Source organism: Calonectris borealis, chromosome 1 (assembly GCF_964195595.1).
Source record: "Calonectris borealis chromosome 1, bCalBor7.hap1.2, whole genome shotgun sequence".
Taxonomy (NCBI): Eukaryota; Metazoa; Chordata; class Aves; order Procellariiformes; family Procellariidae; genus Calonectris; species Calonectris borealis.
This window is the reverse complement of record NC_134312.1, coordinates 101,883,660-102,093,140: the sequence shown is the minus strand read 5'-3', so window position 1 is coordinate 102,093,140 and position 209,481 is coordinate 101,883,660. Positions and strand designations below refer to the sequence as shown.

The 209,481-nt window shown below is 41.6% G+C and overlaps 5 protein-coding genes, 1 long non-coding RNA gene and 2 other non-coding genes across 14 annotated transcripts; 5 read left to right on the top strand and 3 right to left on the bottom strand.

Annotated features, from left to right (window-relative positions):
* Positions 1 to 4,448: 4,448 nt before the first annotated feature.
* Positions 4,449 to 10,708, bottom strand: CREG1 (cellular repressor of E1A stimulated genes 1). Of its 2 annotated transcripts, XM_075169905.1 has the most exons (4): positions 10,307 to 10,702; positions 8,119 to 8,238; positions 6,633 to 6,817; positions 4,449 to 6,062 (listed from the first exon to the last, which is right to left on the bottom strand). In XM_075169905.1, coding segments are annotated over exons 1-4 (582 nt in total). In that variant the 5' UTR covers positions 10,583 to 10,702; the 3' UTR covers positions 4,449 to 6,061. The 2 variants fall into 2 exon arrangements, with proteins under 2 accessions (XP_075026006.1, XP_075026015.1); XM_075169914.1 differs by lacking the exon at positions 4,449 to 6,062 and having other exon boundaries at positions 6,632 to 6,817; positions 10,307 to 10,708.
* Positions 10,709 to 11,047: 339 nt separating this feature from the next.
* On the top strand, positions 11,048 to 17,199 carry LOC142092488 (uncharacterized). The gene is made up of 3 exons (XR_012677102.1): positions 11,048 to 11,319; positions 12,977 to 13,348; positions 16,639 to 17,199. It is a non-coding gene; the product is annotated as an uncharacterized LOC142092488 (long non-coding RNA).
* Positions 17,200 to 17,472: 273 nt separating this feature from the next.
* Positions 17,473 to 57,435, top strand: RCSD1 (RCSD domain containing 1). 4 transcript variants are annotated; one of them, XM_075169692.1, is made up of 7 exons: positions 17,473 to 17,555; positions 45,214 to 45,321; positions 47,874 to 47,963; positions 49,315 to 49,386; positions 50,727 to 50,930; positions 51,748 to 52,426; positions 53,279 to 57,433. In XM_075169692.1, exons 1-6 carry the CDS (start codon positions 17,538 to 17,540, stop codon positions 52,411 to 52,413), a joined length of 1,158 nt encoding a protein of 385 aa, XP_075025793.1. In that variant the 5' UTR covers positions 17,473 to 17,537; the 3' UTR covers positions 52,414 to 52,426; positions 53,279 to 57,433. The 4 variants fall into 4 exon arrangements, with proteins under 4 accessions (XP_075025793.1, XP_075025801.1, XP_075025784.1 ...); XM_075169700.1 differs by lacking the exon at positions 17,473 to 17,555 and adding an exon at positions 19,398 to 19,568; XM_075169673.1 differs by lacking the exon at positions 17,473 to 17,555 and adding an exon at positions 36,875 to 37,019 and having other exon boundaries at positions 53,279 to 57,434.
* Positions 57,436 to 58,175: 740 nt separating this feature from the next.
* Positions 58,176 to 58,247, top strand: TRNAP-CGG (transfer RNA proline (anticodon CGG)). Its single transcript has one exon. It is a non-coding gene; the product is annotated as a tRNA-Pro (tRNA).
* A 536-nt stretch (positions 58,248 to 58,783) lies between these two features.
* Positions 58,784 to 58,855, bottom strand: TRNAP-AGG (transfer RNA proline (anticodon AGG)). The gene has a single exon. It is a non-coding gene; the product is annotated as a tRNA-Pro (tRNA).
* A 5,707-nt stretch (positions 58,856 to 64,562) lies between these two features.
* Positions 64,563 to 105,110, top strand: MPZL1 (myelin protein zero like 1). The gene is made up of 6 exons (XM_075169662.1): positions 64,563 to 64,701; positions 81,733 to 81,893; positions 85,196 to 85,409; positions 90,049 to 90,181; positions 93,510 to 93,615; positions 99,574 to 105,110. Exons 1-6 carry the CDS (start codon positions 64,563 to 64,565, stop codon positions 99,673 to 99,675), a joined length of 855 nt encoding a protein of 284 aa, XP_075025763.1. The 3' UTR covers positions 99,676 to 105,110.
* A 1,424-nt stretch (positions 105,111 to 106,534) lies between these two features.
* MPC2 (mitochondrial pyruvate carrier 2) lies at positions 106,535 to 115,059 on the bottom strand. The gene is made up of 5 exons (XM_075169646.1): positions 114,800 to 115,059; positions 110,604 to 110,644; positions 108,600 to 108,684; positions 107,440 to 107,551; positions 106,535 to 106,784 (listed from the first exon to the last, which is right to left on the bottom strand). Exons 1-5 carry the CDS (start codon positions 114,903 to 114,905, stop codon positions 106,739 to 106,741), a joined length of 390 nt encoding a protein of 129 aa, XP_075025747.1. The 5' UTR covers positions 114,906 to 115,059; the 3' UTR covers positions 106,535 to 106,738.
* A 487-nt stretch (positions 115,060 to 115,546) lies between these two features.
* Positions 115,547 to 206,991, top strand: DCAF6 (DDB1 and CUL4 associated factor 6). Of its 3 annotated transcripts, XM_075169632.1 has the most exons (22): positions 115,594 to 115,857; positions 132,572 to 132,633; positions 138,593 to 138,685; positions 143,920 to 144,105; positions 149,077 to 149,190; positions 150,242 to 150,377; positions 152,056 to 152,270; positions 154,625 to 154,718; positions 157,827 to 157,946; positions 158,184 to 158,429; positions 163,812 to 163,979; positions 170,962 to 171,021; positions 178,395 to 178,500; positions 182,772 to 182,887; positions 183,705 to 183,788; positions 183,973 to 184,285; positions 189,148 to 189,189; positions 195,470 to 195,608; positions 200,443 to 200,599; positions 202,170 to 202,258; positions 204,806 to 204,911; positions 206,550 to 206,991. In XM_075169632.1, the coding sequence occupies exons 1-22, from the start codon at positions 115,764 to 115,766 to the stop codon at positions 206,612 to 206,614; spliced, it is 2,805 nt and encodes a 934-aa protein (XP_075025733.1). In that variant the 5' UTR covers positions 115,594 to 115,763; the 3' UTR covers positions 206,615 to 206,991. The 3 variants fall into 3 exon arrangements, with proteins under 3 accessions (XP_075025712.1, XP_075025733.1, XP_075025722.1); XM_075169611.1 differs by lacking the exon at positions 189,148 to 189,189 and having other exon boundaries at positions 115,547 to 115,857; XM_075169621.1 differs by lacking the exons at positions 163,812 to 163,979; positions 170,962 to 171,021; positions 189,148 to 189,189 and having other exon boundaries at positions 115,596 to 115,857.
* The last annotated feature ends 2,490 nt before the right edge of the window (positions 206,992 to 209,481 follow it).

The window sequence follows — 209,481 nt, the reverse complement described above, 5'->3', positions numbered from 1 at the left end:
TGTGAAGCCAGATTTTAAGACCTGGACAAGTATCTTCACTTCCTTTATTTTCTTCCCCTCCTCACCCCTAACACATACCTCTTCTGCATTTTTCAAATGCTCATCTGGGGGAAAATTAATTAAATGAACTGAAATTCGTTTAAGCATTTAAAACAAATCAAAAATCCAATTCATGCTTGATTAGGCAACTGTTTTTGGCTAAATGACAACAGGAAAGAACTACGCGAGGTTCTTATAATCATATACTACAGGTTTTGTGTAATTATTTCTCTATTTCTTATCCCTAAACAATTGCTTCATTTCAATCTAGAAACAGTTACTTTTTAATACTGGGTGATGTTTAATAGGTTCCATTGGCATAAAACATATAGAAATACAAAGTATCTTCAATGTTTTCACATAAATATACATGCTTACATATGCAATTACATATACACTACCTAGTATTTCTTGAAAGTTTGTCTTTCTCCATGTTTGCACATACATACACATACCCTTTGCATGGCTTTGTCAAGTTACTCTGTGTTTGTAGCAACCAGAAGTCATCTCGTTTTTAAAAAAGCATTCCTCTCCTCTAAAGGTACTGAGATGATTTACAAGTATTTTACATGAATCCTGCAAACTGGTATCTATTTACATTGTTATAGATAAGGGGAAAAAAAAAGGAAGGGTGCAAAATGAGTAAGGTTACAACCTGAGTCAGTGGAAGTAGCAAAAATAATGTGAAGTAGTTCTAGACCTGCATGGGTAAGCTGACAACATCACTGAGGTTGAGGGAGAGATTCCCCTCTCTCAACAAGACCCGCAGCAATTGTTGGATCTGCCACCATAAGTGTGCCATCTCTTTTGTTTAAACTGCAGAAATTATATGCAGCCTAACAGCTGCAGGAATCAGAAGCAAAGAGTAATGAGGAATTGTTAGGGCTTTTCTATCTAGGACATGAAGAGCTAGAGAAAAAAATAATTCAGAACAATCACTACAGCTATCAGGTTCTTTGAGTAAAAAGAAAACATCCACTAAATAATACAAAATTACACCATTTCAGATACTAACTGCATACCTGCTCTAAGTCAACCAGAATACTCCAGGGAGCTCTGCAACCAGAACGATTAATGAAGCTCAAATTTTTAAAAAGCACGATTTGTGTTCCTTTAATATACATGAACTCGGTTTTGTTTCCTCTCTTGAGCTCCCAACTGTCATGACATATATATAGGAGCTTTGTGGCTTCAAGGTCAGACTACCTGTTTCAAATCTAAATCCAACTGAGTAAAAAAAAAATCAGACAAAAGCAAGTGTCCAGACAACACATCACCTAAGCCTAAGGGCTATGAAGAACGTTAACCACTACAGCCAGAATGAACGAGTCTTACACTCTAATCTTATTACACTATAATATTCAACACAGAAACCCTAAGGAACCTCTAGGCGCAAAAGTTCTTAAGTCAAAAAGCCCTGGGAGCAACTCCCAAGAGTTTTGCATGAAAAGCTCATGGACCGAGCTTCCCAGCAGGGAAAATACAATTGCTGGGGAGCACCAAGGGGCAGCTGCTCCACCAGAGCAGGGGAGCTGGCAGGGTCAGCAGGGCAGCGGCCTCACCACCAAGATACACAGTCCCACAGTACCTGGACAAGAAGAGCAGATTGGGTGAGAGCAACCAGGGTCAACCACAGCTGAGGCAAGTTTGAGGTCAAGTCAGTGGGACTAGGCACGCGGCAAGAGCCTGAGCTCCAGCACAGTCCCAGGCAAACAGGAGAAGCTTTGAAGCAGGCTTTTCCCAGCTCTGCCTCACCACCCAAACACCTGCACATAGTCAGGGCTGGGCTCCAGCACAGGCAGCCCAAACTGCTGGAGAAGGGCTGGGGGGGACTCAAACAATCCAAGTCCAACAAGATTAATTAGCTGTTGGAAATTACAAATCAGAACCAGGTGGCTTAGTTCAGCTAACAATAAGCCTATGCCAAAGCATCGTCACGCTAATGAACACCCTCACTTTGGATTCTTACAGTTAGTAAGGTCTGAGAGAAATAAACACTATCGAGTCTGGAGGTGGCTGCTCCCAGTCAATGTTCTGAGGCATTCTATACCTGTCTCCATTTCCTTTGCTAGAGTTTCTTAATTTAAAAACCTTTAAATCATTTTCATGGATATTGCTTCTGAGCACTCCATAGCACAAAATGATTATAAAACACAAGAAAATGATGAATGCTTCTTTTTTAGCAGCTAACAGGCTGCTGTGTTTATGGAGGAAAGCATTCATAATGTAAAGCACTGTAGAAAAAGAATTTTTCCTAACATGCCCCCTGTCGAATGCTTTTCCAGCATCTTTGAGTTATGATGAATTCAATAACCAATTTAAGTATTAAACATTTAACAATCAACCTGAATGTAAGTCTATGGCACCCTCTTGTGTTCAACAATAATATAACAGTTTATTTGATTTTGAATCTTTCTCGATTCAGTGTGTTGTTATTCAGGAAAAACCTGTTGAAAACAAATTCATCCATTAAGTTATGATTAATACTTTCTGTATTAATCTAATACTCTGATTAAGTTACCTCTATTTTATTGTGAAGATCACAGATACAACATTAAATAGCTAAGAAATTAATTCCAGATAGAACTGAATAAAGGATTAAACTAATACCTGATATACATAAGCTCTATTTTGTAATGATGTAGCATGTCGCAAGAATCTCCTGGATAAAAGTCTTATATTAAAACACAAGAAAGAAATTAAAAATCAAGAAGTAGAAACACAAACACGACAAGGAGCAAGATTAGTAGACAAAGGAAAAACGTGACTATATCATTAGAGAGCCAGGCTGAGATTATCCTAACCAGATTCTCAGCTAACAAACATCCTGTGACTTAGTGAGGTGCCTAAGGTTAGCCTGTGTCTCAGATTCTTATCTATGAATGGAGATACCTAACTTCCTGGGTATGGAGAGTGACTTCATTACTATTTAGAATATGCTCAGATACGTCAAGCATGCCATGGTAGAGGATACACGTAGTCAGAAGTCAAAACGCCGATTCATTGTTTACAGCTGTATTAATTTCTTATACTAGGCCTCTTCTAGTCTAAGCCACAATATTACTTCTGGATATTAGGAAAAAAGGAAGCATGCGCACAAGCGAATTCCTGAATGAGCCTAATACAACAAAGGTAAGCACAGGGAGAAGAAAAGAAGGTGAGGAAAAACAGGACAAAAGCTGACGACTTTCTTGAGCTAGTGATATTAACATTTACACACCTATTACTAAGGGAGAAAAAGAGAGAGATGTTTAGTATGATTGATACCCTAGTCTGTTTTACATTCCACTTCTATATACAAAAATCTCTTTATCCAAGAGTTCAATGGGATGCACAGATATAACAACTCCAAATAGTTCTTCTCTGATTAACCCTCAAATCCATCTCTGTACATGTAGCTTAACCATTCTGTTGTTCACACTTTCCAAAAGAAACATTTGGCTGGGGTCCTCTCAAATTTCAAACGTAAAGAGATTTGGATAATCTAAAATTGTTCCAATAAAATGCAGTAGTATTACAAAACTGTTTAAGATGAATTGTTACCAAAAAAGCCCTCCCCTTCCCAATCAGAAAAGATTTGGGAATTGGTACTAATGGGAACATCAAATGTGACAAGACAACCAGAAACAAAACAAGCTTTATTCTGTACCAAACCCTCAAATGAAAGTCATTCTTTTAAAGGTGGTGTACTGGTCTTGGCTGGAATAGAGTTAATTTTTTTCATAGCAGCTTGTTTAAGGCTATGTTTTGAATTTGTGATGAAAACAGTGTTGATAACATGCCAATATTTTAGTTACTGTTTACACAATGTTAAGACCCTTCCTGCTTCTCACCCTGCCCCACCAGCGAGCAGGCTGGGGGTGCACAAGAAGTTGGGAGGGGACACAGCTGGGACAGCTGACCCCAACTGACCAAAGGGATATCCCATACCATATGACATCATGCTCAGCATATAAAGCTGGGGGAAGAAGAAGGAAGGGGAGGACGTTCGGAGTGATGGCGTTTGTCTTCCCAAGTAACCGTTACGCATGATGGAGCCCTGCTTTCCTGGAGATGGCTGAACACCTGCCTGCCAATGCTACAGTCATTTAGAAATATAGAAGCGCTAGCGGGAAGAAATAATCAAATAAGGCTTCCTTGTATTCATTTTCATAAACCCCACTGTTATTATTTAATGTTTTATTTCATAGTATTAGATCTAGAAAAGAAAGTGAAACGCGAAGATGCTTTTTTCATCCAAGGAAGGAAAGCCAGGTGTAATAGGGGTGTTTCACCAGTTATTCTAGCAAGCATGAAAGACTCCAAAGTGACAATGAAACAAGAACTCTGAAGAGAGGGTGCTTGTGTGAAAGACAGCATGAGGGAGAGAAGTATTCTTGAACATGCAATAAATAATACTCGACACCACATGTCAAAAAATACTTTAATTTTAACAAAAGCCCAGCAGCATCAGTCTCACACATGAGAAGTTATGGAGTGACATGTAATGCATTCAGGTGTCTCCATGGAAAGGATCAAGTCCATACCAGAGGATCATTTGAGTTTCCACAATTGTTATGCCTTATATAAAAATATTTTCCAATTTCATGTTTAATGCCAGTGTTATCTGTTCAACTTAAATTGTTTCTATACCGTAAGTTTTTTTGATCCTAAATTAATTTTCAAATAGTAGAACAGAATGGGTTTGATACAGCAACAAGTACCCTTTTTCCCCCTTGCAGAGAAGGAAAACTTAGTAAGTTACATCAAAAATACTTTCACAAATCATTCCAGTATTTGAGAAAAGCAGTAATATAATAATGACGTTAAGATATAGAAATTATTTGATATGATGAATTCCACTGTTCTATATATGGATCTGCCTCTAAGAAGTCTAAATTCTCACATTCTTTACTCTGTCAACTAGGTAATCCCTTTTGGATATTTATGAACTTAGCACATGGGAGATGAGAGAGGATGTAAAAAGGTGTTAATTTATTTTTTGTGGCTGTGTGCGGCTTATTTTAACAGAGAATTAATTATGCACACCTTTCATTAATTTTCATTCTCTACAAGCCATGAATCATCTGTGTCATACTGTATTGCTTCTTTCTGACTTCTGGGTTACTAACCCAAAATCACTGTGTAAGGCTTCCAAAACCAAAAATCTGCTCAGTTCTACTGTTGAGGGTAATAAAAGCTGTTACATTGCCATTTGATCAGACTAACAAAGCTGAAGATTTCAGAATCCTAATCGGAAAACATTTACCCTTTACAACATTCTCATTGAATTTACAAGCCACAACTCTTCTCATACTAAAATCAGATACTTTAGGTATTACCACCCTCCTTCTTTTAAAGAGTCAGGGCATATAACCACTTAAGAGTTACCAAGAACTTATCATGAGGTATACGTACAGTTTGCATAAACACAATCATATTTTATAGCACGTTCAATATAGGTAGCAAAATAGAAAAATGGCTCAAACGAGTGAGTGTATTAGCGTGCAAAGAAAATTCTTAACAGAATTTGGGAACTCAGCGTTATCATTTGCCATTGTAATACAAGCAATGCTTTCCATTCCACAGTCAGCTGAGCCATCCTGTAGTACTTTGCCATAAAGATCTAAACTAAACTGGTATTAAAAATAAAATAAAATTGGAGAGTGCTCACAAACAGATATTATTTAACTAAGGCATTGAAAGATTTAGAATTGGGCTAATCCTTTAGTTTCCAGTAAACATAGCCTTTCTGAATGCAGACCGTCAACAGACAGACATCTTTCCAGAATCATGTCCAACGAATAAAATTTAGTTATGGCTTATGCACAAAGATTTTTGAGTATGACATGATTCAAACTGTGCTAGTCAGTGAGAATTTACATGTGGTTCAGAAGGGTTATACAAGCTCATTAACAATGCAACGTGTTTGATTTTTTGCATTATTAATTCAGCTCTACAATACGTAGAAAAAAAATAAATCTTTCATGAAACAGCCAAAGTAATTCATTTGTATATCAGCATCACCAAGGATCATCTTCCACCTACAAGGAGTAAGAACAAGAGTGAAATTGAACACGTAAGTGTTGACTGCACTGAAAATGTATTTGAAAGTTTTGGAGACTTAGTTTTATGTAGATAATAGAATACAATTTCTCTATCCTACAATATCGTAGTGATAGATTCAAAAGCAATTTTGTTTTGAAAACATTAAGCCATATTGCTGCAATCCCATTAATACAACTTCATAAATGCTGAATAGTCTCACTACTTTTAACTATTAGACCAAAACATCATCTGTCTTGTAATTAATTCAGAGGACAGTGACTGTGCCCACTCTATAGGAGTCCTTCCTCCCAAGAAACTGTATTTAAGCTGAGATACAAGTGCAGTTAACCACAATAGTTCTAGATAGTATACTTGATATTGTTAAGTAGGTGGCTCCCCTATTCAAACATATCGTATGATTTCAGACATTGCATCCAGTAGACTACTTAGGGAAAAGACATAAATGTGTATAAAAAACAGACAGTTACTATACACTGTTACTAATAAGGAGAAGTTTTACAAGTTCTAAATGTAATGAGTTAAGCATGCAAAACTTCAGTACTTACTAAGGCTTGACGCTGTAATATTCTTCTGGTGTCACAATTTTCAATCCACCAAAGTAGTCCAGGACCCAAATGTTGGTGATGTTGAATTTGGCAAAGAACCAATTATGATCCTTAGGCCAACTTTCCATTTCAGGGTGGCGACTGAATAATGCTTTTTTTGCTAAGTCCGCTTCTGAATCATTCACCTAAACAATAACCAGCAAAATATTACAGTAAGATACAATCATGTGAAGACAAATTTTAGCTAAAAAAACCTGCTGACTGCAGTATGCTCTTTTCAGTTTAGCCACGTCTTGTCCCAAAGGACTCATTACTGTGGCAGAGTCCACTCATCTTCAGTGTGGTGTACAACTGCATATGAGACAGAAAAAAACTCCAAGGTAGTCGCTTTTAATATTAAATCAAAAGGGTGCTTTTAGTAAGCATGACCAAGAAAGTACTTCATCAACATAAGAATAAATCTTTCAACAAATCACAAAACAGAGAAGTATGGATTCTTGCTGAATTATTACAATGCAATGTTGTAGGTGTAATTTTACCTCCCCTGCACCTGCTCACTCAAACAGACACAAACAGATCCAACTGTGTTCAGATGCATGCAAAACCACACATACGCAAATAGGATGATATAACAGAATCTACAAGAGAAGGGAAGCTGAAATGTATGACAGCACTTAATATACAATGTGCAAGTGTTTAAAAGGTTAAATCAACAAGATAGAGCTCTGGGTATGGTACAAGAGGAACTAATTAAAATAAACAATCCCATTATTGATGAGAAACCCATGACAGCAATTAAAGGCTTGCTGGAGTGTACTGTACAAATACCTGAGGAGTGAAAACACCAAATAAGAATTTAGACTATCATATAAAAGACAGTAATGATGATTAGTCCTCATCCTCAATCATTATCCTCAATAATGGGATTAAGATCTTCAATGATTAACATGTGCAGTTCTAAATTCCTTCTATGGGACACCAAAGCACTGGTGCACAAAAGAATACTGCCCTGGCAACAACTCCACCAGATAATACAATGCACTTTTTCTGTCTCTAACATCTGTAACTTTATAGTTCAGGTTAATATTTACTTCAATAAAATTTCAGAAGCGCATATGTCACTCTGCATGGACCAAAGAATTTAACTGAGCAAAAGAGATGGAAAAACCTTCATACTTCATCCACAAGAGAATTGTCTTAGCTGTCTTGGTTTCAAAACAGGTCTAGAGGAATGAGGGAGATTTCCTTCATTACAGTATTGTCCTCCCAAATTCCTTGCTAAAGACATGCCAACACAGCTCCTGCAGATATCAAGTGGTAACTTCATTTTCCTCACACAAACTATGAGCTAGCCTTCTGGTATCACAGCACGTAACATCTCTTCGTATACTTTCACAGAGAAATTCTAACCTTTCTCTTCTCCATCCACTAAACAAAACTATTTGATGCACGCAATCTTGTCCATTGTCAACTTTCAGCTGCTTACCTTTACAATGCTCCCACAGAAGATTATGTGGGCACAGAGGGGATTCTGGGGATCGTATCTGTGCTTCTTGCAGTAAGGAGTCTGTGCCAAAGACACAGTTAAGGAGGCATTTGAATTGATCTGAAATGCAAGTAGTAAGATAGAAGGTTTACACACGTTTCTGAGAAAAATGTCATACCCACCATATTTTCAGCTTTTGGTACTTTATTCAGCTCAGTATTACTGGTAAAAAGAACAAAGCTGTCATCACCTTTTCCTAACTATATCTGAAAGCCTACTGAGATGAGCTCCGAATCTGAAAGAAAGCCCAGTTTAAAAGTGTGCTGAAGTTTGTCAGCATAAAATGCAAACCTCACAAAACAGCACTCCTTAAAATTCTGAATTCAATATACAGTCTAGCTATTTCACATTCAAATAATGATATATTCCAATTTACGTATATACAGGACAGTACAGAAGTCAGGGACGTACAGTGAACATCATTAAGTTAATTCTGATGGAAGGACAAAGGGTTACTGAAAGGTAACCAACTGAGTTCCATAACTGTCGATGACATTAGTTAAAACAAAAACACACCCCCCCACACCAAAACAAGCCTCCCAGATGCCCCCAAACTGGTCAGCTCTTTTGAAGTTTAAAACGAACTTTAAAAGTTAGGTTTAAAAAATCCTTAGTATTTAAGTAAGACACTTAACTCGAAGAATTAAAGAATCTGTATCTGATTGTTTTCCTAAAACTAATTTGGCAAACACAGCTCGAAAAGTATTGGTGCAAAACAGGACTGCCTACTGCAGAACATCTCATGCTAAAGTTCATTTTCTCCCAGCAAAGGAAGCTTATGTGCTTTGGGAAATCTCATTAAAAGAGCTCATCTCAAAAAGAAACTCCCAAAAGTCACTTAAGCGCTATGCAGAGTACCACTGAACTGACAAAACAGGAGCCACCACCTGACTCACAGCACTGGTAGGAAATTACTCAACTACAAAAACTGCTGACTCATGATTATTCAGCACCATCTCCCACCGAGCCTCTCCCTTACACGTGACTGTCACAGTCAAACGTTTCTGCCCTATAACAGCGGAATAAGGACCTGTTGGAGAGCCTTCTGAAGGAAAACATTCATTAACAGTTTATACCACGATTTTTATGTTATTCTCAAAACAAAAGGACGTAGGTGGGTTGGAAAATGAGATACTGTACAAGATAAATTACGCTTTCTACAGCACTTACATACATAATTAAGCTATTTTAATGTAACAAACTAAAACTTGACAGGGCACAAACAAGAAAGGTTTACGGTAAAACAAAGTCTGAAAAATCTGTATTATTTGTTTTCTGTTTGTTTATTTTACTAATACTGTACTAGTACTAGAACAAAAAGCTTCCCTTTAATAAAGAATACATACAATCACTATTTCCCTAACTTTTGAGCCTACACTCTCTTGACCACAGCCAAGCAGGGGAGCTGAGACAAGGCCAATTACACACACTCAGAGCCTCAGCATGCCAGTCTGCTGCCTTCCTTTGTGCACTTGCCTTTATGGTAAGCTCCAGAGATTTAATTACTATTCCTTCAGTAGCCTGTGGAGGAGCCCTCTTTGCTCAAATCCCACACCACCAATTTCCAGTCCTTTTGATAGTTTTTGTGACGTTCCACCTGTTTAAATATTCTGTGGCCCCTCATTTCTCTACTCAGTGCTTCTGGAAGCTTCAGCCACTTCCTCTACCAGAGTGCTGCTTCCCAATTTTTCAGACCATGGTCAGCAGGAACTTCTTAGGAGGACTACTGAGTATCAACACAGACAGCACCACTTCATGTTTAAATGTTCAAGGACTAACAACTGTGCCCAGGGCTCACAAATGCGGCGCCATCCATGGAACGGGCAGTCAAGCACCATTACGCTGCCTTCAGAAACCGCTGGTGTAAACCCTGACTCCTACAAAAGAAATTCCAACCGCCACTTGCTACCAAGAAAAATACGACATTGCATTAGTAACCCGCATGCTTCTAAGTTTTAAGTCTCCTTTACGGGGGTCACCACTCATATTTGCAGTTTGCACACACGGGTGTCGGGGCTGATTTCACAGGGACACCCCCCTTTCCCCCGGGCGCCGGCTGAGGGGGCAAAACCCCGCCTGGCCCTTGCCCGAGACGGCGCTGCCCGCGGGCCCGGCTGCTCCCGCTCACCTCCAGGTCCTGCACGGAGATCTCCATGTCGGTCAGGTAAAGGTAGGGGACGCCGCTGCCGCTGGACGGCCCGGGGGGCCCGTCGCTGAGGGAGAAGATGTTGGCGAACGGCTGGCCGCGCAGCCCCTCCTGCGCGGAGAGCGTGGCCAGCGCCCCCCAGTCGCAGTTGTGCAGCACGAAGCGCGCCATGCGCGCCGCATCCTCCGGCGGCGGGATGGTCCCGCCGGGCGCCAGCAGCAGCACAGCCGCCGCGCACAGGAGCAGTAAGCCAGCCATCCCGCACCGGCCACCAACCGCCACCGACTGTCCGGCGCCGCAACCACCGTTCCACACGGCCCCTGCCCCGCGCGGAGAGGGGCGGGTCCTTCTGCTCTCCACCAATCGGAACAACACTGCCTGCCCTCCTTCACCAATGAGGGCACGCCGGGGACAACATTGCGACTGGGAAATTAGCCTGTCCGCTGTCACCCAATGGACTCGCGATGTCCGCTCTCTTCAGCCAATGAGGGCTGCTGGGAGGCGGGGACAATCCCCACGGCTTCGTCAGTTGTAAACATCTCTGACAGCGTTGCCTCGCCGTCGGGAGGGGAGGGAAAGGGGGCGGAGCCACCGATAGCCCAGCAGCCAATGAAAGACCTCTTCAGAACTCTCTGCCAATCATGTTTCGCGGGCGGTCGGCGCCTGTGACGTGTATGGGGGGGAGGGTAGAGGCGCGCGCAGGCGCAGTAGCGGCCAGGGAATTGCCGCGCTCGTGGCCGGGCCGTTGGGCTGCGGGGGGCGCTGAGAGGACAAGGCCGCATCTAGCGGCTGCGGCTTCTGGCGTCGCACGAGGCGGCCCACGGGCAGCTGAAGCAGAGCCGGTCCCACAGAGTGGCTCTGCCCACCTTCTGGCACCCGCTGGCTTGGAGCCAATCTGTTTTGCGAGGTCTGAGTGACCAGGCATGGGTCATAGCGTCAGCACGGTGCCCAGCAGCTGTCCGCTGGCACTGCCCTTGGTTCGTCTGGCCAGAGAGGTCAGTCAGATCCACAGGGTGGTTGTGGCACTCTTGGCCCCACACCCGTGGCTGCTGCTAAATCAATTTCAAAAGCTGGTTCTGTGTCACGACAAGTGTTTGTGTCCCACTTTCCCTGAGGAAAAGCTTGTCGCTTAATCACAACAAGCAGGGTCTCTCTGAAACTGTTCTGGACTGTAAAGCTCATAAGATCATTTGCCACTAAGCATAGCTCAAGTCTTACCACTTGCAGGACATATGTCAAAACCATCTCTTCTGCAAGACTTGGTTTTGCTGGTTGAACAAGCTCCTGGCCCTCAGTGCATTACGGAAATAGAGAGTGAGGTGCACTTCAGACTGAGGTGCATCCATCACCTTGTGCTCATAAAGATTTGTGCTTATAAAGATTTGTATAAAATGTTTTTAAGTGGAGTAATACTGAGACTTGATTTAACCTTTCCTAAAAGATGGGAGATTTCCATTTTTCCACTTCAATCTTACCAAGTATGTCTACGCTACCTATATAGCAATGTAGCAGCACAGAGAAACCCAAACTAACTTTATGTGACTACCATGGGCCCCCAGGCGTCCCACAGCACCCACAGCTCATAGCAGGTCAGACGAATCATTTTGTTGGGCTGAACTCAGGAAGGAAAACACACCACACATCCATTCCCTATCATTCCTGTACTGCCCTGTTGTGTACAGGCAGAACAAAATAATTTTTCCTCCGGTATTCCCCTTGCCTGCAGAGCATGGGCAGAGAGCCTGGCTTTCCCTCCGGGGCACCCACACAGGGAGCCTTCTGCTGCTGCCCTCTCCTGGCGATGCTCAGGAGAAACCTGTGTTTTGTTATAACTTAAAAGCAAAAAAGAAAAGGCTTCTCTGGACCCCTAATGTACAGCCACTAAGCTCGGGTAGCTGAGCTGGTGAGTAGCCACGGCTCCTGCAACAAAGCAATACAAGCAGCTTTGTTTGTGGTACAGGACAAGTGATATTTCAGGGCAGAGTGCTAAGGAGAAAAGTGGTGAGAAAAGTGGCAAGAAAAGGAGTGAGGTGTGAGAGAAAAGACCATGCGAAAGGTTGTATTTATGTATGTAGGATTATACAACTTATTTAGATGAGAGGCAGGTGTGGAATGTGTTGAAGGGAAAAAGACAGCAGCCATTCTGCAGGAGTGAAGAGTATGGAAGAAAGGGACGAAAATGGCCTAGAGGAAACGGCTTAGGAAAGAGGGGGATGAGGAAGACAAAATGCAAAAAACCGTGAGAGATTTTTCTAGCTAAAACAGAGACATTATAGCTTCCTCTTTTCTCTCCCCACCAACATGTCTGTGCATATACAGAAACTGCTTGTTTCTCTCCATTTTCAAGCAGTCCTGCCCTCTGAGGGCCTAGGGGGGGTGTCAGTATTCACTTGATGCAGTCAAAGGGACGTTTGGTAGAGGGAGGTGGGGGGGATGAGTGTGTGAATGATTTTACTGGGGAGCAGGAGAGCGTGACAGCGAGCAGACAGGAGGTGGTTGGTGGGGTCAGCACAGGAAAGAAGGAATGTCATGGAGAGTATGTGGAAGTAACAACATGTGCCACAGCAAAAAAAAAAAGGATAGAAAGGAAAGAAGATAAAGGGGATGTGGGAAGCAGAGCTAGCAATTCTTTTTTCTTTTATTTTGTTTCAGAAAAAGAAAATGCAGAAAGGGGGAAAGCTTTTATGTTCTGGAGTTTAGAGGTATGTATTTGCCGAATGTGCCCGTCCCTCCTTCGCCAGGAAGGGTGAGCGTTGCTGGAGCCGCACAGCCCCTGCGGCAGGAGAGGCAAAGTCAACCTCTCAGAGTGCGTGGAAGATCATCCCGCACTCCCCCTGCCACCACTGGGACCGTACAGTGGGATCTCAGGGGCCAAGAGAAAACGATCCATCCAAACAAAGTCTGCCAAGTTTTCCTCACCTCCCCCTGCCCCTCCAGCCTTGCGGCATGTCCGCAGCCATCCCGGTCCACAGCCGCCAAGGGGTGCTGCTGCCCAACCCCAGCCCGCCTGCAGGATTTGGGCTGGTGAGTCTGGTGGGAATTCTGTGCTCAACAGGATTTATGGAAGCAAATAGCATTGGCTCTCCGCTACGGAGAACAGGATTTATTAGGCTGAGTACTCTCTGCAGTGGGCAGTGCACATGGGTGTATAGACTGTCTTGCGCATTGCACTGAACGAAGGTGGCTTGTTTTGGTCCCCTCTCTCTTGGATGGCTAGCGTGAGGTGAACCTGTACAGTGAGGGATAAGGCCTTTAACTCTTTCAGCTTGCTCTGAAAGGATGTGTTATCAGAAGTAAGTCTCCAGGCTCTCTCACTTCCTCAGCTGGAGCTCAGAGAAAGGAGAAGGATTCTCTCTGTGTGGTGCAATATATCTAGGGGCTCCGAGCATCCTTGCATAACAAGGTCAAGAAAGTATTGCTAGCGACTAGTTCTCCTTTTCAACTTGTGTTCTTATTTACATCACAAAAACGGTAAATAGTAATATCTCACCATAGATTGAGCCAGATTACTCCCTTCAGGGGTTGGCCAGTTCATGGAACAATCTTAATTTCAGTGTGGTTTACATGCAATGGGCCGCAGGCTGAATCTGGGGGCTATGTCTCCGGAGAAGGTGTATTTTAGCCAGAAAGTGGGCAAGGTCTCCATCCTGGCTAGTGTATCATCATGCTCTGTCTGCCCTCTTCATAGCTGGTTTTGCCCTGAGCCAGCTCTCTCTTTAGCTAGCATGGTGGCTGGATGGGCTGGGCAAGGTTTCTCTTCAGACACACTGTGTAGCTACACGCTGGGCCAGGCTTCCTGTCTAGATCATGCAGTCTGTCCATGAACAGAAACCTTTCTTTGTCCAGATAACACTTGCGGGCTGTGCAGTCTCGCTGTGTGTAGCACTTGATTTCTGAGCCAGGCCAGCTCTCTGCATCCAAATGACAGCCAGAGTGCCAGAGTGATTAAGGTCACTTGCCGCTGCGTTTGACAGAAGCGACTGACCTGTGAGTCAGCTCTGGCAAAAGCTAAAGTACTCAGTGCTTTGAAGTGCCAATGCTTGGTGCCACATGAGACCCACCATGCAAATTGTTTCTAAAAATGTTGGTTAGATATCCTCCTGAGGAGATATCCCTGCTGAACAATGCAGTGCTACTACTATTATGAAATGGCACACATTTGCTGAACATAAAAAGGTGTTGCGTGCTTGTGCATAATGCATTTATTTGTTCTCGTCCTCAAAGCTCCCAAATTAACTTGCTTGGGAATTTAGCTTCTGCCCCTTTCATCTGTGTGTTTTTTAAAAGATAGGTAAAATGAATATAGCGCTGGCCTAGCATTCAGCTAAAAGTCTTTTTACCTTTTTAACAGCCACCACACAGGCAGTGGCAATTTAAGCTTCCTCTGTGCAAAACCTGTTAGGGACCAGGAATGTTGTTCAGTTTTCAGTCAGAAAACCTTGCTGTTTAGTCGGAGCTTGGGCTGCATGCGGAGGAAGCTGTTGCGAGGGCCAGCTGTGGCACTGCTTTTTAGGACATCGAAAGATGGACAGTAGGACTGGCCTGAGAACAACGTAATCAAAAACATGTTTGTATCGAGCACGGATACCAGGGATTGTGTCAGCACCATGTTCTGATTGTAACTTTTTGTTTATATTAAGCCTTGTTGTGTATTCAAACTAGTAACTGGGAGAGGAATTGTTCAGTCTAGAAATAGGCTGGCAGTGGCTGACACTGATAATATTTGTCCCATCACTGTATCAAAATAATGGGATGCAGCCATGCCTCTTAGTAACCCAGTTTGTACTCTGAAGTCAGGCAGATCAGCAGAGCTCTCCAAAGAAATTCAAGTGCTGCAAGAGATGACACTAGCTATCTGTACACCACCCACCAGCCCCAGGTTGCCTGGTACGAAATGAGGGTGGTCTACCTCAGTGTGATCGTGTTACTAAGAACAGAGCCACTCAGGCAAAGCATCGCAGGTGAAATGGTCCCTATACTGTACAGCATTTTCCTAACTTTACTCCGATTAGGGACAGGCTTTTGCCCAGAGCCTGGAAGTTAAGAAGCCTGATTAATCTGAACCATGATGTTAGCACTCAGGCTCAGGATGTCAGTCAGGAACACGTGAAATGATTCGACCTTTCAATTAGTCTCTATCACCTACTTTTTTATGTGGCCACAGTGCAACACGCAAAGTCTCGCGCTCCCTGTCCAACACAGCTTAGTGAGAATCACTTATAACCGTGGCCTTTCATTTAATTCAAGCATCTTTGGTGATGGGGCTTTCCCATTGACATCAATTCCCAGGGGTGCACAGTGCCTGGCACACCAGTCTGTGTGTATGCACGGGCGCTGGCATGTGAGCACATGTGTGCGTGTGTGCTCTCAGACATGCTTCGCTGCAGCTGCAGAATTAGAGAAAAAAATGTCCATGGTACAAAGCGTTCCAGCTGACTTCATTTCCTGCTGATAACTCCCTGAAGAGGAGGGTGAGGCTTAGCGTCTGCAGTTTTAGTTTAATGCTGAGGGGCGAGGGCAGGGTCGGTGGGAGCAGATACTTCAGAACACAGTTAGCAGAATGGTGGGTTCAAAAAGCGAGTTTCCCATAGAAAACACTGTTCACGTTCGCTTCCTGTCAGCTTGCCATTGTCGGAGGAGCTGCTGTATAAACCCAACCCAAAACAGGATGTTGGCTTTTAGAGTTGATTGATCTTTGAAATGCAAGTGCTTTTTTTCTGTGGTTACCTTATCCTCCTTTTTTTCAGTTGAGAATTGAGTTGCTTGAGTGGGAACAGGAAGGGTTGAGACCCCATTTTCAGGGGGTCAAAAGCCCAACATGGCAACAGCTGCTGGTTAACAGTATGAATTCTAGAAAATGATGTGGATAGCAGCAGCAGCCAAATCCAGACAGATAGGTGGACAAAACAATCTCAGATACTGGCACTGACAGATGAGCTCTACTAAACCCTCAACAAATGCCTTAACAAAGTAGAGAGATTCAGTCTGTCTTGCAGGGACCTACAGCTCCCTCCACGCTTAGCCCATACACCACCCATCCGCAAACATACCTTCCCAGATTCAGCACCCATACAGACACACCCGAATGAGATAGCTCTGTGGACACAAATATCTGTGTGAAAGTTTCAGATGCCCCCAAAATCTTTCTTTCTCTGAACAAAGGATTGCCATGTCCCCGCATCTCCCTTCTGTTGACCTAGGACCCTATAGAGGCCCCATTGTCCATATTTCATAGCCAAAATGCAAGAGGCCAGCAAATATTACACATGGTGTTTCTGAGCATGGCAGAACTAATTGTGCTACCTCTTTTGCAGGCATGCCAGGATGAAGGACTTCCTTGCACCTCTCCCTCACATGCTGCCCGTAGCAGGAGCACCGGTCATTTGGCCTGAAGCAAACTTGCTGTTTTGGCCTCACACGTCTTGAAAAGAAATAGCTGGGAAGCTGCAAAATGCAGGGGTCCAAAAGCACAACATTTTCTCACTCAAATGAAATTTCCCCCCAGAGTCTGTTTTAATGGCACTTGTGATGACTGCATTTTTTTCTTCCTGAGCAGAACAGATGTAGAAACTTTTTTTTGCATACACGAAGAAGTTAGTCTCATAGACACTGCTATATCCCAGAAGGTCTGTAAACAGAGATACACACAGAGATGCAAAGTCTCATACTCTAAAATATCTCATATTCATACTTGCACCTACACACCATGTAAAACACCCGGTTCCTCAGTATAACCGCCCTTAATAACGTTTGTTACAAGGTTCTTGCAGTTAAAGCATGTGGGTTGTTTGTTTCAGATTTTCTAGTGTTTTTCAGTCCAGAAACAAGAAAGTCCGGAGCAAATCCACACCTCACGTCTTCCTGTCTGGAGAAAAACATACACCATGTTTCTGTGCATTCTCTCCTTGCTCCTTCAGGAAGAAAGATTTAGCATTAATAAACTAAGTACTGTGTACCATGCTCAGAGCAATGGCATTTGGGAATTCTGCTGGCAGAAAAGATTTGCCTTGTGGCAAGATACTTGGGAGCAGAAATAAATAGAGTGAAGAATTGTGGTGGGGCAGCTGCAACTACCTTTGCTTTATTAGTACGGGTAAAGTGATACTATCTCTGCCCAGCAGTTTCCTTTTCTGTAGACCTAAGCAAACGGTTTCCTTTGCAGAGTACAACCCCTGAAAGCAGAAAGAAAATACTGAAATAGACCCTGAGCGGCATGAAGCAACCATTGGAGGTATGTGATTTTGATGGTCTGTTACATGGCAGACATCTTGAAAATGACCCTTGTGACCAATGCCCGCAGTGAAATCCCCGAGCATGAAATCCTCCTTCTGTCCCAACAGCAGGCAAAGCGTGGGCAGCCGAAGCATCCTGCCCTCCCCGCCTCACCCTGCTTCTCATCACTTCAGTTCCTATCCCCTCTCCCAACGTACCATTGTCTGGACTTTAAGAAATGAATACGATTTCCAATCAAGAAGGAACTTATTTTAGATTCTTAATCTGTTTTCTTATATTTATAGTTGCAGCATCTTCTGGTTGCTTACAGTAGAGGGGTTTCAACTAATCCAGTGTTTCAGCAACAGAAGATTAACTAGTCCTCTTGCCCAATCTCCAGATTGTAGCAACTCAGCATATCATTCTTTTGGCTAAGGACTGAGTAGCCATTGTATATTGAACTTGGGAGGTAATGAGATCATGATTTAAATCTGCTAATTCCTATACTTTCTAAAGAACCACAGGAGCCCTACAGCATGCAGTACAGCAACAGTTAACTATACTGTAAGAACAACTATGTTGAGACGATTTATTGTTAACAATAACCTGGATATCATGATGGTCACATTTAAATACATTCTGGAGTATTTTCCTCCATAGCCAGCAGGGACTTGTGACACAACACTGCAAAGGAAAAGTATGCATCCCTTTCAGAAAAGGTGCTTTAACCCTCTTCTGCCCCCGAGGTATCATCCCAAAGTGAGGACGTGACATTGTGTCACTTTGTAGCTGCATGCAAGGCAGGGGAGCCAGCAGAAGACAACGGGAATGTTTCCAAATTCCTCTGCACCACCCTGCTCTCAAGAGGTGGGGACTGAAATTCTTGAGAAGGAGCATATGCAAACAGTTGCTGAAACAGGAACGAGATGTCTAGTTTACAACACTGCGATCTGAATAGAAAGGGAAACCACAGCAAAACATTCCCGAGGCTTATTTTCTCCCATCTGAATTTTTCTACCACCACGGAAGCATCTCACTTCCAGTGCACAAGTCTGCCCTTCCCTGTGAAGGGAGAGAAGAACATCCTGCACCTTCTGACCAGGTAGTGTGAGACTCCACCCAGTGAGTTCAGAGTGGAAAGAGCTGGTCCTGCTTTACAGCTAGCCAGTGACACCTTGCATGGGGTCCCTCTGCTTGTGCCCACATTTGTGCAGCGCCCTTCGCAGTGGAGCCCTGATCTCTCGTTGGGGAATCACCTGGGAGTGATTGTTGTCTCCCCTGGGAGTCCCAGCCGTGCACCAGGACACCAAAGCCTTAAATTCTGTTCAAACACAATAATCACCCACTCTCTGCTTCTCTTCTGCCCCTCTAACCACTCTAAAGACAGGCCACTGCTGATTGAAATTACAGCAAAGTGTGAAGGAAGAGAGAAGGGGAGCTGCAGTTAGGGGAAAAAAGATTCTCCTCACAAATAAACAGCAAGGAAGAGACGCTGCAGACTTGGAGAGGGAAGCGTGGACAGGGGAGAGATCCAAGCAGAGACACCAGGGGAGCAACTGCAAGTAACAGAGAGAAACAGAGGCAAAGTGGGGCAGGGGAGGAAAAAAATAAAGATAAGGTAATAGAAAATACAAAGGGGAGAAAGAAAGGAAGGGACCAAATGCACATATGGTGTGCCCAGGTTTGGGCACAGCAGCAGAGTTTGCTGCTTGTTGTCTCATGAGCCCAGCACTCCGGGAAGGACAGTATCTGTTTAGATTTGTGTCTAAATTTAAACCCTGATTGCCTTGCCTCCCCCTCCTCTCCCCTCCCTCCCTTCCTCTCACCCACCCGCCCTTCTTCCTTGTTCGTAGTGCAGGGCCACTCGCTAGGCTCTGTCAGTTTTCAAGCTGAGCAGGAGCTTGGATATTACATACCCTCCACAGCGGCACGATTTTGTTCTGGCTGGGCTGAAGTTTTCCCACAGATAAGAGGGAAAGGGGTGGGGAAGAAAGATTGCCCCGAGGACACCTCTCTCTTGCAGGACATGGAGGTAAAGAAAACTTTTATTTCCACTAGCTTGTGACTGGCTCCTCAATCTGCATTAGCTCCACCTTGCAAAGCAATTTCTCACTAAAGGCAGCTGAAAGTATCTCTTCACTGAGGTTCAGATAAATGTCCTTTCCCCCCCACCCCAGCCCCTGCCATGCACCTCAGAATATTTTGCGGGTTTTAGTCCAGATTTGGAAAGTAGGGGGATGGTATGGGGAGAAATTACATCTGTGAAGGGGGAACAAGGAAGGACTGCCATTTATTTTTTTATTCTCTGAGGTGGGAAAGAGAGTTACATTTTAAAAGGTATAATTTTGAAAGGAGGTTTTAAAAATTCAGTAAAAATGGGGACACAAGGAGAAGTGGACAAACCGTACAGGATTAGCGGGCTCCTGGGGGTTGATTCCTACGCAACCCATGTGGCAGCAGCTGTGATTTGGACCCTAAGCGGTGTGTCCCCCCCTTCCACGTGGATTGTGCTGTCTCATTTTCGATATCGATAGAGCGTTTGGGTTCAGGAGAGAGGACCCAAGAACCACTGCTTCAGTGAGGTAAATGGCTAGCACCTCCCCGGGAGGTTTCCTGCACCTTTCTCCATGCTGTGTGTCCTGTGCTTCAGGAGAGTCGGCGCTCTTGTCTCTGGGTGGGCACATGGCTGGTGGACAGGGGTGTAGAAGCAGGAGTCAGGCTTCCCTGGTGTTTAAGTCCAAGCCTTCTCTTGTGTAGCACCCTCTTGGGCAAGGCAGCTCACCTCCCCTTGCATCTTTTCCCGTTCATATGAAATGGGAGCGATGGTGCTTGCTTCCCTCATGTCGGAACGGATTCGCTAGCTTTTCAAACAGTTTTTTAAGTGGCAGAGGAAAAAAATAATTATTTTTAGGAGGGGCACAGGAGATAGAAAGGCGATTACAACATTGGCAAAACCTCAAATGACGAAAGAGGACTTTTGGTATTTCTCTCAGCTAAACACAGATCTTACTAAACACTTTACATTATCTTCCCAGAGAAGCTTTTTCTGTGTTGGTGCAGCCCCAACAGCAGGGCATACACAACAAAGCCAGGGAACAGTGTGCTTGAGGCACCACTACAATTTTTCTTTGGAGATTTCCAGTGCATAGCTCAGCTGGGCAGTTCTGATAACGCCCAGGTCCTAACATCACAGTCCTTGTTATCTGTGCTGGCCTGCCCTACAGGTGACAGTAAAGATCAGGCATCTTCATTACAAGAAATGTCCTCAACAGACTATCTAAACAGATCTTGGTGTGGAGAAGGACAAAGCAGTGATCAAACCAACTCAGCACAGACTACACGTGGCATGACAGAGAGCTTTATAAAGGTTTTTAGGTTTGACAGAGCCTGGATCAGTAACTGTTAATGCTTGTTTTATTCTTTTTTGCTATATAGTATCCTGTGATGTCTCAGAGGGGAAGGGGAGTTGAGCTCTTAATTTAACTGCTGTGCAAAGGAAGCCCCATATGGAGCAAAGACTGAGGGCTGAAGCAGATATTTTGGCATGTTGAGGACACTCTCCCCCACCCCTTCTCCTCTCCACACACAGCGGACTGCATCCCTCGAGTATTTTCTGTTGTCTGCTGCAGTGGTGTTGCAGAGTAGAAAGGGACGGACCTGACATGTCCTTCTGGGAGACGTGTGACACATAAAGCAGGTCTGATGGTCAGGAAGCTTCTCTGAAGTATTTGACCTAAGACGTTCTGGCTCTTGATTCTGTTCCTTTGTTACTTTGTTTTCTGATCATCTGTAGATTGCTGCATCTATTCTTATTTTTAAAACATCTCAACTCCCAAGACATTTTTTAAGTAGTGCACTTGGTCTTGCCTTCCTACCCCAACCCTCAAAAAAAGTGGTTAATGTCCCAAAGGTAAGAAGATATTATACCAAAATAAAGCCAAGAGCAAAGACTTGAATTCCCACCTGCCAATTCTCTCCTCTGTTTCTTCCTGAGAGCTTTTCACAGGCAGCGTGAGCAGGACCCAGAGACTCGCTACAGCCTTTTGCTTTAAAAAACAGATTTAATGGTCCCGTGTAACAGGAACGAGATGTTCTGTCATTTCCCCGTTTGCTTCATCAGTGGCGGGCAGAGCTGCTGTGTGCTTTCCTGCTGGCATAACTGGCAAGCTCTTTGCTCTAGTGGGACACATGAGGATTATCAGCATTAGAGAGAAAAGGGCAGAGAGCTGACCTCGCCAGCTGATTTCCATCACATCTCTGGCAGGAAGACACTATTTTTGAAAAACCCACAGAAGCAAGATAGTTGGGATGGCTTTCTTAGAGTGTTTAGTATGCTTTTGCTGCTCCTTAGGAGCTAGTACCTACAGTCTTAGCCATTCTGCTGTCAGGAATGTGCCATGTTGAAAGCAGTAACTGTAACCATTTAAGATCCCGAAGAAGGAGAAAAAGGCAGCAAAACCCTGTTCTTGCAGTTCATGTAATTTTATGAGTCTGCTGATCTTCAGAGTTTTTTTGTGAAGACCCAGCTTCTTGATGCAAGATAGATTTGAGAATCAGTTTTCTTTCCAGTGTCATGACTGATGAAAAGAACTTGAAATCATGAAGCTTATATCACAGACTGATAAAATGAGGAGTTCATATTAAAAATGTGTAAAGCTGTCACTGCTGAAAGCTAAGCCACTTGTAAAAAAGCAGCCACTAAACCTTCTTTGCACTCACGGTACAAAAAGGATCAGAAATTATTGTGTTGGTTTGTTAGTTTACATCTCCAGATTTGGTCCAAGCTGTCTAATTCCCACAGCTGTACCAAACCTTGCTGCAGATGTTGTGAGTTAAGGCATCCACTGAAAGTGCTTGTGGCTTTCTGCAGCCCATATTCAACAGCAATCATGGCATTCCTCTTCCCAGCCTCTCTGTAGGAGCTTGGGAGCATGGAGACATTTGAACTTTGCTCGCCCAGCAAGGGGAAGTAATCCAAGACTGAGTTTCACGTTGGTGGCTCCCTATGGTGCGATGGGTTCCCTAAGCTGCGAAGGTGCAGCAACCAGGTTTATTTTGGGAAGGCTCCCCTCTTCTTTGTGCCTACCAACAGATTTCCGTTCTTTCTGTGACATCTCCATTCCCATGTCTCTTTTCTGCAACTAGCTCCTGCTAGATCTTCATTTTGCCTGTTGCTACACTGGCTCAGCAGAGGGAAAGCTTTTCCAGGGCTGAGAGCAGTTCTCTGCTCACTTCATCGCTTCCCTTTTGGGGCAACCTACTGGACATGACTCCAGCCCCAGGCCCTGTGATCTCCCTACATCACAATGTCCTCGTCTGGGACTTTTGGGGAGTGATGGGGCCACTGCTTTTTTCAGTAAAGCTCCCTCCTGTGTCAGGTGAGGATACCACAAAGAGGGCCTGGGTCTTGCCCCACTCCTCCACTGAGCAGCAGAGCAGCATGGAGAAAATTCTTCCGAGTCCTCTGTTCCCCGTCTCACTGGGAGCCTACAGAAACCTTCTTCAAACACAGGGTTCAAACACGTCCCCTCCCTCAACAGGCAAGGTCAGAAGCTATTGCTTCCTTTGTGCTGTGGTCAGCCAGACATCACGACGGAGCACATTTCCAGGTCTAGTATCCCAACTGCTGCATCCTTCCCAGAGCCATGGGGAATGATGCCCTTGCCCAAACTACAGGGCAGCTTGCTTTCAGCATGGGCACTTACTCTGTCCCTAGGAAAACTGCACCAAGAATATGTGACCTGTCACCCAAGAGGACTGAAGTGGAGGGGATGGAGGAAAGGGTACTTGGTACAGTGCAGCTGAGGGCTGAAATTGGTAACTTTTATGGTCCTCAGAGAAGCAGGACAGTAAGCCACGCAGAGGTGAGCCGGGCTGAGCGAGATTTCTGCCCACTCTTGCAGCTGTGGAGCCAAGATTAAGTACAGGCATTACGCCATGGTTAGCTCTGCCAGGAAACAATTTCCCTTTCTCAGGAAGCTCTGCTGCTTGGCTTTCATTCCAAAAGTTAAAACATTCCTTTTCCACTCTTCTTTTTCCTTTTTGTTTAACAGAACTTTTTAACCTCAAATACACTTGTTTTCAATGTTTCCTCCCAAATTCATTAAAATGACACATTCACGCAGAGTGTCTGTGTAGATAAAGGGAAATGTATTTAAATACACCAGGAGAGGCACCATATGACCCCATTTTACTCTTTAGGTCTGGGCAGATTTAGGACCTCCTGACAGTAAATAGCATGTCTGCAGCAGAGGATCCTGGAAAGGATCAGTTTTGCCAGACTTCTACATCCCAGTGACTGGATGAGGCCTCCCTCTTGAAGGACAGAAAGGAACAAACCCAAACCCCATGGGCTGTGCTGTGACCCTTATTTGTACCTAGCAGAGACCCCAGAGTAAATGGTTTGCAGAAATAAAGCTTTTCCTGTGTCGCTGGAGAAGGGATGATTGTTCTGAGCCCCTCCTCTCCCTCACTCCCCATTTTAACCTTTGGGCGTCTGAGTATCCCAAGTCATGGTGATAGTGTTTTGGAAAAGCTTTCTTTCCTGTATTCCACAGTCTAATTGGCAGGACGTGTTACTGTTGAGCAGCATATTATGCATACCTTCTCTCACACGTTCCCAGGATCTGCTTATCTGAAGAACAGGGGAAAACATCAGCATTGCTTTATCAATAGGTGCTGCTAGGAAATTCTGCTGGTTTTCGTCATGGAAATGACCAAGCCCATACAAACTAGGGGTGGTTGGTTAACAGTTGTAGAGAGGTGGATGCCCCTTTTCCTAAAACACCAACTCTACAGCCTGAGTTTGGGATCTGAGACGGCAGCTGTACCCAGCAGCAAGAGAACCTGTTCGGAGGACTTGTCTGTTTTACTGGTGAAGCCTTCTTGCTACCTGTAGGTGCTGTAGTACTGCAGAGACACAGCTTGTCTTCGTGACTTACAGACAATTATATGTCTTTAGCAGTTTGCAACAGGGCATGCATAAGGATGAATTTGGTCTAGAGACAGAAGATCTGTTGTGTAAGGAGAAGTTATTATTACACACTCACCGCACAGTTGCTTCACACCTAGTTATTGTCAAAGGCACGGGGCACTTTATTCTTACGGAGTCTCGCGTAAGCACGATTTAAGTCTCACTTCATCCAAGCCACAGCATATCCAGCTATGAGTCCTATGCCAGAAACACTTTTACATTAACAGCAACTTTGAGGCATATCTTTATGATATCTTATTGCCAGTATATGGGGCCCAGTAATCTACTGAAAAGGATGAGGCCCATTAGTGCCAAATGAATTTTTCACCTCTTAGAAAGAAAAAAAGACATCAGACCAAATTCTTGTCAGATATGAGCACATCACTTGCTAAAAACAAAGACCCAGACCTCACCTGCCAGATTGGCAGCTGATATAGACGCATGCCCTTTTTCTTTTGTTCTTCAGCATCAAATTTTAAAAGAGCTCCAAACCCACACAACAGGCAGCAAGGCAGTAAACTTGTTTTTGTATACAAGTGTCCTTATGCAAATAAACCTGTTTACCCTTTGTAATGAGATGCACACAGTGTTTTGGTCAGTGTGGATGAGTAGTGACCAATCTGCAAAGGATATTGATTTACCACTGCTTCAACAAAGCCGCTGTTCATCTCAGGCTTCTCAAGTGCATGCTCTCAGTGTGATCGGACCGCAGCTCAAGTTGTGCCTTTGTACAGGTTGGTAGCTATGGCACGCAGTGGTGCTTTTCTGAACATCTTGAAGTACTTCACAAAATATAATACCTTTCCCTCATGCTCTATCTGAACGAAGCTACATGCTGCTTCTTAAGGCAAGAAATATATTGCTCACACAGATCACAGCTTTTCAAGCACAGAGGATTAACACATGCAGTTTGGAAAGCCTTGCTATCTAAAGGATGCAGACCAACAACTTGTTGTTCAGAGAAAGACACAAAAATGCAAACGTGAGGGAAAGCTGACTCAGAAGAATGGAGTTAAACAAGTCAGTGTGGCTTTGCAGTGAGACAGAGGACAGTAATCTAAAACTTTTAACACAGATGAAAAGAATTAGTTAGTGCATTGTAAAAGCAGTGCACCTAGGAATAATGGGATTCAATTAAAGGGAAGATGTATATCTCACCAAATAGCAGGAAGGACTTCTAGCAGCGAGGTCTGGCAGGGTTTAGAATAGTGTAGTGGAAACCAAATGTAGTGGAAACCTCTTTCCTGTGAGAGATTCAAAAATAGACTGGACAGAGCATTAGAAAGATAATGGCAGGAGCAATCTTCTATTGCATTCAAGCAATAGTATTGATGGGGCCACCAGAGGGGCAGGACCATACTGTTTCTGCAGTCCTTCCATACATGGAGCCGCTAGCAGAAGCTAGTGGCTATTCAGTGTCAGGCCCCAAAAGCGTTTATGATTCCTTCCTGCTACACCACATTGTTCAAGCCCTGCAAACTTCTGCTTCTGGGAAACTGAAGTCAAAATAAACTGGCATCATATCTGCAAAAGTCTGGGAACTGTTCTTTTATTGCCTGTGTAAAACACAAAACCAATTTTCTTTGTATTCTTTCTTCCTGTATTGAGAATGGGTTTCTTTATCCTTTAAAACTGCATACTGTGACAGCAGTCATGGGTTCTTCAAGTCAATCGTCTTGAAATACGTTTCTGCTGAGTGCCATGTTCCCCTGACGTAAGTTCAGATGAAACAGGTCCACTTTATTCCTCCCTTTTCATATACACACACTTGAGCTTGTGTGCCAGGTTTCCTAGGATTTTCACCCCTTGAAGCACTGCAGCTAGCATGTGTTTAACTTGTGAAACGTGCGCAGTATAATTTAGTTTCCTACTTAGTCTTTACGAAGTGCCAGGGTCAACACTGTCCCTCCATGAAAACCCAGTGTTTTCATTCCCAGTTTCAAGGTATTCATTCCCAGTTAGAGGCAGAGGGGCTATCCATGCAAACAAGTACAGGCATGCACACTGGTCCTCTAGACAGCAGGTGTCTGTAAAGAGAAGAGAGTGGAAGAAAAGGGATGGATGGAGCATGAGGTGACAGGAGACATAAAGGTAACAAGTCAGACAGGTCACCCATGGAGAAAGGAAACAGTCTTCGCACTTTCTCTTTCATCCCCCAGCTCAATGCAAAGCTGCCTTTTCCATTCATATCAGGACTTCTAATCTCATGTAATATCAAGTGCTGCTCTGCACAGCTCGAGAAGCCTTTGCCCACAGCCACCAAGGAATTTGTTCTCGCCCTTCTCCTCCTGCTCTTTGAATGCACCGAGCACGCGACTCACCTTCCTTGCCTCTGCCTTCCTATCCAGTCCCCTGCCCTTGGCACTGGCATCTCACGCTACTCCAGTTCTGACCTCAAGTGTCTGATGTGGGTGACCCACCAGCGACGCTCTCCATGCCAGGCCCTGCAGGGCTTTGCTCAGGAGTGTTGATGCTCAAGGTCCCATCTTACAGGGTCCATCCCCAAAGCAGCTTCACACTCTGATCCAGCAAACTGAAGCCTGCATCATCTATAGCAGCTCTTTGAGCCTCTGTAGAGGGCATTTAGTCCGTAGGTTCTCAAAGGCCAAAGCTGGAAGCCTTTTCTTTTTGTAGCCCGTGGGAAAGAAAAGCTATCAAGTAATGAAAATGTCATACTTTATTTCTTCTGACTCTGCTCTGCAACTCAGAAATTGCTGGATCATTCTCTTGTAAGTTGAATATAATTTTTCTTCTCAACACCTTTCATTTTAAGATGCATGAATGCAGTTGACATTCTGGCCAGAGCTTCCTAGTGCCGATTTACTCGCTGAGCAAGTGGCGTGCAGGCACTGAGCCCGCGCTTCCTGTACACCTGGTTCCGGTGGCCCGGCTTTAACCTGGAGAAACTGTGCCTGAGGTTGAAGGAACTTAGTCCGCCTTCTTGCCACAGAAAGAACATGTAAGAGTTTCAATCAGCCATCAGGAAAAAGAAATAGAGCACCGAAGTAGGTAGGGTACTTCAAAGCTCTTGCAAACATCAGGTTTCTCCTTTACAGAGTTGTTTGGAGAATTTTATAAACAGGTTAACTCTGAAACAGAGATAATTATCTTTCTCAGATCACAGAAAAAATCTGTGTCAAAGGCTAAGCTGCAGCTCGAGAATCACTTGTGTGCGTTTTTCTTAGGATATATAGTCTATGGAAATCACTAAATTCCTAATGCATCATGAGAGCTGATCCAGACTGGGCTAAAAATTCAGACAAGCATTTTCAAACATAACTGCAAATTACAGCTGCCTGGATTCGTCTGCCCAGTGTAGGGCCTGGTTTTCAAGGGTCTCGCAAACTGGAGAATCCGGATGGAGCCAAAGGGAGGGCAGTTGCTGAGAAAGCAGCCTCGCAGACCCAGATCCTCGGTGCTGCTGGTGCTGCTGAGCCCTCCACGGTCCAGCTAAAAAGACCTCTCTGTGGATATAGCTTAGTATTCACACCTCAAGCTGGCTGCTAGCTGTGTGCTTACTATCACTTTCCTCCACTCCATATCTGCGTATCTTTTTCGACTAAATTCCTGGCTCAGATAAATATGAACCTCCTTCTCTGACCTGCCTGTGTCCAGTGTAGACCTAATTTAATAGCAATGTGTTACAAAGATAGCACAGTCCTAACTGATGAGTCCTGGAAGCTGCAGCAGTTGGGAGCTCTGTGTAGGCTCATTTACCCTTCTGTTTTTCTGCTCCCAGCATGATAAATGAAGAGGAGTTCAATCCCTGCGCTGCTACAACTAGATTGTCTCTAGTGTTGAGTTTGAATGGGGAGGTATCACAGCCTACTTAAAGCATTTAACTGAAGTATTTTGAATTGTCCCTGCTTCTTACATTCTCTGTGTCCCTTCTTTGACAGTTCAGTGACTTCAGTTTCTAATTTGACTAAATCTAATTCAGATTAGATAATTAATGCAGTCTGCACATGCACCTGCTTAAAGTTCATCCTCTTTAACCATTTTGTCAGTCCAACAGCGGTCCCTTCCTCGTCCCACCTCAGCATCTTCCATCTGAGCCTCCAGTTGAAGTCCATCTTATTTCAGACCTCTGCTAAAAGCAGGGCTTTTTTCCTCACCCCACGTGAGGCAAGCAGGGGAGAAGCTAAACTGAATAGCAGATGAAAAGTGATTCATCGGGCTGAGACCTTTCCTACTACAGGGGCTGTTCCATTCGCTCAGCTCGTTTCCTTCAGAGCAGCTGCCCAAGTGTCTCCGTGTCTGTAAGTGAGAGCAGGGTGCAGCCTCGCATCATGTCTACAGCTATGGGCTATGCAAGTTGCTTAAAGCAGTGCTATGATTTCAGGTGGTTTAAAATAATGATTTTCTGCAAGGCATATTTTAACCAATGGAAAGCTGTTCATCTCAGAGGTCTGTATCAGATAACCATGGTTCATGCATTTTATTCCCCACTCTCAAATAGTATGCATGCATGCCCAGCCTTCCTGGCCATCTCTCTTCCCTGTGCCTTAGTCGAGGAGACTGGGTTCACATGAGATGGGATGCACTTGCCCCACAGCCTGCATTATTTCCCCTCTCCCTGCAGGCAACCTTGGAGGTTTTGCCAGTTGTTCCTCTATTAGCTCACCCCTCATCCTTCTAGAGCAGAAAGACCTCCCCAGAACAAGGCCTGGAAGTACACACAGAGGCATCAATTAGTTTGGGGAAAGTTGACAGGCTGTGTACAGTTCCCAGACCATTAAGAGAAACAGACATCTGAGGGGGAAACATTGGGAAGCTGAGAGGGATCCTGGGGAAAACCCCGGCCAGGAACGGAGCTCTGTACAAGCAGCTGGTGCAACCCGCACTAGGAAAGCCACTACATCTTATGGTGGCCATCACTGCTCTTCTTCAGAACTACCATCTCACCCCTCCACCATGGAAGCATTTGCTAGTAGTGTGAGTATCTCAAGAACAAATCCCAGATACTGCTTGCACAAGCTGCTAAAGACACATGGGAGGCAATACGCCCCAGTCCAGCCAGACCGCCGTCTTGGTAACAGCTGTTGTCAGCTGTAGATTAAGACATCAGCATCACTCTACCAGGGGTAGAGATCAGCCCTTGGCTCCGAAGGAGCTATTCTACATCTGGAGTGTTTGTGGATTCCTAAAACAACACGACCTCATCAACTTACATATTCAATGGATAACTTCTGAGAAATAACCCCTTTCTTTCCCCCACATGCCTTTCACGTATATTATCTGTAGTTTAGATATCTGCAGTAGCTCATGTCTGGTTGTAACAACCAAGTCTTCAGACAGCATTTGTTGCTAGAGGTCTCCCATCAGATCAAGAGGAGGAGTTAATGACAGGACTATATATTCTGCCTGACACACCAGAAAAGCCAGAGGTCTTCCTGAACTAAGTTGAAAGCTGTGTAGGTGTTCATATAATTTAATTCTGGAGACATGAAAAGTGGTGCTGCTTGAAAGAGAGTGGTGATCTTCAATTATTAAGGAAAGTGGTGCATTGGCTCTCAGATGACACTGAAACCCTGCTGCCAAGTTAATGCCCACTAGCCTCCTTCATTGTGACCTTCTTTGAGAGAGGAGCCGAGGGCTATATTTGAAGGGGCATTTCAGAGTTTTCAGCATCCCAATCCAATTTTTCATAATCTTGAGTAATAGGAACGTTCAGAGTATCTGCTGCAGGATTCTGGCTCACTGGCAGCACTCATGTTTTAGAGGCACAAAGTATTTCCCCAAAAACACTTACAGTTGTTGTAAACTTGATGGAAAAAGACTGCAGATGTGTCACTGGTGTTCACTTAGAGCGAGGGAAGAGCTCTGCAACATCAACATTGTTCTTTTAAGGCCAAATGCTCATTATAACGAGCAAAAAAATGAAAAGTAATTTTTTGAAACTGTTTGTTCCAGATAAATACAGCCAATATTTTTAAAACAGACATATTAACTCAAAGGAAGTAGCAGGACACTAAGTTCCCAGGACTTCATAAAGGGAGGGGACACATTAATCTAGTCTTCTAGTGTAGTCAAACTTAGTAATGCAGAGATCTTTGTTAGTGGGCATGGTGGTGTTGAGTTGATGGTTGGACTCGGTGATCTTAGAGGTCTTTTCCAACCTTAATGATTCTATGATTCTATGAAACTAGTCATGTCTTTATATCTCAGTGCTTAAGGTTACTGATGGCTCAGCTCCAGTTTGCAGTGTACAGGGTACTGCTGGGTAGTGGTTAGATGGTTTGAAATACATCACCACCTACAGTAGCCACATAGTAAACTATCAGATTTTGGATCTCGCTGTATTTCTTTTTTTTTTCTTGAAGCTTTAGCATCTTAAATATCTCAGCCTCCTTTAAAAAGGCATGTCTTGCCCTCATCACAGCAAAATCCTGAATGGAGACACTAGTGCACCTCAAAGTCTCAGAAGGGAGAGCCCCGTGTGGTATGTCTGGGCTTAAAACCCAGCACAGATGAGTTTTTGAAGTTGGTGCTGTTTCAGGTGACAGGAAAACCCCTCTTGCAAGGAGCTGCTCTAGAGAAAGGCTGCCATACTGCTTGTGTGGGCACAGCCTCCCTGCCTTTCATTATTTTTCCACTTGTGTGGCTGATTATGACCGCATTCAGCCAGATATCAACTTTATCCACAAGCCTTTTCCTGCTGCCTGAAATTATTTCCATGTTGGCTGCTTGGCCTGTCTGCAAGCAGCTGTGTCAGGCTTGTAATGAGGCAATTACATACGCACGGCCCTTTTACAGGAAAGGCTGAGGCCGTTTCTCCGTGAATTGATTGGACTCCTTAATGAGGCTTATCTGTTTTCCCTGCTCTCTCAGCCAGGCCAGCCGCCCTGTCTGTAGGGAACGGGCCTGGTTGGCAATGTATATTTTTGCCTCTCCACCTAGCCCTCCTACCCTTTCCTCTTCACTGTCTGCAAGCAAATGTTGTCATGTATCTTAAAAACCTAGTGATCTTGATGATCACAATCTCTTCTCACTGTACAGGGCACAGCTTCTTCCCGCATAGCCTCAGGTCTCACTGGTACTTAACAGCCTTTTATCTCACCTTCCTACCTCTCATCCCAGTCTCCTGTCTTCTCATTGCAATAGGAGTGACCTTGCCCTTCAGGTATCTTTTGGACCTTTCCTCTTGAATAGTCTGCCTTCTGGCACTAAATCTCATTTCAGTTGTTCTGTTGTTACTACTTTGAACATCTTTGAGCTTCTCCTTCCTCTTATATTGTTGACTTAGTGGTCTAAGGAAACCGTCATCTGACTCTGCTTGCTGAGCCTACGCAGGTTACTGTGCATGGACAATTGTTAGGGTACAGCCCTGCGGCTGCAGGCAGGAAGGGTAAGCTGAATAAATGGGGGATGCATGTGACTGAGATGTGAAATCTGCTGTCTCACTAGCAAAGCGTCTTTAAGACACCCTTATAATCATGCTGGATATTATCAGAATTTTAAAAATCTTTAGAAACCAGACTGAAACCCCATTAAAAAGATAGTTCACTGGGAGGGAATCAGTCTTCTTGGGTGCTGGACTTCCTTAGGACTTGCTTAGGAAGAGTTTTGTGGCAACAGGTCATCTCAGTTAATATGTGCCCAAAGTACCTTGTACCACACAAAATCCAGATGGCTAATTCTCATGGATACAGAAGTGAAATGCAGATACCTGCTCTGGGTGCATGTTCATGCAAAGCTGTGACTGGGCTAATGATCCCTTTGGTGTGAGCACAGCACCAGACGAATGCATCCAGTTTGATGCCACCATGAGAAGTCGTGCAACACTGTGACTGTGGGGCTCAGATCCCTTACTACAGGTTTCCTTGGGCTGCTCTGCATTGCAGTGTAGCTATCCTCAGACACATGTGTTGTGGAGAACCAGTGTGCCACGGAGGACCAAGTGTCAAGGTGGAGCTTGTGAAGCCCCGGACTAAAACTCTGTCCTGGATTTTGAGTAGCTGAGGGGAAGTTATTATGTCCTAGATCAACTACAGGACTAGTGCAAAACTGAAACATTGCAATCCACATCTTCATCCTGAAAAAAACCCTTGCGACCATTGCCTGACTCCTCTGGTTCCTTCGCTTCACTAGGCATCTGCCTGCTCAACATTAAAATTCAACCAGTGCCCGGGATGCTGCATCTGCACAAAGCCTGGGATTGCCCTGCGGATGTGTTCATGGGTGGACTGCTGCCCACACCAAGCTGGCATTAGAAATTAGGCATTCCCCCTGCCCCACATCCTCATCTCTCCTCTCCACTCCTCTCCCCGGGAGAATACTCTGAGCACGGTGAACACAAGCAAACAGGATCAGGCATCTCACAAAAAGCACTTCTCACAGAAAAGGAAACGGTGACACCCATGTGTTGCTGGAGGTTTCTGCAATCACCTCAGTCAAGGACCCCCAAAACACTATACATACACACAAAATACATTTTAAATGGTCTGCCACCTCCTTCCCTGTGCAGCAAGTCATGGCTGAACAGCCAGATGCCTTATCCTGCGCAGGGCACAGCAGAGCCAAGAGCCGCTCGTGTCTCCATAGGGGGTGGGCTGCGGTTACATACGTGCTGCCCCTGCACAGGCACGCTGCCTGGCAGAGACCAGGTGCTGCAGTTCGCTGCCTCTTTTGGTAATGATGGCGCTTGATCAAACCATTCTTGGTAGCCTTTGACAGACACGATAAGACACTTGCTCAGGAAGCGGATGGCCTGGGCTCCGTTCTATTCTCAGGGGGTGTGGGCTTCAAACTCTTTGGTCTGTCTAGCAATAGATGATTTTTAATCCGGTGCTTAGGGCAAGGCTAGGGCAAGCACTTGCCAGCCTGCCTGTTAAAGCCATGCCAACACGTGGCAAAGAAATCCATGTTCCCTGGGGCAGAGGGGAGCTCACGCATCTGCCTGGTGATCTGAGTGCTCTCCTGACAGATAAAACCCTGTCTTCCCTCGGACAAATTCTGTGGGGTATGCAGCAATGGCTACATATGCATTAAAATGCACAAGCCCATACATCACTCGCTCAGCAGAGGCTCCTAACCGTGAAGGTTTGAGGTAATGCTGCTGTAATGAATTGGCCCATACAGTGTTGGGAACATGTAGGCACTAGGCACTTGCCAAATACTGTCATTACTAAAAGCGAGACTCAAGATCTCACCTGTACCTTTCACAGAGATATTTGCTGGTTTTGCTAATCTCACCAGACAGTGCTTAGCAAGCACAGGCCAGGCACTCCTGAGAGCTACATACCATGGCGTGAAGAAAAGAACAACTTGCCATAAATCCAGCCTCAAAAATTGTCAACACCAGCCAAAGACTAGTGCGAGGTGGCTGGCATACCCTTCCTATATAAGGGCCTTTCCATCCCGGACTGTTGATGTTAGGACATGTTACTAACGAACTCCACAGAGGCAAACAGGAGGCTGCTTTCTCCACTTTGGGCCCAGGAGGCTGTGAGGACAGCAGCAGCAGTCCCACCTCATCAAGTTAAACTGAGACTTCATGCAGTTACTCTGCTGAGAAGAGATGCCTTTTGGAAGATGTGGAGAAAGCTGGCATTGGTACTGACCGTCCGTCATGAAAAACAATGCTACGTAACACTAGCATTGCACCCACTTTGCTAGCAGAAATGTGATAACAGCAAAGGGAGGGACTTCTCAGTGGGGAGGTTAAAATAACGATTACCTCATTTTACTTTCATTGTAGTCACTCTCTGAAATAGCAAGTCGATAGTTTACTCACCATTTCTAATTTCCTGATATCTACAGATGTTTCCTATAATTCTGTTGTGAAGGACACAGCTGCTCGCTTGCATGACTGGCACTGGCTGCTCTCTGCTGCCCGTCTCCCCCTGCCCGGCACTGGCTAGCTTTGCTGGCAGAGGCAGCCACAGCATCGCTGGGGGCAATGGAGACGCACCTGCACCTGCAATGCTCTTGAACCACACCATCTAACTCCAGCCACCACGCAGTGGTCCCTGTTGCCCAGCATGATTAGGGCGGTTTTTTACTCACAATAACCATTTGCCTTGATGTTCAGGAGCTCTAGGCAGTCCCGAGATTACTTGGAGGGAAGTACCAGAGAAGAACCCTGAGCAAGCTTCTGATCAAATAGGCAGCAACACTTTCTCGAGAAAAGCCTCACTACAACCACTGTGCTAACTATCCAGGCCCTTTAACACATAGGCATGGGTAGCTCGAACCACTGAAAGAAGGAAAACCAGCAGGAGTTTCCCCTCCACTTTTAGCAGGCAAGGTGGGGAATACATGAACCATTTATTTACAGTATAGCGGACAAGTTCAACACAGTGCCCCTTCCTTTGAAAAGCATTTGTCTCTGGCTACATGAAAGCTGCCCGGTAGAAAAGGACCTGGGGGTGCTGGTTGACAGCCGGCTGAACATGAGCCGGCAGTGTGCCCAGGTGGCCAAGAAGGCCAATGGCATCCTGGCCTGTATCAGAAATAGTGTGGCCAGCAGGAGCAGGGAGGTGATCGTGCCCCTGTGCTCAGCACTGGTGAGGCCGCACTTCGAATACTCTGTTCAGTTTTGGGCCCCTCACTACAAGAAGGACATGGAGGTGCTGGAGCGTGTCCAGAGAAGGGCAACGAAGCTGGTGAAAGGTCTGGAGCACAAGTCTTATGAGGAGCGGCTGAGGGAACTTGGACTGTTTAGTCTGGAGGAAAGGAGGCTGAAGGGAGACCTTATCGCTCTCTACAACTACCTGAAGGGAGGTTGTAGCGAGGTGGGTGTTGGTCTCTTCTCCCAAGTAACGAGCGATAGGACGAGAGGAAATGGCCTCAAGTTGCACCAAGGGAGGTTTAGGCTGGACATTAGGAAAAATTTCTTTACTGAAGAGCAGTCAAGCCTTGGAACAGGCTGCCCAGGGAAGTGGTGGAGTCACCATCCCTGGAGGTATTTAAAAGACGTGTAGATGTGGCACTTAGGGACATGGTTTAGTGGGCATGGTGGTGTTGAGTTGACGGTTGGACCTGATGATCTTAGAGGTCTTTTCCAACCTTAATGATTCTATGATTCTACGATTCTATATGTCCCACCTCCACCCAATTCCCAAATCTTGCTTTTGTGAGCCTTTAAATTTGGCAGATCTGAGTCTCTGTAGTTTTCAAATTACTGCACTGTATTTGGGAGCCACTTGCTGTCTTCAGGATGAAAGCTGCTCATCATTGCTGAGCTGGAATATCCTCACATTACCCTTTGGGCAGTGGTTGACCCTGAATGCCAAGATGGCAGCAGTTCACAAGGGAACTCTCGGAAGGAGAAAATCAAGAGCAGACCACTGCAAGTCTTGAGAAAAATGTTGCCTTAAAGCAATCTCTTTCCAAACACAGGGAAATGTTACGTATTTTTACATATTTTATGTAAAGTAGGATTTTCCTGCCCTTTCTCCTAAAAACAAACAAACATGCAACCCTTCTTTGAAGTGCGCATTCCTCATACTATTCTGCCCTGTGTTATAGTCAGAGCTCCTTCATCACCCTGATTATAGCTATGCAATAGCCTTGCAGGTGAGTTCAGACACACACTCATCCTATGTTCATTCATCTGTGGTGGGATAAGTGTTGACCTGGGTACAACTCTGAGGAGGGATGTTGTACTTCTCGGAGTTGTTCTTGTGGCTTACTTATTCACAGACTTCAAGAGACAGGCCAGCAGTGATTTACACTCAGGCAAGAAGCTTGCTCTCCACTGAAAACGTTACAAAAAGGAAGAGTTTAACAGGAGACCTGATATCTGTGTTCCTGTGACGTGCATTTTGGTAGTTCCAGTCAAATCTTTGTTAGGGCTGCTGTGAGAGCTCCTGTTTTCATTAAGACTAGAACTGAAGAAAGCTGATAGAGATCACTGGGCTCTAACAACACTGACTGCCTTGAAGGTAGCATGTGTAATCAGGAGTCCTTACCTCCTCCTGCCTCTCTCCAAAACTTCCGTGTCTAGTATTTTTCGACTTTTTTGGGGACGTTTCTCAATTAGTGAGCACTCCCGTGTCTGAAGGAAACCAGAATCTACAGCTACGTAGAGATATGTACAGAAGAGATGTGTACCTGAGTCAGAGGAGTCTTAAGCCCATCTTCGGGGCCCAGGAGCTCAGACTGGTCCCAAACCTAATCTGAGGTCCCTTTGTTTTCACAGAGTATTCAGAAATCTGAAGCCCAAACTCCAGCATTTACAATATATTCCCACAGGCTGCAGATTGCTTTCCCTGGAGCTGCAAGATTGAAGATTGAATCCATTGCATGTGACATCAACCAGATGTGGAGGCCACTCTGCACTGGCTGAGGCTTAACCTTAATGTAGAAAAAGCTTTATCTTGGAAGTGCAATGGTTTTGCACAGAGGCTTACCACTAATTCCTTTTGTTGCAAGTCAAACTAGAAACCTGTTTGCATGACCTTTAAAATGCCAGTCCTGGCAAACAACAGCCAAGGATTTTGCAGAGCGTGCTGGGATCATCATTATGCACCTCAACATACCCTTATACCCTTTCACAGCCGGATGGTATGTCCTGATATCAGTCCCAGAATTCTCTTTGAATCTTCCAAATGGAAATCTTACTTTCTTTGCTCAGCTTTCTGTTGTGTTTCACTGCTGCATCCTGGCAGTGGGGGACCCATGGCAGTTTGAGGCTGGTTATTCCTCTTTGCCCAGCCAACTGATGGCAGCTTGGGGGAAAAGGATGAGGACTCTGTACATGCTGCCATTCTTAAAGCTCACAACATTTGCATCTGGGATGTGAAATGGAGGTGTTTAGCTTCTGGTAAAGGTTGATCAGAGAAAACCCAACAGAAAGAGAGAAGTAGAAAAATATTATTTCTTTTCTAGCATTTAGGATACACCTGAAAGATCTGCAGGGTATTCTGGTCTTGTCCTCTCCTGGAAAGTAACTGCGACAAAGCTCTGATACACAAAGTTCGCAGAGCTAGCCTAGCCCCACCAGAGGAAGGTGCAGAAGTGGCTCACATGGTAGCTGTTGCTCTGGTGGAGCACAGCACAGTAATTATCACTCCTGTTCTATAGCGAATGGTAGGAAATGCAGGTAGGAGCCTTGGCCTTGCATCCCAGGGTGCTATGGGCTACGCTGACACAATGATGGACAGGACTGGTTATAAGGTATCACAGAGCCACAGCTGCAGCCACTTTTAGCCGGGCCTTCTGCCAATAATTAAAATTTACCACAACCAGACAAGGAGCAGCTTCATTGCCAGATAAGACACCAAGTGAATAAATAAACAACATAAATCCCTCCTGAAACAGGGAGCTGGAAGGTCTCCAGTGAGAATGATTTGTGAAGAAGGGTAAAGAGAGAGATGGGAAGAAGGATGCTTCACTGGGACGGAGAGGGGTCAGTGTAGCAAGAAGAGGTTTGTTTATTCAGGGCTTACATCTTGGGATGTATTGCTTCTTGAGCCAGGGGCCCAGCACGCTGCTGAGCTCCAGTCGGAACAAGCATCATGAGATTTCCTTCTAGGGATGTAAAAAATGGGGCAAGGCGAGTGTGAGCCCACCCACTTCCTGGGCAATGTGTTCAGCCTGCATTGACGCTTCCGTGGATCGTGAGAAGAATGAGCAGGCTCAGATTGTGGGTAGCAGCCTCTCCTGATTTTTGCTGCCCAGTTCCTCACGCTGTGATTCAGATATTTTCCCACCCTCTTGCCTTTCAGTTTGCTCCTTTGGGAGAGTTAAACCTACCTTGCTATCTTACCTCTCCCTTCCTAGTCTGAACAATGTTCGCCTTTCAATATGATCCTGATGCCACTGATGTCCTCACATGGACGCAGATAAACGAATCGGTTCAGATTATGTTGGCAGGAGGGTGCGAACTGGGATTCATCTAAATGGCAGATGCAGAGGGATGGCTTTGAATGAAACTACAAACTACATTTTAGAGAGATTTTTCCATTGGTAACTTGGGTCCAATCCTAATTAAAAACTATTCTTGAACTTTTTTTAGTTCATTTAAAGAGGAGTTCCTTATGAGCTGCCCATGTAATCTTGTCTGCACTTATAAAATGCGAGAGCCAAAATAACTGGTGCCTGTAAGAAGAGGTTGAAAATGAAAATTCAGTTACCTATTTCCTGCCATTGAACAAGACAAAAAGAGTGGCAGATTTGCCCAGGTGAACTTAAACTTGTCCGTTCTGTGCTATTCTCTGCTTTAAGGCTAAGACTCGCACCCAGGGGCCCATTCCAGGTTTCTTTAGATTATCTTCCTTGAACAATAAATGAACCTAGGGGTAGAAAAGGATAGTTTGGTGGATTGGCCTCTTTGGACACTTGCCTTTAGAACAGGTACTAAAGATACTCCTAACTGAAGGAAAGGTTTTATTACTTCAGTTCATGCAGACACATTACTATTATGTTTTGCATCATTATTGAATGTTATTGTGGCCTTTAAAAAGGTAGGACTGGTATGACACGCAGGTGTGTTTGGCTGGTAACAAGATGCATTTATGAGGCATTCTCCAGAGCGTAAATTCATGTCCTCTCCAGATAGACAGGATGATGTACCGTGTGAATATTCAGTGGCCTTTTGCCTCCAACTGGCCTCAGTGGTCGAACAGAAGATGGGGCAAAGAGAAGGGATTAGCTCTTGCCTATGGAAATGGTCACCCCAAATTGGTGGGGCAGTATGGGAGGAGCTAGTACTGTCATCACTTCTCCCTTGCTTGATCTGCCAGCGAGTAGGACATCTCCTGTTCATCAGACCCCGACTCTGGAGGAGGAGTCTTTTCAGGAGAGAGGCTACAGCACCTCACCACAGGGGTAAGAGACACTGACCCCCCCCTCCAGCCCCCGGGGAGCCCTGCAAGGAGGCACGTTCCCCACTACAGCTTAACGTGTCATTCCCAAAATGCTGCTTTCTGTGTCAGAAACAGGTACTTGAGGAGTTTGAGAACGGCTCTTTTCAGCCAAGCTGATTGCGAATGAGTTCAGTTACACTGAAAAACAGGCACCTCTATCAGATTAAGGCTGTACTGCTCCTCGCGCAAGCTGAGAGAGTTACCCCGCTATAAGCTTTCCCATGCAGATAAGGCCTAAGACTGGCTGGCTCCTCAAATCCTGCATCTACCTTACTGAAAAACGAGAAGGTTAGGTGTCACGTCTGAGAAGGCTTTGCACAGAGAGCATGTCATTTGCCTTCGGAGGGCTGAGCCAGGCAGGGAAGAGGAGGTCTGCAAGAGGCTCCTTTCCTTCCTGGAAATCCAGTGCCTTGGTGAGGATTGATGCTTCAATTTCAAAGGATCCACAGCACTGCTTCCCAGAGTTTCTTGCTGGCCTTCAGGCAGAATCTGATGATGGTTTATTCTGACTTAAGTAGTTTCTCCCCACAGATACATCCCCCACCCCTTCCTTAGCTAAGCAGGTCCTACAGGTGTAGAGCTTTCCTCTGCCATGCAGCGAGGACAGCCCGCTCCCCAGCCACCCGTGTGGCTGCTGCTGTTTGAAGTGGGGCTTTTGGAGATCTCTGACACAGTATTTGTGGGGCTTTTGTGGATGCTTAACAGAAACTTCTTCCGAATCACTTGGCTGCCAGTAACATGCTCCCTGTGATGGCTCGCAGGCACTCCCTGGGTTTACAGCGTGCACTCAGCTGCATCTCAGATGGGAGGCAACAGATTGCAAGATGAAATAACCGTGCCACAGACCAGAACAGCCTTTACCAGCGGGCATGTAAAAATACGATTTTTCCGTCATACCAGCCCTCAGAATGGGAGGACACATAAGGATGCAATTTCCTCATCCTCTGGCCGGAGCAGTTAAAGGGAAGTCCTCACCCCTGTGCTGCAGTCTGCTCCTGCCACCCCTCCATCCCTTCCCTCTATGGCAGTGCAGTGCTTGTCAGGCTGTGCTGTGAACTCGATTGCTGAAATGATCTGGGTTAAAAATAACCTTGTAAAGAGTTAAGGGACGTATTTTTAGCCCAGATCATTTCAGTGATCTAGTTTACAGCACAGCCCCACAAACTCACACTGATGCAAGGGAGGGGGGAAGGGAGGAAGGAAAGGTCAAGGGAGAATGAGCAGTTGGAAACATAAGCTGTCTTTCTGCCAAAACCAGGACCTTATGAAACTGCACCCCGAAAGCACTGACCCTCTCTTGGTTTCATCTAGCATACTGACAACTGCCTTCTTGTGGCACAGTGTTGAGAGCTGGGTGCTGAGGATCACTATTTCTGGGTCCTGTTTGTGTAATCAAGACACTAGTCCTGAGCCTCAGATGCCTTATTGTGTCTGCCTCTGACACACTGTATTTGTCATTATTTTTGCCATATTTGCTTTTGCTGAGGTAGATTGTATGTGCAGCAACAAAAAACCCCATGAGAGTCACGGGGGAGCTTTGCAGAGCTTGTGCGAGCGCAGGGTATGGGAAGGCAGCTGGCACAATGGACTGGTGTGAAAATGGGCTGCAGGGAATCGTTCCTGCGAAGCTCTTTAGAAGCAAGGAAGGGATGTGGAGGTCAGGGACTGGCCTCAAAACCACGTCTAGGTGCGGCTGCATAAGAATGGGGGTGGAAAGTGCATGGGACCAGTACCAAAAATTGTGTAACCGTCACTGATTTCATAGCTGCTGAATACTCCAGCCTTGCAAGGTGCTGTGGAGGGCTTGCCTCTCTGATAAACGATGCTCCGTTTGGCCAACATATCGTACCTGCAAAAGACAAATCAGAGGCTTCATAGGGGAGGGAAGGAGAGTAAGGCAATATAGATCTCTTGCTGTTATTCAGCTGGTATTTAAGTGCTGCTTAAGACAAAACACTCCACTGTATGGCAGGTAATAGACCTTTGCTCTTTTCATCAGCCAAACCAGGTGCACAAATCCAAACCTGAACTTCTCCTTCAGTATCTGCTTCTGACCCCCACTGGGACCCTTTCAGACTAGCATTTCCAGCAGCATATTATGGACAGTGACAAAACTGGTGGGATACCAGTCCCGTGAGATGGAGTCATCATAGCTTTCAATTGCAAGGGTCATGACCAAAACTGCTAGCTGAGGGCAGTTGGAGCCAGTTTTGCACCAGTCCCAGCAGGACATTCAAATTCATCCCCAAAGCCACCTCTGGCTTTCCAGTTTTCCCCAGGAGTCTTTGCAATTTTGATTTCATAAGAAACTTCTTGTCTGCAGTGACACTCCCCACCTGTAGCTTAAACCCATGATCTTTAAGAAAAGCTTTTTGTGAGTATCCAAACGGGATGCACAGAGAAACTCTTCAATCTCTTTAGCTTTTTTTCTGTGGGCCTTTAATATGCACCTTCTCTCACCTGGTGCTCACGGTGGGTCCACGGTTTCTAGCAGGAGAATTGGCAAATGTCATTGAGCCAGGTAATGACATTGCTGTCCTGAGGGGCCCCCTCTGTGAGATGTTATTACTCCCACATCTGGCAGCCTTACTAGCCCTTGCCAGTGAAGTTGAGATTGTTCTTCTCCAGTCCTGCCAAAGTGACCAGGTTCAGTTTTAAAAGCAGATGAAGAAAGATGGTGTTGAAAACCATTTTCAGATTTACTCAATTTTATAAATTTATTTGGAAGAGGAAAGTGAATACAGAGAACTTGCTAGTTGCACTTCCTCTTTTGCAGACAGTGCCATGCTTACATTGATGGTATAATTCAATTCCTGTTTTGCTGCTCTGTCGGACATTTTTCAGAATATGCAATGCTTAGACACTTATTTTTACGGAATAGTAAAAGACCTCAGAATAGCAGTCACCAAATTACCGATGGAGTAAGCCTTTTACTTTAGCTTGCTGGTTTTAGCCCATGCAGGCTGACCATGCTTCTCTTCTTAAAAGGAAAAGAATCAGCAGTTGGCTGCAAAGAGCACAAAATTAACATCTGAGTAATTTCACCTTTTTTGCCAAAAAAGAGCAGAGCTGCTCCTCTTCATCATTCATAAAAGTGGTGGGCTATGTCACTGAGACAGGAAAAATGACCAGGAATGGGAGAGGTTGCATTTATATCAGGGGGCAGGAGAGAGCCAGCACCGAGCTCTTGGGTGAGAGGAGCAGACGCGTGTCTTAGTCGTGGAAGAGGCTGAGGGCTGATACATGGTCTGGGGTGAGAGTGAGACGGTGAGGCTTCCCACCTTCCTCCCAGTGGGAGGGAGACTACCAGTCCAGCCCCTGGAAGTCAGGGGGACGATGTTCTTCTTGCAGTGCAAGGAAGGGAACTTTTTGCATCTGAGTGTCCCGGCATGGTGCTTTCCCTTGATTAGAAGACATAGAGCCTGGCACGCCAGCTGGGAAAAAAAAAAAGAAGCTGTAGAAAAGCTGGATACAGGACGGCAGTGTAATTGCCAAAAAGGATCTGAGAAAGGACTTTTCCTGTAGCGTAATCGGAGAGTCTGCAGCTGGCAGTTTCGGGAGGACACAGCCCGTGGGCTACTTGTGCTAATCTTAGAATGGCATGTTCACTGCTTCCTGGGCCCCGGCCGGCGAGCTTCACGCTGGCGAGAGCCGCGCTGCAATCGATGCCTGCTACCAGCAAAACAAGAAACGCATGGAATCATTCCAGCCTCACAGCTTTGATCAAACCCAAAGAAAGGGAGCTGTGTTTTCAGACTGTAATTAAAAAAAAAAAAAAAAAAAAAAAAAAAGGAAAGAAAAAACACAACCACCCCAAAACAAGAGGTCAAAGAGGCCAAGAGGAAGTGCAGTGTCTTTTCTGGGTAAAGGCGAAGGGCTGTGAGAGAAGCTCTTGGAGAAAAAGGGACTATGAGGGAGGCCACCCTTCCACCACAGACACTGAGCACCTGCAGCTCCTCAGCCTCAACTGTGTCCTCAGTTCAGGTGTCTGTTCTGCCATGCCCAGTTATCCTGGGAGCTGGTATGCTGAGCCAAGCCTCCCAATCCATCCTGCCTTCCCCAGGTTCATTCTCCATTCCCTCCTCTTTCCAGCCTGCCCTCCCTTCACGGCAGGGAGCCAGCCTGCAGCGGGGAACCGCTCCCCCTCCCCACTTAGCCCAGCCACCATTTTTCGTGTGCAGCAGGTTGCCCTGCTGATCTCCTTACCTCACCGTTTCTTCCGTTCCCCTTACCTGCCACTTCCCCCACCTGTGATTACTCTAATGAAGGCTGAAAAGATGGGGGGAAGGTGCTAGAAGTTCACTGAGAGGAGACGGCTTGACATGGCTTTTGTGGCTGGATGCAGGAAAGCTGGTCCGAACTGTATGGGAAGTTTAACAGGGGAGATGTAGTCAGGATCCTGGAAACAGGGAACGGCAGACATCTGCTGGGGCTTGTGGGCCTGGGAGAAAGAAGGTAGCATTTATTGGGAGCATTTATTTACAGCTCTCTGAGAAAGGGAAAGGCCCTTTTCCACAATGCAAACAGGCCTTAGCCGTGCTGCTCTCTACCAGGTATTTCAGACCAGAGTGCTCCAAGCTGTGGATGATGAGATGATCCTTAATGTAACCTCCTCAATTTGCTTTTAATCTAGAAACTAGGAGTCTAAAGAGTTCCTTCTTTAATATAATTTCAAGTTTCCACAGCTATTTCTCCAGGCCCTGTAGTGTGGTGACCCAAAGGAAATGGTCCATAGGTGGGCCAGATTGGTGTTTCCAGCGCCTTTCACCTCCAGCGATGCTGAAGGAGTGGTTGTGTTAACGAGACAGCAGGTCCCTCCCAGGCAGAGCAGCATAAAGGGAGAAGGAAGGGCTCTGCTGGAGCCTTTGGAGAAACAGAAATGTATTCCTCTAGCAACGGCCTTTGGGGAAACTTTCTGACTGAGAAGCAGAAGAGTATTGAGGCAGAGGGGTGAGAAGTGCGGTGCTGGTCATGCGTCCATGGTGGTGGTACAGGGAGCGGAGGCATGAGGTTCCTTGCTGATAGTTTGTAGCCTGGTTTGTTGTTTTGAGGTTTCCACCTCTAACAAAACAAGGATAGTTGGTTAGTTGTTCTCAGTTCCTCTGGTTCGATTTTCCCTGGCATCAGATACTAGAGATGAAGAACAAAGGTTTCCTTTCATCAACTTTGATTTCAAGGCTTTCTACTCATATCGCTTGATACACACATAGCAAAGAAAACAAGGTAAATGTGGGATGACACCAGGGCTGCGTGCTGTGGGAAGAGCTGCACCATCCAGTCTCCAACAAGCCTCCCGCTTCTCAGCCTGTTGTCGACCCAGGGGAGGGGAAGCTTCTCTCAGCCCTGGTATTTCCTCCCTTCCCCCCACCCGCCTGAGTATTTCACTGCCAAAAAAGCAGAACAGCACAGGGACATCCCCAAGCAGATGCTGGCTTGCTGTGAAGACAGGGAATGGCTTCTCGCAGCAGAACCTCTGGAAAAGGAAGGGCGCTGGTGACCAGGGCAATAAAAAAGGGATGGGAGGACTGCGAAGGTGTGTGGGAACATCCTTTATTGCCCTGCTCCATCTGCTCACTGTGAGGAAAAGATGAGGAACAGACACTTGGCTTGAAATACTTAGTTCACTTCCAGTGAAAAATAATGAGTGTAGGCTCTTCAGCTAGAGCTGAAAGGCTCTGCATGAATTACTGGTTTTCTGGGATATTTGAAAATGCTGCTAGGTCCTGTCTTCCCAAACCTCTTGCTCTCAGACTGGATGATTGATGCCAGATGTGAGAAACTGCTTTAAGTCCCTGCTTACTCTTGAACTTTATAATGCATACGCAGGCTTCTCTCCAGCCTGCTTGCTTTTCCCAGCCTTTGCTCATACCTTGTTGCTCCTGATTTGTCAGAACAGGCCAGCAGAGACCAACTCAGAGGTGGACAAGTCGGCATCACCATCAGTGGCTCAGCTAGCAGGGAAATTCAAAGAGCAAGCAGCCAATATCACTGGAAAAGAGGTAAGGAGCTCTGCAGTCACCAGCAGGGAATTGAGTGGGAAATGAAGCACTCGCCTCTGCCTGTAGAAGTTAGAACATCAGTGATCTCAGCATGAATCCACCTTGATTTTGAATCTTCATAAAGGATTTGTCTCCTAGTGCAATGCAAGCTATGACAGTGTCGTCCATGCATTGCCGAATTGTGGACGAGTATTTTGGTAGAGCCATACCTCAGGATAACTGGACACTGTAACTGAGACACTGTAAAGCTTGGTAGGGTACACATATATACCTAACAGTAGCAGACAGCAATGCATGCACTATCTGGGCTGGCTTTTGTGGGCAGAGCGCTACAATGAATAATGAAATAGCTAATATTGAGCCATGGAAAAAGAAAGCAAACAACAGATTACACAGTGTAGAAGCCAGCGGCAGGTCACCAGCACCTTGTTCACAAAAGGAGAAGGTTTTCTCCAGGTAATTCCTTCTGTACGGGTCTGAGAGAGAAAGCTGTCTCTTTACTTGCCCTCGTTACCTCTTCCCAATGACATTTCAGACTCTGTGCCTCTCTCTATCATGCTGAAACTTTATTTTATTGAAAGCCCACTATGCCAAGCATTACCTCACAAGCTGTCTTTCACCAGATAAGCAAATCACTAGAATACCTCTCTTAGGAAGAAAGGAAAGTCAGAGTGTTTATGACTGGAGGTTGACATTTTAGGAGAGCTCCCTGTACCATTATGTACTTTTTTAGAAGCATAAATGTTTACTGGTGGCCCTCTTCAGACAGTGAGTGCCCCTTTAAAACTGAACTGCTTCCTTCTGCTGCTCAGCTGATTTCAGCACGTCCCAGGCTGGGCCTAAGGGGATCCTCCCTGTCACCCCTTCTGTCTTTGGCTGGATGCAATGGTGTCCTCCGGCCTGCAGGGCTGGCATGCCACCGTCTGTCAGAGGTTAGCACTCCCATAGCCGGGCCCCAGGATGGGAATAGCCAATCTCTTCCCAAGCACTTTTTTTTTCCCTCTAGTCATCAGCGCACCACTCCATCTGTCCCATTACAGTCATTTCCTCTTTTTAAGGTATGGGATTTAATTGCACTATGTCCCTCACCCTTCAGAAGGCAGCAAGTTCCCAGACTTCTCTTGTGTTATCTGCAGACCTCTGCTGCTCCCAAGCCAAGGCAGTGTGGAGGGGCCTCACAGTGGGGGGAAACTCATTTTCTCCAGAGACAGAGGAGGACGAAGTTTCCTGTCTTTTCTCTCCAAGCCATCTGTCACTTCCCCACCGGCTTTCTCAAGCTGGCTTCAGATAAATGGCTGAGTGGATGGTCTTTAACCCTTGCTTGACCCATGCCAGCAAAGGGGTACCTATCAACCAGGGAACCTCTGATACATTCACTGTGGCACAGCACAGCATTTCACGGTTGCAAAATGGTGGGGTTTCAATAAGACATGATATTATTGCTTCCTAGTGTGACGTAAGGATAAGGGCAGGGCTGCCCTTGGCTGCTTAGGAGCATTGCCATGGCTGGGGGCAGCACCACCAGAAGTTAAGTGGCATCAAGTCTACAGGTCCTCTAAGACAGCCAACTCTACAGAGGGCAAAGATGCCATAATCCAACTTTTCACATGCCTGCCTGTTAAAAGGTAACAAAATTATTCAAATATTATATTGTGGATCTTATCCAAGATCCACAATATTATCCGAGTATTTTGTCTGTTAACGCATAAAAAGTGTGTTAATAGCTTGGCAGGAGACTACAAACCTGGCATAAAAATAGAGACAGCTTGGCTTCAAGACCAGCGCAATAATTGTGAAGAAGAAACTCCATAGGTGCTCTGCTATGCATCTCTTCCTTCCTAGTGAGCACTCTTGTACTTCTGAGAGCCCGAGGACATTCGGAAGGAACTGGTGTCCCTGCCATTAAGTTGCCTTGTTCCTTCTCCCCTGGAGAATCTGTTTTTTAGTCAAATTAAAGGTTACAGCTGAGCACTTGTCACTGCGAGCTGCTCTTCATTAGAGAGAAATGAATGGGGCTGTAGGGCATGTTGAAAAAATCAGAATTCCCCTTTTTGCACCTAAAATATATCAGATGCAAAATAGGAAAATCACGAACCAGGTAGGCAGCTGAGACACATTAAAAGGAAATCCTGGTAATAAGACAGGAAAGAGAACAATAACAAGCTATTCCAGTGTGAGGGGGTTTCCAGCAGGATGCTTTGAAGATGAAGCTTCTGGGAAGGCTTCTCCACCCTCCACAGCTTAGAAGAGTGTCCTTTGCACAAAGCCTGAACTTCATGGTTCATGCTGTAGGAAGAGGTATAGGCTACTTTTCCAACACTAGGATTGGACTCAGGATGCTACCTAGCACACCTAGAAGCACACTTAGCATGCTGGCCACATGCCCATATGCTAATATCTTGTGCTGCCTTTGGATGACTCCTTTACGCAAGCTGAGCCCTGCCATCCAAGCAGGTCACTTACAGAGCATGCCCTTTGGTGCTTGAATTTCACTTCCTGTTTTTAAAAAAACTGATTTCCCTGCTGCTGAGTTGGTTGTTTTCTTCTCTTAGGTACCACCACATAAGCCAACTCGGAGGAAACCACCATGCTCTCTTCCATTGTATTCCCACAAAACTGAGACAAGTGACAATGGTGAGCAAGTGAGTATCAATTTAACAGGGGGACAAGGTCTCTAGTCTCTGCAACCTGTTCTCTCCTGAGACACAAGCTTGGAGGTAGCAGAGAGGTCAGGCTGTGCAGCAAAAGACATCAATCATGCAGCATCAAACCTTCCCCTGCTCACACACACGTACTGACTCAGAGTCAGCTCCACGCTGTTTCCCACTCCTGTAGCAAGGATACATATCCCGTTTTTACTGCTTTTGTTTTTACCCTTAGAGCACTGACGGATCCACCCAGTTACCACCTTTCAAGCATTTTAAAGGAGGAACTGCTGGCATTTATTAGATTTGAACAGTGCTTAGCACTGGGGGCATCCATGCTGTTTGTTGCCTTCAGATGAACTCTCGAGGTTTGACTATAATGGCGTAATAGTTCTGCTCTTGAGATTTTTCCTTCTTCAGAAAAAGGAAATAATTAATCCAGAGTGAAGAGGGGTTTTGTCAGCAATACCCACAGAATATTGCCTTGAGGTGTCCTCCATACAGTACCCTTGAATGAGCAGGTCCCAGTAAGCTGGCTGCTACTCACTAAAGTCTAGGCTAGGGCCCTTTCCAGTCACTTCTGTCCTTCTGTATTTCAGGGTATTAGGTCTACCCACCAAATTTCACATTGTCACCTGCCCTTAACAAGGGTGTGGTTCTTTGTCCTTCTTTTCTGACAGCTACAGGCTCTTGCTGCCTCCATGCCAAAGGAGCACAAGCTTTAAAATCTGAGATTCCTTCCTTTTCCTTTGGATCTGAAAAAAGCACTATGTCCCTTCTCAAAGCAATGCTCCCCCTTTCTCAAACTGTTTTCAGCCTTTCATAGCTCTACCTTTCCAGCCACTTAGGCCTTTCCTGCCCACACTCATTGGATACCCTTTAACTCTGTTAGTCAAGTGGTGGCAGAAGTCTCTCCCATCACAAAAAGTTCACAATGTTTACCAACATTAAGGCCTGTACCCTTCAGGAGGTAGAATTTTAATCTGTCTGGTCCTGAAATAATACCAAGGGAAACTGTGTCATAGGTTAGATACCTTAGTGAAGGCCATGTAGCAGCAGAGCCATTACACATCACCTAACTCAGATACGTCAGCCACAAAGCAGACAATCAGCATTTCTCCCAGAGGAAGGGTACATGTATGTAGAGCCCTAGGATGGCTAGATAACAAAAGGGGAGCAGGGTCAGGAAAGAAGAAAGCAAACTTTTGTGTGAAGACGTCATATGAGACTTCATTTGCTCCTCTACTAGCACTTTCTGCTTATCTCTTCCAAGTTTTCTGCCTTCATTTTATTTCCTCTTTTTCACCTACTTTACTGTGACTTTTTCATGTTGCATTTTGTTTTGCAGAAGCGGTCTCCAAATGCTTGCCCCATTCCCAAAGTCAAGGTGAAAAGCTCCCCCATGATTGAAAAGCTGCAGGTAGGTCCTGGAAGAGCTCACATGGCTGCCCCAGCAAATTAAAACTGATTGGCATTTGTCATAGCTACTTCCCTTGTGGAGCAGCCACAGGGGAAGGGGATCCAGGAGCCAAGGGTGACAGCCAGGTAAGCAGGGCAGTGGCCTCACCGATGAGGGCCCAGTCCCACAATACGCAAACAAGGAAGGCAGAGCAGGTCTGGTAACGGTAACCAGCATCAGAAACAGTCCAGCGATCCTCAGGCACGTCCATAGGCAGGTCAGTGCATGGGTCAGGATCATTTGGATCTGCGGGTGCGTGGCGGGGCATGGGCATGACAGCAGCACAGCTCAGGTAGGGAGCAGGGGCAGGAGCCTCAGTTTAAATGCATCTCATGAGGGAAAGTGAGGGAAACCCTGGCTGAGACTTCTTCCAGCTCTTTCTTCGCAGCAGTCTAAATCAAACTGAGTCACCTGCACCCTATCGGGGAGCTGGCTTTGAGAGCAGGCAGCTACAATCCTGGCACGGGGGAGCATGCTCCGGGCTCTGGCACTCCCCTGCGCGTGCCTAGAAGCTCTGCCCTTCCCTCGCCTCAATTCCCCCAGTTATGCACAAACACATCCAGTGCTTCTCGCCCTTTTTGTATCTCTCGGCAGCATCTGATTCATGCCGCTGAGGGCAGCTCAGCACTCGATAGCCCATAGACATAGTGCCCTGCCGCTGCCAGCTGCCTCTCCTGGCAGCACGTGTGACTCCAGAGCTCAATGCCTTCTGGCTGCCCTGACACAACGTAAGCCTATTCATAGCACTGTCCCTCTTAATGCGCCCAAGGACATTTGCCTACAAGAGCTTCTTAGTGACAGGCCAGCAGGAAGCGGTTTGCCGCAGTTAATCACAGGCTTGCTTCTTTCCATGGTCCTCTCACTCCTCACGACTGAACAGATCATTCTGAAGACCTGCAGATCAGGCTTGAAAACGCGAGGTCTGCTTGGGCACACACAGGGATGGTTTAAATCTCAAAGTGATTGCTGGCTGCGTGTTCAGACTTTCTCCTGACTCAGCCACTGTAGACTGTGCTGGCTTGGATGGGTCACTGGAAAATCCCAAAAGGCCTCAGGATGACAAAAGGACATGTCCTGAGATCCAGCTGCTGGGGAAGGGCAAATGTCCAGTCATAACTTCTCTGCCTGGACTTGTTTGTTGACAGTGTCACCAGGAGAGACCCATAACCAGAAGGTATGTGGGTTGTGACAGCTGAGAGATGTGGCAGCTCCCGTGGCAAGAGCAAGGGCTCCTCCGTGTGGTTACCACATGTAGTACACGCCATGTCATGCACGCCCGTGACAGGGATTTTTCTTTGCAGGCCAATCTGGCTTTTGCTCCAGCTGCTCTGCTGCCAGGAGCATCTCCCAAAAGCCCTGGTCTGAAAGCCCTGGTTTCTCCGTTCAGCACCCCTCCCTCAACGCCCAGCAGCCCAGGGATTCAGTCCCAGCCCAGTGACGTGAATGAGACGCCAGTCAGCTTTGATCAACCCCCGGAAGGCACTCAGCTGCAATTCTATAACAAGGTAGGGTATGCACTAGGATTTCTCCATCACAGCAAGATAAGGGTTGGTTATCACTTGGGGATGAAGAGAAAGAGGCAGCCATAGCCCTCAGTCCTGCCATAACAGTGTGCATTTGTAACCAAGGGAGGAGATCTATGCGCCGGGTTCGGAACAGCCTTTCAGTGTAGCTCTGTGGAGTCTCCTCTCTGCCCACCTGCACATGGAGCTTCATGGTCCAGCAGCTCCAGCAGCCTTCCTGGCCAAATGGGTAAAGGGAAGGGGTGAAGAGGCAGGACTCGGTCACTTCAGCTCAGCAGTAACAGGGTGGGTGGTACCTGGGCAGGGAGCACTGTGAGGAGGTGGTACCACATGCCAGCAATGTCAAAGGTGGCTGAGGTGCAGTTTAGGGAGCCACGTAGAGCACGACGGTTTGCCAGGTGTCCCACAGAGTGCACAGCACTTAAGTGGGGAGCTGTAACCTGCATTCACCATCACCAACTGGAGCGCGGACTCCTTCCTCAACCACCAAACTGCCAAGAGTAGAAAAGGCCGAGACATCCAAAGTCAGCAGCATCTATGTAATGAATGCAGTGTCCTTGGGTGATCTCCAGCACTAGCTTTACAGAAAGGAGGCATATATTAGGGAGCTGTTTGTCCTCTAAAGTAATCTTTCAGGGGTAGGAGCCCTCATCTCCCTATCTCCCAGTAGCAAAGCAGGAAAAGTGAAGCCATCAGCATAGCAATCAAGTTTCCCGTGGTATTTTCCTCTGTTGTGCTTTCCTGCTTTGCAGTACCGCTCTCTTTGTCTGCTTCAATGTCTGCTTTTCCTGCCTCCAAGGTGCGGACACGGGGATCGATAAAGCGCAGGCCTCCCTCCAGGAGGTTCCGAAGATCTCTGTCTGAATACGGAGACGGGGAAGATTTAGGGGTCAACATCTCCTCTCCAGAAAATGGTGCCAAGGAAGATGGGGATGAGGTGTTTGGGCCCAAGGGCGAGACAGAGGAGGCAGAAACAGGGAGCAAAGAGCAAAAGAAACAGACAGGGTCTGATGAAAAGCCCTCATCAAGGAGAGGATCCAGCAGATCAGAAGATGAAGAAAAAGGGGAAAAACAGGCAGAGGAAATGACTCCTTGCAAGAGTAACGCAGGGGATACAAAGGAGGAAGAAGTGTGTCCTGGTGCCCCTGGGGAGGAGAACTCTCCTCAGCCTCCCTCCGGAAACAAGGAGGAGAAGGTGTGCAAGGGTCCCCAGGGAGAAAAGCAGCAAGGCAGTGCCTGTGAACAGGAAAAGGGGGACAAGGAGAAGGAAGAAGCTGAAGCTGAAGCTGAAGCAGAAGCTGAAGCTGAAGCTGAAGCAAAGGAGACCAGTGAGAGCACAGACGCACGGAGAACATCAGACACTGAAGAAACACCACTGGCACCTGAACCGCTGCAGGATGCAGTGGGCTTGGAGACTGCCAGTGAGCCTTCAACGTCAGCCACGCAGGACCAGGGCACAGCGTAACTGTGATGCACAGGTAAGACGGGTCAGCGTGATGATGGCTCCTAAAATACCAGAGGGGTTTGCTTATTAATGAAAATGGCAACTGTGACAGAACACACAAACATTTTTGCTGCTCCTTACATCTCAAACATATCAAATCTCAGGCCTGCAGAGGCTGCAAGGTAGGGTATTTAAAACAATCAGCCCTCCTGGGTGGTGTGACAGAGACAGAGGATGGAGAAGAAGTAAAGCCGATTCTGGATTCAGTAAAACGGAGAGGCTCTGCTCACCAGGCACCCCGCTCAATTGCTGTTTTGAAAGCAATTTGAAAGTACTTACGGTAAAAAGCACTTTTCCCCAGCAGTAACCATGTATATGCTATCTCAATATGCCTCCTTACATATATATATATATTTATGTGTGCACACTTTGTATATATACATGCGTACATATATATCCTCTCTCTGTCTTTAGCTTCTTAGCTTTGCCAGCAGAAATGGTGTTTGCACACATACCAGTTTCATGATCAGCCCTGGAAGCACGCAAACACAGGCCTCTGCCACTTGAAATAAAAGAGAATTTCCACTGGCTAAAGCAGGGCTTGTTCCATGTAACTTCTTATGTCTTCTCTAACCACTGATAACATAGCCATAGATGCCTGAGGAAATAGCTCATTCCACCTCAACCACCTGTCCCCTCTTCAAATACCTCCTTGGTTTGGCAAGGAGCAACTGAAGGAAGCAGGCTGGTGCTCAGGCTGCAGCTTGCCTTTGCCTCCTAGCACGGAATCTACCAAAGTACCCCCAGTTCACAGACTCCCCAGCATTGTATTTACTTAGACCCATGATTATTTTTTATACTTTCCTTACTTTTCCCCTCTCAAAAGGACATACCCAGTCAGGGCACAGGAGACTTAACACATGAATAGGAGCCATCTAACCCAATCAAGGTGGAAGCTACTGGAAAACCTTCAGTGGCAAGAGAGGAGCAGAATACGGATATCCCCCGAGGTCCAGACTCATCCCGGAGCTGAGTGGCTGCTTGCGGCTCTCTGCTTTGCACCATCATATTTTGGGACAGTCGGAACAAGAGACTGGCTTGCAATCGCTTCAAAACTGAGGTGTTGGCTGATGTTCCTCAGTGATATTTGGGGACTAAGAGACCTGATATGTGCTGTCCTGGAGCTGACAGCCATCACCACTCCTGGTCCCTCTGCTCCTTCATCCTGCTCCAAAATGTCTTTTTCTTCTCCCCTGCATTGGTCTTAGATGAAGTTCATCAGTTACATACATACATGTATGGTGCCGTTTTGGTAGCTTCTTTTGAAATATTTTGGGTTTTCAAATATCAGTAAATAACATTTTAACAGTAGGAAAAAATATATTTTCTCCATATATGCTGTATGGCAGGCAATGTGAACACTGAACACGGGGAAAACTCTTAAGACATTGCTCATAAAGCATAAAATCCCTTTGAAGTGGGGGTCGAGCTGGCTGGTCTGTGAAACAGACAGCTGTGGTAGGTAATTTTTCTGTGTGCTTCAACGTTGGGGTGTTTTTAGTGCTGGTGGAAAGAAACAATCAACAGATCTGATGCACAGAAACGATGTGCTGCATAGGTCAATGGGGCAAGTTTTCTTATCCGGCTCTAGGCTCCAGTCCAGATTTAGAAGGACCGCCTGTCCGTCAGTCTTTCTCACTTCCAGACCCTATCGAATCTTCTGATTCTCTTTTGAAACTTTCAGTGTGTGGCCACCGAGTGCCACTCATGATAGAAAGCATCCTGGCTTTCTGGAAACAGCTGATTAATTTTATGTAGGTCAAAGAAGAGGTCTTAGATGGCTGAGTTTCCAGTCGTATGCCTGACTGAATATGAATTGATGAAGGTCAGATAGCCAGTCCCTCCTAAGTGCTTAGGCATTGTCCTAGATTTGCATTCACTCTTGGGGTACTAGTTAAGTCATGGGTCTAGCAATTGCTAAGCCAAAAAAGCTTTTACATCTGGAAAGTATTTGTTGTCCATAAGAAATAAGTTATTTGGGGAAAGATACGTAACAGACCCTCACCTGACCAGTTTCCTGACAGTAATGCTTGAAGCTGTATCTGCGATACTGAATAAAAAGCTGCTCTGGCTCAAGGCCATGGGGCTCATGTCTACACTGTGTCGTGGAGCTGTGGACAAGTCTGGGCTCGCTGGAGACAGCGAGCCAGACTTGTCAAAAGCTGAGCCAAGGAGTCAGCTAGCTGTTAGGCGGTGTGAACGGTCAGGGGCCAGTGCTTGAACCTGCCGCCAGCCACGTAGTACCCAGCAACACAGACGCAGCTACAGAGACCAAGAGCAGAACGAGCCAGCTCCTCTTCATCCATCACAAAGCTCCTCCTAGCAAACGTTAAGCTGAGCAGAGTTGGAGGCTGGGTTGTGCCTGTCTCTCTGGACAGGCACAAGCATTTTACACAACACAGCCCACATCCATCCTTGAGTGGGCTCTGCAACACAGCAGTGTTACAAACCCGATGGTTTTGAGGGATATCCCCTTTCTGTTCACCAGCTCTAAAATCGCGAGGAAAGAAGCGGCCCTGTGCCTTTCATTTTCCCAGGTGAGAGCACTGAGGTGTCATTTGCTGAGAGCCAGCCGCACTGACCCTCCTGCGTAGCACGGGCTTGTTGGCAAACATGACCCCCACATCCTTTTGAGCCATGTTGTGGAGCATTGTTGCTTTTGAATGAATTTAAATCTGTTTGTTAGAGCTTGTATTCCAGGGCAGGCTGCAATCATTCGTTGTACCCTGTTTCTTCTCTCAGCAGTGTCCCATCTGGATGTGAATGATTGTGCCTTACTGTATATATAGATATATGTGTGCCTGTTTAGAGAATGAGTATGTGTGTCCCAAGCAAGGGAATGGAAATCCAAGGGAGAAACAGAAGAAATAAATGGTGGAATAAAACCAAACCAAAACAAAATCCATGTGTTTCCTCCTGGGGAGATGAAGGAGCCTGAAGAAGAATGGAGAGCGCTGGAAGCAGCAGGCAAAAGAGGGGTGGGATTTCCACTGCCATTGGAACAGTTTAACATTCAATTTTAATTTACTTCGTGGTATTTTTAACTTTTGGGGAACAGCAATAACCAATGTGCTTAATCCACAAAGGAAGGTGTTCTTTGGGGCAAGCAGTGACACTAGAGACTGCCACACTCCCTGCCCCAACCCTGCAGGTATCAGGTATCTAGGAACAGAAGAAAGCAAAGCCATCTCTAACCTAGTGCCATTTCTCCAACAGCATCCTTGTTCAGGGGAAGCATAAAAAACAAGGCGACACAGTGATCCTTCCTGTGAGATTTCCCGGCTTCTGGCAATCAACAGCTTAGAGACTTTCTGTGCCAGAAGTTGCATCACCATCTTCATCCTTGATGGCTTTACAAGTTGCAGGAAAAAAGGCGCCTGTGTTGTGGTTTAACCCGGCAGGCAGCCAAACACCACGCAGCCGCTCGCTCACTCCCCCTGCCCCCCGCAGTGGGACGGGGAGAGAATCGGAAGGGTAAGAGTGAGAAAAACTCAGTTTGAGATAAAGACAGTTTAATAGAACAGAAAAGGAAGGGAAAATAATAATAATAATAATAACAACAACAACAACAATAATAATGATGATGATGATGATTGATAGAATATACAAAATGAGCAATGCACAATGCAATTGCTCACCACCCACGCTGACCAATAACCAAGGAGCAATCGCTACTTCCTGAAACACACCTACCGTTCATATACTGAGCATGATGTCACATGGTAGAGAACACCCTGTTGGCCACCTGCGCCAGCTGTCCTGGCTATGCTCCCTCCCAGCCTCTTGTGTGCTTGGCAGAGCATGTAAGCTGAATGTCCTTGACTAGCAGGGTACTTAGCAACAACTAAAACATCAGTGTTTTATCAACTTTCTTCTCATACTAAATCCAAAACACAGCACTAGGAAGAAATTTAACTCTATCCCAGCCAAAACCAGGACAGCCTGTTTCTCAGCTGAAGGCATCCACACATCGCTCTTGGGGCGATGCTTGCTCAGGTGGCGCACAAACCTTGCCCTGTCTGCAGGCCAAGTGAGAGCAATTTTAGAAAAGACTCTTTGGCTAGTGTTAGCATCGTGATACTGCAAAAGCAGGGGATACACGTGGGCATGTACCCCTGCCCCATCCATACTATCAGGAAATGTTGGCTTGGGTGGCATGGTCTTGTATTCACGAGGTGTACAGAGTCAAAAAGTTTTGACTGAAATGTAGACCACAGCTTGGCTTGGTGTATAGAGTGGGGGCGCCTATTCAGACCCATACATATCTGTCAAATTCCTGAGGCAGGAGTGTATAACGTCAGGTGTAAGGACACTGATAGTTCAACAGGAAAATGCCCTCAGCAAGAATTTATGCAATTCCTCTGGAGTGGATGGTGCCTGAAAGATTAAAAAAAAAGTAAAAGCACAAACCTTACAGACCAGGAGACCTTTAAACTGGGGAGGGAAGGAGGGAAAGCAGAGCAAGAATAAAGATAAAAGTGGAGAAAGGGATGCAGCACAAGAGACTGTTGCAGCTGTGTTTGGCTGGGATCTTTTTTTTTGGTTATTTTTTGATTGGACTGTGTTTAAACTGTAGTGTGAGCCACAAGAAAATGTTGGATGGGTAAGGACCGAGAGTAATTACTGATGGGAGGAATAGGGTTTTTTGAAAGATCTGGGATGCAAGGGAAGCTGGTACAGAGGTGTGGAAACATGAGGAGGAAGCATGAGGGTGACAGGAGGCATTAGCAGGATACAGCACATCAGAGATGAAGTGGGAGCCAAAGAAGCAGGGTGGAGTGGGTTCAGAAACGAAAGGAACGCCGCTGGCTGCTCTGGGCCCCAACACCCGAGTAACGCTCCCAGCGCTGAGGCACTTTTCCCGGAAGCCCAAAACCATTTCCCTTGCAGGCTCCGGCGGGCCTCAACGGCCACTCCTGGGGCCACTTGCAGGCAGGGAACCACCAGCTGCCTCGGAACGGGCCAGGCCACCCCAGAGACCCTCACCTCACCCACTTGGGGGGCTGCCATGAGAGGATTCGTAACTTGCGTACGCAGTTACGTGTGTATCCCCCCCCCCCCCCACAACCCCCGACGACAGGAGGGTGCGGGGGGTGGACGACCCCGCCTGTCGCCCCGCCCGCCGCAGTGAGGCAAGCGGGACCCGGCACCGCCCGCCCTCACACCTCCAGGGGGCGCCGCGCCCAACGGCTCAGCAGAGCGCGGGCCGGGAAAAACCAAAGCCGTTCGGGGGGGGAGGGGGCGTTTCCCATTCCCCCCTTCCCCTCCGCTGAGAATGAGCTCGCCCGGCTTGGAAGCCGGCTGGCCGTGCCTGCCCGCCACGCGCGTCGGGCGCGAGCGCGAAGCGGTTGGGGAGGGCCGTTTCTCCCCTCTCGGCAGAGCGCAGGAGCAGTCTCTGCGCAGGGGAGCGCCGCGGGGGCCGCTGCTCCCCCTCCACGGGGACTTGGAATCGTCTCTACCAAGCGGAGTCGTAGGATTGGGGGAAGGGCGATGCCACGGGTTACCCTGGCGGAGGGGTGGGGGGGCAGGGGGAAATCGCGGCAGCCTCCGCATTAGGGAGAGAAATGGTGTCTTCCGAAGCGGTGGACAGAACCATTGGGAGTCTGGTCGGGGAGGAAGGGCAGACCACAAAGGCACTGGGCGGGGAGGGCGGAGGGTGGCGCTCGGCGGGAAGAGGCGGGAAGTGAGTGAAGTGGTGAGCTGGGGAGGAGGCAAGAGAGAGCGGCTCGTTGGTCTAGGGGTATGATTCTCGCTTCGGGTGCGAGAGGTCCCGGGTTCAAATCCCGGACGAGCCCGCTGGGAAGGGGGGAGCAGTGGCGCTTCCCGTTTTGCTGCCGTGGTCCCCCCCTCTCCACGCGTTTTTGTTGCCTCGGGCCCGCCCGCGGCAGGAGGGTGGGCTCGGGGGAAGGAGCCGGAGCTGGTGCCGGGGGGCAACGGCAGGCTGCGCGGTGCTCTGGCGGCACGGCCGTGGTTTGCGGAGGCAGAGCAGCCTCGGGGGGACAGAGGTGGCCCCTGGGGAGGGGAGAGGAGCCGAACCGCAGCCCCGTCTCGTCGGGGGCCTTAATTCGGGGTAGCGGCGCCCTGTGGGAGGCGAGGCGGGGGCGTAAGACGAGGGATGAGCCTTCCTTGTGAGTTGCTAACGCTTACTCCTTGCATTAAAAGGGAACGCGTCTCTCATTGTCCTCCACGCGGCCCTTCGCCGTGCCTGGGAGCCGCTGCTGCCTGCCCGGGGAGCGCAGCGGAGGACACCGGTTCGCATCGCTGGCGCTGGGTAGGGAGCAGGGCGGGGAAGCAGGGGGGCGGTGGAAGGAGAAAGAAAGAAAAAAAAACTGGGCTCGTCCGGGATTTGAACCCGGGACCTCTCGCACCCTAAGCGAGAATCATACCCCTAGACCAACGAGCCGCCGTGAAGGACAGTTTTTCTCGCTTCCAGAGGAACGCTCGAGTGCTGCCGCGCGGCTCGGCCTGGCCCGGCGGCGGTTGGCGGCCGCTTCAGACCGCCCCGGCCCTGGGGGCTGCCCGCATGGGGAGGCGGCGCAGGCCCCGGGCTGCGCTGTCCGTTGGAGCTGAAGCAGGCTGCCGGTGCGCCCGGGGGTCTTTTGCCAGGCCTGGGCGCGCTCTTCTACCGCAGCCGTGCCTACGAGCGCGTGATAGAGGCGGATGAGAAGCCCTCAGAGAACGGCGTTACATAAATGTGAGGTGGCAAACAGGCTTCGTGACAGCCAAGTGTTTGCAGGCTGCTGCCAGCCTGTAACCCGACCCGTCGCAGCAGCCCGGAGGCAGTGGAGGCTGAAGTTTCTCCCCTGCCTCAGTCTGGGAGGCCGCCACCCCTCTGGTTTACCTCAGCCGGGGCCTGCCCAGGCAGGGGGTGCCTGTGAGGGGTCAGGGTGCCAGCTGGGCAGGCAACACTCGCAGCTGCCTGAACGGCTGCCCTGCCGGTGCAGCAGCCTCGCCGGCGTGGCCAGCAGCCCACCAAGGAGTGGTCAGGGCTTACGGGGACTGTTCTTCTGCAACGAGTGGCCGCGTTGGGACAGCTCAAACAAATCTCAGATGCACAGCCTGTCGTGCTTTTTTGCAGTGCTCCATGTTCCTGATGAGGCACATGCAGTGTTACTGTGCGTGCTGTTGCTCTCCAGGTTTTTTCCAATCACTGTGGCAACCCTATCTACCCTCATGTGCAAAATCTGCTTAATATATGTCTAGCCATTAACCGCAGCAGTCAAACCACAAACCCCAACCAAAAGAAAGGAGGTTCATGGTTCATTTCCATAATTTAAAACTGTACTGCAGCCAAGCAGTGGTGACGTTACTTTCCTACTTTACAGGTGACGATTTTATGCACACCTTTTTAAATATCGGCGCCTTCTTACAGTAAACACTGATGCTGGTCAGGCTAGGGGTCAGTGCTATCTTGGCTTTTGTTTCCGTACAGTAACAGTCGCTAAACTAATTTTGACTATATTCCAAGAAATGGGGGAAGGTAGGAGGAAGAGACAGGAAAAATAATTGCTTTCATTTTATGGGCTTTTTTATACATTAAGATTATCAAGAATACTTGTGGCTTGAGCCTGTTCCTTAGCATCAGTTCAGCACTGGAATAGCTCACCATTAGCATCTTTTTCCATTGTAAGGTTTTCTCGGAACACTTATCCTTGCATAGTGGGTGATCCAAGACAGTCTTCTCAATCGAATTACGGAAAAATAATTATCAAACTCTTCAAGTACCATATGGAATTACTGTGCTGCTGCCAGCTCTGAGTTTTGAAAGAACCACTGCATTTCTATTTAACCAGAGTAAACATAAATGTATCTGCCAGTCATCATTTCTCCCAACTTGCAGAGGAAAAAGTAATGTTGTAATAGACACCTAATACTTTCTTTTACAAATAGAGCCTGTTTTTTATTTCTCTCTCATGTTCTTCTCTTACTGTTTCAAAATGAGCATGTTGAGTGGGTTATTTTTTGCAGGGATACATATCTCTGCACACTAAACAGTGTCTACCGTACAATTCCTCAAGGAGGTACAGAGACGTAGGTTAAATAGAAACAGTCAAAACCATTAAAAACGTAAAATCAGTCTGAATATATTTGCTTCTCCTCCTAGAAGATGTTACCCTATCGCGGATGGAGTGAGAGAGAGAGATGCACTTCACTCGTAAGAGAGAAGTAGCAGTATGTTTATTGATGCAAGACCGCTATTTAACAAAGTTTGATAGTAAATGCGACAGTGAGTTAACAAGGTATGATGGCAAGGTACACTTGATTATTTACTGCGTAGAGGACAGGGTCAGACAAAACTGTCAGGGAGACCCTCCCGATCAGTCATGAGGTTCAGAAAGGACCCCCTTGCCTTCCAAACTCCTCAGAGACGAGTCTAGGTGTGGCTGGATCCAATCCTAGTCTCAGACTTGGTCAAAGGATTATATATGTGCAATCAATCCTTTATATCACTTAGCTAAGATTTCCAAGTTCAGCTATTAGTCACTTACCGAGGATCTGTTGCGGCAACGAGTCTCTCAACCTCGAGGAGTAATCTAGAGAGGCGTCCCTACTCAAGGGGAGATCCTGGCGTGCAGCCCGCTGTGGTACAGGAGAGCTCAAAGGGCTCTTGGGCTGCCCACTATTTATGGGGGTAAGATGATCGACTCATAGTCATATTTACATGCCGACTGCAGTTAGTTTCTTCCAAATCTGGCTGGAGTCACACATTGATCAGTTATCTGCATCCATCAGATGCATTCATCATGGTCGCCACAGGTGATTAACGTCTGGGCAGGGTTAGGGAAGAAGTCAGGTCAGGGGCAGGGGGAGCACGCCATCACATACCCTTACTTTGTTTGACATCATAATCCTGCTTGCTCGCTCTGGCAAGCTACTAGAGAGCTCTCTAAAATAGTAGGATAATGACGGTCTGAATTTCTAACATAAACAGTGACTGTGAAAAAAATTTGTTTAACCTCTTCCCCAGTGACACACTTTTTTAGATCTTCCTTTTGTGATAAACGGAAACAAAAAAGACACAAAAGCATTTTTCCTTCTCTTGTGGGACTGAATGCTGATTTTACTGCCTGTGAGAAAGCTCAGAAACCAGTTGGGCAACCTGACAGCAGCCTGGCAGGAGGCTGCTGTGGTCTGTCTTGCCCCACTGTCTGGGCAGTCCTGCTCTGTCACTGCTGCTTGTCTGACCTTACGGGGTATGGATGCGGTGTGAAGAAAAGTAACTCCCCACCTCTCCATATGCAGACAGAAAAAAATGAGTTTGTTGCCAGCTAAATGAGCTGAATTACTAAGAAATTTGATAAATACCAGTATTATCAGTAGACAGTAGAGTTGCATAGCTAGGGGGAAGAAGCACAGCAGCAACTACACCTTTAATTGGGTTAGCTTATCAGGGAGTTGCGTGCTGAGATGAGTTAAGGGATTGTGTAGTACAGCTTGTAGGCTCTGCATTTAACAGCTTACTCCGAGAAGTGTTCCTAGTTCTTTTTGTCATAACCTTAATAGTATCGTACAAATATAATATATATTTCTCAGGACAAATTAGGTTTGCTCCAGCACCTCGTTTCCTCTTTTGGAAATAGCAGAAGACAGTAATTTGATCCTTACTATCTGGAAAAAAACAGTAAGTAGACCAGATACTCTCCCAGATGTTCTCTGTATTGAACACCAGTATTACTACACAGTGAGCAGGACACTTGTAGGGCTCTGCCTGTGACAATGTTCTCTCACTCTGTCAGGGAAGGGAGATACTATAGGAATCCTCTGGCAAGGGGCACATGTGGCCGAATCAGGCTCATTAGTACCTAAAAAGAGGATGCTTGAGCTCTGTGAAGGACAGTAAATTTGAGAATAAAAAGAAGGATGTATTTTTTTTAAAACTAGGTTAGCTATCTTGAAAAATGCCTAGAAAGACAAAGCTTGACCTGTTCAGGGGTTTGAACGTTTTTAAACCGTGCAGTACTGAAGGTAAATAGTGAACTCTGGGTATTGAGGTGCTTCCATGTTGGTAGAGCACTTCCAGTCACTGAGGAGAGCTGTAAGGGCGGGTGGAGTTTCCATGGAAAGGAAGAGCTCTGAGAGAGTATTGAGGCAAAAGGGCTTGGGGTGAAAGGCTCATCACTGCCTATCAGTTTCTGCTCCATTTGGAAAGGGGAGATTTTGATCGCTTGGCTACAGACTCACCTGCAAGGGAAGTCAGAAGGACTAAATGAGGTGGCAACCAAACAAGGTGATAATTCCGTGTGATACAAAGAGTTGCCCGTGTTGATCTTTATTCGCAATTGCTGCCTCGGATTTCTGGTAGCCTGGGTTTCTAGAAAACGTGCAACGGTTAGCTGAGGAACACGCTCCAGAGCCTCCCCCTAGGGCGTGAATAATGAATGCATATGCCGTTACACTTTAAATCCCACGAGAGCTGTGAACCTGGTGTCTGCATCACAGCTGGAAAAAAAAATCTGCCTGTGTTTTTGCAGGGGCTTGCTTTGTCATGGCCCTCCTCCGCACGGCACACAATAGCCGGGCTTTCCTGTGGCCTCTTTCATCTGCAGATGTGATTAGGTGGCCAGAGAGTGGCAGAGAAACTGTGGTGGCACATGCATCTGGGAGAGGACTAGCATCCATGGAGCACTGGGCAGGAGCGAACTGAGTACACTTGGAGGCCTCTGAAGTCCCATGGATGCAGTGAGCAATGGCCTTGTGATATGACTAAGCTTGTGCAACTTCTTTAAAATACATAGCTTAGCAAAAGAAGAAACATATGCAAAGAGGTTCCCAGAAGAGAGAGAGTGAAGCAAGGAGGTAAAGAAGGAAGGGTGACAGCGTGGTCTCGGGAGGTCTGTAACAGCAGGGAGTCCAGCGGAAATTCCAAGCAGGTATTTTCAGGCGAAAGGCAAAGGCGGTTATACCATCGGCATAGCAGGAGAGCTTCTGAAGGAGCCTGTACTTACAGGCAACACATGCCAAAACAGGCTCTCCGAGTTAGCAGGGAAGAACAAGACAGACCTCGGTGGAGACAGGGGGAACCCACCCTCGTCCGCAGCCTGTAGCAGCGCTCTCCCGCTTACCCGGCGGCTCGGGACAAGCGCTTGGGATGCACACTTGTTAGCCGGTACTGTAACGTGCATCCAGGGGAACCTGCTTGCCAATGCCTGGGCAGAGGCTGGGGCACTAGATAGGCGCTGCAGTCTGTTCCTGTGGTCTCTCTGTGGAAAACCAGGCCTCGAGAACACACAGCAAGAAATTGACGTGGCAGAGCCTGTGAGACACCGCGCTGCGCTGGGATCAAACTGAACTCTGCTGTGGTCCTCGCAGGTCGCAGCAAACCCACAGCTCTTGTGTAGATCTTGACTCACAAATGCACGAGTCCATTTGCGTGACTGTCAGTTATTTTAAGTATTTTTTAATGGAACATGGGAAGATCATTAGCGTGCCTCCAGAGGTACTCGGGTAAGCTTTCCACACAGAAGGTTACCTCTCGGGCAGCACCAGAGCCTGAGGCCAGGGCATCTGGCGCTGGGCTGCCTTGGGCTCCCCTGCTGCGTCCCTATGGAGGCAGGGCAGCAAGGACACAGGCCAGCGGGCGCGGTACAGATGAGGTGAAGGCAGGCGGGCGGCAACGCGAGGCAGGCTGCGGCCGTACCCTCCGCGGCGCGGGGCCAGGGGCTCGTCCTGCTGCCTGCGGAGGCCGAAGCGTTTGTCAGCGGCAAGACCCGGCGTATCCAGGCCTCCCCGCTGACCAGCACGGCTGGGATGCCGCCGCCGGGCTTCATTGCACCGGGGGCAGCCCCGCAGCCCCCGGCACACCCCGCCCACCACGGCACCCGCACAACACCGCCTGCTCGGCGGGGGGGGGGGGGGGGGGGGGGGGGGGGGGGCGAAGCTGGTTACGTGCCCGGCTCGGGGGGCGGGCCAGTGCGGTCCCTGCTCGGATAGGGCGCCTGGATTTGACGGATCGCACCTCTGGCCAATCCTCGGGGAGGAGCGGGGCAGCGCCGGGGCGGGGGCGAGGGGGGCGCAGAGGTGTGTGCGAGTGGCAGCGGAGAGGCCCTATCCCAACGAGGGAAGAAGGCTGCGGGGCGCAGGGGGGGCGGGCCCGCGGCCGGGGGCGGACAATGGGGGCGCGGGGAGGTGGCGGCAGGAAGATGGCAGCGGCCGGAGGCACTGCGGGGCGCCCGGCGGCCGCCGCTCCCGCGCGGCTCCCCTGCTCGGCGTGGCTGCTGGCCGCCGCCGCCGCCGCTGCACTGACCGCCGGTGAGTGAGTGCGGGCCGGCCGGCCGCGGCCGCTTGCGCCCGCAGGGCTGCGGTCGTAGCCTGGCCGGATCTTGATGCGGCGGGGGGAGCTGCCCGACCCGACCCGACCCGAGGCGCGTCGGCCTGGGTCGGGCTCGGCGGGGGCCGCCGGCGCCGATCGGCACGTGGAGACGCCGCCGGGCCCTCGGGGGTGAGGCAGGCGGAGGCGGGGCGGCCCTTCCCCGGCCCGTACCTCGCCCCTCGCGGAGGGTGCCGCTCGGGGGGTGAGGTCTCCCGGGGGGTGACCCGCGGCCCTGGGTCCGGCCGGTCCGTCCCTTTAAATGCCGTTCCCGATCGTCGTCGCCGCGTTGCCGGAGCGGAGGGCGATTTGGCGGGCAGGGTACGGCTTTGCTGCTCCCTGCCCACCCAGTTCAAAACCGGTCCCCTACGCCTCGGTTGCCGGGGCTCGGACCGGCGTCGTGGGCGCGTTTCCCGCGTGGCCGTGGGAGCCTGCCCGCTCCCCTCCCAGAGCGCCGGCGGCAGGCCTGGCCCGGGCGGGACCCCCGGCGTGCCGGGGCGCGCCGTGCTGCCCGGCTTCGTGAGGGACAAGGAGCCCTGTCCCGGGGGGAAGGGGAGGGGTGCCTCCCCCGCAGGCCCTCCCGGGGCCTGCCTGGGGCAAAGCCCCGCCGCGCTCTGCGCTTCCGAGGGTGCCGGCGTGGCCGGTGATGCCACGGGTGCCACCGGCGTCGTGCGTGGCGGCCCCGCAGCAGCGCTTGCCAGTTTTTTCTTGGAGGCGAGTCGTCTTTGTTGAGGAGAGGCGCGGCGCGGCGTGGAGGTGACCGGCAAATGGGGACGCTGGGGTTGTGGTAAATGGCTTAGAAAACACCTTTGATTTGGTCAGTGGTGAAGTATTTGGGTGGAGGAGTAATTACATCAGCCAAAATGAAGTGCTTATGACTCGTGTAGATGGAGAATAAGCACAAGGCTATGGAGCGGTAGGAACGGCAAGGGTAACACTTAACTTTGCTGTGGCTTATATTCTTACAGGGCAAAGAGTTGTACGTTTCACGTACCATTCTGAAATGAAAAACTCGTACGCATTTCCCAAGGTAGCTCAGTGTGTGTAGATACTAGGCGTGGACAATGGTGGTACGGCACCTGAAGATGTTTTTGGTTGGCAATACTTGCTTAGTGGGTAAAACTTTGCACAGTATTTCAGTAGGAATCATTAAAGAAGCCTGATGCCTTCTCAGTTCATATGTCTGGAAAACTGTGTAAAACTAAGTCCATCTGGAAAGAGGTTTAATAAGGAACTGTGCCGAGTGGCAAGAAACTTAAAACTTCTTATTTCCAAATAGTATTGTTGGGATTTGCTTAAAATTACTGAATTGTGCAATAAACGTAGGCAGAGATTGCTAAGGCTTGCTGTATATCTTCAGAGGTAGCCTTAATATTTAGAATTAAGTAGGTAGGTGTGATATATACATAGCTTACAGTAAAACTAAGTTCTTTGAAAATAAATATGGAGACAAGAGAAGAAGGAAGCATATTTCCCCTGACCACAACAAAAGGTACAACTACAGTAATGCAATGGGTAGCTGGGAGTAGTAGATTATTCTACAAAGTCTGAGGTATGTGACCAAATATAGTATCTTAAACCAAGCAAAGTTACAAGATACTCTTTTGGAAGAGACCCTCCTTAGGGTGGAGACTATCTAGAAAGTGAGATTGCAATTTAAAGGAATAAATGGGTGTTAAAATCACTGTCTTACCTGCGTTGAACTGTGTTTCTGTTCCCATCCCTGCAACTGTTGATTTTTTTCTAACTCCAGATCAGAAGTTATTCCCATGTTGGCTTCTCTCTGTGCTTATGCTGCACATCCTTAATCCTCCTGTCTGCTTTGAAAAGGCATTTTTATTTTTTTTGACCATGTGTGGAGTTGCACAAAGTTTACATCTTTGCGCGGGAATAAGTGACCAGAGTGCGGGCTCTTCACCTCTTTTGCATATGCAAAGTAGCTTGGTGATTGGTAGGGAAAAGGTGACCTTCTCTGGAGTTTGGGGTTGTAAAGAGTCCCATGTAATAAATACTCTGCCTTTTGGCTTGCACATATGTCGTTCCAGTTCCCGCTGTTTTTCAAGGACCCTCTTTCCGTTCCCCTTTCCTCATGCTGGATTTTCATCTAGGGAGAGGTTCAGAAATCAAAAACTGCCAAGCCAAAGGGCAAGGACAGAAGTGGCATTTTCAGAGGGCTGTTGCCGCTCGATTGCTCAGATATGATGTGTGGCTGGGTAATGAGCTGCATAGCTGGATTGCCGTGGCTTGTGGCTCCTCTGCTGCCTCTTCATACGCTCGATGGCAGACCTGTTTCCTGTGGCCAATAACCTGCAGCGAGACAGAAACGTTACTTGGGGGGCTGTGTTGTACAGGCCTGGTTTAACGTCACAGTCTGCCAAGCCAAGCCAAGCAGGTAACTGTTGCTTCACAGCTAAGTACAGGTAACGGATTTTAAGCTTATTTTCTTGTGTGCACCTGCATGTGTGCATTAGAAGTTCATCCTGCTTGTTTACGCTCAGTCATCTGAAAACCCGATTGCTTCATTTACTTGTAAGAACGAAGGATCATTGTCAAATGTACTGTTTGTGATTCTGTGGACATTTGTGGCATAAGTAGTTAATCTAGGTATAATCTCTTGTATGGGTGGGTAAGCCTTGAACAACTAGTCAAGAGTATCAAGAAAATGCATTGTTTTGCAATCCCGAATTTGTAAGCCATGTAAGTATCACTTAAAGTGATATCGTGTCCGTGTTTAACATGAGGGTGGTGCCTGATTGCTTCTGCAAGTCTTAAAGAATGTCTAGACATTACTGGAAAGAATATTACTGTATTTCTACTATTCTTTTTGATGCCAACAAAGCCTGATCTTTTTTTTTTTTCCTTCTCCTACTATCTACGCGTTTTATACACACTCACATACATGTGCACATGTGCACATACACACAGGTCAGTGACCAGCAGAGGAGTATTGGGATGTTAAATAGCTCAGGTGCTTATTACTGCTTTGAGCTCACCTGCACATTTCAGTTGCTGCTTGAAATGTTTCATGAAAATAACAGTGTAAGTCAGGGTTGCAATGCTCACTGTGTGTTTGTGCCAGGTTTAGTCAGAATTGCTATATTCACCCCATCAGAAGCTGTTAGTTCTTTGGAGCTGAGCCCACTTGATGCTGCAGGTAGGAAGACTTCCTTGCCAGCAGCAATAAGCAGGTCTGCAAAGGGGAAAGGTGATGAGGTGGATATGTTGTCCGAAAAGCGGATTCGTGCCCGGCGTGCAACTAACCAATTCCACACGCTCAGGAGAGATACTGTTTTATTCAGGCCTGGGTGCTCGGTGGACTTGCCACAAATCAAGCACACCTGGTCTAGTCACCTTTCTGTTTATATCCATGCTTCTCATACATATTTTAAATTTCTCTTTTACATATTCATTACATTTCCAAGAACTAATTATAATATTACATCATCTTAAACACATGCGCACTAAAGCCTTTAGGGTCTCCTTGAGGGTCTCGGGTGGTCTCTGGTGGTCGTCAGGGTAGTGAACTCCTCATGAACTTATTTCCTCTTTACCTTATAGGGTCGCAGTTTGTCCCTGAGCTATGCTTGGACCACGTTTGTTTATAGTTTCCAAGGTTATTCTTCACTAGAGCCTAACAATGCTTCCAGGACAGACACTTTAGACCAGTTACAATTCTACACACCTGCAAACACAACACCTGCTAGTTACCTAACTTCTAAGCAACAAGTCTTCATTGTTTAGAATTACAGAAGCGAACAGTAGAATTACAGAAGCAAGCAGTATGGAATAGTAGATACTGTACCTACTACATCAGATAAACTCTTCTCTGTGCTGGTTGGGTTGAGGGTAGGACTGCTGCTCAGGTCACCTCGCTTGCAGCAGCAAGAAGTTCTTGAATATGTTGAAAAGACTTAATGTTTTGGTGACAAAATGTGGTTTAGTGCCACCTTGTAAAATGGCTAGGTTCTTCATGACTCCAGCCACCCAACAGTCCTCTACTTCTTTGTAAATAATGATGCGCGTGGCTCTTTTGCTTGTTACCTGAATTGCAATTGATTGCATTAAGCAGCTATTGCACTGTCTGTCTGTGGACTTACCTTATCCTGGCTGATAATCGTAGGTGGTGAATGTCCTGTGGACCGTACAGGGTACCTTCGGTCTAGATGGAAGACCAAAGGAAAGAAACCTAGTTTTACAAGGCAGACGTCTCATACTGTTTAACTTCAAAGATTTTAATCTGAATAGTTTCTAAAGAATCATTATTTTGCTAGAGAGATGCTATATAGGTCAACATGAAGTCATCTATCTAAAGCTTATTACTAGCACCCATAGAGGGAGTTCTCTGAGTGTGATACGGTGTGATGTGGTTTGATCATGTATGGCATATAAGGCTCTTTCTATCACGTACATGTAATTAACTGATAAATTAACAAAGTAAACAGTCTTGTATGGAAAAAAAAAATTTAAACTGTTGAATGCTAACTCAGGATATCCTAGGAATGTGTCAGAAAGCTGGAAGCTCTGGCTATGAAAATGTTTACATCCTTACGGTTTGTGTCTTTGTTTTTTTGGTGTGGTTTATTTATCTTCATTACTTTGCTGATCTGTGTTAGTGTGACCCTGCATGTAGTGATTAGCATAGTGGAAAGGATGCTAACGTCTTGTGTATGAGGAAGCTGTGGCGGGAGAGGACAAGAAGTTCTGAATTGGCTCTGCTGCTGGTGAAGGGGCTTGGAGAACGCTAACTTCAGTGATTTACTCTTATCTCAAAACAGCAGTTACTCAGCAGAGCAAGTGTTTACTCAGACTAGGGTTTAGGAGTAAGCTGTCCCATAGCACATAGCATAGCACAAATATACCATAGCATAAATGCATCTTGAGGCACGGGCAACATCAGTATTGTTTGCTGTCTGAGCTGGTTGAAAGATGACCCTTCAGCCAGGTGATTTCCCCTGGTTTCACAAATTATTCTCCCCCGCCCCCATCTCTTTTAACTTTAAAGTGGCAGGATCATTCTGTTACTTGTCCTGAATAAGCCAGGGGTTTTTTTAATTGAAGATGTTTATATCAAGTAACTGTATTGGTACACTTTTTGGCTGGGATAGAGTTAATTTTCTTCATAGTAGCTTTTAAGGTGCTATGTTTTGGATTTGTGATGAGCCTTGATAACACACCAGCGTTTTACATTGGTTACTTGTTTTACATTGGCTTACACAGAGTCAAGGCCTTTTCTGCTTCTCACCCCACCCCACCAGCGAGGAGGCTGGGGGTGCACGAGGAGTTGGGAGGGGACACAGCCGGCACAGTTGATCCCAGCTGTGACCAGAGGGATATCCCACACCACAGGACGTCATGCTCAACATATAAAACTGGGGGGGAAGAAGGAGGAAGGGGGACTGTTCGGAGTTATGGCATTTGTCTTCCCAAGTCACTGTTACACCTGATGAAGCCCTGCTTTCCTGGAGATGGCTGAACACCTGCCTGCCGATGGGAAGCAGTGAATGAAAGCTTTTGCTTTACCTGTTAAACTGTCTTTATCTCAACCCACGAGTTTTCTCACTTTTACCTTTCCAATTCTCTCCCCCCATCCCACTGGGGGGGAGCGAGCGAGCTGCTGGATTGCAGCTGAGCTGCCCACAGGGGTTAGCTCACAACCCTTGTATATTGTTCCCTGTTGCTACTGTGCCTTTCAGCTCCTGCATTTTTAGTTAGCTGTTGAGTTGGCACTTTCCAGTTGGTGCTGCTGCTAGGTTTTGGCTTAAAGTGCATAAGGAAAACAGGAAGGCTGGTTGTTCTCATGAACTCTCTTACCTCCAACCCTGTGGAAGAAGATGCTTTGCGGTACATTTGCTGATGCTATACACGCATGACGTTAAGGGGCATTAAGGGGGCTTGCCCTGAAACATTGGTTACAGCTGACCTTCAGTGTTTGAAATCAGGCTGAGGTTCTGATCCTTACGGGAGGATTAAACTCTGGGCAGTGCAGCAGTTGTGTGGGTGGTGGCTGGTGGCACTTCCCTAAGTACCTTAACTTCATGAGGCGGAGGTAAGTCAGGGCAGGTGAACTCCAGGTAGGTGAAATGGCCAACGTGGAGGTGTTTATCTTCAGTTGGCTGCTAGCCATCTGTTACGCTTTTCAGTAACTTGTTTTTGTAATGCGTGCCAGTGAAAGATGGTGAACAAGGCTTCCTCTTGGTAATAAATTCTATAAAGCCATACGTGCAGCAGGATTTTTAAAATCTGACTGTTTACTATGTCTTGAAGTTTTCTGATAGATATCTTACAGGATTGCTTGGCTCAGTGTGGAAGGTGTTGAGATGATGGCTGCATGGAGGTGCTGCATACCCTGCTGCTTGACAAAGTCAGCACAGGCGTGGACGAAGGTGCTGCTCTAATCAAAGGGACGGCTCTAGAAATGACCTGATATGTGTAAACTGGGGAAGAGATGTAGAGTATGCTACAAGGGAGACCAGAAACACTTCGCAAAAGAGAAACGTTCCTGGGAAGAGCCAGCTGAAGCAGCTCCTACTCAGTGCTTCCTAACCTTGCTCAGTTGTTTTTGTACAAATATGGTGTACAGTGGGCTGGGTTAGGGTGTTGGTCTGGTTTAAAAGAAAACAACGGAAAAAGGGCTGGTTTGAACATGGATTTGTTCCTGGTCAGATTCATCACATTGTAAGTGGGCATGGGAGCTATTTAAATTGGCACCACCACTGACAAATTCTTGTGAAACAATGCTTTGAAATACATAGTATAGGCTTTTTCTGTTGGTTTTGTGGTTGCGCTACTGCAGGTTATAGCTAGTTATGAGTTTGCTCAGCGAGTAAGTTAGCAAGTTTGGTTAGCAACTAATCATAAGATTGCTGTGAGCGAGGTACCAGAGCTGGCTGCAAGCGTTCAGCAGTTGGTGGAGCAGTAAGGAAGGGATCTGCTCCTCAGAGAGCTTTGGATTTGCTTGAGCTGCTGAAAGTAAGTCTCTAGTCACACCACCAGAACAGATTGGTTGTGTGACTGAGTACCCTGTTAGCTGAGGAGGGTAATCACTTGGGTGACTTAATTTCAGCTGTCTCTATCTTCTTGCTCTGTTAAGTGATGGGGTTCTATTTAACAGGTTTTAATCCCTCCGTACACGGGAAAAAATCCTGTGTTCACCTTTCAGGCTGGTGGAAATACCAATACTTGGCAAGAGATGGACATGATGCTGGGTCAGGAATGATGACAGGTGGGAGTGATTGGTACTGAAATGCTACTAATACCTTGGATGGTTCAAAGTGCGTCTTCTGCAAATGTTTCTTGGTGTATATAGATTTGTTGTCACTGAGTTGGTTGCAACTCTGTGGATTGATGATTGTAAAAGGGGGAAAAAAGGGCAGCTTCTTATGTCTGTTTGATATGTAGCCTTTTGCACTGTATCTCCTCGTGAAATTTGCATATCCACATCCTAAATTCTACTGCCTATTTGTTTTGGAAATTGGTAGTTTCCATGCTGCTAATGCTAGATTTTGTCAAAAAGATGCTCAGGCCATCAGCAGTTGGCAACATGACTGGTATTTTTAACACAGTTTCACTTGAAATAATACTAATAGACAGGGCTGACCTAGAGGGAAGCTTTTGTTTCAGCCAGTGACGTGTCCATCTCTGCTGTCCACACCTTGGGTTTTTGTTGTTGTTGTTGTTTGGTTGGTTTTTTTTGTCTACAACTTCTGATCCTTAATACTCTCATTTCTTTAGGAGACATTGTGACAGTCTTAGTGGATTGCTATAGTAATTCTAGGAAATGTTTGTGATGGTGGGATGCTTTCTTCACTCACTCTGCCACGTGTCGAGCATGTGTACCCAGCTTCTCTCAGTTCTTTAGTTAAGAAAGCTTAATGATATCATTTTTTGTGGGAAAAACTTGGTGTGTTTCAAGGAGACTCTTCTAAGATATCCTCTTTATCTTCTTGTTCTGTGTAGCCCTTCTTTAATCTTAATTCCCATTTTCTGGAATCTTTCCTTGTGCCCAATCTTTCCTTGTGCTGTGTTTGTTAGTTAGTATTCCAAGATTAGAGGTAGAACAGCTGCCATCAGCTGTTCCAGTTACTCTTTGCACTTTGAATGGGTTTACTTAACTTGCCCCTTTGGGTTTTTCACTGTTTTGGTTTGACTTTGTCAACAAGAACTGTTTACTTGAATTTGAACACTTGTAAACTTACTTGGTCATGGAAGGAAAACCACTTAAGGGCTGTTGAACAGGAAAATACAATGTCTGGTTTGGAAAGTACCTGAGCTGCTGATTTGGTGTCCCAGTCTCCAGCATAGGCAGGGAAGTATTGTTTTGTGGTCCCCAAGGAAAAGTTACTAGAACAGGGCTAAATGTTATTGGCCTCAAGACTAAATAAGCATCTGCCCACACCTGACACATGACTGACTCTGTGATTGGCACATGAAGCAGTGCAACTATAATGCTTACATGTTCATGGATCTCTGCACCTTTACAAGTATCTCAATTTTATGCTTTCCAGGTTGAGAGTGTGATACACCAGTAAAATTATTTCCTCGGGATCGAACAAGAAATCTGGGGCCTGGCTGGCAAGGGAGCTCAGACATTCTTTGCTGTTTCTCATGCTTGTTCCTCATTTCTGGTTAGAAGCACGGGCTTTGGAAGTAAATCTCGGCATAGGTTCTTCTGCTGCCCCTTGGTAGAACAATGAGCAGCTCTGCATCACGTGGAGGAGACCACTTGAAAAACTGACTCTATAGTGTGGGAGCAGAAGGTGGTACCAAAGCTTAGTGACTCTGAAGACTTGTCTTTAAGTTCTGTCAAAGTAGGTGCACGGAGGTATGCAGGGCTGAGATACATGAATGTTATTGCCTGCTGTGACAGCTTTGCCGCAGCCTGCTTAAGGCTTCTTTCACTTGGGGTGACGAGATGCTATTCTTTTCCCTCATCGTTGAGTCAGGCAGAGCTTAGCTGAATGTGCGAAGAGGCCAAGAGAAGGTGAACGTTGTGTTAGCAGATGCTCTTCTGAGCTTCTCTGCTTGGGGGATGAACGTTCCCAGCAGCAAGGTGGCAGGAGGTGGTAGGTGTTCGTGGGCTAGGTGTCAGCAGCTTTTCTTTCTCTTTCGTAGAGCTGGTAGGGTGCTGCAGGACCAGCTGTGTTACTGAAGACAGGAAGCTCTCTTCCTTCAGCAGCCTGAATTACTTGATGAGATTGGCAACCTGGGGAGCTGTTGCAGCAGCAAAAAGCTGTTCTGGTGTTTGGCATTTGAGAGTGAAACTAAACTCTTCTCTCCTCCTTTGAGGCAGCGGAATTTAGTTTTAGTTGCTTTGAAACTTAGATGTCAAGATTGGTTGGTGTGACTTTGTCTAGTCATCATTTCTGTAGCTGATGTTGCTTGGTGTCATATATGAATTTATGGGGTGTAGATGTCAAGGTTTTGATGGTGGTGGGCTGCAGGGATAGTCTCTGCGAGGAGAGGCTGGGGTTGCCTAGTGCCTGACACAGTCAGTTCCAGCCAGTTCCACTGGAGCCACTGCAGGGCACAGCTGAACCCCTCAGCCGAGCTGGTGGCACCTCTGCGATAATGTTCAAGAAAGGACAGAGCACCACAAAGCACCACACAGGCAGTGAGAAGTGAGGGGAGAAAAAGCGTGAGGAATGACACTGAAAACCCCAAGGTCAGAGAAGGAGGAGGGGAGAAGGTGCTCTAGGCGCTGGGGCAGAGATTCCTCTGCAGCCCCTGCAAGTTTTGGGAGAGACCATGGTGAAGCAGGTATTCCCCTGCAGCACATGGAGAGGATCGCACTGGAGCAGATATCCACACTGCGGGCCGTGGATAACCCCAGGCTGGCGTAGGTTCTCCTGAAGGACTGCAAGCTTATGGGAAGAACCCATGCTGGAGCAGGGAAAGGTGTGAGGAGCAAGGAGCTGTTAAGGGCTGACCATCCCCCCCCGGCTGCCTGGGAGTGGGAAGGAGGTAGGGGAGTGGGGAATGAAGGAATGAAGTTGCGCTGGGGGGAAAAAAGGGGTGGGGGCAGGTATTTTAGTTTTTGTCTTTGTTTCGCACCATCCCACACTGTTTTAATTGGCAATAAATTAAATTAATTTTCCCCAAGTCAAGTCTGTTTTGCCTGGGACAGTAATTGGTAAGTGATCTCCCTGTCCTTATCTCTACCCATGAGCCTTTTCATCTTACTTTCTCCCCCGTCCTGTTTGGGAAGAGATAGTGAGAGAGCAGCTGGGTGGGCATCTGGCAGCCAGCCAAGGTCAACCCTCCACAATGACATGCAAGAACATATATGTAAAAATATATATGTATATGTGCATTTTTATATCTATACACCTAATAAGGCTTCAGACCAGATAATGCCATGATGGATTTCTGGTGTGGAGATGGTCAGACAGCCTATTTTTTGTTTTGCTGAGGTATGTGGCTCCTTAATACTTGTGTGTTGTCCTTATTAAATACAGCATGGTTTGCTCCTGGGTGGAATGGCTGGCATGGATTTCACTTCCATGTTAAGGCTAAATGATGTCAATGAATTCTTTGTGTGGAAATTCGATCCAGCATCTGGATGCTTTAACAGCTCTTGTGGAGTTTCAGAGGAACAATTTGGGCATGTCTACTCCTGTCTGTTAAGACCATGAAAGCTAGGATTTCTCCACGAGGTGTTTTATCTACAGTGAAGAAATGATGGCCTATGGGGACATAAGTGCCTATAATTTCAGTAGGGAACTATAAACTTGTGCTGGTTTTCTGATATGTTTTGTAGGGGTCTTGCTGCTGTTGTTTTGTGCTCTTTGTGCGGGGAAACGGTGCTTTGTGGGAGAAAGAACTAAATGTCATGCAACTGTAGTTGAGAGTGGTGTCAACAGTAGACTTTGATGTTTCACAACACGCTTGACATTAAGTAAGAGTATTTCTTAATGAAAGCAGTGTTTCACAAGCGTGTATTGTTTTTGTAACTTATGACCTCTCGTCATCAGAAAATTCCACATCCTCCTTTCTGATGAAACTTCCGGGCTGCTGGGAAAAACATAGTGAACATATCGATACACTGACTTTTCTGTCATTTTATCAAGACCTTTAAATGTGAACTGCTCAGACTGTTGTATTAATGCATTTCTTTCCATTTTCCTGATCTGCAACTCTGTCATCAACTTGTTACCTGTAACAGCCTGTCTGAATCTTTTCATCTTTATGTCATCAGACTTTTTGATTATTTCCTGATCTTTCATCCGTAAGAGACTTTATTTATAAATTATATAAACGACTGCATTACCAGGCATCTTTAAGATAAACAAAGCAAGTTGCTTGTATTAATTAATAAACTGATGAGTAGCCGTTTCAAGAGGAGGGGAGTGTAACACTTTTCCCAGTGTAGGGTGGGAACGGGAGCAGCTGTAAGCATCCAGTATTTAGTGATCTGATAAAAGTTTCTGCTTAGGCTGTGTTTGTGCTTGTGAAATAAGATGCCTGTGATTACAGTGTGTGGTGTTTGCATTCTTGGTTTGTTAGGACTCCTAGAGATCAAGCTGAGTTGGATCCAGGGGAATCGACTTTATTTTGGTGTGTTCATAGCCTTAATTAACAGCACTTTTTCATTGGATCCAAGATCTCAGTGGAGACTATGGTCTACAAATAAATTGTAATGAGCTGTGTGTTAATTAGTGTAAACCTTCAGTGCAAGGAAGGATTTCCTTGTGATGTGGTACCAAACCAAATTTTCAACCTTTGCCTAGTAGAGTGGGGGCCCTACTTCTTTGTACAAAAAAGTAGAATAAAAGCAATTTTTGCCCAAAAGATTTTTTTTTTTTAACCAGTATGAAACAATTGTGAGCAACCAGAGGATACAAGTAAAAGTAGGAAAAAGCACTTCAGCTTTAGTAGGCATTGATCTCCAGCACTGGCAGCTTAGGCACTGTTGGATTTATACAGATGCTGTTACTAATGTTTTGGAGGCACTTAAGAGAGCTTGAAGGAAGTGAAGTAAGTTTGCAGTTTTTGAGCAGATCCTCCCAAGTGGGGAGGGACAGTGTTTAGGAGAAGGTGCTACAATGTGGATTTGAAAAATCTGATGAGATCGATGCTATAACGTGGTTGGGGGCAAGAGTCTCTTAATACTGAAACGGGGATGAGTGCTTGGATGCTTGGTGTCGTTTAAATGTCTGTGGCATGCATAGGTGAATCTCTGTAACCCCGTGTAACCTTGTTATGTCAGCTCATGACCTTGTAACTTGTTTCTGGGGAGTGGACCATAATTTGTATACTACTGTGTTTAATCGAGGATATAGCTTTGAATGTAAGCAGTTAGGGGTAGCGGACAAGGGGAAGAATCCAGACTTTGACCTGCAGGATAGCCAGTCACATAGGCTGTGTCTCCTGTGCGGATTAAGTTGCCAGCACGTGTGATTTCCTGAGTCGCAGCTGACCTGGCCAAAGATGTCCCGGAGAGGAGGACTCCCATCGGTGTGCTGTAGACAGCCAGTGGCCATCTCCTCTAAGAGTTTTTTGATCAAGGTGTGCCCCATTTCAAGGATACCAGTTAAATTCACCTAGCAGTGCAATGCTGCAGTCTTTCATGTTACTCTGGTGCAAACTGTGAGCTTGACTGCTCTTAATCTCACTGAAAGCTAAATAGTTAACTACAATTTGGTTAACTAACTAGATGCAAACTCTTGTGGTTATGAATGCTTGTCTGCTATCAATTCTGAATGACCTTATCTTTCTATACTTTGCTGCCTGGTAACTGTAAAGGCTTCTTCCACAGGGGTGATTTCAGAGCAGTATATCGTTGCCACTCTTAAGGGTATCAGTGACGGCACAGTGCGTGGGGGTTGTGAGCTGGGCTGGGGCTTAACTATCTGAAAATATGTAGCTTTTTCACTAGTTTTGTGTAACCTGGCAGACATGCTGGTGTTATTACGAAGAAATCGAGAAGCTCTGCATCTTCAGATCTGCTTAAGCTACTGGAAAGCTACAGCTTCAGAGTTAGGAAGGTCTTGTTCATTCGCAGCAAGTAAGTTAAAACAATATTAAGTCAATAAAGTTGATTAGATGGTGATGCTGTATAATGAATAATGCTTGCTCTGGGCATGCGTACATTGAATACACCGCCTTCTTTAGTCAATTCATGGTCAGTAACAGACCACTAAGTGTTGCAGTTCCTGGTAACCAAACTGCTCCAAGGGTGACATTAAGAGTAACTGAGCTCTGTTTTAGTCTCATTTAGCGTGAGCTGACAACTTAGCATTGACAAAGATGTCGGGCTGAGACTGTTCTTTGAACATAAGGAGACAGATCCTGAGCAGAGACACAGGTCTGAGTAGTCAGTGCAGTGATGGGAGCTGAACTTGTTTTGCCGACGAGATCCCTGAGACAAGATACTGAGGAAAGAGACCTGAGACTAGAGAGAGCATTGCTGAAGAATGAAGATCCATGATGGGAACAATAAGAAAAGATTAAGAGTAAGAGTATGACTGTCATGTCCTATTTCAAGAATAGGAGGATTGTCTGAGAAGGAACATGAGGATGGAGTCTTTTCACTGAAGTGTGGGGGCTGAAAATTTAGCTGGCGAGAGTTGATGTAATTGGAGTAAAACTGCTCCAACAACACTAGAGATGAAAAAGAAATGGCTGAAGAGGCACAGGTGTTTTTTTCCCAACGATTTTGATGGAAGGTGAGAAAAATAGAAGCATCTTTCTGCTGAAAAGAAGAATTAAAGCAATTGAAGGCTAGAAGAGATATTCAGGGGGAAATACTGGGGCTATGGGCAGTAGCACAGGGCGATGGGATCAAGGAGGACCTATGGGAGAAGAGCAAATGTTTATCTTTGCCCTGAGTACCTTGCAGACCTTCCCTTCCTAAAGCTCTCTTCTCTCTCAGACAGTCTCCTGTGATAATTTTTTTCCTCTTGAGAGGAACTAAGGCTGAATAAGCTTGAGGAATGGAGGAGTGGGTAAGTGTGACTGGAATAGGACTCAAAATTCAACTTTCTCCAACTGAAGTATTTAAATAGATGGAGGAGCTGGAAGAAGGGTGTAATCCTGGCCAACGTGGAAAGAGAAGGAAAAGAGCTAGAGCTGGAGATGATTATGGCAGAGGAGGCCAAAGAGTTCAAGGTAGTGGGAACTGCCACCCTATCAGTGAAAGTATCAGAGCAGAGGGCTAAGGGTGAGCAAATGTCAAATCTTATGGCCTTTCTACCACTTCCAAACAATCACTTTAAGATTTGAGAAGCTTATGTCTCACGCTGTAAGACAACAGAGGCAGGAAAAATTTTTCTGAAGCGGCGCACACTGAAAGAGCAAATAAAGTGAGGGACTTTTTTTAGGCTGGGGGGAGAGAACGAGCAAAGAAAAACATGAAGTTGAGACAACAATAGGACATATGAAATTTAAACCTGCTGGAAGTATCTGTGCAAGATTACATAGTTCCTGCCTTCCCAGACTGCAGGGAGAAGTTGGATTTTTTTTTCTTTTGCTTTGCTACAGTTCTCTCACAGGTTGCTAGTGAGTTAGAACAGTGACTTCTTTAGATTAAGCAGATCTGTGCTACCCACTGCCTGTGTGTGGCAAGGAGTTCTCCGTACCATGTACAAGCAGACAATGTCTGTGCAGAGTCTTTTCCTCCTACACAAATGCTGAGGGCATCTTGCTTGTTTTATGCTTGAAAGGGAGGCTTGTTCTGTGGCTTGGACTCAACACAATGGATTTTAGTTTTTTTTCTTTTCTACTCCATTAGCTGGAAAAAATACATAAAGCACAGCAGCTCTGAGTTCATTTAGTTGAATTGCTAGAAGCCTTTGTATGTTCCAAATAAATATTTGGTAATTGTTTTACAAAAGAATATTTTTTGGCCCACAGTCAGAGTACGTACAAGAGAAAGGAAGCTCTGATACAATCTCTTGATGAAAATCCCCCTCCCTTAGTGTGCTGTTTCTTTGCTCTTTCACTTGTTTGAAATGAGAGCAATGATGGCAGGGGAGTCCGAGGGATCAGGGATAACCTGATGGGACTGAGGAGTTAGTGAGTTTGAGAAGTGAACAGCATCGACTCTGAATGGTAAAGTGAATGAATGGTGGTTTCTTCTGGTTTTGGTTATTGTAATTAAGCTGGTATGCTTAATTCTCCCATCCCTGCAGTGCTTGCATGCTCATTCCATGTCCCCTGGGCATGTGCTCTGCCTTCCCCTGGTTTGCCACGCTGGTTGGGTGAGAGACAGTGGTTCCTACAAAAGCATGCACGTAGTGATTGTTGGGTGTACCCAGATGGCCAGGATGTTTTCATCTCTTCCATTGTTCGGCCATTTCATTGACCAAACTACAGCTTCCAGAGCTCGCAGGCGGTCGGTATTGCAGGGCCAGCTGCCGCTACCTGCTGTGTTTGTGGCCCTGTGCCGCAGTGCGTCAGCTGGGGTTGCCCAATAGACTCTGCAGCCTCGGGGTGAGGGGGGAAGACGGGAAGTGGCACAGCTCACGTGAGCTTGGTTTTCTTGGGGAACCAGGCTTAAATTCGCATATGCAAAAGATGATTTCTAAAATTCTCTACGGAGCATGGGCTTTGCCTAATTTTAAGCTCCAATAAAATAATGGCAAATCTACACCTTAGGATGGTCGTATCACTTGAAAGCAGCTTGCTGTCTAACTTTTGAAGGCTGCTGAGATGGTAGCTCTCGCTAACTAAAAGCATAAACCCCATGATTTAAGGACTAACGTAGGTGGGTTTTTCTTACTTGTTTTTGTTTTTGTTTTTTTTTAAACTGTCTTCGACTGGAATCTTTCTCTTCAGTTTGCCTACTTCAGGAGCTAGTTTATTCAAAGTTGAGAAATCAATCAGATACTGAAGAAGCAGGAAGGCTTGCTTTCATCTTCTAATAAGGGAGGAAAACCCCTGAATTTAAGCTGTTGTAGCCCAGAAACATAGAATCATGTGATCAGAAGCAGATTACTAGTACCATCTGTATGCTGAAAACCATAGTTTAATAAAAATCAAAACTTACATTTGAGTTATCAGGTGCATATGTCACATGCGCACCCACCCACAGTGATTTTCCAAGATTTCTGCTTTCACATGGATGTGACTCAAATGCTGAAAGACATTCTTTTGTGATGTCACAAGATCACGCTTTATTTCTTAACATAAACTTGAATGAATGTACAGATGTATCTTTGCTTAAATCTGGATAGGAATAGTGTCTTTGCAGTTTAAAAGGTGCCAGATAAAGAATATGTTCAACAGGTTTTCCGAATCACGCTGAATTTTGCTTACTCTGTAGGAAAACTACCAGCATGAGCACAATATTAACCTTGATTACTTTAAATTTGGGGGGTGGTTGTGGTCTGCTTGCTGTTTTGACCGTGCATAAGCCTCATGGTAGAAGAAAATTAAACTACTCTCATGCTTCTGAACTATCGCTGAGTGATTATTTATGAGGTCTTGCACATGAAGACCATGAAGCATGCCAGAGAGCAGAAGAAGGTGGCTGAGAGCCAGAGAGGTTTACTCCTCAGCTTTCTGGAGGTGAGCTTTTGTTCTACCTATAGCTGAGAAAAACTGGAGATGGGAAACAAGATGTGAGCCAGAGAGGAAACTGAGTAATAGCTGGGTCCAAGATGTTAGTTCCTCCGATGGGGCTTATTTATTACAATGTCTGCTGGCAGCTAGTAGGAAAGAGTTTTAAACTCATCCTTTGCACCACAGAATTGACTTCCACAAGCTGTGGTAGAGGAAACATCTGTGGATGGAAAATGTCCTGTAACAGATAATACAAGGAAAGAGAAGTGAACTGGCCTGCTCTATACTTGTTTGTATTGCAGGTATAATGCAATATCTGTGCACGCACTTGATGTAGGAGTTGTTGATGTCTCTTCTCTTTTCCCCTTACAGGCAATGTGATATGAACAGTTACCGCTTCAACTTCCTGATTCTCGAAACAGCACTGATGCCGCTTGTTCTCCTTCTTTCTTCTCTTTACCTTTCCCATACAGTCAAAGTGTCAGCAGTAGAGGTCAACACACCAGAGGAGATATTTGTGGAGAATGGGACAGACGCAAAGCTTCCATGCACATTTACATCTGTGGAAGTGATCAGCAGTGCAGCATCTGTTTCTTGGAGTTTTCAACCAGAGGGAGCCGCAACTCGTATCTCAGTAAGGAATGGCTGTAGGGGAACAAACCTGGGAGGGGAGGCTGCAGAGGTCTTCTAGCTGGTTCTGAGGAGCAAGCAGATATGGATTGGAGCCTCCTTCCATGTGTCTTGTCTCCATCACTGTGATTTTAGGGGGCCTTTTTTAGAGTTGTTTAAAAGTATTGCCGTATGCTAGATCTCTGCAAAGACTGGAGTGTGCAGCGACTGTAAAATATACTAGTACTTTGTTAGTCAGAGGAGAGGGGTGTTGGTGTGGTGGCAGTATGTATGGAGTAGATGAGCATCTAGGAATCTGCTCCTAAGTTCTATATCCTCTTGCACTTGAAATGAGCTGCGGAGCTGTGCACTGAATGATAGCGGTCACAGAATTTGAATTACCACTACTGCAGTGTTACACTGTGTGTTGTGTATGTGGCTTATTTTCTGCTTGTGTACGGTATAGCCTCTGTTTGAAAGGGTTTAAAATAAGACCAGTCTCCCTGGTTTCGTAACAGAATTGAATTGCTCAAATCAGTAAGCAGTTACATCCTCATATTTTAGTTATTTGACAAGTAAAAAATCAGACTAGCAAGCAACGTAGGCTAATAATAATTGCCATCACTCATTTCCTATATGTTGAGCCCAAGTGTGCTCAGATCCTTTGGGTGTGAACCTTCAAAGAAGCGGCTTTGGTAGGTTGTTAGCGGTCTTCTTCCTCCGTCGCGTAAGCTGTGCATATCTGAGTCTGAGCTCTCTGACACTTCTGCTTCCCTCTTATTCCTTGCCCTAAGTGAGAATTTAGAGGAAGCAGAACAAGGGACTCTGGGGCAGCAGGGAAGATGTGGGGACAGGAGGTTGCTCAGCCTGTTAGTGTTTGTCTCCTTCCCTCTGCTGCAGACATGAGATCATTTAAACTCTAGGAGCCCTTCAATGCTCAGAACAGAGATGATCCAAAACAATGTATGAGCATCTTGCTCAATATATAGAGCTCTGAAGAATCAGCTTCTGAACTCTCAGTGAATAAATATTTAGTTTTGAAAAGGGAGCTCTTTTCTTTGGGAAGCCAAAGCAGTAGCTGGGCAAAAGCTTAAGGAAGCAGGGCATGTTTCCTGCCAACGTTGAACAGGATGGGTGAAAAGAAGCCATCTGTTTTCCTCTCCCCATAGAAATGTCCACCATATATCCTGCTTTGCCCTTCCCTTTCTGCATCACTGTCCAAACCCCTTATTGTAGAAATACAACTTCAGGACATCACATTTTTTTGGAAGTGAAGTCAATTTAGACATTCTACCTGGATGTAGTTATCAGCACAACTGAGAGAAAAGCAAATTATCTTTGAGCAGAAGTGACCCAGCATGATCTGATGTTAATTCCCTGTTTCTTTTGAGGGGCTGGGGGAGGTATAGAGGGAAGATTTTATGAACCCAAGTCATGTCAATTACATGGCTTGGGGGGCATTAATTTGAAAGATCAATCTCATGATCAGCTTATGTCTGAGCCAAGTCCATGCTTCTCCTGAAGAGGATGGTCCTGTGCCTCTTTAGAATCAGCACGGGCAATCTTGTGGCCCTGTGGTGAGGCTGACTTGACTGAAAGCTTCCCCTGCTTGTCCCCTTCCCCCTCCGCATGCCCGGTTATAGAGACATCTCTGCGTGAGTGAAACATCTGATGACAGCAGAGTTTCACAATCGGCTTAAACCAGTCTAAACCCATCAGCTTTAGGTTTCAAAAGAAGTCTCATGTTAAATCACTTGATCGTAGGCATGGAGTGGCTTGAGTCACTTAGCTTGTGTTTCAGGACATTTGTGATTTCTCCTCCCCCAGGTGAGAACACCTAGACAGCTGAGGAATCTGCCTCTTGCCTTCTAGGCTTCCAGTCGGATGACTCCCCTCGTGCGCAGGCGTGTGGTAATGCAGTGCCTCTGTGCTAGAGATTATAATCCAGCTGGAAATGCTGCAGAGTGATGCAGATTTCCTCCGAAATGTTGACAGATAACTGTGTGCTAGCAGGCTTCCTACCAGATGAGATGATTTGTTGGATTTATGCTAGCCTGTAGACAACAAATAAGCATCCGATAGACTGAAGCACAACAGATGGTCATGTGCACATACCTGATCTGGATAAGATTTGTGCTGCCAGATGATCAGGCCTGATATTCAGAGTGCCAGTCTGATAGAGAGGATGTTGGAATGGCAAGCCTCAGATCTAGGGTAGGAACAGGAAAAGAGATGGGAGATGACTTGAATGGAAAGAGGACTGGCTTGTAGCCAGTCTGTTCTGTGGCAGAGAGACTGCTTCGTAAAAAAGGCTGTAGAAAGAGGAAGCTGGAATTTAAGACAATTCTTAAATTTCTTTAACCATGCTCTGGAGACTGAACTGAAGAGAGTTCGGGTTGATTCTTGGTTGAGTTAAGTTTGTCTTGCTCTCTTTCAGAATGTGAAATTAAGAATGAGCGTGCTCCTGCGATACAGCCTTGATCCCTCTCTTAGGGTTATGGCCAGTGTTCAAACATCCCATATGTTTGAAAGCAGAGTTGTCCTGTAGAAGTCTGTGTACTTCTACTGCTGTAAATTCCAATTTTGGTCAGGTATAGCAAGGAAATACGCAGTTTCTCCTCAGACTGCACTAAACAGGTTCATTCTTCAAGGATTTTTGGTCATATCTAGGGAGCGCAGAGCCAATGTGCAACTTAGTCACCTAAAAACTGGGAAACAGTTATATTTCGTCACTGTGAAGGTTTCTGAAAAACACCTAGGTATGCTCGAAATTGCTCATGGGATTTTTTTGGGGGTGGAGGGAAGGAGGGTATTGCATGTTAGTTTAGCTGTGCTGTAGTTGCAAGTAACACACAACAAAACACAAGATAGGAAACTTGGTATCCTTTTGCTTTTCCTGCTAGGATGCAGGCAGCTTCCTGTGCCTGAAAGACAGATGGCTGTGATCCAGAACTGTTCTGTCCTTTAATTATTCCCAGGTTACCAGCCTTTTTCTCTTTCCCCCACCTCCTTGTTTGCAAAACCCCGTGTCCCCAAAACCAGGAAAAAAACCCCAAACAATCCAACCACAAAACAAAACAAAACCAACAGAAGACCAAAACTTGCGGTCTGTTGTGGTAGTATGATCAAGGTATAAGCCATAGCATGGTTATGTGATCAAGAGGCGACAAGCCAGACTAAAGTGGTGAGGCAGGAGGAAAAAAATCTCAAATACCAGCTGTGTATAATACAGTCGATTCTGGGAGAATGCTGTAATAGTGAGAGAAGCATGGTAGCTCTGTAATCTCTAATTGGATTGTTTTTATATTCTCTTTTCCTTGACTACAGTTTTTCTATTACTTTAATGGAAAGCCATACCCTGGAAAAGACATACCATTTAAAGACAGGATCACTTGGGCTGGAGATCTTAACAAGAAAGATGCTTCTATCAGTATATCAAACATGCAGTTCCGGGACAACGGCACTTACATTTGCGATGTCAAGAACCCACCTGACATTGTTGTCAAACCAGGAGAAATCCGAGTTAGAGTTGTGGAGAAAGGTATTCACCCTTTTTCTTTCCTTCCCCCCTCCCCCCTTCTGTGTCTATATCACTTTTCTTGGGGGTGGGGGAGTAGCCTGGAGGGAACAGCTGTCTTTTTAATTCTCTTCTTCCAGGTCCTAATAATCGAACCAATATTCTGTCAGCTTTTGAAAACAATTGAATGTCATACCCTTTTCCTCTATACCCACTAATTCCGGTGCTTTTAACAAGTATTAGCAAAAGCTGATGGAAGCCTTGATGAAAACCCATCTTCTCATTTCAAATTCCTATGATTTTTTTTCTGTATTATGCTACATCAGGGGTTAGGATGACTTTTGAAATCTGGGGAGCAAGGAGAGAAAGTGGCAGGCTCTTCTTTTTGGAATCCGTCCAGTATATATACTGGAAAATAAAACTAATAATCTGGCCCGAGCACGTACTGACAGACAGTGAAATGCTACTGTCTTCCGTGCGAAGTTGCTTATGTTGAATGTGCATTCAGTCTCTTTTACTCAGATGTTCTTACAGTATCCATGGTGACCCTTATAAACGGCAAGGGCTGGCTATTTGCAGTCATTTAAGGTTTCTGGTTAGCATTTGGTAACAGTGATCACAGTTCAAGAGCACTTATATTCTATAGGTCAATTTGGCTCTTTATTTCCCTTGGCCATCCAAAACATTTGATTGTTCTAGCTAAGCTGGAGGTCAGCCAAAGTGTGACTGTTCCTACAATGAAATGGTTCTTACAGTGATCAGATTTCCAAATTTATATTTAATAAGGACAAGAATAAATGTTGAATTCATAAATGGCAGTGCTGATACATCTATTCCATTAGATTTTAATACGTTAGGGAAGATACCTATGTGTACGCTCTAATTAGAATGTTACTGCTGCTATAACAGGTGTGTACCCCTGCTCATGAGGTCATTCCATGTAGTTATGTAGGCAAGGTCTATATCTAACTCTTCTCTTCACAGAGCAGTTTGAGTTGGACAGGACCTCTGGACGTCCTGCCATCACTTAGAACTTTCTGTTTCTTGGAAGTTTGAAATCTATATAAAATAGGGTCAGTTTATTTTCTTACAATGTATTGATAGTCTCTATAAGAAGCCGTAAAGCAACTGCTGGTTTGGCAAAGTCAGGCTGTCTTGGCAAAGCCTCTTCAGATTTTAAGCCAGATTAAGCAAATGGAGACTGACTTCAGTACACTAATTCAGCTGATATTTTTCAACAGACTTGCATGCCGGCTTCCCCATAGGTGGAGCATCTGGACAAGAGAATCTCACTGTTTCTGAAGGGAACCTTGTATTTGGCAGTACTTCTCGTCATCAGAAAAATGCTGCAACAATTGTCTTCAAATTCTTAGGAAGACCTTGAAAACAGGTTTTCAAGCTATAGCTGTAATGCTGTCCTGCATTCCGACTTTACCTGAAAGTACTGCTCTTGTAATAGGTTGTAACCCATCCTGAACTGAGCTGGAGAAATTGAAATAATTACATGTTGACTCTTGTGCATATTTTTTTTTTACTATGTATACATTTAATTGTTCTGAATCATATGTCTGGTGTTGTAAACTGTTAAAAGTCACATACATACTTTACACATTTAAATGATCTCATAGATACTTTGGTTAGCCTTAGATTTTGGATTAAACATTTAATAAGTTCCGGGTTAGCTTAACTGTTTAAAATTGCCAAGCCAAGCTAACTCAGCTGATTTTCACTGCAGTATCTACACAGTGTTTGCACAAACAGCTCCATCAGCTACGTTGGAAGAATCCTACTGGCAGGGATGAGAAGCAAGACTGTTCTTTCATAGTGCATCTGAATCTGGAAAGGACTACTGTTCAAAGCCTAAATGACAGAAGTTCGTAGGGAATTCCAAGTCCTTGCATTAGGCTGCCCCTACTTGTAATAGGAAGCTACTTAACACTGTGTTCAAGACAGCTTGTGTTATCTGGAGGTAGCCCATCTTTGATCTGAACTCTCATGGGGGAAAAAATTAGAATTGTTGTATGAAAATCTTTATACTTGGCAACAATGGAAAATTTCCGTTTCCTGCCTATTTCGTAAAACTGATACTAACACACTTTCAGTGAAAATGGAAGTTGCTTTGAATTACGGTGGTATTTAGTGAAAAGCGTTCCCTGAAAGGCTGGATTTTTGGCTTGTGTTAAGCTATTAACTTAAATGTTAGCTTTCGGAGCTGGTGTTTGTTATGGGGACTGTCTGTTACAATGAAGTCATTGGCTGCTCTGCAAGTACTTATGAGGAATTCATATAACTGTGGAATGCTGAAAAATATAAGAAAAACATGGGGGGGAGAAATTCTTCAGCTGAACTATGTGGTCGTAAAATTGTGTGAGTTTTTCTATAGTCTGTTGGACCGTGTTCTGAGAGGCAATAAAGCCAGACTCTAGTTTCATGTGCAAACAGTTGCATTTTTTTATACGGTCTTAAAAACCTCTGTCAACAGAACTTAACTGCTATCCTTTACTCAAATTCAACCAACCAAAAAACTCCACCTGAGTCAAAGAAATGAAAAAACTATCAAATTTTTAATATCACTCTTTCAGCAGACACTCTGCACTATAGTTTTGGATTGCTGCTTACTGTCTAGCTCTGAAAAAGTGTGTGTGTTTTTTTTTCTTGTGTACAAGGCAACAGCTGGTCTGCTAACAGAAATGCGTGTCTGTTTTGATGCTTTTGCAGACAGTTATTCCTGCGCTTGGAAAGGTGAAAAAGCACAGGAACTCCTGCTTCTTATATGCCTCAAAATAAATTTATCTTTGCATGGGTTCAAACACAATCTCAGTCTTACGTATCTGAAAAATATTACCATTTGTAGGACCTTCTTCCTTAATAGCAGATGGATCTCTGGGCTGCTGAAAGGTTCTGGAAAGAAGGGATGTCTTCCTCTAAATTGTGGCACTCATGTCTTCATCTTTAATTTCTTACTAAGACTCTGAATTACCACGTTGTTATGAATTGGCGTCTAACACTGGAGAGCTAGGAAAGCTGCTGATGCGATATTCAGCCAAATGATGGTATGATCAGTGAAACAGCTAGAGATCACGTAGCCCTTCTCCTGAAAGTCACTGAACTCAAAATGAACAGTATTAAATGTAAACCCTGTTTTCTTAGTATGGTGCCCCTGCTTCAGCGTACTGTGTTGTGCTGCTCCCTTCTAGAGAAGTATGTCAAAATGGGCTTGGTCTACAGACTGCAAACTTGCTGGGAATGCTTTGCATAAGCATGGTCTGTGGTCCTTGCTGAATGAGGCCAGCAAAGGGAGACTAAGATGGTTAAGGAACTGGACCACCTTTCATACAAGGAGAAGCCGAGAGAGCTGGGGTTGTCTAGCCTGCAAAAGAGAAGAAAGGCTCAGGGAGATCCTCTCACCAGGTATTTATGTACATTGATAGGACCTAAAGAAGGCTGAGCCAGGGTCTTCAGTGGTGCCTAGTGACAGGACAAGAGACAATGGATGTAAATTGAAACACAGGAAATTCTGTCTGAATATAAGAAAACACATTTTTACTGTGGTTGAACACTGGGATAGGTTGCCTGAAGAGGTTATGGAGTCTCCCATCCTTGGAGATAGTAAAAAACAAACTGGACAGACTATTGAGCAAACTGTGCTAGCTGACCCTGCTTGAGCAGGGAGGGTTGGACTAGACAATCCCAAGACGTCCCTTCCAACCTCAACGATTCTGTGATGATCAGATGCAGGTGTCTGAGAAAGATTTTTCTGTATAAGATGTTTTACTTGTTGGATCTTATGCTGATTCACTTGCATTTGGTGCAAGTACCTAGTGTAGCGTGGAGTCTTGTAAGAAACCCTCTGGTCTAAGGTGTTCCTTGCATTAAACGTGATGCAGGGGGAGGGGAGGGACTTCATTTCTTACTGGGAAAAGCTATAATGGTAGCCTGTGTATTTTTTATCTTGTAAGTCTTTTGTACTCATTCTCTGATTGGCTTTTATTTCTGGCTGCTCTTTCTTGGCCTACCCTCCCCCAAAATTATATTGGGGAAAACGTGAGTAAAGCAATACTGTGTCCTATAAGCGTATTTCTAGTATCGTACAATGATCCTGACTTAAGAAGGGAAAGAATGACTCTATAAAAATGTCTAGAGATGTATTTTGAGACACCAGAATCATGTATAAACACTCTTAAGAGTGATGATGGGTAGTACCTAGGCTGTCTGCTGCATGCTGCCCAAGGAACACCCAGGGCTCTTAGCTGGTTAGCAACGCGCCATGTTCAAATCTGCTTTCAAGTGTGCCTGCCTTTTCCTGTTGACCTCGCTGGGAATTGCCAGATTAATGTAACTTCTTTTTTCCCTTCAGATACAAAATGAGACAGGGCTGTCCTCATTGTCACTTGTGTTCCCTGACATGTAAAAATTCTTGCTTCAATATAAACTCTCTTCTGAAGGACGGTGACATTAAGAACACTCTTGGTGTGTGCTCTGTTCGTACATTATTCTGCTGGCTGCCTGCTATCACTACCACTTGGGCTGCATGTTATAATTCCTGGATATGACATTAGCGCTTCTGCTCTAAACGAATCCAAGGTCAAGAGCGTTTGTGGTTTGCACTTCTGTTAATCAGGGAATGCAGAAGAGTTGAATGTTTTCTCCCTTCTCTCCCCAGACAGCCTGCCTGCGTTCCCCATTGCCATGGTGGCAGGGATAGTCATCGGTACGGTTACAGGTCTCTCACCGCTCATCTCTATTGTCGTGTGTCTTGTCATCAGAAAGAACAACTCTAAAAAACGATACTCTGGGTAAGAGATCTCCCTCCTCACCTGTGGATGATGTGAGGAACAGCAGCCCTATCAGAGGGAGGGCTTAGAGGGGGGTAGGAGTTGTTTCAGCCTAGTCTTGGCAACCATGGCTAGAGATAGGTATGGCCATGTGGAACGCTTGTCATCTGCCTATAATGATTATCTTTGTACTGTGCTTGAAAAGACCTGACCATGAGTCGCACTTGAAAATCACTAAATGTTGGAGTTGATCCCCAGCCACAAGCATATATGCCCTAAGAACATTTAATCCAAGATCCCGTAGCTCTGGTCTGTTCCCCTTCCCTTCCCTCCAGCCCCCAAAGGAAAAGTGCCACACGTGCACTTTTAAGGAATGCTCTGTGTTGAGATTAAGACTGGATTTTTCAGTTACCAGTGTCTGGCTCCTGAACCTGGAGTATACTTGCCAAAACCCCATTCATCACCACACGTCAAAGTAAAGAAGGAGTAGCCACTCTGCATCCATTCTCATTCACTGTCTGGTTGTTGTTAACTGTTACCATCCCTGCAAGGTTTGTGGTGTTAGGAGGAGAACTCCAAAGCGAACCACAAATCTTTGAGTGGGCATACGAAAAAGCAACCAGAACTAACAGAGGCAGACTTGATCCTGTGGTGATGGAGCTTGGTGCTGGTGGAGGAGGCGCTTCCTTTTTTCTCCTCTCTAATTAGCTGGTAATTTGCTTCTATAAAAAAGAATGAAAATTATGCATGTAGTCTTAGAAACAAACCCCAAACTTACAACTTTCTTCTCTTCTTTCCCCAACAAATATTCCTGCTTCCTGCAGGTTCTTTGGGTTGCCTGTGGGGTAAAAGAAAGTAACTCCAACAATAAACTTGTGGGGATTTCTAAATTAAACTTTGCCCTGTCCTTTTCCCAGTTGGAGAACTTAGAGAAAGTGAGTTGGCTATTGCCCAATGGTAAGGCTAAATATAGCAAAGGTGGCTGTGTGTGCTCAAAATTGTGTGGTTTTCCCTTTCTGCATGTGTCCTTCCCCTAAGAACTGAAAAGAAGCCTGCAGTGTCATGCACCAGCAGTGTGCGTGAGGTGGTCCGCTTGCCCTCCTTCCCAGTGACCTGCTCTCCAGTGTCTTCCTGCTGAAGGACACACACTGGTGCTGAGCCTGGAGCAGTAGTTTATGCACTGTAATTTCTTGTAGTAGATTTAACTACTCTCTTTGGAAAGTAATCTCTGAAGCTTAAATACTGCTTTCGCTGACCATGCCAGCTCTGCATGACGTGTAAAGAGAAACCAAGTGTGCTGTGACCCTCTCCAAATTTACGGACTGTCTTCTACATGATGCTAACCCAGTGTGTGGTGGTGGTGGTGGTGAGATGCACTTACTCTTAGATAACCATTCTGCCTTCAACTGAGGTGGGCTGGGACACTGCGCGGCATCTGGAACCCCTGCATGGCCACAGTCTCCGTTCATGCTCTGACTTTGGTGTTTTGTTTTGTTTTTTTGTTTTGTTTTATTTCCTTCTGCCTTGGTGTGCTGGGATCGGATCCTGCTTACCTTCCTCTCCTTACAGAGATCCTGATATAGACGCCAGATTGGGAATGTAACAGGGCTGGGTCTTCTCTTCCAGTCCCACTAGACACCATGGTAACTAATCAAGTTGGTGGTTGCTGTTAATACCTGTGTGTATGTGTACACATTTCCTCTTCCTTTGCTGACTAACCAGCTAGTTCTCTACTAACATAACTTCACTGTAATTTGTGCTGGAATCTGTTGGCAAAGGGACGATGCATTTCACTGGGTGCTTGGGTTTCATTGTCTCATGTCTAACTGGGGTGGGGTTGCTGCTTATCCCAGATGGTGTCCCTCCATCTCTTCCAACAGTGACCTTGCCAGTGCGTTGACTAAAGCACAGAAAATTCAGAGCCCTTTCTGTGTCAAAATAAAAGTAAATTCCCTATAAGTGTTCCTCTGGCTCAGACAGCTCGGGTGTTTGAAAACTTGCAGTGATCTAAGTGCATGTGCATGAGTGGCTTAAACCTGAATTATGACTTTTAGATAGTGTAGATCTGAGGAATTTTGTGAATAAAGCAAACAGTTAATGATTACATCATTTTGGTAACAGAAGGGCTGCTGTGTCTCTGAGACAGTAGAAGCCCCTTGCCGGGATGGCTGGGGGCAGGTTTTTTTTTTTTTTTCTTACTGCTGCATGTATGAGGAGCTAAGTCTTCTATGGTTAAGACTTACCAAAGGATAAAAATGATTGCCCTGTGAGGAGGTGGTCTGCTTAATGTCACTGTCCTCATTTGTTGTTTCGGTACTTGCTTTGTACACTGTCTGTCTACAAAGATTGGGGGAAAAGGATGCCCAGTGGTCAGAGGGTTGTTGTGGTAGCAAAGGGAACTCCTGAGTCTGCTGTCAAGGAGGTGGCTAGTTCTCTTTCCTGAGTGCTTGGGTACGAGGAGGTAGACCTAGCGTTTACAGACCCATTACTGCATTGCCCAGAAGCACTAACGTTAAGTTTAAGGGCATTTGCTCATATACTTGGCTCTGTGGTATTCATTTGTCTCTCACGGGCTTGTTTTCTTTCCAGTCCTGCTTTAAGCAGATGGAAAGAAGCAAACAGAGAGTGAAAACTGGCAACCTTCTTTTAGGGGTGTTGGTTCTCACCACAAGACAGTTTCCTTGTTTGAAAAACAAGATTTGCCTGATGAGATATTCAAGTAGCTATATCAGGGCACATAGCTTACATGTCACGTGTGACTCTTAAAGTAATTGCTCCAGAGACTAGTGTTGGCTGTGAGTGGGCAGAATTATTTTGAGACCATAGCCTAACTAAAAGCGAGGGAACTAATGCAGAGTTTGGTAGGAATTACCTTTCTGGTACAGAGAGCTGGTGGCTCTTGCAAGTGTTTGCTCTAACTGTAGCACTGGTATAACACTTGCCTCAGTGACTGGGACTATTTAGCTTGTAGTTAGAAGATAATTCCTGTTGACCGCTGTTAACTGAGTCTGAAGCCTCAGCGAAGAAAACACATGTGGTTTTAGACAGGTTGGGTTGAATGGGAATATCTAGGGAACAGGGGTTTTGGAGGAGCTGCTGTCCTATGTTAATAGTTGTTCCTTCATGTTGCTTACCAGTGAGACTCTGGGAGGAAGGGTAGAGAGATGTCTGGGGAGAGATGGAGAATTACATGTGTTTATTTCAGAATCCATTATGTTCATTTTTACTTTGGCATAATCTGCCACATTCATCTTGCCATCACTCGTTTTTTGTTTTTGTTCCTTTTTTTTTTTTTTTTTTTGTGCCTCTTGAACATTGTCGTGCAAACTCTGCTCTGCCACCTCGTCAGCTGCAGTACATCTGAGAGCTTGATGTCACCGGTTAAGCAGGCTCCGCAGAAGTCGCCCTCCGACACAGAGGGTCTGGTAAACAGCGTGCCCGCCAGATCACACCAGGTAAACTGCTTCCTGCTGCTTCCCGAAGCAGGATCCTCCCAGAGCGTGGGGGAGATGGTATGGAAAAGGTAAAGGCAGGGTGGGACACATGAATTAGGTGCTGTCTGCTAAGGTGATGAGGGCTGGGGGATAAAAGCGTCTGCTCTGAACAAGGGATGGGCGGTAAGCTGTGACTGGTGAACTCTTCCGTAGAAGACTTAGTGCAATTGAAAGATGAGCATCTTGTTAGTAGTTGAGATGGAGTTTTATGCCCTTTTTGTACTAAAGTATAAAAAAAGATGGTTCTGATCTGGTGCGCTAACATACACAAGTGGTAGTGAAGTGCAAGAATGAGAGCCTGGAAAGGATGAGGAGTGGGCAGCGGGTAGCTGTTTAATGTAGAGACAACGTTACCTACTAGATGCGTAATCACCCCACGAAGCTGCCTAATCTGTCCTAGGATTGTAATGGGGAGGAATTTTACTTACTCTCTCATCACTGTGAAGGCGCATGCTCCGCGGCATAGACTTCCTTCACAAGGAAATGAGCCAGCGCCGCGCAAACACTGACCTGTGGTGATCAGTTTGAAGATGACTCTTGCCGCTGAGAGCTCTCTTCTGCTGAGCCACCCAAATTTGTAGGCTTGAAATTGCCACGCTTTGTCTTGTGCTTGCTGCTGTTGGCAAAGTTCTGCTGACTTCGAAGGAAAAAGGTGGCTCTTATCCAGATTTAACATCCCGCGGGAAATTAGTCAGAGGGGAGAGAGCATGAGTCAGACAGGGATTCTACGCAATGTATGATTACCTGTTAACAGTGTACAGGATTTCCTTATTTGTAAGCTGATTCTTACTTCTTGATTTGTGTATTCCTAGCAATTTTCCTGTGGAGGTATGGATCCTGGGTGAGTTTTAAGTCCAAAATGGACTTTTTCTTAATTAGCCACTTTTTAGCAAGTGGCTGCAGAGTAGTGTGTGAACTGATGGGTTTCTAAATCAGAGTTAATACCTGGTTTCTTAATTTCTCCTGACAAAATAATGGAGATGTGTGTTAATGTGTTAACACTACAGGAAAAAAATACCGTGCAGACAGTGAGCTGGATAAAGTCAAAGTCCCTACTCTGTTGGGCTTCCAGTCTGGTTTTGAAATGCATCTTGTTCTTGGCAGGTGCAGAATTTCCAGAGTTTTAGCACATAGGCCCAGAAAGCTACTACCTACCGACTTCAGAGAACAGTTATTCTCCGAACATAAAGGCAATAGACTCAAGTTATAAGATGTAAAAATGGTTCAATTTTGACTGGAGTAGCAGCAGGCTGCCTATAAGGCCTAGATAAAGCTCATCTTTTCTAGTTCATGGGAGGGGCTTCTAGAATGGGTGAATGACAGGTGATTCCTACCTCCCCCCCCCCCCGAAAAAAAGAAAAAAAGCTTATGTGTATGTTGCAGTAGCTGTTGGAGTCAACTTCCCTAGGTCAAAAGACCAAGATGTTTTATCTAATTACTGCCATGGTATGAAGCGGTACATGCAAGTGCCCTGAGAGCTACATGGAGGAAGAGTTTTGCTGTTCTGCACTTACATCTTGAAAGCAAAAATACTTTTATCTTCTCTGTTTTGGTGTGAAAACTTGCTGTGTCCTCACCCTTCTGTGTCCCCAGTGTTCTGGGTCTCAATGTACTGGAAGGAATGTGTCAGAGTAAATCTAAACTTTGTAAAGATAACTCAAAATCAGTGTGCTTTTGCCCTTCTGTAGTCACTCCAGTCTGCGTATTCCTTGACAGAGTCCTCCAGGCTCTTCCCGCAGATAAGCTCCTAAAGGAAAACCCAAAGTGTGAACGCTCCTGGTCTCAAAGGAAAAATACGGCAAATGGTTTTAGTTTTGTTTAGTTTTAGTTTAATTTTTTAGTTTTTTAATCTCTTTCTTCAGGCAAAGAGTGCTTTGTCTGGATTTTCTTTTTTTGGCAAACATTTGCAGCAGCAAGTGGTTCCTCTATCTTCTGTTAAGCATTTGCCCCATCTTTACAGAACAACAAGTAAACATACTTACTTTTCTTTAAAAAGATGAACAATAAAATCAGGGTAGATCAGATTTTGAACAGATGGTTTAAATCAGTGAGGAAACTAGAGTTCAATTGATTACACTTCTAGACGTTGTTTTTGTAAAAAAAAAAGGGTGGTATCAACATGCAAATTAACGTATTTGAAATCTAGCATCACATATAAGTAAAACCTGATATTTCTTGGTAATCAAGAAATTAGTTGTAGTATTCAAGCTTTTGAGCTGTTGTGAAGGTGAAATGCTGATAGTCAGTTCCCAGAAGCTGTTGCAGGCTCCTTGCTGATTCAGGCACACTTTTGAGTCTTGGATTGCCTGGCAGTTTTAGACCCGTGGTTCACTCAGCCCGTGCTGCGGGCAAACAGTAAAGGCCCGTGGACTTCCTTGTAGCCTTTTGCTTGGTAGGATGTGTAGGAAGGGACTGAAGGCTTCGTGCTTCACTGACGGAGAACTGTGAATGCAAATACACAGCCCCTGCCTCTGCAATTTAAAAACAGTAATAGAGGTGTTCACTCTCAAAGAGTGGCATTTAAATTAAATTTATTAAATGAAGTTTATTCATTTTGCTATTTATGTATCGGTTTAAGAATCAGCGATGAAGTATGTGTCCACATTGCTTCTCAGCTGGCAGTGCACTTGAGCCTGCGCTTCCTTTGTGTTTTGGGTGCAAGTTTATCAAGTGTGGACCTTGCTTTCTGGAGTGCCTCAGAGTGCTGAAAGTATGCACATCTGATTCGGTGAACGTTCAGCTGGTTGAATCAACTCCACTTGTTTTCACTGTGTCTTCCTTCTCAGCAGGTATGTTCTGTCCTGTCAAATTTGTACGTGGTGTTTCTTCTCCATGCCATCATTCTGTAGTGACTCGTATTCTACCATGACTGTTATTTGGATGAATGAAAAAAACATTTCCAGTGAAGGCAAGAACTGTATGTGTTTCCCACGTGGATGTCCTTGTTTAGCTAGTAACCTGGGTTGCAGCAGGCAAACGGGAAGGCAGGTGTGTGTTGTCCCAAGATATGCTAACTCCAAGGTGGCTGTCATTTGTCTCTCTGCTTTGGAAGTAGCTCAGTATTCATTTCTGGGCAGGCTGAAGGACCACTGATCTTAAAGTGTAACTTCCTAGAAGTGCATTTCTGATGTACGGAACGGTATGGTATAGAGATCCTAAGCAGGTAGGTCTGTCAGTGTAGAAGCAGGGAGCACTAAAGCTACATTAACTTAAGCGCAGATCTCTGGCTTTGCTCTTTCTGGTTTAAGACATACCTGAACAGGCTATGTTCGAGCTCTCTTCCAGGCTTTGAACTGGACCCCAGGACCCTGGGAAGCAGCAGTTCATGGTGCCGGGAATCTTGATTTAAATTTCAGATAAATTTCCTGGAGCTGCAATCTGTGGTAGTTGCAACATCTTTCAGAATGTAAAAAATTTGAAAATACTGTAGACCACTGTTAGACCATCATGATCTAACTTTGTAATTCCTTTTTCTTTGCTGTAATTCACAATTCATGACTCTGCTGATGAACCCTTAGCAAGTTATCGGTATACCTGCCACTCTTTTCCCTTCAGTTCTGAATGGAAAAACCGCAAGGCTTAGGGAAATGCTGGGTGTTATATGGCAGTGCTGGTCCATCTTCTGGTTCTGAAGAGTCAGGATGAGCTTATTTGGGATTAGGTGAAAGTTCTGAATTGTTTAGACTTTCTTGAAGCTTTTACTTGTGAAAGAAGAGTCTTTACAAAGATTCAGATCACTGGAGGTATCAAATGCAGGAAAAAAAATGGCCCTGGTGCTGCTTATAATCAGCTAGAAAATCAGCTGGCAGCAAATCATATAGATGGAGCATTATAATAAATACTTGGTCTTCCTTTTCTCTGCGTTAGCTAATCTACCACATACTTAGGTGATAGTGAACACATCACCTTGGTTTGGATCAGATGATCACACCAGTCAGTCTCTCCACCACCATGTAACATGCTGGTTGCAGCAGAATAACTATATTTAACCTGGCATAAAATTAGAATAGTGATAACTCATCCTGAGTGAACTCCTGTGGTAGAAAATTGACCCATCAGAATTACTCGAAGAAGACTTGAAATGTCATAATGAGCACTTCATGCAGTTGTAGACTTTTTTTTTTTTTTTTTTTTTTTAACTGATAGGATGTGCTGTCCAGCTGAATTTATCATACCCTTGACCTATGGCCTTAGGCAGATGAGACTTTCAAAATTGCTTACAAATAAACCTTAGGGTCACTTTGCCTTGACGTTTATATAGACACTGCACTCTAATTGGAATTAGTAATCCTGATACAACATTGGAGACCAGAACAACATGAGAGCCAATAGCGGAAAAAGAAAAAATAAAAGTGGCTGTGATGAGGCTTGAAATCCAGAATTTTCTAAGACATCAGTGTCTTTTTTTGAGCATTTTCTCAGTCCGTTATTTATATTCAGTGTTTTACATCTGCCCGCAAGTTTTCACCCTTCTGTCCATCTCCTTCCTCTATTCTTTATCACTTGGGAAATACTTTATCCGGAAGGAAGAAAATTTGGATTTAAACTACTTCTGAAAGAGAACAAAGTATTTATCAGGTGCGTGCTTTGCCATTGTGTTGGGGGGAAAACAGCTGTGCAGAAGTGTACCGATGGTCCTTCAAGGGCCTAATTTTCTGTACAGAAGGTCTCTTTTCATCTCTAGCCCCTAATTGCTTTGGAAGATAGATGGAAGGATGTCTGGGTCAGTTCCGTAGAGGTGTTTTCTATTTTGGCAAGATACCAAAAGTACTGGGGAGAAGGGGGTAGGAGAAATGCCTGTGAAGGCTACTTCTTCCTGGGAGAGAAGGGAAACAGAAAGAGAGTTAAATGGATGAAATGGTTTTGAAGCAAAAACTGCTAAAAAAGCCACAACCAAACGAAAAGATCTCTCCTTGTGGTTTCCCCCACCCACCCCCAAATAGGACAGTCCCTTTCCCTCCTGGGCGGGGGGGTGTGTGGGTGTGCGGTCTCTGCGCTGAGGTCGCCTGGTAGGTGGTCGCAGCGTTCTGCTCTGTGCTTACGTCAGTTGGGGCGTGCAGAATGGGAGCTGCGGGTCAGACCTTCCCGTAAAGGTCCCCCCCGTCTTGTTGGGTACCTGCTCTTCATAGGCTGCAGTCCCGTCCTCAGCCCATCTCGAATAGCTGCAGTTCGCTTTCCTGTGGGCTGTGTTTTTTGGAGGACGTGGTGTTTTAGGAAGGCGCGGGCGTGTTTGCATTCACTGCTGAAAGATGGGGCTGTAATGTCCTCCGCTGCACCCCAGCAAATATAAGGAAGGTGTGTGGCCGTGCTTGCCCAGTGTGTCTGTGGAGGTGCTCACTACCTGGGTTGGCTCAAGTCAGGTAAGAATTCTGCTTTACTGCACCGTTCTGGCTCCCTGCTGTCTGAGTCTTGATCCCGTCACTTGCTTGGGCAGTGGCGGGTGTCACAAGGTGGCTGCAGGCTTGTTCTCTCCCTCCGTATCCGAGCGGTACAGCTGCGCTGGGGTTTACGGGACTTGAGTGGCAGTATGGGAGGTATGCTCTGCTGTCTACTGGTAAATCTGTAGTACAGTTCCTCTTGAAAAATATTAAATCTGGCATGCATCTGACTAAGCCATGTGTCTTTGCTCCGTAGCATGTAAGAATTGCTGCTTTTTAGAACAAAGGATTCTAGATTTTGCTTTTTGTGAGAAGCAAGCAGCCGTAACATTATTAAAGGGAGGAAAAGGTGCTGTTTGGCATGCTCCTGGTAGGAGAAAGGTGGCAGACTAGAGCTCATTTGTAGGTGAGGGTTCATTCCACCTGCTTCAAAGTGCTGTTAGCAGTCATAAAAGCTCTGTGCTCTTGCTTTAGCTTTGGTCTTGCTGCAGAATGGCCTATTCTGAAAAATACTGATTGTGCCTTTTTATTCTGTTCCCAGGGCCCAGTCATATACGCACAGTTAGATCACTCCGGAGGACAGCACAGCGACAAGATTAACAAGTCAGAGTCTGTGGTCTATGCCGATATTCGGAAGAACTGAGATGAGATCCTAAGCTATCCAAAGGAAAACACACATTCAGACTGGAATTGCTTGAACAAGATTTGACCCAGAGAACTCACATGTGGCCTTTGATGCCTAGGCTAGGACCAATGCATGTGCATACAGAGGGAAAGATATATATGTATTGTGTGTAAATAGTCTATTTAATCGTACAGAAGTGAGAGCAATGTTGCATGTTGAAATGCGGTAAGGATTTTGCTTATAAATTGCCAATATTCTTTTTTGTATCTTGTGTGACGAGAGAGAAAGTGAAAACTCGCATCACAATTTTAAAATATTTTTATCTTGATTATTAATGGAGAAACTGGAAGATGCCTGAAGATTCTAGATTGACCTGGAGATTCTTTTTTTGCTTATAGGGCCTAATTTCTTTTGTTGAGGTGAATATAAAGACGATACCTTCTTTATATTCACAGAGTTATTTATGTATACAGGGTATTCATCTTTCCTTGGTCAAATTCTCGGTATAAGCTGCCTTCTCATACAAACTAGACACTCTCACTTGGTCTTGTAAGCCAAATTGTGACTCCTAGCTATCAGAAATGTATGTCTTCGCAGTGTAAGTGAAAGAAATATTTAGGCCTCCCTGACCTGTGTAACACAGGTCACAGAACTGTTTACTTCTGTATCGAGCCCATCTATTCAAGCTTAGTCCTTTAAGGTACAGGGAGAGTGTTGATCTAATGAATTTTGTGAAATGGTAGTTTACCTGTGAAAAGGTAAGAGGTAGTGAGTTAAAGGGGTGGGAAGCTATAGCTGTAGGTGGTTGCCTCAGACTCTGTTGAACCTTTCAATGAAATGTTTCTTCCTCGAAGCTCTGTCATTTCATCTAAGCATGAAAAAGGGTTCCAAGGGATCTGGAAGCTGTAGTACTCCCTCACCTCTCTCCCATCGCTCCATTTTACCACTGTCACTTCCTTAGAGATGCTTTATCTGTTCTTAAAAGCCTGTAGTGGAGGCTGAATGACCTCCGGAGGAAATCTAGGGCTTCGCTCTTTGGTTTTTTTGATGTGTGGTTTTTTGTGTAACCTATATTTGCACAGAGGATGCGGAGGGCAGTTTACTTCTTTCCTCTCTGCAAGTCTACTACTTGAATATAATTTCCCATCTTCTTGTTTCTAGATTAAACTCTCATAGATTGTTAAGGATCTCTGATCGTTCTCTTCTGCTGAAGAAGATCTTTCTTTAGCTGACCCGTTTGTATCCTGAAATCTGGTGCTCAAAACTAGAAGTGGCATTCCAGCTGAGGTCTTCTCGGAGTAGGATATAGTAGAAGGATTTCTGTTTTGTACACCCTAATGTGGTGTTGGCTTTTTCGTAGCAGCAAATAATTTTCAGTTTGGTCTACCATAACCCCTTCTCTCTGATTCTTACCCTTTTCCTAGTTCAGTCTGTTTCACAGAATCAGTCACAGAATGGTTGAGGTTGGAAGGGACCTCTGGCGATCATCTAGTCCAAACCCCCCCTCCTCACGCAGGGTCAGCTAGAGCAGGTTGCCCAGCACTGTGCCCAGCTGGGTTTTGAGTATGTCCGCAGATAGAAACTCTACAACATCTCTGGGCAACCTGTTCCCGGAGTGATTCTATACTGTTCAAACAGTATAGGGTTATCAAACAGTAAAGTGCTTCCTTGTGTTCAGGTGGAATTTCCTTTTTTTAAATTTCTGCCCGTTGCCTCTTGTCCTGCCAGTGAGCACTACTGAGGAGGGTAGTGCTCTTCATTCCCTCCCATTGAGTATTTATACGCATTGGTAAGATCCTCCCCAAGCCTTCTCTTCTTCAGGCTGAACAGTCCCAGCTCTCTCAGCCTTTCCTTATATGAAAGATACCCCAGTTCCTTTATCATCTTTGTTGCCCTGTTTGGACTTGCTCTTGTACTGGAGAGCCCAGAACTGGACGCAGTACTCCAGCTGTGGCCTCACCAGTGCTGAATAGAGGGGAAGGATCACCTCCCTTGACCTGCTGGCAATACTGTGCCTAATGCAGCCCAGGACACCGTTTGCCGCCTTTGCAGCAGGGACACACTGCTGGCTCATGTTCAAGCTGGTGTCCACCAGGAGCCTCGCAGGGCCTTTTCTGCAAAGCTGCTTTCCAGCCAGGTGGCCCCCAGCATGTGCTGGTGCATGGGGGTGTTCCTCCCCAGGTGCAAGACTTTGCACTTATCCTTCTTGAACTTCTTGAAATTCCTCTTGGCTCAATTCTCCAGCCTGTCCAGGTCCCTCTGAATGGCAGCACAACCATCTGGTGTGCCAGCAACTCCTCCTGGTCTTGTATTGCCTGCAAATTTGTCTCTACTGAAATTATGTTATGGCTTTTTCAGACCTCATCTTCAATTTGTCGGTTGAAACTTGGTTTGAATTCTCGTCCCGTCCTCCAGTGAGCTTGCGACACTCTTAGCTTGATATTTGCAAATGTAAGCCTACATTCCACTGTAACATCAAGTAAATGAAAAATAGTTTTAGGCCCGTGACAGACCCTTTCAAAACCACAATAGTCAATCCTTTAATTATGACAGTGCAACTTTAATAGCTATTTTGTGTACAGTGTTTTTTTTCCCAACAAAGTTGGGTATGCCAACGCTATATTCTTTCATCAGGATCAGACTTCACTGGTTTCCTGACAACACCTGCCTTTGTTAGAAGCCTCATTAAGATCAGGATGAGTCCTGCTGCTGCTGCTTTACTTATCTACCAGACTGTTACTTCCCAACGTTTGTTTTACACTTAGTAAGAAAACAAACGCTTTTGACGTGGTTGATGGAGAAACTTGATTTTGATCTGCCTGTGTTCATCCCTGTGCATCACCATCTTTCTCCCCAGACATTTTAGAGTAAGAGGGAGAAATGTGATGGATGTAGCGATCAAAAACTTGCTGCTATGAGAAGACAGGGCTGTCCTTGGCTCTGAAGTCTGCTACTAATGTTTGTTTCTTTTCCTGCTGGAATATACTGGAGAATCTGAGCACAATCCTGATCTGGTGCTGACTTTAGGAAACACGCTGCTCTGGTTGGTGCTAACTTTAAGAAACACGCTGATCTGGTTGGTGCTGACTTTAGGAGACATGCTGATGTGGTTGGTGCTAACTAACTTTAGGAAACATCTCCTTCCATTGCTTTTGTTTAGCTACAGGTATGTTCATATTGCCGATACTGAGGAGGCTCATTGCAAGGCTGCTTGGATCCAGTTTGTGAAGGCAGAATGAACTTGGAAGTATTTTTTAAAAATGCTGAACATCTTTTTAGAAAGAAATAAAAGTCCCTTCCCCCAGGAATAACAGGAATCAGTCTGAATCCCTCTCCAGTGCGAAGGCTGTTGAATTACCTTTTTTTTCTTTTTTTTTTTTGGCTATGGAGACATGGACAATGTAGCTATTGAATACCTTATTCAGGCTGAAGTCAAAAGAACTTGAGGTAATGTGAGACAACACTTGTGAACTTTCTGTCCCTCGGGTTATCTTAGTTTGTTTAATCATATGCTAACCTGTGCTGATGAAAGGGACTGGTGCTAAGGTGGCTTACTTAGTAAAGTCTCAGGAGACAGAGGACTTCCACTTCCTTGATGGGTGGCAAGCAGAGATTAAAGTCAGACAAGGTCATCATATCCTGATGTTACGGTGACCAGAAGTTTAACCCTGTTTGCTCTGCTGCTGTTCTCTCAATTCTCTGATGCTGTTCTTTGCCGGTGGAAAGGAACAGCTTGGACTTTGAGGAACACTAAGTGTGTTGTCCTTGCCCTGTTGCAGTACTGCTGCTAGCTCTTTTTAGGACCATCTTTTCTAAAAAGAAGTGCTGGGTGGCAGGCTCGCTGCAGCACAGCTGAGGGGTGGGCAGCCTCTCTTGAGGCAGTAGCAAATGACTAAAACTGTGTTTAGGAAGAGCACTAGGAAGAAATTTAACTCTATCCCAGCTGAAACCAGGACAAACTGTTACATGGGTCATCGCTCTTGGATGGTGGAGCTGGGGAAGGTCTGTGTGATGTAAAAGACTTGCAGTGAATTCTCTTTTATTCATCACGCACACAAAACTCGGATCAATCTGAAATCCATTTCTCAGCTGAGGGGAAAAAAAGGTCTTTTACGGGTAAAAGTGACCTTCTACCCATTGTAGGAGTGCGGTTTTGGATCGCCAGCCTGGGCTCTGGCAGCTAAGGCAGCTGGCACCCCCTAGAGCCGGGGATATGAATGGCATCATTCATCTTCCCTGTTTTTAACAGAACTGCAAAGTGGAAAAGTTTTGGCTTTTTACTAACAGTGGATATATTTTTCCTTATTTTTGATTACCAGAGATGAATTTTGAGAAGAGGATTACAAATAATTATAAAGTATCAGTCTAAGTAAATTGGGAGCTGTGCTCAGTACATCAAATCTCCATTGCCCCTTTTGACTTCAGCAGTTGTTCTGTGAGGGAGATGGTCGGCATGTTCAGGAAACGGCATTAAGAGCCATTACAGGGTGGCAAATATGTCCCTGTAACTAATTGAATGATGTGTCCTTTATAACCGGAGACCCGTAGGGTTTTGTTTTCTCTCAAAGCTTTAGTGATATTTCAATTTGTGACTAGAAGAGCTGGAATTAGGTTTTTAACTTTTTTAAACCTGTGAGAACTGTTTAGGTAACCATCTGTCTTGTAACTGCAGTAAATGTGTATATGCAACTTAGAAGCTGCATTGCCTTAGAGTGGATTCATTGAGGTCAAGTGTGGGCTGTTTGATTTATAACCAAAACACCTTCACTCTGTATTGAAACCTTGTCTTGGAATTTTACATTATTAATGTATCTACCTAGGACCTCAAATACAAAATGTTCTTACTTTATAATAGATGATGGAAATATTTTCTCTTGAAAACCAGCAAAGCTGAGGTGGTGGATAAGACTTCTGGGCTGTGGCCACACCCCTGTGGTGCTACTATTTAGGTAACATTTTTATATGGGAGACTACAAAATCATAACTATGCTCAGCAATTGTACTCTTCTTGAGGCTTCTCTTTCCCTTCTCTTCACTGCCCTGAAGCTAATAAGCCCTTTCATTTAAAGGTATTTTTGCACTCTAAAATGTAAGTTCAATGCCTTTGGAGATCAGTGTGCTGTGCGATCTTTTCTGTCTCCCTGCAATGCCAGCTGGTTTTATGTGGTAAATGTAATGGGAAACATGGACTGGGTACTTTTCTTTTGTAAACCTCTGTCTTGGAGATATCCAAGAGAACAAACACCTGTAAGACAGGTGTATAATCTGTGTGAGGGAGCTAGATACGCATTGCATGGCCCGATTACATGAAGAGCCAGTGTACCAACTGTTAATGCTTTTGCTTTTACAGACTCATCTAGAAACAGTTACCTTGGATATTTTTTCTTGAATGGACTTTCACGTTTTCTATTGTAATCTTGTGAATATTTTAATACACTTTTTTTTTCCCCATTACTGGTTTGCTGGACGAGTCTTATCTGGTTAGGGCCTGGGAAGGGCGGGGGACTGAAATACACCACCTCTCTTTCTGGCAGCATTCTTCAGTCATTGCAGTCTCTGTCAGCTCAGTGAACAACACAGCTGAGAGTTCACCGTTTGAATTGATACCCTGTATTACCACCTCAGCTAGGAGAACTAAGAAATGCAAATGAAACTGTAGCAGAATACACATAGGAGAGAAACAGCTTCAGGGCAGGACAGCCTCTGAAAAAGGGGAGCTGACAGACCATAGGTGCATGTCTTGTAAGAATGGAAAATGCTTTCCTTGAAGTATCCTGCACAAATACTTTGCACAGGATAATAGAACATTATACATAGGGTGAGGAGGGAGCGGACATCAGTGCCACAGGAAGATGCTGTAGCTCTTGTAACTATAGAACAGTTTCCTTTCCTCTCCACCCTTGCCGTGCTGGAGTGATAACTCAAATGGGATTGGGGGAAAGTAGGGGTGGAGAGAGACTTAATAACAGGACTTTGCAAACTCCAGTATTTCAAGGCCTTCATTTTCCTGAAAGCTGAATCCTGAAGAGGCTGCTCTGTTACCGTTTTCTCCTGGATATAAATTCCTGAGCTCCGGTACCGGCTCCTAGCTTCGGTGGAAGAGGTCTCAGAGAACCCGCCAGGGAAGCACATTGGTGCCATGCTCTGAGCACAATTGCCTTGTACTTCTCGGTAACAGATGAGCTTTCGCAGCGTCACGTAAAGCCTTTGCTCGGAAGCTGTTTGACAGAAGCACATTCTTCCTCTTTACAGGAGAGTAATCGGGAGAGATGATGATTTTCAGGGAAGGCCTCAATGTTTATTCACAAACATGCCACCGATGGGCGCAGACCACTGCCTCCAAAGCTTTGGAGAACTGACATGTACGTGTTTCCTGAGTGCACACCTTCACAGGAAATCTGGGGGGGTGGAAAGTGAGTGACAGAAATTTTTGCGGTTTATTTTTCATGCTCCCAAGAATGAGGTACTTAAATGCGCCCATCTTCTGCCTCTAATTGTAAAGGATGACAGAAGCTAACACACCAGTGGCACATACTGATTTGCCCTCCTCTTGTTAAAGACCGTGGCGGCTGGGCAACAAATGAAGATATACATAGCTGAAGCTGAAAAGAATACCCTTAGCTACCAGGGAAGAGCATCAGGGAATGAAATGCAAATGCTACTGTTGTTGGTTACTGAAAGTATGGTAAAACCCCACCCAGGTCTGACGGCGAGCTGAAAGGTGATCACCTTCAGTCTGAGGCTCTGGCTGACTGTCACCAGTACCGTGACACTCCCGGCACTGTTCAGTAGAGTCAGATAAGGTGGGGCCCAGCAACTCGTTCTAGGCACAATTCACAATCAGTTTCGTTTAAAGAGACAATATAAGACACTTCAATTTTACTTCAATTTAAAAGGTTGCGCTTTATTTAAACGTATGGAGATACTTTGTTATTTGCACTTAGAAAACATTTGCTCTCTAGACATTTAGATTTTCTCTTTCATCTTCTCAGAGAAAAAAAACATTAAAATTAGTGAAGCTAGGTCCCATGGGGAAGGGTTTGTGCGTTGTTGGATTTGACCTGTTGGGTTAAGCATCTCGTTACTGCAGCTGCTCTTGTTGTTTTGCTTTTAGCTCCTGATTATACCTATAGGGGAAAAAAAAAGAAAAGAAAAAAAAAAGAGCAGACTAAGACTAGAACACCAGTTACAATAACAGTGTCTTCCTAACAACCTGTTCAGCAGAGGTTTAAAATTACAACGTATTTGAGGATGGAAACTCAGGATAGAATAGTTTAGTTCATGTAAGAAGTTCCAAATTAGTTGTTAAGTTTGCCTCATCCCTGGCCAGTACTGAAGCCAGAGAACTCCAAATTTTCCCACAAAAAATAATTTAAAAAAAAAAAAATGCCGCTCTGCTTAGGAACCATTTGATCCAGCTGGAACTGACACGATTCAGCACTGAAAGCTGACAGAAGTGCAAAGCTTATGAGGAGGAGAAAGTCTAGGTTGTCAGTCAGACCTACAGCTTTTAAAGAATACCTTAGACCCAGAAACTACAGCTTACACACAGCATTCCTTAAAATGTGCTCTACCTATACTGAAAATATTTAAAGCTTCACTCCCACTCAACTGGAAAACTGACAACGTAGCAAAAAAGTTCTGCAATGTTTAATCAATTGTTCAGTTCCTCTTGCCTGTTGCACAGACATTGAGGCTGGTAGAATTTAGAAATTCCTGGTTAAGATGAGGTGGTGTGAATGCTTAGTTATAGTACGTAGAGTAGCCCTTCTTAATACATACCTCCATATTCGGAAGAGTTGAGAGCCACCAGCACAGCCAACAAAGAAGTTCACAGCAAACAGACTCCAGTTTTTAGGAATAATAACTAGAGAGTACCTTGACCAAATAAGGCCTGTTGAATGAAAGAGAAAGTTTAAAGATCTTGTTAAGTCTTTAAAGTGAAATATTCAGACATTCCTCTAGTTTGGGGACAGAATCATGGGCCAGTTTAAGTAAACAAGTTTTACAACTTCATGTTAGACAACTGCTTTTCCTATAACGAGCCATTTCTCAATTAAAAGCGCGTCAAGTGCCAGTGGGACAGCTATGGGTATGTATTGCATTTTTCCAAAATAACTAGACAATAAGGTCACTTACAGTCTTAATATCAAAGAAAGATCCTCTGTACTCTACAGCAGTCTAGACCTTAATTCTCCAGCACAGTTGCTGGGTAGTGGCACTTTGCTGTGGTGCTGTGCTGCACCAGCTTAGAGATTGCAGAATCCACCAGTCAAGAAAGGTTTACAGATCATGCAAAATGCACAGCGCTGTGTCAGATATCATAATAGTCCGGAGAAGGAAGAAGGTGGCAGCTGTCATTTTGATTTTCAGCTTTAGCTGCCACCTGTCCCACCCCTGACAAGTTCTGGTGGAACACCTTGAATACAGAGTATTGTTTCTGCCAGTGTGAAAATCCATGGCAGACAGCAGTGCAGCAGTGCATTTACCACTGCTTCCAACACACGGAGATTCTTTCCAGTTACGTTAGTGTAATTACCCTACCATTGTTTAATCCCTTAAAGTCTGTTCTAAAAAAGTCACTATATCCTGGACTGATTTCAGAATTACTCGACCTGAAGCAAAAGAGGCCACTTACTGGAATGAGTGGTATCATTGTAACTTAAGGGATGACGCTCATATCCTAACTCATAACAACTTGCTCTGGACAATTCCACGTTAAGACACATGTAGAAAACTGTTATATAATCACAGAACTCTTACAGATTTAATAACAATTATAGGTGTGTCCTAGAATTATCCGACAGCGACAGTGAGAGCTAGCATATTATAGCTAAGCCTTTTCTACAGAAGCGGCTTAGTACTGATGGTGTTTTCAGAAAGACGTGTATACAGTTTTAGAGAGGGTGCTGTGTAAAAGCATGGAGTAACTTTGGCTTTACCTGTGGCCATTAGTACTGCAGACTGTGCCGTGCTGAGCTTTTCTGCTGGTCTGGTCATATCAGCCATTCCAGCACATACCAAACCCTGTAAAGAGAAATTCAGTGAGCACCAGTCCAGTACCAGGACCTCCTGTAACAGATCAAACGCTTTACAAGGGCAAGTTGCTTCACAGCTCAGTGCTTACTCTATACGCATTATGCCGGAGATGGCATGCATTATATGAGCAGAGTAGTTAGACTCTCGGAGACACCATCCACTTCTAGTCCCTTATGGTAGGAATAAGAACACAGTTATGGGGGGTGCAGCTGGCTTGCAATAAAATCCCAGTGGCAATAAAAGGCAGTGGCAATTTTGTATTAATTTAAGAACAAGGCTAATTTAAGCACAGCTGCTTAAGAAAGCAGCTGAAAGAAAAAATTGATTTTCATGCAACAAGTAGAAGCTTATCTAAATAAGGCCCTTCTTCCTAAAGCTCAGGCTAAGATATTGCTGGTAAAGATGTAGGTGTGACACCATACAGTCTTCACTCAGCTTCATCTGAGGAGGTAAAAGTGCTTCTTTTTTAACATTATTTCAGTAAAAGTAGGAAACTTCCAGGTGAAGTGAGGAATAGCTTAGCTGATCTACTTGACAACATTACTAGCAAACATGCTGCTTGATCTGTTTTGTTGTGTTATTGCCCTCTACTGGAAATACAATTTTCATGTTCATGTTACAGGAATTCACAAAAAACAGAACAAAACAAAAAACCCCAAATCCCACAAATAAGAGAGTCCTAATGCTTTTAATTCACTGACTGCCACTAAGGACTCCTTTGGCTCCAATCAAGAAACCAGTTTTCAAGGGTAGAGACTTCCGTGTGCTGCCTCACTTAGAGGATTGATGCTGCTGCCGTGGTGCCACGGAGGTACAGATTTTCAGCACACCCGAGTAACGGCAGTAAATGTGCCTTTGCCATGTAGGGGAAAAGTCATTTTAATTTCTCAGTGAAGAACTTCACTGTAAGGTTAGAGCTGCATGTTCACAAAAGAGAAACCATCTGTGTATTAGCTCTTTTGATACAGCAGCAGTCGACACCAGCCTGCTCAGAAGAATTGCCTGTACGCTCGGGCTCCAGCGCATTCCCCGGGAGAGCCTCTGGCAGGTTAGCCATGCTTACTGCAGCTCCAGTTTAGATTGACAAAGAAACCAAGCCACAGCTTAGAGTGTAACGTGTTGCCTGTGGCCTGTAAAAAGTTGGGGTTCGCAATAGCAAACTTACAAACCAGCTGGCAATAGGAAGAGCAGGTTAGATCCTTGCTTGTTATCAAACAAAGAGATCAAACAGCTTTCTGATTTTAGAGCTCATTTATTTTAGCTGTACCAATACAATAACTAGGAGGAGTACAGTGAATTAGGAGGAGGCATATACTTCACCTGTGCAGACACATAGCCAAGGGGTGTAACCAAGTGGGAAGCAGAACTGCACAGGAAGCAGAGAGCTACTGATAGCTGAAATGGCAGTTGCCTTTTTTCTTTTTTTTTTGGGTTTTTTTTTGGTTTTTTTTAGGCAGTTTTAGGCAGATCATGTTTTCTCAAGATTACCTTGCACTCTGACACGCTTTAACCTGCCTTCAAACTTTGAGGCTTAGGAGTTGGCTTCATTAGGATTCTCGTCAAATTCCTCAATCTCAGAAGAAATACATGCTTTAAGAGTTTTGAATTATCTGCTAACTCATGCCTTGAGCAACACCTAGTGTTTCACAAGAGAAAGATTTTGTGAAACTTTCAGCGAAGAGTACAATTTTTCCACAAAGCATTTCCCCCCCACTGCATCACCTGCATGTTGTGCTGTATGTTATCAAGGCTAATTTTGTTCCTCCCCCTGTATTAAAAATTAGAGCCTTGGTATTAAACCTTTCTGTAGGCTCAGATATCTGCTGGGGAACTACTGCCTGCTCAATGGGTTGCTGCAAATGGCCCTCTGATTGACATCCAGACACCAGCTGGCATCTTATACTTACCCATTTCATAATAGGTGCCCAGAAAAACACTGTTTTGGGACCTGAGGGAGGAGGGGGGAAAAAATAAAAGAAGTTAAATTATTCAGTGAGATGTGGCTGCTTTAATACCCAAAGTAAGTTTTGGGTTTATTTTGTTTTTTTTTAAATAATGAACTATGTATATCAGCACAGTTTCTACCACTGTACGAGCTCTAACACCTAGTACTCATAGTTCATCAACTCAGTGCATCAACCTTCAGTTGTGTAATCAGTCCACCCATTTCTGCAACAGATGAGTAGGATTTTGTATTTCCATTTTTAAGCAAATAAGGACACTAGAGCAGGCAAAATGCATTTATAATGAAAAGAGTTAGGATAAGGCCTAGGAATAGTGAAGACAGTTTCTATATAATGATTAAAAGCTACACTACAGCCGGACTAGCAGAATTAGTATTTGATATCTTTGTGAACTGAATCTTGTAAACTAAAACCCCAAAATATTTTATTACTGGTACTGTAAGAAGTCAGTCCCTCCTTCTCTTCCCAAATCACAGCCCATCTCTTCAGGCTACACAAGACATGCTGCACAGCAGCACTAGATGGTTAAAGTGAGAGTAGAAATCGCAAACTTAAGTAGCAGTAAATGTCACAAGGAGAGTGTCCTCACGCACCTCTAATCTGTGCCTCTGAATAACCCCGTCTTTCTAGCAGAAACAACCTTCCCACCCGGTCAACCCCACACCCCAATAATCTATCAATAGGCAAAGGAGGATTATGGGGAAAGAGGAGAAAATATACAGAAGGAAGGGAAAAAAGTCAGTGGAATGGGAGCAGGGGGGAAACCATCTCTCTTACAAATACACCTATCTTACAGCGGTGCTAAAATGGCAACTGGTTGGTTAAAACAAAGTACTGTAATGCCACACCTACAACATGCAGCCTGCCAACCATGCCAGAAATCATTAATCTAGGACTACCGCTCAAAGTCTTAAAAGAGAGACCACAACCCAAAGTATCAACCACCGCCCTAGGAGAAAGTCAGGACACTGGTTCCAATTTCATCAAAACACATTAAGTTTTAGGTCTCACTTAGGCCACTGCTCACTGTTATGGCAACGTGCAAGATGAAGCCAAGTTTTCACTGTAATATGTTACATATTATGAGTAAAGTTTTTAAATATCAACGATAAACACTAGGACTTCAGTTGCTTGCTTTTTATGTCAGCTAATTTTTCACTAACAATTCAGCCTTAAAAAGCACCCTCAGGTTTAAAACTATGACTTGGGAAAAATTAACTGTCAGGTTTCTACAGCAAGCACCTCTGAAGCCAACTAAGCCCTGTAAAAGGGCAGGGCAACTGCAACACAGAATGCAACAAAAACTGGCTTGGCAGCTTTGCATAAAGCCCTCTTAGACCCACGCTGCTTGTGACAGCAATCAAGTTTCAAACTGCAGTTAGTAACTACTAGAACATTACTTTTCGCTTGGATGACTGAACGTTTCTACCTCCACAGGATTTAATTTTTTTTAGGATGCACGGGGATGTGCAGCCACTAAAACTGTCTAATATTGTTGAATAAATACAGCTCGATACTCATCCTTTAAAGATACAAACTTCAATTGCTGTTCTCTTAGGCAGCTACTTAGTATGTCAGCATCAGGCTGCATATACAGCTCTTTATACATCAGTCTTACAGAGGTCCCACAGAAGTATCTTTAATTACTATCATCTATTTTCTTCTAAAACACTTTGGAATTCAGATTTGGAGTACCAGAGAATGTGGGGTGAGTATAAATTATTAAATCGACATTCCCTAAACAACTAGTAAAGTTTTCAAGACGACTGACATTAATTTTTATTAATAATAGATAACTTGATAATTTAAAACTGCTGACCATAAAAGCAAGAAGCAATTGAAGACAAGTAAGGTACCAAGCCAAGCTTGTTATAAGGGAAGACTGTTCAACGCCGTAAGCGGAACGCCTCTCCTAGCGGCACGCCAGTAAGCACCCAGCCAGGGTGAGCTCTTCCCAGATCCTGACTCCCAGAATTTTTCAAGGATGAATGTGACAGCAGCACATCAGAGCAGGGACATACCAGAGGCTAATTTGGATATCTGTATATGTGTCCAGTTTATAGAACTTATGATTTCTACTAAATGTAAGAAGTCTTTGTCCTGGAGAGTTAAGTTTAATCAGGCAAAGTGAACCAAAGAGGCCAAAGGAGAGGGAGTACACGCTCAGCCCACGCTTCCCCGCGGCTGCCAAGAGCGACGTTCCCCGCTCTGTGGCGGCCAGGGGAGTTGGTGTGCTGTACCCCAGGGCCTTGGCTGTCCTCCAGCAGCCTCGCTCTGTGCGATGCCAGCCAAAGAAACAGCTTTTCAGACCAGGCATCAATTATCTTACTGGAAGCTTTCTTCGCACCAGAAAAGAAGAAAGCATTGTTCTTAATTTCTTACAAGTGATTTATAATTTCACGATAACGACACTTGTATTCCTAAATTAGGCTAGAAACTTAGATATCACCAGAGGTAAAATGTGAGCCTTTCATTTTTAACCTACTTGTTTTGCAGTCAGAGCAACATCTATTGCACAATTTTCTCACAGACCCACTTTCAAGACATTCAAGGCTGAAACAGAAGTGGCGGAGGTTCAGTTTTGACACCTGCTTGCTCCGTGGCTTTTCTCACTTACGCCATCAGTACAAATTATGGCAGATATGTGTATATATACATACATACACAGAGTCCCTAAAAACTGGAGGGTTTTTTTGTTAATTTCAACATTATGATGGTGAACAAAAGTGGCCCACAGGCAGTTCCAAGAAGTGAAAAGCACTGCAAGAGAACCTTTTTCAATTAGTACTACAGTTCTGCTGAAGAGTTCTGGACATAGATGTTCCCGGTGCTCGCCATGCCTTGTATTCAATAAAAGCAATCGCAAGCTGCCACATTTCACACAGGATGAATGTGGCACTCAGAGGCTTGATACCTTTACAATGGAAGTGCTGGGCATATCGACGCTTTATATACAAAAATTACATTAATGTTAAATACATATATATTGGTCTAGTGAATTCAGTACAAATCAGACATTTTGATAACTGCAGTTTTCACTCTTTAATTGTGATTTCTTTAAAGCAACAACTTTCATTTCAAGAGAGGACCATTATAGAAGGATGGAGCAACCAACTAAAAACTAACGTCCATTTTCACAGTGCACATTCCAGGTAGGTGAAGAGTCAAGGATGCATACCATACTGAAACACAACAGTGGCAACAGCAGCCTATGGAATTTTAGGATTTTATCGAGCACTCTTTTTAACTACCCTATGCAATTCGTTTACATGACAAACATCACCTAAATGGCAGTGAAGCAGATCATTTTACAAGAGGTTTCTCCCTAGTAACACAAAACCCTATGTTTGCTCAAGTAAAGGTAAGCTTTAGGTCAGGTAAGGGTAGCCCATTTCAGGGAAACGCGAGCCCTTCCACTCCCACTGGAGCGCTTCAGCTACGAGAACGGATTCATACAGGGCAGGAGTTGTCTTCGGTAGAAGCGCCGGATTCGCAGAAAGAAAATAAAGCGAACAGGAGCTTGACTTAAACCAGAGTACACTTCAAGATCTGAAATCCTTGCAGCGCTCCCCCCTGTTTTTTCAGCAGACCCATTCGAAAGCAGCGGCTACGGGAGCCTTCAGGCCCCTTTGTAAATCATCGCATCCCCCGGATTAGGATCAGGTAGCCCAGCCGTTCCCCGGCTTCAAACCGTGGAGTAACGTGATCGTGACACCCAAGTACACTCGCGCATTGCAGGAGACGGGAGTAACAGTTAGTATCGTGCCTGGCTTTTTTTTTTTTCTTTCCAAATAAAAGAAGTCTTCCGTTAACCAGCAGGAGCCCACTCTTCGCCAGTTTTCCCCATGTCAGAATCACAGTAACAGCGGTGCGACTCGGCGGCCCCGATTCCGCCTCCCCAGCCGCAGGAAGACACCCCCGCCCCCCCGCCACGGACCCCGTTGCCCAGCGCTCCGCCACCCCGCCGGCTCCCCGCGCCAGGCAGCGGCAGGAGCCCCCGGCGGGACCCGCCGCACCCCGCCCCTTCCTCCGCGGACCCAACCGGGGGCCAAGGTGACCCCTCCGCCCCCAGCCCCTCGCCCGGAGGCGGCGCTGCCCGGCAGCCACTGGGCCGCCGGCGGCCGAGGACGCGCCGTTACCTGCCGGGTGGTTGTAAAAGGGCCGGAACCGCGGCGGCAACATGAGCTCGATGCGGTCGAGCAGGCGGTGGTAGGAGGCGCGGAGCCCCGCGACGGCGGCCGCCATGTCGGGACAGCGAGGGGGGCGAGGGGGACGCGGGGGCTGGGTGGCAGCGGCCGCAGCGGGTGGGCGAGCGGGCGAGCGGGTGCCGGCAGCTCCGTCCCTCCGCGACCCGCCGTCCTTCCACCGCTCCCAGCAAGCCCCGCCCACCTGTCACCCCCGTGCCGGGGGGAGGAGCGCCGCTCCGTGCACGCTGATTGGCGGCCTCTGCAAGAGGCGGGGCGAGGCGGAGAGGTTCGCGCAGCGCTATTGGTTAGGGTGGCCTGTCCCCGCCTCGTGAGGAGAGCTGGCGCCAGCGCGCTCGGAGCCCGTATCCCGGCCGCCTCTGGGAAGGGCACGAGCGCCCGGCTCAGAGATGGCCGCCGGGACCGCTTCACTCTCCCATTCAAGATGGCCGGCGCGGGAAACCCTGAGCCGCCCAAACTCAAGATGGCCGCCTTGTGGCTTCATCGCTTGGCTCGAGAGCCCGTTTGACCGGCGAAGCCGAGCGCGTTGACGTCATCCGTCATTTCCACGACGCCCCTTCCCCATTCGGGGAGGGGCGGGGTGGGGTCCCCCGAGGCGCCGTTACCAGCTCGCGCGAGACGCCCGCAGTCTCGGAGCGCTGCGCCCCCTCCCTCGCGGTGGGGGCGGGGCGCCGCGGGGGCGGGGCGCCATGCACGGGGGCGGGGCGCGGAGCCGCCGCCGGCCCCGCCGCCGCCGCTCGCTCCCCCTCGGTGCCTCGGCGCGAGGCGGGCGTGAGAGCGCCGCGCGCGCGGGCCGGTCGGTTTCCATGGTGATCGCGCGGGGCGGCCGGTACTCGCGGAGCGCTCGACACCCCTCCCTCCCTCCCCTCCCCGCCCCGCGCCCCTTCCGCGCGGGGCCATGTCCCGCGGGCACTGCCCCCACCTGCTGTGGGACGTGCGGAAGCGGAGCCTGGGGCTGGAGGAGCCCGGCCTGCTGCGGAGGCACTACCTGGGTAAGGGCGGGGGCCGGGGCGGGGGAGGGCGAGGCGGGCGTCGTTGAGCCGTTCTTAGCGCTCCCCCCCTCAAAGTGAGGAGGGGGCCGTGCGCCCCTCCCCACGCGCGGGGCGGGGGCAGGTGACAGCGGATTCTCCCCTCTCCCCCCCCCGCGAGGCGCGCGCAGGCGGGGGGCGGGGCGCGGTGGGAAGAGGGTCCGCGCGTGGCGGGGGGCTGCCGGCCAGCCCTGGGGCTGAGCCGGGTTCCCCCGCTCCGGCGCCGCCGGCTGGTTCCGCTTCCCCTCTCGGCCGGGCTGTCCTGCAGCAGCTCTGGCTGCCGGCTCCGAAGTTTCCTGTGCCCCGCGTGGGGCGTTCCCCCGTCACCTCCCGGCCCTCCGCGCCCTCGGGGGGTCCGGGGCAGGGCACTCGGCTCCCTCCGTGCGCTGCCTCCGCTGCCCGGCGGCCCCCGCCCGCCCCTCTCCCTGCCTGCAGGAACTGTTGCGTGAGGGAGGTGCAGCGGGGAAGTTGGGCGGCGGGCGGGCGGTGGCGGATCGCGGCGGCTCAAAATAGACCGGGAGCCGCGGTTTATGCCCCGGGCTGAAGAGGCTCCGGATTTAGCGGCCCTGAGCCTCTGAAGATCGCTAACAAAAGGCGTCAATGCCGGGATAATGGCGTTGTGATTGTTCTCCGGGCTTTTAGCTGTTTCCTGGGTTTTGAAAGCTGAATGCTGGGCAGAGCCCCTTGAACGTCCTCGGTGCCGGCTTACTCGGCGTGTCTTTGTGTTCACGACCGCTCTGCAGCGGTTGGGGGGGGGTGTCTCTAAATACGCTGCAGCTTCAGCTTCCCGCTGCCGCCTCCTTCGAACGCCAAGTTAGTTATTTTCACTTTCTAAGTGCCCTAAGTTAAAAAACAGTGTTAGTTTCAGTTTACGAGGCTTCAGGGAGATTTCTTTAGTGTCAAAGAACTATTGATACTCTTTGTAATGACGCAGGTTGCATGAATTCTGCATCTCCCCCTTCCCAAAAATATTTCTAAAAAAATTATTCACGTGTTTTTGGAGGTGTGGGGTCTGTTGCATATATCATAATGACACTCTGATTTGGGGGGCGGGGAGGGGCTCTCCAGGGATGATGGCTTATTGGTCGCAAACACATTCTTTTGTGCTTGTGTGGCAAAATAATTCGTGCTTTTGAGTCGAAACGTTGAGTACTTTAGACGGAACTTATTTTACAGCATTGTAAAAAGTGTATGTTTTTGTACCTCTTAGGCATTTCTGACTGTGGTTGGTATTGGTTTTCATTTAGTTTCCTGGTGGAATTTAAGGTGGCATATCACATTACCAAGTCTAACTCGGTAGTTTTCTGTCTGTGGTCCCTGAGCGCTCGATAATCTACAAAAGGTAATTGAGAAAAGCAAGGTCATTGCTGGTAGGTTTCCACCTATTATAGAGAGAGTGTATGTGTGTATAGCACCTACGCGCACATAAGCCCTTTGGAAAAAAGTTTTGAGGTCCTAAAATTAAAAAAGGTTGAAAACTAATGGTCTAACTGCTTTGACTTTTGTTGTGTCTTGACAGCTGTGCTTGGCTGAGTCTTAGCTGAGGATTGTCCTAACTTTTAGTGATTAAGCACAGATATCCTTCTGACTGGAAACCTAAGGAATTTTTTTTTTTTTTTTGCCTGCTCCGGTTGGAGCAGAAAAGCTCAGTGTTAAAATTAGGACTGTAGTGTGTAGATTTTGAAGAAGCACCGTAAGACCTTTTTGGGGTTTTTTTTGCGTTTGTGTGTTTTTTTTTTTCTTTTACATGATTGTGTCTCTGACAGTTGAAGATTTGATCAGTAGAAATCATCCTTCGAGATTTATTAAGATCTTTTTTCTGGATACTGCTCCAATAAAATGGGCATAACTTTAGTTAAAAACAAAATCCCACTGGTGACTAGGTTAAGGTCTCATATTTACTGTTTTTCGTTTAACCTAAACATGTTCAGTAGCTTTATAGCCCTGAGAAAATAGGACCTGAGAGAGGCTTCCCACTGAATTGATGTTAAGATCTGTGTTGGTGGTGACAAGAGTTGCTCGGTCCTTGCTGACTTCTGCTTGTAAGGAAAGGGGTTAGTACCTGGTGTGCTTGTCTTGTAGAGCCATCAGGCTTGTATTCAAAATGGTATTTATGGCCTTAATAGACCCACTAATTTTGCTGCTAGTCAGGTGTGATTGCTTTTGTGTAGATTTACCTGAGGACAGGCCTGTTGTTGTGCCTTTTTATGTGCAGTTTAGGGTATATATGGGTCTTTTCTCTTTCAGACTTCAGCAGTTCTATGTAGGAGCTTTGTTGTTTGGACACAGATTGAGACCGCAGTGGTCAGATTGATTGTTGGTTATTGCTGATCTAGTCTGAATGGGAAGTAAGGTTTCTTCCTATTTATACTCTTTTTATGCTGTTTCAACAGTCTGACAGACAGAACAAATGCAAGTCAAGCATTTTATTTTGCCTTAGCAATAGTATTGGGAGACTCGAGGCATTGTCCATGTGCATTTTTTGCTTTTTGTTTGTTTGTGGGTTTTTTTGGTAAATTTGTCAAAACAATTATGGATACATATGAAGTACAAAATAAAGTAGGTTATCTGTCTCTTCGTTGTCTGCTGCTCTTTTTCAGCCAGCAAATCAAAGGAGAACCCTCATAGCAAGTCCATAAGTAACAACACAGTTCACACTGTGTTGGAAGGAAGATGTGTATGTATGAATGATACTTGTACAGTGAACCGTTCATTTGGATGGTGGTGTTATGCTACAATGTAAAATATGGGAAATATTGAAGGCGACTATGTTATTGAAAGAAGACATCTGAGAACTAACTACTGTTTCCTATTTACTCTGTGTTTTAGTTTCATGTGAACTGGCAATCAAGTGGCAATCTATTTATAGCTTCTTTCAGCTTTCAAAAACAGCTGCTTGAGGAAGCATCTGTGCATCATACTGTACCTTTCCATGCAGATAGTTCACTCCTGGAATTTATGTCCGTGCAAAACTCTGTCTGATTTTGCAAGATCTCTAAATAATTGCTCTGAAACCTAGTCAGTTCTGGACAGAGTTCCAGAGGAGAGTCTTGTGGAGACGGGGCAATATATGCGTACCTGGGACATGTCCTTCAGATGTTATCATTTGGTAAGAATTCCCGCTGATGATAGAGGGAAAATGTGGGTCTTATCAATGTATCTGTTAGCTACATTTTCTTCAGCATTTGTAGGCTAATTAGTCTCAATTTCAGACAGTGCTTGTGTCTGAAGTCTCCAGAGAAAGCCAAGCCTCAGGGAGCTGTCAGTAATGCTCTTTTCTTTGATTCAGCTTGGGCATCCTCTTAGCCTAATGCTAGTGGGAGGAGTCCTGCTGCTGGATCACGGATGCAAACTGAGTTTCAGACTACTTTCAGTTGTTAAAAACATCACAGTGCTTTTACAGGGAAAAACATTGGTAGTAAACTGTAGTATGCAATTTAAATTCTTCTTTGAAACTGGCAAATGTAATTATTCAGTCATGATACTTTCCCAAGAATCCCCAAATCTTTGTTGCAATTTTGTATCATTGTGGCAGTATTTCAGTGACTACTGAACGTATCAGTTCTGATAGCAGGTAAAGTGTTTGGTGCCATCACAATAAAGGCCTTTATGTGGATGAAGTATAGCATTTAATAGTTTGACTAGAGAAATAGCAGCATGGGTTTCTTGCAAGAAAGAAGTGAGTCCATAATTCCTCTGAAGTATTTAATATGATGGGTTTATTTGCTTTTCTGTGAAAGGTCATGCTGCTGAGGATGGTTCTGCTTAGCCAGGGGGAAGTCTGAAGACTTCTCCTTTTTTTTTTTTTTTTTTTTTTTTTTTTGTTAACCGGCATAGCAGGTTATCCAGAGAAAATCTAAATACTCTAAAATAGTTTGCAGAGAGGAACTGATTCTGGTTTTTAGCTCAGAGTGATTGTTGGAAGTTGTGGTGCAGATGCAATGGAAGTAAGTATCAAAATAAGTCAGTTCTCCCTAATCTCTGATATCCTTGTTCACATACTATTTTCTAACATCATCTTTCCCTCTGATACGAAATTTTTAAGCTTACCAGATTTCTTAGAGATAGTGTTGTGATGCTGTCTCCTAAGCTTCCACTCCCCCCTCTTTAAAGACTCTTTCATATCTTACTAAGTTTTTCTCTTCCTGTTTTTTAAGATTTGGGAAAGGTTTGAAATCTATAAATTAACTGTAAGGAAACCAGTAGTTAAGTTCATTGTGGTCAAATTTTGTTCAGCTGTTGCTAAAAAGAAAACTGTAACTATATTAATATGTAGGTAGGGAGAACTTGCTAAACTAATCAGGTGTCAGTAGCTCCCCCTCTTTACTGAGATGAACCATAGTAAAACCAAAACTAATTACAGTTCTGAAGTACGTTAATTGCCCTGTTCATAGGTAGGGTTGAAAAACAGGATAGGAAGAATAGCTGTTACCCATATGGACAACCGATTAGTTTTGATAATTGACTGTGTTATATTCATTGCCTTATTAGTTTATAAAACCGGTAGTGGCTCATTGAATGTAGATAGAATTGCGTATTGCTGTTGAACGTTTAGTTCTTCCTAAAATACATTGCCCAGGGTGCAAGAGAGAAATTAATTCCTTAAAATACTGAAAACACTCATTGTCTTTGTTGCTTTTCCTTGGACAAACAAACAAAACCCAGCAGAGATGGAAACTTGAATGTTAGGGAGAACAACTAGGAAGAGATGTGTAATTTTCCCCAATTTTTGCTCCAGCTATATTTTAAGATATAGTATCTTAGTTTTTGAAAATAATGCAGAGTAAGAAGGGTCAGGCAGCTTTAAAATGATCAGCTTTGTAGTTGGTGCTCTTGCAGACTTGGAGATAGTCACAGAGTATTTAATCAGCCTTTCTTCTTTAATTCTTTGCATAATACTTTTGATGTTTAGTTATTTTCAGGAGCACTGTTACATTTCATGTCCTAAACCTCTGACATTAATTTTCTTTTCCAGCATGAATTAAAAACACTCATCTGTCACAGCTAAAACCCAGAATTGGTAGACATGTTTTATGTTGTTTTTCCTTCTACAAGTCTAGCAAATTAACTGCTGCTTGAAAAAGGACCATTATAAATTTACCTGGTTGTCTGATTACAAGGACACAAATGATTGACTGCTAGTTTAATGTAAACAGTGTAGCTTTCTGATGTGCCGCATTTTCCACTGCACTTTGGTGTGTGCCCAGAAAACAAGTTCTGTAGCAATATATTCTGGCACACATCAAATTCTTTGTGAAACTGGACTAACTGAAGATTTTAGAAAGATACAGTTGAACTCCCCAAATTTTTTTCATTAGTGATGTTTTCCGAATAATAGAAATAGGCAGAGTCAGAATTGAAGTTCGCAGTGTAATGAATGAGTTAGAGGAAAATACATCTTTGAAACAAACCCAAACATCTTTAATGTGTTCAATCTAATATATGTCAGGCAGGAAATTTGATATAGTCATTGGATTTTCAGTGGTTGTATAGAAAAGTTTAAGACATATAAGAGCATTGCAGAAAAAGAATGTTATTTTTTAATTGTAAAAAACACAAGAGAGTACAGTGATCAGGTATTGCCTTAAACTGGATATGTTGGGTTTTATCCCCTGTTAATAAAAGCAAGACTTAGCGACTAGTCCTTAAATTACAGATGGGCAATTGAAAGAGCAATGTGTCATCAAGACCTGTTGATAACAAATTGAATTTGGAGGAGTTTAATGAAGAGACTATGTCTAAAACAAATTCTCTGATACCATTTCATTTAAATCGGTACCAAGGAATAGAAAGGCACAATGCATATGTATAAAACAGCTTTTTGAAAAAATGCTAGGGGTGATCCTAGCACATAAAGATCAATGATTTTTTTTTTCTAGTTCCAAGTGAATCAATTGAGATAATAAAGACACCCATTTTAAATGTTTTAGTAGAATAGTTTGTAGAAAGTAGCACACTATCAGTAAAGGAAAATAAAAACATAGTATAGCAGAATCATCTGGACAAGGCAACAAATAAAGAAAAGCTGGCTGATTATAATTTGGTACATACCAGAAAACCAGAGAGATGTGAGCTGGGAGGCAGGATTAAGATTGGATGAGTATTTCTGGTGTCCAAGTGCTGAATACTTAGTTTTAATTTCAGTCTAATCAGCTTTCTGTTATCTTTGGGATTATTTCACTCGTAGACTAACCGAGCTATGGAAGTGGAGGCGCAGGAGCCAGTTGGACCTGCAAGTGGTACAGCCGTGTAGCACTACACTATGTAAATTTGATAGCTTGTTTTGCTACTATCTCAGGAATCTTTGCTTGTAGTTAACAATATCATTGACCTTTTCTCAGTTACATCTTCCTTGTGTGTTTTGTGGTTTAATTGTTAGGGTTTGTGTTACTGCTTCTGAATCCTCAGTGTTGTCCCACCTTGCTCTTACTTAGTGATAAAGCGGTGACACTTTAATCTATTTGCTTTTTTAAAAAAATGTGATATGCAGGGTCTGGGATTACTTGGTGCCTTCTGTCACTCTGCCTTGAAATAAGAGAGTAACTTCCAAAGTTCTTTTTTAGGATGTTGGGGATTGATAGGAGCACCACTTCTGTTTTTTATGTACTAACATAAATTTGTGAAAAACTGTAGACCCTTACAGATCACATTATTGTGTTCTTTGGTGATACTACTTTGCTGAAGCTTGTTTTTTGGGTTTTGTTTTTTCTCTTTTTTATCAATGAACCTACTTACTGAGTTTTGATGTTTTAATTTTCTAAATCACCAACTTTTTTGCTGCTGTTGTATCTTGATATACAACATAAAAACATTAATGGAAGGGGAATTTCTGGCATTGCATACAAATACATCCAGCCTAAGTGGAGCTAGAAGAAAATGATCAAAAATCGGTACAACTGTTTCAGATTGTTGATTTTCTGTCCTTCAGAAATTCAAGAGGCCTTTTAAGTTGTCTGCAGTTTTGTCAGCTTTGCTTGACATGGGCTGAATTATGCACATGTACTTGCACTTCTTGTTTTTAAGGGATTAACCTTATGTATAATGTCTGTGCACTGAACAGTAATCATGTGTGTTAATGGTTGCCAAGAAGTATAAGTGTATGTAAGTGTGTTGTAGTTCCAAGGCTTTGCATGTATAATTATATTATTTGAATTATACTCAGTCTTAGGATGCAAATGTTTCTGGTTTATATCCTTTGGAGTCTCAGTCTTCTCATGCAAACAGCTGGAGACTGTAAAGATTTGCGTGCACTTTAAATAACTTTTCATTTTTGATAGCAATATTTCATTGAATTTATATTGTATGCTTTTAAAGACAATCTTTGTACAAAGAATGTATTTGCTTTGTAAATAACTGCTTGTGTCTTGATACTGAGTGTTTCAGACAGCTTCATAGTTAAGTTGCACCTTGATCTTGTAATAATGAGCTTTGGATACATGAAAGCTGTCTCTTGCTGCAAAAACAAGTTGTGTATTGTGGATACTGGATTTGTATTTCAGGATGAGGCAGTGATGTGGGAGATCACTTTAGATCTCTTTATTTTATTCTTTTTTTAATTTTTTTTTTTCTGTAGCCTTCTTCCAGTTGGATTGCTATATTAACTGCATTAGGGTAGACCATTAAGCATATCTGTGTTTAGTTACTTTTAAGTTGTTGCACTGCAATACTATGAGTTCTTGTGACTTTGTGATTCCTGATCTTCTATCCTTGAATGTCCCCAAAATAGTCTAATGGGGTATAACTGATCATGTATCAAGAACTTGTTGACACTTGAAACTAGTCCTGTCCCAGCAGTAAGGGAAAAGATCAGTTCAGATGTAAGGTATGCCAGCCTTCAAACAAAGCTGGATTTTTCACTGGTTAAGTGCAAGTCTCAGCGTTTTCGTGTCTTTGGGGCTTAATGAATCTTGCTGATTCAGATATGTCCCAAATGCTTTAGTATGTGTTGAATCATTAAATATTGAACGTGAATATCGTGAGATGGAATCTGAGTCACATCAGTGAATTTTAATATCCCCTTATTTTCCTCATTTTGTTCTTCAAGGATTTGCAGGCTTTCCTCAGGAAAATTGAATGCATCATTAATGCTGCTGCTCTCTACTTAGCAGATATCACGAGGAAGATGAGGATCCATCCTTCCCTTCCCTGAGAACTGAATGCGTTCTGAATGATTAGTGATATTTGTTCAACCTTTATTGAACTACTGAAACTTCACCAATATAGAAAACTATTATACAAAACCAAAACCACCTCTTTATTTCCATGGCTTTGTTGTTATTATTATTGTAGTGTGTTCCCATTATTTACCTTTCCTAGGAAATGAGGAAAAATGTGGTTCCTCTTCAATCTGTTTTTATTTTAGAAACACTGTTATGTCCTGAAAACTCTCTTCAGTAAAAAAGGAGTCTCTTGAGTTAAACAACAGGGTTTTTTAGTCATCTAGGATGAATACATACAGTGTAATGCAACAAGCAACATAACTTTTAAAAGTAAGCTTTTTTAATTTGTTTTTAAATGCCCAATGATAATTCAGCTTATGTCACAGTGTTACTTAATAGTCATCTACTACCAAGAGTCAGATTTCTAGTTTGGCTCAACTTTTGATGTCATCTATCTTTAAACTTTAATCCTGGGCAATTTCCAAGTGTTTACACTTGTAATCTCACAGGGTTATCTACCTATATCTGTTATGGTGTGTATATCTATATCTATTTCACATCTTTCCCCAAACGTGGCAGTGTATAGATGGTATATTTAATTAGGCAGGTGTGCAGAATAGTAAATACTTTAATTCAGTTCCACCCTGTCCAAATTCTCAGTTTCACTGAGACATCCTTGTGGGAAAGGCAGGCTCTGCTTTTTTGTTAGAAGACATGTCTCTTTAGATGTGCTGGTAAGCTTCTATGTAGTCACTTCTTAATCTGTTTAAAAATGTGTATTGAGTTAGCTTAGACAACTTTAAATAGTAGGCTTTTATTTACCCCAGAACCTTTGTCCGAAAAGGGCTAGGGGATATTCATGTGATTAGTCCTGCTGGCTGATTTGAAGAAGCAGTAGCCTCTGACAGGCACTTAAAGGTAATGGAAGGACTGGCAGCAGTATTGGGCACATGCATCTTCAGCTGTAAGAGGACATGCCTGCTAGGAATCTGCTTCTCTTAGGAGCAGATTCCAGTAACTTTTTCTTTCCTTCTGCTAGTGATTTTCCATGCTCCAGTATTCATTCTGTCTGAGTGCTCGGAGATGGTAGATCATGGTTCTGCTGCTAGCAGTCTTAACTTTTGCTCTGGGGTAGAGTCATACCCCTGTTTCAGCTTCTTAGACATCGTCTGTTCTTGCTGAAAAGTAGAGCTCCTAATAAACCTTGGGTGTTACACAGATAAGTAGTACTTGAGAAAATAAAGCAGTGTACCAGATGTGATGTGTATTACCCAAAGTGTCGTAAGGATTGTCTGGGTTACTATGTTACTACCATTTTTACAAGAAAATACTCAACATACATTACTGTTCCACTTACTATTTCAGATGAAGACTTCTCAAAGTCAGAGAAAAACACTTCCAAAGACATGTTGAAACCTACAGTAATGCTGTTTACTCCAGCTTGCAACACTCTGCATAATGTTTCTTTTTGCCTTCAGTTAATGGAAGCTTCCTTTGATGAGAAGAAAACAGGGCTCAAGTGTATTTTTCTTGATCTGATTCAGTTTTGTGTTGGTATCTGTTTTAGAATTGCAAGTTGTTTACTTGGGAGACATATTGTAGTGCTGGTGAAGAAAACAAAATGCTTTTGCATTTGGTTAATCATACATACAGTTAATCACACTTAAGCTATTTCAGATAGTTTTGTGTTGGGAAGAGTAAGGTGGTACATGTTATCTTTTCGCCTTTGGTTGTCTTTTACATAGATACAGCTTCTCTTTGTTTTATCACATGAATTTTTGTTCTCTGCTCTGTAGAAATTAGAAATACTTGTGACATAATATAAAAATATCAAGTGTCTTTTAGCTCAGTGAGTAGTTTGTATATGATCATTGGACTACTTTAAAGGATTGAATGAATATCAAAATTGCTGAAAACTGGCATTTTTTTCTCCTGTCACAAAACCACACTTGTTTTATCTTCTGCTTAGCTGCAGTCTGTGGCAAGAACAATACTATGGGCAGCATAAGGGGGGGATGGGATAGCTGTCAGAATATGGTGTACTTGTGAATGAAATCCACTTAGTACTAGTCAGTATAGCACACTCACTCAGATACTGTACTTAGAATACACATAAAATGCCTTCTCTAAGGCAGGTAGTTATACTTTATGCCACATTTTTGGCACTGAGAACACCTTAAAAAATTGGTATTAATACAATTTAATTTTATGTATTAAGTATCTTTCAAGCATAAAACATGGTAAATATCAAACGGAATTTAAACACATTGGCTTAAAGCTCAAATGCTTGTGGCCTTACCAGTGATGGAGCCCAATGGAAGCTTATATTCAGGAGTGGATACTTTTAGAATCTGAAGTATGCTTGAAAGTTAATTACAGACATTGCTACTAATGCAAACAAATCTTATCTGTGCTGTTATCTATAGTAACTTACTCTTGCATAATCGGTAGAAGCAAACCTAAGCAGAATTCTTTTCCAAGATGCTTATTAATTACCCTAAAATATATAACATAGCTGAATTTTTTTGTTGTTGTTGTTGTTACTTCAGCAGATCTTTTTTTGTGTTTCTTTTGAGATCAAATTTTGTATCAATATACGCACCAGGAGATATTATAGACTTGCTGGATTGCAATTCAGGGCATAATGTCCTATCTTATATAGTTTCTGTCTTGGTGTTAATATGTGAAAGTTTTGTGTTCTTAATATGTGAAGCTTATTCTGAAGTGTGTCTTAGGATTTGAGTGCAAGCTTGATTAACACCAAGTTAGTTGATGCTGACTGTTTTGTAGCAAAGCTTTTACGTATTAAAATGGCAAGTAAGTGTCTTCATAAAAATTAAAATATTTTGTATTTTCTGTATAGTGTTCAGTCCTTCAGGCTTGATGATGTGTCATTAAGAGCAAAGGAGAATTTGGGTCATCTGTTTTGAACTTAAACCATAATGAAGTAGTTGTTCATAGTAACTTGAAAGGTAATCTTTTAAACATTGACAGCACCAAGAGTTACCATTTTTTGGCACTTATACAGTAGTACAAAACAGTAAGGAAATATAACTCAGGGCCTTGATCAAAGGACTGGAGGTCACAACCGATGGATTTGGTTTCTGGCACTACTGCTGATTCACTTCTCGTTTGATAAATTGTTTCAGTTTCCTGTGTCACAGTTTCTGTGTCTATAAAATGGGGCCTGTCAGTCTGCATAGTAACAAATGTTTTTCAAGATTTTAATTCATCATCAAGAATTTTAACATACCTAGGTGAAAGTTAATTCAGTGCATATTGTGGATAGTCGTGTTTACTGTATGTACCGTACAGGAGGATTCTGGTTGCTGGAAAAACAGCGTGTTGAGACGTGGATCGAAAGTTATACTGGATCACTATGCAGAGTTTGATGTAGTCAATCCAGCAAAATAACCAACATACAAATGAACTGGACTTGCCATCTTTTCATGGAGTGGCTTCAGAAATGCGTAAACTCCACCCTGGAAAATCAAGAATAGTTTTTAAATGCACTTAGAGTGCAAGATAACATGTGCTCTGCATTGGGAACAGATGCTGGCTCCGTTTCAGTTTTAAACTAGGGCATTCCAAATGTCACAGCAAGCTAGCGCTGAGGGACTTGGCCTTGGAAAGAGCCAGCTTGACATAAATGAGTGTTCATTTGACAAACAGGATCTATTACTGGTTTTCCGAATAAGGGTTGTCTTTTAATGTGTCATACCATGGTGGTGCCGCTTTGGATCAAAGTTTAGTTATATTTCTGTAGAGCACAAATGTACTTTAAAGCTTCGTCATGAAATGATCTGTACTTTTTCAATGGGAAGTTCTGGAGTACAGTTTTAAATATATGAAGGTTTTACATGCTTGAAGCATTAAACTTCACTGCTGTCATCGGTTCTGAAGTAGCATTGACTAAGTTGCTTACAAAAGAAAGGTATGTGTACCTCTGCCAAAATAGCCATGTAGCAAGCACCTGACCAGCAATTCCTAAACTGAGGATTGTGACCTAAATGGTGTCATAACTGCTGTGAGTGGGGAATACAAGGGACATTGTGGTATTTTGGTATTGCTCCCTGAAGTGAGATTAGAGCTGTGCATATGTGCCCAAACACCAAAGTTAGGTAATTCTCCAGAGGGGAGCGGCAAGGCATCATTTGGTTTGACATTGTGCACAGTGGAACATTTTGAAGAAATAAGTTACAAGGAAGCAGTTGCAGTTTCTCTTTTGCCCACTTTTCTGTATTTAAATTAATATTATGCATGACTCAAAGTGGTGCTTCTTCCATACATAGAACGTGGCCTTGGAAATGGTCCGTCTCGAGCTTCATATAAACTAAAAAAATTATTGATCACTGTACTGAGAGTGGCACTGTACCTTGAGGCTTCAGGAGAACATAATGTTTGGTGAAAAGGAGTGGATGGATAAACACTGAAAATCTTACTGATCATTGTACTGAAAGTGGCACTGTACCTTGAGGCTTCGGTTAGTGCATAATGTCTAGTGAAAATGGGTGGGTGGAGCATTACCTTCATAGCTTTCCAAATTTCAGCTATGTAAACACTTTACAGAGAGGTCATCATTGCCATTTGAAATACAACAGTGCTTTTTGTTTTGTTTTATTTTATTCTTGTTGATAGTTTCACCTTAGCGGTTTCAAAGCAAGCCTCATGTATATTCCACTGTCCAGTGAGATGATCTTGGTGATGACAGCTTGATCGCTTGATCCCTGTCTTAAACAGGCCTTATTTGAATATAAGAAATGATATATTGAAGCATCCTTACAGAATCAAATTATTGCATTTCTGGTGGCACATAGTTAAGGGGAAAAAGAAACAGTTTCTGGCTCTTACAGAGCCTGTACACAGTATTAGGAGGGAAAAAAACCCAAAACTTGACAGAGGACTTGATGCTGATTTTATAAGAAAAAAGTACTCTATGGGGTTTTGTCAAAAGCCTGGGTCTCCTCCATCATCTTAGCTGAAGGGAGAGCCAGGAGGGCTGCCTTCGTTGGAAGGTGGCGGGAACAGGTAGCCATTGGATTAGATGAATGAGAATTAAGATTGTGAAGATTCTTGTCACCTGGGAGAGCAGAGTCCTTGATGTGGAGAATTTGACTGTCAGAAAGTCTAGCCATAAGAGTTGCGATGCACCTGAAGAGTAAAAAAAGGAATGTAGCCTACTAATAAACCAGATAAACAGTATTGGTTTTTTTGATTTTTTTAATGTGATAAAAATGGGAAAATGACAAAAATATTCAAGTGACTTAAATATCAGAAAACTCTAGTACTTACTGCTGAGCTTTTTTATCAAACCAATGAACTTGTGGAAGTCATTGCTGAAGTACAAGGCAACACAGATTCACTGACTTAACTCAGTTTTTAACAACATCAAATACAGAGACAGTATTTTCTTCAGATCAGTTTATTTGAGTAGTTCTGTTTTTTATTTTAGAAAAAAAAAACATTCAGAATCTGGTGGTTCTAGTTTTGAGTGAAAAGGTAAACTAGAAAAAATCCTTTCAGTTCTCTTCTTGTGTTTAGTACTCTATCAAATAGGAGGGTTTTTGGAGGCAAAACATTTTAACTGATTTCTCCCTTGCCCCCTTTTTGCTTTAGGGAGTAAGGAAACTGTTTAAGTGTTGTAGCTTTGCTTGTATTTAATTCCTCCCTCAAATCAATATTTAGATAAATAGAGATCACATGATAAATAACTAATCACATATATAACAAATCACATATGCTAGCATTGCTAGCATGTGCAATCCTAACAATTTTTTTTAATGTTTTAAATGGGGTAGTGTAAGTATATGAGACACCATATGTCTGTATCTCAAGTTAAACATTTGCTGAAACTTGTATAGCTACCGTGTTCTTATTAAGACCAAAAAATCCTAATCTAACAACAACAACAAGTCAGTTCGTATCTAATTTTGTCAACAGACTTCTTTAAGGAAATAAAAATTGCAATTGAAGATGTGATTAGAACACGTTTACTGTTTCTTGCTTGCTGATTTAAGTGATTTGGATTAAAACCAGATTGTACAGGAAGGAGGAAAATCTGTTGCTCTGCTTGTTTTTGAAAATAAGTTAAAGTAATCTCCTTTAGTGTTTCTGTAGAGAGGATTCTCAGCAAGTGCCTGCGTGTTGGTCTGCAGACATCACCTCACTTCCAGATGTGTTATATGCCTATAGTGCAATGGCCAAGATTCATCCACTGCTATCAAACTTCTCTGTTCTGCAAATGAAAATGTGATGGGACTGGCAAAGACTGGGTTTTTGTGTTGGCCTGCGGAGTATGCCTTTCTTAGTGAAGTTATCCTCTTGGGGGTCACATATTATTGTGTTGTATTTTGCATTACAGTAGCACCCTAGAAGCAAATTGTTGGGTTTCTATTATGCAAAGTGTTATATAAGCATACAGCAAGTGATATTTCCCACCTCAGTATTCGCATTTACTTACAAGCAAGTGTTGTAGAAATCAAATTAACCTGAAAATAGGAATCTTCATTGAAAATACATGTATCCTTCAGTGATTTGAAAAAATAGTAGGATTTAACTGAAAAGTACAATAAACCAACCATTGAGGACCTAAGTTCAAAGTCTGTTCCTCTAGGGGAAAAAAAATGGATAAGGAACAGTCTTGCTAGTAGGGCATGGTGCATAAGACCAAGTTTGTTATTTTAATCTCTCTCTAATGATGATTATTCTTGGTTAACAGAAATTGTAGCACTTCTGAGATGTCACAATTTCAGTGTCTATAAAATGGGGCATAAGAGAGAGAGTATGGTTTATCTTTTTAAAGCTAGCTTAGTTGTGCTTTAAAAGCAAGCCATTTATAACCATTTCACCCAGTCAGCACCTCCTCTTGAAAAAGAAGAAATATTTTGACAAAGTATGATCTTCATCTAAGGTGGTACTTGAGCTGTGTTGCAAGCGATTTTGAATTTTGGAGGTGACTTCTAGTTCCAGCAAAAACTGGATACCAAACCGTACCTTTTCATGGAGGGAAAGCAGTATGAACGTTGAATGAGGTGCAGGTGTACCTGCGGGAGTTGGTACTGCTTGAAGGGTTTCCTGGTCTTCGAGGGACTGTAGCAGGGATGTTCAGTGCCTGCTTCTCAGTCAGATGGTTGTGCTGTGGCAGTCTGTGATTGTGAGGGACCAGGTACGGACATCAGGTGTTCTTTTTCAGTGCTGGAGAGTACATGGGACAAATAAAAGGCATTAGGAGTAAATAAGTGGAGAGAGGAGAAATTACTTCTCCAAATTTCTGCTACACTGCCAGAGGCCACACTGAGCTCTGAAATGGTTCTGCCTTGACCTGAACCAAAACAAGTTCAGAAATGTAGGATTTTCAGATGTGGAGAGGGTTGTGTTGCAGTCCTTTCCCTGCCTCCATAGTTTCCTTGAAGGAAGGCAGGAAGTGAATTCGATAGGTTTCATGTTTGAAAAGAGTGTAGCCTAACATAGGCCTACAGTCTAATGCTCTTACTGGAGTTTTGTTCTGAGTGTTGTACAAGTACAAGACAAAAAAGATGATTGTCCTTGAGCTTAAGTGCTTTTAGGATTTAAGTAAAAGGATTAAGTTTATCAGTATTTGTCTTTTCTGAAAGTACTTTCTGGGGATGATTAGGTTCATTATAACCTGTTTTCATAAAACGGGGGCACTCTAAATAAAATGAAAGTTGGAGCTATTTGTTTAAACATCGAGTTCAGGAAGAGACCACATTGTTTTCAATACACTATTTTTCCCTCTTCATGTGTATAGTACAGTAGTGTTTTTAAGTGCAGTGGTAAGTCAGCTTGTATATAGGGAATGAGGACATAAAGTTCCTGGGACTTTGCCTTACTCAATATGCATTTATAGATTTCTTCTTTCTCCTTCATCTCTTCCTTTCACGTCACCTTTCCAAAAGCTTCCTTTGTGTTTTATCCCCTAAGTGTACGTTGAATGGAATGGTACCGGACTTCAATGTTACTTTTCAAAATGCAACATTAATAACGAAATTGAAGTTGAGTTTTCTCTAGTTTAAGAGGAGATGTAGAGTTGTAGATTATGCTTGGAAGATCAATTCCAGTTCTTTGCTGAAATTATGAGACCATGTTTTACTTTATACTTGAGACGTAAAAACATTCTCCTTTATATTCCTATATAAAAGGTTATATTTTTTGAACTATGTCATACTTGCTGTCTTTCAGCTAAGTTAACCAAATAACCACAGGGTTATTTTCTGCTTTATAGCTATTAGCTTTAGAGAAAGCATCAGCCTGTGAACCTGTGAAATGTTCATTTTGCCGTTTTTGCACTCTTATTAAAGGTGGTGGAAGAGCTAGAAAATGTGATGCTTGTCTTAGCATTTGTAAAATGAGAACCATATGAAGTATTTCAAGAACTTACATTTATATTCTGGTTTTTTATTGTTTAGGTTTTTACCTGTTAGTGCCCATTAGCAGGGTCTTAATTACTTCTTCAGTGTTATTGTTTTAAAAGATTATGTAATTAGTATTTTTCTTCACAGGGAGAAGAGAATTTATCCAAAGATTAAAACTTGAAGCAACCTTGAATGTGCATGATGGATGTGTAAGTCACTTGTTGCTTTTTTGTTTGTTAAAAGATGTTGAATTGTGATTTTGTTGCCAAGGTAATAGTTTCTTAATTTAAAAATGCAAATACCCCGTATTAAAACTGAGCTGGAAACCTCCGCTTGTTGAGATCTACATCTGAATTCACTAGGTATTTGCTTCTTAAACATCTGACACTTTACCTTTGAAGCAAAACAAAATCCCATTCCTATACCTTAATACTACATCCCACTGCTGAATGAAAATGTAAGTGTAAATTTCATACTTTTAACATGTTTATTTCCAAAGCTGTTCAAATGTAAAGATTTTTTTTATCTTGAGTTGCTTACACTTGTAGCTTTAAATTAAGGAGTGTTATCATTGTTGACTAACACAGTAGTATTTTTAAAGAAGGAGCATTAATAAAATCTAGCCTTTTGGCTTGAGATCAGAAGTATGATTTTGACTTGCGTATATTTTTGAGAGACTAGAAAGACCGGGAAAGGCAAGAATTAGAATTGCTGTATATAATAAGTCGGGTACTTTTGCTGTACTTACTACCATTGTAAGTTTAATGTTCTGGTACAAATGGTGTTGACTTAAAAAACCAAATGCATTAATTTCCCAGTTTTTTTCAAGAAATGACAATGTAAGGTGTCTTCCAACCCAAACCGTTCTATGATTCTATGTGGAATTTATCAGTTTTTGTATTCAAGATTGTAACAGTGATTTTTACTTTGGAATTTCTTTTCTAGTAGTTTTTCATCTCCTCAAATATACTTAAGATGAAATTTTTCAAGTTTCTTTTCCTGAAGTTGATTGGGGTTTTTAAAATTTTTTTTTTCTTTGTTTCCTTGTAAAAATAGTCATTTTTGCCTATAAAACAGGGGGACAGGAAAACAGTATTTCTTCACTACTTGTTAAAAATGGAGTGACGGATCTCTACCTCTTTGTCATGTGACAAAAATTGCAAATTTGGTGTTGCTTGGATCTACCTGGTGGATATGTATTTGAAAATTCACTTTGAATTGATTGTGTTAGCTTTTAAAGTATGCTTTAGTATGTGGTCTAACTTAGTTGTTTTACTGGGTAGAAAATGTTTTAATTATGAACTTACAGCATTATATGCAGATGTTTAAAATTCTGCTACAGTTTGAAAAATGTCTTTAGAAATTAAATGTGCTCAGAACTATCCACCTTTAAAGAATAGGGTATTAGGACTTCTTACCTCATTTACTGTGTGTTTTTTTGCAAGGAATAATCTTTTATGGCTAACAAGTAGTAAGACATTCAGTGTAATTTCTTACTACTTGCTTTAAAAGAATCTGTGAAATAAAAGTAAATGAAATTACAATGCCTTTACTGATTAAAATGCTTATACCATCAATGGTAAATGATCATATTAGTCTTTTTTTTTTCCCCCCACAATTGCTGAACCAGCATGCATTTCCCATGTGAGGGATGAATGCCATAGTTGTCTTATTAAGGGTGTTTCTGGATTTGTTTTTTTTGGGGTGGTTGGGTTTTTTTGGAAGGTTGGACAGAAGGGTTGGTTTTGGTTTTTCGGTTGGGTTTTTTGGGGTTTTTTTTTTGTTAATAACATTTGCATTCTTCTGTGGAATAAGTCATTACTTGTATTTTCTATATAAAGCAAGCTGTGTAATTGGACATGGTGGACAACATACTTAAGGCAAAAAATTTTTTTTTCTAATTGAGGATAAAAGTAAAGTTTAACTTCCGATCTACCATTTGATCTACGTTACACAAAAGAGAGATCTTGTGGGAAATACGACTGTATGTGTAATCATACTCGGGTACAATATCTTTGAAGAAGGGAGTAGTTCTATGAATTACTTCAAGTATACATGCTCATGTAGCGGTACTATTACCACATCACCTTTTTATTTGGGATGTGAGTATTTTCATCTCAGAGTTTAGGTACCATTGTCTTTGAAATGGTGCAATTTTCCACTTCGTTTAAAGACACAGTTTCTAGCAGTAGTATGTGAAGTAATTGAATTAGTCTACCAAATCACTGATGTCTACTTGTGACCTTATCATCCTTCCATGGGCATGAGTTGCCTCTTTCAACAAGATTCTCATTGTCCAATTCAGAGTAAGGTCATATGTATGCCAGAAGTTGCCATTTTCCATGTTAACTCTAAAGGGAGCTTAAAATGATGAAGAAATGTATAGGATTAGGTGAGATGCTTGCTGTATGAAGTGGCTAAATCCAAAGGAGAAATGTTGAAAGAAAACCAATTTGGACCAGCAGTGATGAAGTGTGAGGAAAGTAGAGGAGAAAGCAACTCCAAACCACATTGAATTGGAATAAAAATATCGCTTATTTTCGTCCAGTTCTGGTCCTGTAAAAGCTAAGGAAGGTAGAACTGCAGAATGCATATGTAGATGGAACCTTTGACATGAGCAAATACTACATTTTAAAATAAAGGAAGGAAGATTACCTGGAGGAATAATTTCTCATTTCTATGCATAGACATTCAGTTCAGTAACAAACAAGCATCCTGTGTGGCATACATCTCCTTCAGGATGGAACTTGTGAGCAAGTAATTTTTAGATGTGGTCCTCAAAGCTATGCTTAAATTAGTATTTAATTAGTATAGGAAGTTTGTTTGCATATTGTTAGAACGTGCAGTTTTTCACCCTCTTCCTTGCTTGGGAGATCTTTCTGATATTCTCGATATCTACAGTAATTTTTAATTCCTTTCTCCTATTTTTTGTATTCTGTTAATCTATCCTCTTCACAAAAGAGTTAATTCTACTGTTACATTGCATGGAAGTGAGGAGTTTGCTTTTTCAGTTTTTTAAAGATTGGCTATACTACCTCCTGCATCGTCTTTGAGGAAAACAGAGATGGTAAATTTATTTTTGACTCTTTGACTAATGAATCAAAAATGTCTGCTGCTTCCTTTCAAGGCTAGTTGAGTGGCAAATAAAATTAAATACAATTGATAATGTAGAATATTTATAGAAAAAAGCTAATTACACACCCTTTGACTTTTCTTACGTTAGTAATTGTCTGTCATTTTTGTTTGATATATGCTTTCTTTTGGCTCTAACACCTTTTTCCAAGAGTTTCAAACCCTTAGTGTAGTAACTGTTACATTATGCTTTTAGTTGGGTGCTGAGTGGCTGTGAAGGTAATAGGTATGTGGCTTTTCTACACAGTTTTGAAATACAAACCAATTTTCTAGCTATTCCTCATTTTACAATGTATTTTAATAGTGGGTTTGCTACCATGGAGTGAGACATGAGAACTTTTTTTAATCTGCTCTTATTAAGCATCTGTTTTTAGTGATCCATATGCATATTTTGGGGGGTTATTCACTGTTGGTCAATAGGTTGTACTGAACACTGAGAAATGTAGTGTATTGACTGATCACTTACTGGAAAGTCTGTGTTCTCTGGAAAAAAAAAAATCAAGCTTCTTCCACTGAAAGACTGGGGGTTTTCTTGACTTTTTTTTTTACAGTAATGTCGAAAAGGTGATCTGGTACAGAATAAAAAGGCTGTTTAGTTATAGACCTCTAGCACACATTTGGTTATGTCATCTCACTTAGGGATTTTTTTGAACCAGCTTTGGCCTGGGTAGGGTGTATCTAAATTGCTCAACCCTGAGGCAATCAGTGCAATGAAATCGGAATTTAGAAGGAGAATGATTGATGTCTTGTGTAGGCTTGTGATGCTGCAATTTAGATAATCATGTCTCCCCTTCGCATCTTTGATGCTTTCTCTGCTTTCCTGTCCTTCAGATTTTGTTTTTGGATACACACTGCCACCCCCCTCAACTTGTTTAATTTTTGTGTTAGCTCTTCTTTCTCACATCATGTTTTGTAATTTTTTGGCAGCTTCCTTGTTTTTTCAGTGTTTTGTTCTTGTTTCTGTTCTTTTATCCTTGTATTAGCATTTTGGTTTCTTTAGGGCAATGATAGTATTTTTCTGCCTGAAAGGAAATGTAGATGGAAGTAAACATTCTTGGGTTTTGTGTTTGTCCTAGTTGTAGTACTGTGCTATCTTTGGCAACATTTTTAAAGTACAGTCGTCGTCAGGACAGGCTACTTCAATGGTAGATGGATCTGGGGGCTAGTTGAATGCGTGGTTCTTGGTGATTGACAGTCAGGGTTATAAAATCATAAGAGTAGCCATGCAAGGTCATACCAATGCTCAGTCAAGCCTAATAACTTGGCCCTGAGAGTGGCCAGTACTGATTTTTGAGGAAAGTTGAGGCAGGGCAAGCAGACTGTACTTTAAGGGTATTCTAGAGAACACATCACACTTTAATAAACAGATGGAGGTGAAAGTTGTATCTTTGTTTCTGATAATTTTTCATTTTTCTTTGATGAATATGTATATTCTTCCACTTCTGGTGTTTAGGACATTCCATGACAATGAATTCCAGTTTTAATAAAATGCCATGTGTATCATATGATGGTTTCATTGAAGGCCTTCCATTTCCTGTACTGTGAAGATCCACAGAAAGTTATTTCTTTCTTTTTCCATGTCATTCATGATTTCATAAGCTTTTGTCATATCCCCTCCCCAGAGTAGTAAAAATTAATTGCTTCTTGCACTAAAAAGTGTTAGATACCTATGATCACTCTAGTCATTCTTTTTCATAATTTCTCTTTTCAAATGGGCAGTAATAGAAATGGAGAATACGGGAGTGGGATATGAACCAAAACTGCGTAGTGTGGAAGACACAGATTTGCCATGCATGGATGTATACGCTGACAGAATGACGTTTGCTTTTCTGTGCATTTCCTAATGATTCCTGCTGGTGAGCATTGAGCTAACTCTGCCACAGGCATGTCTGTTGTAACACCAAGATCTCTCTTTTTTTTGTGTGTGTGTGTGGCAAAGGTTCATTTAAAGTTCCTCCATGAATACGTCAAGTTGTTGCCCATATGATCCATCTTGAAACAGTTAATTCTGATTTTGCAACTTTGTCTGATTAAGGACCCCAACTAAGCTTGTGATTAAAATAGTAACTAAAATGGGTATATTTATTTTAAACAAAAAGATTTTTGTCTTTCGGGCTCAGAACGAGATATCTGAATTAAAAAAAAAAAAAAAGCATAAGAAAAGGATTTAGAACGAAGTGGGTTTTTTACTAATTAAATAGACCACTCTGATACATCACCTAAGGCAGTTATTCTGCCAACAGAATATAGCCAACACAAGATGTTGATGGCTGCAGTTTGACACTTAAAGCTATTTTAGAGTCTACTTGAAATAATAATGGTCATGCATGCAGTCTTTAGTGCTTGTGCATGAGCTGCTGCTTGAAGACAGGTTACTCTAAGGATACTTTCTGAGCTTCCTGGATTTTGAGTGCTTTTACAGCTTTATTTCATGGACACATTATTAAACACAGTCTTGTGAAAAGGAGAATTGATAAGGAAACATATTGTAAAGTTCTCCCGATACGATTCTGTACCTCACTGTAGGATTCTTCTTTCCCAGCATACTCACACTTCTCAAAAGGGATCTGGGATGGATTCTGCAGTGCTTTTCATATGATCCCTGAGAAGGTGTGGTCACTGAAAAGTATATAAAGCAATGGATGGTCAGAATTTGGATATGGTGAAGATACAATAACGAAAGCATTGTGATGCCTTGTAGTTCAAATACGGAGAACTTTGTGGAGTAGATTTGGTACATTAAAGCACCTGAATGTGTAAAATTGTGCCTATTGAGGCCTTTGTGGGAAGTCTTAATTTACCTGATGGACTCTTCAGGAGCAGAGGGAGTAATTGAGATGCCATAGGTGAAGCAGGTGATTCCCTTATCAATTTGTTTTAAAAACACAATTTTTTTGTGCTAGCTGCTTAGAAATTACATCATTTTAATTGAATTTGTTAACTCCTATTTCTGTAGTGTTGGATGAGTATTGATGTTTTCATATTCTGAAAGTTGAATTAATGTAAGTCTAAAGTAATTTTTGTTAATTCATGCAGGTGAATACAATTTGCTGGAATGATACAGGAGAATATATTTTATCTGGTTCGGATGACACCAATCTGGTAATTAGCAATCCCTACAGCAGAAAGGTAGGTTTGTTTCTGGATACTCAGTAAATTTAAAATTAGATTTAAATTACTATTTTTCAAGATATTAAGATATTTTTCAAGATACTATTTTTCAGATATTAATTATTATCTGACAAAGATAATATCAGGCACTTTATAGTGTTTATAAATGGGAATAAAACTTCACAGTGCTTTAAAACCTTAGTATTCTAATCCCTTGCAACATAGGTATTATCCCATTTTACGGTAGGTGGTCTGGCACAAAAGGAACATGGTCTCACGACAGATTAGTGTCAGAATTAGCAATAGGATTCAGTAATTCTTATGAAATCTTATAGTCAGATAAATTGTTTTCTGTTTCATTTTAATTTTAAAATACTGTATTAGCTTTTGCTGTATGTAATATACTGAGTTGTCTTTCTGTGTAATGTTGTTGAAGTGTCAATCTTGATTAAAATACTTTATTACCATTTGAAATTACATTGCTTTGTGTGTGCACATATGTGGATGGAGAAGAATTTGTACTGAAATAGGGAAAGCAGGTCTGTGAAGGGGAAAGTGCTGTAAAGGTCTCTGCTTTTCCACTTCTGTGCTCACACGTGTTATGATGCAGTCGAATGGCTTCCAGTAATTTCAGCTAGCATCCATCATGTAGTAGCAGTGTTCCACACTTTGCTCTTGAAGGAGCTGCTGATAGTTTGACAGAACAGATGTTCTGAACTGTGTCCTTCAGTGCTGGGGATCCTGTGCAGCGATGTTCAAGTGAAGTTCTCTCCCCCACTCTTTCTCAGAGGTTAAGAACTAAACCCTGAAGAGGTGGTGAAAAATTAAATTGGTGGAGGAACCAAAATGAGTGGTTGGTATGGTGGAAGAGAGTTTGAATAGAAGGTTATGGAGGCAGCAACATTTTGCCTTCCTGAAGAGCTGTGGTGGGAAATTATTAGTGATCTGGAGTGTTGCCTGTGCCTATAGGTAAGGCCCTTTTCCTCACTTGCCCAAATGAGCTATAGCTTCCAGACTTCATCTCTTCCTTTCAACTATTGGTGTCAGTCTGACAAAGTTCAGATCAGTGTCATTACACCAGGGTTTCTCTTGGACTGGGAGTTCAGCTGAAGAAGAAGAGGTATCTAAGACAGCTATGAGGTGGATGAAGGATATATTCCAAAGTGAGTGGAGTTGGAGAGACTTGCAAAGTAAAAATTTTTCATGCAAGTAAAGGGTGTTCAATATTATTTATTTTACAGAGTTTATTTTAATATATCACTATGGGCTACTTGCTATATCATTATCTTATTATATAATTATTATATTAAAATATTGTAATATTTTAATAGATGCAGCAATTTAAACTTTATGCTTTCATGGGATGATTTTGGTTTTTTTCCCCGTTGTGTACTACTGCTGCACTGAAGCCAAATGAGAAATATAGGAGATGTTTTGTTTTCTTATTTTTAACAGTCAGCTGAGTTTTTTTTTTAACATAACAGCAGAGCAGATAGGTTCTCCCCCCCAATATATGCAAATGCAATTATAAAACAGCAGGTACTAGCAAGAAGACTTAATAATCAGTGTTGTTCCTGAAATGTAGTGAAGATGCGATTTTTAATGACTGTTACGATTGTGTGAGCTTATTTTCTCTGGCTTGAGTAACAGAATCAATACAGAAAAAGGGAGCAAATTGGTATTGGTACCAGAACTCTACTGGAATTCTGTCATTTTGGCAGATGTCCTTATCACCGTATTTTCTGTTATGAGCTAGCTAGAATAGCAAAAATAGCCATCAATATAATCTTCTGTGTTAGTAAAATATCTAATTTAATAAGGAAGCATTTAATCTTATTTAACTCTTATTTACATGAGTTTTATGTAAGTCATTCCAGTTTGTGGTATGTATGGCCAGATGCAAATGTTAATTGTTACTATGTAATGTGTCTCAGAAGGAGAAATTTTTCTAAATATGTTTCTCAAGTTTGAATAGGTTATATGTTTATAGCGTTTGTGCATCTCAGGAGAAATGTGTTACTGTGATTTCTAATAGTAATTGCAAGTCTAAATCAAAAGGATGAGCACTTTATTATACTTTGGGATGGCTGAGAAGAATTCTTCTTGTGGATCTTTTCCTCCTCATTTTATTTGTTTTAGGCATCACATTACTGGGGGCGGAGAGCGGGGAGAGTTTGGATGGAGCTAAAGCTCTACCCGCTACACATATGGTACAAAAAGATGGGAATTCATGTATGTACCTCAGGTTGAGCATTCAGTTTTCAAAGCCTTTAAATGGAGCCTGAGACTTCTCTCAGCTAGTACCAGGGTGAAGACAGGATTCTTACAAGTAGTTAACATTCAGGATTTTTGAATCTTTAGCCTGGTTTGCCTTCTGGGAGAGAAAGGGTTCAGCTCACATGAGAAAGTGTTGGGGAGGCTTTGGAGGGTGCTTAGTGGGGCTGTAGGTCTACAGCTTTTCTAGAATCAGGATTGCTACTTTTCTCTTTAGGATGGGGTTCCATTAGGTTTGCTTTCCTTTACTTCTAAAGGGGGTTTGACCTCTTCAAAGGAAGTACTATTGAAAAGGCTGGATTGTAAATGATTCTGTGCTGAATATCTTGAATGGGAACCCTAAATTAACTACATCCTGAAAAGCTTAGTAACCCACTGATATTTGAGTTGCATTTGTTTCAACAGGCTTCTTTTCAAAAAGTAAGCCAGAGTGGAAATAAAACCTCTTTTAAAAAGTGGTGACTTTTTATTGTAAAGAGTTTCCATTTGGATACGGAACTTAAACATTTCAGATTTAAAGAAGACAACAGAGTAGCTGCCAGAAGTTTTACTTTCCTGGAGGAAAGTACTTATTGTTAGGGATGGAGCTTGTATGCAAGCTTCTGGGATCGCTACATGAATTGGTAATCCCGTCCCAAAGATTTAATCTGCGTTTTTAAGAGATGCAATTTGAATTCTTGAATTTGTTGCCTTTTCAGTTGATTTTCTGTGTAACGTATTACTTAAGCAATTGCGAAAGTTGTGAGGATGTCTGAATAACTACAGCTCGTCAAGTACTTTGAAGAACACCTGAAATTCTTTGTTCCCCCCTCCCCCTTTTCCTCGGTCGTTAAGTATTTGTAGCCTGTTACATGTTGGTAGTAAAATACTCCAATGGAGTAAGGTGGTGGTATTGTTTTACTCTGTGTAGCTAACGATAGGCTTTTGGGGGTTGGTTGTGTGTGTTACATTTTCTCATCTTTTTTGCTGTCTAGGCACCCGCAACTTCTTATGCCTCTTTCTCCTCTCTCTAAGGCAGTAGAATAACCAGAGTAGAAAAGGATGTACAGTGCAAGTCAAGAAGGGCATGGAAAATCTGCATATAATAAATGCTGTAGTACTTTAACACTTTTTATTGCAATACTGTGCAACGTAGGCAGGAAATTGAGGGGCAGGCAAGATGAGGTTAGGTCTGCCTGTGAGAAAACTCTTTCCTTTACTGAAAATGTGTAGCTGTATATATTTCTGAATGCTGTTTCACTTTACAGTGGAGGAGAGAAGAAAGGAGGGAAAGAAAAATTGAGTTTTTCCAAGTTTGAGGGCAGTCATCAAATGTAGATCACCATGTCTAAATTTAGATCTGCAGATAGGGAAAACTGAAGCAGAAGATTAGAATAAGTTAGCTATTGACTGCATGAAAAGCAAGGGCATTAGGTTGGGTTTTGTGAGAAAAAGGGGGAAAAGTAAGAAGCCTGTGTAATTTGGTGAGAGAAGGACCCTGACAGCAGAGCAAAGAGAAGTCATCTGCCTGATTATATTCTGTAATAGGGAGGAAGTGGTGGAGAACTGGCAAGGGGAAGCTAAGGTGGTAGAGAAGCCCCTAGTTGGTTATTTTGTTGTGGTGGTTTTTGTTGGGGTTTTTTGGGTGTTTTTTTTGTTGTTGTTGGTTTTGTTGGTTTTTTATTAGGGAAATCGAAAAGGTTTTCTTGTCAGGACAAAAATATTCCTTTCACAGTAGCAATAACGTAAAATCAGGGGTGGGATTGAGAGATGACATCTTTAACTGTCATCTGAACTAGGGTACCTTATGGACTTCTTGTTCTAAGTTGCTCCTTTGATACAGAGTTCCTCATTTCTTTTGAATGTCTAGGTTTTAATGTTTTCAGTAAAATGCAGAGATCTGGACAAATCTAAATGAAGAGGAAGATTTAATGAAACAAAATGAATGGATTATATCTCCCCATTTTGATAATTTTTTTTAAATACTAAGGCTTGTGTATCTTTCAGAATATGCAGGTACACTGTTAATCTTTTTTTGAGTGCATTGTTTAAAAGTTGTGAAATAGTACTTGTGAAATATGAGACATTAGCTATCACTGACAAAGCAACTTCATTTGCATAATGTTTTCTTTGATTAAGTTAATTGAGTGGAAATTTGGAAGTAATTTTCATACTGTAAACAACTTGGTAAGTATCTTTTTCCTAATAGTGGTAAAAATGCAGTTTGGTTTAAATGGGAGAAATAAGGTAAGAATAGAATGTTCAGTAGTGCACAGGAAAGCATATGGCGGGTTTTTTCAGTTTTGATAGACTAATAAGTATGTTAGGAAATACAAAGAATCATCACAAAGTGTTTTAAAACCAACTGTGATGGTGAAGTAAATTATATGCTTCTCTGCTGTACTGTAGATGAATGGCATTCATTGAGATTAAGTCAAGTCTTAGTTTATTGCCCTGTAATCATGTTCTTAAACATTTATTTATTTTTGACTGGTTTCAAAACATAAACTTCAGTTCTCTTTTTTAAAGTGAGTTTATTTGAAGAGTAGCATCAATTTTTAAAGTCTATAAAGTTGGTTTAGATTATAATGCCTTATTCTTTTGACCCACAATATTCCAGGTCTTCCAAATCTCTCCTCACTGACATGCTGGCTGGCTGCACTATCACCCTGGACTAATGTTTTACTTTGAGAAACCTGATGTGATATGTAACTAGCATTTTTAAAAACAAAAGGTGGCGTTTGCATTCCAGCCTTTCATTTTGCAGAATACTTCGTGCAAGTGCATAAGTTAATGTCTCTTTTGGAACCACTTTGTTCTTAGAAAAAATTTGGTGTAAAGACAGCTTCTCTGTCTTCTCTATTGTATTAAAATGTAGGTTACTGGTAGCCTGTACATAACCGATGTTTTATAGTACCAGAGACTGTGTTGTTTTCCCATTCTTTATTTGCTTTGAAAATATTCATCTGATACAGCCTTCATTTTTCTTTCTTCCTTAGGTTTTAACAACCATTCGCTCAGGACACAGGGCCAATATTTTTAGTGCAAAATTCTTACCGTGCACCAATGACAAACAGATTGTATCTTGTTCCGGAGATGGAGTCATTTTTTACACTAATGTTGAACAAGATGCGGAGACCAACAGACAATGCCAGTATACGTGCCACTATGGAACTACCTATGAGGTACCTCACAGAAGTATATGAGTAAAATACATATTTTCTTGTATTGTTGCCCAAGATTTTAACCAGACTGCTGAAAGCTTTATTTCAGTCAGAATTAAAGAACCTTCCTTCTAGCTTTTTTTAGTTTGTTTGTTTGTTTTTTTCTTAGAGTAGGCTTTAAAAGAGAAACATGTTGTCTGAATTAAACGGAGGACTTTCCAAAAGGTAGTGTCATTAAGACCACTTTCTTTGCAAATATAGTAGCTGAATACACCTTCACTGAAAGAATCCTCTGCAGAGCAAAACTGATTTAAATTGTGCTGTGAATTTCTTTCTGAAGTAGGTTGGGGGATGGGGGCAGTGGCTATGTTTTGCGTTTTTATTTTTATTCTCCCCTCCCCCAACTTTTCAGCAGTTTAATGCCTTTTTCACAATTTAAATCCTTCTAAGAAATGCTTATTTCAGCATGTGTGAATAACTTAATCTGAAAAATGGATTTACAGTTCTAGGTAATTTCTCTATTTTGTATTCTAGTTAACTCTTTATGTGTAAATTTAGAGCCAGTATTTTCAATCCTCCCTTGGAATTTTTGTTCCTATAAATAGGCAAGTGAAGAAGCAAAGTGTTACTTAAGTTAGGAAGATAATCAGAATTATTTATATATTTATTTATTTTAATCTGCTGCTTGTAAAACTTAACATAGAGAAAATACTGCTATTTTCTTCTAAGGTTATAAATGTGCCAGTTTTTTAAGTATGTTTTTAACACTACCACAGTACACACAGAGGGGAAAAAATCCCAAATCCATTGCTTTTTTAAAGATTTAGCTCAGATTTCACAGCAAGCTTTTAAATCTTTCTTTGTATGTTAAGTGAACAAAATAGTTTAAAATCTCTGTTAAAAACATCGGGGGGTGTGAAAAGATGTGTGAGAAAAGAAAATGGCTGAAGTACTGCCAGAATAAGTTTTTGATCATGTAGTAAAAGTATCCTTACAGTTGTAATTAGACATGTTCCATTAAAGGTTTTGTCAAAAACACTTCCTGTCTGCAGGGTAGCTTTGTAGGTCAGTTGAGCAAGCAACCTTGTGGTATTCACTCTGTTTCCAGGATTTGTGGTTTTGGTTTTGTTTTGCCTGGGTTTAATACGAGACTATATTTTCAGTTTTGCAAAATGTGATTCTGGATCCCAGGCTGGCATCATCTGCTTTTATTTTTGAGATTTGTTTTGATTGAGAAACTACTGTTTCCTTTGAATAGCGTGAGCCCTTACGGCCCCCAATCAGAAGCTTAAACTGCCTCAGTTCTCACTGAAGTTTACTATATATAGTAGTCTGTATCCTAGTCTGTGGATTCTGCACGTTGATTGGATGTTCTCTGTATCTCAGATAAAACCTGCCTTTTCATAAGAACGTCTGGAGACTGAGATGCTATTTCTTAAAGCTGAAATGTCATTGTTGAGGAGGGGGTCTCTCAGGTCGTTGCATTGTGGCTTCCTGGGGAAATAAGAGCCTCCCCTTGCTGGCAGGCTGCAAGCTTGAGGAGCAGCCAGTTACTGGCACCTGTGTTTCCTGCGTAGCTAGCTGGGAGTATTATGTAAAACATGTTTGAGCTTGAGAATAGGAGAATGGTTATGGATACTGTGCTGAGGAGATGTGTGAAGGTAGTGGTAGAAGTATCATTAGAGCAGTGAGTTTGGGTGCGTGAAGTTTGGGGTCATGGACTAGGCTGCTCAGAGTACTACAAATGAAAGAGTTGGTGGCAGCATGAAAGTCATCATGAGAAGTCACTGTGGTGGTCTTAAGTTTCCATCTGCCTGAGCTTGGGTTGACCAACAGTTTGATTGATTACATGAAGTGATTGACACCAGGTGGTGCTGCAAACCAATGATGAAACAGGGAAAATTCAATGAAAGTCGTTGCCAGTTGTGCTTGTGGGTCAGGAGTAGTAACGGAGGCTAGAACATAACACTTCTAACCTGTAATATGAGATGCTGGTTGTCTCTTGCAAGATGTTGTTGTCATCAGGAATGACGGTATGCACATTGCAAGCTACTAAACCAGATGATAAATATAAATTTGATAGGTACAACAAACTAAACTTGTCAAAACAGACAGTAGGAGTTTGAAAAATATCTTAGAGGAAATATGGAGAGCCCAACAATCTAACAAATCAAGATGCAAGTTTTATTGTTGTCCATATAGAATGAACTGAACAGTAACTAGTTGTACGGAATATAGTAAATTTCTTCAAAATCATTAGTTGAAGAGAGTATGGACATTTGACTGCTATATTGTACAGTCAAAATGGTGGTATTGGGGATGATTTTTATTCAGCAAATAATGTTAACAAGAGGGCATTATTGCTGTTTTGAATGACAGTAGTGTGATATCATTTTGGTTGTTTATACACAGCTAATGGAAGGAATCTCAAAATCCCTATATGACATTGACTATTTTAACAACTTTTTGAAGTTATTTTTCTTATCCTGTTTTGCACTGAGGTTTAACATATCTAAATTTGAGCTCTCTTCAAAAAGTCTTCGAAAAGATAGGCTTATAAAACATTTTGGGAGGTACCTTTTATAAAGACTATGAATTCTGTTACTGTGTCTTAAACCTGATATTTGAACATTAAATGCATATATTATTGTGTGGCATAGCAGACCTTTTTTTGAGCATTGGCATATGAAAGTATAATAGAGTAAATAGAAGGGTTTTTTCAGCAAATGGCTGAGATACAGCTTCAGCTTCTGACATAACGCAACTTTGTCACTGGGAGTTTTCTGGAGTGGGAAAATAATTTCAAAATATTGTGACGTTACTGCCCAGCTGTATGTAATCACATCATCATATTAAATATAGAACTTTGACTCATTGGATTCTCTAAATAACAAAAGCTAACATCATCTGCCCCTGAGGTACTAACTCTAAATTTGAATGTGGTTTGAATTTATACTGCGCTTTAAACTTGGAGTTTGTGGCAGTTCAAGACATTACAAAAACATCCATTGAAACAGAGGAATGTGGAAATTCGTGTAGATTGTTATGAACTGTGAGATAATTGGACAATTGTTTTTAAGTCTGGGATAGAATAGAGTAAGTAGAGTGGGAGAGAGAAGTTCTTGAACCATGTTTCTGGAGAATTTGTTGTTTATGCAAGGCCATTACAATTTTATTTTTACTCAGCCAAATGCTTTTCTTTATTGCCCTTCATGTTAATTGCATTTCAGAAGAGAATGTACTTTTTGGACAACTGTTACCTTCATATTTTCAATACAGCAACATGAACATATGGCTATATATTTTTAAAGTTAAATAGAAAATGATTTTTTAGTTAGTAAAAAAGGATTTTATGTATATAATTTGTACTTGTTGAACTTAAATATAGTAACAATGACTCTTAATTATTGGAGTCTGCACTTCTCAATTTCTCTATTTCAGTGCTTATAAAGTACTTAGTATGTTTTTAAACACCATGCATAAAAATTGGCATGTGCAAGTGGCATGTGCAAGTGGAGGTATGTACTGCACTATTACACGTATATTGTGGAATAGTATCAGTGTGAACAAAAATAAAATACAGCTACTAGAAACAAGAGCTTGCTGTGTTATACCATGTTCAGCAACATTCTTGGAACAAAGTAGATGTTTTCAATGAAAGCTCTGCATCGAAATACAGCAAAAATGCTGGAAGGATTTAGTGGATTGAAGAACAATTGCTGACTTTTATAACTACACTAATAAAATTAATCTGAGTGTGTAGTGAAAATCACTTTTTTCAATATGTTATACTAACATATTGAGGAATAATGGTCATAGCTCAGAAGTTCATTGTTCCATTGTTATTAAAACCTTGGCTTTGTTCTGTCAAACTACTTCTTTGTCAGCAGTAAGATTTGGCACAGCACACATTGTCTCAGTAATGTACTGAGCATCACAAGAAGAAACACTGAATCCTGCAAAGATTACCTTTGTAATCCCACTTTAGGTAGAGAGATTTACAGATATCCATATGTTACTTTTATTAAGAGTTTTGGGGGGGGAGGGGAGAATAAATCATCACATTAAAAGTGTTAAGGAATCACTCATTTGCTCTGTGTTGAGTTAGTGTATCACAGTATTACTGATTTTTGTAGCTTTATACATTTCTATGAAGTTACTGATAGTAGTAGTAGGCAGGAAAAGAAAAATACTGCTAGTTTCTACAACAGTCTGTTTTGTATTTAAGGGATAGCGTGTAAAACCATGACGTTTCATGTGTGTTCATTGACCTGTGGAATTCAGCTTTAACGTTATGTTTGCTTGCCTTTTTATTTTGTCTTAATGAGGCCTTCCTGAGTGAAGCCATACATGTGAGACTCCATCTGAGTCTTCCCTAGTTTGAGTAGGGCTGAGGTCAGGAAAATGGTGCAATACAGTGCTCTCTTAAAAAGTAAAAAAAAAAAAAAAAAAAATGCAGTGAGGGGGTAGGTTAGTAACAGTCTTTAACACATAGTTGCTTCAGGGGACTACTTTGAATGTAAAGGAATGATGGCCCAATGGGAATAAAAGCCATCTGGTATTTTCATGTCATTCAGACTTCTGAGGGTTTTGTTTGTTACTCTCTTCTATTACTTGGTAGAGAATAAACTGAGCTTCTGTTGAATTATTGCAGCAAATTGATTACTTATCTGAAAACTGACTGCAGTAAATGTATGTTGCTTATTAAAAGATAATAGAAATAACTGTAAGCTTTGACCTATAAATATTTAATCTTGTGTGACATTCTACAGTTTGTTTTAACTTCAGTAGTTCAAACCTTTTCTTGAAAATGAAGAAACATCAGCAGTTTTTCAGTTTTCCTCTTTATTTCAATAGAAAGTTTGACTTGAGTCATAATTGCTTCAGTCTTTACTGCTGCTCTCAAAATGTTGATGCTTTTATTTTCAAATTAATGGTATTTCTGGAAGTATTAACTCTTTTTTTTTTTTTTTTTTTTTAATTTTTGAGCAGATTATGACAGTACCAAATGATCCCTATACTTTCCTCTCTTGTGGTGAAGATGGCACTGTAAGATGGTTTGATACTCGAATCAAAACAAGTTGCACAAAGGAAGATTGTAAAGATGTAAGAGTGAAATCTTTTAATAAAGATGACCTAAATGTAGAGCTGTACACCATACAAACATAGGATATGAATTCTGGTAAGGCTTTTAGTAATAATAGATTTCAGGGTCGTTGGTGGAGATGACAACATGTTTCCCAAGAAACAAAAAAAGTTTGGGGAGTCTTTTTTCTTTCTCTTTTTTTTTTTTTTTTCTAATTTATTTTATTTTAATATCTCCTTTGGCATTTTTTAGTTTATGAACTTTGGTGTGAGGCTTCAGATATGGTAGAAAAGATTCTATCTTGAAATTGAATCTCTTGGTCTGGTTTACATTAGTTACTATAGAGTGCAGAGTTGGAGGCAAAAAATGAGGCTTGAAAATCATCTGCAGTCTTGTGTTCTTGAGCATCCTTTGTCCCTCTGTAAGAAAAGATTTGGTAATGAATTATACTAGATCAAATTAGTCACTGGTATTACTCCCTACAAGGTAAAGTATTGGTGGTGTCCACTGTGTTTGGATTTCAGAAACAGTTTTAATATTGAATTGGAGAAAAACTGACACCAAAGTGTGTATTACTACTCTCGATTTAATTTTATTCTGCTTTGTGCATATTTACCAGTTCTAGGGGTTTCTTTCTTTCTTTTCATCTATCCAATTATCTGCCTGTAGATTAAATCTATTCTGATCCTTTAAATTAATTTAGACTGTTTCTGTGTATTTGGTACTCTTCTTCTGACTCAACAGTTATCTATATCTCCATAGGAAAATCCAAGGTGCAAGCTAGTTTATAAATCTGTAGTTGTTAATGTTTATCTATTATTAGATGTTTGTTCTTGTGGTTTGTTTTGGTTTGTTTGTTTTCTTTTTTAGTTGATCTCATCCTATATTTCTTTCTCTGATAGTTTTCCTTTTCTGCAGTGGCTTTTCTGCTTGGCATATTTACAATCTATCTTCACAGGCCAGACTTAGTTTTCTCAAAACCTCCTTGACTGATGGGCCTGTGTCCTGAAGTATATTATACTTCAAATGTTCAGAGCTGTTATTTGAATGCTGTATTTTTGTTTGTTCCAGGATATTTTAATAAACTGTCGGCGTGCTGCCACTTCTGTTGCTATCTGTCCACCGATCCCATACTATCTTGCTGTGGGTTGTTCTGATAGCTCAGTGAGAATATATGATCGGCGAATGCTTGGTACAAGAGCAACAGGTAGAAACCATACCTTACAGTAAGCTTTTCTAACCATTTGCAGTTCCAATTTCAGGTTCTGTTTTTTCAAAATAGATGGTGAATGACTGAAGTGTAATACTGAACGAAGTATAGCTTTATTCTCTGAGAACTATGCTTTGTAATAATAGAGTCATTTCACTCTAATATTTGCTCATATAGAAATCTTCAAGTAAGTAAACTTAATCTCTTCATCCATCTCAGAATACATTGTATACTGAATGCAGAAAAAGACATTTTGTAATATCTCTTCGTTTGTCTTGAAACTTGTGATTCCAAGATTCCAAAAAACTAGTGATTGCAGCCTGCCGTGGTCCACCTGAATTTTAATTAAGTTCTTATCTTCTTGTACTCTGCCGTGCTGGAATGTGTTGCTTCTTATGGGAAGCGATCTTATGAAGTCTATAATATCAAGCAATATGCTTACCTTTGCAGTAGTTGTTGCTATATCTAACATAATTTCACTGAAAAGCTACAAATTATTCAGTTGAAAGCTAGCATGCTTCAGATGCTTACCTAACGATTTTATAAAAAAATTTCAGGTGACAAGCAAAAGTGCGTTATGTATGATCAGTGTTTGTTTTGGACACATATGAATTAGTATACATAGCTGTGCATACACATTCATGTAAGTAATCAGTGTCACAAAATCTGTCATTTCTTGCAGCATTTTCCTGTTGATGATTGTGATGGAAGAGAAAGGAAACAGTAAAGATCACTCAAAAAACATACAAATACGCCTCTCATCAGGCTAATGTTCTTATAAGATCTCTCCCTTTCATCACAGTCGTCAGCAAAATTCTGTGAGAACTACCTGAAGAGCAAATTCTGGGGGGTTGATTAAGAGGCACTATGTACCTGCTCTTGTATTGTAACAATACAGGAATAAGATGAATTCAGGTATGCCAGTCTACAGAGTAAAGGAGAGAAAAGACAAAATTTTGAAGATTTGTAATTTTTCTGGATATATTGGTATAGTGTTCTGTTGTTTTGTTTTGGGAGTTTTTGGGGTTGTGTGTTTCTTTTTTTTTAAAGAGGTGAAGTATTCTATGACTACTGAGCAAACTAGTAGTTCTTGAGTTGTAGAATTGCACTTGTAATTCTAGAATTTAAGATTGTTTAGGTGAGTGGAATGGAGATGAGTTGTCAAGGAAGCATGATATACAATGTATTGTATAGTTCTGCAGTTTCAAAGTGACAGTATTATTATGTCTCGAAGAAAAACTAGTATTTTGTAAAACATTTTGGGTAGAAAAGAGGAGATATATGTCCTGAATTTTCAAAGTTTCATATAACGATTTCCTTTCTAATTTGTGTGTAGATACAGATTTGCATTATTATTGTGTAAATGTTCTTAGGTTCCAAAATTTCCATTTGTGCTACATTTGACAGATAGTGTGTGTGAGTTTTCATGTTTTCTTTTTACAATGTACGTAGTGTTTGTAAACAAACATATAAAATACTAGTAAGATCTCATATGTCACTATTCAGATCCAATTTAATGCAGAAGCTACAGGATACTTAGCCTTTTTCTGATCATCTTTTGTTGGATGTTAAATAAGGAGTATATTGAAGTTGTTGAAAATTTGCAATAGTAAATGTGTCATTTCTTTCTCTCTTTCTCTTACCCCCCCTACCCTTTTTTTTTTTAATAATATAGGGAATTATGCTGGTAGGGGCACTGTTGGAATGGTGGCACGTTTTGTTCCTCCTCATCTCAATAACAAATCCTGCAGAGTAACGTCTCTATGTTATAGTGAAGATGGTCAAGAGATCCTTGTTAGCTACTCTTCGGATTACATATACTTGTTTGATCCCAAGGATGACACAGCACGAGAACTTAAAGTTCCTTCTGCTGAAGAGAGACGGGAGGAGGCAAGTGATTAAGATAACCTGTTTCCACGTTTTATATTTTTTTTTCCTTGTGGCACACTTGTATCTGTTGTATTTCCCTTTTAATTAATCTTAAATTAATGTTGCTGTTCATAGACTGAGATGTGACAAGTAGATTGTTACAAAATTTGCATATTTACAATATATTTATTTATTTATACATTTACAATATTTTGTCACTCTGGTTTTCTTTCTTGTCTGGTTTCCCTCTCCTAAAGATGAGAAGGCATCTACGTGAATCTTGGGTTATATGACCAGCAAGGGTGGCAGGTCACTCTTGTAATTGAGGTGTATTCTGAGTCGAAATTTTCTGATCAATATAAAACAAATCTCTTTAACTGCAGTGAAGTTATATACGTTTCTCCCGCTCCCCCTGCACTCCCCTCGCCATGCACTGATTTTTCTCTGGCATTATGCTCACCCTTTCACAAGCTCTTCTGTATCCCGAGTTCATTACCGTTAGTCTGAGGCAGGGACCTTAAGGGAGTTTACAATGAGTTGTCAGCATCCTGCTGTCTTCACCCGGAGGATGAGTGTGATGATAATGGTGGTGATTTTTTCCTCCTCTTTGCTGGGAGAAGCATGATGTTGATATTTCTTCCTTCTTTTTCTTAGAATCTGCTTGGAGGCCATTTTTATACGTTTTTCAACACGTTTTACATGATGTGTTTTCTTTATTAGACGGCCAATATGGCATGTTTTTGCTTTTAAATGCTTGTTCTTTGTCCTTGTTGTTGTCCCTGAAACAGTTGTTGCTTGGGTCCAACCTTTACAGTCCAGTTAACAGCCACAGGTGAGTTGCTGAGAAGGTGTCTCTGGTATCCTCCTGTGTCCACACCTGCAGGACATCTGCTGTCAGCCTGTGCCTGTACTACTTTATGCTGCATCAGTATCCTGTGGTCATAGGTGGTTCTTACTTGCACAGTTTAGCTAGCTGGCGTTCCTGTATATGTCAAAACTGTTAACAAGAGGTTGTACACCACACATCTACGCAAATCTAAGCAAAACTAAAGCAAATTAGGTGATAATCACCTGGTCACTAGACAATTGCTGTTGCAGCTAAATGAGCTAAAATACTGCTCCAAGCAAGTGAAGTCCAGACAAAGCCTGACTAGTGTGAGGCTTGTGTTGTTAGCTTCATATTAAGCCTATGGCCTGTTACTAGCAATGACCATGCTGTATTTACTGGGCTACAGGCTGCTATTACTAGTACACATATTGTTGATCAGAAGGGGGTGTAGGACTGAGGAATAATGTCCAGCTGAGTTATACTCAGGCAGGAGAAAGCAAAGAGGAACCCAGAAAAATTGTGAGGCACAAATGGTTCTGCGCTTCTCCTTTTCTTCTGTGTAATGTTAATCTGATGTGAAGTAATTTGGTGGAGAATTGACTGCCCGGTTACTATAGAGAGAGAAGATTGTGACCACCTGTTAATAACAGATCCTATGTATTCTTTTCTTTTGTAGGCACAGAATATGTCCTGTAATCTCTTCTTGCCGGATGATTTTCCTTAAATGCTATTTTTATTTCAGCCTGGCTTTAAGTTGTATAGAGTAGAAGGAATGTAAAGCTTTCTTCCTGAATCTGCTGGCTCCTGAAAGTTAACGCTTTAATATGATTTCACCACAGGGGTTTTGCATTTAATTTAAAATTGTCAGCAACTATTCACTTTTTTTTTTTAAGCCAGAAATATCCAGCCAATGCCCTTAATTTCAAACTCTGAACTGCCTTTCTGAATGTTCAAAGCACTAGCTGTTTCTCTTCAAGTAACACTATGTGTATATACTTGTTTTATACTTCCTGCTCCAAAAAAAACCTGTTATAAAAATTAAAAAAAACCCACAAGTTAAAAAATAAATTGAAGCTTATTTTCATAAAATTTCTTTGTTTTGTTAATGTCTGATTGTTTTTTCCTTTTGCTTAATTTCAAATCCACATTTCATTAAACTGAAGCTGCCATGTAGTTTTTAACACAAAGAGGTGAATATTTTTGCAGAATTTGGGCTGAATTCTGGAAAACCTTAATTATTATTGTTTAGTATGGAAAACCTCAATTAACATGGTAAAATTAGTATTGCATAAAAGAAAAGCTGCATTAGTTCTGAGAGTCATTGATTTAGACTGTTGAAGTAGCTAAAACTCTTGCATTCTATTGATACAGTGTTGCGCTTATTCATAGCTGATCTGAACATATGGCTGGCATTCCATTTTTTTTGTGACAGATACAAATATATGTAACTTAGGAAAATGGAGATACTGCATTTATATTTAGACTTAAAATTATGTACTATCCAACATAAATAGCTTTGTAATGCCTTTCTCTTCCCCCCCCCCAGTTACGGCAACCTCCTGTTAAACGTTTGCGGCTGAGAGGGGATTGGTCAGATACTGGACCAAGAGCAAGGCCTGAGAGTGAACGAGAAAGAGATGGTAAAGTGTTTGCAGTTGGAGGGGGATTGTTGTCTTTGCTTGTGTGTTTTGTTCTGGTTGGTTTTTTGTTGTGGGTTTTTTTTGTTTGTTTGGTTTGTTTTGGGTTTTATTTTCCAATTTTTCTTAAGTATTCCTGAAATATGTAAGTGCTTCAGATTAAACTGTCCATGTTTTAAGAATCAGCTAGGTCGTAAGATGGTTTTCTTAGAATTTACCACAGAACTGCTATTCTACAGTGATTTTTAAAAATGTCTAAATTGCAAATATTCTTACCAGAAAAATTATGTTGCTTCAGTTAGTATAATGTAAATCAAGTGGAGCTTACTTCATTGTCATTGGTCATGTAGTAACACAAATATGTATTTCCCTTTTTGTAGTCAAGCCTCATATGCATCAAAGTTACAAATGAAATGGTCTGTAATGGTTACATTAGGGGACTGGAATTCAAAGCAATAGGATTCTAGTATTATATCTTTCACTTTTTTATAAAACACATGTAGTGACTAAATTTTTACACTTATATTTTCATGTTTGTAATGTATTACTCAATTACTTGAGGTTTCAGTAGATAGAACATTTCCAAAGCTATGCTTTAGGGTCAGAAAATGGGATAGCAAAGCAGGGCAGAGGATGCTTTGTCACTCATCTTACTCTTCATCTAATGATGTGTTTCTGTTTAAATCTGACACGTTGTGGGGGTACAAGTATTTGTTCTAGTCTCCCTTTTCTGCCTACCGTTTCCCTTTCCAGATTTTCTGTGTTGGTTTTCTCATCTTCCTGATTCCCCAAACTAGAATTGAAGTGTCTAGCTGTATCAGACTAATAGTCCATGTAAAGTAGGATTCTGTATCTGACCCAGGCAATAGGAGATGCTGTTTAGGGAGAGAACATGAGCTGTCCTTTTACCTTAGTCTGTCGCCTTTGTTGCTCCACCAGTATTTGGAATTACTGGATTAGAAACGTTAGAGGGTACGTTCCCATCTGTTCCTTTAGAATCTGCGTATGGTTCTATTGCCTGAGAGTTTCTGTAATCCTTTTTTTTGAACCTGTTGATAATATTTTCTATGGCAAAAAATTCCAGAAGTTCAGTGCCCACTGTGTAAAGGAATACTTTCTTTCCTTTCTTTTAAACTGCTCTCTTAATTTCATCATGTGCCACCTTATTCTAATATCACAGGGTTTGATTATTAACAGTTTTACATTCTGCTTACTTGATGCTTTCATTCCACAGACCTTATTTGTATACCTGCTCATATTAGGGACACTTTTGCTATAATTTTTGTTGCAGGTTTTTCCCATCCAAATTAGTTGCAGCTTTGCCTTTGCACAGTTACTTTTTATCTAAATTCTTTTTCAGTGAAGTATCTTCAGTGTACTTCTAGCTGTCATTTCCCCATAATATCAAGTAAATCTGCTGGGGAGAAAATAAAGCCTGAGAAAAGGACTCCTCCAGTATAGACATTGGCTAGATTTTTATTTTCTCAAAACAAAGCTTCAGTATCTTTACTGTGCATTATTTGATACAACTGTATAGCAACTGAGAGAGAATAGCTATACTGCATTAGTTAGGCACGTGGTGACCGATGACATACTTTTCTGTTAACTGTTCATTGTCCTCTCCTCCCGTCATTAACCACCTTTTTTCTGTTCTCTTCAGCTGTTGCATCCTACTTTTTGTGTCTTAAGCTTCTGAGGTCAGAGCTCCCCTGCCTGGGGTACAGGAAGGGGATGAGGGGTCCCAGGGGAGTGTCGGAGACCTGCAGTGTGGAAGTGAGGATAGACAAAGGCATTGGGGTCAGATTGAGAGGCATTGTTTTTTGTGGGGGGTGGGTTGGTGTGTTCCCCCTCCCTTCTCTGTTCCCAACAATGTCTTCTAAACTCAAGCAAATGATCTAAAAGCAAGGTCTAATCATGATATATTCAACCTATATCCTCTCAGTGGAGATTATATACAGTCCTGAAAGATAATCAGTTGCTCCAGATATTTTATTGGTCTTTCAGCTTTTATAACATTGGTGCGGGTAGCAGCACTGATCTTTGAGAGGCATATTCTCACTGTACATGTTCTTCCCAAGTACGTTCCAGAATCTTTCAGTGTTAGCTTTTGTATGCAGGGCATTAAAGTATTTTTCACATATGTATTTTGATAAGTAATTGTACTTCACAAGGATTCTATTTCTTAAGGTCTTCAATTACAAAACTTTTCCAAACGTTGGTTAAACACTGCATACTTCAAAAGTGGCTAAGGGGCAAGCAGAAGCTCTTACTTCAGTATGAGTGGAACGGTCTAGTCCAGTGGAATGGTCTTCTATTGGAAGATGCCAATGTGTTTAAAACAAACAAACAAGCAAACGAACCCCCAAAAAACCCAACCAAAACAGAATACCACGTTTCACAGAATACAAAAAACACTTAAAAATTCAAATATTCTATTTCAGCCCTTTACAAATGGAGTTTTTCCTATCTTCTCTCTTGAAACAAATTTTGCTTCATATGTAATAAAACCAGAAACAAAATGAGGAGAAAATGTTTTGAGTTATGTTGAAAGAAAGTATGTCAAAGATTTTGCTGCTTGAGAGTTTTTGCAATCCTGACACTTGATCCAAAATGTGAAAATGAAAAAACCCTAAAAGAACTCTGCTGTTGTATTAAATTGTGCTTATGAGCAAAATCTAAGTCATGAAGAAGTCTTCTGGAAATGTTAAAAACATCACGTGCTAATTTTATGCTAGTCTTTTTGCGCTCTCATTGTTTAATGATAAAATCATTTATTTTATAACTAGCTGGAAAAACATAAAAATGTAGGCCTTCTTAACTTATTTAAACAGCATTTAAAACTGAATGACATAAATTTCACAATGTCATGTGTACAAAAGCTCCAGGTAATTGTAAAACAGAAAAGGAGGAAGGACAGTTGGTTTTTGTGTGGTGCCGTGTTCAGCTGGCAATTCTTGCTGGACTGTTGTGCTGAAAAAAGGAGATGGTTCAGGGGATTACTAGTTACATAGCTTACAGTGCAGGGATTTTTTTATGGAAGAAGAAATGGGGGGAAAAAATGAACGCTTTTGTAAACTTGTAGATAAAACTTTCGCATTATTTGTTTTACAGGGGAGCAAAGTCCTAATGTGTCTCTAATGCAGAGGATGTCAGACATGCTGTCAAGATGGTTTGAAGAAGCTAGCGAAGTTGCACAAAGCAATCGAGGACGAGGAAGATCACGGTCCAGAGGTGATTTCCTTCTTTTCAGTAATAATAATTACAACAGAAAGTATGTTTATACTGGATGTACAGGCCTTGAATATCAGCCTTTCTGAGGTGTAAACTAAAAAATTTTTAGTGCACTCTGAAGAACTGAGCACACTTGTTTGCCATATGAATGGTAATGCAAAGGGATCTTTAGAGACAGAGTAAGTTTACCTTTGGGCTCTTGTTTTTCTTGCCTTTTTTTATTATTTTTAATCAAAGGTGGGACTAATCGGGCAGATGCTCCTGCTACTAATAACGTGCCACCTAGTGCAGAATCAGAAACTGCAATGGAAGTAGATGGTTCTGAACAACTTCCATCATCTTCCTCTTCTACAATGTCAGCCCAAGCTCCTTCAACATCATCTTCAACAGAAAGTCCTCCTTCAACTTCATTGTTGTCCTCTCCTGATAACGAACAAAGGCCTTCTTTAGGGGCCTCAGCTCAACCTGTGCTCCATCAGTCTGGTGAGAAGAAATCCATCTTGTCATTGTTTATGAAAAATGCTTTCAATAAGAAACAATTTTATTTTAGGATATTTTGGGTAATTGATCTCAATCTTTCTCTCTTTTCTTTCTTGCACATCCTTAATGAGACTAGGTATTTTATAGTTACCAAATGACTGCAGCTGTGCTTTACAGAACGAGTAAAACCATCAACTGTATACATTTGTCTGAAGAAGGAATCTCAAAGGGGATAACCAGTATTGTCTTTTGAAGTAGAAAGAAAAAAATACTGCTTGTTTTTTCTAAACTTACTGTTCTCTTCATGGAGTATAAGTAACATCATGCCTTCTTCAATTGTGATTTGGCTATAGCAGCATCAGTGCAATGAATAGCATAACCCATGCCTGTTATAAGGAAGTAGAGAATGTCTCCTTCAGTAGAATCTACATCCTCAACATTTCAGAGTCAGCAATGTTATTTTTTTGCTTCTCAAAAGTATCTGGATAGACAGGGCTCACCTTGCATGATATTCCATTACTGGTAAATAAATTATACTATATATTGATTTTTTTAAGTTTGTATATCTTGAAGAAACTCATCTGTATTTAATACAGACTTACATTCTTATTGTGGGAAAAAGAAGAAAGTATATTCCACTGTCAATGTCAGAAGCGTATTTGGGTAGTAAAAGAGCACCTTATGCTTTGACTTGTCCTTTTCCATCTCTATGCAGGAAAAAATGCCACAGCCTTTAGACTTAAATATTTGCACAAGAGTTTATTTTTACTTTTTTAAGTGAGTTTCTAGGCCTCACAGTTGTAGTGGAAAGGCTGACGTGATCCAAAACACCTATAGGTTCAGGCTTGATTATTTTAAAATCCCGTGTTTTTTGTATAAATTCACCTTTTGTCTTGTACCAATTCTGTTGTAAAAAATCAAGGTCTTTGTCATTGGAAAAGATGACTGATAGCATCTTCAGGCCCTAAATTGGATGTTCTGGAGTGAAGGAGAGATGGGGATTTCCCAGGGAAAAGTGTGCCATTCAGTGTACTCTGGCTGCTGCAGCCAAAATCCTTGGGACAGGTGAGAAATGATTAGGTATCTGGTATCTGAAAGACAGGGAAGCTAAGGACATAAGTTGAGATTCATTAAATGTATCATTCTTGCCCTTTCAAACCTTGCAGCTAGTCTGATACGTATTTAGAGGAAATAAACAGTGAGCAGAAGTATGACAATACACACCATCTGGATACTATTTCTAAAATAAGTGAATGCTAGAAAATGTATTTAGTAGCAGAGACTTTTAGTCACCTATGTTTTTTTATTAGTATTGGTGTCAACTTGCTGCAATCTCAAGTTTTTCACAATACACACACAAAAAATTGATTAAGGAGTCTGCTCTAATTTTGTGTAACCCAATTTAGCTGCCAGTATCTTTGGTAGAGAAGGATAGCCATCAAAGAACACACATACCATTACCAAGGGATTATTTTTATTTATTTATTTTTTAAAGTATATGATATATTCTGGAGCTTACACTGGCCAGGGGAGCATGTCCCATATTAAAAATAATTGCTTCAAGCTATGTCATTGAAACTTTGTGGGTTGCATAATGATAATGCACTAGAGAGCATTTCTGGAATTATGATGCATTTTCTATCCTGCATTTTAAAGAATGCATGCTGACTAGAAAAAGTGTTTTCCTCTTTTTCTCTGAATCTGTCTGAATTTCTAAGTAAAAGTTTACTCTGCTAGCATGAAGCTGAAGTTGTTATTTCTTAATCCAGCTCTTTTCTAAGAGCATTTCCTCTTTCCCAGTGTTATTTCAGACTTAAGACTCTCCATATATGCAGTTTGGAAAGGGGTAGGGTAGTGGTGGTTGTTTTTTTGGCAGACAGTGGATATTTTCAATTTACTGTATAACGTTTAATAGGTTCTTTGACTATATCTAAACAGGGTGTCAGATTGGCTGGTGATTCTTTTAAAAAAAAAAAGTCACCATCAGTTCCTCCCCCAACTCCAAACCCACAGAAACAAACAAACAAAGCTTTATCTGGTATTCTTTATTGCTGTATGCAGATTTTAGTGTTAGGACCAGGTATCCTCTTTAAATTGTGTACAGGACTCCTGCAGGAGTAAACTTAATAGTACTATATGTTTGCACACCTAGTAAGCATCTTGTCTAGTTTGCACTGCTTTTAAAACACTTAAATTACTGTAAAACAAGTCTTTGGGTAACACGGGTGAGTTCTGGGAGAGGGGAAGCTCTTGGGCAGAGGGAGCAGGTCATGGCAGAGCAGTAGCAGCGGGTTTATGAATGGGTAGGCTTGAATGTGAATTTCCATTTTGCAGTGTTTGTATACTTACGTAACCCATGACAGGGCTCAGTTATGAGATTTGATTTACTCACAGTCTCTAGTCTATAAATGCAAAAACACTGCACTCTGCATCAAGAACAGGATTCCCTAAGTTTGTTTAGCTGCATTTAGAGGTGAATACAACTTGCTGCTTTTTGGGGTGACAGGATAGGGAAAGTGATAATAGGAAGAGTAGTTTAAATACAGCGGGGTTGAGTAGGAAGACCAGATAGAAGTGTGATGTAAAAGATGGCTGACTCAGGAAGCATTTTGGAAAAAGGAAGAAGGAAAGCTAGAGGCTTTCAGCCATCATTTTGTGTAAAGTGGTGGCAGATGTAAGTTTGAATAGTGTAGCAAGGAGTTAGCAAATGAAGAATATGTTTTCGGGTAATGATTTACTTAGAATTGGAGCATGAATTCATGCTACAGAATGGAACAGGCTTATAAACAGCTTTCCATAAATCATTTCTACGGATTTCTGTACTGAACACAAGCGCTGGTGGTAATCCTGTCTTTGAAATAGCGATACCTTTGCATGTGTATTATAATTCACATATATTTTTGGTACGGTGTTCCAGAAAATATGCTATGTGGTGAGCATTTGAGCTTCTACATCCGAATTACGTACTTCATCTCTTAATGTTTTACAAAAGTACATGTTCAAAATAGAGTCAGTACAAAAATGGGTCAGTGCTGGAACTTGTTTGGATAAGTCTCTATCAGAATATATATTCTAGAATAATACAGTTGGAACATTTGAGTAAGTTGCAAATAATGAACAAGATCTGTGCAAAATCTCAGTAGCCTGTTCTTGTCAGTACGTTTGAATAATTTTTTTTTTTTTTTATAATGTGACAGAACAATTGCTGGAGATTTTCATGCTTATCACTAAGGAAAAAAAAAAAAAAAAATTTATTTTCTTGCCCTCCTTGGCCCATTCAGTGGAAACCATTAATTCATTTTTTACATTAGTTTTAAGATGCCGTATTTTTAAACCATGAATAAACATCAGATAGAACAAACTGTAAAATATAATAATGCTTTTTTCCCCCTAAATAATATTCCACATATACATTGGTACCATTGGGAGGGAGGGTAGGGGACAATTGACTAGTTAGGATGAAGCTTAATCTTAATATGTGTTCTGATATAAGGTAACTTTTGCTTTTAAATTTTGAATGGGAAAGTGGCAATAGCTGTTGGGTTTTTTTTTTCCATTTCTATTTCCTCACTCCATTTGCTGGCAAAATAAACATTTGCTTAGAGATTCTGAAATGTGTTAAAACGTGTTGTCATTGAACATATTCAGGATAGGAGTTCTCTCTTTACATTTTGAATTGTAATTCTTGTTACATCTTAAATTGTAACTGTCTCTGGACTGAATGGAACTGAATCAGCAGCAAGTCTGAAAACTGCAATTTTAGACATCATTGAAATTTCCTTAAAAGCATTTTCTAGACTGTTTGGAGTTATAATTTCCATAAATGTCTATGGCACATGAAAACTTTTCATAGCAAATCTCTTTGATGCCATATTCCTTTTAGGAAGTATATATTTTTCCTTCTTGTTATACCTCATCAGCCATAAACTGGCAGGATGTATTTTCCAGAAGTGGTATTAGACTGAGGACATTAGAGCTCATGACTATTCAGTATTAACTGGTGCCTGCCTCTTATTTTTGAATGATTTGGATTCTGTCTTTGGGTTTCTTTCTTTTTATGAAAGAAAATTTAAAATTTTCTTGCTTCACTGAGTGAATAAGAGTTACAGAATATTTGTAAAGCTTTTGCTTGGATGAAAAGTGTGCCAATGTAATGCTCTCTAGTATTTTAACATTTCATAGTACTGATTTTTTTTTTCTTTGCAGATTTCCTCACATCTACAAAATACTCTAGAGTCCCCTTGATATAAATACTTTCAGGATAGGTCTAGGCTAGCAGTTTATAGCAGAACTAGCAAGAGCATTTGATGTGAATATTTGAGTCTGCATTAGCTTCTCTACCTTCTCTACCTGTATTTTAGAGGAGAGTAGTTCAGCAGTGGTTCAGGTCAGTGTTGTGCTTCAGCTATTGCCAATAAAGACACAGTCTGTGTTGTAGAAAGAGAAGTGCTTTACAACACTATACAGTATTTGTGTAAGTGGAGGAAATCTGCAAAGAGCATGGGAAGAATAAAAAATTACTTGGACACCTAGTTTTATAGCAGTTTGCAAAAAATACTGATAATCAGATAGTAGAGTGGTACATGCCAAAACGGTATAACTGACAAATGAATAAAGACAAAATGATGAAAACAGTGAAGTCTCTAAAGATGGAACTGAAAGAATAATCTGTTAACAGAATGATACTAAGAATTGTTTATGATCCAATAAATTAATTCCTCTGTAGGGCCACTTAACAATGTTTTCAAACTTTGAATCCTCACCCACTGGGAATGTCTGAGATAAAAAATGAGTTCATAGTAAGGTGTATTTTTTGGTTAGATGCTGCCACCTATTTCCATAGTCCCAGTTTACTTTTTTCACAGGTTTGTTTTGATCAAAATTGTACTTTTTTTTTTTTTTCACATCAGGAAGCTATCACATTCATTTTGAAAACTTACCTGTAGACCACAGTTGCATAATTTTACACCACGAATATTCTCATTTGTTATGTGTGTTAGGAACATGAAAATGAATACTTCTGTTGTTTGCTTCATTTTGAATCAGTCAGGATCTATCTATTTTCGTTAAATAATTCTTTGTTAAATGGTTTAAGTGTTGGAGATGGGGAGGGGGGTGTATTGTATGACGTGAGTCCTGAACTTTTAAGTCCTGTGATTCACGCATTTAGGAAGAGAAAAACAATTTCAATATTTTATTTTATAATTTCTGGATGTTAGTAAATGATTTACATCATTTTTTTCACGGTAATTACACTTAGTATCTGTTGCTTCTCTCTTTGGTCAGTCCCCCCACCCCTCCTCCCTGTTCTGTATATTGTATGTTCAATGCTTCTTTCTTTTACATACTTTTTTTTTTTCCCCCCTTCCCCTCCCTGTTTGTCAGAGTTAATGGGACCTGAGTTAGCTATAATCCGTAGGGGTCTACAGCGACTGAGGCTTAAGAAGGCAGAACAACAGAGACAGCGAGAGCTAGCTGAGGGTTCAGCGCCACAGTCATCCTCCTCTGAACGGTCCTCCTCTAAGGGCTCCTCACAGGACCCTCAGGCATCAGGTTGTCATTTGTCAAGGTTTCTTAAGCAGCTAACGTAGTTATAGTTTGTGCTGCTGTTGTTTGCTGAGATGCTTCTCTTCCAGAACAAGACAGTTAACGCATTTGCTGCTTGTCTTACCTTGCATGTGGTGGTGTTTATCATCACATGGTTAGGGACAGAGTAATATTGACAGTTTTCATTTATCTAACATGATTGGGTTATATAGCTAAATAATACTAAATGGAGAAGGTTTCCTAGGTGCATGGTATCAGATATATGCAATATTTGTTAGAGCAGTCGAGCAAGAAATTGCTGTATCCTGAATAGACTAAGGTACTTACTCCCTTGAAATTGCATTTTGGTGTTAATTGTATCCGATAGTAACATTTAAAACTTAGCTTTGGTTTAAAGCTAATATGTTCTAAATCAGGGTAACGATTCAGTAAAACAGAATTTTGGCACTCTTAAATGCTATGGTTTTGCGGTAAGTATAGTGAAAATACTTGTAACAACCCAAAATCCCCAGATATGCTCTCCTTTTTTGAACAGCGTGACTTTTCATTTCACCATCCTCTTTCTCTTGTCTTATTGAGATTAAAAATTATTACAAGAAAGCCTTGGAGATCTTTATAATAAAAAGAGACATATTTGAGAAAGTTAGGGTAGAAGCACGCATATAAATAAAGAGGTAAACACTAAAGCATACACTTGAAGCAAACTTTGTCATGGCACCATGTAAAAATGAGTGAGCTGCACGCTGTATGAAAAATCAGCATATTTTGTGTTGAGAAGTAATGGCTAGCAATGTTCCTTCTATGGATAAATTCTGTGATAGTTGAGGTGTGGCTAAATTACTTATAAGGATTGTGTCATACATTCACAGCTTGACTTGCTATGGTTCAATCTATTTGTTTATCTGGAGCCTTACAGAACAATTTGATATAAGAGTGGCTAGTGCTCTGGTTACAATATGTAGTTACTGAATTTTGAATATCTTCCTACTCTAGAAAATTCTACAGTGAGTTTTCAGAATGTTTGGAAACCAGTAAATCCTGGAGGGCTGTGTGCTTATCCTAGGGATGGTGGCCGTAAGTGCCTGATACCTGTAGGAGGAGAACACGAAAAACAATGGTAGCAGTGTTCTTGTAGGTGGCTGCATTTTCCTGCCAGGGAAAAAAAAACCCTACCAAAGAGCTACCAATTTTTTTTCAGCAAAGTGAACGTCAGGATTTATTTTACTACCTCTGAAGTATGTGTTGATCTGGGTTTCACTTGATACTGTCTCACCCATCTCTTAGTGGTCCTTCAAGGAGGCAGTGTAATTCTCTACTCCCAGTTGCTTGTGGGTCAACATACTGTAGGACCCATACTTATAAAAATTTGAAGATTTAAGCTCAGTAATTGCTTTAACTGGGAGTCAGAGATATATTGTAGTTAGTTTGGATCCCCCATCACTGCCTCTTAGAGTTTTGAGTTCCCACATGCTTCGAATTTTAAGGGAACTAATGGGAATGTCCGATCATTTTGTTTGGGATCACCAAGGAACCACAGGACATACATAGCTTTGGAGGAAACTAGTATTCAAATATTTACCTCATTCTTTGTGTGATGACAATGAATTTGCAAATTTAACCATTTTACTTATTAAGTAATTGCTTTGAAAGATAGATTCACTTAGCACTATGGAAACATTTATTTCTGGGGAGAGGAAGGGGGAACAGTTTTGCTGTCTGACCTCCAACTCATTATATCAACCCTATATACAAAAGGATGTATATCTTTTTGCTGTTTGGTCTGATTGGTGGAATTTGTTACCTTCAGCATTATAGACAGTGGAACATTTGAAATGAGGTATTCAAATTTAAATATTTAATGTGTTCAGTCAATTATTCCTCAAGAAATTTGATAAAAGATTACATTACCTTTTCCTTTCTACTTGTATGTGTAAACGCAAGAAATTCCTGTTGTGCTTCATGAGCTTTTTTCATTGTATTCCTCCTTCCCCTATTATGGGAGGGAACAAATGAAACTTGTTTCTTTTGATTGGGGAATCCAGATCATCTTTGCATTGTTTATTTACTTTTTACGATTTCTGCACTCTGGACACGGAAATATTCTCTGTATTTGCTCATTTCTTTTTATGCAAGTTACTTTGTTTTCTGACCTCCCAAGACTTGTTTTTGGAAGATGTGTATCTGCAATCTATTCCCTTGGAAAATTAGAGCTGCAGATTTTTGGTCTCTTGCTTCTCCATAGACACAATTGTTTTCCAACGCTGTGGTAAGTTGACATTTCAGAAATGTGGTAGGAGAAGTAGTAGTTCTTAGTTTTGGGGTTTTTTTTAGTAATAAACAGGGACAATCTCTATCTTTTTTCTTCTGCAAGGTTGTCTTTGATGCTCTGTCTTGAGGCAGTTGTTCGGTTTTTGGGCACATACGAGTTGTAAATTTTCAAACAAAAAACTATACCGCAAAATGTGTCTGCCACTATGTGAAATGGCGTCATAGCCTCTGGCCCAGGGCTGCAAGTTCTCAATCCCTACTCTAGCAAAACTTGTATAATTTACACTTGCAATTTTTGGGGGAATTCGGTGTGAGACTAAGGCCATTTCTTCTGACCTGTATTTCATTCTTAATCCTTATCTTTGCAATCACAGAAGCTCAATTACAGCTGTAGACACAGGCTGGAGGAAAAAATACTCCAGCCATGTAAGAAATTACTGGTAGAAAATGTCAAGAGCTGAAGCTTTTACAGGTTTAATAGAAAATTAGACTGTATGGTAGTTATTCTGTCTCCTAGTCTAAAGACTTGTAATAGTTACATGAGGATTTGTAAGCTGTATCTGTAATAGTTAACCTTCACTATTTAGAAAAATATGGTCAAAAGTTTATGTTGTGGTTGAATGTGAAAGTGAGTTAACTTAGTAATGATTCACAGTGGGCTGATTTGACATTGAGGAAAAAGATACTTCATCCTCAGATGGCAAAAAGACTTTGTTTTAGTGGATACCTCTTGTAAGTATTGTATAAATTTGGCAGAGTTTTAGAAGCAGTATATGCTGCGTGTATCAGGTCTATTCTGTCTGCAAGCCTTTGCTTAGGTATTGAACAGATTCAGATTTTTTTGATATCTGCTTTATTTAATTAGGAAAGGGTATGGTAAGGGTTTGGGTTTTTTTATTATATACTTTCTCCAACAAAGCCTAGTTTTGACTTACTTACATTTTTGTGGCATTTCATAACATTTAGATCCTGTGCAGTATTTAAACAGCAGCATATATGTGCTATCTGCAAACTACAAAGAAAGTAAACCTTTTTAACCTGTTGTTATTGCTGCTTTGCCCAGTGCTGATATGCCATGTATGCATTGCCATTACATACATCATTTCTCTTTTTGAGAACTTTAAGTGAATCGAATGCAATTTGAGAAGTTACAGAAACATGAACCAGCTGATCTTGAAGCGGAAAAAAAAAAAATCAGTATTATTATCGGTGCATCAGGGGTTCCTGTAGTGGTCAGTGTGCATAATCTTACCCACAAAAATATGAAGTAATGTGAACCTTTCTTTTTTGAGGAAAAATGAATTTGATTTAGACTGCATTTATTGTAGAATAAAGATATATACATGTGCATGCTGACATATTGCAGAACGTGTGACGCACATTGACTTGATTCTTTCTTTTTTGAACTTTTGTTCAAAAGTCTATCCGGTCAGTGTCTTTAAAGCAGAACAAATTGGACCTTCATTTCTGTGTTAAAGCTTTCTGCGAAGAACAAGGGATGACTGCAGTTTTTATTACTGGATTCTTTGCATTCTTTGTAAACACCCAGATGTACAAATGTGTCCATTTCAAGTTCAAAATATGTAACTGAGAGCTTATTCACTGTGCAAAGCAATTTTTCCTAGTTATTAATACAAGTATTTAATTTCTTAGATTAAGGTCCACTATATGTACCATGTTTAGGACTTTAAAACAGGTCGCACTGCTTTAGGCCTGACAATCACACTGGAACTGGTGTTATAGTGATATAAGGAGGAATTTTTTTTAACCAAAACAATAGAGGCGGCATGCTAATATTTTGATGAAGTCAGGTGCTGATTGCCCAAACTATAGGAAGATCCTTCAGCATATAACTGACTTTAAAATTATCTTCTATTTTCTGTTTGAGGTTCCCCAAATTTATGAATCTCCAGTTCCCTCTTTAAGTGGTGGTCCAGTTTAGAATATACTGGTGACATTACAACCAGTGGTGAACTGCATTGGGATGTAGACCCAGCCTGTGAAGGCTCAGGTAAGAGTTTGGATTTTTGTTTGTTTTTTTAACTATATGGCACAGTTTTGGTAATACTTTTTTCCAAACGCTTTATCAGAAATGATGAAAGTACTTTTTCAGAATTTTTACAAAACAAAGCCATATATTAAAAAAAGAGGCATTTACCTGAACTTCTCTAGGCTGGTTTTGTGGTCATGTTTATTTCCCTGCCTGAGGTGTGGGGTTCCGGACTGCGGTGCCACTTCAAGGGGTGCTGGTGATCTGTGGCTTCATGGGACTTGAAAAAGGGAAAAAAAAAGAGAGTTTAAAATTGCTACGAACTGAGTTCTTTTCTTAACCATGAAAATTGGAATATTTAGGATGCTTCCTATATGTTGTTTAAAAATTCTCATATTACAAGTGAAATGCATTCACAAAGTTGTAAGAAGACATCAAAATAATAGTGAAATGTAGGAGGTTTAAGCCTACATTGGCATGGACTACTACCTAGAAAATTTTTTATTTTCACTTACCGTGATTGAATGATGCACATGGTAAAACATACCTACTTTTTACTTACTGTTGTATTACCTGAGGTCTTAATAAAATTTAGAAGTGCTGATAAGGGTAGTAAATGTAATTTCTTATGTTTACAATTAGAATATGTTAGTTCAGTCATATTTCTTCTGTTCATCTTGATCTGAATTAAAGAGCTGATGAGATTAGCTTTTCTAGCCAAGTGAAATGTTTGCCAGCATGATATGCCTTTTAAAAAAGGACGTAGAAGCTTATAGAAAGAATTGGAGTGCAACAACAGTGTGCGACTGAGAATCACTATCTTCTGTCATTAGGCTTCTCAGCTTGCTGTCCAAGACCTCCCCTCCCTTTAGCACTTTTGATACAAGTTAATCCCAATCGTGGGCTTCATAACTGTGAGTCAGTGATCAAAGCCAGCATGCCCTTGAGAGAGGCCTACCGATTCCTGTGCTGAGTCAGCTCGAATACAAGTAGATTATCTTATGACATGGTGCATCTTTACACCAGCTTTTTGCTCTGATTTACATTCTAAAAAGTGGATGATTACTCCATTGAAAAAAACTCAGCTGTAAATACTTCTCCTCTAAATTAGAAATTATATGTAAAGCACACTTCAGTTTTGGAAAGTGAAATATATTAATGTTAAAAGTCTCATACTTAAGAGTTATGTCCCATCTAAATCTAGATGACAAATTCTGTGGTCTGGCTTAGGTGTGTTTGGTTCAAGGCACAGGCATGGCTGAACAAAGGTGAAGACAAAACAGGACCAATTTTATGTTTCCCAGTCACGGAAATAAAATGTATAAGCCCAGTTACCAAAACAAGCCAGCTCCAAAACACACTGAGCTTGCCTCAGACTCTCTTGGTCTCTGTTCTTCACTCCTTCTCCCCTCCCCAACGCTAGGTATCAGTGTAACAAAGGAACAGACTGATTCTTGCACCAACAGCTGGGAATGAAGCCTCATTTGAGGATATGTATTTAAATCAGCTTTGTCAATTTAGCAGGTTTTATGGCTGTACTACAAAATAGGTCACGCTGATGATTCTGGCCCAAACCTGGAAGTGAGCTTCCTATAGGAGAGAGCGTATTATTTCATTGCTTTCCTTGTATAGGATTTAAATTGATGTTAAAATTCCTTTAGCGTGCTGTGATGTCGACAGAGTATGACTCAGTTTATAATACAGGATATTAAACCCTTTTAGCTTAGCATGAATTTGTTTATAACAGAAGATTAACAAATGGAACCAAGATATGGTAGCCTAGCCAATATCTCTGAAACACTGCACTACTTTATGTACATCAGCTCATCTTAAGATAATACAGAAGTAAGATCTGGTCTACGGAGGTGGCGATGAAAATACTCACAGAAGATACTGAACGGTGCATCTGTCATTTGTCTGCACAATGAACGCAGTGCTGGTGGTAGTTATTAACTGGTAGTGTCCAGTGGAAAAAAATGCACTTAACTGCTGGGGTTTTTGTTGTGGTTTTGGTTTGGTTTGTTTTTTTTTCCTGTGATTACATGAGGATTTTTATAAGACTGACTGATGTGGTACTGTGATAAAATTGTGAAGACATGTTCTCAGATGCCACAGTCATCAGATGCCACAGAGGTATAGCATCTAGGAATGCAGAACTATCGAACTGTCCTATGAGCGGGATGTATTTTCGTGCTTTAATGTTTTAAAAACAGTATATACACTGTTAATCTGTAAACGGTCTCATCTTTAACATTTTATGCTCATAGGTATAAATATTGAAGATACTGCTATGCCATTGAATATTTTATGTTGAAGTATAAATATTCTGAAATTTACATTTAGCACATGGTTTGAAATACTAGTGTCATTTGGTAGTTGGAGCAAAGGCTTTAGGAGTCATGACTCTTCAGTGTTTTTCCTGACGTGATAGAAGTTTGAAGAACATAGTAAAATCTTTGGTAATGGACAGGCATTTTTAATATCGACATGTCAGCAAGCTCAGGCTGTTCAATGACTACCTAAAGAAATACATAATGATTTGAAACAAGTGGCTTTGCTTCTGTCATGCCTAGAAAATGCAATATGGCTGGCTGCTCATAAAACAAACCCAAAGCTTCCTTATGTTGCTGCTTTTTATTTTTTTTTATTTTAAACTAACATATGATCGTGACATTGCTGTGCAGTTCTCTGCTGCTTATGTTTTAAGTTGAAATCTCATTTTTGTTTCAGATTCTCCTTCTTCTGTGGTTAACAAACAGCTTGGATCCATGTCACTTGATGAGCAACAGGGTGCGTGTGACAGGAAATGCGCTATACCCAGCCATAGTTGATTGCAATGCTTTCTTTTAAAATTGCCTTTCATGATGATAAACAGTCTAAAAATGCTGTTCATCTACATAAAGTAGAATTCTGTAAGCAGATCTGCTGGAAACTCATTGATTATTTAATTTTCAATATGAGTAACAGAGTAAGGTTAATTGTTGTCTTCAAAAGCCATCCTATGCTCAATTCTTAATGCGTTCAATGTAGGTACAGTAAATGTCTTATGTACTCTACAGACATTTAGAATATTTTTTTAAAATGCAAAGTAAAATTAATTCTTTAAACAGTCTTTTTCTGAATGGTTCTTCTTGGATCAAAGTGCAAATATCAAGATTGAAGTAACTTTTAATCATATAATGTCAAATTAATTTATCTTATGCAAGGGAGATGTGCAGCTTTGTTATACTTGCACAGTTTGAGTAACTCAAGAGTTCCTATTGCACTTATGTGCATCTTACCTCTGTAACTCCTTGTCCTACACCCCTTCTGCCAAACAAGTACTAGTGTTTCTCTGTAGATGCCCTATGGGCTGGTGGTAGAAAAAACGCTTGTGAGCTTTCTTTATGCCCATTATTCATCAATCTTCAAATTGTCACCAGTGAAGTGGGCCATACGGTGACGCTATTCCAGCTGAACCAATGTTACCTGTAGTGAATATTTATGCCTGAATAATTAATGAGTGATAGATGGTAATTTAAAAATAGATTTCCATACACTCTGCATTATGCTTACTTCCATATCAAAGCCTCTGTAGAGATTTAATAGCTCAAATCCCACAAAAGAGCTGCGTTGTTTCATCTTGTTTCACACTCTAAGATAGAATGTGAAATTTCTGAAAAACAGTCTGTTTGGCAACTGTTGAGATTATGGTTTATTTTAGGAAGCCAGAACACTGGGAAAAAATCAAGCTGTGTCTTACATTGACAAAATATATTCATTTTGTGGAATTACATTTTGTGATGAAATAGCCTTAAACCTCAATGTGTAAATTTGCTAGTTATTCATGGTTCAGTAGTCTACATCATTCCGATAGTCAGGTTTAGCTGGAAAACGTGCTTATAATTAGTGGCCAAGTTGTGCTCTCTGTTATGAACTCAGAATAAAGCATTATTTGATGAGAGTAGAATAAACTAGAATTAACATAGAAAGCCTATATGTTTACTGAAGTTCTTACAACTGCAGAATTTTTGGAAAACTGATAAATTGTTCCGTGAAGTTGTGAATTAAGCCCATCTGACAACAAAGATAAAACGAGAAGTTTTGGTCCCAGAAATCAGTTCCCAAATCTGCATCAGATTCCTCTTCAAGCAGGATCAGTTGCCTTAAAGACTAGTTTGTACTATTGTTTATTGCATAGTTGTAATACATCCATAGTTGCAATAGACTCTTGGGAGTTTTTTCTAATAATTTTTTCCTGTGTTAAGAAATTACTTGAACTAATGTGAAGATGTTTCCTCTCATAAAAGCACTTCAGGTTTTTTAATATGCAAAAAAGCCCCAAATAAATTTATTTATCCAAACTTTATTGGTAGACCAGTTCTCTGATTGTTTTAAGGCAATGTTGTTCTGTTGTGATGGTAAGGATCACCTTACCATCAGACACAGACTGTTACTTCTAGTTTGGAAAACATGGAATTTTGAAAAGGAGGTAATTTATTAGGAAATCTGTTGTCCAAATGATAACCAGAAAGAATAATTTGCTGAGATGCAGTTGGATTTTTGAAGTTAAACTGGGTTAGTTTCACTTCATATTTGAACAGAAATCTCACAAAAGTATAAGTAGCTAATGAAGGAGGTCATATCAGTTCCTTTTATATAGAAATGTTTTTTCTTTCTTATTCCTATTTTTTCTTAATTTGGTACTGAATCAGCTGTCTTCTGTTGGACCAGCCTCTTCTGTTGGCATTTATGTTTTAAGACGGTTTCGGGTTTAAAGATCGACCTCGATTGCACTTCGGCCACAACAACCCCAGGCGACGCTACAGGCTTGGGGAAGAGTGGCTGGAAAGCTGCCCAGAGGAAAAGGACCTGGGGGTGCTGATTGACAGCCGGCTGAACATGAGCCGGCAATGTGCCCAGGTGGCCAAGAAGGCCAACGGCATCCTGGCCTGTATCAGAAATAGTGTGGCCAGCAGGAGCAGGGAGGTGATCGTGCCCCTGTACTCGGCACTGGTGAGGCCGCACCTCGAATACTGTGTTCAGTTTTGGGCCCCTCACTACAAGAAGGACATGGAGGTGCTGGAGCGTGTCCAGAGGAGGGCAACGAAGCTGGTGAAGGGCCTGGAGCACCAGTCTTATGAGGAGTGGCTGAGGGAACTGGGGTGGTTTAGCCTGGAGAAAAGAAGGCTGAGGGGAGACCTCATCGTGCTCTACAACTACCTGAAGGGAGGTTGTAGCGAGGTGGGTGTTGGTCTCTTCTCCCAAGTAACGAGCAATAGGACAAGAGGAAATGGCCTCAAGTTGCACCAGGGGAGGTTTAGATTGGACATTAGGAGAAATTTCTTTACTGAAAGAGTGGTCAGGCCTTGGAACAGGCTGCCCAGGGCAGTGGTGGAGTCCCCATCCCTGGAAGTATTTAAAAGACGTGTAGATGAGGCGCTTAGGGACATGGTGTAGTGGGCATGGTGTGTTGGGTTGACGGTTGGACTCGATGATCTTAGAGGTCTTTTCCAACCTTAATGATTCTATGATTCTATGATTCTATCTTTTGATACTTATTACAAGCACATAAATTTATAATGCCATTATTCTGACAGTCCAGCAGAAGCTATACATCATTCCCGTCTGTACAAAATGGTTTCAAATGGATTACAGTGATCTACACTGGATTTTTGTGGTTTTGTTTTGCTTGCTTGTTTGTTTGTTTTTATTGTGATTGTAGTAATGGAGGGTGGCTGTTAGATTTGTTGTAGTGTAAAGGCAATGTTATGACTGTAAGGTACTGCCTGAATTGGTATGATTAAAGAGGGAACCTGAAGCCAGAGAACTAGCTTGGTAACTTTGAAGTGTAAATGTGTATATGCATCCCATACCATCTTAATGCTGCTTCCGACAGAGACAGAAGCCATACTGATTACTGATCTAGATATTTGCAAGTTGGTGCGAGGGTTTAGTAGTCCCTTATGGTGATGTCCATACCAGATTGTTCAGTGCCACATTATAGATACTTGAGTTGGCCCAGAACAAGCTGATACGTCAGCTATGGCAGAGTTAGTTCCTCATAAACAGTACTGTAAGTCCTTGAAACTGTATTGGCATGTGTTGTGTCCCAGCTAATTAGCTCTGCCTCCCAGTCAGATGAACTGGTTGAGCGCTGGTATGCATATAGAGCTTTCCAGATCTATAGTGAGCTCTGCAGGTGCAAGCTCAAGAATTTCAGACCTGTGCTTCATTGTAAGGCACAGTGTGGTCTGTACTGCCTCCTTCGGTAAAGTGCAGTACTGCACCTAACTAGTATAGGAACCATCTAGGCAAAGAGGTTGTATGCCTTGGGCTATCGATTAGGCTGGTCCAAAGAATTATTTGATGTTCAGTCTTCCCTTAGACGTCATTGTGCCTTATACTGACTGGTATCAGTGTAACATTGTTCAGTCAGTATTCCTCACTAGATAAAGGAATGTCCACCCTTCCCTCCGAGTTCAGCTGCTTCTGATGAATTTTCATGTGTTAAGCCTTCCTGTTGAATTCCTGTTTTCTGAAATACACCATGTATTTTCTCCTCTTTGGATCAATTTTTCTCCCTTCAGAAGTAACTCTCTTTGGTTTTCACCCAGAATATAAACCTATCTTCAGAATGTATAAAGCTGATTTTCTTACGAGGGGATCATGATTAGTGCTGGATAGGAATTATTTGGGAAATTTTTCATGAAAAGTCACCTATCCTCTTCTCGTAGGGTTGCCAATAGACTAGTGAATAGGGCAGCATTTGAGTTGTGAGAAACTAGCTGGAAGTTCCTTACAATGTTAGTTTAATTAGGTAATGCAATCTGTAAACCTGTCTTTATGTGCTTACCGCTTCATAGTTAAAAGCCCTAAGCTTTGTGAAGTTAAACTTGCACAGGCTCTTTTTCTAAGGGAAAAAGTGTGTATGAAGGATATTGCTTTCAGTTGTGGGGTTTGTTTTTTTTAAAAATAAGGTTATGAATGAAATTTTGTCTTCAGTTTTAAGGGTGGTAGTTTAAAAGTACCTTTCTCCTGTAGGCACCTGGAGAATGGACCAGTTCATGGGAGTGTCTGTTCTAGGACAGGGTTGCTTATGAATTAAGACTACAAGTTGTTGATAGTATCTTTAAAATATAATGCGTTTGGCTGTAAAATCTAAGTAGAGTTTCAAGGTATTCTTGAGGAATTTGGAATACAGTTTAGTAAGGTGTTGACAAGCTACAACTTTCTCTTGGAGCAATTATTACCCTACTAGAGCTTGCAATCAGATAACAGTTTTGGCAATAGCACTCCCCTAAGTCACAGAAGCTGTACAACTTTTTCTCTTCTTCCTTTCATTTTTTATGAAGACCAGAAGTAGGTCTGGCCTGATGAGATGAACCTAGTAGTGAAAGAGAACAGCGCTTCATTCTGATCTAGTCAGTCTTTGGCAATCATATTGTTCTTGAAAACAAAGAGTTCATGACTTCTGGATTTTATGTGGCTTCTCTAAAAGAATGTTCATTTATGTACTAGGCAAAGCTTATTAGCTTTCTTCACAGAGGCTCCCATTCAGCTTTCATTAGCAGTTTAAGTTTAATATAAAATAGTGAACTACACAACTAATTCTGTGCAGTTTATTATCAGATTCTTGTCTCATCTGTCTTTTAAAAAGTTTCTCGTTCTTATTAGTGTCGATTTCATGCCCTAAAGCTAGTTTAAAAAAGAAACTGACCCGATCCAAAGTGTAGCTCATGTTATTGTGGATTTAAGAAAAAGCTATTACACAATATGGTTTAACAGCTATCTGTCTCCAGAAATTTGTAAAAATAATTTCTCAGTTAGTCAGTGCCCTCTTTGGATAACTCTACAGCAATTCTTCCAACTTTTTGAGCATGAATAAATGAGCATTGCTTCCGCAGTAAGTGTAGTCAGAGGACTTTATGCATCTTGGTTGAATTTTTTGATGTTTGATTTTAAGACAGGAAAGCACTGTTATGATAATATGATCAGAGCTTTATAACACAAGCCTAATATTCAATTAGGTTCATTATAGGATGGCAATGTTTGGTTACTTTGGTCAGTAATATTAACTAGTTTTGTCCTGAAGCAAATGTTGCATAGCAGTATCAAGTTACAGTATAGTCATTGTTTGGTGGTTGTCTTGGACTATTCAAGGCAGTAAGTTGTCTGTTTTTACCTCTCTGAGTTCCCCATTCAAAGATATATCTTGTCTGTGCCTATTACAAAGCAGGTAAAGAATTCTCCAATTATGTCATTTTTTACTCTTTCAGTGTCCAGCTCCTGATGGCTTGTGCAGTATGTTGGAACGATCAGTATTTGCTTAGGAAGGGATGCTCAAAGTTTGAACAGACTTCTATACTAAGAGATGCTTGCTGATAGCTTGTCAAAAAATGGAGAAAGCACCTGTTTAATTAAGAAAAAGCATGCCATTTTTGTTCAAAATATCTATATATGCCACTATAAAATATTTTCTTAGATTTGTTTCTTTTCTTTCTCAGTTTATTTCAGGAACTGGAAACCTTGCTTTTGATCAGTTTTATCCTTGCTCCACTCTAACAAAAGTGTAACTGTAGCCTTTATTTTAGAGAGGCTATGAGCTTTTCTTCGCATAGGATGAGGCCCATGCCTTATGTATGATTAGGATTATGGTTGTAATTGGTTACTTCTCTTTCACATAAAAATATTTTAATTTTTCTTACAGGGTTTTGTGGTTTGTTTTTTTTTAATTTCTCTTCAGAATATGTAGAAATACATATTTAAAGTTCTGTGGAGCAGCTGATCACTGCTCTGATCCTGTGGGTGGGCTTCTGCCTGTCAGCAGTTTAAAAATACAAGCATTGATCGTCAGGTTAAAGTCTTATGTACTATTTCATAGTTCCTATAACTTAATTGTATTTTCTGAAATAAATATCCTGTGCAGTATTGTAGCCATTACTGTTTTACTAATAGCCTTTTTAGTGGGGGAATTTGTAGGTTTGTACTTGAATTGAACATTAGATTTTAATTGATGTTTACCCAAAGATGATCTGAAGCTTTTACTTTATTATAAGTGTCAGTCTGCTGCCAATACTGCAAGTATACTTACAGTCAAATTTCTGTACTCTATAATCCAAACAAAATATGGCACGGTTTTGTCCAAACAGTCCTGAGATAAAAAGCTCAGCATTCATGAAAAGCAAGACTACATAGGCTATTTAGTGGTCATTTGAGTGGTGCCTAATACTAAGTAAACTCTCCCATCTGAGTTCTGAGAGAATGGCACCTCTGTAGTGAGGCTTAATCTGATGGTACTTTCCATTAACTTTTTAGTATTGCCCAAGGCCAACTTCAGTATTAATGGCAATTGTGCCATGCATACAGATAGATTGTGACCATGAATTTTACTCAAGGGTGGTGGGTGGATGGATGTCATTGAGCTGTTCTGTTTTGAAGGAGCCCACTGAACATCCTTAAAACTATATATGCAGCAAATGTTTGGCAGACTTGCAGTGGTTTTCAATTTGATTCACTTCTGTTGCTTTTGGACATCGTGAATAGTTTGTTTTGCAAGTACTCTCCTCCTGCTTACAGTTATTATAATAAGAAAGGTTTTTTAAACCCGAAGCTCTCAGAACATGAATTTATGGTATTTTTATGACAACTAGCTGACAAGTTACAGCAGGTCTAAGGATATTGGTAGTTGACTGGGTTCTAAGTGGGAAAAAAAGTAAAGGGGGTGGTGATTTTTTTAGACCACTGATTGTGTCTAGATATCATCATCTTTTTTTCATGTGGATTGACTGAGGCAAAAAAGACTGAACACCACTTCCAAACCCATTTTTTATTCTTATTATTAATATACCTGATAGAAAAGGGATCTGCTTATAAAGGATAATATTGTGTACACATACCTATCTGCAATTTTATTTACCTGCATGTTGAAGGACAGCATCTTCTTTGTTTGCTCTTATAAATACAAATAATTTTAGGCCATTTTTAAAGCATTGCAAATTTGGTGTGTTTACTCTGAAACTTTTTAACTTTTTGCTTGGGCTGTAAGAGATCTTAAATAGACATTGTACGTGTTACTACCACATTTGGCCTTTGTTAGGATAATTAAATGAATCTTCAGAATTATAACAGCTTTATGTATATTACTGATGCCTATCCAAACTTTATCAACCCCATATTTACAGAGAGTGATAAACCACGAACAGGAACAGGTGAACCAGTTTTAAGTTTGCACTACAGTACAGAAGGAACGACTACAAGCACGATAAAACTGGACTTCACTGATGAGTGGTAAGAAGTTAATTTTGGTTTTGACTGGTTATTGATCAGCACATATCACTAACATTTGTCTAGCATAGATACAGATAAATTATTTTTTCCGTATGGTATATGTATATTTTTAGGTGTATATAGAAAATTTGAAATGGCTGTAGTCCTTAAGCATTCAGAATGTAAAAGACAGTCATACTTTAACATGAAATTTATGCAAGAGGTATTTTTGTGATATTTATCGTGAGTCTTTTTAATGGTAACATAATTTGAAACACGCAATGCTCATCAAACCCTAGTATAATATTAGAGTCCACTTACTAAAGCAGGATAGTACAATGATGGAAAGGTGGTCCAGGGGCTAGTGCTTTAAGTTTTAATTCTCTGCTCTACCAGACTTCTCATATGGTATTCTGCAAATTAGCCTTTCTGTGGCACAGTTCCCAAGTTGTAAAACAGTGAAATTAGTATTTCTGTGTCTGAGGAGTGTTGATGAATGCATATGGTTAAGATATCAACTTTGTGGAGTGCTTAGATATTACAGCGATGGCATCCTTTTCAGATAATGAACGCATACTGTCTAACTGGCCTGACTTACTCCATTTTGTATCGAAGTCTATCGCTAGAGCATCTCAGGATCTCTCAAAACAACCACAATCCTTATTTTATCTCCTCTTACTTCTACTCCTTTGCTTATGTTTTCAAAATCGTTGTAGAAGACAGTAAGTAGAAATGCTTGCTGGCATTTGTTACTGGGGAAAAAAAAACCCACCACATTTAGCTACTCTCAAGTGCTGTGGCTTTAGACATAAAACATACACCTTGCCCATAGCAGTTTGGAAACTTTAGACAGTGGTCTGTGTGTTTTCACAAGAATGAAGACTTTGCCCATGTGAATCTAAAATACTGGGCATAATGTAACATGACAATTATGTTCAAACAATCTGTCAGACTGTATTTCTCTTTAGAGTCCAAATCCAGCAAGCTTTGAAAGAATTAGTTTTGCTGTAATGCTTTTAACTAATTCTGCATTTAGTTTTGTAGTCATCTTTGTTTAATGTTTTAAGATAGGCAAATTTCACAAGAGGAACAGAGCATCAGGAAATGTTTTGTTGATTTGTCCTAGTGAGTTTTTTTTAATGTAATAATAAAACATTACTACCACTGTATCACAGAAAGCAAATTTTATTAAACAACATTAATACTTTGTTTCTGTGTTTATTTTAAAACAAAATTTGAAAAATGCATTACACTTCAAACAGTTAATGATATAAGTGATTCTGAAGATGGAAGATTTGAATCAACAACTACCTCAAAAACAATATTAAGAAAAAGTAGAGTGTACAGGGAATGGAGATGAGGGACAGGAAAGTTACTTGTTACAAAAATCTGCAACTGGGGAAGTAAAGACTAAGTGAAAACTACTAAAACTTAATTTCGCTTATATATCCTGTCTAATAGCAAGTATTTTAACAAATCTCTTGGGCTAAGGGTTAGCACCATGTGAATGACAAACATCAAATATAATACCAAAGGAGAATGAAGAGCTAAACATCATGACCTTTTAAGACTAATGGTAGCAATATTCAAGGCTTTAGGACAGTTCTGGTAGAAAGGCATGTTAAAACAAGCAGTACATGGGAAATAAACCAAAATTATGGGAACTAGAATGTGCATAATTCAATACCTTTTATTTGACAGAATAACGGGTTGTAGAAACATACATGGTGTAATAGAGAGAAACTGTCTGGATTTCCAGAAAGTGTTTGATGCTTTGCCGCATGTTGAACTTCCGTTTAAGGTGGGACAGATAGATCAATAAAGAAATTGAACATAGTGTAAGCTAACTTAATTGAGCTTTTGTAGTGGGCAGTGTAGTGTGGGTAGTGAGAGAAAAAAGCGTTTTCTAGCGGGACAGAGTTGCAAGGCATTGTCAGTTCAGAGGCTAACTAAAAACATTGTACCGAAGAATGGAATAACAGAAGTATATTCCATATAACAAAATGATGCAGTTGAGGACAAATAACAAAAACCTAATCTGAAAGTTGGGAGTGTTGTGAAAATGAAATGGAGGAAGACACGGACCTATCAGTCACTTCATTCTCAATGTAACGCAGCTACTGGAAAGGCAAGTATGATCCTAGATGTCACCAGCTGGGAGACTTCAGCCAAGGATGAGAATTACTGGAGTTGCTGCTCAACTCTGCTTTGTGACTTAGAATGCTGTGTGCAATCTTTGTCATGCTTTCGAGAAAACTGATTCAAATTGGCAGAGGTTCAAAGAAGGGTTATGCGGAGAACTGGGGAAACGGAAAACCTGCTATGGAAGCAGATAGTAGGGCTTAATTTAACGAAAGCACAGGGTGTTCTTTTGCTCTCTCAAAAACATCCTTTTCGTGTAACTGCTGGTGTGAAAAATAACATTGAAGTAAAAACTAAAGCAGAGTAATACATGAATGTAAATTAGCATTGAGCTAGGAAGTAGATTGCTAAGAGTCAAAAAAAAAAAAATCTTAGTTCTTAGACTGTGATTAAGTTCATAGAAGTGATTATATCATATGATGCATGAAATAGCAAAAATCCTCGACTTGGTGTCTAGCAGTACCCTTCTTGACTGTCCATTCAGAAACTATGCTGAAAATTCTTGATTTAGAAGAAATACTGTAAAGACTTGTCGTGGTTTAACCCGGCAGGCAGCCACACAGCCACTCGCTCACTCCCCCAGTGGACGGGGAGAGAATCGGAAGGGTAAGAGTGAGAAAAACTTGTGGGCTGAGATAAAGACAGTTTAATAGAACAGAAAAGGAAGGGAAAATAATAATAATAATGATGATGATGATGATAATGATAGAATATACAAAATGAGTGATGCACAATGCAATTGCTCACCACCCATGCTGACCAATAACCAAGTAGCGATCGCTACTTTCTGGAACACGCCTACCATTCATATACTGAGCATGATGTCACATGGTATGGAATACCCCATTGGCCAGCTGGGCCAGCTGTCCTGGCTGTGCTCCCTCCCAGCCTTTCAAGCGCTTGGTAGAGCATGTAAGCTGAATGTCCTTGACTAGCAGGGTACTTAGCAACAACTGAAAACATCAGTGTGTAATCAACATTCTTCTTATACTAAATCCAAAACACAGCACTAGGAAGAAATTTAACTCTATCCCAGCCGAAACCAGGACAGGGCTAACAAAAATTTTCTATATACTCCAAATCCAGTACAGCAATGAAACAGACTATTGCTCTGTTGCTATCAAGATAGTAAAAGCTCTCATGTTTAATGTAAAAAATAGAAGTACCGAAGTCTAGACTAGATTCTCGAGAATCTAGACTAAGCATGATTTGTGCTGCTTCTAGCAATGTAGCATATGAAATAGTTCAGTAATAACATACACAGGTAAGAAGAGACTTGTAACAGTCTAAATTCTTGAGAATCATGCTTACAATTCTCATAACTTATCTTTGTTTCCACTTTTGTCCAGCGATTTGCCTAAGTTTGAGGCCACAACACATATGTGGGACAGGAGAGAATGGGAGAGCTCAGGAACAAGGCTTTTGTATTTCCTAAAATAAGGTCTTTTCTAGAGAGTCTAAAAACATTAGTTTTGATGACCTTCAGAACAGCAGTGTTACATATTTCCTGAGGAATAGTTCTCCTTATTGTAAACAGAAATTGGTGTTCCACAATAATTATCTAAACGTGAATGGGGAGTAAATCTCAAGTACCAGCTTACAGTAAATCTTGAGAAATAACAAAACTTTGAAGACTGAAAGCCGACATCGGAAGTTCATGCCTCAAAAGGTACAGGAATGACAGTTAATGGTGAAGAACCTGCAGAATTTTATCTAAATCAGTTTTTTAATTGGATGGGATAAGATTATGTGTTAGTGCTCGGCTGACAGCTTGTAATACCTTTAATAAGATCTCCGATCATTTATACATGTAAAAAATGTGTAAATAGTGAAAGAGAGCAAATCCTTTTGAGTTCTCACAGTATTTTGAAAAGCAATGAAGAAATCCTTTAAAGATTTAAAAAAAAAGATAGGAAGGAGAGAACAGGGTTCTGTGATGCAGAGGAGTAGTGTGGGATGAGTGGTGATGGACATAATAAAAGAGAATTTTGAAATTGCTGTGAAGGTTTGTTAGTTGTAGCTGCTGCCAGGAGCTATTGAATTGTGAGATTGCAATGAGAAAAACGATGATGGTCAGGCTGTGCTATTGCAATGATCGTATCTATTTACATTATTTCTAAATTTTTTTTTTTTACATGTTATGTTGCCAGGAGCAGCACAAATTCAAGTTCTAGAGGGAGTGGAAATCATTGCAAAACTGAAGGCCAAGAAGACGCTATAAAAACAAAAGCCTCAGAAGAGTCAGGGCCTAAAGATGAAAAAACAAGTAAGATACAGTGGTATTTCTGCAATGTTAAGGTAAAAATTCTGCTCTCGTATGTTCACGACTACCATTGAACACAATGGGAGTCTCGTACACATGCATATGAAGGCAGAATACAGCCATAATAGAACATGATTTTTTTTTTTAGGAAAGAAAAAGATACCAACCTGAGATAGTTCTGAATAAATATAAACAAAATTAACTTATCCTGTCTTTAGTTCTAAAACCCTTGTTCTTTTTTCTTAAGGACATATTCTGCCCCGATTTGTATCGAAAAATAGAACAACTGCACTTTGCAGTCATAAATGAATGCTAGGTATTTTGTTACATTTCTTTCAAGCTTTCACTGTATTTTGTTATATGTGGTTGTCTTGCTCAATTCATTGCCAAAAGGGCAGTCAAGTCAAATGACTGTTTCCAGAGAAATGTTTTTTTTAAAAAAAATCCCTTTTAATAGCGGGATAGCTTAATTTCTGTCTTCAGAAATAATAGTTTTCAGTAAGTGATCATCTGTTTCAAGAGTATTAATGCTATTTTTGCAGCTAAAGTTCTCACAGCATAGGATATTAAGTATATTAAGGAACAAGAAAGAAATACTTTCTTCTCTGTTAATGTATTGACATGGGCAACTAAATAGGTTTGTATATACTGACTTTTATGTGATTAGTATCTGAGATTTCAGTAAAGTGACATGTGGACTTTGGAGGGAATTGCTTTGATTGGTTTGATCTAGGAGTGCTAGTATTGTTTAGATTTGTTTGCATTATAGATGTGCATCTAAATGAAATCATGTGATTTAATATTAAGTTGTTTAATTCAGGAGTTCCTGATGAATCTCACAAGGAAGACGCAAGTGCTGAAGAACTGAAAACTACAGAAGAAACTGTAGAGATGACAGAAGCAAGTATGTATCTCTACTCTTTCAAATATAGTTATATGAAGAAGTAGAGAATGAAAATCGAAATTTCCAATATAAACTCAGTATGCATAATTTAACTTCTGTGACCATTTATAATGTTTTCTAAAATAGGCTATAATCATTAATGCTGTGACTTATTTTCCCCAATATTTTCTGTTTGCTGTACCAGATAAACCTGGTCCTGAGCATTCTGGAATCCAACCAGATGAAAAAGGCCCCAGTGTTGACGCTGTATCTGGAAATGGAGAGGAAGAAGCCTCCTGTGAAAAAAGTGCGAATCAAGAAATTTCAAATCAAAGTACTGAATCCACTGCCAACTCGCTTGCTGCAAACGATGAACCTCAGCCACACCCAGAATCCTCAGGGCTTGCAACTCCAGATGAGTCCTCTACCAGGACCTCAGCTCTCCAAGAAACTGATGATAGTGATGATGATCCTGTTCTGATCCCAGGGGCAAGGTATCGAGGAGGACCAGGACACAGGTTAGGGGAATACTTATCTCTACTATTGCTGGGCAAAATGCATTTTTTTTTTTTTAATGGAAGTTCTAGAAACCCATGCGTCATAGCCTTAATTAAAATAAGTTGTTCTTTGACAACTAGCCAAGAGCTTGATGGCTGAGTCTAATTTGCCTATATGTGAGATATGTATAGCTTATATTCTCCCTCCTAGCCAGGCAAGCTTCTACAGATCTAATACCTGCTTATGCTTATTTGTTGCCTGCTGAATACCCCAGTGCTAAATATTTGCAGTTAATTTTTTATTATTGTCCCTGTAGTCATAAATACAGAAAGTTCATAAATTTGTGTACAGGATACAGGGACCTACATTTTCTATCAACTATACTTTAGATCTTCTTACTTTGGCAAAGCAAGAGCTTTTAACTATTGTTGTTCAGCAATGCTGTGTTTGTCTGTAGTATATACATTAAGACTGATGTGTCAAGTTTTTCATTCTTGCTTCTTTTTCTCTGAAGGAGAAACTCTGTAATTCTTTTCCTTTTGTTGGTGATTGAATAACAGTATGTACGGCAGTAAAAAAAAAAGGTAGATTACTAGTTGTCATTAATGAAAGATGCATTTAGTAAGCTTTGTGTATTTTTTTCTTGTAAAATATAAACAGCTGTACATACTTGTTTGATCATTCAGTAAACTTAGCCCCTAATTTGGTATAGTTGGTTTAATACCTTGTTTCGCTAATTTCAATTTTTGGACTTTTTAAAAGCTGTAATAATTATTTAAGCAACATCGCTATTGTTAGACTTAAGAAAATACCTTTTTAACTTGTTTTAGATGTTATGTAATCTAGTGTCAGATGCCTTAGCTTTACCCCTATCCTGTTCAAAGGCAGTGTTATCTTGCTATTAATTTCTTACGCTAGCAATGCAAATCCTTTACAGGAAGGATTACAATATGTATTCATTAGGAAATCAGAAATAATTTAATAGTTGTATATGGAAAAGGTTTTGAATAATTTGCAGTTAAAAAAAAAGTAATAAGCCACCACATTGTCAGTAGTGAGAAGAAGAACAGTCAGTGGTTGCTTATTACATAGCACGAGTAATTCTGCTCAGTAAATGACAGTTTTTATGAAAAAGCCAATATATACAGATTCTGTCTTAATCCATTAACTTTCCATGCAATACTAAGTAATTGTAGATAAATATCTAATGGCAGAAGTAATTTCCACTGCAAAGCCAATGTTCATTACTATCTAGTGATTGAAGAGCAAGCTGTGAAAAGCCTCTCTTCATGCACCTTATGTTGCCTCTACAATGTAATGGTTTTTGTAGTAATGTAATAAGAATGACAGTTCCAGGTATCATATAGCTGTTACAATTTCCCACTAGTGGGGACATCTTAAATGAAGTTACACTTCATCTGACATGCTTTTTTTTTTTCTTTCTTTGTGTGCAGCGAGATTTCTTCCTGTAGCAGTTTAAATTTATCATATAGGGAAGATAATTCAGCTAAATTAATGATATAATTAAAATTCTTTATGCAGCCCCCTGCTACCTTATTCTTCCCCCAAATAAAATCTGACAAAAGTTGTTGTATAGTCAATACTGGTTTAGGATTGCCTTCAGGCTTTCATTACTTGGGTTTAATGCCTGACCAGTTCATTTTGTTCTGCTTTTGCATGTGTGCAAGCAGTGAAGCTTTCTAGTTTAACTTCTGAGCAGTCAGATACACATTTACATTACGTTCCCTGCTATTCTTCTGGTTTTGGGAGTTTCTAAATGCCCTCTGAGATACTGAAGAAAAGTAAGACGTCCTATGTGTGCTCAAAGGAATTTGGATTTCCAGAGAGAAAGCAGGCACTGGTGGTCTTAAAGGCTAGCTATAAGCCCTCTTAGTATTTATCTCTCATATGAAGTAGAGTGAAAAGAACTGGAAGTCCTCTCTACTACTACTGCGACAGTTGTTATAGCATATAATCCCTTTCATAAACTGATCAAATTTATATAAAATCCCCTTGGCCCCTTAACTAGTGGGAAGCTACCTCAAAACATTGCTGCTATAATGGGTATAAATTGACTAAAATTAGTCATTTTGTTTTGTGCTAACATACTGTTTTGATTGAAATAATTTTTTCATGCCCAGTACTTATCATTTGAATGATGTTCATCCTGTCCATTTTCAGCTTTTGTCTCACTAGACTAAGAGTGCCAAGTTTTTCCTCACTCTTAGCAGTAAAAATTTGTGGTTTTCCTGTCTGTGCTCCTCCATGTTCCACTTCTTTCCCGAATATGGTAGACCAGAATTATGCACGCTGCACTGTTTGGATTTTGCTAGGTTTAATAGTATGAGTATTACTCTTGGTCTAGAGAAGATTCTCTGAGACACAAGTGAGCTGTAGTTATATCCTTCTCCTCTCTTGCTTATGGCTTTCTCATAGTGGTGGCTTGTGGTCAGACACAAAATCAGTTAGTATACTGCAGTCTTTCCTACTTTTTAATTTCTAATTAATGTGTTCTTATCTTTCACCAGAAGGAAGCTCAGAAGTGTATGACTGTCAATTTTATACTAGTGAATTTCTCCCCATCTTTTTTCCTCTAGGTCCTACAGTCCCTCTATATTCATAAAGTTACCCAACCTCATGTCCTCAATGCACTGCATGAGTACATTCCTACATTTTGCTCAAAGACTATTAGCAATATATTGAACAAAATTGTCTGCAAGACTGGTGCTTAACTCTACCAGTATGCTTCCTATAGGCTTATATTTTCTCTTTTCTCACTTAGTAAATGGTATTACCTAACAGTTCGTTTACTAAATCTCATTTTCTCAAGTTTAATAATTTAGTTTCCAATGTGTCATCCTATAAGATAATTAATGGCATTAATATGGAAGTAATAAGTAGATCTTTTCATTTTCTAGAATATCTAGGGGGGAGTTGCTTTGGGGCTTTTTTCTTTGCTTGTTTTTTTCCTTTCTGGAGAAGGTTATAAGGCTAGCCTGCAATAATTTACCTTTTGTGAACTTATTTTATGCAATGGCGAAAAAAATGTTCAATTCTAATTTTTCTCTAGGACAAAAAATAAAAAGGAGGCTGTAGCCTTCTAAAAGCTGTTTGACTAACAAGCCTTTTCCAGTATATAGCATTACTAGTTTTATCTGCAACCAATTTTAGGTTTCTTTAGGTTGTGTTTTTTATCTACCTAATAACTAGCTATTGTTTATATTGAGGAGAAACTCCACAGTTGGGGAAATGAAGGTAAAGGAAACTGTCTCAGAGTTATTTTCCCACTGTAAAGTACAACTTTCTCCGTTGAGAAAGGAAGGGTAGACTTCTGATTCTGTACTCTGAAATCATGATCGTAAACTTCCTCTTAAGGAAAAGAAGTGGCAGATAATACCCTTTTGATAGCTCTGACAGTACCCATAGTTAAATAAATGGAGAACTTCCTGCTGCATCAACTCTGCTGGTCTGACTTTAGTCTTAGTAAGATGGCTGTAGATTTCAGATTTATGAATAGAATGTTGTCCATTTTGCAAATCTAATGTTTAGAGAGCTTCCATTACTTGAACTTTGGGTACAAATCCAACTTTTAATGCTTTCAAACTGAGGATTGGGTCTTTTTCTCTCTCTTACATAATAGATGAATAGATATAAGGGACGTAATCTCTTTTTGTGGATGCTTATAAATCTCAAAACACAATGAGGATGATAGTTTCTCACCAACTAACCTGAAATTGAACTGTCAGGAAAGACTGTGCAACAGATACGGAAACACAAAGTTTGCACCCACTTTAATATTTTGAAAAGGACTTACAATAGTAGCAGCAAAACGTGTAGAAATACCACGATTCTTTGGTTGATAAATTGGCTAAGTCAGCTGAATGTTAACTAGGAATCAGCTAGGAATGGTTTTGACGCAGAAGGACATTTCTTTGAAAGAAATAATTGAGAATGTAACATCTGACTTTTTTCTGTAGCATTTCTGTAGCCACTGAGCATCACTATAGGAATGGTGAAAATCAGTGACTAAAAGAAGCTAAATCGTTATTTAATTTTTTTATTGTTATTGGGCTAGTCAATACATGTTCTTTTTTACAAAATGTATAAGGAACTGCACAGAACATTTCTAAATTTAAAAAAATGAAACCTGTTTTGTACAGCAGAGCAGTTTAGCTAGATACTCAACAGAGAAAATAACCTTCTGGGCGTTTTAGGGAATCCACAGGAAAAGATCCCTTCTCTTACAAATATGAGGAGATATGCAGGTTTTTAAGTCTCGAAGTATGCACATAGCATATCTTCTTTAAAACATACTAAGTTCAGCAAATTTATTTGGAACAGAGATAGATAATATGGCTTGCCTTAGCACTGTACTTTGTAATCTGCAGGGAAAAAAAAATAATCTGTGCAAAATATATGTTCTTTGTGCACAAAGAGTGCAGTTTTTAATGGATTGATCTTAATTTTCACAAATTAGTCAAAACAACTCTCTGAGGGCTGCTTTCCTACTTAAATGACTGAATTAATTTTGTTTGGACTTTGACAGAACTGATCTATGAGCAGAGGCTAAGCCTGGAAAATTTAAACTAGTAGGTTAAAATTTCAAACAAATATGAATGTAAAATGGAAATGATTACACAGCTGCTTCCACTTCTGCTATGATCTATGAAGAATTACTGCATTTTATAAGATCAACTTTGTGTACTGTTATGTAATCTGAATACTATTTTTGCTGAAATCAAAGTAGTCTCATATACTAACACATTGAGGAGAAGGAGTCTTCTCAGTTGGAATATTTAGGAATTTTGTAATAGATGCTAACCTTTTAAAAACATGATACCCAGCGTTTTTTAATGACTTCAGTTGTTGTTCCCTTTACTAGATATAATATCAGAGGAACAGCGATAGGTGATAGAATAATGAGGTAATTAATTATTTTCTTCCTCCCCCTCCTCCTTTTTATTGCCGTATAATGGATTTATCAGGTTCTTGTTTTTCTTATCTAACTGGCATTTTAAGAATTGCTATACTTTAAATGTTATGAATTACAGAGCATATTGCTTGAGTTCTATTTAGCTGCATGTATTGCATGGAAATTGAAAAGAAACGGCAGTGTGTACATTTAACAACCTATTAACCTTTTTATTGTGTGCCATAGAAATTAATGGAATTTGAAAAGTGTGTAGTTTGTGAAAAGCAAATACCTTTTTTTATTCAGCTGCTGAGGAATGTGTTGTATTTGCATGTGCCACTGCTGACTTGCTTTGTCTGGTAGTAGAGAACACCCAGTTCTGGACAAAAATATAAGAATACATATATCAAAGACAGTTTATATTTTTTGCCTGAACAAGGTTATGGAAGGAGCATAATTATTAAAGCTATATTTGATAATACATATATAGCAAGATACATGCTAAATCTTATACAATATTTCTTTTAATGAAGTTAAATGAAAAAGTCACTTGATCTCATATTCCTCATTGAAATACTTGAGTGAATTAATTGTAAGAACATATAAGGCAATTTGGGCAATTGTGTTTGGCCACATGCCATAAGAGGGAGAAACCATCTACTGTGATTTAATATATAGGGGAAATGGCACAAAATAATTCTAATGATGAAAATTAACATCTTGGCTTCGTGTGGCTGGAAAGGAAAAGACTCAGGATGTGGTTTCATAAAAGACTTAGCCCGAGTCCTATATTTTAAATGCCTACAGGAAAATAGCGCAGACGTGTATTTCTTTGTCTTATATTCCAGTCTTAGCTGCAATTGGAATACATGGATTTAACTTGGCAACTTCGTTAAAGGTTCAGGAATCTGTGTACTTTTTATACTTTTAAATTTCACAGTAGGCATTCTTTCTATATTAAACATGCTTACCATGGAGTTCTTTAGCTCTTCAGTACAGCCCATGGGAATATTTGTTTCATATTACTGTAAGTTTAATATAAAAATGAATGATGCATTCAGCATAGAATTTTTTTATCAGTATATTTTTCTCTGATTTTCATTGTCATTCTGCAGCGTATCAGGTGAAAATTTAAAAATGTTTTGTAGCTGAGAATAGTTGAAACATTGATTGTTTTGGAAAACCGGGAAGTGACTTAGGAGTGCATTACAGTAAACATTTCTTTTCATACGATCAGCAGTGAAATAACTTGGGCTTTAGGGTAGAGTCAGTGTGCTGTTAACATGATGGGTTTGCCCTTGTTTTTGAACTATCTTAATGCTTGAAATTTGACAGCAGTAGTAAGCCTTTTCCATAGGTTCAGAGGCTTCTAAAAGAATATGGTTATTTGGTAATTAAAATCAGAAATACAATCAAATATTGATATTTAGAAAAGGGATCTATTTTAATATGGTGGTTGTGGGTTAACCCTAGCAGGCAGCTGAGCCCGACACAGCCGCTCGTTCACTCTCCCCCAGTGGGATGGGGAGAAAATCAGAAGGGTAAAATAGTGAGAGAACTTGCGGGTTGAGGTAAAGACCAGTTACAATGGCTTATTAATACTTACCTTCCTGAGCTGGATTTGACTTTGGTGATGATAGCCAGCTTGTTAAGACACATGGCTGGAATTCTTGGGCAAGAGCAAGGTAGCTGGCAGGTGGATTCCTCTACACGGTCAACAAAGAAATGACCATAAGGCATCAGAAAAATAGGTTCTAAATTAGTGGTTATAAGCCTTAGGTTCCCTGTCAGTTGTTTTGGATAGAGAAAATAGTTCAAACGAGAAGATGGCAACAGGAAGAGAAAAAAAATAGTATCTTAACTTGAAAGAGCAGAAGAGAAGGAACCAGGATTTCTGGTACTTAGCAAAAAGAGACAATGTTTGTCTGTGTGTAAGTAAATTTGGAAACTTAAGAAGTGACAAAAATCCTTAATACTGGAGGAATCAATACTGAGCTCAATACTTAATGCAGAGCTGAGACAAGATGGATGGAAAAAGGAAGCAAGTACACGTGAGCTTTACAGTCAACTGCTTCAGCCTAGCTCAGGAGACGATCGGTCTGTGATAATAGTGTTTGGAAGAAGCAGGGTTATCTAGGGTACCAGATTAATTTTATGGTAGCAACTCCATCTGGACCTCTAGTGGAACAAAGTTTGTAGCAGAATTCCTGTAGATTGTTTACAGATTCAGTTGATGGATAATTGTTTAGTTTTTCCTCTTTTGAAAACCATATCATTAATTTTGACTGTCTCTCTTCCAACTAGTCAATGAGCATAGTTGTTTTATAACATGCAGGGCTAGCTAGCCAGAAATTGTTGAGTAACATAGATTGGGAACTGAGGTTTGCAGCTCTCAGGAAAAAAAATTGTTTTAAAAAAGAGCAATATATGACATATTGTGCTTTAAGAAACAAGCTAGTTATTTAATTGTGCAAATTTTCATTTAAAAAAATTCCTTATGACACTTCAGAATTTCTAAACATGCAGAAAATGCCCTATGTGACAATTTTTTAAAAATTTTTTTTTAAGGTTTAACTTACATATTTACATCTTTTCCATTTCTCTCTATGTATAATACATAGCTGTGGATCAGTCTGCATCACAGGGTTTTTGTGGGTTTAGGTTTTGGTTTTTTTATCTTTTGAACCTGTATTTAATTGAAAGAATATAATGGCTTCACTTCTAAATCCCTGTTCCACTCATCCAGGGCTTAGTTTAAACAGGCTTTTGATAATTAATGTTTACAACAATCAACTTTCATCAGCCAGGTTTGAAGTCTTCATAAGGGGAAAAGTTGTGCTCTGGTTCATGTCTATATTCTTACTTCTGGAAGTAATATTTGAAAGTTATCTTTCCACAAGGCATACTCCATCGAAGTAATGAAAGTACCGTGCATCATCTTGGGCTCAATCTTACTATGACTACACACACCAACTTTATTGTAAGATACTGCACTAAGGTACCACAAAATTTGGCAAAACACACTTAAAAAGGCTTTATACCTGCAGACCAGACAGTAGTACTAAGTTATTCTGAAGTCAGAGCACTACTTACAGTATAAGGGCATAACTAAAACAAAGCTCAGTTTCATTGGCTTTACAAGACCTAAGGTTTTCTGTACCATAAAATTAATAACATTAATCTATATCCAACATTTCTCAGACATCTTCATTATTTGATGCCTGAATGTGAATACATAATACAACTGTATCAATTGATGGAGTTGCCTGAGGAGTGCCAACACAACGTGCATAAATTCCATTATCTGACATCTTGTGCTTGGAAGAGTACACAGTTTGGAAGGGAAGGAGCAGCTCACAGTCAGGCTTAGCTTAGGCTGAACTTCAGAAAAGTACGAATTGCACAGCACCCTTCTGTATCTGCTGATGCTCCAAGCGATTAGGCTACTAAGTTCATGTTGGCAGAGACAGGAATTGCGTATCACAAATACAAATGAAAATTAAAAAGCCACAAAAACAAAAATATTGGATTTTTTAATTATTTTTTTGTATGACTTAAAAAATGTATAAAAAATCTGTAGTTATGGAAAAGTAATACTTCTCAGAGAGAATCCTTTTTCCTGTAGTGTTCTTTGTTCTGAAATGTCATTAGATTGGGCGCATATTTATCTTTTCTGGAAAGACTTGCCTCTGCCAGATTCCTGATTTTAGCAGTATGTTACTAGAGTGCCTGATAATGGTATCACAGTAATAGCCATGTGTGCTTGGCTGCATTCTCCCTGTTGCAGGTAATGATCCACTTTCCAAGATAACTAAATATCAATCCATTCATGCCTTTTAAAATAAGATCCAAAATCAGGATTTTAAATTCAGAGCTGAATTTAGTTTGAAAGACAGTTTTTACCAAAATTTGCTTCTGTGCTTTTGCTTTTATTTAAAAATGCATGATTCTGACTGCTGAATAGTCTTGGGGTTTTTTTGTAATGTCTGCATTCAAGCCTAGGGGAATTTAGAGGAGGAGATTAATTTTTCTGGAGAAGCTAAGATGAAAAATTATGCAAGAAACTACTTTGGGTTTCCGATTAGTTACTAGAATAGCATCTTCTAATCCCAAGACTTGTTATTGCTATCTAGCAAGTAACCCTTCTGAAGGAGCTAGACAAGTTTACTGCTTTGTCAATCCTAATGATGTTTAACTTCTCAGCTTTTTCACTGCACATCTTTTATTAATTAATTGATGTGGATAAATACCCCGAAAATTCAAATAGCAATCATAGTAAGTGATAGGTGTAAGGCTAGCAGGCGTGCTTCTGAAACCAAAAGGGTCTTACTGTGCTGAAGAGCCGTGTGTGCTCGTTCCAAAGCTGTGTGATCACTGATGGGGTTGGTAGCAGAGTAGTTGTTATTACATGATTCTTGCTTTTACTTTCTCACACAAAAAACACCTTTTTTAAAGAACAAGTACAAAACCAAATATGTACAAATAATTGTTTAAAGTTTCTGTAAATGTTTTATGTAGCCTATCATATACGTGCCACCCTTCGTTTTCCTTCACATAGAAGTATAGAACAGAACTGGTGCAGAGAATAATTCTGTGATCTTTAAAGCACAGTAGATAAAGAACATGGGCTTCTTTTTTTTTCTTCCATTGTATGAAGACTTTGAAGAACCCTCTTCTTAAATCTGTTGAAGATTAAAGTTGAGACTCCATAGATTATAAGGACTAACAAATAAATACAATATATTTATTTAATGTAGCATAAAAAGGAGGAATTAGAAAATTGCCTAGATATGAGATTTTGAGGGGATAGAAAACTCTCACAAAGGAAGTAGTAGTCTATCTTTTCTGAGATTGTTTGCTAGACAAACTTCTAAGAAATGTATTATAATACATAGTCCACTGTTAAGTGGATCTATTGGCTAATGCTTTCAAATCTCTTCTAGTTACTATAAAAAATAAGTATTAAAATATCTTTTAAAAGATTAGCTGTATTAGATGATCTGTCTTAGTATGACAGTTTGTGGTTTGTTTTTTGTTTTGTTTGGTTTGGTTTTTTTTTTTAAATCTGTATTCATGATTCATTATTTGCATTTATTTTCCGTCTTTGCCTAGGATAAGACTTACTTTACTTAATTTTTTTGGTCCAACTTTCTCATGTGACAAAAATGAAACAAAAATCTAAGCAGACCACTGGCCGAGAGAATTAGTTATGAGAGAGATCTGGTGGGTTTTGGACTTGTTGCAAGAGTATCCAGGATCAGTGACTAAAACACCATACCATGTTACTTGTGGACAAATTCAGGTTACTAGCTTTCTGGTAGCAGTGTACTGAGGTTGCAAATATATTCAGTTCTGGCTCAGTTTTCTTTTCAGGATCATATAAATTCCTGTAATAGCTTGACTCCTTGCATTCTGCTAAAACTGTACTTGCTCTTTCTTGAGAGTGGCATTCCCCTTGGACTGTGTTCAGGACCTCAAAGCTAATAGCAATGCTGACATGGAATAAAAGAAGCAAAAGAGTTAGGTGCAGGTGCTGGGATGTGACAGTTTGTTTATAGCTGGAATTAAGGGGATCTGCAATCTTAGAGCTAAACAGGAAAAATTTGGCACCAGGGTCTTTTCACAGGTTAATCAAAATGTAGACTCCTGGAATTAAACATCCACAAAACAAAAAATATATAATTTAGCTGATTATTCTAGGAAATCTTCAGCTGTATCCCTCACTGTTAACGCATGGGATAGTTGCTCCAATAATTGATCTCAAATCATCTCTTGCCTTAGTAGGAACTTTTTCAAAGCTGTCTAAATCTTGAGTCTTGTCATACAGAAATAGTGAAGAGAAATACATTTAACGAAATTTTGGGGAAAAACCAAATCACACTGGAAGGCGCACTAGATCCTTAATAACTTTTTAAATTTTAAAAACTTCTGTTTTGGCATAGATTTTTCAGTTCAGAATTTTGCTACCTCATTATGGGTGGAGGATATCTCTAGCACTGAAGAATAAAATAGCATGTGAATTTTGCCAACAGCTGAAGTTTGTTCTTCAGAGAGGGAATAAAATGTTGCATCACTTTGACAATACACTGTCTTGCATGCTATTCTTGTTCAAAGCCAGGATGGAAAAAATTAAAGTCTGTAATTTTACATTTGGGATAATGTTGATGTCTGTTCCAAACTTATGGAGAGTGTGTTTGAGTGCCTAATTATTATTTTATAGTCCTTTTTGATAGCCCATTTCAGTGTTTAGAGATGGACTTTCAGTAGTGTTCTCTTTGTCTGCAATTTATAGACGATCTGCTGTTGCCCGCATTCAGGAGCTCTTCAGAAGGAGGAAAGAAAGAAAAGAAATGGAAGAACTGGAAACATTGAATATTAGACGTCCTTTAATAAAGATGGTTTATAAAGGTCATCGGAACTCCCGAACAATGGTACAAACTCTTTGTCTGTTTTGGGAACTATAGAGATTTTATGAATCAGCGTAGCTGCCACATTGATATGCTTGCCAAAAAGGATATCGTAATGTATTGTAAGCACTTTTTCTTGTATATTCAGTTGGAAGCCATATAATTTTCTCTAAATGAAAATTAAAATTAGCGTGACTCATGTGTCACTGTTAGGCATTTAAGTTTTCTTGAGTTTAAGACTCCCCTTAACTTCCTTTGAAATCTTGGGTATTTTTCTTAACTTCTTTTTCATTTTGTCTGTCAGCTTAAGTGGTATAAAATGTGCCCACCTTTAAAATTATGATTTAATCCTTGCTTTCCCTTCCAAGCTCTTTAAAGGTGAAGATTAAATAATAATTTTGAACAGTCTGGAAGGGGAAGTGAGGATTAAATCATTGTTTTGAAGAGTTTTGACATCTCCAAATTAAAAAAAAAAAAAAAAAAGGAAATAGTGCTAGTTATTAAATTGTAATCTAACTATTAGGTACTCTGTCTTTTTCATACAAAATACTGTATTTTAAGAAAAATGCAGTTACTGTGTTTGTAAAGCAGTGGTGCATGAGAAACAAATGCTGTTTTACTTGCTATTTCGAAGATGTGAAGTTCTGAGTACTAGGTGGTATTTTGGAGGAGTAGCAGGTGTATTATTTTGCAGATGATCTGAGGAGTAGTCCCTCTACCTCCAAAAGCAATTTTCTAGAGTTTGTGTGAATGACTTTGATTACACTGGGGAAAATGCTTCAGTAAATGCACATTTCAGTCTACAAAAGCAACAAGGCTTAGAACAAACTTTGATTAATGACAGAGTTTTGCCCTGTATTTCAGAAATTAATTGTAATTGCTCAAAAACCCATTAGTTTAAAAGTCATAGCATCCAGCACTTTGTGTTAGTTAGGTGCTATTAAAACTAAGCTTGCGTAAGTGGTCTTAATTCAGTCTGCATCTGCATATGTGTTATTATACAGATTATTTCATGGATTTTGTTGTTTGGTTTCTTTGGGATGTGGGTTGGTGTTTTTGCTTTTGTTTCAGATGAGCACCTGTGATGAGGAATGCACACAATGGAAGATGATGTAATTTTCCCTGTTGCTTTCTATGGTGGCAAACTTAATTTTAATTATTTTTTGATCAACACCCTCTTTCCTACAAGGCGACGGCTGATGGTATTTCAAGGAGACAGCTTAGAGAGGTCTTGTTTCCTACACACCTGAGCAGCCCAGGGATAAAGTTGTCCTGTCAATTACATGAACTGAACTATTTTAACACACAGGCACATGTGTGTGTGTATATATAGATATACATATATATAAAAAAGGAGAGTGAATTAAGGTTATGCAGGCAAACTAAATACTTCGGTACTTCCTTACTTTTGTGAACTTAATTTGGCAATCTTACATTTTTTTTTTAATAAACATATTTTAAGTGTGATTCTTTTATTGCCAGAAAGCAAAAGATAAGTAGCATTATATTGATGTTTGCTTGCACCATTGGTGGGGTTGGAACGTTTTTAGGTTCAGCACACAGATCCCTGTCATGTAACCACTTGAACGATGTCATTAGAGTACTGGGTGTTACCATTTTTTCATGAAACACAACTGGAAGTGAGATGGTAGTGGAATAATGGGGGGTGGGATTTCTTTTTTCTTTTTAGCTCTTAGAGGAAAAAAATGCTCGTGAGCCCAAAATCCCTTTCTTCTTCAAAATTTGTCTTTTGCCATGTGCCTTCATTTCTGTGTCTCTCCTGTCTCTTCTGCACTATTTTTCCCTCCAGTCCTAGTCTTATCTCCTTTCTCATGTATGCCATTCTTCCTCTATTCCACTCACCCCACGTCTCAAGTCCTCCTTTTCAAATATTGACTTTAAAGAAACTTTTCTTCAATAGAGCATCTGTGTGCACCTAATAAATGGGATAAGTTGTGTATGCATACACTAGAATTGAGTGTGTATATGAGTTTGAAAACAAAATTTTTACATGTGCATTTCAATTCTGTTAATTTATGTGGTACTAAAAGTAGGTTTTAAGAATATTAGAAATGTAAAATCAGCAGTTACAAAAGAGAATACAAAGAAGGAAGAAGTCATAATTGAGAATTAAAGTATAAAGTTATTTAATATTGGAGATAATTTAGAGGTACTTCTAACAGGATAATGAAAAATATTTGTTAAGAGGAGCTATAAGAGAAAAGCTGCCAAAAGATAAATATATTGGAAACACACCTTTCACTACAGAATCCAGGAATGCAGTTTCTTTGTCTTATTTTTAGACATCAGGATGACTTTATTGCACTGCAATCATTGGTACATATTCTACAGACAAAGATCTAGCAAGCCTGAAATTTAAAACTGGACATACTCATACTGGACATAAAGTACATATTTTTAACAGTGGTAAGGATTCAGCTTACTAATACGATTTTTTTATCATGGTGATTTTTAAATCAAGATAGCTGGGGCAAAGCACAGAGCAAGACAATGTCTCTGTCCTTTTCTCCAGTGCATTTTTGGAGAAAACTATGCAAAAAGAAAGAGAAGGATGCAGGCACTGTCCTCTTTAGAGCTGTATTATGATGTGTTACTTGGAAAATAATTCCATAGTAGGATTCTGTGTAAATGTTCTCAAACTCAAAATTCTGTCCCTTATGCTGGAGATATTCTTAAATACCAAAAATTAGGAACTTATTTTATGCTAAACTTCAAACATTGGACATCCTCTGTGTGAACTCTGAAAGCTGCTGTGTAGGAAACTTCCGTTTACATAGGTATTTCTTTTGCCCAGTGTATGTCAATTTAAAGAGTTTCTAAGAGATACTGGTAACTGTTTAAAATGTAATCGGGCGTGTAGGATTAAATTTTTAACTTCCAGACTCTGTTCCCCAGCACAAACATCGGACTATTGTGGAGCTTTCAGCTCACATCTTGTGATTGAGTTTTGACTGTTCTTGAAGCAATGTCCCTCCTCTCTCTGCCACCCCACCTCTCACCCTGTAGATGATGGAGGACAGCAATGGAGAAAGATACTGCTGCCTAGCCTGTTCCTATTTTAAAAAGTTTAACAACGGTTATTTTGATGTCCTACTCTGAGTAAAATCAGAAGTGATTTCTGAAGAAGATTCTAATCATTAGTGAAGGAAGTGACCCGTTCTTGTTTGCTCAGACTAATTGTTTGGCTTTGTTTGGGTTACGTCTTTTTAGGAAGGGAGGGCGAGAGAGGCCTTGGCATGGAAAGATTATTCTACATTTAACAAACCTAATAGTTGCTTCTTGAAAAAAATATTCTAGGGTGGCTTTTTTTGGCTCAGAAATTGAATAAGCCACGTTCTTTCAGGGTGTAATCATAAGGGTATCTTGAATGTACAGGTATAGAGTAACATCAACATTATATTTCAAGGAAATGGATATCTGATAGTACTGCCACTTTTTCCTGGCCTGCAATTTTTCTGTCATTTACATGATCATTTTCATTGTAACGCTACCCTGTTTCATAGGACAGATTGCTTCGGCTGCCTTTGGTTCCAAAACTCATGAGATTGCAGATGTGTGAAACACTCAAGGAGTCTGGATTTTCCCACTGAATTAGTAAATACACAATTAATAAATAATACAGCGTTTACTACACAATTAATTATTTATAAATAAACAATGTTTAAGAAATAAAAATAGTATAGTCTAATATAATTAATAAATATATGAATCCATACAAAAATATAACTAATATGGATAAATGATCACCATATAATACATTATTCTTATAATCCTATGACACTACCACATTTTGGAGAGAGGGATGGGAACAAAAAGGAGAAAAAAGTCCAGATTATCTACTCGTTGTCTCCCAAAGACTTTTTCAAGTCAAGTACAGGTCAAGCTAGCTATCTTGTCATTGGCTGTATCTGCTATTTTCTTTAATTCTCAGAAGCAGGGACAAGACACTAGTCGTTTTGAGGGGAGAGATGGTCACTTCATTAGAAAAGTGTTCTCAGCATTGTTAGCAAATGCGTATCCAGAACAATGATGTTGATGAGCCATGAATATTTATGGAGCTTGAGGCATTTAAATACCTACTGAATTATACCACTTCACACAAGGAAAGGGAAATAGACGATGTAATAAACCATTATATAGTAGTATACTAGCCTAAAGCATGAGCATACTGTTCCTCGAACCCCCCCTTTTCCTTTTACCCAGAGGATGATGTTCCTCTCTTCATCGCATGGAGAGAAGGAGCAGAGGCTGTGCGTTGATGCAGGGGAAGGAAGGCAGAACAACGGGAAGCCTTTGCTGTCTCAGCTGAGACGGTCCCCCTGCTCCAAAGGAAGCCTTCCATCAGCCTCCGACAGCGCCTCAGCGCTGTCAGAGCTTCCTGGAGAAGCTGCCAGAAGGGAACAGCCCAAGTGCACGCTGTCTGCTTCACCTCACTGACTGTGAGGCACTGCAACAAACTATACAGTTGCGGTGAGAGGTGGCTGGTTTTCTGGAAGCCTTCTCAAGGACTTCGGATCTTTCTGCAATACTCTTCAGTCGCTTTGGAAAGTGGCAAATCTGCTGTCGCCTTATTTGTTTCCAAACTGCTCAGTCTGCCCCAACTCCTCTCCTTTTTTCTGTTAGCAGCCACTTTGCTATGGAGATCTTTAACCTTCTGAATTTTCTTTTTTTGATAATTTTTCTTTAAATGTTTCCTGTAAATTTTCTTAAATGTTGTTTCTGCATTTGCAGAGTTCTTACTTCAGAGGCAGTGTTATTGCAGAAATGGGAATATGCTCTTTGATATGCTTTCCAAGTTAGTCTTATAAAGTAATAGTTATTTTTGTTTTTACTGCAGATAAAGGAAGCCAATTTTTGGGGATCTAACTTTGTCATGAGTGGTTCAGACTGTGGCCATATTTTTATATGGGATCGACATACTGCTGAACATCTCATGCTGCTGGAAGCTGATAATCATGTGGTGAACTGTCTTCAGCCTCATCCATTTGACCCAAGTAAGATGATAATTTTTCACAGTCTGCATGTTCAGGTTATCTGTAGTAAAGCATTTTAAAGCTCAGTCTTAAATTCTTTTCTCAGTAGATCATTGTAATGATGAATGAACTATTGTTCATTTTTCCCATGTAAATTAGATAATACTACTTTTAATTTTGTCTTTTACTAATGACCTTTGGCCCTTAAAACCCTCCTTACTCAATAACGTCTTGGAATGAAAACATTACTAACACAGTATTTATAGAAAGTTAAGATGTAGTAAGAAGAATCTCCATTTCTTGCTCCCCTCAATACAGTAAATGTTTTCCCTGACGCTAGTGAGGGAATTATGGGGTCACTGAAAGGCCAGCAATACTTTGGGAATTGATACTGGAATCTGGTTTCTCCCTGGCTCTGTTAAAAAAAACTGTGTGAAGTGGGTGTCTCAGTCTCACTGGCTTTGTGAGATCACAAGAATGAATAAAATTCATAGAAATTCAATTAATTTGTATTTAGGGGAAAATATTTAGAGAATAGATGGACCAAAGTAGTAGAAGGAATCATGTCATCTGACATGTAGATGGAAATCTGAACCATTCTGCAGCTTCTGACAGAGTCGAAGAAAGTATTCGTGTTACTTCTTTTTTTCATAGCTTACATGGCTGTAGAGTAAATAAATATCAGCTGTAAATAAATAAGCGAATAAAGTTATTATAATACCAGAAGAGGCTGGGTTTTTTTCAGACAATTTATGGAAACGTGGAATACCACCCTACATCGGATAAGCCTTGAACTTTTCAATGCTTAATTGAAATTGTGTTCCTGTACATGTTTGGAGTGTGTGGCTAGGCTGGACACTTCTTTGGGAAGCACTTTCAAAATGCCCTGTAGCTTTACTGATTTCTTGATGGAGTGCAACTGTTTCCCTGTCACACACTGAAAATGTAATGAAGAGGTCATCCTCCTTGTAGGACAGTTAATCTTGTACAGATCTTTCCATGGAATTTTTATTCCCATAGTGGGTTTGTGCAAAGATCTAGAGAATGTTCTGCAACTTCGTTTTCCATATTTTAACAAGCATTTATAAGAACATCCACTGCTTTTTATATTTGAATATCAAATAAATTTACATTAAATACACTGAAATTATCAAATGTCAAAATATATTTGAAATTATCTTGCTTCTGTCTTTGTACCTAGGTCTACAAATCCTAAGGCTTTGTTATTAATGCATGTACTTACCAGGCCGTCAGCAGAAATATATTAGTAGTGGCTGGGTTTGTTCTTACTTTCTGCTCTTATCTTATGTATATCCTAGTGCTTTTTTTTTTTATTTAAAAAAGGAGGGTCTTGATGTTTGCATGTGTTTTCTTCATATATATATATATACCCATATATATTCAAAAATATACAATCTATAGCTCAGATCTTGTATGGAGATTTAGTAATTACATAGCTGTATGTTCAGCATGGGAACTGACATTTGCAAGTAAACGCTTCAAGTGAAGTATTTTTCTCCAACTCCAGTTAAGTGCAGAAAATACTGGTAAAGACATAGCACATTTAATTTAGAATTACTATTACTTCTAGTTCTGGCTTCTTCGGGTATTGATTATGATATAAAAATTTGGTCGCCATTGGAAGAATCCAAGATTTTTAACAGAAAACTTGCAGATGAGGTAAGAACCTTTCCTCCTTTTTCACAGTAATGTTGCATCTTCCAATTCTATAAAAGCCTTTGGTGCAAGTTACTTGTATTAACTTAAGAGAGTTATTTAATGTTCAACAAATGAGCTACAAATAAAAAGCTACCCATTATAATAGCTAACTTTCATATCATTGGCAGCACACAGAGGCACTTTGTATTTCATTAACTCTCCTAGAAATGATATGATATGGTATTATGTACATGAAGGAAGTTGGAAAAAAGTATGAATGGTCAGATATAAAAGGAAAACTGGCAGGAATTAGAAATTAAGGTAGTGGTTGTCTTTAAACACATCAATTGACTGAAGGAAATACAAAGATATACAGGAGATCAGGGAGTGCAAAAATCAATCCTATCAAATATTCTGTGGCATAAAAGGGAATTCAGGTTAAGATTGCAAAATGGGAACTGCATGGAATAAAGCAAACATTGCAAGCCCAATTAGTTATAAAAGTCTGTATGTAAAGTTATGTAACACATTGTTTTCATACCCCCAAAGCCATAACAATGTATACAGCAACTGGCCTATGATGATCATATAGTTGACTGCTGAATAATCATATTTTAGTGATTTATATAACAATGTATTAAAAAGTTAGATGTTTTTCTATAAGTAATATATTAGGGCAAATTTGGTTGTGGGGTGGTTTGGGGTTTTTTTGTGCAAACTCTTGGACAGCAGGGATATAGTAGCCTGTTTGTTTTTTTTTTTAATTATTATTTCTCTGTATTAGTGCTAAATATATTTAAAACAAACAGAAACCCACAACCCTTAGCTACCCTCTCCCCATTCCCCTAAAAAACCCCAAACCATCCACTTGTGATTTTTGAACCTTTCCCGTTATTTTAGCAGAAGTAGCACTGGGTGAAGTGACACTTCTTTGTATATTGTATGATAATTTTAATCTATGATGTGTTTTGGAGCCTTCAGGGTTTAGAAATATGGCTAAATATGAATGTGTGTTAAAAGTAATTATTGTACTGATACTTTTGTCACTTAATTTTAAATAACAACAAATTATTTAGAGATTTAATTATTTTTTTCTTTCATGAAAAAATGTAGAATTTACAGAAAATTTGATCACAGTATGGTTTGTAATTTTACATGTTTTTTTCTTTTTTAATTTAATCCTCATATTGAAATACCTATGTAGAGGACAGGACAGATTATAGCAATCAGATAGTTTTCACCATGTTAAATTTGGCTAGAGTAAGTGTCCAAGAGACCTGAACTGAATTTTCCATGGAAGGGAAGGTCTAGGGAGGAAGCATTGTGTTTGGGGAAAGTTCGGTATAAGTATAGAACTGTATTTACAATTAAGAGAGGCAGTGACCTTAGTGAATAGAAGACAGCAGGAATGGGAACAAATCTCTGAATAGAGAAAAAGCATCAGAAGCAGGCTGTCAAAAGGGTGTTACTAATGATGCACTGGAGAAATAGGAGGTGAAAGAGGAAAGCAGTGGCAGCCTGCTGTCTTCTCAGTTTGCTTCATTTAGGGAGTGATCAGCAAAGTTCCTGGTAAACACACGAGAATGACAGAAAAGAGGCGCTTGGATTTGCCTAGGAGAAGGCCACTGCAGACATTTGCAAGAACATGTTCCTCACAAGAGGAAGAGGCTGGAGAAGGAGTCTCAGGGAGAAAGAGACATGCATTATTTTCCTGCCTTACAGCAGCTGATCTGGGAGGAAGGACTGAATAATGGTCAGACCTTGTCTCCATATAAAGAAATTTTTATGCTTAGTGATAATGAAAGAACGTAGTCTGAAAGCTGAGAGACAAGCTAAGGTGTGGGATTAGAACTTAATGGCAAAGCAAGAAGGATCGCAGGGAACTACCACAAGGAAGAAAGGAGGCAAAAGAGCTGAAAGTATTCATTAGTGATTTTCCGCCCCCCGCCCCTCCCTTTAAACTAAGACAGTAGGGGCTGGCTCTTTCAAGTCATTTAGAGGCAAGCTATAGATCTGTTTAGAAAGAATTACGGAGCTGGAGAATATTCCTGAACTGGGATAGAGTAATTGCTTGTGTTCCTTGGATTTTCTCCAAAAGTTTTGAGCAGCATGAAGGTAGGAGTTTAGGGTAACCTCATCTCTTTTCCTTCCCACGTTCTTGGCCAGCGCTGGTGCTAGCACTTTGTTCTCTACACCAGTTGCCATCTGTAACAGCGCTTTCTCTCGTCATTCCTCCTTACTTCGTGCAAGATCTAATTTCCAGAAGTTTTTCTCAGTTGCTTATCTTAATTTCTACCATGCATGTGGACAACAGAATTATGATCTTACTAGAATATTGTTTAGATAGACAATTATATATCTATAGGCAGAGTCCACTGTCTGACTTTTCTTACCACATGCAACTGGTATAACTGTACGATAGTAATTATTAAAATATTGTTCCCTTATTGTAATTTTGGACTCTGTAAATGCCTTTTGCGTAGGAACTTTGTATCTACAAACCAGTATTGATACAGTACAATTTTGTGGGTTTTTTGATGTTTTTTTTTTCCCCTTCCCTGACTCCAGGTTATAACACGTAATGAATTAATGCTGGAAGAGACCAGAAACACTATTACTGTTCCAGCTTCTTTTATGTTACGAATGTTGGCTTCGTTGAATCATATAAGAGCAGGTGAGAGACTTCTGAAGAGCTTGTCCACCACTTTGGTCTATGAAATAGCAGATGGATTGGGGAACCATCAAGACCTTCAGCTGTCTGTGGCTACACTTGGGGTTGGTGAGAAGATTCAAGGGTTGTTCAAGGGTGTTTTAACAGAAGTACTTAGGAATTGCTTCTTTAGTGTGAGACTTGCAACATTTTTGCAGCTGTTATTTTTACCTCAAAACGAAGAGGAAGAAAAGAGTGAAATATATTTTTAAGTGTTACCATACTATCCATCCTGAAATAGTTTATTCGTAATGTAGTACTAATTAGATGTTGAAAAATACTCTCTTTTCTAAGGAATGATCTTTAAGGTGAGCGCTGTGTGATGGGAAAGCTATTGGGGATGATTGGAATGAGTTGTAAGAAAAATGGACTGTCATTGTGGGCTTGGAATTGTCTGTGGACGAACGAGGGATCCTGAAGACACAGGACAGTGGGAGATATTAATGAGGCTGCTGGCAGCTGTTCCTGGGGCAGCAGGTACTAGGATGTCTCTTCAGCAAAGGAGCAGTTCCGTAGGGGCTGGAACTGGTGATATGAGGGGTTGCATGGAGAATCTTTGTTGGGAACTGGTGTTCCTGGATGTTAGTGCTGAAGCAGCTGACTGCAGTGGGTTGATACTGAAGATGCAGGACAATGGAGAGACATCGTACTGGGTAGGAAGCAGGGAGATGACGTTTTGGGAGGCTGGTATGGCGTATGGGATGGAAACCTAACAGAACTGTAGATGAGGGTGAAGGTGACCGTAGATACTGAATATGGGCACTCCGGCACTGGCTGAGAAGAGCAGTGGGTTTATAGTGATGAGGAAGGAGGGAAGCTCTGCCTGGCAGCAGCTGCTGCTCTTCTTTCACCTCTCGCTGATCTGTGAGAATTAGAGAGCCAGGAGGATGCCACTGTATTCAGCCCAGTGGTTCGCCTCACCACTGCTGTAAATGAATATATTAGTTTGGTTTTTTCTTCATTTGTTACAATTTCTTTGGAGTAAAATACTCAAAGATCTGCCCAACACTTGAGTTACAACAGTTTCAGAAAAAAATCTGTGTTATAGTTGGGTGGAATATTTCTTAACCTGACAGTGCATGTTGTTTGAGTGATATGTCTTGAGCCAATCATGTTCCCTCACACATTTCTTTATTTGCCTTTCTCTAAACATTTATGTCAGAAGGTACTTTTTCTGATGTATACAATGACAGATAGCGATTCCCCAGTTTTCTGGAGTATACAAATTTCGAACTGCAGCTATTCTAGTTTTAGCTCCCCAGAACAGTGTGTTTCAATCTCTTTTATTCACCATCTCTTTTTAATATTACGCTTGCATTCATCTTTTTTGTGCTGACAGCCAGTCAGCAGCTACAAGGTTTCTCCTTTTGTACACAAATTTCACTTCTATGCCTGGAAATCCTTTAGGGCTTTTCTCCTGTTCTCCTTTCTTGTGGTAACATTTCTACCCAATCTCTGCTGTCAGTCCATACGGACTTTCTTCTACCGTATAACCCACAGCCACTGTGTTGTGTAATAGCCCAGAGAGATAGTACACTATAAATACTTATCAAAACCTGAAAACTTTAGAGGTTCTCTTTACTAAATCTCTGTGTCTTACAGATCGATTGGAAGGCGACAGATCAGAAGGATCTGGTCAGGAAAATGAAAATGAAGATGAAGAGTAACCGGCAATTGTGTGCAAGCACCTAGACGTTAATGGAATTTGTATAAGACATTAATTATATTTTTCCTTACAGAGCTTTAGTGCAATTCTAAGGTATTGCTTTTGGATAACCTAACCTTTTGTTTTTGAATGACTGTGTGCATGACTTTGGGAGAGTGTGCAAGTAAAATAAGCAAAAATGTTTTTAAAATGTTTTGCCATGTATGAGGGGTGCTAGAAGATGCAAAGTGCAATATTTTCCTTAACCTGCAAATGTGGGAGCTTGGATCAATGTTTTAAAGTAACTTTCATTATAGTAAAAACGTTGGTTCAAATAAATTTCTATACCTGCTGTTTGCATGTTTGTTGCTTTCTAATTAAAAGATTTGGTTGTTTTAAGTAGTTTTGTGTTTTTTCTTTGTGCAACCATTGATTTTTCACCTTGTAACTATAACCCCATTACTGCCTTCATTTGCATTCTTTCTTACAATGTTTGTGAAGTGACAAATACAATTATTTCTTACAGTGAGCACTGGGATTCTCTGTGACTTTGAGACCCCATGTCTCTTGGTTCTTGCATTTCTGTGGGCGTAACCCGCACATATATACGCAAAATTGTCTCTCCATCAGTCTTACTACAGTGCCACTTCACATTCTCCATGCTTGAATCTGTAGTGCTGGTGAATTAGTTGTTTCATTAATAGATCCACAAGTATGCATTCTTTGCAACAACAGCAGATATATCTTAATTTCCATTGGATTTAGAATAGAGAAAATGTAGTGCAAAGGAACATGAATTTGAAAATTCCTGTGCCTTACTTCCTAAGAGTAATTATTTGGGAGGGAGGGCAGTTCAGTCCATGTAACAGGCTTTACCCTTCCTCCATACATTTTTGGATGGCAATGGGGAAGAGGAAGGGAAGGAGGGAAAGCGGAGCAGCGAAAAGAATGGCTTTGCTCAATGGCTGTTCTTGCTAAGGATGGCAGATGCTGAGAGGCTCCATCGGGAATTACAGAATGCCGGGAAGAATTCTAATCAGGTGGATGAGGGTACTGGAGGCTTCATTACCCTGTTATCATTAAAATATACATTCATCACACAGTCTTCACAAACTTTGCTTACATCAGCAGAAAGAATTCCCCACACCAAATGAAAAATAACATTATCACAACGTTCTGATATCCTGATTCACAATGCAGTCAGGCTGAAAGGACTTGGGGAAGGGATATAAGTTACAGAAACTGAGGGAGATGGGAAACCTAAAACTATTTGAAGAGATGAAGAGAGATTTGTGAGGGAGAAGAAATGGGAATTACATGGAACTCAGCTGGCAGTAGCAGTGAAGACACTTGGGCAAGGGAAGAACAACATGAGGGGAGAAGAAAAGTGTGAGGAGATGGATAGGGTGGTTGGTTTGTGGGTTTGTTTGTGTTTTTTTTTAAGGAGTAAAATGGTTGAGAAGAAAAATTGGGCAGGAGAAGATAGGAAATTACAGCGGAAGAGTGAAGTATAGAAGGTTTGAAAGCGATCCAGTGAAGTGAATTTAAGAAAGGAGAGAAGGTTTTGGAGGCAGAGGGTGAGGAGAAGAAAGGAGGTCTCAGAATACTGGAGCATCATGGAAAATGGGAAACTTCACACTCAGAGGAGGTCGATGCACAGAGGATGGAAATCTGCTAAGCATTTTGAGAACGTATCTACTGTGAACAAGGGAGGGTGAAAGAAGTCAAGGTAAGTTGGTTGGTTGGTTGTTTTTTTAAGGTGTGGACTGAAAGTAACACCTGATATGGATAATTGTCTTTTCTGGTGACACAAGGAGAAGGATTGTCTAAGTGGCCTTGGTGTTGGAGAAGGGAGCGAAACATTAGTTTTTCCTCATGACATATCATTTTGGGTAAGCATTTTTAGACCAGCAAGAAATGAAAGATTATTTTATGATTTTGTGGTACACCTATTTGGGGAGAGGGGAACACAATGGTCTAGAACTATTCAAACCTTGCTGCTCATAGCGCTGCTCTGAGCAATATTTTTACTATCAAATGTAAGTTAAGCCTTGAATTTTTATAACAGAACAGAGTACTCCTCTCACTACATTTTAAAGAACTATACAGTAAATATGTATCGTGAACTTAGTGTATATATAAGTAGGGTTGTCAGCTCTACTTTAGCTGTTAGCAGTAAGAGGAATAAAGCAGTGTTTCTGTTCTGTACGGCATCTGTTGCAGTGGTGGACCTCTTCCACACTAGGGGTCCTGAGCAGTTCTGTGAACGAAATACGATAACACAATATTTGATGTAGTTGTTAGGTCCTCTGTAGATGATATTTGAGATGTATTTGCTTCCAAAAAGAATGACCATGGTATTTCTACAGAAGCCTGACTTTTTATTTAGAAATTACTAACTTTTGCCTTTTGAAAACAGATTCTTTCTCAAGTAAGTATATCGAGAGAGTACCCTTTGTCTTCACTAGAGAGGTTTTATAAATCATCACTTGGATGTCTTTGTTTCTAAAAATAAAAAAGCTGCTTCTGCCACTTGCTTTAGTCGTAGCAATTGCCAGCAAAGAGCATACAATGTAAAACAAAAGCAACAATCTTGTAAATGTCTTTTTTTCAGCATTCCCCAATAAGCACACTATTCCCAAAAGGTCTCTTATTTATTCAAAGGCTAAACATTAACTTTAATTCCAGATGCTTAGCTGTGGGTTTACTGATTAAAAGGAGGGTTGAATCTCAATAAGGGCAAAAGTTTAATATTTGGAAGATTTTTTTCAAACTTCAATGAAGCTTTTCAAGCAGCTTTTCTAAAACTAAGAGATCTAAAACTAAGAGATCTAAAACTAAGAGATCTAAAACTAAGAGATCTAAAACTAAGATATCTAAAACTAAGAT

Bases quoted from the DNA above. Each gene is read 5' to 3' on its own strand.
- CREG1 (XM_075169914.1), bottom strand. From the start codon at position 10,582: ATGGCTGGCTTACTGCTCCTGTGCGCGGCGGCTGTGCTGCTGCTGGCG. The intron at 8,239-10,306 runs GTGAGCGGGAGC...CTTGCATTTCAG, and splicing joins TCTCCGTGCAGGACCTGGAG to ATCAATTCAAATGCCTCCTT. The intron at 6,818-8,118 runs GTAAGCAGCTGA...GTTATTGTTTAG, and splicing joins TCTGTGGGAGCATTGTAAAG to GTGAATGATTCAGAAGCGGA.
- RCSD1 (XM_075169673.1), top strand. From the start codon at position 36,909: ATGACCTTTAAAATGCCAGTCCTGGCAAACAACAGCCAAGGATTTTGC. The intron at 45,322-47,873 runs GTAAGGAGCTCT...TTCTTCTCTTAG, and splicing joins CCAATATCACTGGAAAAGAG to GTACCACCACATAAGCCAAC. The intron at 50,931-51,747 runs GTAGGGTATGCA...CCTGCCTCCAAG, and splicing joins AGCTGCAATTCTATAACAAG to GTGCGGACACGGGGATCGAT.
- MPZL1 (XM_075169662.1), top strand. From the start codon at position 64,563: ATGGGGGCGCGGGGAGGTGGCGGCAGGAAGATGGCAGCGGCCGGAGGC. The intron at 81,894-85,195 runs GTAAGGAATGGC...CCTTGACTACAG, and splicing joins GAGCCGCAACTCGTATCTCA to TTTTTCTATTACTTTAATGG. The intron at 90,182-93,509 runs GTAAGAGATCTC...CCACCTCGTCAG, and splicing joins TCTAAAAAACGATACTCTGG to CTGCAGTACATCTGAGAGCT.
- MPC2 (XM_075169646.1), bottom strand. From the start codon at position 114,905: ATGGCGGCCGCCGTCGCGGGGCTCCGCGCCTCCTACCACCGCCTGCTC. The intron at 110,645-114,799 runs GTAACGGCGCGT...CTCCTCCCTCAG, and splicing joins CTTTTACAACCACCCGGCAG to GTCCCAAAACAGTGTTTTTC. The intron at 107,552-108,599 runs GTAAAGCCAAAG...TTCATTCAACAG, and splicing joins TGCAGTACTAATGGCCACAG to GCCTTATTTGGTCAAGGTAC.
- DCAF6 (XM_075169632.1), top strand. From the start codon at position 115,764: ATGTCCCGCGGGCACTGCCCCCACCTGCTGTGGGACGTGCGGAAGCGG. The intron at 154,719-157,826 runs GTAAAGTGTTTG...TTTGTTTTACAG, and splicing joins GAGTGAACGAGAAAGAGATG to GGGAGCAAAGTCCTAATGTG. The intron at 200,600-202,169 runs GTAAGATGATAA...TATTACTTCTAG, and splicing joins GCCTCATCCATTTGACCCAA to TTCTGGCTTCTTCGGGTATT.